The sequence below is a fragment of the Meriones unguiculatus genome, chromosome 1 (genome assembly GCF_030254825.1).
Source record: "Meriones unguiculatus strain TT.TT164.6M chromosome 1, Bangor_MerUng_6.1, whole genome shotgun sequence".
In the NCBI taxonomy this organism is placed as follows: domain Eukaryota; kingdom Metazoa; phylum Chordata; class Mammalia; order Rodentia; family Muridae; genus Meriones; species Meriones unguiculatus.
This window is the reverse complement of record NC_083349.1, coordinates 108,924,403-109,202,217: the sequence shown is the minus strand read 5'-3', so window position 1 is coordinate 109,202,217 and position 277,815 is coordinate 108,924,403. Positions and strand designations below refer to the sequence as shown.

General features: G+C 48.9%; 9 protein-coding genes and 2 non-coding genes across 18 annotated transcripts; 10 read left to right on the top strand and 1 right to left on the bottom strand.

Annotated features, from left to right (window-relative positions):
- The first annotated feature begins 21,642 nt into the window (after window positions 1–21,642).
- On the top strand, window positions 21,643–32,774 carry Slc35f6 (solute carrier family 35 member F6). Its single transcript, XM_021635459.2, has 6 exons — window positions 21,643–21,799; window positions 28,852–28,924; window positions 29,606–29,777; window positions 29,977–30,189; window positions 30,834–30,944; window positions 31,500–32,774. The coding sequence occupies exons 1-6, from the start codon at window positions 21,723–21,725 to the stop codon at window positions 31,970–31,972; spliced, it is 1,119 nt and encodes a 372-aa protein (XP_021491134.1). The 5' UTR covers window positions 21,643–21,722; the 3' UTR covers window positions 31,973–32,774.
- Window positions 32,775–39,797: 7,023 nt separating this feature from the next.
- On the top strand, window positions 39,798–48,812 carry Cenpa (centromere protein A). 2 transcript variants are annotated; one of them, XM_021635454.2, is made up of 5 exons: window positions 39,798–40,111; window positions 45,533–45,630; window positions 46,243–46,320; window positions 46,581–46,735; window positions 47,987–48,812. In XM_021635454.2, the coding sequence occupies exons 1-4, from the start codon at window positions 39,952–39,954 to the stop codon at window positions 46,713–46,715; spliced, it is 471 nt and encodes a 156-aa protein (XP_021491129.1). In that variant the 5' UTR covers window positions 39,798–39,951; the 3' UTR covers window positions 46,716–46,735; window positions 47,987–48,812. The 2 variants fall into 2 exon arrangements, with proteins under 2 accessions (XP_021491129.1, XP_021491128.1); XM_021635453.2 differs by having other exon boundaries at window positions 39,800–40,111; window positions 47,838–48,812.
- Window positions 48,813–74,403: 25,591 nt separating this feature from the next.
- On the top strand, window positions 74,404–148,666 carry Dpysl5 (dihydropyrimidinase like 5). 2 transcript variants are annotated; one of them, XM_060365098.1, is made up of 14 exons: window positions 74,404–74,591; window positions 105,718–105,982; window positions 128,900–129,058; window positions 129,574–129,753; window positions 130,501–130,569; window positions 132,173–132,217; window positions 133,763–133,838; window positions 134,868–135,024; window positions 138,793–138,934; window positions 140,837–140,979; window positions 141,462–141,669; window positions 143,210–143,378; window positions 145,563–145,644; window positions 148,414–148,666. In XM_060365098.1, coding segments are annotated over exons 2-14 (1,692 nt in total). In that variant the 5' UTR covers window positions 74,404–74,591; window positions 105,718–105,721; the 3' UTR covers window positions 148,415–148,666. The 2 variants fall into 2 exon arrangements, with proteins under 2 accessions (XP_060221081.1, XP_021491151.1); XM_021635476.2 differs by having other exon boundaries at window positions 74,410–74,591; window positions 145,563–148,666.
- A 14,165-nt stretch (window positions 148,667–162,831) lies between these two features.
- On the top strand, window positions 162,832–212,046 carry Mapre3 (microtubule associated protein RP/EB family member 3). 3 transcript variants are annotated; one of them, XM_021635448.2, is made up of 7 exons: window positions 162,832–163,005; window positions 207,778–207,905; window positions 208,518–208,663; window positions 209,227–209,383; window positions 210,616–210,770; window positions 210,857–211,009; window positions 211,120–212,046. In XM_021635448.2, exons 2-7 carry the CDS (start codon window positions 207,785–207,787, stop codon window positions 211,186–211,188), a joined length of 801 nt encoding a protein of 266 aa, XP_021491123.1. In that variant the 5' UTR covers window positions 162,832–163,005; window positions 207,778–207,784; the 3' UTR covers window positions 211,189–212,046. The 3 variants fall into 3 exon arrangements, with proteins under 3 accessions (XP_021491123.1, XP_021491121.1, XP_021491122.1); XM_021635446.2 differs by having other exon boundaries at window positions 162,834–163,005; window positions 209,227–209,428; XM_021635447.2 differs by lacking the exon at window positions 162,832–163,005 and adding an exon at window positions 191,685–191,823 and having other exon boundaries at window positions 209,227–209,428.
- Window positions 212,047–214,868: 2,822 nt separating this feature from the next.
- Tmem214 (transmembrane protein 214) lies at window positions 214,869–222,826 on the top strand. Its single transcript, XM_021635432.2, has 17 exons — window positions 214,869–215,095; window positions 215,862–216,061; window positions 216,711–216,861; window positions 217,056–217,190; window positions 217,416–217,498; window positions 217,874–217,979; window positions 218,065–218,146; window positions 218,421–218,522; window positions 218,860–219,001; window positions 219,339–219,430; window positions 219,703–219,751; window positions 219,927–220,040; window positions 220,242–220,359; window positions 221,095–221,191; window positions 221,355–221,523; window positions 221,663–221,808; window positions 221,992–222,826. The coding sequence occupies exons 1-17, from the start codon at window positions 214,945–214,947 to the stop codon at window positions 222,116–222,118; spliced, it is 2,064 nt and encodes a 687-aa protein (XP_021491107.1). The 5' UTR covers window positions 214,869–214,944; the 3' UTR covers window positions 222,119–222,826.
- A 9,304-nt stretch (window positions 222,827–232,130) lies between these two features.
- On the top strand, window positions 232,131–232,219 carry Trnay-gua (transfer RNA tyrosine (anticodon GUA)). The gene is given in 2 exon segments: window positions 232,131–232,167; window positions 232,184–232,219. It is a non-coding gene; the product is annotated as a tRNA-Tyr (tRNA).
- A 57-nt stretch (window positions 232,220–232,276) lies between these two features.
- Agbl5 (AGBL carboxypeptidase 5) lies at window positions 232,277–250,990 on the top strand. The gene is given in 18 exon segments (XM_060365076.1): window positions 232,277–232,556; window positions 232,786–233,168; window positions 233,385–233,599; window positions 234,160–234,422; window positions 234,633–234,804; window positions 235,081–235,244; window positions 235,995–236,172; window positions 236,612–236,790; window positions 237,193–237,649; window positions 238,097–238,266; window positions 238,571–238,706; window positions 239,205–239,407; window positions 239,956–240,170; window positions 247,721–247,876; window positions 249,109–249,221; window positions 249,965–250,098; window positions 250,470–250,582; window positions 250,720–250,990. Coding segments are annotated over 15 exon segments (2,619 nt in total). The 5' UTR covers window positions 232,277–232,556; window positions 232,786–233,168; window positions 233,385–233,599; window positions 234,160–234,210; the 3' UTR covers window positions 250,737–250,990.
- Trnaa-agc (transfer RNA alanine (anticodon AGC)) lies at window positions 232,573–232,645 on the top strand. Its single transcript has one exon. It is a non-coding gene; the product is annotated as a tRNA-Ala (tRNA).
- Ost4 (oligosaccharyltransferase complex subunit 4, non-catalytic) lies at window positions 250,851–252,007 on the bottom strand. The gene is made up of 3 exons (XM_021635424.2): window positions 252,001–252,007; window positions 251,751–251,888; window positions 250,851–251,107 (listed from the first exon to the last, which is right to left on the bottom strand). The coding sequence occupies exon 2, from the start codon at window positions 251,885–251,887 to the stop codon at window positions 251,774–251,776; it is 114 nt and encodes a 37-aa protein (XP_021491099.1). The 5' UTR covers window position 251,888; window positions 252,001–252,007; the 3' UTR covers window positions 250,851–251,107; window positions 251,751–251,773.
- Window positions 252,008–257,857: 5,850 nt separating this feature from the next.
- Emilin1 (elastin microfibril interfacer 1) lies at window positions 257,858–265,489 on the top strand. Its single transcript, XM_021635450.2, has 8 exons — window positions 257,858–258,455; window positions 259,339–259,464; window positions 259,879–260,099; window positions 261,223–263,148; window positions 263,576–263,692; window positions 264,115–264,132; window positions 264,266–264,403; window positions 264,806–265,489. The coding sequence occupies exons 1-8, from the start codon at window positions 258,286–258,288 to the stop codon at window positions 265,141–265,143; spliced, it is 3,054 nt and encodes a 1,017-aa protein (XP_021491125.1). The 5' UTR covers window positions 257,858–258,285; the 3' UTR covers window positions 265,144–265,489.
- A 330-nt stretch (window positions 265,490–265,819) lies between these two features.
- On the top strand, window positions 265,820–276,459 carry Khk (ketohexokinase). Of its 4 annotated transcripts, XM_021635429.2 has the most exons (9): window positions 265,821–266,259; window positions 269,327–269,443; window positions 271,254–271,388; window positions 271,578–271,712; window positions 273,018–273,090; window positions 274,066–274,212; window positions 275,749–275,837; window positions 275,916–276,073; window positions 276,162–276,459. In XM_021635429.2, the coding sequence occupies exons 1-9, from the start codon at window positions 266,168–266,170 to the stop codon at window positions 276,245–276,247; spliced, it is 1,032 nt and encodes a 343-aa protein (XP_021491104.1). In that variant the 5' UTR covers window positions 265,821–266,167; the 3' UTR covers window positions 276,248–276,459. The 4 variants fall into 4 exon arrangements, with proteins under 4 accessions (XP_021491106.1, XP_021491104.1, XP_060221050.1 ...); XM_021635431.2 differs by lacking the exon at window positions 271,578–271,712 and having other exon boundaries at window positions 265,820–266,259; XM_021635430.2 differs by lacking the exon at window positions 271,254–271,388 and having other exon boundaries at window positions 265,827–266,259.
- The last annotated feature ends 1,356 nt before the right edge of the window (window positions 276,460–277,815 follow it).

The following is a 277,815-nucleotide window of genomic DNA, read 5'->3' as shown; positions in this document are numbered from 1 at the left end:
TTTAAAGATGGGCACATCACAAATACTTTTTATTAGGGTGTGTTTTCCAGAGTCTAGAGGGACACCTCAGGCTGAGGAATGGACTTCAGAGTCCAAGACAGGTATGTAGAAAGCAGATGTGCCCTGACCAGTTGGTACCAGCACCTGAATCAACTGGCCAGTGGCTTCCAGGCTTCCCTGAGCATGAACCATCGTAATACCTTTTGACACCACAACCTCTCTGCACATCATGACTCAACCACCCTATCACACTCAACGTGTGCATATCCATTCTCCTCCTTGTTATAAATGCTAGCTGAGACCCACTCCACTGATTTCTTTACCCACTGGGAGCTTACTGCCTTCAGACTGACATGCCCTAAGAAACAAAGACTTGGGGCCAGAGACTTCTTCGCTGGTCTTCCCTTCTACTTACTTAGACCAACTGAAGAGAGATGGAACATATTTGTGGGGAGGTTCTGGGCTCAGAAAACCTGTGCCTTCTTCCGGATGCAGCCAGCCTCCCTCGGATGCACCTCTGGCCGTCCCTTGAAGTGACAGGCAGGTTCTAGAGCCTGTTCATTGGTAATCTGCTGGCCTCAGGGTGGGCACAGCAGAACCCTGGCCTACCCACTCCTAAAAACGACTTCATCACCATCAGGGCTCAGAGGCCTACTGCTCCTGCCTCTCTTAGTTCTAGGAAATGCAGCGTCGGCAGGAGTGGGCCCTTCTGGAAATCAGTGGTGGCCAGCACAAGGTCACTTGTACTTTCTTAAGCAGCACTTTTCAGGACACAAAAATGATGGCTCTTGCCCTACTTTCAACATCGCTTGGGCAAAGATACCACAAACAGACGTTGCAGGAATTCCCAGAGGAAAACCTGCACCCCAGCCCCCACCCATGGCTCCCCAGAGCTCAGCACTAACATGGGATCTTCATGTCCAGACAGTGCCAATCCTGACCTCCTCAACTCTGAGGCTGCCTGCACTGAAAGACACAGGGAAATGGAGGTTGAAAACCTACCCCAGAGAGGGAGCAGGAACAAATGTCTTGCGTTCCCACCAGCGTGGTGATCTGGGTGAGCATCCAGGGGAGCAAGCTTCCTGGGAGCCAAGAGGAAAAGAGGGATGTCCTGACAACTCCTCTCTAAGTATGCAGTGGGCGACTCGTGAGAAACGTGCTTAGCTGGGCTTGGTGCAGGAAGTGTGACCTGAGTTTGAAGCCAGCCTGCCTGTAGCCTGTCTCAAAACACCAAGAAGGAAGAGAAGGACAGTCCTTGGTCAGACAAATTTGGTAGAAGGCTGCACACGTCACCTACTGTTGGAACGCCACAAAATTCTTAACTTAGTAGAAGTTCTTAGAAGTTCTGCAACAAAACCATTGTTCATGTTTATTTAGTTAAGCTGGTGCCACTCAAACTCATACAAAACCAGCTCGCCTATATGCCTGATACTTCTTCACAGCCCAGATCTCCCAGAACATACTTTGGGACCTACTCAGCTGTCACAGTATCACTGATAGAGAAATAGGTCCCATCTTTCCCTCTTATCTATAAACTATATTCTAAAGAAAGTTTAGGGGCTGTGGATGTAGCTCAGTTGGTAGAGTACTTGCCTAGCAGTCACAAAGCCCTTTGTTTGATCCCCAGAACTGTATAAAGATGTCATGTGCCTATAATTCCAGCACTTGGAAGGTAGAGGCAGAATCATCAGGAGTTCAAGGTCATCCTTGGCTACATAGTGAGTTTAAGGCCAACCTGGGCTATGTAAGATCCTCAATAAGTGAATGAATGAATGAATAAGCAAACAAACAAATAAGTAAATTTAAGCTTAAATAAACCAAGTTAAAAAAAATAAATAAAGGCTCAGAGCAGCTCACTGGTCCAAAAACAGATAGTGAGTTGGTAGTAAAGCCAAGCCTGGGACCCAGGCTGACGGTTGCATGGATGAAGCATGTATCCTCACTCATCTTGTTGGACACCGCCTCGAAGTGGTCACTGTCATTAGAAAAGGTTTGGCCACTGGGAGTGAGAACATGGCTCCTTCTCTGTCAGAAGCTACCAAACTCAGTCTCAGGTTGGCTCGGTGTCCTCTCATGACGCTGCGACAACAGACCTCCAGCCACCCCTACCTTCCTTGCCAGAGGACACAGAGAAATGGACAAATGTGTGTGGGAGCCGGTGCCCACATCAGAGGACCAGCTCTTACCTTTCAGAGGAAAGGAACTGGCTTCACAGAAAAGAAATGATAGGTTCAAGGTCATGAAGCAAGATAATGGTACAGCCAAGGTTAGTAGCCATAGATCCTGGCTTGTCAACTCATACACACCCAGTTCACGCACTCACACATGCATGCACGCACACACATCCACCAATACACATACACTCACATGCGCACACACACAAAATCTGGCTCCTCTGTTTCTGACTTTGGAGGAGAGTGCTCATCCTGGAGTTGAGTTTTATGCTGGAAATTTCCATCACATCTGGACAAACTAGGAGACTCACACCCCCTTGTCTCCCAGCTGCATGGGGGACTCATGGGTGGGATTGTGATGGCGATGGTCTCTCTAATCTCCTCCAGTCAGTGACACACGCATCGGACAGTCCACGTCGACAGCAGTTGGCCACAAGGACAGCACTGTAAGTTAAACAAGAGTGAACACCCTGATGAGAAAGGTCAAGGTCTTGCCATGTGACCAAGATCATGGAAGTTGGCATCTGAGGCACTGAGCAGAGCCTGGAGTGTCTCCTTAGTGGCTGCTGGGCTGGGCCGGGACAGCAGGCGGGTCCTGAGAGATCAGAGACAGCCAGGGCACTCTTGGTTATAGCTTCTCAGTGGGCTGGACTGCTCCCAGGCTTAGGGAGGATCCAGGTGGACACAGTTCCAGAAGCCATTGGCAGACGGGGACAGAGAGTAAGGGACTCTTCACCTACTTCACCCTGAGCCCTGGGCTTTGGACCAAGGTCAGTGGAATGTCCAGGCAATGATCCCAGCCCAGAGCAGGAAGGGACAAAGATCATGCCTTTGACCCAAGCCACCTCTATACATCTTCATCGACACAGACCTTGCTGCCAGGAATAGGGCACCTGTGCAGAGGCCATCGGGGGAGGGGAACTGTGGTCTCACTCCAGGACCAGACTGAAGTCCTTGAAGGCCTGAGATTTGAGTTCTCCAGCATCAGGGCTAGAGAGGCATGGTGCCATTAGACACAAAGTGAGAGTTAAACCCTGAAGAACAGAACTGCCCCCCACCCCGGGCAGGGAGTCTGCCAGGCCCTGTGGCCTCACTCTGGACTTTACCCCTTCTTTAAGTGAAGACTCTTGTTCTGCCTTAATACAAGGAACAACAGAGCTCTAGACATTTGCCTGCCAGGAGCCCTGTATCAAGGCGTCCTTCTGGCCCTTTCCAGAGACGGCCCCAGAGGTTGGAAGATGCACTGTCTAGGACCCGGGGCTGAGCTCAGCCTTCCCATTGCATCACAGCCGGCTTTGCTGCTCAGCCCCTCCCCAAGCAAAAAGCTGGTGAACAGCTCAGCCCACAGGACACCATGTTCTGAGTGACCTCCTCTCCCACTAAATGGCAGCTCTAAGGACCATCGTGCCTTCCTTCCACTGAGACAAGAGCTGTGTCTTGAGGCTGTCACTGGAGGGCAGATGATGTCATCCAAACAGGTCAAAATGGCTCTCCACATAGACAGGAGCCTCCAGGCCTCCTCAGATCAAATACCCAGTTGTTCTGTCCCCCTTCCTGTAAACACGCATCTCGATGCCCCACCAGCCTGACGCCCTGCTCAAGGACAGCTTCAGCATTTCACAGGGGTGTAATGCGCCACACTGACCCAGCCAAGACAGAGGTGGCCCTCACCCCCTCCTCCACTCTGAATGCCATTCCCCTAGGAATGCAAGGCAGACATTCACCGACTCTCAGACAGCTGCCTCCACTGAATTCACAACCCACCAAGACCCCGCTGGAGTTTGCCAGGAGACTCATGGTGGCAGATCCAGTGGGCTACCAAAGCTAGAGCCATTCCTGCAAGTCTCCTGCCGGACGACAGAGTGCTGACATCTCTCAGAGGCCCATCCTTCCCCAAGCCCAAGCCCAGGGACTCAGCTTATCCCAGCAACCTTAGCATTAAGTCCTGTCTCGGTTTGGGACAGTTGGCTCTTTAGTGGGTCTGCTGAGAAAGGCCTTCTTCCTGGAAGAAGACATCAGAGGAGCGGAAATGCCCCTATACTTTGACTAGACAGGCCTATGTGCCCTTCAGAAGTGTGGTAGCCAGCCTGTGACTTTTAGGGAAACATTGTAGACCCGGTGAAGATGGTAGAGGGAGAAAGGCAAAGAGATTTTGCTAGGCTACTGAGAAAAGCCAGGAGCCCCTAAATGAAGGAGCTCTTGTCATGGGAAATGGAAGGTGAGGGAGCCAAATGCATTTTCTGCTTCTGACTATTAAAAAAGCACCATGTCCCTTCTGCACTGGGATACCACACAGCCTAACCCTGGGGGGAGCCACAGGGAAGGAAAAACTTGGTTGCTGTGTGGTTTGTTCATCTTCCCGTCGGGGCCTAGCACTAGCCTAGCTTGCCTCTCTTATTCCTGTCTTTCCAAGGACATTGAGAGACAGTCACAAAGATTTGTGGCCATTCTTGAGCATAAAGACACCCCCAGTCCAGTCTAGTTCGGTTGGAAACTTCCATCGAATCTACTGAACACTGATATGTTCCCTGCTCCCAGGACAGACCAAGCCTCAGGCTCGGGTAAGGAACTTAGACATGGGAGGGATGCATTCTCCTCCGCCCCCTCCTTCTATTTCTGGCTGTTCCACAGCCAGCTGGGAAGAATGACAAAGGAGACAGTGGAACCCTCTCTGAGGCCAGGATGCAGGTGCTGGCACCCACTAGGGTCCAGAGTCCTTTCAGGAGCCCCTCCCAACCTTTCCATGGAAAGGCAAGCTGATTTTTTCACAGTGCTGCCCCTGGAGAGTCCCATAGCCTCCTCTGGTCCCTGAACCAGCCCTTGGCCATCTTCCATTGTCCAGTCAGCACATAGGACACTCATGCATTCTGACCATGCCAGATAGTGTCACGAGACCCTGCTGGTTCTGTCCCTCCATCAGAAACAGAAAAGCATACCCTCATCAAGGACAACACCCAAAGAAGGGATGCCCTCTCCTTCTTGTGGGCTCTTTGGGTGAGTCCCACTGCCCCATGTAGCTGGGTCTCATCCCCAAGTTTCCTGCAACTGCAGCCATCCTCCCTCTTTGCCTTCCTTCCTCCTGCTAGTTGCCTGGACTGGGAAGAATAAAAAACACCTCTTTGTCCTTGGCTGTGTGTTCTGGTGGAAAATTTGAGAGTAAGAGAAAATGTTAGGGTGCCTTACAGATCCTCTGCAGCCGGGCCTCTCCTGTGCTGGGACAGGAGAGCTATGACTCTATTTTATGTACAAGACTGAACACTTGGACTATACCGGCATCCCAGGCCTTCCAGGATGTTTCAGGGTCAAAACCTGATCCCATAACACATCGATATCCCCCCTCCCAGATCCACAACTCCCCCTGATTTGATAATCTAGCCTTCGGGGCCATTATTCAAGCCTTTGATGAAAATATCAAAGAGGACAGGACCAGATAGGAGGCTCTTAATTCCAGATGACATTTATTCCAGCATGTTCTTTGTGAACTGTTGCTGGCCCAGCTCCTCACCTCTTCCTTTTATGTATACTCTGAAACAGTCTGTTTAATCAAAGCTGGCAGGTGGTTGGGTTCCAGTCACGTTCACCACTCCCTAGACTCTGGGATGTCACAACCTGGGTCGGGGACTTGAACTTTCTGAAAATAGCAGGCTGTAGATGTAGATCAGCTGGCAAAGTGTACACTGAGCATGCACAAAACCCCAAGTCTGATTCCCAGCATGGCATAAACCAGGTGTGTGGGCACATGCCTGTAATCCTGGCACTTGGAGAGTAGAGACAGGCTGATCAGGAATTTAAAATCACCAAGTCATCCTCAGCTACTCAGCAAATTTGAGGCCAGCCTAGGCAACATAAGACCCTGTGGTTAAAAGAAGAAGAAGAAGAAGAAGAAGAAGAAGAAGAAGAAGAAGAAGAAGAAGAAGAAGAAGAAGACAGCTGTTTGCCCCACAAGGTGTCGCATGCCTGTAATCCCAGCACTTGGGAGGCAGAGGCAGGTGGATCTGTTAGAGGCCAGCCTGGTCTACAAAGGGAGTCCAGGACAGCCAAGGCTACACAGAGAAACCCTATCTTGGGGAAAGAAGAATAAGAATGAGGAGGAGGAAGGAGTAGGAGAAAAAGAAGAAGAGAACCAAAGAAAGTAGAGAAAGAAAGAAAGAAAGAAAGAAAGAAAGAAAGAAAGAAAGAAAGAAAGAAAGAAAGGAAGGAAGGAAGGAAGGAAGGAAGGAAGGAAGGAAGGAAGAAAGAAAGAAAGAAAGAAAGAAAGAAAGAAAGAAAGAAAGAAAGAAAGAAAGAAAGAAAGAAAGAAAGAACTTCCTTGCCCAGCTCAGCACCCCCAGCCACCATCTTATTTGAGCCTCATCAATAAGCTGGGCTCAGTCCCCACCCCATCCCCTGTCCTGAGCTCTGCTCAGCCTTCCCAGCTCACACTCAGCTCCTTGCCTAGGCAACTTATCGAGCCTTGAGTGGAGGGCACAAAGAACCCGCACTCAGGGTTGAAACTGCCCCAGGAAACTTGGAAACTTGATGTCCTTGGTGCGTCTAGGAAGTTTGGGAAGCTGTATTCAGGAAATGCATATGGAAGATGGGCTAGGCGGGGGTGGAGGCCTCCTTCCTCCCCTGCAGGAGGAGGTGTGATTAGCTGCATCCAAAGGCTAGAATGGAACTCAACAGGGTCAACTCACTTGCCCTAGGTCACTGGTAAGTATCAGAACCAGGTCTCAAACCCAAGGCTGTATAGCTCTGAGGCAGGATAGAAAGACAGGAGAAGCTAAGGGGACATGGGTAGGGAAAAGAGCCCTCACCTCCGAGTCCAGTTGAAGACTTTTCTCCAACTGAGAGTCAAGAGTTCTGGCTTGGGGACAGTGAGAAAGCTTAGCAAGTACAGGCACTGCGGCCCAATCCTGATGACCGCAAGGTGACAGAAGAGAACCGACTCCCATGAGTCGCCCTCTGACCTCCACGTGTGTGCTGTGTAACGTGCACAGGACTACACTTTCATACACATGCAAAATAAGTTAATCAACATTTTTAAAGGGGTCCCATCACAATTAACCATTTACTGTGAAGGTTGCCTACACAGAAACAATATTCTTTTTATAGGGAGCAGTTTCGAAGGAGAATGTTTAAAAAAAAAAAAAAAAACACAGCAAGGAGCCCTGCTCAACTCCTAAGTATATAGAACCTTTGAGTATGGCCTGTCTTTCTCTGCAGTAGCAAACCTGCAATTCCCTGGAAAGCTCACAAAGACTCCTTGTGAAACTCTCACAACCCATAGTTTTACCTTATCCGACTGTTATCCTGTTCTAGGCTCCCGAGGGACCACAGCATGATCTGATCCACCAGAAAACAGAGTGGGGCATTTAACAACCCCCTCAGTGGTAACTTGAGAGCCTCCAAAATCATGTAGATGGCTCCTGTCAAGACCCTTAGGCATGACTCTGTTGAAAAGCCCATGTTTATGAGTGTCAGTCCTTCTGAGTGGCTCACCCAGTAACCCCTGTGCTTAAAGCCCCGTTAAAAATCTTTTCTTAATAAACTCTAACTTTGCTGCTCACTGGATAGTCCTGAAATTATTTTCTGAGGCCAAGTCGAGAATACTGGTTTCACCTCACAGTGGTGGCACGTGCCTTTAATCCCAGCACTTGGGAGGCAGAGGCAGGCAGATCTCTGAGTCTGAGGCCAGCCAACCTGGTTTTCACCTGAGTAGAGGTGAATCAGCAGGGGCCCAGAGGAGGTTTTTAGGAGGTTTTGCCACTAAGCCTGACAACCTGAGTTCCAGCCCCATTACCTATGTGGAGGAGGAGAGAACCAACTATGGAAATTGTCTTCTCACTTCTACACACAAGCTGTGGAACAAACTCTGTCTCACACACACACACAGAGAAAGAGAGAGGAGCAGAGAGAGAGAGAAATGTGATTTAAGAACTCCTCAGGCTGCTGTGGATGGTATGGAGTCATAGCTCCGGCCTGAACTCCAGTGACACCGACATACCCACCACATGAGCCACTTCCTGGTTTTCTTGCCTTCTCAGGCTTGTTACACCCTTACCCCAGGCACTAGTGGCCCTAAGCAGGGCAGCAACCTCAAAAAGAGGTGAGACTGAACCCAGCCCTGTCTGACCCCAAGACGGAGTAACAGGATGATAGGATGACATCAGGCCATGGGGAAATCATGCCAGTGTTCCCAAGACCTTCGTGATTCGGGGTTGATCTCTGATCTGGCATCAGAGACAGTATGGGAGCCTGCTGTCACCTGCCCCTAGCCTCTGTCACAGTGAACAGATGGGCAGCCCCCCTCCAGGGTCTAAGGAGGGCATGCCGAGGTTGCTGAGAGGGTGGAGGAAGGCGAGCCAGCTGTGGAGAGGGGCTCATGGGAGAGAGCAGGGGTGGGCAGACCCAGCTCCATACACCCTACTAAGAGGGTAGGGCTGCCACATGAGGCAGTGATACCTGTTCCCAGGAGTGTGCAAGCACAGCCTAGGCAAGCTTGGCTTGTCACACAGATGGTACCTAAATTCCCTTCTAATTCCAAACTAGAGCTCAAGCCCCCACTGCTCTTTTGCTACAGAGATGTGCCCTTTGGGCTGCAGAGGCTGGATCTGGGGGAGAAAAATAAACCTAAGGGGACAAAGAGCAAATCGGTGGCATCCTTGGCCTCCAGAAGTGTGCTGAGGCTGGGAAAGGTGGGCACTAGCTAGCTTCTGGGTTCCTTCCTCCACCTCCTTAAAGCTCAGAGGATCCACATATCTCTCCATAAGATACCATCTCCCCTGGAGTGAGCCTGTGGTTGGGAATGGTAGCAGGCAGGTGAAGATGTTCCCAGGACACCAGGACCAGACTCCTGCCTGGAATACCCTGCTGCCAGACTGTTTGCACCTCACATAGCAATAATGAGCAGCATCTGGGGACCTGAGTGTAGCTTAACGTTTCTCTGGCAAGCTTAAGGCCTCAGATTTAATCTCTAGCGATAGATAGATAGATAGATAGATAGATAGATAGATAGATAGATAGATAGATAGATAGATAGATAGATAGATAGATAATGGATGTATGTGTGAATAAATAAACAGATGGTTTATGTATTTATGTATAGATAATAGACAGACAGGTATATAAATATAAAATGTTAGCAGATGGGCTAGGGCAGCAGTTCAGGTAGTAAAGCACTTACCATGCAAACATAAGGACCTAAATTGCACCTCCAAAACCCCCATTAAAAAAGCCAAGCGTGTGTCACAAGCTTGTAACCACAAAGCAGCAGGGGGAGAGACAGGAGCCAGGGAAGTCCACTCAGCAGCATTGACACTTGTGAGAGATCCCATCTCAAGCTGGAAAGCTCCTGAGGACTGACACCCAAGGTCAACCCCTGGCTTGCACACACTCACAACTGTTAGCAGAAGCTAACACATGCATATGCTCTCTCTCTCTCTCTCTCTCTCTCTCTCTCTCTCTCTCTCTCTCTCCCAATCCATCCTGATCTGAGGTAAGATAGGCCTTGTGATTCACCACCCCTGATACCTGCAAGGCTCCACAGTTGACCCTTTCATTCCTCAAAGCCAGAAGGGAAGCAAACTCCCGCCCACTGTAGGAGTGAAGGCATCACACATAGGTAGGTGTGGCTGTCTAAAGTTCCACAGCTGAAATGCTTAGAATGAAGGAACTTGACTCTCTCTGGTCAGCATCAAAGGGGTCTAAGAAGCATGAGGAAACCCCCTAGAAGAATTTACAGGGGACTCAGACAAGAGCCATGAGTTCAAGGCCTCCCTGGGTGTGCCATTACTGAAAAAGCAAGATAGGGACCATCTGTCCTGACCTTTTATTGTGAATGAGGGTCCATCCTCAGCACAGAAAGCTAAAGCAAACATGTCCCAATGCCTTGCAAAAAGAGAGAAGAGACAGGAAGAGAGAGAGAGAGAGAGAGCCAGCCAGGCTGGAGCCAGCAAACCACATGGATTTATGGAGAAGGGAAAGAGGGGACTCTCCCTTCTAGCCTGTTAGTTTATGGTCAGAACCTGATCACTGCACCCACATGAAGCTGGGGGTGCCCACAGCTGTCCAGAAGTCAGGCAGGCCCCCAGTGATCTCACAGTAGGCGTGAAGATAGGATAGCTCTCATCGTTCTTACCTTTGGTAGCATCAGCAACACTCCACAATGTTTGGCCAGAGTGAGAAGGAGGCCTCTCTACCCACCTGTCTCATTGCCCCGTCAGGAAGTAGAGCCTAAAAAGGAGGAAGGATGAGGTCATAGGTCCATATGCTGTGCTCTGAACATCAAGAAAAGAGGCCTGGTCAAGGAATCTTTAGCAAGAGAAGAGCATGTGGCCACTATCATGGGAGGTTTGGGCTTAGAACCCACCTCCCCCCCCCACACACCATCTTTCTGCTCTCACAACACTGGAGACTTCCTGAAGCCTGTGCCCCGGTGCTTACAGAGCTCAGTGCAAGTGACATAACACAGACAAGGCAGCTGCTTTGACCTATCCTGTGGCAGGTCAGACACCTTAAGACCATGCCCGTCTCACAGATCAGAGAGCTCAGGGTAGTGGAGTGACTTCGCTAGGTCACCCAAGTGATGCAGAGCAAAGCCTGGAAGGCAGTGTCTTCTTGTTCTTCCTGCCACCCGCTAGCCTGGGCTATCTGCTGCTCCTGGCTTCGGGATGGGATGGCTCGACCTCCCCAACTCAGGCAACACCCTCACCGGTCCTCAGCTGACTTTCACCAACCAGGAAGTCCTTCAGTGCTACCCACTCCCCCTTCAGCCGCTGCCCTGTTCCCCTCACACAAGACTGGCCCTCAGGCAGCTGAAACTGTCCACTCCACCTGCCAGGGTGAGCTAGCTGTCCCCCATCCCTGGAAAAACCCTGGGCAATGGGCACAGGGAAGCTCCATTTTGACGGGAATGTTTTGGAAGCACCGATCTGGGGAAATAACAACTTCAGATCTGTTTTGAAGAAAGGAGAACAGATTACCACTCCACCCCACCGTGACCAAAGCTAGCTGATCCGCAGTATGTTGGGGAGAGAGGTACCTTCTGGGAGGTTTGACCTCCATAGGGAGCAAAGGGCCGCTTGGGGTGAAAAAGCAAGCACCCTTTCCTCAAGGCACACAGTCTGCAAGGAAGCTGTGCTCAGCTGAGAGAAGGAGGAGAACTGAGCAGAAGCCCCACCCACACGGTAGGTCAGCAGCACCTCGCTCAGGCGAGACCATCCTTCTGAGGCATCCAGCCCACTTGCCATCTTCCCTCTCCAACATCTGCTCTGGGGAAGAGGTCATTTTGCCCCGAGTCACTAACATCAAACGTTACCAGGCCCAGTGGTTTCCAGCGATTTTTAAATGAGGCTTTGACCAGAAACTCCTTTAAAAGGCCATCCTCTTTCCTTGGTCCACAGTGTTTACATCTGATGGTCCTTAAACAGAACTGCTTTTAAGCAAAGACATTCACTACTTTCCTCACATGTCCCCATAAAAAGAAAAAATCTGGAGAACGTCTATATCTGCCAGCCAGAACCCAACAAGCAGACCGCAGTGTAGGAAGACACTACCCCGGCCATGCGCCTTCCTCCCAGAAGCCCTTCTGCCTCCCAGAGGTCTGTGGACATCAACCCCTGAAGAGGGTCTGTCCTGTGATTTATGAGCTACACATACTAACTCCTTCATGTGTCTAGGACATAAGCTACCTGAGTAACCCCATATGGGAGCTATGACTATCACACCCATTTCACAGATGAGAATCTAAGCCTCAGAGAGGCCGACATACTGGCCCAGTTCTGGTTACACATCCGAGGCTCTCTCAGCCATGAAAGGCTTAGAAAGGAGCCTCCTACCAAACCCTAGGTCTCTCAAGGCTTTGGCTGTGCCACCTTGCTATCCTGGTTGAGGGGGCTGGGCTGTCTTCTCTCCTCTCTGACCCTTGATGAAGCTGAACCCTTGGGACTTCTTGCTTTTCTGAACCTCTCTGAACTAGCTAATTGCACCATAATGTCCAAGATAATGCCTCTGCTGGGGGTTTGCTTCTGGTGCCAAAATTGCCTCAGGTGACCCACAAGCGGCTTTAAAGGCTGGCTGGCCCAGCATCATCCAGCGGCAGGGTCAGCTCGCCATCTAGTGGCTGCTAGCAGAGCTTGTCAAGCCCAGACTAAACAGCCTGCAATACGGCAGAAACCCTTCCAGAGCTGGTGGCCCAGGTGAAGGGGAAGAAAGCCACCAGCCTTTTGTGTTTGTTTGGTTGGTTTTGGTTTTTTGAGACAGGATTTCTCTGTGTAGCCTTGGCTATCCTGGACTCACTTTGTAGACCAGGCTGGCCCCGAACTCAAAGCAATCCTCCTGCCACTGCCTCCCTGAGTGCTGGGATCCAAGGCATGCGCCTTCCGGCTGCAACCAGCCTTAAGTTGCACACCAAATTGAAACCCATACTCCTGAACCATCACACAATTCTTGGGCATTGAGCCATGCTTGGCTGATGAGCTACAAGCTGTGTGTCTGGGAGCAGGGTGCAGCCTTCAATCTAATAGAACTGAATGAAAGGAGGGGTCCCATTTGAAGGATGCCCTAACTTTCTGTTTCTGGAATTTGGTTTTTATTCTGCTCCCTTTCTGAACAGGTAAGTTTATACGTGCTCTACAAATGCAAAGGGCACAAAAACGCATGCTACGGAGAATGAGTCTCTCTCTCCAGGACTTCACCACCCAACTATCAGTTTCCACATATTCAGCCAGACTTTCCAGATCGTTACATGTACACAGTGAGGTTGCCTAGTAGGGTTCACTTTTGGCTCATAAACCAGAAGACTCTAGCATGACAAAAATATAAACAAATTATCCCATGCAACAACAAGAAAATGTCTAGCAGCATGTAGCCCAGAGGAACATGGCAGCTTCGTGCTAAATCATAGGGTGGACACTTGTGATTTCTGTAGACAGAGCCAAATTGGCCTCTTCTGAGGTTATATGCTGTCCTAATATCAGTGTATCCTTTCCCAGCATTGTGGCCACCACCTTCGTGTCCACTCGGGACAGTGAAATGGTTCATTAGGTAAATGTGCTTGCTGCCCAGCCTGGTGACCTGGTTCAATCCCTAGGGCCCAAAGGTGGAAGGAGAGAACAAATTCCTGCATGTTGTTCTCTGACCTTCACACATACCCATACATGTCCACTAAGTAGAGTCGTGGTGTGGAATATAGGCTTCCAAGGCATGGTATAGCCATTGGACCTGGCATCCTGTCACGGGGCAGGGAAGGGCTCTCAGGCAGGAAGGGCTGAGAGTTTATCTGCTGTTGGTGGTGGATGGTGGAGGGAAAGGCCTTCTCTTCAAGAGTGTAGCCTCCGATGAGATGTCTGTGTGCCTGGGAACAACCCAAATGAAACTCACTGTCACACACAGAGACAAATAAAAGCAGAGGACGGACGTGAGAAGAGAAAGAGCATCAGTAAGGGTGGGAGGGGATAACAGACATTATATACATATGAAAGTGTCATAATAAACCATTATGTATGATTCAAGTACACTAATAGACATAAAACACAAAAGACAAAAACTTGGCATCTCTGCCTCCATTTTGCATCTGTCTCCTTTGCTCCTGCAATCACCTTGGATTCCAGAAGTGGTTACGTAAACATCTTGTGACAAGAATCACCGTCACCTTGGCAGTAGCAGCTTTTCTACAGAGGACAAGGCGCTACCTGACCAATCCTGACATAATGATCAACCAGACCACAGTTTACCCAAGACTGATTAACTAGGTGTGTTCCTTGCCTCTCCATTCTATTCCTTCACTATACAACCTGGGAGCTCCTGTCAGTTACCCAACAGACAGTGCTAAGGGCACTGGTTCCCTTGTCTTCCTGATACAGCCACGTTGATTAAAGTTCCTTCCTGTTCACCACTGTGGAGCTCAGGCTGTGGCCTGCTCTAAGTCACTGCCTATTTGTGCAAAAGAGTGACTCTCCAGCTATGCCTTGCCCTGAATTCCTCCATTTTATATAACACTAGTTTTCTCCATTTCCTGACTGCATAAAAAGAGCTATAGGGTCGCACCAGCCCATCGTGGAATCATCCAGTGGGCTCCGCAGGCTCTCAGCACAGACTGTCAGCTCTGTGCTCAGCCCGTTTCAATCACAATTCCTCCACCCCAGATCTGCATCTCAAGCCTGCTCCACAGCGAGAACCAGCTCTGAGACTGGGCTGTGACACTAGCCACTTGCCGTGATTCTCCGTGCACTGTGTCAGCTCCATGCCATCTCCTTCAGGGAGCCCTTGTTTGAGCCCTCTGTCCTTTTTAACACTTTCATAACTATTACATGCATATATTTATATACACATAAATCTATCATATGACTATGTAGTCACATGTCCTTATGTTTCAAGTGTAAAGTGTAATCAAAAGTTAGTATTAGTAATTAAGACTGGAATTTAAAAAAATGGCTGCCAATGGCCTGTCAAGTAAAATTGGCAGTACTTGGGTATTAAAGTCAATGAAATTGGGGCTGGTGAGATGGCTCAGCAGTTAAGAGCTTATTCTGTTCTTTCAGAGAACCCAAGTTTGGGCTCCAGCCTCCACACTGGATGACTCACAACTGCCTGTAACTCCAGCTCCAGAGGATTCAACACCCTCTTCTGGACTCTTTGGGCACTGTACTCATGACCACATACCCACACAGAGACACACATATACACATAATTAAAAATAAAAATAAAGTCAACAAAAATTGACAAAGCGTGTTCATTTATCATTATCCAGTACATCCAGATGTCCAAATGTAGGATGCATGCCTTTGATCCCAGCACTTGGCAGGCAGAGGCAGGCAGATCTCTGTGAGTTCCAGCCCAGCCTGGTCTACTTGGTGAGTTCTAAGATAGCCAAGGCTATGTAGAGAGACCATGTCTCAAAATTAATTAACTAATCAATTAACTCTGATGTCGTACGAATGTGTCCATCTATGCTCCTGACCTGGCTCTCATTGACCGCCATTACTTTCTCTGTTTTTGTTTGCTTGTTTGTTTGTTTTTTTGGGGGGAAAGGGAAAGATAAATAGCATGACCTGATATGCTAGGGCCTCATATCTGAGTCTCTTGCTCAAGATTCTGATAACAGAGAGCTGACAGTGCACAGAGGATACGATGGCTAGATACGATGCTAGTGTCACAGCCAGCGACAGAGCTGGTTCTAGGTTTAGAGCTAGCTTGAGACGCAGAGCTGGCATGGAAGAACCATGATTCAAATTAACTGAGCCGAAGTCAGAGGAGAGGGTGCATTGGATGGTTTGATGGTAGGCTGGTGGGTACATTGGGTGGTTTGGTAGTGGGCTAGCGTATGTATTGGGTGGTTTGGTGGTGGGCTGGTGGGTTTATTGGGTGGCTGGCTGGTGGGTGTCTCTATAGATCATCATTAGATGTTTCTCTCTTTATATGATGGCTAGGAAAGAGGGTATTCCTTGGCATGGTGAGTTTGGGTTTCCTTGGTGTGGCCTCAGTTTCCAAATCCAAATTGTGAGGCAGTTGAACCAGATGAGAGGTTTTCCCAGGGAGACTCATACCTGTGCTTTCTCAGATCTCAGAACACTCCATATGTTGGGGTTGCTCTGAGGCTTTATTTTGATGCTGGTTGCTGCCCTCAAGATCTGGTTACTCCCTGGATACACCTATCCCTCTTGTGTAAACCTGCCTAAGACATTATACCTGATTGGTTGATTTAAACGGCCTATTGCTGGGCAGAGCAAAAAGATGTAGGTGTGGCTAGGGCGTGGGTTTAAGAGAATGGGCCTGGGCCAGGAGGAAGAACTCCAATAATGGCATGAAAAGGCCCAGATGAAGAATATAAGCAAGTATCTTGGGATTACTGATGGAAGGTAGCCCAGATAGGACTGGTTAAGATGGATGATGGCATTGGATGGGGGCTGGGTGGTAGAAGGTGAGATCGGGTAGGTAGAAATATCTGCCCAGCCCAAGGTATAAGGCTGTATTAAAATCTAACAGGTGTGTGTGTGTTTTATTTGACTGATAGTGGGTTAGAGAAAAATAAGGAAGGCTTTCTGCCTGTCTGGGTCTCAAAATCTCCTATCAGTACCTTGCCCCAAACTGCTAAAGTGGGTTCTTTCCTTCATCCCAATCAGAAAAGTGTTCAAGTTGAAGCTTCAGCTCCCAGGCTGAGGTAGACTTCCAGCACTGCTGTGTCAGTGAGAGACTTAACAGAGACAAGAAAGGAAGAAACTATCAGGAATTTAGTTAACAGTATATAGAAAAAAAATTTTTTTTAAAAAACAGGCTTGTGTTTATGATCTCTAATGCCAGCACCAGGGAGGCAGAGACAGGAGGACCCCTGTGACTCATTGACCAGCCAGGCTACCCTGCTTGGTAATTTCTAGGCCAGTGGGAGAAAGATGAAAGAAAGTGAGAGCTAAGGTGTGACCTCCATGGCCAAGGGAAACTGAGTCATGGCTCAGGTGTTTGACAGTGCTCCTGGCAAACTAGAGTGGAGTAGATAACCCATTCATGTTTAAGTAGCATCCGTGGCTTCTTTCCTTGTCCCTAAGGAAAGAAATGGACACTTTACTCAGCCATGGCTCTGTCTTCTGGGTAAAATCTGAATGCTCTTCTTTCCTGGCTACAACCACAGCTCTGAGAGCCACAAAGACCCCAACAAGTAGTCTCCACTTGGGGTAGAATGAATGTAAGGAGAAAATAGATGTTAGGGATTTTTTTTTCCTTTTAAAGAGGGATGAGGGGCCCAGTGAACTATGTACTTAGCATACAGAGAGCCTTGGTTCTGTTCCTAGTACCAGAGAAGCAAAAGGAAGAAAGCAGAAAAGTAAAAAGAAAAATGAAGCTTGCTGTGGTTGGTCATTTACTCTCTCATCCCAGTGGCCAGGGAGCAGAGTTCAAGGCCAGTCTAGTCCACATTTCAAGTTCCAGGCCATACTCTGTTGAGAGAGAGAAAGAGAGAGAGAGAGAAAATGACACCCCCCCAAAAAAAAAGGTGAAAAGAGCCTGAAGAACAACACCTGAAGTTGCCCCCTAGCCTCCAGGAATACACACACACTCACAGACACAAACATAATAATTATAACTAATCCTGTTTAGAATTTGTATCGTCCCGGGTAGTATTAGAGACATACTGATTACAGTCAGGAGCTGATAATAACTTGTTGACAATGAGCTCCAGATCATATTACCTAGTGACCCTGTGACCATGCTGGTATTTGATAGCAGCCTGTGGTGTTCACGCATTTGCACCTAATGACACATATCTCAGAACGTGTGACGCATATCTCGGAATGTGTCCCTGTCTGTAAGTGACAAGGACCGCGGTATATGAGTCACTCCTCCCCTGAAATCAGGTTTAATGGAGACTGCAGTTCAGCTGAATCTGCCTTGATTCTGCTCCAAGAAGAGAGTCAGACACCAACTTCTGGAATCCCATGATTCACCCCGAAACAAGTGATCAGCATTTGGCTAGAAAGAGAGCGGGTGGCAGAGGGATAGAGGTAAGAAAGAAAAAGACACTTAAGAATGGCCTTCTGTGGGCCTGAAGCTGGAGGAAGCAAGTGACTTTTTTTCCTAATCATCTCTGGTCACCATAGAAACCAGCTGTAAAGTCAGCCTAGCTGAGCTAGTGAATATCAATGTCCACACTCCCCTGCTGTAGACAGTCCTAACTCATCTTCCCCATGGTGTAGACAAGCCACACACTCAGCTTGTCAGACCTGACGTGGTTCCCCTGCCTCAGTATCTCCCCCAAGATATAGCTGAGCCTTTTCCGACTCTGTCTCTCTCAAGCCCCTTGCTCTCCTATCCAACCACAACCGCAGGTGGCTGGCTGCCTCTCCATACTACCTTAAAGGCGGGATGAGCAGCATACCCAGCCTTTCCAGAGGGGAAATCATGTTCCAATCAGGGAACAGGATGTAGGAGGGGAAATGACTCAAGGGAATACAGGGGGGAAAATGTTTTTAAAAAATCAAGTCTGACTTGTCCTGTCTGTACATCTATCTATGTCCTTCCCAAGAAAAAACATTTTTTTTTTTCCTAATCCAGAATGTGCTTGGTCGGGAAAATATTCAGGCTCTCAGACAAGCCGCAGGCAGACTGGCAGCCGGCTCTGAATACAAAAACAGAGTCTGCGGTGAGCATTTACTTGGCCCTGGAAGGTAGAGGCCCTTTAAAGGTAACATGCAAATTTGTTGAAATTGGTTTAAGGCAGCCTGACTTAAGTGTGTGCAAAGTGAGACAGGTGCTTTTTGAAAGCCCAGCCTGAGGTTTTGTGGTGCCTTTGGGATGGATCCAGATCTTACAAACTGATCCTTTCTGGCTGCTTTGTGCTCACTCTGTCTCTCTCGATATGCAAACTGTGAATACTGTTTCCATTTTACAGAAAGGAAAGTAGTGTAAAGCTTATGTGGAAGCATATCAGTCCACTTGCAATCTCCTGGGTCCCTAACGCCTTACTCCATCTCCTTGCCTCGTACAGGCAGACATGCTAACCCCAGCTTTCATCTCCAAGGTCCGGTCCAGGTGAGGACTGGACCCTCTCTGTAAGTCACTCACTTGGAAGGAGGGCTGCAGCCAATCCAGGATATCCACATAGTCTTTCTATGTGGCACGCCCTCTCCACCTGGAGCTATACTTTTCTCCTTTCCTGGATTCCAGCGGCACAGGACTAAAGCCCTTGCTATATGGGCCACACCCATGCTAATGAAAAGAGCTGACACATGGCAGTGTCTACACTTAAGGCCTGAGAAGCCTCTCCCAAGGACCAAGAACCGTAGGAAGAATAAGATAAAAAATCTATTCATGGTGGCACACACTTGTAATCCCAGCACTCTGTAGCAAATTCAAGGCCAGCCTGGACGACATGAGCTCCTGTCTTAAGGGAGAAGGAAGAGGTAGAGGAAGAAGTCATTTCTCACTTCCACATTTGGCTTCTTTGCCAATAAATTTTTTCTACTACGTTTGGTGTTTCAGGTGGAACGGGCTAGTTCAGTGGCAGGCTGCCGTGAAAAATGAGGCAGAGGTCAAGCTCTGGACACAGGGTTGAACACTAGATCTAACATAGTTCTGATTGTCACTGTCATCACCTGGCTCCTGCCCCTGCCGCCTTAAGGAAATTATCCTTTCTTCCGGCATCCTTTGCCTCCTATAGGTTCTCACACAGAGCAAGGTCAGTGCCCATCCCTCTCCCCGGCTGCATCCTGATCTTCTTGAAGGCAGTGACCTTGTCTGGGCACTCTGGGAGCCGGTACTTTACTATGGGCCTTGCACTCAGTGGGCTCTGTGTGCCTTTGCCAATAAATCCGCCTGTGTACCAGACGCCAGGGACAGCTGTTTGACGAATGCTTACAGCATGATATGATAAATTCAAATTCATTTTATAATGTGGCTCTAGAGTCAGAGATGTTCTAGTGACATCATGTCGGGCTAGTGACACCGATGCCATTAGTAATGTTTATGACAGTATCCTTGGCCTGAACCTATGGGAAAATTGTACAGAATCCCACTAACTGTGGCCCAGCATTGCCTCCCATCCAGGGGAGGGGCGGCTGGCAGATGCTGTCCCTTTAGGACACAGTTGTTTCATCTATGTCTCCAATGTCTCAGTAAATAGTTTTGCATGAATTATGACTTCATTTGAAATGACACAAAGCTCAGAAGTCCCCTCTTGGATCTTTTATCCCTGACGTAACTGAAAAAAGTAATCTCTAACAAAAGAAAATTCTGCCATGTTCTGTGCTGGAGCCTGCTGGCAGAGTCGAACACTTCCTGAGTGGGGAGTGAGGACTGAAAGAAAATAAAGAAATAACACACTACACACAAGATCAGTTCAAGAGGACTGCTGGTAGAAACTGTCACAGTGGTTTATTCCACAATTCCTTTTCATAGTCAGAGCAGAGCACCTCCACTCTTTGAAGGGGTTCATGGAGAAGTCAAACTCGTTTACCTCGACCACAAGTGGACTTGGCAAAACATCCTGCCTACCCCTGTCTCCAGGTGAAGGCCAGGGTGAAAACAGGTTTTTCCCTGAGAGCTCTCCACAGTTCTGTAGGTTCAAGACATGATCTACACTCACATGCCTCTGGGATATCCAACACACGGCCCTTTTCATATGAAAGATGTTTCTCTCTCTCTGATAACCTCAAGACCCCGCTTATAATGCATTCTCTACCTCATCTGGCAAAACAGAGATGTTACAGTCCCTTGAAGGTTTTTCCACATCTACACTCTCCATGTTCACAAGCCCAAGGCAAACAGGAAGAAGAGATCAGAGATGTTATTTTAATACCTCCAATAACAGGATCTTCAGAAATGGAAAAAATATGTATACTTGGTGAAAGTGGCCATCAAGGGTGTTTGGGTTTTGTTGCTTTTATTGTTTTTACCTATGGTAGGGCATGTGCTGCAGATTACACTGACAGGGAAGAGGAAGTTGAGCAGCTGGCACCTGAGAACCCACTCCCCTAAGTTGGCCTCTGATCTCCACATGCACTGTCATTTTTTTTTTTTTTAATTGAAAGCCAGTCATGAACTGGAGCCCATCTTGGAGTATATAATGAGCTAGAGGCCAGTCTGGGTTATATAACACGATCCTGCCTCCAAAACTAATTATTAAATGCTAGAAATCCTCTACACACAAACCTAGGGCTGGTCTTTTAGTACGGATGCCTCTGACCAGTATTTACTGTTTATCCTGAAGTAAGTGTGGAAGTGTAGTGCAGAAACTATACGGAAGCCATAGTGTTTGGGAGCCAAAAAAACCTGAGTTCATACTCCCAACACACACACACACACAGAGAGAGAGAAAGAGAGAGAGAGAGAGAGAGAGAGAGAGAGAGAGAGAGAGAGAGCGCCACTCATACGCATGACCTGAAATCTTTGGCCTTCTCTGGGTTTAGGTTTTAGTTTTATTTTAATTATTTATGTACTTAGTCTCAGGCTGGTCTCAGACTCCTTATATAGTGGAAACTGGCCCTGATCATTCTGCCTTTACCTTTCAAGTGCTGGGATTGCCAACAAACCCAGTTTGCTCTTTTTGGGTTTTAGCTGTAAAAAAAACCTTCCTGGAAGTTGGAACTCTACTCTAATGCCCCTTTACTGAAAGATGTGTGCAATTCAACGGGCTGGAATCCCTAGGGACATCTCCCAGGCCTCCAGTTCCCTGGTGAGAGAAGATTCCCACGCTGTGCTGATTACCAAATCGCCAGGCTCAATCTCTCAAAAAGTCTCTAAGACCGCCTAAGCATCTCTGCATGATCCCAAGTGCCTATTTTACAAACTGGGAGGCCAAGGAGCTGGGAGTGTACGCGCGGACGTACAGGGCTCGTTTGGAACTCATGAGGCACCAGCAGTGCCAAAAAATAAAAACAAGAGCAAAGGGAGCCTGGCCAGGGACCCTGCAGGGTCCGATCTTCTCCAGCTCCAGAGCAGCAGACCCGCAGCAGCTCCGGGGCGGGGCCAGCGGGAACAGGCGGGACCCAGTGAGGATCATGTGACTCCCGGCCCGGAAGCTCTTGAGTCGAAGACCCGGGTTGGAGGTGCTGGTTCAAGTGATCTCTCGTGTTCCCCACTATGGCCTGGACCAAGTACCAGCTGTTCCTGGCCGGGCTTATGCTGGTCACCGGTTCCATCAATACGCTTTCAGCAAAGTGAGTCTGGGTCGGGCCGGGAGGGGCCTGCTGGGCCCGTGGGTTCGGACACCCTGCGCCCTGTCCTGTCCTCCGCCTGTCCGCTACTCCCCAGCCCCACCAGCGCAGAGAGCTCAGATGCGCTAGTGAGAGGCCGTGAGAATGCGGGCATCTGAAGGCCGCTTTGATTCGCGGTCACTTCTGTCTCTGAGCCTCAGTTTCCTCATCTTTGAACCGAACGCTTGGATCGGTTCCTCCTGTCGGCGCTCTGGTTGCTGTGCCCAGAGACTGAGCGCGTCAGGGTCCGGGGGGCTCCTGCAGTGGCCGAGCTGAAGGGATGGTGAGGTCGGGAGAAGCTGACCACGGGTCGTTCATGGGGAAAGAAAGGGAGAGACGCATCTTGGATGCTTGGTTGGGACTCTTTGTGTCTCAGGTCTAGAGGCAGGAAAGAGAATGGCCAACTGCAAGTGGCTTGTTCAGATGCCCAACGGGACTTTTTCCCTCCATGATAAGAGGACACACCGTCCTGAGGAGTGGCTTGTTGAAAGTGGTAGGATTAGAATACCAGCACAAAGGCAGGTGGTAGAGACCAGTCGCAGACAGAATGAAGCCACAGGGATCAAAGTGTCTGGCTGGGAGAAGGGTCCTTAACCCAAACCAGAAAGGTAGTTGGGTACTTCAGCTCAGGTGTGCGGGAGTAACAGTCTTCAGAGGTTGGGAGCTAAGGACCAAGCAATCACAAAGCTGAGAAACCCAACGTGGCCCTCTCCATGCTAAGCAGAAAGGCCTGTCCTTGATCTTGGCAGTTCTTTGTCACTTTATCTGCCTCCGCCTCAGGGCAAGGCCTTTCTTCATATATTCACCATCTAAAGGAGCAAGCAGCACCCATCCTGTGTCCAGTGTGTACATAGACAACAGTGGACCATGCTCCTCTCCAAGTCAGGCCTCAGTTTCTTAACTGGGCCCTGCTAGGCAAGAGGAGTTGGTGTGGTGATGCCCAATAAAAGGTCTCCTGACCTCTAGGGAGGAGCTCTGGGCATCCTGGGCTTTCTGTGCATCGAGAAGCTAGCTGGCTTCGAGCCTTGTGTAGCCGTTTCTTATTTACTTCTCAGGTTTCTTTTACCTCACAAAGTCTATCAAAGCTGTCACTTGCCTAGGAGAGAAGTAGTCACTTCATAAGGAGCCTACAGTGTGGGAGAGAAGAGGTGACAAGAGAAACTCTCTGGTGCTGAGATATTTATTTGCCAGGTGGAAGAGACAGGTGTGTATACATACGCCAGTCACGGGGCGGGGAAACTCTCCCCTCTCCTAAAAGAGGGCACAGTCACCCCAGAGTGGGGCCTGTGCATTTCTTGGGCTTGTTTCCGGTGTCTTATGATGGATCACACCAGCCAAGGACTGCCTCTTATGTGGCTATTAGCCTGTCCAGGCTGCTGTCCCCAGGAAGAATCCAAATGGTCATTTTGCTGCTTAGATAAACCAAGCTGACTCAGTCCTTCCTTTAAAAACCTCCAAACCGGTCAGGTAGGAAGCCAAGGCATCCTCAGTCCCAGGAAGCCCCACCCTTTGAAGCTGCTGGAGAGTCTGGAAGAAGGCTCCCAGGTGAGAGTCTTAACCTTTGATCCTGCCCTTTGCCCTGCTACCTAGTGTGTGGCCTCTCAGGAGACCCCAACCCCCATCCTGAGGTAGGGGCCCAGAGGGACTGTAAACAGTGCCCTAAAGTAAACAGGGAGAAAGATACTCTGGGAGAAAGAGGGTGGGGGAGCAACTAGCCTACCATGATGTGAGCTCCTGGTTGAAAACAGCATTGCTGGCTGGTGGTTTACACTCTTTATGGCCACATCAGTAAGGGCAGCCAAGACACAGCACCCAAGCCTGCCAGGTTACAGGCTATCTACCTTACCATACTTTTGCATGAGCTCAGGGAGAGAAGTAGTTGAGTTCGTCGTCCCTTGATTGGAAACTGAGGCACCAAATGGTTCAGTTACATGCAACTTGAACTCACTTCGAAAGTGAGGGCTTCGATCTGAACGAGTCAATCCTCGAATCTGTACACTTGGCTACCAGTCGGGGTGGGTATCTCACCATCCGTTTCTGGAGACTGATTGATTATATATTAATTTATCTTTCGAATTATAGCTGTCCTGACCTCAGGACCCTCCTGCCTTCATGTCCCAAGTACTAGGTTTACAGTCAGACACCACCAAGCCCATGGGCATCTCATTAATGTTATGAGCAGAAACCATCCAGTCTGATCCCTACAGTTTATAAAAGTAGCTTCAAAAGAAGTTGCTTTTTTGTGACTTGGCTTACTGATGTCAAGAGGGATTGGCACCCAGGCTGAAGACTTTAATCCCATTCTCATCCTAGTCCTTAGGGCTGTACTGCTGAAAAGTCCTGGCTCTGTGGGGTGTCCTCTCTTAGCTCCCACACTGTGTAGAAGGGGCAGTCCTAGAAATAGCACCTCCTACTCCCACCCCCACCATCAGGGTCCTCCTGATGGGACTAGAGAGCAAGCTTCTACAGGCCAGGGAATCCTGTCAGCCGTCCCACTTGCTCATCTTAAGAGCCTTTGGCAGACTTTGCATGTCTCACGTGTAAGAGGAGCTGATTGCTGCCTTTCCCAAAGTCCCTGGGGACCCTGGCAGCTTCAGATGAAGCGCCTGAGAGCATGTGTTGCCTACCCAGCAGGGACCACAGGTCAGCCCTCTTCTGCCCTCTCAGCAGCTTTTAGAAGACCACAGAGAGCTATCACATGCCCAGAGGGAGAAAAGCCTGAATTGCAGCGTTGAATAATCCTCACACCCCTGTCTGGGTGTTGGCCAAGGTCCCCTCCCTGGGAAGTTTTTCTTCTCCTTTCAGTGGCCATTTCCTCATCCCCTCACCAGGCACTTGTTGACTATATATATCCTTGAGCTAGTATGTCTGCCTGATTCAGTGCCAATGGCTGGAACCCATTTCAGAGCCTCAGGATCCAGATCCAGCTGAGGTGCTCTGTGAGAGGAAGAACCCAGGGTCAGACAGAACCTCGTGCTCCCTCCGAAGCTCCTGAGGCAGTCCCATGCCCAGCTTCTGCAGGTTGAAGAGCTCACACAACCATGGAGGGGCTTAGGAGCCTGACTTACCTCCACCTGTGGGCAGGAGACCCCACATGGTATCACCAGGCCTCTTTAGAGACAGAGCACCCACTGCCCCTGCCCATTGGGTTCTATGAGTGGTTTGGCATTGTTGCTTCAGTGTGGCTATGGGACCAGCTTGAGAGAGCCTGTTAGGAGGTCAGTGCGGTAGGATGTAGAGACTGCGAGATTTGGAAGCTGTGTGAGAGGAGGCGCCGGGCCTCTATGAGCCTTAGTCTCCTCAGCTGTAAAAATGGGTATGATAGTCTCTGCCCTGTTTCCCCCCACAAAACTGTAGGAAGGTCTTCTCACCAACAGCAATTGGGGGAGGGCTGGCCACCGTGTATCCTCATGGGCCTCCTGCCCAGGGGGAGGTCATGTCCTTCTGAAGACCCCTGGATGAGAGACAAAGATTCTGTCTCACTGGTTTGACATTCTGTGGATTCAGGAGGAAATGGCAGCAATTCTGCAGGAATCAGCACTGACTGGACGTTGCAGACATTTCTTCAGTCTCTGCCGTCAGCGGTGATGAGCTTTGAGTGTGGGCAAGGAAGTCCTGCTACAAGTGACTCAGCACCCAGCAGAGTTCCCCACCACACAGCCTGCCTGCTGAGGCTCAGGGAACCCTGGGAGAAGCTGGCCTCTGCCAGCAGAGAGCATACGCTCCTAGGGCTTCAGAAGAAGATGTCCAGAGAGAACAGAGTCCTATCTGCAGGGCTGGCCTTCTCCTCGCCTCAGGAGGAATGGTCTGGAGTAAGAAGGTTTAGGAAAGGTTGAGAGCCAGAAAGCACGGAACTAGATGTTAGCATTCCCAGTACCAGCTCTGGCTACCAGCCCTATTTTACACGATGAGTCCTCTGGCCCGTCACAGACCCTAAGTACCTCCATCTGTCAAATAAGGGGTTTTGCATGATGATGCCAAGCTTTTTTTAGTTCCACATGTCATAGCTGTGGGACTTTGGAGACACCACCCAGAACTCCTCTGCCTCAGGCAGCAGAGAGTGTCCAGAGACCGAATGCTCCCCAAGGAACTTGTAAGCCAAAGCCCAGTAAGGCCACTCTGACCCCACCCAGGTAATGGCTGCACAGGTAATGGAAGAGGAAAGGGAAATAAAATGGCATGAGTTGAACACCTGCCAGAGCCCTGGAGTACAGGGCTTGCGTTATCTACTACTTTTGACACCTGTTAACGTTGGCCTGGGAATCCCTGGACCCCATCCAGCCTCTGTGACCCAAGCCTGAGCCTCCTGAGTGTTCTTTGTTTCCGACAGTAAACTGCAGCAGAGCTAGACCACAGATGTGCATGTTGTCAATTGGAAATACCCAAACTTCTCTCTGCATCCCGAGCCTGAGTCACCCTCTAAAACAATGGTCCCTTTGAGGCTTAATCCAACCCTCCCATGCAGTGTGCTCTGTGCAGGCCTGGCCCAGGCGGTACTCAAAGAATTGGTGAAAAGCCACGTTTGTGGTGGTGCACGCCTTTAGCCACAGCAGAAGCAGGTGGAACTCTGTGAGTTCCAGACCAGCCTAGTCTACATAGTTAGTTTTCGGCCAGCCAGGACTACATCATGAGACCCTGTCTCAAAGGAAGAAATGTCTGGGGGCAGGGAGGGCCTCTGGAGAGATGTTGGGGAAGCACTTCCTGGCAGCAAAGCGCCCTCTGACTTTAGGGGTCATGGCTGTCCTCCTCAGACACTTTAAGGCTGCACTTTGGATCTTGTCTCTGAAACATGCATGGTGAGCCAAGACCCCTACTCGTGCCTCCTCCCAGGCCTGAAAAGACGGACTGGGCTGGGAGCTGACACCTGTTTGGAGAGGTTTTTAGATACAAAGAGATTCCATTTCTCTAGTGGGACGCCAGCCAAGCAATGCCTGTCCAGACAAACCAGGCCTACCTTATGGAGAAAGCCTGGACAGGTTGTAATGAGAAAGTCTCAGCTGGGCAGCCAGCCAGCCAACTGCCTACAAAACTGTTGCTGTTGCATCATCAGGGGCCACCTCAGACTGTGGGAAGTCAGTTTCATGGACACTGGGCATGAGGTCACAGCACCTATCACACTCACAAGCGAGGGTCTGGCAGGCTCAGCCACTCAGCAGAACCTCTTGGCTGTGCAGTGGTGTGCCGGGAGCAGTGGGTGGAGGATGGACTTGGGCGCTAAACACATTCAGACCTCAGTGAGCCTGGGACCAGAAGGAGCATTAGGTGTGAGCTGCAGAGCAGCCCAGTGTGTCCTGGGTAATGGACACACTGCTAGGTCTAGGTCTAGAGGGTCTTCCTGAGTGTCAGTCTGTAATTGAAAGGTACAGCACCACGATGAGGAAATTGCTTCCATTTTGCGTGTAGGTGGCAACAGTTCAGAATGATAGGTGTAAGATGTCTGATGTGTTCTGGGAAGCCCAGAGCTGGATGGAGACCGATTACACCATCAGTCTCCATCTGTGGTGGCACTCACTGGCATGCTAACCCAGGTCGGGTGCCGCACATGTTAGTAAGCATTAGAAGGGCTCTCCGGGCTGTGAGAGATCCAGCGATCATGTCCTGGGCCTGAGTGCCTCTCTAGATCAGAGGCTTGGTTGGTTGGTTGTTGTAAGACCCTGGTGTGTAAATTATCCGCCTGTTTCAGTTGTTGTCTTCAAAGGCTTACTGACTCTGTCTGCTAACCTAGGCCTAGTCCTGGAAGCCTCTAGCCTCCATACAGGCTAACCTAGGCCCAGAATGTTTTCAGCCTCTGACTTAACTGCTTAATAAGCTCACCCTTTCTTCTTCTTGCTGAGCTCTGGGCTGGCAGGCTCAACTCAACTGTATTGACTCAAAACTCCTCTCCCAACTGACTTAATTAGTCTGGCCTTTCTCTCAGCCTATTAATTGCTCTGCTTGGCCTCAAACTAAGTCCAGCAATCTTTTGTAATCTCCTGGCTTCTTCTCATTTTATGGGTTAGTCAGTCTTCACCTGAGTTTTCTCTGCAACCTCTCTCTATTACTGTCTCAGTAAACCGCCTCTTTTCTCTGCATTGCCCCATAAGTAGCTTCCCTTTCTCTTCTTGTGAGAGTTGCTCATATCCTGTTCTGTCAAATCTTTCTCTGATTCATTACTTTTTCTGCCTCAATTAGGCATCACTTTCAAACATGGGTGCTTCCTTCTGCAAACTACCTTTACCTTCATTGTTTGGGATTAAAAGCATGTACCACCATGCCTGGACCTAAGCTTTTCTTTACCGGAAACTTGCTCTATACCAGATTTGCTTACCTCTGTCTCTTGGATTAAAGGCATGTTTGTATTCCAGCCGGATCACAAAGACCTAAAAGGTCTTTGGATGTAATCTCTTGCCAGAACAGCCATGTTCTGAATTAAAATTTCTCTACACTGGTGACCCATCAGCCAAAAATAACGGCACAGAGACTGTTTAAAGTTTCAAAGCCTAGGCCTTAGCTGGGCAGACTCTCAACTAGCTCATTTAATTTAACCCAACCACCTAGCCCCGTCTGGCCACTTTTCATGTGTCTCCTGCCAAAACGACCCTCCTCTTTCTTCTTCCCAGAGTTTCTTTCTCTGCCCAGAAGTTCTGCCTTCCACTTCCCATCCTAGCTATTCCTGTCCTAGATTATATAGTGAGACTTTGTCTTGGAGGTTAAAAAAGACTGTGTGTGTGTGGGGGGGGAAATCACCTCCTTTTTTGCCATGTGTATGTTTAATAAACTAAATTTCAAGCCGTGGCTTTAATTTTGAGAAGCAGTGGTTATAACATGCTTCATATAAACAACACTAATGTAATAATACCTGATTTCTATAAGTTGCAGGCACACAAGTGCTGTGACTCTGCATTCATAAGTTGATGGAATATATCATAAAACCCCTCCCCATGGAGACAGGCTCCTCTGGGGCTGACTGTGAGTCCTGCCTGGCGGAGACTCCCATCGTGCTACTGCCCGTCTGACCTTCCGTCTCTGTGCTGCAGGTGGGCTGACAACTTCAAAGCTGAAGGCTGTGGAGGAAGCGAGGAGCACAGCTTCAGCCACCCCTTCCTCCAGGTACCAACCATACCCTCCTGCCCATCTCCCAGGCTTCTTCCAGGCACCCTGGGGGCCAGTCACTTTCCTGACCAAGAGATGAAGCGACCCTGATTTCCCCCAAAGCCATCTACCTCTCTCCTCTCCCAGAATAGGGCCAGAGTCTCAAGAGCACCTCTGGAAGGGGCATAGTCCTCTGTGGGAGGTCTGCATGAGTCCTGACAAATGAACGGCCATGCTCTCACCATGACCCCCCTGACACATGGAATGTATTAGTTCCAGTGTTTTGGACATCTCCCTGGAGCCCAGAATTTCATGGGGATAGGGACAATGAAAGACACCCTATTTCTGGTCAGAGTTGGAAGACTCAGGTTTATTCCCCTGTGTGTTAGCAGCTGGCTTTCAGCCCTTCCAGGAGCCTTTGAACCTGTCTGAGTCTGTTTCTGTGTCTGGATTGTAAAAGATTGGCCCAGTGGGTTGATTTTTACGCCATGCCACACCCCCACAGGGTGTCCGGTGAGATGTCCTGGGGTCCCCGTGACAGGCCCCTGGATGGCGTCAGAGCTGTTCTGCTTTTGTCTGTTTGACATTTTGAGGTTCTAGGTAAGCTCTGAAATGCAGCTATATTAAACAAAAAGCAGTGCCACTAAAGGCGGCCCCAGAGACCCTGCAGCGCTGAGTCCTCAAATCTCATCCCTTCAGGCAGTGGGCATGTTCCTGGGAGAGTTTTCGTGCCTCGCTGCCTTCTACCTGCTCCAGTGCCGAGCCACAAGGCAGTCAGATTCCAGTGTGGAGCCCCAGCAGCCCTTCTCCGCCCTACTTTTCCTGCCCCCAGCCCTGTGTGACATGACTGGGACCAGCCTCATGTACGTGAGTAAGTAACCTGGCCAGGGAGGCCATGCTTACGGGACCACCAGTGACTAAGCACCCACCACCCACCTACCCTATCACTCCCCAACAGACTTCACTCTCAGGGCCAAGCTCATCTTGTTCCTTACCCTCTGGGGACATTTTGGTGGCAGCCAGCCTTTGCCCTTAACCTCCAATAATCACGACTTTCTTTCCTTTGCTAGGCCTGAACATGACCACTGCCTCAAGCTTCCAGATGCTGCGGGGCGCAGTGATCATCTTCACAGGCCTGTTCTCAGTGGCCTTCCTGAACCGAAGGCTGTTGCCAAGCCAGTGGCTGGGCATCCTGACCACCATTGCGGGACTGGTGGTGGTTGGCCTGGCTGACTTCCTGAGCAAGCATGACAGTGAACACAAGCTCAGTGAAGTGATCACAGGTGAGGTCAGGTGGGAACCGGAGGCTGCTTCTCCTGTCCCCTCCCCTCTGGAAGTCTAGCATGACGCCATCCCCCAGCTTGATCCATGCTCTGCCATGTGTGTCTGTGTGTCTGTGTCTGTGTGTGTCTGTCCTGGGTTGGACCATGTACCAACTCTTGATGGGTAGAAGTGTGAGGGAGACCAGAAGAATATGACTGCATCAAGAAAGAGAGACAAGCAGCATGAGGAGCCTGTGCGGTCCTGCAGCTCATGCTCACAAATCCAAACTGCTGGTTTGGAGAGGGACAGAAGGACCAGTTACGGACACATACAACCCAGACCCCAGGAGGAACTACCGTGGCACATTTTACAATGATGAGCTCTAGCCAGAGTCCCATTTAAACCTGAAGTGTCTTGTCTCAAGCGTGTTGCTCCTGAAAGGACCTGCCTACCCCAGGTGCAATTCTCAGGCCGAGGAAGGTCTCTGAACCTCTGGAACCCCGGGTGTGTTTGCTGTCCTACCCTCAGGCCTAGAAGTCAGGACCCATAGTCAACCCTGAAAAATCGGGCAACCGACTTGCCACTCCGTCCCTGGATCCTCTTGTCACCGCCCCCCACCCTGGTTCCAGGGAGCCCTGCTTCACGTGAGCCTCTTTCTCCTCAGGTGACTTGTTGATCATCATGGCCCAGATCATCGTTGCCATCCAGATGGTGCTAGAGGAGAAATTTGTGTACAAGCACGACATCCACCCACTCAGGGCGGTGGGCATTGAGGGTGCGTGTGGGTGCAGGCCTCGGGGAGGGCGGTAGCAGGTGGGACAGGCATGCCGAGGCGGCCTGTGCTGTGAAATGTGTAAAAGTGGAGCGCAGGACCACTGCTTGATAGAGCGGGCCTCTATAGAGGCCATGGGTCAGGGGAGAGGAGACAGGGGAAAACGAGCGAGTCACCCCTTTAGAGGAGGTTGCAGCCAGGAAGGGGCCAGACAGCACACTTGAGCTTCAGCCAGATAGAGGCAGGTACCTCCTTTGCTGGACAGTTCTCAGTCTCTTGGGACAGGAAAGGTGACGTTGGAGCCACAACTCCCAACAGGCAGGAGGAGGGAAGAGAGACTTTCTGGCAGGGCAATGGCGTGAGTTGCTAGTTGTGAGTTTGGGAGCCGGTGAGTAGTCATTTGAATGCAGTATAGGTTTGACACGGAGGCAGACGGACAGATCCCAGGAGTGGACCACAGGAACACAGGTTCAGAGATGCGAGGCGGCCTGCCTGTGGGCCGTGCCGGGAGGCCCCGGGGAGGGTGGAGAATGTGACGCACTCCCTTGCTTCCCCCAGGCTTCTTTGGCTTTGTGATCCTCTCGCTGCTCCTTATACCCATGTACTACACGCCAGCCGGCTCCTTCAGCGGGAACCCCCGGGGGACGCTGGAGGATGCTCTGGATGCCTTCTGCCAGGTGGGCCGACAGCCGCTGATCGCCGTGGCCCTGCTGGGCAACATCAGCAGCATCGCCTTCTTCAACTTTTCGGGCATCAGCGTCACCAAGGAACTGAGCGCCACCACCCGCATGGTGCTGGACAGCTTGCGCACCGTTGTCATCTGGGCCGTGACCCTCGCGCTGGGCTGGGAGGTCTTCCACCCCCTGCAGATCCTTGGTTTCCTCATCCTCCTCCTGGGCGCTGCCCTCTACAATGGGCTGCACCGTCCGCTGCTGGCCTGCCTGTCCAGTGGCTGCCGCCTCCCTACCCAGGAGGGAGAGCAAGAGAGACTGCTGGGTGACAGCCGGACTCCCATCAATGAAGCCAGCTGAGCCCACCGTGGGCTCTCTGCTGTCGCTGGATGGCTGGGGCCATGCAGACTGGTGGGCCACGAGTGCCCTGTCCCCAAGGCCCTTGCCCCACCCCTCCCTACTGACCCCTCTGGGCAGCTGCTGCCAGAGAGGATGACAGGACACCAGGTCCTCTTTTATTCTTGATGCCTGTGATGTTGGGACGCGGCCCCCACGGGCCTGGATATGGTAGTCGCTCTCAGCCTCCTTCTAGTTCTGCTGCACTAGAAGCAAATTGTGAACTTGACTGGCAGGAATTTACAACCCCAGTATTTTTGTGTTACACACTAACTTGTCATGGTAGATTATTTAGCTTATGAGGCATAAGCTACAAAGACATCAGTGAACAGGCTCACATCAGAACTAAGAGACACATTCTCCAAACTTGAGAGATACTCCTTAAGCCTGTGTGAAGAACCTAGCAGGCTGTGCTGCAGACTCAGTGTGTGCTGCAGACCCAGTGCGTGCACCAGGTGTGTGCACCAGGCCTGTCCACTCTGCAGCGAGGGTATACATGATGTGCCCTTGGTGCCTTGCACCCCAACATCCTGTGGGTCTCTGATTGTCACTAGCCTCAGAAAAGAGGTGTGGTACAAAGGTACCTCTACTCCTTGTGATTTTTTTTTCTTTTTTTTTTCTTATCTTTTTTTTTTTTTACATTGTACAGCCCTGGCTGTCCTGGAATTCATCATGTAGACCGGGGTAGCCTCAAACTCACAAGAGGTCCACCTGTCTCTAACTTCCTCAGTGCTGGAATTAAAAGTGCACGTCATCATAGCCAACACTTCTTTGATGTCTTGATGTTCTGTTTTTCATACTCCAAGGCTCCTCTGGGAAAGTCTATAGGGGGAGTCCAGGCAGCCCTTAGAAGTCACTTCACAAACCCATTTTGTTGAGTCGCGTTGTGTTGTGTTTGAAGCAAGGTCTTTCTTATTGTGTAGCACCAGCATTCAACTTCCTATGTAACCCAGAGCTGGCTTCAAACTCAGTCCTTCTGCCTCAGCCTGAAATGACAGGAATCTGCCACCAGCAGAGCTTCCGTTTTAAGGTAAGGAGACTGAAGTCCAGAATTGCAACCTGTTTGGCAAGAGGAATCTGTGTCTGGCCATCAGCTTGGGCCAAAGACCTGGGAGAGCCCTGATCTACGCGTCTGTGTGACTGTTAGTGAGAGCTAGAGCAGGCATGGCTCACAGCCCCACTTCCAGCAATCCAGACCACAGTGCCCACCAGGATGGCAGACTTACAGGGCTCTCCTTTATTGGCATCCCCAGCATGGGTTAAATGCTTAATGCCCCCTCCCTCTCATGATGTCTGCAGAAGCATGCACAGAGGGAAAAGCCATGGCACTCCCAGAAGGGTAAGTGGTATACACATAGCCAGCATCCCTTCCAGCCCTGTGTGTCTTGGTTCCAAAAGTGGTCCCACTCTTCTATTGAGTCTCTGTAGGTCTTCAGGGTGGATTTCTATGGCTGGGTGTTACGCTGCAGGAACTCACCCTGAATAGAAAAAAATGCAGCAGGAGCCACAGGGCCCTGGCAACACTAATCCCAGCATTGCTATGGCATTGAATGGTTGACTGGCAGCTACATAGTAAACAAAACACTAACCTCTTTCTTTGAAGAGATTGTTAGGGGAAGGAGTCCTTGATGAGCAAGGCCCTCAGTTTACCTTTGATTCCAATAGATTGTATTGGTGTGTCAAGGAAGGAACTTTTCCGTTTAATTAGCCCTGAGTCCCAGAGACTTGAGCTTCTCCTAGTGTGTCTCACCGGGAGAAGGAAATGAGCGTCTACCCGTTTTCTCAAGATGGCAGAGACAGTGTGGCAGCTGCCTCGTACAGAAACAAAAACTGGGCCCCCACAATGTTGTTTTGGACTTTATATTTTAAAAAGAAATGGAAAATAGTCAATATTCGGAAAGAGAAAGGGCCTAAGAGAGGCCTAAGAGTAGCATCTGGAATAAATGTTGAATGTCAAAAGCACAAACACCAGTTACTCCTTCCAGTGAAGACCTAGAGCCCAGGGCTGTGGGGATGCTCAGCAATTAAACCACTGGCCTCCCCTCAGTGGAAGGAGCACACTGATTCCTGACTTTGTCCTCTGACCTCCACATGCATGCCGTAGCACACATACCCACATTCACATACATGTCATACACACATGGCAATTCAAAAACTGAAAGACTGATGCCCAGAATGGAAACGGCTTTCTCACGTCACAGCCTGTGACAAACAGTGCCAGGTGCCCTGCTTCCTTGCCCGTCCCATTGTGCCACAGACGGAGAGACCATAGCTGGCAGATAGAATCTCACCTGCCATGGGATACCCCACTCATGCTAAACAGGCATGTGCCACCATGCCTGTCAGCCAACATCTTCTGTTAACCCCAGATAGCAGGAGACTCAGAAATCTTAAAAGTTTGGGTTACCATTCTTAAAACATTTGGGGGGTGGGGGTGAGACAGGGTTTCTCTCTGAATCTTAGAAGTTTGGGTTACCATTCTTGAACATGTTTTTGTGGGGGAGGGAGAGGGAGTTGAGACAGGGTTTCTCTGTATAATAGTCCAGGCTGTCCTGGAAATCAGTTTGTAGACCAGGCTGGCCTCGAACTCACAGAGATCCACCTGCTTCTGCCTCCCGAATGCTGTGCCACCACTGTAGCTCTCCCACCTGGGGGCTGTCTTGAAGCAGCCCAGGAAGTTAGGAGTGTCTGGATGGCCTTGGGAACAGCTGATGGCTAGTTCAACTTCAGGAGAACAAAGAACATATGACCGCAGAGTAGTTAGGGGGCACCAAGTATTGAAACTAGGCACTTCAAGGATGCTTGATTTGCATTATACAGCACACTCCAATCCTAAGAGTAGAAAGTCAGTGCTTGATTAACATATAGATAAGCACAGGGAGGGGCGAGCAAGCAGGGAGCTGTGTTAGAGGCCATATGTAAAGTGTGGCTAGGGGAGTCTGTAATCTAAAGGCACTCTCCAGGTGAAGTCAGAGCAGGGGCGAGAGGAGGGAGTTCAGCCTTCAGTGCCAGCCTTTAGCGGCAGCTCCTAACAACTAATGGCTATCCGGTCCGGGCCAGAACTGCAACCTCAAGCAGCTGGGTACCTCCAACACACCTCTGCCCAGCTTGAACATTGAACACCTTTTTAGGCATGGCAAAATATGGGGCCTGGGTTACAATGGAACCAGGAGGAGGCAGTCTGGAGCAGGAGTGGGGTCAAGAAGGGTCCAACCTCGGAAATCTTGAGAGTGATAGGAGTGAGGACCACTCCCTCCTCTGCCCAGGGTCTTCATGTCCTGGCACATGCAGTCCCGTGTCCCCCCACCCTGCCTTTGCCCACCAGAGGAGGCCACGTAGTCAGACAGGTTAAACTTCCCCTCTTACAGAGTCATATCCTCATGCAAATGAGGCATTCCCAGCCAACTGTACACTCACCCGGAAAGCCTCTACCTGCTCCCCAAGGTATAAGTAGCCTATTTCCCCACCCCACCCACCCCCCGCTGCCCCCCCAGTTAATGAAGCCTGCCTCCCAAGAGTGAGTTCTGGGGCAGTGCCACTATAGCTTTCCAGCCCTTAATCTCAGCATTGCTGCTGGGAAAGGTTGAGTGACAGCTCAAAAACAAACAAAACACTAAAGCATTTGGGATTTGGGAGGAGTGGCCTATGTGTAGTCCGGAACTGACTTTTGAAATCCTGTCTTAACAGTGAGTATGAGTGCAGCATTGGGCCGCATTCTGTACTGCTGCTATTTATGGTTTATATAATGCCATAACTAGATTCTTTGCCACAAGATAAAACTGATAACCCAGAAATCAGGATTTTGTAGTTTTTTGTTTGTTTTTTTTTTTTGTGCCCCTTTCTCCCACTGCTGGGCTTGAGAAAGGCTTCCCTGTGCCTGGAGAGGCTCATGAGGTTGGTCTGCCGCATGGGGATCCTAGGGGTTAAGAGTTCATTCATTGCCCTGGGGTTCCTCAAAACAAACAAACAAACAAACAAACAAAAAAACAATGCTCCACCGCTGCTGCTTTCCCTAAGCATTGAAAGGAACAGTGTAACTGCCCTGCCTTCTCCTCTAGGCATTTCCTCTTTGCACTGCCAATGGAATCCTTTTTTTAAATTTACTTATTACTTTTACAGCATTCTGCCTGCATGTGTGCTGGCATACCAGAAGCAGGTACCAGAGCTCACTATAGATGGTTGTGAGCCACCATGTGGTTGCTGGGAATTGAACTCAGGACCTTCACATGATCAGTCAGTGCTCTTAACCTCTGAGCCATCTCTCCAGCCCACCCCCATCTCCTTTTTAAATGTGTGTGAATGTATGTATGTGCATGTTCAAGTACATGTGTGTAAGCAAATGTATACGTGTGTGTGTATGCATGTAGAAGCCACAAGACAAACTCAGGAAAACACTGTCCCCATCTTATACCAGTAGCGCTAGAGCAGGATAAATTGGATCCATTACCAGCAAGGAGAGCCATAGTCCAAGATAGTCTTTAAGAAGGAAAAGCGACTTCCTAGTCAGTGAACTCTCCCAGTGTCGAAACAAGTATCACTACCTGTACTGTACAAGAACAAAACTATCAGTATGGCAGGCAAGTGAGTCCCCAAAGTCTCAGAGCCAGCAAACTGGGAGCTGGGGTCCAAGCTGATAGAAAAGCTTGTATAGAGGCTGCATTCAAGCCGTGCTCCTGGGCTGAGTCAAGGTGGGACCGTGGGTTCTGACCATGAAAGTTGGGTGTATCTGTACATGTTTATGTACATGCCTGTGTGTGAGTGAGTGTGTTGAAAATTGAACCCAGGGGGCCTCATGCTTGCTAGGCAAGCCCTCTATGAATGAGCTATATCGCTGTCCCTCTTATCACTTCTGATTTTCAGACATGGTCTTCCTAAGTTATCCAGAACAATCTTTGGCTTGCCCTGTAGCTCAGGCAGTCCTTAAGCATTCAGTCTTCTTCCTCAGCCTCCCAAGTAGGTGGTTATGACCACCATGCTCATAGCATTGACATTTTTCAAGCCGTCAGACCTCTCGAGTAATATATTAAATACAGAAGAAAAAAACTTCAAGCCGAGTGTGGTGGGGCCTCAAAGACATCGCCCCTTGAGTCAGACTAACACTGCTCTTGTCTCCCCACCCCCACCCCGTAACTTCTCACAGTGTTGCCCAAGCCAGAGTGTATCTCTTCCGATTAGCATGAGCAACCTGATGGTTCCCAACTCCCAGGTCCCCATGTTGATACCAAATCAGCCAAGCACAGTATAGGCCAGAACTCTGAACTTAAATGATCTTCTCTCAGACTCCAGAGAGGCCAGGACTTCAGATATGTGCATTTGCCCCGACTTCACTCTTCAGTAAAGAAAGTGAAAGCACCACGAGAAACAATGGTGTGGCCAAAGAAGGTGGACCCCACTGCTAGGTGCCAGGTTCAAATCCCAATTCACCTGCTCATTCCTGCATGATGTCAGCTTCGGCTGAGGGAGTCTGTCTCACGTTTGATGGCACAGCCAACTCATGTCTTTCCCTTTCTGTCTCCTGGGCTGAACTTCCCCAATAGTTGTGAGGGTTCTGTGATCTACAGTTTATTACTTTTGTTCCATTCAGCTCTTGTAGAGCTCAGAGACGAGATGGCTAGTGTTCACAGGACTTCTTCAGCACACTTTGTTTTCATTCAGTTTATTAAAACACACACACACCAGTAGTTCAACTAGTTCAAAAACCAAAGTCTGCCAAAATGTGCACATTAATAAGCACCACTTCCTCTGTACCTTAATCTGCCCACCACTGCTGTTCCACAGGCACACAGCTTCAGCAGTTTCTTATGAATCCTAGACTCCGTCTTCTATCTAGCATTCCACTTCTGCTGTAATAAAGGGCTGTCTAAAGCAGAGTTCCTAACTGAAGCTTGTCTCTGTCTAATTAGCAGTTGCTGAGGATTTCTCCCGTCCTCGTTGACTTGGATAACTGGAGGTATGAGGCGGGATCATCATCTGTGATTTGACTATAAGGACCTTTTTTTCTCTCCTCTCTTTTTTATTTTAAGTATAAAATTTTGATGTACTAAGAACATACATAGAGCTGGGTGTGGTGGTGCACGCTCTTAATCCCAGCACTTGGGAAGGCAGAGGCAGGCAGATCTCTGTGAGTTCAAGGCCAGCCTGGACTGCAAAGCAAGTCCAGGACAGCCAAGGCTGTATCAAAAAGAAAAAAAAGAAAAAGAAAAGAAAGAAAGAACATATATGGTATATGACCATCAGTCTCTGGAACTGCTTTCACTTCCCAGTCAGAAACTGTCTGTAAACAATAGCTCCCTTACCCATCCTGCCAGCTCCTAGCAAACACCATACTATTTTATGTCTATCTCAATGAATTTTACCACTCTTGGAATCTGCCTCGTGTCAGTGGAATCACGGACTAGTGATCTTTTTTGTGACTAGCTTATGTCACTTAGCATGTTGGTTTCAAGGTTCATCCATGTGGCATATCTCAGAAATTCCCTTTTTAAGGTGAACAATGCACCATTGTATATTCATTTCCTTTATTCATTTGCTGATGGACAGGTACTTTTCACTGTCTGGTTATTAGTAAAACTGCTGTGAGCGTGAGCATACCTATATCTGCTGAAATCCCTGCTTCTAGTTCTCTTGGATATCTAACATGGACTTCCGGACCATATATTTATTCTGTGTTTAAATTTTGTGTCTGTGGGTAGCATTCTGGGAACTGGATACACAACCTTGTGTATGAGGTCCATGCATTGCCATTGAGCCGTCATCAGTCTTTGGTTGGAAGGTTGGTTGGTTGGAGCACACCCCCCCCAAAAAAAAATCTCACTACATAGCTCTGACTAGCCTCGGAATCACTATGTAGTTAGGCTGCCCCTGAACTTGTAATAAACCTGCTTCTACCTCCCAAGTGCTGGGGTTACAGGAACTCACAGATGAAGTCAGAGTGCCTATGGCCCAGTCATTTCCCAGAGTCCCCACCCCTGGACACTGCCGCTCCTGGGGACAGCAAGCGGCCCTCCAGCTTTTGGAGGACATTTCAGATTCGAACCGTGACACATTTGCGTAGCAGCTGCACCATTTCACACCACCTACCCCAATGCTGCACCAGGCTTCTATGAAACCACTGATTATGTAAGTATTTTCCTGATTAGACTCCACGTTCGTGGTAGAACATTAAAAAACAACAACAACAAACTCAAGCAAAATGACGAAATTGAAATTCTCTATATTCTAATTACGGAGACATGACCTGTATTCCTATTACTCCCAGGGAAAAGCCGGCTTCTCTCGGCCAGCTCCGTCATTGTGTTCGACAGCATGGTCCAAGAATAGTACTGGCGCCTGCCCTGCCTGGACCTTGTCCTCAGCTCCCATCGCCCTGGCTGTCCCCACTACCCTATCTTCTGAAAAGTTCACGCAGTTAATCTTCGGCTTCAGGTTTGCCGGTTGCTCTCGGGAAGGTCACGGGTGCCGTGCGGAGCGGTCACACTCTTGGGCATGCCGTTTCGGCATTTTTAAAGCCAGCCCAACGTTGATAGGAAAGCATGAAACATTTGAGGAAAACAAGCCCACCACGCGCAGCAGGACGGAACCGTCCCTTTCCCAGAGGGCGCCTCTGAAACCGAGTCCTGCCAGTCAGACACCGACAAGCAAAGGAAAGCCCCGCCTCCACCCGCTTCTCCAAGCACCCATTGGCTGACTCTGCATCCAGACCTTTAATCTCATTGGTCGATCCGGGTGTCGCTCTATGCCGGCGTTCCAGAGCCAGCCACTGAGAGTCGCGGAGTTGGGGATTTTAAAAATGCGGTGGGCGGGGCGGCTGGATGTTTGAACTGATGGCGGCGGAGCTCCGGCGTCCGTGAAGCCCGTGGTTGGCTCGCTCTCGCGTCCCGTTCTTGCCCCGAGACCCGGAAGCCTTAGCGGAGGCGGCGGAGCCCGGACCCTCGCGGCCAGCCATGGGCCCGCGCCGCAAAACGAGGACCCCGACGAGGCGGCCCTCCAGCCCGGTCCGCACGCCCTCGCGGCCGAGCCCGAGCCCGCGCCGCCAGCCGAGGACCCCGGCGAGGCGGCCCTCCAGCCCGGACCCCAGGCCCTCGCGATCGACCTCCCGTGTGGGTAAGCGGGGCCTGCCCTGAACCTCCGAGGCTGGTGCCGTGACCTCCCCGCCGGCCCGGGGAGTGTGTGTGTGTGTGTGTGTGTCTCGCTGTCTGTCTGAGTATGTGCTCCATGTGCTAGGATGCAGGCGACGGCCAGAGAGGGCGTCGGAACCCGGGGAGCCAGAGCTACAAGCCCTGTTAACTGCCGAGCCGGTTTTCCAACCCCAACTTTTCATCATCTTTGCAGCGCTAGAAATGGAACCCAGGACTCCAAGCTTGCTAGGCAAGGGCTCTGCTGTAGAACAACACCTTCCCAACCCGCTGTGCCTTTTTAATTTTGAGACAAGATCTCAGGGATCACTGGGTAGCCTTGGCTAGCTGGCCTGATAGCTGCTGTGTAGACCAGGCTAGCCTCGAGCTCACAGAGCTCTGCCTGCTTCTGCCTCGCCAGTGCTTGGATTGCACCACTACGTTCTGTTACTTGCTTAGGTATAGAGAGGCCCTAAGGGAACAGTGTGGTCATGTTTGTTGTGCTGCCAGAGCTGAAGGATGATGTTTGCTGTCGATTTCCTGAGAAGAAGAAGACTTCCATTACTCTTAGGGAAAAGTTTTACCTCAGATGGGCTCGCTTCTTATTGGCTATCCTACTGCCTTTGGTAGCCTTGCTTTTCCAGCTGTTTTGTGATTTTTTTTCCTCCCTCTTCCACATCTGTCCGCTTAAGCCCTCCCACCCACCCGCCTTGCCTAGATGTCCCCCTTCTTCTACCTGACTCTTGGACATACCTGTCTTTTACGTCTAAAGGGACTTTGTGTTGTCCTTGCTACCTGAACTTAGAACGCAACCCAAATGCCTTACGCTGGCAGAGGCAAAGTGCGCTAGTATTTACAATCCTGAGGAAGTTACTTGTGTTTCTTTAACGCCACCACCACGTTCCCTGTAGTCCTCGTTTCTCCGTCCTTTTCTTCATAGCTACTATCTGTTGAACGTCTTGAGGTACTTAAGAACTTACTTAAGTAAGTTCTGAACTCAGAACTTACTTCCGCCTCCTGGATTGCAGGCTGGTGCCCTCGCATTTAGCCATGCCTGGTAAGGCTCCACAGAATGTGCCTGTTTCCCCAGTTCTCCGCCACATTGCATTCAGCCCAGTCTGCTCCCGGTTCCCACAGTTGCTGCCCCTACTTCTGGTACACTCGAGTGACCGTCAGGACTGTCAGCAACTATCACAGTCATGCCTCCAAAAACATGGCAGCGCACACTTTGCCTGCCTGCCTCTGCCCCTGTGATCCCATGCCTGTGTCTTGTAAGCGCTGGTAAGAGTACATTGGCAACTCAGATCAGGATATCTTTTTCAGCAAGGTGAGAGCTAAAATCCCAGTGCTCTTGGCTAAGGCAAGAACAGGGTAAGCTGAAAGACAGTCTGGATTATACAGAAACTTTGTCTAAAAAAAAAAAAAAACCATATATATGTTTGTATATATATATATATATATATATATGTATGTATATATTCTGCCTTTCTGTGTGAACACTCTTTTTTTTTTTAAAAAAAAAAACAGTTTTATTATGTATACAGTATTCTGTCTGCAGGCCAGAAGAGGGCACCAGATCTCATTATAGGTGGTCATCAGCCATCATGTGGTTGCTGGGAATTGAACTTAGGACCTTTGGAAGAATAGCCAGGTGCTCTTAACCCCTGAGCCATCTCTTCAGCCCATGAACACTCTTAAGAGTTGTCAAACTTACACATCCAAGCTGACCTTGTGACTAGTACTCATTTTAGCCTCTTCATATCATCTTCTCCATTTTAACGAATAGTACAACCACCCAACTGTTCAAGCCAGAATCCTGGCAGGTGTTCTCTTCTCTTAACCCCACAAGTCCCAGCAATTCTGCCTTTGCACACTTGGTCTCCCCTCAGCCTCGTTCAAGCCACTGGCATTTCTTCTCCCCTCCTGCCCTCCCCTGCCACACACAGCAGAAACCTCCTCAACAGCCACTGCCCAACTCCCAGTTCTTGTCTTGCACAGCAACTGGAATGCTGCTTTTTTTAAGTAAAAAACAATTTGGGGAAGAGGGGTCTGGAGAGATGGCTCAGGTGAAGGGCACGGCTTGCTCTTCCAGAGGACCCAGGTTCAACGCCCAGTACCCACATAGCAGCTGACAACCCTCTGTACCTCCAGTTCTAGGGGATCCTTCCGGCCTCTGCAGGTACTGTACAAACAGACATACCTGTAGGCAAAACCCCCATGCACACAGAATAAAAGAAAACTATTTCTGGCATGACAGTGCCTGTCACGTACATATACCAGGCTAACCCCAAGCTCAACACACCCCTATCTCTGCCTTCCAGGTGTTGGAATTGTAGGTGAGTCTATGGGTCTGGCTGGGAAGATCTTTAGTATATAAGGCCTGCCTGAAATTCTTCACTGGCTCCCAACTACTTACGTTTGCTTTTGGAGTCACAGTTTCTGTGTGTTTGATTCCAGTTCTTTCCATGTTATTTCTGATAAGTTCCATTTCATAAGTGCTTGTTCTTACATCATGAATCTTTTTTAAAAACATTTATTTATTTATTTATTTATTTATTTATTTATTTATTATGCACACAGTGTTCCGCCTGCATGTGCACCCGCTCGCCAGAAGAGGCCAGATCTCATAGGTGGTTGTGAGCCACCATGTGGTTGCTGGGAATTGAACTCAGGATCTTTGGACGAGCAGCCAGTGCTCTTAACCTCTGAGCCATCTCTCCAGCCCCCATCATGAATCTTATAGCTCTCATCCTCCTCTTTATTTCTCAAAGTCTTTCTCTTTTGAGAGAGAATGCAGTCTCGCTGTGTAGCCCAGGCTAGCCCCTTACCTCTGCCCCTCAAGTGATCGGGTTGCAAGCCTGCAGCGCCACACCCAGTTCTCTCTGCTTTTCACCCTGAGGTATAGTTGGATTGTCGAGTTTGGCTCCTTTCTTTCGTGGGTCAGTCACGTCCTTTGGTGCTGTCTGGTTGCGTTGTCTCTGTTTTCTGTGAATGGCATGCCTGTTTGTTAAGGACAGCCTCCAGAGCCGGATCCGGCTGGTGGTGGGGAGAAGGCAGCGCCCTGTAGCTTATCTTGTAGTTATGGTCGTCGTATTGGCTTCGGCCGTCACCTGATACAAACCTAGTCACCCAGGAAGAGGGAACTTCAGCTGAGCAGTCCCTTCTGTCAGCCTGGCTGGCCTGTGTCTGTGAAGCATTTTCTTAATTGCTAATTGATGTAGAAGGGCCCAGTCCACTGTGGGCAGTGCCACCACCTCCCCAACCCTCCCACCCCGGGCAGGTGGGCTTGAGCTAAGAAAGCTAGGAGAGAGGGTCAGTAAGCAGCTTTCCCCCGTGGTGTCTGCCTCCAGGTCTCTGCCTTGAGCTCCCGCCCTGGCCTCTCCTGATGGTGGACTGTAACATGTAAGCCAAATAAACCCTTTCCTCCCCAGCTTGCTTTTGGTTATAGGGTTTATCGCAGCAACAGCAAACCAAGGTGGACCAGGGTCCTCCCTCTTTGTCTTCAATGTCCCCAGTCCCCGGAACACTGCTCTGTGTCCTTGGTCCACGATCCTGACTTCACCCATGAGTGAGTCTCCACCGCCACCCGCCTGGCCGGGGCCATCCCTGCCTTGTCTCCCCTCTTCTGTTGCCTTTGTCTCGCTCCTCACTGCCTGGGATAGAATCCTCTTTCCCGGCTGGACCTTGAAGGACTTTTCTGAAGCTAACTGCTCCTATTTTACAGTGCTAGGGATAGAACCCAGAGCCTTATGTGTGCAAGGCAAGAGCTCCTCCACCCACGGCCCACGCGTGTGCTTCTGTTTTCTTAATTGTCTAGCCAAGCTGTTCAATTAGTCAAGCATGCTCATTTTAATCAGTTATTGTTTACATTTGCTGTTATGCCGTTTACTTTTTTATTTTCACTCATTTATTGTATTTAATGTCTTGTTTATCTTAAGAACCGACACTTGAGTTGAATTTAACTCAGCTATCTTTTTTTTTTTTAAGTTAAGAGCATTGACTGCTCTTCCAGAGGACTAGGGTTTGATTCTCAGCATCTAGACAGTGGCTAACAACTACAGCCAGAAGACCTGCTCCCTCTCTGACGGCTGCAGGTGCCAGGCACACACATGGAGCAGGCAGAACACCTACTGGAACACAAAGATTTTGGTGGTGTTTAGTATTTATGTATGTGAGTGTGTTTCCTGCATATGTAGACATACATACATATATGTACATGAACACACATATATATCTGTGTGTATAAAAATACATACCAAAGAGATCGGAGGCAGGTGGCAGGGTGTTGGATTTGCTGGAATTGGAGTTAGATGGTTGCGAACCACCATATGGGTGCTGGGTACCAAACCTTGGTCCTCCTAACCAACAAGCCATCTCTCCAGCTCCAATGTTCATTTCTAATCATATGTATGAATACAGGTGTCCAATAAGACCAGTCATCAGTTCCCACTGGACCTAAAGTCACAGGAAAGTGGTTATAGGCACTGTGAGCTGACACGGGTGCCAGGAATCAAATTTGGATCCTGTGTGGGACTGGTATGCACTCTGACCACTGAGCTATCTCCAGATCTTAACTCATTTGGCATTCTTGTTTTCTACTAGATCTAATTCAGGCTATTCATTTGCCTCTGGTGCTGTCTGAGGCATATCTTTCAGGTTCTGAGACGGAAATTTTTAAATTTTTCATTTTAAGTAGTCTAATATCAGGTAAGTTTCTTTTTCAACACTAGAATGAGAAGCATTTTTTTCTTTGTCTGTGTTGTGGGGGAATTGAACCCATGGCTTCATGCAGTGCATGCTAACCAGGCACTTTATCAAAGAGCCACAGCTCCAGAGCAGAATGGTTTTATAATTTGTATTTTTATTTTCTAGTGAGAATTTGAATTTTTACCGAAGGCTGTGGCAAGCCTACATTCCTGACACTTCCAAGGGTCCGCCTTGGTTTCTAATGAGCGCTGACTGGCCAACTAGCTTTGCTTCCCAGAGCTCCAGGATAATCAAGACAAGGGATTTATACTAGATAGTCTCTAATTCCTTCCGGCTATTAAGAAGAAAGAAAAGGACCTAAAAACTGAAATAAAAATTCTCAGTCTAGTGGGAAGGACATGAGCTACATGAGTACTGTGGGGCCGGGCAGGAGGGGTCGCTGGAAAGGGACTAGGGCTTGAGAAAGGTTTTGTGGAAGTTAACTCACAAACCCAAAAGCTCCAACCGCAAACCGAATTCATTTAACGAGCATTTCTTAAGCACCCATCTGCCATTGCTGATGTCAGCAGAGAAGTCCCCGCTTCTCGGTGGAGTGCAGGTGCCTGTTGAAGTCTGTTGGTGTGAAGGTTTGTCTCAGCTGTGCTGCGGAGCGCCCACTTGTTTCCACTTGACTTTGCTTCCATGACCTAACTCTTTCACTCAGGTCTACAGAGGAGGCGGAGATTTCTGTGGCTTAAGGAAGTGAAGAACCTGCAGAAGAGCACAGACCTCTTGTTAAGGAAGAAACCTTTCAGCCTCGTTGTGAGTTCTTAGGATCTTTAGTCTGCCCTGGGTCACCTTTTTTTTCATTTTCTTTCTTTTTTTTTATAATTTATTTAATTTAATTATTTATGTGCATTAGTATGAAGGTGTCAGATCCCTTAAAACTGGACTTACAGACAGTTGTGGGGCTGTCATATGGGTGCTGGGAACTGAACCAGGGTTCTTTGGACGAGCAGACAGTGCTTAACCACTGAGCTACCTCTCCATCCTGGGCCACCTTTTCTGTAAGTCTCCCAAGCATGAGAGCCCTTCTGCTTCTCACTGACATGGCAGAAGGCCTGTCTCTAACCCTTTGGGGCGCTGTACATCCTCTGTTTTTATGATACTGATTTCTCCTCGCTACCTCTGACTGTTGTAGAACCTCTTGTCTGGTTTCTCGCCCTACCTTGGATTGCCTTTTCTCTTCACCACCCATAGGCTATGCTGGTTCCTAAGCTCCTGGGAGTCAGCACCTACTCTTAGCCAGGCCCTAAGATCAAAGGCCAAGAGATAACAGCAGAAGTGAGGATATATTAGATACTTGGTGAGGGACCATCTACTCTTTGGTCACTGTTCTGTTTCTCTTCTGTTCCCCATCCCACTCCTCCACAGGTAAGAGAAATATGTGGGAAATTCAGTCGTGGTGTGGATTTGTGTTGGCAAGCCCAGGCCTTGTTGGCCCTTCAAGAGGTAAGAAGGGGCAGGTTTGGATGAAGGCAGAGAGGAGGAAGAATATTCCAGAATTCCACAGGACTACTTGTGGAGTACCATAGGCTGTTTCTGGCCTCCTGAAGAGAGCAGCAACGTGTAACACGTGAAGGTTTGGAGAGGTCTGATGGGTGGCTACTGGGTTCACCCCAGCCTTTTCCTTCAGTCCTTTGAGTCAGGATATCTTCAAGAAAAGACCATGCAGGCCCTTCATCCATGCTAGTCTTCTCTCTCTGCCCCAGGCAGCCGAAGCGTTTCTAGTTCACCTCTTTGAAGACGCCTACCTCCTGTCCTTACATGCTGGCCGAGTCACTCTTTTCCCCAAGGACGTGCAGCTGACCAGGAGGATCCGAGGCATCGAGGGAGGGCTTGGCTGAGCTGGCAGTGTGCTGTGTCTGTAAGTCTTTCCTGCTCCTCAGAGGGCGCTGCTTGTTGCTGGGAGAGAAGATTGCTCTGATGTGGGGTGTCATCCATCCCCACTCCCTTATCATCTTACCTCTGGTCCCTAGGAAAGGTTTGGCCTTTCCCAACTGCTTGGGAGGTGTGCGTCCTGTCTCTTTGTACAACGTTAAAGTAAAAGCTGAGTGTAGAGGCTCATGCTTGTAACCCCAGGTCTTGGGAAGCCCAAACTGGAGGATAAGAATCTTAAGACCAATATGTGGCAGGAGCATGTCACTCAGGTGCCAGGTGGGATGCCAGCCAGCTCTACATAGGGAGAGGCTTTTTTATGAAAAGGGAAGCTGGGCTGGAGAGATGGCTCAGCAGTTAAGAGCACCAACTGCTCTTCCAGAGGACCTGGGTTCAATTCCCAGCACCCACATGGCAGTTTACAGCTTTCTGTAACTCCAGTATTATACACTCTCACACAGACATACATGCAGGCAAAACACCAAAATAACACATAAAATAAAAATAAATAAAACATTTTTTAAAGGTTTGGTTTTGGTTGGTTGGTTGGTTTGGGTTTTTGTTGTTGTTGTTGTTGTTGTTTTGGTTTGGTTTGGTTTGGGTTTGGTTTGGTTTTTTGAGACAGGGTTTCTCTGTGTAGCCTTGGTTGTCTTGTACTCACTTTATAGACCAGGCTGGCCTCAAACTCACAGAGATCCACCTGCCTCAGCCTCCTAGAGTGCTTGAATTACAGGTGTGCACCTCCGTGCCCAGTTTAAATAAAACATTTTTTTAAAAAATGAAGCTATGAGTTATGCTCCATATTTCTGACAGTAAGTCTTGCCATTCTTCAAGGACCAGATCCCACCCTCGTTTTTTAAATTTTTGTCATTGTTTTTGTTTTGAGACAGGGTCTCACTATATAACTCTGGCAGTCCTGGAACTGGCCTCAAACTCACAGAGATCTGTTTGCCTCTGACTCCCAAGTGCTGGGATTAAAGGTGTGCACCACTATGCCCAGCTTCAGATCCCCTAATTTTGAAAGAAAGGTTTTGTTTTATTTTGTTTGTATTTTAAACGCCTTGTCAGTAAATTTGATTCCTAAATTTCAGAGACAATACCCGGGACCTTCTAGAGGTGAAGCTAGACCAGTGGGGCCTGAGGAGCTGCCTGGTTTTTGCTGATTTTGAACAGCGCGGACACATTGCCCTTTAAACCTTCTTTCTAAAAGAGACGGCTGTGTGGCTTTTCCCTGTGACAGGAAGAAGAGACCACTCCCATATGTGCATGGACATGAGACCAAAGGTCAACTTTGATTTGTGAACTGCAGGATCGTGACTGTTCGAGGGTGTCAGACACATGAGATCTTCCATGTTATGAGGAAATATTGCTATTTTAATCTTTCTGTACTATGTGCATCTTTTACCATATGTGTATTTGTACTTTTATTTAAAATACGAGGGAGAAAAATGTGGGTAAAATTCCTGAATCTGTCATATAGAAAACGCTGCCAGTCCCGCCATACAAAAGCATGCCTTCCAGACCGAGCTCATCGTTGGCCTGTCAGCAAACATGCAGCTTTTCAGAACTCAAGCAGAATTGGATGCAAAGTCTTTTCTTCCTTCTCTTCAATGCTGGGGCTTCAATCCAAAATTTTGTACATGCCAAGCATAGACAGTAATGTTAAGCTACATCCGCAGCCTGAAATATATCTTTCTGGTTCTTACCAATAAATTCCTACCAGAGGCATTCAGAAAGTCTTGTAGAAGTGGACATTTTAGTCTTAGCTATAAGTCATATAAAATGTATATCATCTGGGGTTTTTTAATGTGTTTTTAGTATTTTTACAAGTTATTTTTAGCTTTTTTGGGGAGAAAATAAAAAAGAATTACTTAATGGAAAGATTGAAATAAGTTACTGTTGTAAGTGTAGATGTTATAAGCTTGTTTAATAAATATTAAGCACATTTTACACCATTTGAAACAATTGCAATGTAAACAAGAGAAGTGAGTGCTGCAGATTGGCCACTGATGAAAAACTTGCCCTTTTGTTGTCAATAAAAGCAGTGTAAGAGGTTTCCAGAAAAATGGGGCGTGTGCTACCTTTGGACTTGAGATGCTGAGGTGAAAATAGCAGTGAGCACAGACTGATGAAGCTGACTGAACTCAGCCCAAAGCAAAGTTCCAGGTTTCACCATTCAATAAACTTTACCCTTTGCAGAAATGTGCCAAGTGATTAGGACATGTGCCGCCATTCAAATAAAGCTCATCTGTGCTAGTTTTAGTATTGTTTTTTCAGGTGCTGAGCAGGATGAGTGTTCTCAGCACTGAGTGTCTACTACGTCCTGGTAACTATATGTAATGTTATTATTTATTCTAAGTTTTTTTAATTATTTAATTTTATGTGCATCAGGTCCCTTGGAATTGGCGTTATAGACAGTTGTGAGCTGCCATGTGAGTGCTGGGAATTGAACCCAGGTCCTTTGGAAGAGCAGGCAGTGCTCTTAACCACTGAGCCATCTCTCTAGCCCCAATTTATTCTAAGCTTTAAGAGCCTGTGTGAGGTTTCTTATTTATGTGTGTGCATGAGGAAGTCAGACAGTTGTCTGAGGTTCCTCCGGCGCCAGCTGGCGAGCCCCAGGGATCTACTGTCTCCATCTTCCCAGTGAGGGGATGCGACTGCTGGGCATTAAACTCGGGTCCTCGTGGCCAGAAGGCAGAAGGCGAGCTCTTTACTAACTGAGCCATCCCCCAGCCCATTGGTGTTGAGCTGTTTTGTTCTACCTCTGTTAGGATGTTGTGATTTGGTCTGAGATGTCCCCCCACTGCACATGTGTTGGGGGTTTGCGGATGCTTGGGTTGGCATGGCTGAAGGAGTAGCTTGTGGGCCGTGGGTTGGCCTTGCATCCTGGTTGATAGCCATACATACAGTGGTGAGCTGCTTCTGCCCCTCTGCCTTCCCTGCCGTGATGGTTATCTTCCGAGCCAAGAACCCAAGTAAGCCCTCCTCCTTAAGGTGCTCTGTCAGGTATGTGGCCAGAGTACAGTTAGCTAACATAACGCCCACTCCTCATTCGTCAGCTTGTTTGTGTGAGACAGGGTCCTGCTATGTAACCAGATTGTTCTTGAACTTGTGCTCTGTCTGCCTTCCGCGTGCCAGAATCACAGGAGTGGACCACCACCTGTGACTTCCCTCTCTACTAGGTGATCTCACCGCTCCTTCCTAACCTCCCGTTGAATTCATTTCTGCTTTCACATTTTTAATATCCAAATTCTTCCTTTTTTGACTGTTTCTTTTTTATATATAAAATGCCAGTTGGCACTCACTCAGTAAAACGTATTGCTGGAGGAGACAAAGTAAAGATCAGGAAGCTGCTGGTGTTCCAGACTCTCCCTCACTGTGGCTCTGTAGGAGTCACGGTCCTCACCACCACTGTGCCCTGTGCGGCACTTGCCGAATCTCCTCCTCACACCAAGCAGGCACCACGCTTGGCAGCAGAAGCCACCACCAAAAGCACGGCTAAGATAGCAAAGGAAGATGTCTGCTTTGTTCCTCCTCCTCTCCAGGCCCCACAAGCATCTCCCAGAACCTAATCAGAAGAACCTAATCAGAAGCAGGCAGAAGGGAGTCCGGGAATGTACCTGGCCAGCTTCTAGCCTCCTTCGTTAGAACTTCAAAGAGTTAGGATAGGGACTAACCCAGTAGAACCAGCAAGTAGCCCCTGTTTCATGAGCAATGCCATGTTAAGGTCATTACAATTTTCCGTGACTGGTTTTTGTTTCGCTTTGTAGTAACTGCGTGCTCCAAGTTTTGTGGGTTTTTTTGTTTTTGTTTTTCCTCCCTGTGGTTGCTCTCGTTTCTCTAAAGTTCTTCGGTAGCTAACAATATTTGCTTGAGGATGGAGACAAAAAGCTAATTGAGAGTTCTGAGTATGTGGCTGGGACTTACTGGGTCTGAACTCCTACAGAATGCAGAGGAGGCCTAGGGCCTAGATGGCTTTAAAAACTGATGCTCATATTGCAAAATCTATGTCCCTGGCTTTGGCCTCTGTTCATCCAGAGGCCCTCTACTAAATTATCTGAGGGGACACTGAGGAAAGGCAGCGTAGGAGAGAAGCTTGCAGGGGTTTGATTGCTGGTCACCCTGCAACCAGCCCTACCAAACCCTCATGGCTCCTACTGCAGAAGAATTTTTGTGGAATGGGCTGGCTCAGCTTCGGCCCTGCAGTCTTAGCTGCTGCTGAAATCAAGTGTCTATTTGTCTATCTGCTTCTTAACTTTCAAAAGTGCTGCTTTTGCCTCTGGTTCTCCCCGTCTTTGTGAGTTTGTGACGATTTCCTCAACTCCATACAGAATCCATGTTGGCAATTTTCTTTCTTGACATGATAACGCTGACTCCACGGCTTTCTGGGTTCTGTTTTTGCCGTTGAGATGTCACTCCAACCATTACTACTTGAAGCTAATACTATTTCCTTGATTTATCTTTTCTTCAAAGAGTTTTTTCTTGTTTCTGGTGTTCTGCAGTGTCATTATGTTGTTTCTAAATGCAGATTTCTTTTCATTTTGCTTGGTATTCATGGTTCTTGAATGTGGACTGATGTCTTTGCATGAGTTCTTACTCATTATGTCTTCAAATATCACCTCTCCCCAGTCTCTGTCCTCTTGCTCCAAATTTCCAATCACCTGCTTTTTTCCTTCAGGCTTCCCTGTGTCCTCTTGTCAGTGCGTTCATGTTATCTCTTCTGCACTACTTCCTAATTCATTGAGTTTTTCTTCAGCTATTCCCTATCTTTTAAACTCAGGCCTGTAAGAATATCAGGTTCTGACAAGGTGTTTATCCCCAATGATAACCACAGGTGTTACATTCTCTGCCATCTAACAGTCTTCCTGGAGAAAAGCCAACCAGGAGCCAAACAGCTCATGGTATGTTGGAGCAAAAGCAGGGTGTATTGGGGGTGGGGGGAGCTGGAGACTGAAAGCATGAATCCTGAGCCTTCAGCCAGCAGAGGGCACCATGCACCTCAAGATCAGGGGAGTGGCATGTATGGCTGAGGACCAAAGCAACAGTGGCTGACAGGATGTGGCTGTGGCTTCACAGGGCAGATACCAATTGCCCAGATACACATACTAACCCCAAGAACCCTACAACCCATTTTAAGGTCTTAAATGAAGCCAGTTCACAGTTATGTGACAAAGGAGCCACGTGTCATTCTTCTCAAAAGAGTTAGGCAACCATATAGTAGTCTAAATTCAGTAAACATAAGGTTTTAGAATCGTAATAGATGGACCTTCGAGGCTTTTTGCACCCAATTTTTATTAGGAATGAGGATAGCCTGTAATTCTAGCACTCAGGGAAGCAGAGGCAGGCAGATTACTGTGAGTTCAAGGCCAGCCTGGTCTATAAAGTGAGTCCAGGACAGCCAAGGTTACACAGACAAATCCTGTCTCTGGGATTTAAAAAAAGCGGGGGGGGGGGGGGGGCAGCAGCAGACGAATACAGCCCCAAAGAAAGGAAAAGCCTTTTGGCTGCAGTTGGCTGGATTTTGTAACAGTTTCTACTTGTGTGTTTGTCTTCCTAGCACAGGCCTCTTAGAGTGAACACTGAATGAACAGATGAGCAGGTGGATGGATGGGTGGATGGATGAATGATTTACAGCAAGGGCAGTATAAAACTCCAGGACTATTCAGTCCTACGTAGAGGGGAAGATGAGAGGAGCTGTAGCCGTGGAGGAATATGAAGACAATGCTGACGGAGACAGATGACAGTGCCCTAGCCATAAGGAAACAGTGAAAGTGGGGAGAGCCAAAACTGAACCAAGAAAGAAAGAAAATTACCCCATTTATGTTTCATTCACCCATACGGCATGTAAAATGAAAAAGAGTCACTGAGAGTTCTTGGAGAGAGAACATGGGATCTATACATATGGTCTACTTTCGTTTTAGTCTGGATAAGCTATTATTCGAGCAACATGCTACATAAGGCATCACACAATACAAAGCACCTAGGTACAGAACCTCTTATTTCTGATTTTTTACTTTTGGAGACACAGTCTTACTCTAATCCTAGATAACCTGGAACTCACTTTGTACCTCAAATGTGGTTCTGAATTTCAAAGAATTAACTCACAGGTGTGATCAATGATCATATTCACCAAGATGTAAAATTTCTCTAGTAAAGCATCTTCCATGTTTATGGGTTACTAAATATAAAAAATAAAAACCATCAATTACAGAGAACCATATGGAGAGGGTCCCAGATCGCAGCACAGAAGGAAGAATTGCTCCCGAGCATTCCTCACTGCACAGAATATCAGCAGGGAAAGCAGACCCATCCAAGGGAATGTATGTGCAGAGAGAGCCCGGTCTGTTTATCGGCTCACACTCACATACACCACCAGAGAACCGAAAACATGGCTCTGCTTTCGATGGCGTCCCCGTGCTTGCTTGCAGCTTTTCCATGGAAACGACAGCAAGGAACCAGGAGCAGCTAACGTCAAATTGGAGCCAGATTCTACCACAAAATGCAAGAGGCATTACAGTCAGTGCTTCGAATTAAAATCTGTTCTCAAGCACTTTCACAGAACCAAAGACCCTCAGTCTGAGGGCAAAGGCTGTCACCTTGCAAGCCTGACAATCTGCATCTGTCCTTTGACCTCAACATGCAGAACTGTGGCAAGTACACCTAAACCTCTCTCACCCACTCTACATGAGAGTAATAAATAACATTTATAATTAAGATAATTAAATACCCCAGCTTGGCAATATTCTCTGTGTCATTCAGTAGAGGCATATCCATGCCTGAGCCTCCTCTCCAATAACTTGCCAGGTCTCTGCCTGGATCTTTACTGCGGTGGTTCTCAAAGTTCCTAATGCTGCAACCCTTTAATACAGTTCTTCGTGTAGTGGTGACCCCCAACCATAAAATTATTTCATTCCTACTTCCATAACTGTAATTTTGCCACCATTATGATTTGTGAGCGACCATGTAGTTGCTGGGAATCGAACTTAGGACCTCTGGAGGAGCAGACAGTGCTCTTAACCTCTGAGCCATCTCTCCAGCCCTATACCCATATGTGAGCCATTGCCTTTGTAATGTAAATATATGATATTCAGGATATCTGATATGTGACCCCTGTGAAAAGTCATTCAGTCCCCAAAGGTCACGACCCAGAGGTTGAGAACCACGGTTCTATTGGCTGGGCGCTGCCTTATCCCCTTACAAGGTCATCTGTTCATCCACTATTTCTAACCTCTCCACTGAGACGCCACGGAACAGATCTCACCCCTGTCCGACATGACAAGCATCCCTATTCAGAACAACATGAGCCCTGTGACAGCTTCAATATCCTGCTATCCAGAGTGGCTGGAGAGAGAGGGCACAGGGCCTAAACAATCTCCCTCCCTATTTTAGGCACGGTTACTATTGCTGGGATCAAAAACCACAAGCAAAAGCAAATTGGAAAGGAAAGGGTTTGTTTGGTTTATGCTCCCAAAGCCATACTCTATCACTGACGGAAGTCAGGACCAGAACTCAGACAGGGCAAGAACCTGCAGGCAGGAGCTTAGGCAAAGGCTATGGAGGGGTGCTGCTTACTGGCTTGCTCCTCGTGGCTTGTTCAGCCTGCTGTCTTTCTTTCTTTCTTTTTTTTTTTTTTAATGCTTCTTTGTGAATATCACCTCATGACCCCAATCCCACTCATTTCCCCATCCCTCCATATCTACCCTCCACCCTTGCAGCCACCTCCAAAGAAGACAAAAAACTAACAAACAAAAAACCCCACTGTGGAAGCTGCCGTATGTCACAGTGTCATACAGTGTATACCCTTTTGCCCAAACAGTTTTACCTGCAAGTGTTCATTGCAATGAGTCATTGGTCTGGCTCAAGGAGGTCTCTGGTTTCTGCTGCACCATCAGTACCAGAGCCTCGCTGGAACTCACCTCCCATATCCTGTTGTTGCCCTGTGTTACGGAGGTCCCGCAGCTTTGGTTCTGCAGGATGGGTCATTTCACACACTCCATGCTCTAGCAGTTCACAGGTGGGGTAGATGTTGGAGGAGGCCAACCCAAAGCTCTGGGCCTGCGTGGTAGCTGGGTTGGCCAGCTCACCAGCTCTTCTGCGCCTACACCACAGGGGACAAGCTCTCCCACTTTGCCCACAGCCTGCTTTCTTACAGAACCCAGGACCCCATGCCTAGGAGTAGCCCCACTCACCATGGGCTGGGCTCTCCCACATCAATCACTAGTTAGGAAAATGCCCTACAGGCCTGCCAACAGCCCAATATTATTGCGGCATTTTGTCAACTGAGGCTCGCTCCTCTCCAGTGACTCTGTCAAGTTCACATAAAGCTAGGCAGCACACTTCCTCAGATCCCCAGCCATGGAGCCTCCTGCCATCAAGTCTTCCTTAATTACTCTCGTAGTTCCTAAGGACTTGGGCATTGGTGCATAACTCCTGACTCCTGTGAGAATGAGCAGGCCCAAAGCCCTCATGCCCACTAGAGGTTAGTACTAGAAGACACAGAGGATGCTGGGGACCTTCCCTGTGCCTCGCCCCTGCCCTGACACAGAGATCTGACTTTGAGGATACCTCTAAAATAGCCTCTTGGCCCTTGCTATGGATCAAAGTGTTCCCTAAAAGTCCGTTATGTTAAAGGCCTAATCCCAGTACCTTCAGAATGTGTCTATATTTGGGCATAGAGTCTTTAAAGCAGTTAAAGGAAAATGAGGTCATTAGTGTGGCTCCCAGCCCAATGGGATTGATGCCATTATAATGATAGGATTAATTAATGTAGATTATTAATTACTGCATAGTTAATTTATAAATGATATAACATCTTTATTATGAGATTGTCACGATGTGTATGATATAATTTGATTGTAGTTGCTGTCTTATCTACTCCTGTCCTCCACTCCGCTCTTTTCAAATAGTCCCCTTGAACTTTCATGCCTTAAAAGCACATATATTTGCCTTAAAAAGCATGTAATATTTGTCTTTCTGAGTCTGGCTTCTTCTGTTTAACATGATAATCTCCAGTTCTATATAGCTTCCTGAAAATTACATCATTTTATTTTCCTTGATACTTGAATGAAAATCCTCTTGTATGTTACTGCATTTTCTGTGTCCCTTCATCTGTTGATGGACTTACAGGAGGGTTCTAGAATGTGGCTACGTGAATAGTGCAGCGATAAACCCGGATGTGCGAGCGTCTTTGTGGTCTTGATGACTTAGAGTCCTTTTGAGCATATACTCAGGACTAGTATTGTCGGACCATATGGCAGTTCTATTTTTAGTGTATTTTTTGGAGGACCCTCCAGACTGATTTCCATCGTGACTGCATTCATTTACATTTTGACTAAGAGAATATAAGGATTCTGCACTAGCTCTCTTTCCTCCTCAGCATTTGTGTGTGTGTGTGTGTGTGTGTGTGTGACTTTATGTGTGTGTATCTTTATGTGTGTGTGTGTCGGTCCATGTCTATTTGTTTCAGTGTGTGTGCTTCTGTCTGTGTGTGTCTGTCTATCCATCTGTCTGTGTGTATGTATCTTGATGTTTGTATCTGTCCATGTCTATTTGGGTCCCTGTGTGTGTTTCTGTCTGCCTGTGTCTATCTGTCTCTGTGTGTGTCTGTTTGTCCCTCTTCTGTGTGTGTGTGATGTGTTTGTGTGTATGTGTCTGTGCTCATTCATGTCTATCTCTGTATTTCTATATGGATGCATGTGTGTGTATCTATATGTGTCTATCTGTGTCTGTCTGTCTGTTTCCTTGACAGTAGCTATTCTAACTGAGACAAAAACTCCTTATAGTCTTGCTTTGTATTCCCTGATGACCATGGATGATGACATGTTTTCAAGGAGAGGAAGGGTATTCAGAGCGAGAGGCAGACCATGAGATGACATGGGGTGAAATGGCCGCCTGCAAACCAAGGAGGTGCTTCAGGAGAGGCCAACCCTGATAACACCTTGACTCAGGCTTGCAGCTTTCAGCCCTGGACTTCTGCTTTATGTCAGAACTCTGCTTCTGCAGTCTCTCATTATGGCCGCCTCAGCAGACAATAGCTTTCCCTGCCACCAGAGCCTCTGTACTGTAGTGAAGCCATATGAAGTGTGCCCACAAAAATGGACCGTGGGCTGTCCAGAGCCCCTGTGTGGGGGGAAGGGAGAGGACGTGAAACACCTCCCCAGCAGCCATGAGGAGCAGCAGGAGGGCTGGCCCTGAGCCCCTGTGTGGAGGGAGTCCAGACTCTCAGAGGTTGTCTCACTGGAATGTACAGAGAAAGGATTCTGTATCCAATAAGAGAATTGTAGAACCTGGGACAAGAGACCAGAAATGACACTGCTTGACCCTAATTCCAGGGTGACAAAAAAACAGGACAATGGGGAGAAGGGGGCCAGGAGAAGGCTGGGGAGGCAAATGTGAGCAAAACACAGTGTGAAACTGGAAACTCAATTTTGTACTTTAATTTTTTAAAATTATAATCTAAAAATTCAAAGGGGGAGGGGGCAGCATCAGGCCACAGGAGAAAACCCAAATCCTCACACAGACGCTCACAGTGGCAGCAGGCATTAAGAAGTGGGAGAAGGCCCAGAGGCCGAGCACAAGAACCGAGACCCTTCTATGTTTCTAGGACTTTCGTGTGAGCTGATCCTCCTTTCTTCCCGATGACAGCTGGGACAGGATGTCAAGAGCTGCACTTTCCCCGGGAAATAATGAAGCACTTGAGTGAAAGGATGGGGCCCTGACTTTGACCCTGGAGCTTCATGACCCAGGCAAGGGCATCCCTTTTCTTACTGATGACAGACCTTCCCCATTGGAGCTGTGTCTTTGTGAGCTGAGTAATGGTACCCGCTTTCATCATTACTGTGGCGCTATAGGTCTGGAATCCCCAGAGTGTGAGTTAGTTACCTTAGGCCAATTCAAGTAGATCCAAGCCGCAGTGGTAATTACCAAGAAAAGTAGTGAGATGGCTCAGCAGGAAAAGGTGCTTGCCACCAAGCCTGGAAACCTGAATTCAAGCCTCAGCCTGCCCATGGTGGAAAGAGATCCCCTGACCTCCACACATCAAATATATATACCTCCCGCACATACATATATCTACGTACGAATTCGTAAGTAAATAAATAGTGTCAGAAAATATAACAGTTACCAGGAGAGGACAGCCCAGGATGGAGCAAGTAGCATGGTGACATAGGCAGGGTGTCCGCCTCAAATCGCCTTCACAGGGTTTCACGGTCACACCTGAGAGGTCACACAGGGATGCAGGGGACAAGAAGGAGGCCCGGCTCAGAACCTCAGCTCAGGGGTTTAAGCAGTTCCAAAAGGTTGTCAGTAGCTATTGAACAGGATTGGTCACCCTCAGCTGCAGAGTAGGGAGACTAATGTGCTGTGATGGCCGGAATTTACTTGCTGCCTTCATGCTGAGCACATCAAAGCACTCAAAATAATTTTTCCCAAACTTCTTAAAAAGAAGCCAAAAAGAAAATTCATCATCTACCTTCATCATCTATCTTCATCTACTACCTTCATCATCTACTAATTAACTTCATCTACTAACTACCTTCATCTACTAACTTCATCATCTACTAACTACCTTCATCTACTAACTACCTTCATCATATACTAACTACCTTCATTATCTAACTACCTTCACATACTAACTACCTTCATCATCTACTAACTACCTTCATCATCTAACTACCTTCATCTACTACCTTCATCATCTACTAACTACTTTCATCATCTACTAATTCCCTTCATCATCTAATAATTTACCTTCATCTACTAACTACTTTCATCATCCACTAACTACCTTCATCATCTACTAACTTACCTTCATCTACTAACCACCTTCATCTAATAACTACCTTCACCTACCTTCAGAGCCAGGCCCGTGAGGGCCAGAACAGCACTCAGACACGCTCTCTGAGCATCACCCACGTGCCTATTTCCTCCTTATCAAGATACTCAGTATTTCTCCTGTGTTCCCAACATCTTCCCCTCATCTGCTCCTTCAGGACTGTCCTATGCACGCACACGCACATGCACGCACACACACCCCTCCACCTCCCCCTGCCTTTGCCTCCTGGCTGCCCACAAGGACTTTCCTCCTTGTCCACACACATGCCCTGTCCCCTCCTCTCCCAACCTCTCAGCCTTCACACTTACTCCCCAGCTACTACCTGCTCTAAGTGAAACTAACCCCAGGCGTGCAATAGGTGCTCCTGCCCTGTGACGCCTGTGGGATGGCTCCAGCTTCCCTGGTCGCTCTTCTCCTGCTTGTGACACAAGGCAATCAATCCCCACGTTTCCTCTCTGTCCCTACTCACCTCCCGCGTATATTCTCCTGAGGTGTTTTTGTCACATTTCCTGGAGAAATGTAGAGAAATGTCTGTTTGCCCACATAGAGAGGGCAATGGTAGATCATTCCTTCCAGGTCCAGCTTGGGGAGCCAGGCTGGGTATTGGGGTTATGTGCAGGTGGGGCCTCGATAGCCACACCACTGTAAAAGTCAACTGTTTCTCTTTTGCGTTGTCGCTATTTGACTCTCAGGAAGGAAGCAGACTTAAGAAATGTGGTGAGAATTTTGGTTTCTTTGAAAAACACAGAAATAGAGGCTCACTGAGACTGAACCACAAACCAAAGAGCATGCATGGCTGAGACCCCCTACACATATGTAGCAGATGTGCAGCGTGGTCAATATGTGAGCCTCCTAACAATGGGACCAACTCTGTCTCCAACTCTGTTGCCAGCCACTGGATCCCTTCTCCCTAGCTGGGCTGCCTTGTCAGGCCCCAGTGGGAGAGGAGACTTAGTCCTCCTGAAACTTGAGGTGCCAGGATGGGTTGATACTGATTGAGGCCTCCCTTTCTCTAAGAGGAAGGAGAGGGGGAAGTGGAAATAGGGTGGCATGAGAGTGGGCCTAGAAGGGGGGGGGCTGGGAACAGGCTAAAAAGGTGATTAAATAAGAAAAAAAAAATCTTAAATATCGAAAAATACCCCAGAAATATTATGAGAATGTTTTTTTAATCCCTGATGTGGGGGTATGAGGCTGCTTTGAAGCAGCTGACCATAATTTGCCTCGTGGTCTGGAGGGGTCACAGTTTTGCCAGCTGCAGATAGTCTCTGCCAGTGTGTGATGTCTGAAATTCTGAGAACTTCTCAGAGGGCATATAAACATTAAGCTCCAACAGGTAGGGTAGCTGTTGGTGGTTAGGTACTGTCGGCTGCAGTTTGTTAAGGAAGATCAAACCTACCCCAAGGAGCTCAACACCCGTCATCGGCAGGAAGTAGTCTAACCATAACAGCGTGCCCTTTCCCTGTGCCCGTTTTTCTCTCCTATCTTGTGTTAGGGGCTTTGAAAGGGTGGAAGAAAAGGAGTGGAGAAAGGTGGAAGGGAAAGGAAGCCACAAAGTAGCCAACACTGGTTACAGAGTTCTCATAGAGGCCCCCTGAGCCTCCTCCAGGCTCTCCACACGAAGTGCAAACAGCCATGATTCTTGGGGGTCTTCTGGGTCACCACACTGTTTCAAGCACCAGGTGGCCATGTCCACCTTGGATGTCGTACTCACCACCAGCTGGGCAGGGGCAAGGGCAGGTCATGGGGCTCTCTCTGGTACCCACAAGAGCAGCTCGTCTCTGCTACACCTGGAAACCTTGGCCATGTCCAAGGTGGAGACTTGTTCACATTTGTGATCTTCAGAACCCACTGACCATGCCCCAGTTCCGGGGGCTGGAAACAGCTATAAAACACAAGGGGCCTCAGCAGATGAACCCTAAAACCATCCCTCTGGCTCTTGGTTCCTCCAGGATTTGGATTTCAGATTCTCTGTTGTATCATCTCCCAGCCCCATGGGTTGTTCAACTTCCCGGGTCCTTTTGATGCGGTGTTTCTAACCCTGGACTCTGCCTTGTCCTCCAGCCAGTTTCTATCTTTATCCCTGAGCTTCTTATACGCGGACAAATTTTGCTCAACTATGTTCATAGCAGCTTTATTCATGATAGCCCAAAACTGGAAACAACCCAGACGTCCCTCAACCAAAGAATGAATACAGAAAATATGGTACATTTTCAGAATGGAATACTACTCAGCTATTAAACCAAAGACTGTGCAACTTGCAGGCAACTGGATGGAACTAGGAAAGCTCATCCTGGGTGAGGTAACCCAAACCCAGAAAGACACGCATGGTATATACTTACTTATAAATGGATATTAGCCACAAAGTTCAGGATAACCAGGCTACAATCCATAGACCAGAAAAAGCGAAGGAGAGTCCAAGGGAGGATGCTTAAATCTCACTCAGCAGGGGAAATAAAATAGGCTTCTGAAGTGTCTGCCTTCTTTCCCGAGGAAATATTCATCTGGTGTCTTCTCAGGCGCAGCTGTCCATGATTAAAGCAGATAAAAGCCACTCCTTAATCTTGCTCTTCATTATGGTCATTTATGCTCTGAAACAAACTGGCGATTGAGGATGTGTGTCACCTAAAGGACCTCAAAGGAGTCCTCAAGACCCTCCTGGGGAAGTCACAAGGTCAAAACCATTTTCATCATTATAATAAAACACTGATTCTTCCCTCTTAGCTTCTTTTGAGCATTGACTGAGACGATAAGGCGTGTGAGAAGTGAGATTGCATGCCGAAGCAGATATGTGAATCTAGCAATCTTCTACTCAGCTACCCGTTAAGATTTAAAAGTACAAACGATGCCGCTTCTTATTTTTGTGGGAAACAGTATTTTTCATAAAATATGTGTGACTTCATCTTTTCCAACAAACTTTTTAAAAAAAATTCTGAATTAATTTTCTGTATTGATTATTAATAAATGTATCCCACATGAGTAAAAAGATCTTTGGTACCCTCAACAACTTTTAATGTATGCAGAGTCCTAAGACCAAAATGCCTGGGAACTGCTGTATTATTGAAAAACTTTCTATTTTTTTCTTTAAGTACGCACACCCAGTCTTCCTCTTTTTTTTTTTTTTTCTGTCTCTAGAATGTTCTCAGTTTCAGGTATCAAAGACAGCTTATAGCCAAAGTATTTCTATTTCACAGAGAAAATTAATGGCTTATAACTAAGACATGCCTGTCACAGACGTACTTTCTGAAGAACGCACATAACACAATCAGCTATGCGTAGCTGAACACACCCCTTTTATACCTTTTGAAAGAGACAAAAATACGTATCTTCTGCCAAGTGTAGTGGAACATGTCAGGAATCCCAGCACTCAGAAGACCGGAGCAAGAGGATTAGAAGTACTAGGTTATCCTTGGCCTCACAGCAAGTAGTAGACCAGCCTGGGCTCCAGTGAGACCTTGTTGCAAACAGACAGGCAGGCAGGCAGGCAGAATCCTTCAGCTACTGTGTTATTTTTCTCCTCATTGTAACAAAATACCCGAAGGAAGCAACTTAAGGAAGGAAGGGGTTATTTTGGCGATGCTCTGAGGAGGATGGCATAGCAGTGGGACATTGCCAGTGTCTTGGCACCCATTGTCAGGAAGCAGAGAGAGGGGGGAAACCCTGGGGCTCAGCTGGCCTTCCTTCTTTTCTCTTTTAATCGGCCCATAGGATGGCATCAGGCAGACTGAGGACAAGTCTTCCCCGAGTTAAATTTCTCTGCGACCTCCCTCTTAGATAGAGGTGTGTCTCCTAGGTGACTCCAAATCCAGCTGGCAATGGAGCTGCCATCTTACATACCTCAAAGCTAGGATATACAAAACATCAAGCCCTATGTAGTACATAAAAATGAGCACAATGTCTGACTGAAAGTTACATTAATAATTAATGTGTCAGTATTCTATATCATCAGGAATTAAGTAATCCATGGCTATGGATTAACTCTATTAGAGTTTAGGCTAAGGTTTTAAATTTCCCAAATACCGTAGTAAAAATATTCAACATAACATCTATAGAATTCTATTGCTGTCAGGATAAAAGTTTAAATTAGCAACACGTAGACTCACAGACACATACAGTATTTGCAGCAGCATTTGTGGCAGAGCAAATGTACATTTAGGGGCTGACATGTAGCTCAGTAGGTAGAACCCTTACCCCAATGCACTAGTCTCTGGTATTATGTGATTGATTGATTAATTAATTGATTGATTGCATATTGGACAGGAGTTTAAATCCAGGACCTTGTATATACTAGATAGATGCTCTACCACTGAGCTCTAACTCCAGCCCAGTGCTTAAGTCTCTGGGTTCCATCCCTAGCATAAAATAAAAATAAATTAAAATAAACAAACAAACAAAAAAACAAACAAAAAAACAAAAACAGTTCTGAGTTCAAAGAGATATTTTTCTTCCCAGAGAGCATGATTGCCTCAATTGATTTGTGCCCAAACAGCCACATAAACAAAAGAAATTTTGTCTCCTTTCTACTGTAGAAAACAAGTTCTGGCACCCATCTACGGGGATTCTCAAATGCTCAAGCTATCAATACACATTTGCAGTCACTGCCGCCATGGGGATAGCATTGTCCTGGTGGGCATGAGAAGCAAAAGGAAAGACAAAACCTGGAAAGAGGGTGGTGAAGAAGCCACTCGAGCCCATTTCCCATTTGGGTACTGTTGAATGTTTATTAAATTCTGCAGGGCTATTCTATGACCCACCTAGCCCTTCCCAATAATTGAAAAAGAGACCTGTTGGTTTATTTAAACAAGCCTTAAGCACAATAATTGGGCAGGTATGATTTAAACTAATCTTCTAAGCTAGTCTGGCTACCTCTCAGTTGCATTCCCCAAGTTACTTGTCAAGGTCAATGTCAATCTCTCTCTCTCTCTCTGTCTCTTTCTGTCTCTCTCTGTCTCTCTTCTCCCCCTTCATGGTCCCCACCTGAAACACCCTCCCACCCCCTGAGAACTGAAGCTCCGCCTACTTCTATTCTGCTCAGTAACTGGCTGTCAGAAACTTTGTTAACCAATCAGAGATAACTGGGGAGCAAAGTTTACACAACATGACTTGAGAATGTACCGGTCTGGACCGCAACCAGATCTTGAGGGCCACTATTAAGCATTTGAATACACAGCGGCACCAGACAAACCCACAACACTTGGGGGTGTTACGGTTTGAATTAGACCTGTTCCCACAGGCTCCTGTGTTTGAACACTTGGTCTCCAGCCAACAGCACTGATCGATTGGGTTCTGAAACCTTTGGTACCTAGCTGGGAGATTGTATGCTATTGGGGCTGGCTTTTGAGGGTTATACCTACCTCTAATTCTAGTCTAGAGTTCCCTACCTCCTAAATTACCAAGATGTAAAACATTCCTGCTTCATGGTCTTGCCTCTGTGGAGAGAGCTGCCCTGGCCACAGACCCTTCTCACCATCAGCTCCAGTAAACCTCTCACAAGTTGCTTCTGTCAGAGCAAGGAGAAAAGTAACTGGATATAGGGGACCACTCTGAAGACCAAGCTCCATCAGCGGCCCACAGGTAAGTTTCTCTGGCAACAGTTACCTGGCCTTGTCAGGTGACTTCATCGGGCACCTTGGCAAGACCATGGCAGCCATTAAAGGACAATGGTTAAAATACACTTTCAAATGAAAAAAAAAAATCATGACTCATGATTGGTTCATAATATAACAGGAACACATAGACTTATTTAACTCATTTATTGAGGCGGGAACCCATCGCTTATACAAATTGGGTCAGAGAGAAATCCAAAAGACAGAAAGACAGAAAACTGGGAATACGGAAAAGAATTTGCTAACAGATGCAAGACTGGTTTCTTCCACGGGACCAAAGTCAGGTTCCTCTCTTCCGGGTAAAATCCATTCGCTGGCCTATAGACAGGCGCTGTTTGCAAACCCACATTTGGCAACCCACAAGCAGCTTTCACCTTTCGCTGAGCTGCGAAGTGTCCAAAGACAAAGCATAGTGCACGCTCCTAAGATCTGGAGGACCTAGGAAGGGTTTCCAAGACATCTAAGAGTCACAGTTTTTTCTAAACCTCAAAAGATACTAATTTTAAGACCATAGTGTGCCAAATCCAATGGCTCTACATAGTATTTCAACACAGACTCTCTAATGGTTTACTCTATGTTACAAGGCACTTTTGAACAGTCCATATAACCCAGTGTGTCTCAGACTCATCACATTTCAAGAGGTCACTGTGGTTAAGGGCTTGACAACAAGGGCCGTGGGACAGTCAGTGTCTCATCCCAACAAAAGAATGCCCAGTCATCATTTTGCATATTTGAAAGCCATTCAGATTTTTTTTTTCCTGACAAAAACAATGAGTTACAACAGAAAGGTTTTCTTCTTGAAGTGAAATAAATGGTATTTAAAATATCTCATTTTTTTATGAGAAAAAAATGTGCTAAGAGAGTGAAGAAATAAGTTAGGTAAGATGGCGTACACCTGTAATTCCAGCACTTGGAAGGTTGACACGGAAGAATAGAGAAGTTCTAATTCAGCCTTTCTAGGGTGTTTGAGGTCAGCCTGGGCAAAAAACAGAAGTACATGGGAGAGGTATGGTACCAGAATTTTTGCTGTGATTCTCTCTGAAAAGGGAAATGTAAGTGTGGATTCTTTTTTAAAAAAAAACTTATTCTCTGTAACTTTCCCACAGCAAATAAACCTGCTTCTTCAATAAAGAGAAATCAATAAAATCCAATTTTGAAAAGATCACATTTTAAAGCTGCCAAACTGGGTTTTATTTACTGTGAGCAAATTTTAATGCAATATCAGGTCATATGCTCCCAGGCCATTTCTGTTTCTGCAACATTCTTTGGAGTTATTCTTAAACCCAGGACCTTATGAGAAGAAAGCCTCCGAGAATGGTGAAATATGGCTCATGGCATGAAAACACAATGTTCTCAGAATGACTTACAGCGACATGGACAGATGTTAGTTTTCTTCCTGTCTTTGAGCACACACAGGTAAAATAGCTTTTGAAGGTCTATGTCCCATTCTTGATCTCCATTCTCCATGGGTAGGCCGTTCTGGTCTGACCTCTGACCTCACCTGGATCTCTTCAATCTTAAACATCCACTCTGGGGCTTAGCCAACCTAAGCCTTATCTAGGGGGATAAGGGGCACATTCAAGGTCCCCCACGGAATCCCGGACCCACAGCAGTTCCTTCCTCCAGAGAATTGGCTCTCCCGGTAGCGATCAGGGTCACTGCGCACTTTGGCACACTGAACACATCACAAACTTACCATAGATACTTTCTGGGAGCTGGACCTGGTGGTGCACTCAGAGATCTGAGGCAGGAGGACTGTAAATTCAAGACCAGCCTGGGCGACAGGGCAAGATCACACCTGAATGCAGACAGCTTTGTGGCAAGTCCTGTCATCAGTCCCACCTCTCTCACACTGGCCAGAACTTTTCTCCTATAGTAAAATATGGTAAAAACAACTCTCTGCTCTTTTCCAGCCTCGTGTCCTCTTTGCCCACGTTAATTCAACATGGGAATGTGTGGGACAGAACTTGGCCCGCGTAAAGATGCCCTCCTATTGGCTGCTTGTGTTATTTGTACACAAGAACACCCCCCTCCCCAATCAACATAAGAGAGGCGGTGTGGAGAGAAGAGTTTTATGTTTTCCTATGAAAAATGGCACCTGGCCGTCTCCAGTACTGGTCAGAGAGGCTTTCTTCAGCGGTGGGCGCGGGTGCAGAGACTCACAGCCAGACATTATTCGGAGAGAGGCTTTAAATTGGAGATCTCTACCGGGTCCTTCCCCTCAGAGCTTAGGGAACCCTTCAGAAGAGGGGGAGGAAAGATGATAGGAGTCAGAGAGGATGGAGGACACCAGGAGAACTCTGCCCACCAAATCTACTAAGTAGGGCTTACATGGGCTCACGAAGTCCACAGTAGCAAGCTCAGCGTCTTTGTGGGTCTGTTATGGCTGTTAGTTTGGTGGAGTTTTGTTTGTTGGTTTGTTTGTTTGTTTGTTTGTTTTTCTGGGACAGGTGTGTCTCTGACCTCTTTTGCCTGTTCTTGGTACTCTATTTCTCCTGTTAGGCTTCCTTGTCCAGCCTCCATCTGAGGCTTTTGCCTTGTCTTATTGTATCTTGTTTTGTCCTGTTTGGGTGTCTTCTCTTGTGGGAGAATGGATCTGAGGGAGATGGGAAGAGGAAACTGTGGTTGGGATGTAATGTATGAGAGAGGAATCTGTTTTCAATTAAAACAAAAACAAAAACAAAGAATGGCAGCTGAGGTGGCTTAATATGATCTTGAATATTTCTGGACAAAGCAAGGTCAACAACATCCTTGACAGTAGGATCACAGCTGACACCACCATCAGCCTCGCCTGGACGGCAGCTTCTGAGTCAGGGGAGATGTATTCTTCCCTCCCCCCACCCCCACCATGGCAGACGGAGCTGAGCAAACCGACGCTGGACGTGCTTTTCACAACAGAATTCGGGACATGCTAGAGCCTTCTGGACTGGATGAGGCCTCAGGGGTGGGGCCCTGATGGCTTTGTAGGAGAGACCTGACTTAGTACACTTGCTCTGTCTTGCCCTGTGGTGCTTTCCACCACATCTTTAGGGCCCTTAGCAGGTACCCAGTAGGTGTCAATACCATATTCTAGAACTTTCCAGGCTCCATAACTGTGAGCTAAATGAACTTGTTTTGTTCATAAATTTTGCCTTAAGTATTTTATTATAGTTACAGGAAATGTCCTACCTGAGGGTGTGTGTCACAATCAAGAAACACCTAAATTTGTATTTAAAACAGCTCCTTCCTGAATGACCCATTTGGGGTCACCTCTGCACACTTTAGACATAGTCCAGTGGGAACTGAGTTGCTGTTCTAGTTGAAGAGTGAAATTGAGTAGAAGTCCTGGCTATTGGCTGAGCCCTCCGGGGCCCTGGCCTGCTGTTGGCATGAGCATCTAGGAGGAAGTGGGATGTGGCTCCAGCAAATGGGTTTGAAAGTTCAGTTACCGTGAACATTTGATTTGACCAGATGACTATGCTTTTATAAGTCTTTTTAATTTCTAGGGGAGTGTGGGTCAAGAGCTGGAAGAGCTGTTTGGGTCGAAATCACAAGGAGGACCAGACAGAGAGGGTGAGGTTGACCTAGGTAGCAAGCTTCTTGGTACAAGACCTGAGAAACAAGCAAAAAATAAAAAATTTCCGTGCTTCAGAATGAACAGTCAGCACAATGACTGGTATTCAGCAAGTTCAGAGTCGATGTCATTCCTGTGATGCTGGAGAGAGAATTTCCATATACTGTTGCCGCTTCAAAGAGTTAGAACCAGAGAACACATGAGTGTTCCCAGCACCTGTGTTTCTAAGGCTCATCTTCCTCCAGTCCAGGCAAGTAGGCACTGTGTGGGGCCTTGGTGGGAACCACGACTTCCGGTCTTTCTCCTGTTCGGCTTCCCATTTGGACCCTTTCCTACAACTTATTTCTAACCAGCTAGCAGACGCTGACTAGCGGCCACCTTTACTGGGGTGGACGCTACATAAGGATGAAGTGCCTGCTGGTGAGATGGCTCAGCAGGCTGGGTTGTATTGCTGCCAAGCCTGAGAAACTGAACTTGGGCCTCATAACCCACATGGTAGACAGAATCAACCCTGGAGTTCACGTGTGCACCATGGTCCAGCTCCACACACAAATAAATAAATGTTTTATTAGAGGATTTATATGATTAAGATGCATTGTATACACATACAAATTTTTTTAAAGAATACATTAAAAAAAAAAACAAAAAACAAATGGCCCTGTGTTGGTTAGTTTGTTAATTTATTTGTTTGTATCAATTTGGCACAAGCTGGAGTCATCTGAGAAGAGGAAACTTTAATTGAGAAAATGCCTCCATCATATTGGCCTGTATCAGATTGGGGCATTTTCTTGAAAAATATATGTCAGTGGAACAGAACAGAGCCTCCGAAAAGCAAAGCCACACAAGTTTAAGAAACTAATCTCTAGCAAGAAGCAAAGGTAACTCAATAGAAAATGGGCAGTCTTTAACAAATGGCCCAGGAGCGAATGGACATAGTCCTCCAAGCAAAAGAAGAGATAGTGACACAGACATTACACCTTTAACAACATCCATTCAAAAATGGACCAGAAGCTGGGTGGTGGTGGCACATGCCTTTAATCTCAGCACTCAGGAGGCAGAGGCAGGCAGATCTCTGTGAGTTCGAGGCCAGCCTGGTCTACAAAGTGAGTCCAGGACAGCCAAAGCTACACAGAGAAATCTTGCTTCTAAAAACAAAAACAAAACAAAACAAAACAAAATGAACAAACAACCCCCCACAAACAGATAAAACAAAAAGATCAGAGATGTGACTGGACAGTATAAAGATACAGAACTACAAAGTCAGGCAGACTATTGAGGTGGGCGGGCGAGTTAGTGCGTTAGTTACCTGTGATGTTACAAAACACCAGACAGAAATTGATGAAAGGAGGGGTTTGTTTCGCCTCCTAGTCTGAAAATTCAGCAAGTTGCGGAAGGGAAATAATTAGTCACATTGCTGAGCTGGCTTCATAAGAATGTAGTGTCATTGCCGTCTTCACTGTTCTATCAAGATACCTGACAACACAATGGAAGGATGGGGGGGATTTGGGTTCTCGGCTCGAGGTGATGTGGTTCATCATGAGGGAAGGCATCACATAAAGAACCGCTCTGGCTACAGTAGAGCAAGAGTGTGAGACAAGTAGCCACACTGCATCCACACTGCGCCCACACTGCATCCACACTCCATCTACACTGTATCTACACTGTATCCCCACTTCATCTACACTGTATCTACACTGCATCCACACTGCATCCACACTGTATCCACACTGTATCCACACTGCATCCACACTTCATCCACACTGCATCCACACTGCATTCACACTGCAGCCACACTGTATCCACACTGCATCCACACTTCATCCACACTGCATCCACACTGCATTCACACTGCAGCCACACTGTATCCACACTGCACCCACACTGCATCCACACTGTATCTACACTTCGTCCACACTCCATCCACAATGCATCCACACTGCATCCACACTGTATCCACACTGCATCCACACTGTATCCACACTGCATCCACACTGCATCCACACTGCATCCACACTGCATCCACACTATGTTCACACTGCACCCACACTTCATCCACACTGTATCCACACTCCGTCCACACTCCATCCACACTGTATCCACACTCCGTCCACACTGCATCCACACTGTATCCACACTGCACCCACACTTCATCCACACTGTATCCACACTCCGTCCACACTCCATCCACAATGCATCCACATTGTGTCCACACTTTATCCACAGTGCATCCACACTGTATCCACACTGTATCCACACTCCATCCACAGTGCATCCACACTGTATCCACAGTGCATCCACACTGTATCCACACTGTATCCACAGTGCATCCACACTGTATCCACACTGTATCCACAGTGCATCCACACTGTATCCACACTGTATCCACAGTGCATCCACACTGTATCCACACTGTATCCACAGTGCATCCACACTGTGTCTACACTTCATCCACACTCCATCCACACTGTATTCACACTCCCTCCACAGTCAGGAAAGACAAAAACACTCCCAAAAAGCCTTTGTCCTTTTTCCAGCTCATTGAATGGCACCACCCACGTTCAAGATAGATCTTCCCTCCTCAGTTAAACCTTTCTGGAAACTCTCTCATGGACGCCCCAGATGTGTTTCCAGTGACTTAACTCATTCAAATTGACAGCGGAGATTAACCATTGCAGGGCATTAAATTAATCAAGTAATAGATTATTTACTGCTTAAAAAATACAGTAAAAAGTTTATAAATAACCTGACTCAGAAGCAGAGGGCCAAGCTCTTTCCAATGTCTTCATCTCCTTAGGGGGGTTTTGAGGCAGTGTGCTACGGGGCATGACAGGTGCAGGATGAAAAGATGATCCCTCATGCCCCTTGCTCTCTGAGCTGCCAAGAGCTGCTTTCTCGCCCTCGATATCATTCTTGCTGGTATACAAGTGGATTTTGTTGAGGGGTGAAAGAGCATAAAACAAAGCTTTGTTATCCTCATCTGCATAATGTTGGTATTGTGAGACTCAACAATTCTTAGGTTTCTTCTGACTTAAAGAATCTCTTGTGTGAGTGAAATAAATGCAGGTTTAAAGCTGTGGATTTCAAATGCAGGGCCAGAGCAGCCAGAATCATCTCGTGGTTGTGGGAACCATCATCTCATGATGTGGGTTTTGAAAATTCTGACTGGAAAAGATGACACACTTTAATCTTAAATTTGAAATTAAAAAAATAAAAATATGATAAAAGATCACACCACAGGCTAGAAGGGATGGCTGTTAATTTCTGGGGTGTCCCTCAGCATTTCAGACAGTGACTTTGATGCTTTCCTCTAAATACCCACCTCCAGCCCCTCTGGGTCCTCTCTCCTGTGTCTCCTGTGTCAGGCTGGGCAGCCTGGGTCTCGTTCCCCACTGCCCCTGTTTTTGTGTCTGCTTGTCTCTTTGTTTGCTGTGTGCTTGTTTATACTGGAGACTGAATGTAGGACCTCACATACAGTAGGCTCAGCCCTTGACACTCCCCCTTCTCTCTCTCTCCACTTCCATCTCTTGGTCTTTAGATTTCCTTCCTGCTTTCTGTGTCCATTCTTCCTCTCTCAATATCCATTTTTCTGTTTTCATGTCCCTGTTTTGGCTGCAGTGTCAGGTCCATGACACTGACCTGGACACAGAGGTTTGGCTCTCAGCTCAGTTATTTTAATGGCTAAATGGAGCTCGAAGTGTTCTCCATAGAGGGCTGTTGCTTAGAAATGTGAGGGAGCAGAAGATGAAAAGAGCAGGCTGATGAACCTTTTTCAAGGGGTGAGGACTGAGGCAGGGTCTTTCTGTGTACTCCTGGCTGTCCTGAAGCTACAGACGAGGCTGGCCTGGAACTCACAAAGAACCACCTCCTTCTGCTTCCCAAGCGCTGGGATTAAGGGTGTGCACCACCACGCCCGGCTCAGTTGAAGAAGAATCTTAACACAGAGCCTCTAGGTGTCCTGGAGAACCCTTTTCTCAGAAGGACCTGGAAGAGAAAACAGCTGAAAGGGAAGGGGATAGATGGTCTGAGGTTAGTGGAATGTCAATGAACCGTCCAGGAGTCATTTACTATTTACTCTGGAGAGTCAGCCTCCTGTGATGAGAGGAGGAGCAAGGGGCAGCAGGAGAGGCTGGCTTTGCATCATGAAGATAGCCTTTGGAATTCTGCTTCTGTTCCCCAGAACAATGAGTGTGACCTTGGGGGCACCACAGAGTAAGTTGAGTTGGTAAGAAGCGAGTGCTCTCACCTGCTTGGTGAAGCTGTAAGGCTTGAATGGCTTGAATGGCGTATCCTAGAGTATCTAATCAGCCCTGCTTATAGAGCCTAAGACCCTCTCCATCCTCCTTCTACAACCCCCAGCGTGGTCCTTATTCTCATTTGCTGTGTGAAGGGTGTTTCAAACCTGGTGTATGCACGCTTGCGAACAGTAGCCTCAGCGTTTGTGGGGTCTGGCCCCGACCTCTGCCTACTCTCTCTTCCCACCACCTCCACCCACGAATGGTCTTGATGGCCAAGCTCTGGGAAGGTTCTCAGCTGTCTCCCAAACACCCCTAGACTGCCCCCTCCTCAGCTTACACTTCTTCGTCCTGGACTCCCAGATCCCCGTTCAGAACCACCCACCGAGGGTAGCATACAGAGAAGCTAAGGCGCAGGATCGGCTCCTTTGCCAGAATCAACTAGCCATAACGTGGCGGGAGCAAGGTTTCCGATCCAGATAGAGGAGACTCGAAGTTCTAAATTAAGTAAAAAACAAAAAGCAAAAAATCAAGTACCGAGGATACCTGCGTGACACCTCAGGTTTGGATAGGATTTCTATCAGTATTGCAGGCCAGCTGGAAAGCAGTTTGCAGTAGGAAGTCTGGATAAACCAAAAAAACAAACAAAACCCATTCAAATATGAGCAACTAAGTGCTGCAGAAAGCTCCTGCTGCCACTAAGGGGCTCCCTCTACCTTAGGCAAAAGATGATCAAAGGCCCAAGCTGCCCTGAGCTGGCTGGGTGTTTCACTACACCCAGGGGCACAACGCCTTTTGCAAAAATTTCCTTGGACAGTCTAGGGAGACTATGCAGAACCCCAGGCTGGAGCAATTCTCTCCCTCCCTCTCCCCCCACCTCTAGAATTAGGGTGTGTTTTGAGGATGGCCATGCTTCTCTGGAGGTTCTTTTGTGGATGAAGGCAGAAAAAAACCATTTTCCTTTCAGAACTGGAGACCAAATGGAGTAACCCCGCACTCCCTAGATGCAAGGCTGTGTGGCCCTAAACTCATCCCGAATGGATGGCAGAGTACATGGCTCGGTGGGACCCCCTTCTCTGGGGGACTGAGGGTTCACGCCCTGGTGTACATTTGGCTAAAATTCTGAGGCTCCTGCTCTCTCCGCCAGAAGTTATAACGTGCGACTTTCTTTGAAAACACCCTGTAGAGAAAAGCACCACAGGAAAGCAGCCAAGCGATTCACACCCTCCTTGCCACCCCCGGAACCCGAGGGAAGCCCTGGAAAGAACCCGCTTCTTCAACAGCAGTTGGAGATCCCCAGGGTAGGGGTGCGGAGCGGGATTAACGTTGCATTTCGACGCGGTTTTGCAACAACCGCAAGGGAAAAGAGGCAAATTCTGAAGCTATATTTAAACTCTCGCCACAGCTACAGACTGACTCGGAGCCCGGGAAAGGCTTGGGCCGTAGGTTAGTAAGGAAGAGGGAATATCCACTGGCTCCTTTTACGGGATTGTTCTTGGTTAAATCAAGTGTGTCCTGAAAAGGCTGGGCCAGGTGCTGTGCTGTGCATTTGTAATTCCACCACTCGGGGAACGGAGACAGGAGGACCACCGCAAGTTCTAGGCTAGCAGGGTGCCTACATAACAAGATTATCAAAACGACAACAGCAAACGGGAAAGAAAATAAGGATAGATGATGCTGATGTGAACTGAGTTTAACACACACGCGCACGCACACAGGCATTTCCAGGGGGTTCACTATCTTTCAAAGGAGATGTCAAAGTAGGGTAGGCGTTTTGGACATCGGCGCTGGCTGAACACAGACGCCCAAGCGCTGCTCCGGATAAAACTGCAGTCATCCATAGAACGAACCGTGACCGGTTCGAGACCTCAAGCAAGGGCAGATGCAAACGGAGGCGACCCGGAGGGGCCGTTCCTTTGGTCTATAAAGACAGTTTCCCCGTACCGACCACCTTCGCCCTCTCCAGCCTGTAATGCGGACAGCGTCAGACTCGGTAGGACGTTAACCCAATGGCGCAAGTGGAGACCAGCCGGGCTCGGAGAGCGGCCGCCGCCGCATTGTTTCAGCGCCTCGGGTGGGGTCTTGCAGGGGGAGGGGAGGCGGTGTGTCCTCGGGAGCCGCCCCACACCCTCCCAGGGGACCGGAGCAGCCGCGCGCCCCAGCGCCGGGGCTTTGTGAAGTGTCGCCAGTTACCATGGGACTGGAAAGGAACTTGGAGAATGGCGCTTAGAGGGCTGGGGGCTGTGGAGGGTCTGGGGCCATGCCCTCTGTCCCCTCTCGGACCCCGGCCCTGCACCAAGGACTGTCGGGATTTGTAGTCCCAAAGGCGGTGGCCGCGCGGAGGATGCGGGGCGCTGCTGGTCCCGCCTCCCTCTAACCTGCTAGTGTGAGGTGGCGAGCGCTGGGGCGGAGCCCTAGGATCTGTGATTGGCCCAGGCGGCTCCCAGCCCCCACCCTCGTCCCCACCCCCGCTCGCCACTCGGGACTCCAGCTCCAGGCGCGCGAGGCGGCCACCGAGCGAGCGCGCTAGCAGCCGCTCCCGCCCCGTGCATCCGCAGCTACCGCGCCGCGGCGAGACCCGGAGACCGACCGACGGACCCGCGCAGTCGCAGCATCCTGGAGGAGTGGGTGATGGCGAGGGGAGGGTGGTGGGCTCGATCTTAGCGGGCTGGAGCATCCTCCCCTCTCCCTGTTTCTCCCCGAGGCGTACAAAAGAGAGGGAATTGGGATGCGCCTGGGCTCCCCGGGCTGCGGAGAGGTTTAAGATTTGGGCAGCCATCCCGCTTAAGGTGGGGCGCTAGTCGGGTTCTTTGTACGCCCACAGAGCTCGGCGCGGTGCCTTGCCGTGCCTTGGGCGTTTGATGTGTGCTGGAGAGATTTACGAATAACTGGAGGAAGGAGGCGGCCGGGTTGAAGGGGTTCACGCCTAGCACCCAGCGGTCGCGCTGCTGGAGCTAGTCGACGTGCAGTAAATGGCTAGAAGGTGGGAGCGCGGGGGAGTGTTTCTCCAGTGGCCAACCTGCCCTCCTGTCTGTCCCCGGTTCCCACCCACCGCCCAGTTAAACGCCCTCGCGTCCATTTGCCTCCGGGTTGAGATCTGCCCAACCTGGACCGAACCCCGACCGTCTGTATTCTCTTTCCTTGAGAAGAGTGGAGGCCCTCGAGGCACCTGCGGGAACCACAAAGGCCCTCTTGCGTCTGCCCAGCCCCTTGCGGCGCGGCCCTAGGGTCCCTCCGCCGGAGCCCCGGAGCCCAGTGTGCCGCGCAGCGTCGATCTCGGTGCGCGAGGGACATCGACGCCCCTGGCCAGGGTTGCTGGCTGGCGATTAACTGCGAAGGGGACACAGGGGGGCGGAGGCCTGGATTTGAGCAGGAAAACGGGGAGCTGGGTGGGGACGGATGATCGAGCGTGGGGGAGGAGGCCGTGGCTTGGGAGGGACTGAGAAGTGGGCGGCGGGAGGGGGGTGTCCTGAAGCCTCGTGCAGGTGGCGCGATGCGAGCGGGGCTGGTCTGAAGAATGAGGAGGGAAGGGAGAGGTGAGGGAGGGCGGGACCTCCGGGGTTTCAGGGGAGTAGACGGGCACGGGGAGGGGACTGAGCCTGCGGCGGGGGAGGGGCGGGCATCTGAGGAGGGGCGAGTCCTCGCCCGGAGACCCTCAGCTCCAGGCCAGTCGCCGTTCGGGCGGAGACTGGCTGGGCGTGGTCCTTAGACAGGGCTCGGGAGCTTGGGTGGCGGGTCCCCGACGGGGCAGGGCTGGCGCGACCAGGACCTTTGTTTCTAAGCCTGGAACAACCCACGGAGACTGGTTTAGGATTTTAGGATGATCCGCAGCGCCCCCCGGCACGCCCTGTTCACGCGGAGCTGAAAGGCTTTGCCCAGCGGCAGATGCTTCCCGGGGGGCGGGTGGGGGGCGTCTCCCGCCCAGGAGACCCTGAGAACAATAGCCCGCAGAGTGTCCGCCCGTCGTCGAAGCGAGGACCCCCTTCCCCCGCCCCCACCCCCGCCCTAGGATTCAAGGGTGAGGTGTTGCCGGTGCGGAAGACGCTCGCCGGAGAAAGCTCAGAGCGCGCGTGGTCTCTGGGGTTTGCCTTAGGGCACCTGGCACCGCCGGGGATTCCAAGTGGGAGTCGTTTGTTTTCCCCAGGCTGTGGAGCCCGGGCACCGCCGCCCCCGCTGTCGCTGGCTGCGGCGCCTCTGTCCGCGGTACGCTATGGACGAGTTTAGGCCAAGCCAGTCCCAGGGGCCGAAGGTCGCCGCGGTGCAAAGCGGGCTTTGTCTGTCCAGACCGCCCCAGCCCAAGTCTAGGAGGAGCTGCTCTGCTCCCTCAGTGAGCCCTCGGGGGTAGGGGTGGGGCTGGTGAGTTTGGAGGTAAATTGGGGAGAAGCCTTAGTGGTGGGGATTGCACATCAAGGGTGCGGCTCTTGGTTTTAGAACTTGCAACCCGGGAGTCTAAGCTTCCGATGACCACACCCAAGCGAGGGCATCTTCTGCAGATTTCACCCGTTTTTGTCTGCTGACCTAAGGTGGGATGGCTGGTATGGGTGATGGCTGCTCGCCCACAGGAAAGCTGATGGGCAGAGTCAATACACAGGGGTCTGCAGTCTAAATGCCCTTGCTGTTGCTAACTGTCTGATTGCCTTGCACGTCAGCTGCAGCGCTCTCACAAGTGAACTAACAGCTGTAATCTGTTGTTATTATTATTTTGTAATTGTGTGACTAGTAAGTTAAAGGTGACTCTTTGGCATAAAGTTCAAATCGATGATTTGCAAAAGACAAAAAGCAGGCATGTTTTTACCGCGGGGGTGAAAGACTGACCGTCAAAACAGCATAGGACTGGCGTTGTTCAGGTGTTCCCTCAAGTTAACTTGCATTAAAGTGTGACATGACTGCTGGTCATTTCCGGGGAGGTGGGTGGTCATCCACCTGAGGACCGCTTCTCCAAGGACTTGACTAGCTATAGAAATCAGTAAGTCAGAGATCATTGGTTTTAAAAGGTGATGATTTGAGAATCTTGGAATTTTCAAAACCAGTCTCCAAAGACCGACTGGAATGCTGCTCACTGGATGTTTTTAACTACAGTTTTACTAAATCTTACTAAATCTTAAACAACACACACCACGTATATACAGATATACATAAATTCAGTCATGGGGATATACAGAGATAGATAGATATATATAACTGAATACGTTCATTCAGGTATATGAAAACCAGAATTCCAACATTGCAAAACCAGAAAACTGACAATAGAGAGAGCTTTTCTTGTGAAAGAAATGCGCCTTTTTTCCTTTTCTTTTTCCCAAAAGAAAAAATTTTGAGAAGAAACATTTTGTTGGTTTGCTCTTTTTGTAATAAACCTATGAATTTTGGATTTGTTTACATTTGAGTTTGTTGTTGTTGTTATTTGTTTTCATTTGCAAGACAGGGTTTCTCTTTGTAGCCCTGGCTGCACTGGAACTCACAGAGGTCTGTCTGTATCTGCCATGTGAGTGCTGGATTAAAGTTGTATGCTGCAGCCACCACCCAGCTGGGGTTTGTTTGGGGTTGTTTTCTTTTCTTTCCTTTTTTTTTTTTTGAGGCCGTTTAGTTCAAACTGGCTTCAAACTTTGAGCAGTTCTTCCTCAGGCTCCCTAGTGTCAAATTATAAGCAGAGTCACCAGATTGGCCAATCCAGTTTGATCTGATGAGAGTACAGCTCTAACACAATCCTCAGGGAGGAGAGTCTGTGGGTGAGGAGTACCGTTGTGTTCAGCTGGCTTCTACAAGAGAGAAAGCCGCACCCCCAGCCCCCAGGCTGCTCCTGGGAAACCCCTAGAACATAAAACCCAGGAAGAACAGAGACAGGTGGCCCCAGAGAAGGTCTCATAGGGTACACAATTTTGTACTTGGCCCAGGAACCCCAGGGGTTTTCAGCATTGCCTCTAAGCGGCACTGGCATCGGTCTGGGTAGTTGCTTGGTCCTCACGTGCTGTGTTCTCCTGTCTCTGGGAACAGGTACACGGTGTTACACAGCTGACCACAATTAGCTTTGGGAACCTGGCGTGGTACCTCCACTGCTCTCCACCCTCCTGCCTCCACAACAGTGCGGTCCTTCCTTAGCTCCTCTAATCAGGATGCAGAGCCTCAGAGCCGCCGGCAAATTGCTGTGGCAGAGGCAAACTGTGCTCACAGATACTCTTTTTTTTTTTTTTTTTACAGATACTCTTTTTAAGTAGCACTTAGAAAGGTAGGAAGGGATGGCAGGCTGAAATTGTGAGACTAGGGTATTTGAGATCCAGTCTGTCTTTCTCATATAAAAATAACTTCCAGGGTCCTGGTAGGAGCTGGTATCTTTTCCCCCTTACTCTGAAAGCCACTGTTTCAGAAAAGAGTGAGTTTGTGGGATCCTGTAGAGCAATCATACAGAACCCCTTGTCGGTGTGAAATACTGTAGAAAGAAATTTATGCCATATGAGAGCAAATAAGAATTAAGTGTGTTTCATTACTTTTTAAAGAGAGCAGATATTTGATTTATTGCACTGTTAGTAGGTAAATAAGAGCTCGCTTAAGATTGCTTCAGAACTTTTACAGGAAGACAACAGGTTGAAAAGTCAAGGTATGAACTTTATGAACTTTGATATGTATGTATAAAAGCTGCTGTCAATTTAGCGAAATAAATTCGGGAAGGTATGCTGTTTATGATTTGTTCCATTTCGGTCTTTGAAGTTTTTTTATTTAAAATAAACTGTCTAACCCTTAGCATCGCTCCAGCCTCTGAGAGCTTTCTGGCCACTTGATCCCTTAGCTCCTTCCTCAGAGGCCTGTTATTAAAATCCAGGCTCAGGGATGGTGTTGCGGTGGGGAGAACAGGCCACCTCTATTAGCTGCCACCATTTCCTGTCGGTCTAACCTTAGGTGAGTACTGTAGGTGTGGTTGGTGGGGACGGTATGCACCAGAGGATGAGAGGACTCAGTGGCTGTGGAGACCTTTGAGCAGGGTCTGGCACCAAATAAGTGGCCTGTAAAAATGATGCCACCATCACACTGTCCCCCATAATCCGTGCCTATGGAAGCAACATTTTGAATCCTCGTTTGGTCTTTCATTCCCCAGGACAGGCTGTAGCTGAGACACCTTTCTGGAGCTCCGCCCTTGCAAATAGTAGGAATGGCATGTCTTTAACCCACAGCTGTTTAGAGCAGCTGAGAACTTGGGGAGTTTAGGAATGTTCCTGAAGCGCACTCATCCAGGGTTTGGTGAATCGCCTTTATGTATGGGGTTAGCTTACTATCTCAGCCCCCCCCCCACCATCCAAAGGAGCAGTTAACACCCCAAGCCTGTTCTGGGGGAGGGGTATTGTCCCCAGGCTACTCTGTCCTGGCAGGTGGGATGATTGACGGTGCTTAATGTAAAATGTTGGGACTGAAATAGCTCTAAGTTTTCCAGCTAAGAAATACAGACTGTGGCTAGGGAGACGACCCAGTATGAAGGCCTTATATTTGGATCCGTGTAAAAGCTGGATGTAGTTTATAATCTGGGGGGAGAGAGAGAGGGTGATTGCTGGCTCCTTGGCCTGCCAGTCCAGCTGAATCGGTGCACTTCAGGTTCTGTCTCAGAAAATAAAATAGAAAACCATTGAGGAAGAGACTCACATTGACCTTTGTCCCCCTCCCCACATGTATATTCACCCAAAGTATATGTGTTCACCTTCACACACACACACACACACACACACGCACATAAAGAAATACAGCTCTCACAGAACTGTTAACTTTCCAAACATGTTCAAAATATTTTCTCTATATGGGAGTGGATCCCGTGATTATTCCCAATTTACAAATGAGGCCACGGAAATAGAAAGGCTCTCTCCCTCAGAGAAGGAAGTGGCTGACCTTGCTCAAACCCCAGGAGCCTGCTTACAGCTTGTGTTGTCAGCCGGCTTGGGAGTTGGCACGGGAGTTGGCACATCTGGCCACTCGTAGGGCAGGCTGATGGGTTAGAAATATGGGCAGGAGCTGATGGTGCAGCCGTAAGCTAAAATCGCTTTTTGGTTTTTCTCTGGATGTCAGCTTTTTTATTATCTATCTATTTTTTTATTTATTTTTAATTTAACTGATTAGATGAAAGCCGTTCAGATTGAGAAACGACGCCTTTGCTTATGGCCAGCTGACGGCAGATGTTAAACAACACACCTTCAGCCTCCATTCTGAGGAACTTAGCTGATACTGGACATGGTAGCCTAACCTTAGTGACACAAAATCTGACTGTCTGGGCCTAAGGTTTATAGTCAATAACAGTTCTCACAGGTGACACAATGCTTGGTAGGTAGTCAGAAAAAATCAGGAGTTAAGGCAGTGTTTCAGATTTAAGGCCAGCCTCAGCAGTGTGAGACCTTGTCTCAGAAATAAACAAACCAAAACTAGGGTCTGGAGAGTGGTTAAAAGGGCTGTTGCTCTCGCAGAGGACTGGAGGCTGGCTCTCAGCACCCACACTGGGCCACTTACAGCTGCAGATCACTCCAACTGCAGGGGATTGAATGTCCTTGCTTGGCCTCCAGGAACGTCCAAACACACACAGCACACACCTGCAAATAAAAAGAATAGATTTCTAAAGAAAACCAGAAATGAACGTAATAAATTGAATGGTAGGCCCTGAAATCACACAGAGTCGGGGTGGTGTTGCACACCTGTAATCCCAGCACTCAGGGAGGCAGAGGCAGGAGGATCTCTGAGTTCTAGGCCAGCCTGGCCTACAGAGTGAGTCCAGGACAGCCAAGGCTACACAGAGAAACCCTGTCATAAAACAAAACAAAACAAAGTTACACAGAGGTATATTTCATCATGTTTAAAATGGATTTTTTTCCCCTCTTTTCTCATCTGTTTGTTTTCAACACAATACCGTTCAGAGTTAGGCGCTTACTGGGTGATGCTGAAAGAGCAACTGGCTGACCATTTTAGATAATATTTCATGGAATTTTTCCAGCCTTTGAGACCTCTGACTCCTCATTTAAGTTTGCAACGGTTTGAGCTAAATGAAGTTAAGGTTTTGTGAATGGCCAGCTTCTCCTAGGGAGGAGAAAAGAGCATTTCTGCTTGCTGAACTGAGCGTTGTCACTTCCCGCCCCCTGACATCTGTCCATTTTCATCGGTTTGGCACAGTGTTCTGGGTCTGTCACTGCCTCGACTGTGTGTGAGTGTGTGTCTCCCACATGTTAGCAGTGCCCAGCACTCAATCACACCACCTTTGTATCACACTGGGATCTGTTTCCAGGCTGTCCCTTTGTTGATTTCAAATCCGCCATTGGCTCGCAGGGATTTCTCAGGCCTGGGGTCTTTATTCTCTCTCCTTTTGTCTGGCCCTGTCTGTCCCTTTGTCCTTCTGCAGAGCAAGGCCTCTGTTGAATCAGAGGCTGATTTCTTTCTCGTTTTTACTAATGTAGATTTTTACTAATGTAGATTGATGCGCTCCTTCTGCTACACAGCCCAAATGCCACCTCGGATTTTAAAATCAAATAACTTATTTGGAGCACGCGCAGAATCCTCCTGTCTTGGCAAAGTTACTTGGACTGGCTTAAGTTTGCTGAGTTCCCAAGTGGCACAGCATGTACATAAAATGGCGACTTTGGGAGAAATGCATAGAGTGGCTGAGGGCATATTAAAATACATATATGGGCTGGGATTATAGCTCAATGGTAGTGTGCTTTTCTAGCATACACAGGGCTCTGGTTCAAGACTTAGTAATCCCCCACCCCAAAAAAGAGTTTTCAAATGGTTTGTGGTCCCAGCAGGTAAAGGCACTTGCTGCCAAGTTGAACAATCTGAATTCAATCTCTGGAACCCACATGGTCATGGCTTGTCATGCATGTGCCCACAATAGATAAATGTCAAAGAGGAAAGCAATACCTATGTGTGCTTGCATATGTTTGTAGATATTTCAATGCCAGGGATTGAGTACAGGGCTTTATCCATAAGAGGCAAGTGCCCTGCCACTGAGCAGTACTTCCTGGCACACACACACACACACACACACACACACACACACATTCCTATAGGTGCTCACACATGCACACAAATACACATGCTCATACACACACAAACGTCCCCCCCACATACACACACTACTTTTTAGTGAAACCTAATGCTCAGAAAAGCACCTAAATGTATAGCTTGATGATTTTTTGCAAGCTAAACCCATCAACATATATTAATCATCTTCGAAGGATCAGATGACCAAATATTCAAAATCTCCTGTGCCTCCATTCAATTAGTAACATTTCTTCCAAAGTAACCAGATACTGTATGTGTGTGTGCGTGCACGCACACTCGCACATGTATAGTCACATGTGCCATGGCAGGTACAGACAACTTTGGCCTGTGTGTGTCTGTACACTGTAGTATGCGCGCACAGGTTCATGGGAGTTGGTTCCCGCCTTCTAGCTTGTGGGTCCCTGGGATGGAACTTGGTTTGCCAGCCCTAGTGCCAGGGACCTTGACCTCATAAGTCATCCCCCTACCCCCAAACTCTTTATTCTTGAGCAAAAAAGCAAAGCTTTAAGCTGTGTGTCTGGGTCCACAGTAGCCTGTCCTGGGGTAGCAGTGGAGTACACTTTCATCCATAGTAACTGATGGGGGTTTTCTTTCTGTTTTTTCGCTTTAAGATACGGCATCACTCTCTAGCCCCAGCTGGTCTGGAACTTGCTGTGTAGTCCAGGCTGCCCTTGAACTCAGAGATTCACCTGCCACTGCCTCGAAAGTGCTGGGATTGAAGGTGTGGGCCACTGGGTCTGGCAATGGTTCTTAAATAAAGGGAAGCTCTAAGTTCCTGATAGTTTCTTGATCAGCATCACAAATCTGATGAGAGATCGGTCTTTTCAGTGCTAGAGACAGAGCCCAAAGCCTTGAGTGCTCGGCCAGGGCTCTACCACCGAGCTACCGCCCCAGAGAATGCGTCCTAGACAGCCTCATCGGCAAGTTGGTCATCAAAGAGTGAGTGAGAAAGTTGGCATAAAATTGTCAGAGGTGGACCTGGAGAAATGGCTCAGCAGCTAAGAGCACTGGCTGCTCTTGCCGAGGTCCCAGGTTCAATTCCCAGCACCCACCTGGCAGCTCCCAGCTGTCTGTAACTCTAGTGCTAGGGGATCCTGCGCCCTCTTCTGGTCTCTGCAGGCATGTGGCATACAGACACACATTCAAGTAAAACAGCCATATGCACAGAAACAAGTAATAAAACTTAAAAAAAAAAAAAAAAGTCTGAGGTCATCAGTCCAGACCTGCAGTAAGAATTTGGAAGACGAAAAAGACCCAAAGAAAAAACTGATTTTCATCAGTAAGTTCTGTCTAATGATGTGATCTCTTACTGGCAGGTAGTGCCTAGAATTGGCCACTGTGAGAGAAATGAAATCATCTCCCTGCTGTGTGGGAAGATGAGACAGTTCTGGGGCTTTCAGTGCATCCAGGGTCTGAGAACACGGTGCCCACCGTCAGGGGCAGGAATGAAGGCTGGCACAGCCTGGCAAGTTAAGCTTAGTGACCAGGCAGTGAAAGGAGAACTTGACTCTGCTCGGAGCTGATGTTTAAGATGGGCTTGAGCTTCCTTTCTCAGGACTGCCCTTATCTGCTGAGTGCCTGCAGCAGGCACAGAAAGGAGCTAGCATGTGGAGAAGAGAGACGGGGTGTGCCGTTTCATCCCCCAAGCCTGTTTCTTTGTGAACTAAGGAATTGTTAGCATCGCCTTCACAGGTTTGTTGAGGGCTAATGGTACCGTCTAGGTGGTAAGCTGGGGACCTCGAGATGTGCAAAGATGCAGGGGGTTGGGGCGGAGCCAGGGAAAGAACTTATTGGAAGCATGGTGGCCTGGCCAGCACTCTGTGGTGTGGCCTTTTTCACTATGCACAACCCATCCCAGGAGTTGGTCCAGCCACTGCCATCTTGCTCTTGCTCTGTTTTGAGTGAATGTGAGCCACCCTAAGTCCTCCTTTTGGAAATGCCCCCTATGGCATCTTGGAGGTTTCCCTCCACTCAGGGAGGAGGTGACTCCTTCCCCTACTCTCCACAGAAGATCCTCCATAGGTATTGTCCACAGAGCCTGTCTGGGGGGCCTAGCCCCTTCCCACATGCTGCATGGAGGAAGAAGGCCCTTTATGTTCATCCAAGCCTGTCATCTGAGCCAGCCCATAAAGTTCCCTGTGTGCAATTCCTTGGGCTTCAGTATGTTCACAGAGGCACAGATACCACCACGTTCTAGTATTAGAATACTTTCACTGCTTGGGAAGAAAGGCCCAACAGCATTCACTCCCCATCTTCCCCACGAATCTTCTCTCTGCCTCTGCACCCCCTGGCAACCATTTGGCCACTTCCGTCTGTGTGATTCGCCCATTCTTGTCATTTCAAACAAGCGGAACCATATATTACTTGACCTTTTGTGACCATTGATGCCCCACGCTTCAGTCACTTACTCTGTAACGCAATGCCTGTACTCTAGTTCACAATATACCCTTTTAATTTTTGCTTTACTATAAAGATCAAGACATTTGGGAAACTGCCTACTTTTAAATAGGTGCCCTCCAAGCATGCTAAGGCCGGATTGTAGCTTAGCTGCTGAGGGCTTGTCTGTCACGTGTGAGGCCCTAGGCTCCATCCAAAGAAAAGAGGGAGAGGAAGAAGAACCGAGGTTATCTGGTGCCACACCCTGAAAAGGATGCTCGTAAGACACCTACCCCTCTTTCCATCCGGAGCAGGAACGAATCCCACAGCAGGATTCTTTAAGTAGGTGATGGAGATGGTGACTGACAGCTAAGTAGCTCAGAAAGGGAAAGGTGATGTGTGATGTGTTTCCATCACTGTGGCAGACACCTGAGAAAACAGTTTTAAGGGGGAAGGATTTGCTTTGTCTCACGGGGTCAGAGGGTCCGTGGCGGAGTGGCTCCTTTGGCTTTAGGCCTGTGGTGAGACAGAACCTCATGGCAGCAGAGGCTGCTCACCTCAGCAGAGCGGCAGGGAACGGAGAAGGGCAGGGACAAGAGCATCCATCAGAGGCATGCTCCCAGGGACCCTCTCCCTCCAGCCAGTCCCACAGCCTAATCTCCACTCCTCCCAATAATGCCATCAGATTACGAACCCGTGCACAGATGGACCCACTGATGTGCAGTCGTTACTCTGCAGTCCGCCACTCATTGGTGGGGGCCCAAGCCCTCGGCAAGTGAGCCTCTGGCGGACAACACTTCACATCCAAACCAATGATGGGTGTGAGGAGCCCACAGATCTGAGGAGCTGGTGGGATCAGCTTGACTGGGAAAAGCTTGGGCAGAAGAGAGAGGGAGAGAGGCAAACAGTGGTTAGAGGCAGCTGAGACCATGGCCATTACACTGTTTCTATTTTTTCCCCCTTGGCTCTTCCGTATTGGCATCTATCGGTTTTCCAGAGTCCAAGGCTGCTAGGCTTGAGGAATGGGACACAAGCAGCAGCCCTAGGCTTCATCTACAGTTACTAATAAAGCTTGGCCATTGTCCTACGTCTGTAGACTGCCCTTAATGCCTTCTTTTCCCTGTGAATTAAACTTAATGACAACGCATGGACACATGTGAAAAATATATTTTAGCGTCTATGTATGTTTAAGAATATCCTGTGCATTGGTGCAATGTGTTTCTTTCCTGTGGGCTTGTATTAAAATAATGCCACACATTTCTCTTCCCCTTGAGAACTTCTGCTAGGTCTTTTGTGCTTTACGTAGCTAGCAAGTACATGAAACACGTGGCCCCTACTTGACCATAGACTCTTGTTCCAAGGGAAGATGTAATGATTTTGTGTTGTTTTACATTTAGGATGACCTCGGGGTCATCAGGGCATTTTTTTAATGACATACAAATTATAACGTAATGGGTATGGACCACAAGAAAGACCCTGTGTGGAAAAGAGAGTCCAGAACCTGGAAACTGTAGCTCATGGTGTGTGTGTGTGTGTGTGTGTGTGTGTGTGTGTGTGTATGTTTGAAGTAGTGAATAACTGAGTGTTTACAAGGACCCAGCGCCAAGTGTTGCCACCCACGTTACCACTGAGATGTGTATAGCCCTCCTGCCCGTTCAGTCACCATAGACTGCCATGCTAGCAGTGAAGAGATTCTTGAAGGCAGGGACCTCGTAGTGCCCATTCGAACCCTGCCATCAAGGATGCCGAAAGCTGCCACCACGTGTGTCTTCACGCTTGCGTGTTTGTTATTCATGTGTGTGCTATGGGGCAAGCCACTTAACCTCTCTGAACAGGAGGGCCCTCATTCATTGCAGTGTAGCTAGGAGAACTAGAAATTAAGTATCGTTAGCCTTTCATGGCTAATGATTCAGCCAACTGCGGGCTGGGAAATATCTGGGGAAAAAATTGTCTGTATTCAGCGTGTCACACACCCCACTATCATTTCCTACACTCTAAACCACTTAGGTGGTATTAAAACGATATTAAAGGAGCCAGGCGTGGCGGTGCACGCCTTCCATTCCAGCAGAGGCAGGTGGTTCTCTGAGTTCAAGGCCAGCCTGGTCTACAGAGTGAGTTACAGGACAGCTAGAGCTACACAGAGAAACCCTGTCTCAAAACAACCACAACATTATATTAAAGGATAAGTAATCTGGAGAATCCTACTTTTTATTTAGGTATTTATTTATTTATTTAAGGGGTGTTGGTGTGCCTATGGAAGTCAGAGGCCAGTTTGCAGCATTGATTCTCTTCTTCCACTGAGGGACTGGACTTGGGTCCTCGGCCTTGGCAGCAAGCACCTTTCCCCACTGACTTATCTTGCCAGCCTGAGGATGCCTAAAGCATACAGGAGAATGTGTAAACACCCTACAGAAATATTACGTCATTTGTTGATAAGCTTGAGCATCCTCAGATTTTAGCATCTTGGAAAAGGGGATCCCGGAACCTGTCCCTTTCAGAGATGTCTGGATGAGCACATGTAAAACATGTGGTCTGCTCAGCATGTGACAGAGCTGAGCAAGATCAAAAGACTGCAAGGGGTGAGTAGTCCACATTTCCACCACGTAGAAGTCAAATGTGCCGTAAGGATACATCATGAGAAAGGAAGACGTGAACTCTCACTGCCCGAGGACGGCTGCTATCACAGTGTGCCGGCCATCTTTCATGCACCCGTGTATAGCCTTAAAAATGCACACATACAAGGTCCATTACTAGTTTTGGAATAGTTTTTTTTTTTAAAGATTTATTTTTATTTTAAAATTATGTGTATACACCTGTGCTTGTGAATTTGACCGTAGGTGCCGGTGGAAGCCAGAAGAGGGTGTTGGAATCCCTGGGGCTGTAATCATAGGTGATTGTGAGCCACCTAATGTATAGTTCCTGGGAACAAAACTCTTTAAGCTCAATACATGCTTTTAACTCAGTTTCCCGGCAAGCTCAGTACGTGCTTTTAACTAATGAGCCATCTCTCCAGCCCCAGGTTCATCATTTTAATGGTTAATATTCTTATTTTCCTAAATGAGCGTTTTAATTATGACCCACTGAACATTACCACCGACCCTGAAGTGACCAGTGGCGTGTCTCGGTTCCTGTTTGCCCCATGAATGTGCCACTGTATGTACCTGTAGGTGTGGAGGTAGATATTTTTGTCATTGTTCATTTGTGAAAATGAACAAGTTTGCGTCTGTGTGCAGATATGACAAGTGTCTGCACTGGGTTTCCGTTTTCGTGAATTATATGTCTGCAACCTGAGGAAGAGGTCTGTACATATGTAACATTCATAGGGATGGAGTGGTTATCCATCCACTGCGTACTGATAAGCAGCGCAGCTGCCTCCCGTTTCTATTTGACACGAGCAACATTGCTGTGGCCATCCCTGTAGCTGCCTCCAGCATCTTTATTTCTATGCGTAGAGTCCTAACAGTGGAGCCATGGGTTTTTAATTTTTATTTTAATTTTTTTGGGGGGAGGGGTCTCAAGACAGGATTTCTCTGTGTGACTCTGGCTGCCTTAGAGCGCTTTCCTGACTTTCTCTCAGAAAGGTGAAACACTTCGTGTCTCCATCAGCCACATCTGAGACTGTGCTCATCCCAAATCCACACTCTCAGCTGCCAACTTCAAGAATCACCTCATCGTTGCTTCCGCTCACACGACCTTGTCTTCCCAGGCCTCTTAACTGTTTGTTTAGTGACTATTTTTGCGGCACCCTTTCTTTTTATTTATTTATTTGTTTGTTTATTGCGGCACCGTTTCTTTTCCTGTGGCTGTGGCAAAGTACTCTGATGAAAGGAACAAGTATGTGTGTTTTGGGGGGGGCGATGGTTCATTTTAGCTCACAGCTCAAGGTAGGCATGGAACTTGATGCAGCTGGTCGCATCCCAGCCACAGTCAGAAGCGTGCAATAAATGCATGTGTGCCGTGCAGTTTCTTTTCTGCATTTATCCAACCTCACTCAGGGAAGTGGAGTCACCTGCAGAGAGCCAGTCCTTCCGCCTCAGTCAATGCAGGAGAATCCTTCCCAGGTGACTCTAGACACCCTGGTTTTTAACCTGTGGGTCGCAAACCCCCGCAGGGGTCATTGTCGGGTATCTGGAATATCTTTCACCACAATTCATAATAGTAACAAAATCACAGCTGTGAAGTAGTAACAAAGCAGTTTCATGGTTGGGGGTGACCAGGACAGGAAAACTGTATTAGGTGGCAGCATTAGGAAGGTTGAGACACGCTGATCCAGACTGTTGAATTGACAGTTAACATTAACAGTCGTGGACATCTTTTACCTTATCAAGTTAGAAAATATGTATAGAGTGTCAGAAAGCTGTGCTGTCCTTGATGGCTTAGGTTTCCAGATTCAGTTAAAAAGTCTCCCCTGCTCCTTGGTCGGACATGTTGTTTCATGGATCATTCACCTTCCAGTTTTTTTTTTAATTATTATTATTGTTTTATATTTTACATTTAAATAAAGTCCAGATAGATTAGAGACTCGGTGTATACTCTGAGGTGAGATGAAAATTTAATATCCTTCCTGGAGAATAACCAGTTATGCAGAATAACCAGTTGTTGATCGCACACGTCATTTCCCTCCCTGGCTTCTGCCGGAGTGCATGGGAATCCGTTGCCAGGCACTCTCTTCTCCACGCGTGTTTTTGTCAAATGCTGATGCCTGCAGCTGTGACTACAGTTATTGAGTGGCACGTTCTAACATTTACTGTGGTAGTCTTTAGCAATCTCCCATCTTAAATATGCAGTCCCTTGATGATTAGAACCATGTAGCCGTCATGCACTCCATCTAAGGAAACCTTCCATGACTGGAAGAATCCTTTAGCCATTTGCAGCCACTTCTTGTCCCTACCCCCGGCCCTTTAGAAACCACCAGTCAAAACGGAAGTAAAGAAGGTACTGTCTGTGGGGGTGTACCTTTTCTGGGCCAGACATAGTGCTTTTATTCTTCACTCCTAGGTATTTTTAACGTCTCCCCTTATTGTAAATACAACATTTTCCCCATTTTTTCTTTTACCTATTTGGTAGAAAAAAGTACCTATTTTACTCATGAAATATTAAGCCTTTTTGTTGTCGCTGCTGATGTTTGTTTGGATTCATTTATTATGTGTATGAGTGTTTGCCTGCATGTATGTATATGAACTGTGTATACGACTGGTTCCTGAGGAGGCCAAAAGAGGGCATTGGAGTCCCTAGAACTGAATTTATAGAAGGTTATGAGCCACTATCATGTGAGTGTTGGGAATCAAACCTGTGTCCTCTGGAAGGACAGCCAGTGCTCCTAGCCACTGAGCCCTCTTTCTAGAACCCTATTATTAGCTTTTGAAATAAGTAATTGTAATTCGTTTTCATGAGAATTTTTCTTGTTGCATTTCTAGTAGCTCTAAAGTATTAATGATAGGACTCAGAGGAGTCACCCTGCTCTATTCTATTCCTTAATATAATGACGACAACTTCAGTGTTTCACCTATCAAAGTGTGTGTGTGTGTGTGTGTGTGTGTGTGTGTGTGTTGGGGTCTTACATATCTTCTAACTTGCTATCTAGCCAAAGATAGCCTTGAACTCCTGATGCCATCTCTCAGGGCTACAATTGTAAGTGTCACCACTATATCAGGTTCTATGTGCTGCTGGGGGTGGAAGGGTGTGGCAGTTTGGATAAAAATGGTCCCCTAGGCTTGTATATTTGACTGTTTAGTCATCTGGGAATGGTACTATTTGAGAAGGATTAGGAGGTGTGGCCTTGTTGGAGGAAGTGTGTCACCGGAGATGGGCTTTGAGGTTTTAAATGCCCAAGCCAGACCCAGTGTCTGTCTGTCTCTCTGTTTCTTCCTCCTTCTCTCTGTTTGTATGACTTCTCTCTGTGTCTTGTCTCTCTTTATCTCTCTGTCTCTCTCTCTGCCCACAGATCATGATGTAGCTCACAGCCTGCCTGCCTGCCGCCGTGCTCTCTGCCATGATGATAATGGACTGAACCTCTGAAACTGCAAGCCAGCCCCCAGTTAAATGCTTTCTTTCAGAAGAGTCACCTTGGTGGCAGGGTCTCTTCACAGCGGTAGAGCGGTGGCTGAGCCAGCAGGCCTTTGCTGCTAGACAAGTACTCTGCCAGCTGAGCTACATCCCAGCTCGACAGTATTTCCCTCCACTATTTCCTTTGTGGGGGAGGGGTTATGTCTTTCTCTTTCTCCTTGGAAACCCATCCACCTTACACTTGAATAATTCTGTCCCACACAGTTAGAATTTTTACTTGGGGTGGCTCTTTAGCATGCTTTTCATAATTTATTGTTTTGATTCCTTGCCCTTTCTTGGGTGGGTGTGCTGATGTTAAAGAATGGTGTCCCGTGATCATGAATTGCCCTTGTTTTGTGGAACAGACCCCAGGAAGCCAAAGCTTATGTTTTTTTTGGTACATTGATGGACCCTGTTTGCTGGAACTGTGTTTTATGTCCTGTATTAGGTTGGCATCTTTGTGAAAACAGTCAGCCCTCCGTAGGTGGTCCTATTCCTAGACTTTCTTCCATTTCCTGTCATATCTGTCTGCTCTTACACCAGCACCCCACCTCCTGGCCCGGTAGCTTTACACTAAGTCTTGAAACCTTCCTAATTTATCCTTTTAAAAGAAAAAACTGGCTCGTTTGTTCTCCGTCCTGTGATTCCTACTGGAATGAGTTCATCACGTCTACACTCGGCCTATTAGGGCTGCGTGCACTGGAGCGGATCTAGTGATCTACCTGGGGAGGGCTCACCCTTGACGGGAGGTCTTCACAGTCCACAAAAGCGTTGTTGTGTTCCATTTCATTTTTCTTGAGTCTCAGGCTCCAACACCGTAACTTCTCATTGTATGGAGTTTACATATATCCTGTTAAATGTCTCTCTCTCTCTCTCTATTTTTATGTTACGTAAATGAGATGAACACATTTTAACGCTGAAACTGCTCTCATCCTGTCGGCTCTCAGAATGGCCATAGATCAGCCGATTACCACAACACAGTAAGGCCAACTGTGACAAGGAATGGCTGGAGGGGGGTGGAGGGATGATGGGTGACAAACCCTGGACCGGCTTCCCTCTCCTGGGAGGAGCACCTGTGATGGGAGGGGAACACTTGGCAGATAACCCAGGCACACATATGGTCTGAAAACAGGTGAGTTGGCTCAGTGGCGATGAGAAGTAAGTGCAGGTAGAAAGGAGGCGAGCAGCTGATGTCAGGAAAGAGCCAACAGGAGGCGGTCAGCAACAGGCAGCTCTCGTCTGGAGGGAGTGATACCAGCCGAGCAGTGCATGCTTAAAGGAAATAAAGACACCAGGCCCTTGACAGCCAGGGCCCAGGGAAGCAGCCCATGACTGGGGTCTGACTGCCAGGACAAGAGTTGGCAGCAGACTGTCAGGGCTTGTCTAGCACCAGGTGTCCCCGGCTGGAGTCTCAGTGTATTGGATTCTAAACTTGCCCTTAGCCTCAGTCCAGGATGGACTAGGGGTCCGTAAGGAGCTGCCAGGGACCAGGCACGGAGGAGGACTGGGAGAAGTAAGCATTGATGGGAAAGCGTCAGTCCTTCGCCTCCTCAGGCAGGGACAGTGAACAAGAGGAAGTGCTGGTGTTCGGTGTGGTTGGGTTACACATGCAGACAGGCAGCCACACCTCTATCCCCACTTTATACTGGCTTTCGAGATAGAGCACATCCTTGGGCAGCACATGCTTCATAACCCTGCCCTTGTCCGGAAGGGTAGGTAGGCTCTGGGACACTGCAAGGTGGCAAAACCTTGGAACGCCATCCTATCACTTCCCTCTTCCCGCATTTGTTCAAGGAAGGCAGCAGCAGGAAGGCCGGCTCACTGGGTGGGGCCGGGGCCTGTTTAGCAGCCATGGGGGAAGATGCCACTCTTCTAGGGTGTCAAGAAGCACAATGGGGAGTGGGGGACACTCACTACTGCTGGCCGAGATGGCCCTGTAATTTACTCTTTGCATGGAGGGTGACGTCTTGATGCTAGGTGGGTCCCAGGCAGGATGAGGGTGACTTTCACTGAGCTGGGGGGCTCTGGAACCAGAGCCAGGTGGAGGTAGAGCATGAGGAACTTTGTGGGGACCAAAAGATGCCAAAGTAGATGCTTCCAACAGGCCAGCGGTTCTCAGCCTTCCTAATGCCGTGACCCTTTAATACAGCTCCTCATGTAATGGTGATCTCCCAACCATTAAAGCAGTTTCATTGCTGCTTCATAACAGTAATTTTGCTACTGAGTGGTGTTCCTAAGACCGTCAGAAGTAAGTGTTTTCCAGGGGTCACGATGCACAGGCTGAGAGCCACTGCGAGAGGTCATTTGCTATACAAGTTTGTTGCTAAATAGTGTACAAGAGGCCTTAGGTAGCTTTCCGGGGAGCTTGCCTGCTCTTCTGCCACCTGAGTTTTTGTGTCACTGCCACCCAGCCAGGGCTATGGCTGATCCATGTTACTGTAGGAATGCCTTCAAAACCAAACGGGAAGCGAGGCTGTGTCCACCAGACTCCTCTTCATATATATAATTTGATATATATATATATATATATATATATATATATATATATACACACACATACATATATGTAGTTTAAAAAATTTGAGACATGGTCCCTTATCATATTCAGACTCGCTGTGTAGCCTCGGATGACCTTGAACTTTTGATTCTCTTGTCACCACTTCTCCTGAGTGTTGGTGTTATAGGCTTGTGCTACCATGCCTAGTTGTATGCAATTCTGAGGGTCAGACCCAAGGCTCTCTGCATTCGGTCTATCCAACGGACTGCATTACATCCCCAGTTCTTAGCCTTCCATTTCTAAATTAAGGTGTTTTGGTTAGCATTCAAAGTAATGTTTTCAGTATGACATTTCATATATCATTTTACTTTGTTCATATTCACCCCAATTATTCTCCTTTGTCCCTCCTCCCACTCCTTTTCTTGTTATATCTGTTTGTGCATTTAAGTGTGTGTGTGTGTGTGTGTGTCTGTATGTAGCCCTGACTGACCTCAAACTCATGATCCACTTGTGTCTCCCAATCCCACTCCAAGTGCTGGGATCACGGGCGTGCGTCACGACGCCTGTTGTAGGCCTGCTTTTCTCACTCACTCTGGGCATTGTTCCTTTTCCTCTGTGCCTTTATGACAGGTGTAAAATGTAAGCTCATCTTGATTTGCATTTCTTTGAATATTAATAAAGGTGAACATCTTTTCATCCTTAGCCGTCTCTGTTCCCCTCTCCCAGTAGCTTGGCTGCTCACATTCCTCTCTCCTGTTTGCTCTATTGGAGTACTTCTGTCCCTCTGAAGATTTACAAGACATTGGCAAGCCTTCCTGCTGCTCTCGGAGTCCTGACCACCCTCTCAGGCCATTGGAGGAGGTGGGCCCTGCCCTTTACATTCCCACATGTGCCGTGCACCAGCTATTGACACTCAGAGACAAATGGCCACGGGGGCTCCTGTCTGGAATTCCCTTGCTTGGCCTCTCCCATGTCCTGGGGAGCTAAACAACCACCAAGTTTCAGCTCAGAAGCATTTCTGAGAAGAGATCCTCCACTCGTGTCAGAGCTAAGTGTGTGCCCAACTCACTCAGTGCTGACATAGCTCGTCTGGTTCCCACCTCATTGGAAATGTCTAACTGTGCATTTCTTCCTGCTGCAAACTTCTGGCTCACCGGCTGATCGTGCTGTCGCCTTGTACAGAGCTATCATAGAATGTATGACCTTGTGTGTTATTGTTGTTGTTTCTACTATGACAAAAACACCTCAAACAAGCACTTAAAATTTTCTTTTTGCTTTGGCTCACAGTTTGAGAGGTTACAATCCGGCTTGGTGCAGTTTGTGGCAGTGGAGCATGAGGCTACAGGTGCTCATCATACACTTGAGGAAGTAGAAGTGTATGATGGGAGGGAAGCAGGTGTCTGTCACCTTCACGGTCCACCTCACAGTGACTCAGTCCTCAAGCTCAGTTCCACCTCCCAAAACAGTGTCACCATGCAGGGACCAAACATTCAAACACATGGGGGCAGCAAAGTGTGTGCGTGGGGGCAGGGAGGCGGTTTCCCATCACAGTGTAATACCCCGCCTCTGTGATTTGTATTGCAACTTAGCAGGCTCAATATTGGAGCAGCGTAGAGATCCAGGCACCAATTAGAGTATTCATGTGCCAGTAGTGTCCCTGGTCAGGTAAGCATTAAGGATCTGGGCTCAACACAATGGGACAGATGAAAAACACTTATGTAACAGACAGAAATGAGTTAAAAATGCTTGAGTGCCATACTGGGCCCGAAGTGTCCCCTAAACATTCCATACGAGAAAGGATCAATGTGTTAGCCCATTAGCACCGTCCATCTTATGTAATTGTTTAGAATCACTCCTCCTCTTAGCCCTTCCCACAAAGCGTGTGACCTCCCTGGTCATGATCACCACATTATCTGTAAAGTGAAATTAAAATAGAGCCAAGGCCAGCTGGGAGGCAGGTTCCCTCAAGTGCCATATACTAAGAGTAGCTAGTACTCAGGGCCACGGCTCTGTTTTCTGCCACAAGGGATTTCAAGAAAGAAGGTAAAATGTGGCTTTTAAAAGTTGTATTTATTAATTAAATTTTTGGGTATTTAATTTCTGGGACACACCCTGACTATGTATAGTTCAGACAGCCCTCCCTAAAAAACATTTGAACCCTTCCTAGTTCTGTTCCTTCATTTTCTATTCTGTGGAACACTTAATTAACTCAGTGCACCCCCAGGCCCCACTGCCATGAACATGGCTTTCCTGCCCCCACGCTGCTAGAGCCATCTGAAGAACCAAAGACCAGCGCCTACCCCATGTACATCCATGATCCTACATTGGCTGCCATTCTGGCTGCTGCTGACATCCTGGGAGCTGTGTGTCCCTCAGAGCCTCCGATGATGGTTCCTACACCTTACCCAGAGTCTGGAAGCAGCTCCCTCCTTGTCCTACCTCTTAGCCCCAGTCCACACTTGTGCTTCTTCAAAAGAAGTGAGTGGCTGCCTGCGGCCCTCTCCCACCGCTGTCCCACAGAACTCTCGAGAAGCCTTCTTGCCCATTTCTGTTGGCTGTTCTTATGGCCAACCCCTTGACACATGCACAGCGCCATCAGGCCAGCTCATTCGTCCTTCAGCCGGTGTTTAGTGGACCCCTTCATTTCTTTCAGAATGATCGCGTGAATTCAGCAAGGTTCAACTGTCAAGGGGCTGAAGCCCTTAGGAATTCACTCATCAACTCAGCCGTGGCAAGAGTCACCTCAGAGGGCTCTTGTGAGAGTGAATGAAGCTGACGTGCAAAGGAGCTCAAGAGTTACTACGTACTGGTAGGGTTGATGTCGCCTGAAAGCCACAGCTGCCCACTCATGGGGATGACATCAAATCTGATGCTCCTGGCTCTACCTCCTGCTGAACCCCGACTCCATTCCCTCTGCACACACCCTCTGAAACCTCGGCACCTTCGCTCCCCTCCAATGTCCCTCTGAGGCGGGGGGGGGGAGGAACATCCTCATTTTGTTTTGTCTTTAATTTTGAATGTCTAATGAATTATGTATGAGAGTTCAGAAAATACGTGTGTGGTTTAAAGACTAATTCGCAGCCGATGCCTGCGTCACTCACAGCCAGGCATGTTACAGGAGGGTTTGAGGAGACCACAGCAGTGCCCTTTCTCCCCACCTGACAGAGAGCTACTGTCCTGACCTTGACTCTTCACACTCCGTCACTACATGCCTCACCTCTCATTCACTTTTGCCTGGTCCAGTCCCTGCATTATGGAAATCATACTGTGTTCATGCGCTCCTGTCTAGCTTGTCCCCTTTATTATTGCTTGCAAGTATTGCATTTGGCTGTACTTAATTCATTCTAATTTTCAGTCTAAATGAGAAAAAAAAAATGCACTTCTTTTTCACGTTCCATTTCAATCTAGATCTAGATTTTTATAAGGTAGCCAGGCTTGTGGTATTTCTGCACTTAGGAAAACTTGGGGTTTTTTGTGATTTTTTTTTTTTAAATGTGCATTATTGTTTTACTTGCATGTATATCCTTGTGAGGATATTTGATCCCCTGGAACTGAAGTTATAGGCTGCCCTGTGAGCTGCCCTTATGGGTACTGGGAATTGAACCCGGATCCTCTGAAGAACAGCCAGTGCTGAGCCATGTCTCCAGCCCTGTTTTTTTGTTTGTTTGTTTTGGTTTTCTATTGTTGGTTTTTTCCTGCTTAAGACTTCTTGAGTCGTTTGTCTGTTCCCTCCTAGCTCCCGACATCTGTCCCTCCACACCATGGCTGGCGTTCTGGGAAGCAGCCACTCTGCAGGTCTTTGAGCTGCAGCTGCTTCCTTCAAAGGGTGCTACTAAAATTCTTTCTGGGGTCTGGAGACAGCTGGCTGGGGGCTTGAGCAGAGCTGAAGAATCTTCCGGGGAGCGGGAAGGGGACCCTGGAATGGTAGTGACTGCTGATTCCCAGTGTTGAGTTAACATCCTTGTCACCCATGTGTATACACCTCTGTCAGCCCTCCTCTGGGGCCTGGGGGACCAGGCTTGTGAATGTGGGTTTTTATCATACTTAACATTTCTTCAGGATACATGACCCCTAGACACTTAGAGCCAGTATCTGCCTAACACACACACCCACACACACACATACAGACACACACACACCACTGAACTCTGACTTCTGACAGCTGCCAGTTTCCCTCCCCTGCCTTGCAGCCAACCTTGCTGAACAAGTGCTCTGTGATCCACCTCTTCCCACCCTCTCCCAGCTAATCCTTGGGAATGTCGCTCCTGTCCTCAGTGTACCGCTGCTGCTGGTCATTAGGCTGGCCACGCTGAGCCAGGCCAATCCAGATGGGATTAAAACCTCTTACTTGATCTTAGCCTGTTAAGGACTCGGTGCCCTTGGCTTTACACTCGCCTTCATCTCCTCCCTGGCCTAGAAGGAGGGCTGCTCTTGGGTGTGGTTTGCAGCTGATCCATTGCCGGCCTTAGTTTTAAAATTTTTTCAAAAACAAAATACCCAGCATCAGATGGGCATCCCAGGAGCAGGGCTCGCTTCCTGCAGAGCTCTTAGAATTCTAATCACCTAATTCCAGTCACCTTGGGTCTCTCCAGCCCCATAAATACCATTTTAAATCAACTTAATAGTTATTAAAATTATTAAGAATTAATTATAAAATCTGTTTTGGATTAGTTAAGTGATGTTTGGTGCCTTCTAAATGTAGAAATCAGTTTACTTAAAAAAAAATTAGGACTGAAGGGATGGCTCAATTGTTAAGAGCTGCTCTTCCAGAGGACCCAGGTTTGACTCCCAGCACCCACATGGCAGCTCACAACCGTCTGTGACTGCAGTTCCAGGGGCTCTGGTGCCTTCAAAGTCATGCACATGATATACAGACATAGAAGCGAGCTGAGAACCCATACATGTAAAATAATTTAACATCAATCTATTAACTCAAACCTAGCATTTCCCACTTGCTTCCAGCTTCCCCTCTGGCTTTCACGACCTGCTGAGGCTTTGATTTGTTAAGTTTTAAACTCAAAAGGCAGTCCTGTTTCTGAGCGGCTCCAGGTTGCTCTGTCAACCCTCCCAGCATTCCCTTCTTTTTGTGGTTTTCCAATGTCGGGATCAAACCAAGAGCCTCACATACTAGGCAAGCTCTACTGAGATACACCCCCGTATACTCCCCCAACCCCCCCCCCCCCGGTTGAAGATGGCTCGCCCCTTGAGAAAGCCGCCAAATGCCATCTCTCTATTCCTTTCTTTTGTGTGGATCAGAAGAAAACTAGCTGCAGGTTGTCTGCTCACTTTATTCTGAAACAACTGCTACGGTTGCCTTTTGAATCCGTGACTAGCTGTGACGACTTTCTGCCACACCAGTCAGCCTGTGCTGGCTTCCAACTGCACCAGCTTCACCGACCCTTGAACTGCCACCCAGCTAACAGTTGGGTTGGCTTAAATGCCATGGGAACTTACTGCCTTTTTTTTTTTTTTTAATGTCCCTGGAACAAGTTATATGACAAGCTACATTCTCTCTCTCTCTCTCTCTCTCCCTCTTTCCTCTCCTCTCCTCTCTTCTCCTCGAAAAGCAGAAGCAGGCTTTATTAAGAATCGTCACAGAAAAATGGAAAAAAATTGATGAAAACTGAGAAGTCAAGGAAAAGTCAGAGAAACATCCCAGAGTGGGGAGAGGTCTACAAGGGAGGGAAGAAGTCACCAGACACTTGCTTGGGATTTCTCAAAAGAAGAAATGTGTGCCAACCAGTACCCATTAAGAATAGGAAGCTGTGTCTTAAGAACCAATGCCAAGTTCACGCTGAGGCCCTTGTGCAGGAAGGAGCCCCATCGCATCCCTGCGCCTGTGCAGCCTACAGCTGAGCTGCTGCTGTGGGGTTGGGGATTGGGGGGAAGAGGAGGCAGCTGTGCAGGGCAGACTGTGCAGGCCCCCACTGTCTGCCACCTCCCCACAAGCACGGGGAGCTGGGAAGGTGATGACAGAAGCAGATAATTCCAAAATGCAGGCTTTGGGGTTGGCATTTTCTTGGCAGAGCACCGCCGCCTTTGAGGAGTCTGGGGGTGGAGGGTGCGTTTTGTGGATGCAGCTCTAATCTTGACCGTCTCTCTGTTAAGCAAGATGCTGGCCCTCCTGGTTCTGGGTTAGGAACCCCTGCCTGCAGTTTCCAAGATGTGCGGTTTCTGTTATTCAGCAAGACTGTTGCTGGATAGCACCAACTGTTGCCATTTTAAACCTGAAGAGGCGCTCTCTGAAAGACCTCACTTCCTGCTCACAGTGTCTCCTCCTACCCCAAAGGCCCTGCTCTTCTTAGTACTAACCCACCTGGGACTGGCTGAGGAAATACAGATTCGAGGCCACAGAATCAGGACATCTGGGGAGGCAAGCTGTTGCTGTTAGAGAAATCTTGGCACATAAAGCTATGCAGCATCTTGCTGTTGAAAGCCCTCACTGCTCCTGAATGAATTTTAGAATTCTTCAGGGGCCTCAGTTTGCAGGAGAGTGCTACCCTGCCCTTTCCTGGGAAATCCTTCTTTGTTGATAAAAGTCCAGACTGGAGGGAAAGTCACAGCAGACGAACAGTTCCTGCAGTTCCAGAATGCCATGCTTTTATTCTCTCTAATGGCTTTAACTACCTGGCATTTTTATCATTTCTGCCTGAGACAGACATGTGTTCTGAATTCTTTTGCATGCATAGACAGATAACTGTCAGATTACAGTTTTTGTGGTTGTTAAATGTATGGGCCAGAAGTCTCTAAAGGAGGTGACATTTATCTCAAGGCCCAGTTGTACCTTAATAGTGATTTAATTATAATGCTCATTTCTGTCTAATGTGATGCTAATCTCTTTAGACTGACAGAACAGAAAAACCCAGGGATTTAGTGATTGGACAGTTCTGAAGCCTGGGTGTGCTTGAGGTCAAGGTACCCACTGATTCCGTTTTTGAGGAGGGAGCTGTTCCTGGCTCTGGGGGACAAATGCCTTTATGTTGTATCTTCATGTGGAGGAGAGGAAAGGGAGAGCTCACTCTCCTGTCCTTCTAGTAAAGATACTAATCCCATTTGTAAGGGTTTCCCCTTGTAACCTAATTACCTCCCAGAGGCTGCACATCTAGATACCATCCATAGTCCCTAGGACTCAGCTTAAAGCTTGGGAGGGAAACACACAGCTTGCACTTTATAGCTTGTAGTGAACCGGGGAGCCAGAGATGGGCTTTTATTGATGCACTTGCAAGCGATTGGGGAGGAAACTGGGTGCTCTGGTAAAATCAATACTAACATTCTGTCTAGTGTCTGTTTTCTTCTGACTGGAACCTTCTGCAGGAGTGCTGCCAGGGTCAGCTGGCTCCGCAGAGCAGACTACTGACAGACTAGCCAGGGTCATCGGGGGTGCTAAAGAGGATATATTACAATTGCCTTTAGATCTCTCCCCTTTGGGGATGCTCCAAAGAGGACCAGCATATCCAACATCAGCTCTGTTCCATCTCAAACCCTGCCACATGCAGAAGGCTGGCAGGGCTGTGGAAAGTTGCCAGGAACATGCTTTTTTTTTGTTGTGTTTAGCGGAGATGAGCAGGAAAGTCTTACGACAGGTGTTAATGAGGTTATGATAGAGGTGAGAATCATAATGAATGTCAACAGCCAACAGCGGGTTGGCATCTTGGTGAAACAGACTTGGAAATGTAGGATTCTGATGTCACAAGGCTTTCCTACCATCACCGAACAGCTGGTCTCCCCCATGCCAGCTCTGGTCTGGTAGACTGGGAAAGGCACCCACCGTAAGCCTGTATCTGTCGATTGTTCATCCCTTTACCTTTTAGCTCCTCTGTGAAGTGGTTACCTGTGTCTCCCTCATACAGTAGGCTGGGTTTCTCCAGAGCAGGGCCTGGGTCTTTCTCACAATTTTGTCCAGTAAAGAGGAGCGACATTGCAAGCCATTAATTGCAGTGTGGCTTTTAAAGAAATAGTCTCCAAACATATGAGCAGGGAATGTGCTCAACAGCCTTGCCTCAGTATTCTCTACAAGGCCAGGCAGGTTGAGGGTGTCCCAAAGCTGTGGTCATCCTCAAAGGCTTAGCCCCCACAGGTGATGACAGTCCGCTGTGCCTCCTGTAGCTAGAACCAGAAGTCAGGATGGTGCATGTGGCACTAGTTCCAACATTCTGCATCAAGGCTAGGCTTTGGTTTATCCTGAAGTGGCTCCGCTGGGCAGCTGCAGACCGGGAGCTAAATCACCCTACTTCCATGTTGTTAGCACAGCTTAAGGCTAAGAATGTGTGCATTCGTATTTGTATGGCAAGGATGCTATAACAAGGAGCCACAGGCTGGGTAGAGTAAACGCTTGAAAACTTAACTCGCCTCTGGTTCTGAGGCTGGAAGTCTGGGGTTTGGGGAGGCCCTGCCCTAGCTGGAAAGTGGCCACCTTCTCCCTGTGTTCTCAGATGGCTTTTTCCATTTTTATTTTTCAACATTCTTAGAAAGAAAAAGAAAAACAAGACCATCTGTTCTCTTAACAAGGGCACCAACCCCACCAGGTCAGGGTTCCATTTTATTTATAGCCTCATTTAACTTTAAAGACTCATCTCCAGAGACAGCCATCTGCTCCTGGGTTAGGGCTTCGGCATATACAGTTGAGGGTGGGGAGACACGGGGAGCAGATGAAATCCTGAGGAGATGTGCATTGTTGACACCAGGATGGTCATGTCAAGGACAATGCCTCAGGCCTAGGGAAATGGCAAGGCCATCACATGGTCTGTGTGCAGATCTTGACAGTATGCGCACAGACGGCGTCCATCGTAGCTCCCTCCTCCCATGGATAAGTAATGAGTGAGGGAGTTCCCCCTTGAGTGGTTCTAAGTCCAGCCCGACTACCCAAGACTGGCCCAGTCCTATAGCAGTGGGGTCTCCAGACCCCATTGTGTAGGGTTCCCTATTAATCTAAGGGCCATATTTGTCCTCAGGGATTTTCAACAGGGAAATAGGAAAAAAAATACTGTTTTTGTTTGTTTGTTTGTTTTTGTTTTCTGGTTTTTCAAGACAGGGTTTCACTGTGTAGCCCTGGCTGTTCTGGAATTCACGCTGTAGACTAGGCTGGCCTCGAACTCACAGAGAGCCGCCTGGCTCTGCCTCCTGAGTGCTAGGATCAGCTTTTATTCCTCCTGGCTTCTCTTTAGACAAGGGGGAAAAAAAAGCTTTCAGAAATCATTGGCCACATCAGTTCAAGCCTTTAGTCTTAGCACTCTGGGAAGTAGGAGCGAATAGATTTCTGAGAGTTCAAGGCTAGTCTGGTCTACATAGGAAGTTCCAGTTTAGCCAGAGCTATGCAGAGAGGCCCTGTCTCAAAAACAACAACAAAAGCCAAGCAAACATATTAATGTACCTATTGTAAAAGTAATACAAGTTTATTGAATAACATTTTGAAAATGCTGGACCTAGGGAGAATATAGCAATCACCTGGGCTGAGTTCCCAGGACTAACTTCCCCTCACCTTGCCCATCCAGAATCTGTATCCCTTCGTCGGGAGTGTGGGACCTTTCACCCCCATTGCCCGAGCTTCCAAACTTCTGTTTCCTCCTGTTCAACTGAGGCTAACACTTCCTGCCATGTCCACTCTTTGCAGTGTTGCACAGAAAGTGCTGGGCCCAGGACGTTAATGTTCTGACAATCTCTGCTAGTATTTTCACCAAAGACAGTGCCCTTGGCTTTTGATTCCGGTGGCAGAGCTCAGAGCAGAATCCTCTGTAAGTTATTCCTGCCTCATACTTCCTGGTTTCCCGCCCTGTGCATACGTACTGATCGCCGAGGCAAATCAGTATTTCCTTTTAAAAACATGAATACAGTATGTGGCAGTGCCCCGGTATATGTGGGGTTATGTAATTGCACCTCCTCCCCTCAGTCCTGCCACCACCATCATCACCTTCCTCACCACACCTGGACTTCATAATGAGAGAGAAGGAAAGAAGGCAAAAGAAAGGATTTGACCAGAATAGTTTTTCCATCACCTGATAATCAAACCCATTTTTTAAGATTATTACTCCAGTTTTCAGTGTGTGGAACAGAAGATATGGGTTTAGCCTCAGACAACAGGCTTGTGCCTCCATCTTCCCTGGCCTCTCTATTTCGGCCTCCTCCCATGGCCTGTTTGCCAATGCCTCCCACAGTGGGGAGCAAGGCCCCTTCTCCCCAGGGGTCAGAAGGATACCTTGCTGGGAGCAGATGTTCAAGGGCACAGCTGTCACTCTCAGCCACCTGCCTCGTATCCCAGCACTCCTTGGGGCCACAGCTCCCACACCAGTCAGGAGCACCTGGCAGGTGCTGGACTCTCTCTTGGGGTTGTTTGCACACGTGATAAAAACATGAGGCCACTGCTCTAACCAGCTGATCAGGAGAGCGAGCCAGACACTACAGGTTGCTGATGAGTCTTCTTGCTAGAAATGTTTCTTCCATAGACCTCCTCCCCCTCCCCCCAAGAAACTCCTGGGTGTGATCTTGCTTGCTGGCAGGAAAAATGAAAGGAGGAGGAGAGAAAATGTGTCGTTTCTGTCACTCTGTTTACAATAGTTTGCTGTGTTAGATGCAGGAGCTTGTGTCCACGATTGCCAGATGTTCCAGAAACTTCCGGAACTGGGCTTCTGCTCATGCTTTAAGCCACATTGCTTATCAGAGTACTGTGAGGAGCTGAGCTCTTTCATCGTTTACGCACTAGTTTCTCATATTGTAGTGAGTTTCAGTCGGCTACTTGACCTATTTGGAAAGAGGGAGCCTCAACTGAGAAATTGCCTCTGTCAGGTTGGCATGTGGGCGTGTCTGTGTCATGTCATATTTTCTTAATTGCTAATTATGTGGGAGGGTCCGTCCATCTTGGGTGGGTGGTGCTGCCCGTGGGCAGGTGGGCCTGAGCTGTATGAAAAAGGAAACAGAGCAAGCCAGTGATGGGTGTTCCTCCGTGGCCTCTGCTTCAGTTTCTGCTTTCAGGTTCCTGCCTTGAGCTCATGCCGTGGCTCCCTTCGTGATAGACTGTAGACTGAAATAAGCACGCTCCTTCCCAAGTTCCTTTTGGCCATGGTGATTATCACAGCAAGAGCAACCAGGAAAATACACACATCCTCTACTAGATTCTGGGGAAGAGGAGGGGTTAGGTCAAAGGTGACTGACGAGATTCCTCTGTGAAGCCTTAGACCATAGACGGTCATAGAATCCAGTACCATGAAAGCACTTGAGCGTGTAGAAGATACAAGAAGAGTCAAAGGAAGCTTCTTCATAGAGAGGACAGTAGAATTGGGTCCTGAAGGATAAGACATTTACCATGTATGCAAGTGGACTTAAAAGCTAAAAGCTAGGCATAGGGGCACATGCCTATAATCACAGCACTTGGGAGGAAGGGGCAGATGAATCTCTGTAAGGTCTGGTCTACAGAGTTCCAGGCCATCCAAAGCTACATAATAAGATCTTGTCTCAAAAGTAAAATAAAATAGAATAAAGTCATAAGGTTTCTAGTTTTTAATTTCCGGGGTTGGGTGCTTGGCCATAAGAGATTTTTAACAGTTTGACAAGCTACAGACAATTACAAAGGCTTCATGGGTAGACTTTTGAGCCCGAGCCAAGGGCATGAAGGCTACTGACTCTCTATGAAGAACGTCATGAGTTAGTCGTGGGGTTTGGAGGATGTGGCTCTTTGAAACACGCCCCAAGAGCCTTCTACACCATGGAGGGCTAGAGAGATACTGCTCACATAAGCCACATTGGTTGAGCTGGCTATTTGGTGATCGCAAATTCCTTGGCAGTTTCAGCCTTCTCGCTTGTCAAATGTGACTCCCAGTGAGATTTTGGAAATAAAATTAGATAGGAAGCATGAAGATGTTTTAAATTCATATAGCAAGCTGGCCTAGGATTACATACTTGTAATCCTAGTATTTGGGAGGAAAGGGGCAAAAGTTCAAGGCCAGCCATGATTACAGAGAGCTATATAAATTCAGACTGTATTTTAGAAAGGTAAAAAGTGATGGGGTTGGGAAGATGGCTTGGTCAGTAACGAGCTTTCTGCAGAAGCATGAAGACCTGAGCTCAGTCTCCTACACCCACGAGAGAAGCTGGGTGTGGTGGTACACCCTGGTAATCCCAGAGCCGGAAGGCAGAGGCGGGAGAATCCTGGGTCCTGCTGAGCAGCCAGCCTAGCCTGGCCAGAAAGCTCCAGGTCCCACTGAAAGCTCCTCTCAACATGGTAAATGAGGCTGGAGAGATGGCTCAGTGGTTCAAAGCACTGGGTACCCTCCCGGAGGACCAGGTCTTGATTCCCAGCACCCGTGTTGTGGCTCACCACCATCCTTAACTCAAATCTCACAAGGTACTACAACCCTCTTCTGACCGTCTCAGACACTAGGCACACACACACGGTACACATACATATACTAGGCAAAACATTCATACACATAAAATAAATAAACCTAATTTTTTTTAAAAGGAAAGAAACGCCATGCACAACGCCTGAAGAATAGCACCCAAGGTTGGCCTCTGACCTCCACATGTTTTTTTTTTCACACATGCATGTGTACTTGTACACACCTAAAAGTGGTGTTTCTGTGGGTCCCAGTCCCCCCCTCCCCCACCCAGCTTCTCTATTAATGCCATTGTGTCATGATGGAAAGGCTTGTGATTAAAGCTTCCTGGAGGACCAGTTTTCACAGGCTACCCCTCCCTCCCTATTCACTCCGCCTGTGGCGTTGAGCTCCGAGAGGAAGGGGCCGGGGGCTTTAGTGACTCTGAGCTGTCAGCAGATGAAGTAACCTTAACCAGATTCCCCGCCCCTGTACCTCCCCCAGGAACATGCTTGCCAATTCGGCCAGTGTGCGCATTCTCATCAAGGGAGGCAAGGTGGTGAATGATGACTGCACCCACGAGGCAGACGTCTACATCGAGAACGGCATCATCCAGCAGGTGGGCCGTGAGCTCATGATCCCCGGTGGGGCCAAGGTGATCGATGCCACCGGGAAACTGGTGCTCCCTGGGGGCATCGACACCAGCACCCACTTCCACCAGACCTTCATGAACGCCACATGCGTGGACGACTTCTACCACGGGACCAAGGTAATGCCCTTAGAGTGGCCTTCTCTTTGTTGCTTTCTCCTCCCGGGACTGCTCGTCCCTGTACTGCTACAAGAAGGGTTTCTCCTGGGGGTTGATGTGGCAATTAAACTAAGGGTTTCAGCCAACCACCCTGGATCATTTAAAAGGAAGCGCTTGGGTCAGTTTGTTTTGCTGATTGAATCACCCGTGTGCCAAGCGGGAGCTGACTTCACTTTTACATTTTTATGTCGTGTAACACAGACCTAGGAAGAGGAGAATCAGCTGTGTTTATTGCAGTGTGTATTGATTTGGTAGGCGTGTTTATGCATGGTAAGCTAAATTAGGACTCCAGTGTCTGTGACAGATTGTAAAGTCACCTCTCGATGTTTTAAGTGGCAGGAAGTGTGAATGAGACATAGCTAGCTTCTGTAATTCTCTCCTGGTTTATTTGTTTGTTTTTGAGACAGGGTCTTACTGTGTAGCCCTTCCCGAATGAAAGGGATCCTCCAGGTTCTGGCCCCGTGCCTGCAGTTCTATGTCCCACTCAGGCCTACAGCCTCTAAGCCCCCATGATCCTGCACCCTAAATTCCCCAAGCTCAGGACTCTCCCTAGGAGATTCATTTTCCTAGGGCTCAGGTGTTCCTGCTGCTAGGCAGCAACTGACAGGTTCTCCAAGCTCACCCTGAGCATTCCAGCTGGGGCTTTAGAGACAGGAGAGGCTGGGCTCTGGGCAGACAGTCCTACAGGCTTGTCTGTCCAAGGCCTAGAGGTCTTCCTGGGGTGAAGACAGACTCACTTCTGAACCCAGAGGCTGCAGGATCAATGCCTGGAGGGCCATCCATATTGTGACAGAGCCCAAGAGCTACAGGCCTGGCCTCTGAGTAGAAGGGTGCAGAGGCTGTGCCTTCTGCTCTGAGAACTTCTCTGCCTTCCACAGGTGATATTTCCCGAGTGAATTAGGGAACCCCATCCTCATACACTGGGGTCCTTTTGCAGGATGCTGTGGTGGCACTGTGGACTTTTCTTAACGCTAAGACGACCCCAAGCATGAAGGCCCAGGCTTGTTTTGTTTGTGGTTATTTTCTTTCTTCTTTTTTTCTTTTCCTTTCTTTCTTTTCCTTCCTTTCTTTCTTTCTTTCTTTCTTTCTTTCTTTCTTTCTTTCTTTCTTTCTTCTGTCTCTCTCTCTCTCTCTCTCTCTCTTTCTTTCTTTCTTTTTCAGTTTTTCAAGGTAGGGTTTCTCTGTGTAACCCTGACTGTCCTGGAACTCACTCTGTAGAGCAGGCTGGCCTTGAACTTGGGGATCCACCTGCCTAAGTCTCCCAAGTGCTGGGACTAAAGGTGTGTATTGCCACCACCCAGCTGTTTGTGGTTCGGTGTACACACAGAGGCATGCACAGGCACCCAGAGTCGTCACACCTAAATGGGCTCTTGTCACCAGCTCTTTTTAATGAAACAAGACCCAGAGGCCACACCCAAGCTCCATCAAGTGTAACCACTGTCCTGACTTCAAATACCACAGATCTTTGAACATAACAGTGAGGTGTTATTCACAAATCATATGATTCACTGTATAAAGTATACAAGAGCCAGGGATAGGGGACACACCACAACTGAGAGACAGGCGTGGGAGGATTGTTTCGAGTTTGAGGATAGACTGGGCTGCAGAGGATTGGGTGATCAAGGCTACATAGACAGACCCTGTCTCCAAATGGATGAATACATAAATAAAAACCAAAGCAGCTCAGTCAATGGTGGTTAGTATATTTGTTGTAGATTGGCTGTATTTACCTACGCTATCTTATGTAAATGAAACCCAGTAGCTCTTTCACTCAAAACTCCTCCCAAGTTTTGTTGCATGTCATCGTCTGTTGAGTGTCCTGACCCTGTGGCATTCTGCGTAGAACGTATCCACCAGGCTGTCAGTGGTCCTTGTAGTGGGAGGCCACTGCGAATGCTGTCGCCGTGGATGTTTCTGTGACTGTCTTGGCAAGCGTGTGTGGTCACAGTGTCATGTATATGTGCATACCTGCAGAGGTAACGTGACAGGTCGTGGTCTGGTTCACAGGCATGCTCAGCATTTGTAGCTGCTGCCCAGTAGCTTCCTAACCGGTTATGATAACTGAAACCCTAACAGGTAGTGTAGGAGGTACAGTGATTAACCTTGACATGACTGAAAACCACTCCAGTTGGCCCCGGGGGCCCATTCTGCAGGATGTTCCAGGCCTTGAACCAAAAAAAGTATAGCTTGCTGGTTGCTGCCTCTACTTTCGGGAGACCTTTAGTCCTGAGTCAGATGCCACACTGTCCCTGTGCTTTCTGCCAGCCTCACAGAAGTCAAGCTGGCCTTCACTGTCCTCCTTTCCACGTTGTCTACGGCAGGGGCCTCATTAGCCAGGAGTGACAAGTTTTTCCCCGGAGAGCCTTCAGCTCTTTATAGCTGATGAAGAGTTCTGTGCACTGGCTCTCTGTGCAGGGTGGAAGAGAACCCTTGATCTTTTCCAGGCTGCTCAGCCATTAGGACAGAAAATACCAGAGAACATCCAAAGACCCCTGTGGAATTAAAGATCAGCAGATTTGGGCTGCTGCAGACACCTCCACTCTGTGTAATGCATTGTGGGGAATTTCAATCATAGGTACCCCTCCCCCAAGCCATCTTGGTTCCTGGTGACAGTGACACCTAAATAGTGTGTGTGTGTGTGTGTGTGTGTTCTGTGCCTGTAGAGTAAGTTGTAGCCAAGTAATTACAACTTGGTGTAATAGGCTCTCTCCTTCCACCTTTACCTGGGTTCCAGGGCTTGAACTTAACATTGCTCTCCTGTTGACACTGACTGATGTGGACCTCTGGGTTTAATCTTCCCACCGTGGCCTTCATGCAGAGGCTGCAGGCTCCGGATAAATGCCGCTGATCTGCTTAGCTCTCGTCAGGAAATGCTGATTGACTCCGAGGACCTGGGTTTATTATAGCACAATCACAGCCTGGAGGGAAAGCTCCCGAGCGATGGAGCTGCATCTCTTCCTGCTTGTCGGGCACACCCACTTGAGTCTTAAACCCTGCACCCCCAATGCATGCCCTCCTCAAAGTTTGGAGACCAGCCATCAGGGCTAGGGGAGGAAAAAAAAAAACAGTTGAAAGCCTGGCTTTGCCAGGAGAATCTGGGTCTCCATTGTGCTGGGTCTGAAGGGAAGTCTCTCTCGCACTGTAGCAAGCCAGTGGCAGGCTCTGCCTTGCTCCCTAACTCACAGCTCTGTCACTTGATCCACCATCATCCTGCATGCCCCAGGCACCACTTCCCCCACGCCCCTCCCACCTACAGGCTCCCCCTCTAGTGCCAACCACTTGGCAGTAATACAGATCCCATTCCTGAAGGCTCTTTCCCAATGTGGAGAGGCAGATGCAGGGGAAGAAACACCCACTGACCAGTTGTTTTGGTTAAAGGTTAACATTGGCTTGTGAGCCCCTCATATTGTGCCTCCAAAAACATTTACATGACTGCTGTCAGTTTGTGGTTTTCATGGCCAGGTGAAATAATCAGCATCAGTTTTGTTTTGTTGTAGTGTGTGTGTGTGTCTTTTGCCTACTTGTGTGCCTGTGGGTCCTCTGGAACTGAAGTTAAAGGCTGCCATGCGGGCGCTGGGAATTGAACCCCCGTCCTCTGGAATAGCAGCTCGCGCTCTTAACCGCTGAGCTCTCCAGTCCAAAATGAGGTTTTTTAAAAACTATAGGCACCAGCCTCCTCACTAACATGCTGATAGATGGGCAGACGTGTACCGCCCTCAAAAGCGTCCTGTGTGTCTCTTACGTCTCCTCCCAAAAATACTGTAAGAGCCACAGCCTAGGCCGATGGTTTTCAGTCCTTGGAAGCAACTTTCATTAGAACTATTTGGGGAATTTTTAACAGACGCCAGTGTCAGGCCCTAGCCCAGACAGTTAAATCAGGTCTGCCCCTGTCCCTCATCCATATTTTTTTCAAGGTACCCTGGTGATTCTAGGCACTGGCAGGAAGACTGTTGGGGACATTCCTGGCTATCTGGAATGGCACCGTGCCTTGGCTGTGCTCTGATACCCAGCTGACTGGCCCTCGCCTCAAGTGCCAAGGCTGACAGCTGAATTCCATTTGATATCATAGCCTGCCTGCCAAACTTATTTGCATCTGTTTTTCCACTCACATTCCAGGCCCCAAGATGTGAGCTCCCAAACCCTAACCTAAGCCTGCCACCCTGTAACTTTCTGTGCACCCCTGGCACCGTAATCTACCTTTCTGTATGTCCCCTGCAGAAATCATTATGGAGAAGTGGGCGGCTGGTTAGAGCAGTCATCACACAGACTTCTGGCTGAGATGGACCCATTGCTTGGAGGTCTCAGAGATATCCTCCTTTGTGCCCCAAGGGCTGTGGGTCACAAAGATCACCCTCCCACGGAAAAGTCAGCCCTAAGGGGTTTTTACAATCAGCCTATTGGGGGTTGGGGGACAGCTTGCCAGGTGTGCGGCAGGCTTAGGAGCTGTTGTTAAGTAGCATACGTTAAACCGCCTGTTACAGTGCGGGTGTGGTGGCGTACACCCTTGATCCCAATTCTCAGGGAGACAGAGGCATGCGGATCACTGAGTACAAGGGCAGCCTGTTCTACAAACCAAGTCCAGGGCAGCCAAGCCTACACAGAGAAACCCTGTTACATTCTATCCCCACTGGAGAGTCCTTTCCATCTCCAACTACAGAGGGTCCTATCTGACGGGGTCCCGTGCTATGCCAGGCCCTGTGTGTTCGGCCTTGCCAACATCCTTCCCAAGGAACCCATTTGCCCATTGGGCAGGCTGGTTTTGCCTCTGAAATTTGCTGTCTTGGAAGTAAACCTTTTAAATGTTTGCTTATTGCCTTTCTTTTGCTTTATCTCAGTTTCTCTCTAATTCTGGCTAAAATAGTGTTTCTAATCTGTAAGTGCTGCAGTAATGCTTCCTGCCTGTGGGAATCCAGACTCACAAGGTTTTGCTTATTAATTGATGTTCCTAGGGTCACATATTTCCTTCTTCCTGTATGGAGCTGGGAGAGACCTTTGAAGTCATGTAATTCCATTCCCCAGGGAAATAGAGACGGAGAGAGGAGGAGTTAATTACTGCCCAATCCCAAAGCTAATTGGACCAGAACAGACAGCTCTGGCTGGCCTGGAACTCACTCTGTAGACCAGGCTGGCCTCAAATTCACGGAGATCCACCTGCCTCTGCTTCCTGAGTGCTGAAGTTAAAGGGGTGCACCACCACACCTGACAGAATTTAGGTCTTTTCACTAATGGTCTCAGGAATTCCTTAAACCAGTGGTTCTCAATCTGGGGGTTGAGGCTCTTTTGGTGGGGGGATGGGGGAAGTCCAACAACCTTTCACAGGCATCACACATCAAATACCCCGAGGATCAGATATTTACATTACAATAACAGTAGCAAAACTGCAGTTCATTGCAGTAGCAATGAAATCGTTTCATGGTCAGGAGTCACCACAACATGAGAAACTGTAGTGAAAGGTCTCAGCATTTGGAAGGTTGAAAACCACTGCCTTGAACAGTTACCTCTTTGGACAACCTTAAGACTTCCTAATTGACCACACACAAAAAAATTGCCTTGGCACCCCATGACCTTTAAAGATGTCACAGAACTGACACAGTTCAGACAAGATGTTGGGTCCGCCACCCACCCAAGGTGGCAGCTTGATCTATTCCTGTGTGGACAGATTTTATTTTTATTATGTGTGTGTTACCTAATGAAGCCAAAAGATAGCAGAGGAACTGGAGTTGCAGGTAGTTGTGAGCTCCTGGCTGTAGGTGCTGGGGACTAAATGCAATCTTCTGCAAGAGTAGCAAGACTGAGCTGTCTCTCTGGCCCTTCTGCCCTCTTAAATACCCTTGCTGCCTGTGTCTCTGGCTGTGCCACCCTGACGTCTTCGCTGGCCTTCGGGAAGCATCCTCATCTCCCGGCTCCTTTTGCTACCTCGGCTGCCGCTACCCCATGCTGCCCTCCTGGCTGCCGCCACCTCGGGCCTGCCTGTGCTAGTTGGGATCAGCTTAGCTCAGTCCCTCTTTCTATTTTGCTGTCTCCGCACTTGGACGAAATCCTTTTCCCCTCCCTGGTGGTGGCTGGTCCACTTGCACGGAGTTCTGTCACCTTTCTTCTGTGTAGCTAATTACTGTATTCGTCTCAGTTTACAATGGCCATTTATTAGCTGTTTAGCAGGTTGGCGGTTCGGGCGCAGGTTCACTGCCACCCACAGTTTCACAAGCTATCATCAAGGTGTCACTGCTAAGGTCTTATGCTAGCGGTAGGACTCCATCTCTTGCAGTTGGGGAAGGCTGAGGACCCTGTTCTTGTTGGCTCTCAGCTGAAGGCTGTCCTCAGCTATTAGAGGCCGGCAGCAGTGCCTTGCCTCACTCCCCCCTGCTCCATCTTCAAAGCTACTCTCATCTTCTGCCACCAAATCCCCAGCCAGAATCTCTTTCCATCAAGATAAGCCCTGACCCGAGATAGGTTGGCTTACTGGTTGAGACCTATTTAAAGAGCTGACTTCCTTCCTGCAAGGCCGTGGTGCCATCTTCGCTGGGTCCCTTCCTTCCTCCGTGAAAGGGTGTATGTCACTGTGAGTTCAGTCAAATCTTCCTGCCACAAAGCATCGCATGCATAATCAGGGCTGCCATTCTGCCCTCCACTCACCAGTTAAACTACTTAAACTTATTAAAGATTCTATCCTTGGGCTGGGGAGATGGCACGGTGGATAAAGTGTGAGGATCTGAATTTGGTCATCAATACCCACACAAAACCTAGGCACAGCAGTACCCTTGGTGCTGGATGAGTCAAATGGATCTTGAGAGGTTGCCGGCCTTCAGTGCTCTTCAGCAAGAGACGCTGCCTCAAAAACTGAGGTGAAGAGCGATAAGGAAAGACACTCAGTATCAGCCTCTGACCTTCACAGGATGAGCTGACTGATGCACACGCTTGTGCACACACACGCATACAACACACGGTCATGAATAGGTAGGTAAGTAATACTGTACAAATAGATTTCGAGATTTTAAAATTAGATTTATTCATTCATCACTTCTCGGCCTTTTGGCTAAGATCAAGTGTAGCTTTGTTCGTGTCTTTGGTGTGGGAGTGTGTGAGGGCTTTGCCTGTATGTTGATTTGTGCACCATGTGCATTCCTGGTGCCCGAGGAGGTCAGAACAGGATGTCAGATCCCCTGGAACTGGAGTTGTAGAGGGTTGTGAGACACCACGTGGGTGCTAGGAATAGAACTTCAGCCCTCTGCAAAAGCAATCAGTGCATGGAGCCATCTCTCCAGCCCTGAACAGATATATTTTGAAAGTCAGAAGTCACCCCAGCCCCTTCGCCAGCAGCTGTCTCTCTGCCTTGACCATAGCCCAGCTTTAAGTACTGCTGTGGCTCCCCGCTTGTCTAAGCTTTGAGGTTAGATTTCTAGATCTTAACTACGAAGACCCCACGCCTGACCATGTCCTAGCTGTCCACCCCTCCTGGCCACGCTACTTGCAGCCCATCTGTGGCACCCTTCCTCAGCACCTGAGCGTCACACTCCCTGCAGCGAATTCAGTCCCCGCCTCCCTCTTCCCTCATCTCGAGTCATTTGCCATCCTGGGTTTTGAGGTCACTTCCTGAGTGAAGTTTGTCTCTCAGGCAGGTGGAGGAGAGTCTGGGGACCATAGACCATGGTTTATGTTTGGCCTGTGATTGCCTGAAGACTCACCCAGCTTTCCCACAGGACAGACACCCTCACAGCCACTGACTGTCAGCTCAGTGGGGTAGTTCGGAGTGGAACTGGGGCACGCTGCCCAGGCTTAATGTTAGTGCCGCCTTCACAGACTGTGAGCTGCCCTGGTTCACGTCTCCTGGCCACTGAAGTCCTCTGTGATGGCCCTTCACTTAGGTTCATTAAGTTACTCTTTGTGAAGGGCTTAAACAGCACTTGATGCTTGTTAAGCATTAAGTAAGCATTTGTTAAGCATTAAGTAAGCATTGGTCATATTGATTGAAGGCAGAGCTGTGAAAACCAGCTTGTGCCTGGAGAGTTGGTAGCTCATGCCTTTAATCTCAGCAGTTAGGGGCAGAGACAGGTGGATCTCTGAATTTGAGGCCAGCCTGGTCTATATATAGGGCAAGTTCCAGGACAGCTGGGGCTACACAGAGAAACCCTGTTTTGAAAAACAAAACAAACTAAATAAATAAAAAAGAAAGAAAGAAGAAAGGAAGAGAGAGAGATACTTGTAGGCAAATATAAAATAAAAAATAAAATTACATAATTCACATAAAATAAATACGTCTATACAAAGAGAAAGAAAACAAGTCTGTTGAGGTACTAATATGCCATAAGCTACACATTTTTAAGTTTTTTAAAATTAAAATTTAATTATATCATTTTCCCTCTTCCCTTTCCTTCTAACTACCCCCATGTACCCTCCACCTTACTCTCTCTCAAATCCATCGCCTCCTTTTCTATGATTGTTGCTCTGTGTGTGTCTGTGTGTTTCTAAATATATAAAGACAAACTGCCCCCATCTTTATAATGTTACTTGATTTTACAGCTGACCATTTGGTATTGGCTATCCAAATGGAAGCTACGCTACACATTTTAAAGCACACAGTTCATTACCCTTTGGTGTATTTATACTGGCATGGCATCCCAGTTAATATAAGAAACATGCCTGTTATCCCCTAGTTTCTTTATATCCTTGTAATCTTTCCAATTCTCTCCAGCCCCAGGTAGCCACTGACCTTTTCCCTGTCCATACAGGCTAGTTTGTATTTCCCAGCACTTCTAAATGGGATGATGAAATATGCATCCTCCGCCCTCCCCACCTTCTATCTGATCTTTGTCTTAGTATTATTAAGCTTGGGGCTATTTCAGAGAAAGCTACTAAGAGCCTCCGTGCCGATGTGTTTGTACGGGCACGAGCTGTCATTTCCCTTTGGAAAGTGCTTAGAAGTGAGTGTCTCAGTCAGGCCGTGGGTGTGTGTTTGGCTTTTTAGGAAGTCATCAAACTGGTTCCCACGCTGACTGCAACAGTTTATGTTCCTCCGAGCAGATGCTCTGCCTCTTTGCAGTCACTCGGTGTGGTCTGCTTGTTGAATTGGGGCCGTTCTAACGCGCAGTGCGTCCCATTGTGCTGTCTCCCTAATGAATGTGGCCGAATACGTTGCCAAGCGTGGGATACATCTGCCCAGGTGTATCTTTGGTTGTCACCTTGTGCCTTTTGCAAGCTTTAGTTGGGTTATCGGAGGGTGGTTCTTATCAGCAAGAGTAGCTTATGTGGTCTAGTGATAGGTCCTGGGTTGCTATCTGCTTTGTAAAATACAGATTTCCCTCTAGTTGCTTACTTAACAATGACTTTTACTTAATTTATTTGTTGTGTGTGTGCGGGGGGGGGTGTGTGTGTGAGTAAATGGGCACACAGTTGCCACGACACCCATGTGGAGGACAGCCTTAAGTGGTGTCAGTCTTGCCTCCTATCTTGTTTGAGATGGGGTCTCACTTGTAGCCTTGGATGGTTGCAAACTCACTCTGTAGACCAGATTGGCTTGGAACTCACAGAGATCCTCCTGCCTCTGCCTCCAGGGTGCTGCTGTTAAGGGTGTGCACCACCGAGGCTGGATGAAATTGGTTTCTTTTGTTTCTGCTGCATCTGCTGAGCTCTGGACTGCGGGGGCTCTTTTACCTCTGCTCCCCATTTTCCCTGTACAAGCATTAGGATTACGGATGTATCTGACTCCTGTGTGGGGGCTTTGATCTCAGGTCCTCATGTGTCTGCAGCAAGCACCTTGTCTCACTGAGCCATCTTCCAGGCTCCTCAACAATTACTTTTTTTTTTGAAGAGTCAAAGCTCTGGAAGTTTAATATATATAATTTCATGTATATCAACAATGGTTTTTTTTGTTTGTTTGTTTGTTTTGAAGTTTTATGTGTTGATTTCTTTTTCACCTTCATTTCTTTGTGGTTTTTACAAAATCCGCAGTCAGTAAGATTTTTTTCTTTTTTGGAAGTTTTTGTTTGTTTGTTTGTTTGTTTGTTTTTAATGTGTGCAGGTATTTTCCCTGCGTGTAACATGTATGTGCATCGTGTTCTTGCCTGCTGCTCAAGGAAGCCAGAAGAGGGCATCAGATCCCTTGAGACTGGAGTTACAGGTGGTTGTGAGCCACTGTGTGTGTTGGAAGTTGACCCCAGGTTCACTGGTTTTAACAGCACTGGTTTTATTTTGTTTTGGGTTTTTTTGAGACAGGCTTTCTCTATGTAGCTCTGTCTGTCCTAAAACTCACTCTGTAGACCAGGCTGGCCTGGAACTCACAGAGATCCTCCTGCCTCTACCTACATTAAAGGCGTGTACCACCAACGCCTGGTTCTCCTACATTTTCTTTTAGTGTGCTTTCGGCAGCTTGAACTAAATGCCACAAACTTGCAAAGAATAGAGCTGAATCTGCTCATCGTGGTTAGGAATTCCAAGAGCGTGGCAAGAATCTGGTGAGGAACTGCGTACTACACCATAATGTGGCAAAAGCCATCACATGGCAAGAGAGAGCAGTTGTGCTGGGCTTGGTCATTGGTCTTTCTAGAAAGCCGCTGTTGTTAGCATGGGGATCCTATCTTCATGAGTTCTAATTTATTTCCCAGAGGCTTCACCTCCAAAACCATCAACGCAGGAATTTAGGGATAACGCTTGTAACATATGAACTTTCTGTGCTTATCTTCTGAGACAGTCTTGGGTGTATAGCACAGGCTGGCTTTGAACTCTCAGTCTTCCTGGGTCTGCCTTCTAAGTACTGGGATCATAGGTATAAACCAGTACATCCGACCAGCCTATGGCTTTCAACTCTTACAAATTTTCTTCTATAATTTTAGCCTCGTGTAAGGCCTGTGGCTATTTTAAGTTAGCTTCTCTGAGTAACACATGGTAAGGGTTGGTGTTGAGTTTTCCTCCATATGGCTATCAAGGTGCCCCATACCACTTATGTAAAAGATTACCTACCCCCTGTTAAAGGTCAGTGGATCATAGGTATTTCTGGGCTTCTTTCTTTCTTTCTTTCTTTCTTTCTTTCTTTCTTTCTTTCCTTCCTTCCTTCCTTCCTTCCTTCCTTCTTTCTTTCTTTCTTTCTTTCTTCCTTCCTTTCTCTCCCTCTTCTTTCTCTCTCTCTTTCTCTTTCTTTCTTTCTCTCTTTTTTTCCTGAATTTGTCTGTCTCTACACCAGAACCATACACTCAATTGTAGCAGCTTTAGGTAAGTTCTTCAGAGCAGGTAGCAGGAAACCTTCCAACTCCCATCTTCACCTTTAAACTTGTCTCTGCCCATCCATGTACATGAAGTCACCATTTCTCATTTAGGTTTAAAACCAAAAACATTTTTAAAAACTGAGACTATCAACCAAGCACCTGGCAAACATCCTTGGTTTCCTAGCACAGTTCCTTCCCAGGTGCAGACAAGGTCTCCTGTAGCCCAGGCTGGCCTTGAACTCACTGCGCACCTGAGCATGACTTTGATCTTCTGACCCTTCTGCTTGTACCGCCCAGGTGCTAGGATTCAGGTGTGTGCCACCGTGCTTGTTTTTTGTAGGGCTGGGCTCAAACCCAGGGCTTCGTTGTATGCCAGGTAAGCTCTCTGCCAACTGCTAGATTCCTGGTCCTTTTAAAGTTCCTTATGTTACTTAAAGGGGAGAGATATTTATGGCATGACCATAGGTATCCGTGTAAATGTATGGCCTTTGTGTAACCTTCCAGTTTGAAGTGTGAAAGTGTGACAGCAGCATGAAAGAGAATTTGTTCTGCACTCCCTATGTTCCAAATTCATGCTCCGGGGGTCGACTCGAGAATCCTGAGTCGACAGACAAGGGTAACTTTTTCTAGACTTAAAGTCTAAGTACTGTCAGGTTTGCAAGCTTCCTTGTGGTCAGTTTCCCATCAGGCCTGAGCTGGCTTCTCTCTTCATGCTTGCTGCTTGCCTCTCCCTTTGCCAGACATAACATACACTTGGATTTGGGTCTTTAATCTCTAAGCCCCAGACTCAGTGGTCCTGAGGTAGTCTGTTTTCCCTGCCATGTAAAAAACACAGAGTTTAAAATGAGGCATGTTCAGTACCAGCAGGCTGGGATCCCAGACCCCTGCTAGCGCACGGAAGCATGGCACTCCCCCAACCCTGGACCTTTCTCTTGCTTTCCCTTGCATCCCCTTGCTTCGATAGTAGGCACCCTGACCCCCTGTCTGAGCCATCAGACTCTGACTTGTTGCTCAGAGCACCTCTCTGTAAGTCAGGCACCTGTTCTAGTTTTCAGAAGCCCACTCAGGCAGATCTTGCAATCTGTCCGCCCTTCCTAGGTAGGAAGCTGGATCGCAGAGGTTACAGCATTTGCCAGATTAATAAATGCAGGGCATGCAGAGGTGTGGGGGGGGGCACATACTTTTAGTTCCAGCACTTGGGAGGCAGGGACAGGGAGATCTCTGAGTTTGAAGCCAGCCTGATCTACAGAGTGAGTTCCAGGATAGCCAGTGCAACACAGAGAAACCCTGCCTCGAAAAACCAAAAAAATAAATAAATGTAGTCAATGCAGGGATTGCCTAGCATCCTCCTTAACAGCTTTGCGGCGCTGTTACCATTTAGCTATGGGACTAAATCAAGGCCCTGGTATCATTGAAACACCATGCGCGGAGAGCAAGTGGGGTTGCATGCGCTTCATTCTGGAGTGCTGATCTACCGTCCTCTTGGCCATCTGTGGACAGCCTGGGCTTTTACAAAGCATCCGTGCAGCCTGCTGGTCTGTAAACTTTACCACTTCGAGATTAGAAGTGGCTTTGCGAGAGGGCAGGGTGACAAAGGGTCTCTCTGTACTGCTCCGCTCTAGAGCTGTTTCCACAGGCCCCCTGGCTTCTTGAACGCTGGCAGCCCCGTTCCTTCTGCCACACAGCTCCCTTTGAGGATCATCTCCGGTCTCCATGGTAACCGCATGTCAGGAGACAGTCTGCTGCAGTGCTGGGGCTTTGTATTAAACACAATGAATTTAAATTGGGTGCTCGGCGGTGAAGATAATCATTCTGGATCAGAGAGTCATTCTGGCCCCCGGCTCCTTATTTTATAATTTTAAATGTTTGTACAGTTCTCGGGGTTAGCCCTGTAATTCAAGCCCCAGACACACCCCTCCTCTGTGTCAGCTACAGCTAGGTCTAATTTTCCTTGCACTCTTTCCCGTTCTTTGAATTTTGGCAGTAGGGATGCCCCGCAGTCATACAGGGCTAGCCTGAGCGGAGGGGTGACTAGGCTGAAAGGGTCCTGGGGGCTGGGGTCAGATGGGCTCTCATTCAGTTTGCCTGTATGCTGTCCTCTGTGCTCCACTATAAAATGAGAGGCGTCACCCTATCCTACAATATATTTTTTTTAATTACGTTGGTAAATTCAGCTAACCAAATGTCCCACTTTAACCACGTAGACACAGCGTTCTGTGGGGTGTAGGCACGTTCATCTGGACACACCCGCCACCCATGTGCCCACAGCTTGTCATAATTGCAGCCCCACAATACTGAATGCTAACCCCTGTTTCCCTCTTTCCTCGTTCTGCTTTCTGTCTCTGTGAGTGTGACTGCTCAGGTCCTGCATTTGAGTGGGATCGGACAGTGTTTGTTCATAGTGGCATGATGCCTTCCTGCCAGAAGAACATTCCATTGCACGCACAGACCACACGTTCCTACCCGCTCCTCTGTGACTGTGTGTGGAGTCTTGGGTTGGCTATTGTGAATGCTGTCGACATGGGCATATGCATGTCTGCTCAAGTCTCCACTCGAAATTACAGAACTTTTCCTTTTTGAGACAAGTTAGGCATCCCTGGCTGGCCTGGAATGCACTGTGACAAAACTTTCCCTAAGGAGATACACACACACACACACACACACACACACACGTTTACTCATACAAGATGACCAAAGTACAGATACCACCAAAGTCCAACTTGACACCGATGAGTTTTCTTGGGGTTACTTACAGAAATAACTCAAAGACAGCTGTATCACGAAAGCCCACCCCAGCATGGCTGACAGACAGTTCACAAACCTGGGAACCTGGGACACAGTGCACAGCTCAGCAGGTTGGAGTGTCCTTCCCAGGGCCTTAGCTGGTCTAAACCTCTCCTAGGCACCTCAGCTGGTTTCTGCTTCTTCCAAGCTGCTGATCGGCCCTGAGTCTTCTGGGCAGCTTTGCTTGTCTGAGAATCTTCTTGGCAGCTTTTACTGCTTACTCGGGCAGGGAGGGGCCCAGTGAATGCGGTCAGTTTCAGGGACTTCCTGAAGCTATTTTGAGTTTTTTACCTTCCTGTTTTAAAAGAGCTTCCCTGAAGGGTGGAATATTTCATTCTCGCAGGAAACTGTCACAGCACAACTACGTAGACAAGGCTGGCCTCCCAACTCACGGGGACCCTCTTCCATGAGAAGGTATACATCACTGTTTTCAGCTTCCAGAACCTTAAAAGAAAAAGGGCATCTTTTGTCTATTCCTTGGCAGTTTCATACATGTACACAGTGTATCTTGATCATGCTCACCCCCAACGCCCCCTCCTAATACCACCATGCCTCCCAGAATACGCCCTGCCACCGTCATGACTTGTTCTGACCACCACTGAGTCCAGTCGGCGCTGCCTGCTGGGATGCTGGCCCAGCTTGTTGGCTTGAGCTTGCCAACAGCTGCAGTAAAGTCAAGACAGCATTTCACAGCATCCCTCCCCATCTTCCAACCTTCTCTCTCATTCCATCCTCCCTGCCACGTGTTCCTCGGGTCTTGAGGGGGTCGATACAGAGGTCCGATGTCGTGCCGAGCACAAACCAAACAAAAACCGAAACACTGCACAGGAGGGGCTATCAGTAGTGTTAACTTTTTCTTTCTGAAGTTAAACCTAGGAGTTACTGTCATAGTGGGCTAATGACTAGAGCGAGGGGGATGATGTCATGCTGTGCTAGTGACAGGTTGTTTCTGCCTCCTAGTGCCTTGTGGGAATTCATTCATCCCAGGACTTAAATGTCTCAGCCATGGGAGTGTTTGTCATGCCTCACCGTAAAAACCACATATGCGTCTCTATTCCTCCCACCAACTGATAGTCATGTATTCCTGACTTCCAAAATGGGAAGGAAAAAAAAAGCCATTAGGCCCACTGTACGCGCTTTCCTGTTAGGCGTCTATTTTAAGCACGCCCTCTGGGAAACCCTGTAGCTGGGGTGGGGCCGCTCTAGGCTGAAGGCTCTCAGAGGCTGATTCTGCGCACTAGCCCTGATCTCAGACGCACTGGAGAGTGCGGGCTTGGGCGTTCAGATGCCTAGATTGCAGCCTGCCTGCTCTCTGAAAGTCTGGGATGGTAGTAGTGTCTGCCGCATGTGGTGGCAGCTGTGAAGATTAAAGGGAGCAGCCACTCCCGAACCCACCCATGACTATGGCAATAACGGACAGGGCCTACGAATGCTCTGGGATCTGATTTCACCACATCTTCTTGCTGCCCTGGAGCCCTCCAAGTGTCAGAACCTCAGACCACGGATCCATCTTTTCCTGTGGGTCTGCAGTGAGCCTTAGCAGGCTCCTGCCAAGTAGTCTTATTGCCAGTCAAACCCTCTGTATGCAGCCGCCCCGGCTGAAGCCAGCCAGCTCCCTTTGGGTAGTGAAATTTGTGGTAGACGGGGAGGAGAATAGGAGCCCTTGTCCAGCCTCCTTTGGACCAGGGCAGGGCCCACAGAACCCCTTATGAAAAGGCAAGGATGAGGAAAACTTGGATTTCATAGCCGAGCCTATGATTTCCTTTACCTCAGCAGCGATTTGCTGCAGGCTAAGGGTATGCACCTGCTGAGCTGGAGCCAGGACTGCTGAACACATGTGCTCGCTATGTCTGAGTGACAGAAGGCTCAGCGCGAAGGCCCTGCCTTTGAGCCTCCAAGCTCGCCAGAAGCCAGTGAATCCAGGAATATCAGTCCTTTGGCTCCTATAGCTTTGTGCAAGCCGGGGCTCCTGAGGACCTTTTGCTTGTCTCCCTCCCATTCTTGTCTGCTCCTTTGACCCGACACTATTGGGACACCTCTTGAGCCTAAAACCAGACTTTTTCCTCTGAGCTTTAGTCTTATCCTAGAAAATCTGTAACCAACGATTCCTCTGTTCAACTAAAGAGGCACCAATGCAGATGCCCTCAAAACCAACCGAGGTCCTCACTCCTAGCAAAAGCCATTCCTCTGCCAGGGATGCCTGCTTCAGAGAATGGTACCACATTCTCCCAGCCTGAGCTTCCTTACCCAATGTCTTCGTTAGGGTTCCATTGCTGGGAAGAGACACCATGACCACCGCAGCTTTTCTAAAGGAAAGTATTTAGTTGAGGCTGCCTTACAGTTCAGAGGTTTAGTCTATTACCATCAGGGTGGGAATCATGGCCTGACTCTAGAGAGGTAGCTGAAAGTTCTGCCTCTGGGTCAGCAGGCAGCCAGAAGAAAGAGAACGCCACTTGGGCTCTCAAAACAGCCTCTTCCTGGACCACAGCCATGTCGAGGGATGGGAGTGAGCCTGGGGTTCTCTCTACAGGAGCTCCTAGCCCCCTCAGTGCTACAAGTAAATACAAGTAGACAAACCGTGCTAATTTCATGGGTTCCAGAATAATCAGAGCTCATACACTCAGTCTTCATTAGACTTTACACAGCCAGGGCTGAACAGGTCCATTCTCTGTGTCCCCTGACTTTGCCACACCAGTCCTCACTCCTGAGTGCCAGCCCTTCCTTGAGTTCTCTTTTGAATGTGATCTTCTCCACATCCTTGGGGACTTTGTCTTGAGCTGGCTTTCATCCCCATAATGTCCCGATCTCATTTCTGGGAGTGAGCATTTCCCCCTCGTTCTCTCTGCTGGCTGGACTCTGCTCCATAAGGCATTTCTATTCTTGCTTCTGAGGCCCCAGCTACACAGTGGCAACTTCCAAGTCACTACTGCCAACCATCACCATTTCCTGAGCAGCTCCTGTGCAGGCACAGAGCTGGGCCTGTGATGTCACTTAGTTCCTTTTCCTTTTCTACAGTAGTGCGTTACCTGTGGTCAGACTTGGCAGCAAGCATCCGAAGTCACATCTCCAGCCCCACCAGGAGGATTGTATTCCCACCTCCGCGTGTAAAGCGAGCAAATGGGGTTCAGAGTGATTATATACTTCTCAGGGTCTAACAGTGACTAAGTTACAAGACTGGGGTGCTCTACTGAAAAGTCAACAAAAGCCAAGAAAGACAAAAATTTTTATTTTTATCTATCTGTCTGTCTGTTTTCAGAATCAGGGTTTCTCTGTGTAGCCCTGGCTGCCCCGGAACTAACTCTGTAGACCAGACTATCCTCTAACTCAGAGTTTCACCTGCCTCTGCCTCCCGAGTGCTGGGATTAAAGCCGTCATCCGCCACCACTGTGCAGTTGAGATGAAAATTGTAAAAGCAGAAAAGAAACAGAAAGTCAGAATTTCACATAGTCCAGGACAATGTGAACCATACTGAGTGGCTGAGGGTGCCCTTGAACTCATCCCTAGCCTCTTGCCTCCACCTCCCAAGTGCTTAGGTTATAGTGTGCACCACTATACCTGCCTCTGGAACTAGGCGTTAAGCCTTCATCTGCTTACACACACGCACCAAGTTTGATTCTTGTCCAGGTAATTTTGCCTCTGGGTTTAGCATTCACATCTTTGAAGTGTCGGCACACATATAGGAAAGCGTTATCCCTGAAGTGTGTTGTGACTTGAATGCTGCCTGTTTCCTCTAAAGCTGAGCAAGTGAGGTGTGAATGTTAAGTTCGGGAATGCTGCACATGCGCACACTAGGGGGTCACGACACGGTGTACCTACATAGTGAGTAGGAAGATTACTGTCTCACAAACAAACAAGTGTGATGCCATGAAAGAGCTTGCTCCCAAGAAGGCCAGCGAGCAGAGCAGTAGAGAACTGTGAAAGTGAAGGATGTTACCCCAAGTACGACAGAAACCAATGAGTCGGTGTTTTTTTTCAGTACTTAGAATGTGGATTAAAGAAAAAGAAGAAGATTTTAATGTGAAAAGAAAAAGGGGTTCAGCGATTCTTCGAGAAGCAGATCCACATAAACCATGATGGCTTTAGCAACTGCATGAAGATACGTTTGCAAAGCACAGCTGTATTGGTCCGTTTACTGTTGCTGTAATGAAATGCTAGAGGCTGCGTGCCGAGGGCTGCATGTGGTGGTGTAGCCTTCTTGCCAGCGGTGTCCTGAAAGAGTGCAGGCTGTTATATAGCACGAGACCATACAAGTATGTGGCGAAATATTCTCTGGTCTTTATCCCTGTAAGACCATCGGTATTAAATCATGAGACTATACTCCACAGCCTTGCCTCCATCACCTCCCAAAGCCCCCACCTCTAGAAACGGTAATGGGATTGTTCCTACCCTTTTGACATCTCAGTGTAGATTAAATTTTAACACTCCAGCCGCTAGGGAGTCATGTTCAGATTACATCCGAACCACGGCAACATCAAATACTTGTCATTTGAATCTCAGTATGAACTCCCTCTAAAGTGAGGTCCTCGGGCCATACAGCAGTAGAGCAGCCATACAGGTTCTTTGTGTACAAACAACCCAGCCTACCGCGTGATCCCGCACACCCAGATTGGCCCTGGCCTAAGTGCCTTCTCAGCAGCAGGGGACAGTGTTTTTTGCCTTGACCTGTTCGTTCTTGGCCTTGGAGCAAGACAGCCAGCACATTGCATGGGGAAGCATTGAGGGTGGGGGGGTCAGGGGACATCACCATAGGAAACTTAAGGGAACAGGGAGATCTGTAACAACGTGGGAGAAATTAAGAGAATGACCCTTCAACGCTCTTTGCCCTGATAAAGCTAAGAAGGACCAATACGTTGTTACCTCCTGTGTCCGCAAATAAACAGCTCTGAGAGACCACGGTACCTGCGCAGTTTGCTGAGCCAGTGTCTGGTGAGCATGCAGACCCCTGTATCGGGAGGTCTGATGGGATGCCGAGCATGAAAGGCTGAACTTTAGTACAGGTTCCTGCACACACACACACTTATACCCAAATATACAAAGGAAAAAAAAATTCTCACCTGGGAGTGTATCATGAGAGCCTGGGTTCGTGCCACCCCAACATACACACACAGCAACATTTTTAATAAAAATAAAAAGTTTAAAATGTTAAAACCATTAATGTCTGATAAATTTGTGTGGTGGGTTCCCTGGGCATGTTTTTTTAATCCTCTGTGCATTTACTCTGACATATCACATAATTTTAATGTCTTTTATACCTGGAAGCATGGCAAACTAAATTTAGTTTTAGCTTCTTCCAAACTTATTTGTATAGTACCTATCATAAAGATGACATCGCTTTTAGTGTAGGTTGTAAAATCAGTATATCCCATTAAATGGATTTTAGAAAAGCTAGAAGAAAAAAAAAAAAACAACAACTCAGGACCAGTCACCCCCAAACCGCTGTCACTGATACACTTGACATCCTTCCTCCTGTGTTTCTTGTGTGTGATTCATCATAGCTCTAGGCGTCTCGTGAGCACACTGAATCTGCTTCTTCCGCTCAGGGCACCATTGCCCTTTTGTGTTATCAGCCAGCTGGTGTTTTGGTTATTTGATGAGCTAGAGTCATTTGGAAAGAGGGAGCCAGGTGAGAAAATGTCCCCAGCAGACTGGCCCCTGGGCAAGCCTGTGGGGCATTTTCTCTATGGCTGAGGGGTGTGGAGGGCCCGCCCCAGGGTGGGTGCTGTCGCCCCTGGGCAGCCTTAGGGTGTATTGGGAACCAGTGTAGCCCCTGTCTGAGCTCTGCTTCAGTTCCTGCCCCGACTTCCTTTGATGGTGGACTCTTCCTCCTCAGGTTGCTTTCATGCTGTTTCCTCCCAGCAGCAGAGGCCCTATGACAGCCTCCATGAGCACTGGGCTGTGTGCGACTTACTGCCTTCAGGTCACCTAAGCAACGGTTCTTGTCTAAGTAGTCATGACGGGTGACAGGCCCACAGCCATGTATCCTTAAACATGTTCTTTTTAGAGCATCTGAAACAGGACAGTAATGATCTCTGCAAGGCCTTTCTGTGGGGTGATGATAAAACGACCTGTCATGTCTGTGATGTCGTCGTGTTTCTGTGAACATTGAGCCCAGGGCATTCATCCTGGGTATCAGAACCGTGCCTGTTTAAAAGGCCAGTTGTGTGTGTGTGTGTGTTTGTGTGTGTTGCCTGTGAGGGAATGTACATCCCCCAGTGTCAGGTAGGCCCCAAGCCCACAACTGGTAGAAGGAGGGTTTGCTGAGCTTATGAACTCTGGTTTGGAGGCCCAGAGTCAGCAGTGTACCATTCTGAGCCTCCCACAGCTGCTGCCCTGCACGTGTGCACACACATGCGTGTGGCTGCGTGTGGAGATACACAGGGGGCTCCCAGCTGCCCCGGATAACAGCCAGTAGGTGGGGAAGTCAAGACCACTGCTCTTCATGCTTTCCTGGACTCTTCAGTTCTTCTGATTCCAGAGGATTCTGCCTGGGGCCTCTGACTACCTGCTCTCCTCCCCCACACGGCTCAGAGGCTGCATCTGCCTAGGGTCTCCTAACCCAGACCCAGACCTCTGCGGGTCCCTGGAATTCCCCGACTAAAGGCCAGGAGCCCTTCCAGGAGCCACAAGCGTGCGCCTCTCTTCTTGGAGATTAGAATACAAATAGCCCTCGAGGTGGCATTTTGCCACAGTGGACAGTCTAGACCTGTGCACTCAGCGTGTGTCCAGGGAGGAAGTTGTGGGGTCAGGCTGGCTCTGGGGAAAGCCGATTTCTCTACATTGAGCTCAGTTCCAGAGGCCCTTATAGGGACATATGTGTCAGGGTGGGAGGTTATCGGTTTATTAGCTTCATCCGTACTGTTCCATATTTGGAGATTTGGCAAATGAGTTGCTTTTTCTACCTTTGCCTTGGGGTTCTCTGGCGTTAAGAGCCATCCTGACTCCTTTATCACTGTGCTCCCTGTGGGTCCCCTTTCTCCCCCATCCATGGCTGCTGCTGTGCTCAAGGGGCAGCATGGAAACCAAAGAAGAACAAAACAATTTCGGGTGTACAAGGCTAGTATGTCAGACTCTCCCCCCACACCCCCATGTGCACATGGAGGGCTAAGAAATGCATGGCAAGACAAAACGGTACAGCCACCTGCTGTGAGGATGAATCAGCCTGCAGGATGCAGCAGAACCGGGAACAGAAGCCAGCTAGTAAACTACAATCTGGGCGTCCCGCCCCGCCCCGCCCCCTCCTACGTGAATCACACAGAGCTACCGCCCTCTGTTGGCTGCTTTAAGCAACGCAAGACATCAAGACTACCCAGGCTCTGAGATTGTCATTCTTAATTGTTGATTGGCTGCTGGACTGATTTTTCTCGGTGTCTCTGGCTCGCGAGCAGGGAATTTGACGTTATAGAGAAGACAGCTTCATCGGCCTTTTTTACCCCTGTGGAAAGTAGAATGAATTGGGATAATTAAACACACCAGTCAGGGTGGCACCCTAAGTGCCGTTTGGAGTTCATCAGAAGTGATGTTCTGATGTTCTCTTCCAGCTGTCCAAGCGGGAAGAGCCCTCTCTCAGTTGCTTTAATCACAGCAGGGTTTTATTTAGGAACAGCACATCCTCTGGGCAATGTCTGTTTTGGAAGTTCACAAAAGTCACCTGCTCAAATACGTTTTCTTTCTTGAGTTATGGAGGAGTTTAGTGTGGGTTTAGGCATTTTTCCCGGGGCTTTGCTCTGTGATTGTGAGTGAAGCTTCTTATAATTTCCTTTGTAGGGGCGGGGTGGGAGGGTGCTGGCTTAGTGTGATCAAAGTGCTCGCCTCGCAGGCCTGAGGACTGGAATTCGGATTCCCAGCACCCTGCCTGAAAAGGTGGAGTCAGGAGACCCCAGAGCAAACAGGCAAGGCAGGCTGACCCTACCAGCAAGCTCTGGGTTTGATCAAGACGCTGCCCCACATACATGCAAACACATACATGCAAACATATGCACACACACACAAACAGACAGGAGAAATGGGGGGCTATTTTTAAAGTAGCATCTTGAAGCCTGTGAATTGTGGGTCATTTTTCACTTGTAAATTAGACATGCAGCTAAAATTGCTCCGTCCCAGACAAGACAGGGATGAAGCTTATACGCTGGGTGAGGAGGAAATGTGGGCAAAGGGGCCGATGTTGAAGACGTATGTGAATTTATTTTTTTTTTTTGACAACTCTCACACCAAAAGAGTACTTTATTTTGTAAACTTTGACCTGTTCATTATTACTCCCAACTTAAGTAAAACTACTTCATAAGAAGTGACAGAATAGCTGGGTGGTAGTAGCAGATTTCCGTGAGTTGAAAGCCAGCCTGGTCTGCAGAGCGAGTTCTAGGACAGTCGGGGCTACACAGAGAAACCCTGTCTTGAAAAGCAAGCCAAAAAGTTGACAGAAAACAAATATCCTCAAAATGCCACATTACACACTGTGGTTTCAGTGTATGTATGGAACTAGATGGCCAAATTCTATACATGAACACTCGATTAGGCTTCACGCGTTTAACAGGTATCTACGTACACGTGGCGTTGGCTTGTGTTGTCTATATGTTGGAGTTAGCTGAAAATCACTTGGAGGGAGATCTTACTGGAAAGGTAGGAGCTAGGCTTGGACTCCACAACATTCCAAGTGCTTTTCTCCCCAAGAAACCAAGCTAGAACTCGGCATGAAGAAGAAGCAGGTGTGTTTGCTGGACCCACAGTTCTAAAGGAAATCACCCATCATACCTCCAAAGCGCCCCTAGACGAGCCTTGCTGTGTTTGACCCTCCTAACCTCCGTGGTTGTTCCGGGTGGACCCTGAGCATTGAGCCCACCATGGTAGTGACCTAAATGCAGGCAGAGTTGTGACAAGACTGGGCTCCCCCCTCTTCCTTCAGGCGGCGCTCGTCGGCGGCACTACCATGATCATCGGTCATGTCCTGCCCGACAAGGAGACCTCCCTTGTGGAAGCCTACGAGAAGTGCAGGGGTCTGGCCGACCCCAAGGTCTGCTGTGACTATGCCCTCCATGTGGGCATCACCTGGTGGGCACCCAAGGTAACCGTGTGGATGGGACCCCCCGAGGGAAGCACCAGTGGTCTGGTGTGCAAAGGGGCATGTGGCTGAGTTGGCTGGGGCCTGATGCTCTCCTGTGGGATGAACGCTTACCACTCTAGGTTCCGTGCGTGCCAAACAAAACATCTCGGAGTCCATGGACGGTGGGTGGGCTTGTCCTGCCTAACTTAAAGAGCCCATTTTCCTGCATTCACGGCAAGCATCGTGTTGCCACAGAGTCCAAGGCCGTGGGCCAGACTCGGGGCACTGACCGCTGCTCCTCAGTATGTCCTCATGTGTGCGTGAGGTACCATGGACATCTAGTGGGGAGCACTGTGGAATGAATGGTCAGCCCAGGCACAGAGAGCTATGTCCTGTGTACACTGGGAGTTTACAGCCTGAACTGAAGCCTCTGAGACAGACATTCGCAGCCCTTGTCAACACTGCCAGGGCCACCCCTTGACTGGGCCGGCCCCCGCCAGCCCTACTTGGCACTGACTTTGCATTTCGCTCTCCAGGTAAAAGCAGAAATGGAGACACTAGTGAGGGAGAAGGGTGTCAACTCCTTCCAGATGTTCATGACCTACAAGGACTTGTACATGCTTCGGGACAGTGAGCTGTACCAAGTGTTCCATGCCTGCAGGGACATTGGGGCGATCCCCCGGGTCCACGCTGAAAACGGGGAGCTCGTGGCTGAGGCAAGTCTGCAACTGAGGTTGTTGTGGGGGGTGAGGCCAATGGAGATGCTTTACAGGGGACACCTTATCACTGTCCTCCAAGGGTCACATAAAAGGGTAAAATGATGTGAGATGTGAACTCACATCTGGGGTGCCAAATCTTGGTCTGAAATCCAATATTCATATATGTATGTATGTATAATTTCAAGAGGTGTCTAAGTCTTAGATGATAACTTGGTGTGACTATTATAATTTTAATTTCAATTATAGCAAAATGAGTTAAAGCATCTCTTGGGAATATTTTTTTGAGATACAGCATGCAAAATAAACAGCAATACTCCATTTTTCTATACCTCTTTGTCAGAACTGTTACATTATAAATGTCTGTCCTCTGGTACAAATGGTGGACCCCATAGTTCCCCTAAGTCCTGGGGTGATGCTAAGCCCAGGAGTCACTGATATCCGAGATATTTGTTGAAATTTTCAGAAAAGCAGCTCCAGCTTTTAAACCAACTAGCTGGTGTTTGTCTTTGGTGTCCCCAGGCTGTTGCCTAGCGACTGGGCTGTATTTTTAAGAATAAGAGAGATACTGTCCAGTCATTAAGACATGAGGAGAGACCCAGGAGATGTTTACTCCCAGAGGCCGCATTTATCCTGTGGAAAATGGACACTACAGAAGGAAGCATACTGGCACATTTCACTGTCTCTCAGGTTCCGTAGTTTCTTGTAGCTCTGTAATTCTGTTGTCTTTCTCTCACTGTTATTTAGGGTGCCAAGGAAGCTTTAGATTTGGGTATCACAGGCCCCGAAGGAATTGAGATCAGCCGTCCAGAGGAGGTAGGAGGAACTTGCTGTGTCTGCGGTCAGCATCTTTTCTTTCATGTAGACTTCTGTGTTCATTAGCTTTCTGTCACTGAAAATAAGGCTGAGAGAAAATATATCATTACTATTGTTGTTATTATTATTGCTCATGTTCATTGTTTCAAACAATTCAGTGGATGTTTCCCCTTGAACAAGAGCATCCTGGTGACAGGAAGATGTGGCAAAGGAGTCCTGTTCACTTGATGACCAACCAGGAAGCAGAGAGTGAAATAGGAAGTAGCCAGGGAAACAGTAAGGAGGGCCCCAGCCACAGTGGTGTCCTTCCTGCAGCTCAGCCTTGCCTGTTGTTTCCAAAAATACCACCGTTACCTAGAGACCATGAATTAGGACCATGGCACTATGGGAAACGTTACCTATTCAAACCATAACACTTGTGGAATCTTTCAGAAGAGATGTCAAAAAAAAAAAACAATGTTACATAGCAAGTTTGGGGCCAGCCTGGGCTACATGAGACTCTCCCTCAGAAAAATAAGTAAAAGAAAATAAAATCATGTCATTTGCAGGGAGAAAATGCTTGTTTATATGATTTTCCCCCCTGGGTGAAATTCCCATCTGGATGCTTCCCTGAGGAAAGCTTTCTCTATGCTCTAGCTTTCCTTGGAAGGACATCGTAAACCCCATCATGCCCCATTTAATCCTAATTTCAAGGCATTGGAGAGGTCACTTCATCCAGAATTGAATGTGGAGACAAAGGAGACAGACAGAGCCTTCATGTGTTAGAAGAAAATTGAGCTCGGAGCTAGGACTCTGCACTCTGGAGATTCTGGAGATTCTAACTGAGGAAGAGTTCAAGCCCTTCCCACCAGAAACAAGAGCGTTTTTTTGCAAACAGCCCCACCCACAGAGAATACTTGGTCTCCAACATCAGTAATGCTAGAGTACAGAAACCCTGTCCGGGCTTGATATCAATCTCCACCTTGAGATATATTTTATGTGTGTATACAATTTGGGGGGGAGGAGGAAGTTCGAGACAGAGTTTCTCTGTGTAGCCTTGGCTGTCCTGCAACTTGCTCTGTAGACCAGGCTGGCCTTGAACTCATAGAGATCCTCCTGCTTCTGCCTCCCAAGCGCTGGGATTAAAGGTGTGCGCCACCGCTGCCTCAGCTTGATATATTTACTGTTTCCGTGATAGCCACTGGGAGAGCACACTGGCAGGCTGGGAGAGTGAGATCTAAGTTGTTATTTGTTTACTATCCTTTCATTGCCTTAAAACATTCTTTAAGATTTATCATTACTTTGTGTATGGGGGAGGGGTGCCACAGTACACTTGTGGCAGAGGTCAAGTCAGTTCCAAGCCCATGTCACCAGGCTTGCCCCAGCAAACACCTTTCTAAGCCCTGAGCACCATCCGCCAAAGATGTACCCGGTATCCTAAATCCCGGGGCTCCCCAGTGCCCCTGTCAGGGTCTTGCCCTATCCATAGCCAGTCCCTGTGGGTGTGGCCAGCCCCTCTGCTGTGTTAGCTGCCCAGCACTCTGTGCAGAGCGCCCTCAGGCAGATACAGCTGGCTTGGAGGCAGATGATGAAGGTGGTTCCTTCTCTCCTTTGCTTTTCACAGCTGGAAGCCGAAGCCACCCACCGGGTCATCACCATTGCAAACAGGGTGAGTAGCTGCCGTCCTCCACGCTGGGACCACACTGGGAACTCATTCTTGTCTGGAGGCCATCGCTTCGAGTGGCTCTCAGGACCCCGGCTGAATGGACGCATCAGCCCCAGAGTTCTGGTGTGCATCCCGCCCACCCCAGCTGTCGGTTTCACCTGCCGAAGCTGAGATTCATTGCTCGAGAGTAAATGGATTATGCAGCTATAATTTAACCCTATGCCTGCTGCTGGGCTGTTGTCTTCAGGCTTCTCTCCCTCGTTCCATTCCTGCAAAGCCCTTAACAAGGCCCTGGTGGAGCGTGGCGGGAACCAGCGAGAAGATGGCGCCAGAAATCAGAGCCTTGCTCTTACCTAATAAATACGTGCTTTCCACCACCTGCATGTCACACCCCATCCCCCTCTGCTCCACTACTTCATTAGCTGAAATCAGAGTGATGGCATTACTTCCTCTGCCCTGCACAAGCTCCTTGGCCTCAGAGGAACCCAAGCGAGGGAGCGTGCTGCGTGCTGAGGAAAGGCCATCCTTCCCTGCAGAAGTTGCTGAAGGGTTCAGTTTGCTCGGATAATCTGAGCAACAGGCTTTAGAAGGATCGAATTCCAATGGTGTGGTTCCTGGGTGACAGGGTCAGCGTTATATGTCAGAAATGCAGACTTAGGAAACCAGGCTGTCAGGCTCCAGGGGGACCTGCTAGATGAGAAACCGGGATAGTGCCCAGCAGTCTGTATTTTTCCCCCAACCCTGTGATTCTAATGAGGGCTCCTGCGTGGGACCCTCCCCTCTGGAATAGCCAAAAGGATGTAAACTCGAGGTGTGGTCAGCCAACCTTAGGATTAATCCGCTCATACAGAATGGCGTCTAAGAAGGGTTCCTGTTAGCTCTGGACCTTGTTCCGTTGTCATGACAACAGTTATCATACCATATACTTCCTGATGGACACCCAGCCCATAAGAAGGAAGGGTGTGACCAACCCTCAGCTCCTTGGTTCTTAGCTCAAATGTGCCCAAAGAAGTTAGACCATGGCCTACATTTGCGAGGTTCTGTGGGAGAACAGCCAATCTGTATGACAGTCCGGATGCTTACAAGATCAGTTTCGTCCAGCCTAGACTCTGAGCCTGGTTTTTCTCCTGGCTTCATTCGACCATCAGACAACAGGCATCAAAATGTCAGGTACAGGATGTAATACCTGACTGCTTCTGGGCCATCATGTTTATGAACAGAAAAAAAAGATAAAACAGGAAAACCCCCACGAGATCTGAAAATATCTGAGGTTTAGACTCATCCGCTGCAACCTGAGGTCACCTCCTGGGTTGGTGGTGGTCCCCAACACTGGCTTCCATCCACTTCCACCTGCCTTGCTACACACACTTCTGCAGTCTGTCTGTACTCAGACCACCAGCCCTGCCTCCTGAGCATAACCTGTCGCCTAGTGATGGGTGAAGAGTGACACAGGGATATACGTTGGTGGGGGACTGATTTGAGGGGTGGTTTGGGAGCATGGCAGCCTTTTCGGGGTTTCTACTACTTCCTGCTGTCTCTTACCTTTAGACTCACTGTCCCATCTACCTGGTCAACGTGTCCAGCATCTCCGCTGGTGATGTCATAGCAGCTGCTAAGATGCAAGGTGAGTCCTGTGCTGTGGGATCAGGTGATGGGATCCACCAGCTAGTGTTCTGCCAGGCTTGGCTGCTGAGACCAGGGATAGCCTGCCCTTCCCATTTCTTTGCAATTGCCCGCCTCAGGGTGCCCTGCGCTAGCCTGGGCTCCGTAGACGAGCTCAGTCCCCTCCACCTCCTCCTCACATGTGCATGCATAGCAGAAACATCTGTTACCTTGATCAGGTCAGGTAAAATGACCTAAGTCTTAAATTGATTCACTAATTGATGTCCTTTTGGTCTGTAACGTTAAACTAACAATTACCTTGGCATCTAACAAACTAAATCAGTGGCGGGGGGGGGGCAGGATGGAAGACAATGGTGAAATAACAGTGTGGGGGCTCAACTTCCTTTTCTCACCGCCTTGAACCCTGCATCTGACCCGTTTGTGTGACTCCCAGGCACCCGGTAGCACTGACGCTAGTAGCCTGGGGTGCTGGAAAGAGTGTGGTAACAGGAGAACCAAAGTCAGCCTAGAACCCTGGGGTAGAGGCCAGAGGCACGGGTGCCATAGCCTTCATAACATTTTGACATCTGGGCCCCACCTTCTGCCTCTCCTTCAGCTGAGGTCCCCTGTGAGATCCCAGCTGGGGTGTTGGCCCAGCTTCCTGGATGGACCCCTTCCCTAACCTTCTGAACCTGCTATGGATTCTGCCCCAGCAGTTTTCCCAGAGCCACCGCGTCACCTGCCTGCCCAGAGAACAGGCTGGGCTGCCCAAGGAGCTTGGCACTACATGCCTGCCCTCCCCCACGCTAGCCACACACGCAGCCAGGCTACATTTGACCCCTCCCCCCGAAATTCCCTTCTTGTCCCCTGGCCTTAGAACCCATGTCCTTCTCTGCCCAGGGTCAACAGAATGAGAAAGACCCTGGGCTCTCACATGCCCAAGGGAGCCTGGACATGTTCGTTTTCAGCTCCTTTGCCTGCGTAATGGGATGCACAGCCCAACCACCCCTTAGACCGGGGCCTCCTTGTTATGCTCTGACTCTTCTTCCAGGGAAGGTGGTGCTGGCTGAGACCACCAGCGCACATGCCACGCTCACAGGCTTGCACTATTACCACCAGGACTGGTCCCACGCAGCTGCCTACGTCACCGTGCCTCCTCTGAGACTGGACACCAACACGTCCACCTACCTCATGAGCCTGCTGGCCAAGTAAGGTGTTTGAGTGGGCAGCACTCCGTGCGAGGGGACTATAGCTCTTTAAGAGGATGTCCTTCAGCCCTAGAAACCAAACCTGACCTGGATTTGGTCCTGTTGGGCCCACAGGGTGATTTTGCCTGAACCTCCTTCTCCAGAGCCCAACAGCCCCTTGCTATGGGTTTGAGCTTCTCAGAGAAAGACAGGCTAGTTTGAGGTGAGAGCATTTCAGAGGCCACTGGCACCCTCCCTAAAGCCCAGTAGGGAGCTGGGGCATAGGACCTGACATCTTCCGATGTGTATAGACCTCACTCTTCCTGACTGCCTGAGTTTACTTTAATTGTTACTGCAACATAATACCTGAGGGGGAAACTTTTAAGAGAAGAAGGGCTTATTTCAGCTACTTTCCAGAGACACAGTCCTCCATGAAGGCATGGGAGCAGGCAGCTAGGACTCCATATCTCAGTGGGGTCAAGAGACAGCAGAGGAACGCTGGCCATTACCTGGTTTTCTTTTCTTTTTGTTCAGCCCCAACCCTCAGCCCTTGGGATGGTAGTACCCGTATTCTTAGTTTGTCCTTTCTAGAAAAGCCCTCACACACACACCCCTGCAGAGGTGTGCCTCACTAAAGGCTTGGCAGTTGACATAGAGATCAGCCATGCTGACCTTCACCTCTCCTCCTCATTGCCTCAGTTTCTCTCTCCCTTGTGTCCCTCCTATACATTCCTTCCTTCTTTCTGCCCCCTTTCTTCTTTCTTCTTCCCTCCTATATCCTCTTGTGGCCTCCATTCTCAATCCCCTCTGTATCTAATGCTCAACCCTAATCTGAAGGAAACAGTGCAAAGAATATTCTGGATTTGGCAAGGCTCAGTCATGAAAAGGTTGGTTTTGTTTCCATGACAGCTTGCAGCTTCTCTGTCCTCTGCTAGTGACATTCTGGGGAGAGAGAGACATTGCTTTCTCTTCCCTTTGGCTACGAAAGTCCTGTCTACTTTGGAGTCGGCTCCTAGTCCAGTTCCTTAGCTCTTTCTGCTCATGCTGGGGCAGATGGGGGAGAAAGAAAGGTGGGATGTCTTAGTCCCCTTCCAGTACCGGCAAGGGTGCCCCGACCCAGAGGAAGCTTGTGGGGCTTGGCTATCCCTTTATGGGGAGAGCAGGTTGGGCCACTCACATCTCACTCAGAGCTTGGATGTAGGGTAAACTAGCGGGGACAGTGTACAAAAGCACCTCTCAAACCCTGGAAGAGAAGTCTGTCTTTGAGTCCTGACATGAAGTTTAGGTTTTGAGAGAAGCAAGAGGCACAAATAGGTCAAGGCGACGTCTTGTCCATCGTTGGTCCATCATTGTCTAGCTCCAGTCTCCTTAGAAGATGGTCTGGCAGGGTGTCAGATGTGTGTGAAATCTCTTTGCGGGGACATGCTTTTCCTCTTTCTCGCCAAGCTTCCCTCTATTCTTTCAACATGAAGATTCCTGGGGAAAATCTAACTGAAACGGAGGTACTCAAGTGACCCAGTAAATAAAGGGGAGAGGTGTTGAGGAAGACTTCCGATGGCAACCTTGGGCCTCTGCATGAGTGTGTGCTCACACACACAAGCACCCACACACATGCAAACATGCACAACACCCATACATACATATTTTTAAAAATACTATAGTAAAGTCTTTACTCGAGCTCAAAGAATCTTTTGAAAATACTTCACTTGCTACAAGCAAATTAATCAAAGAAACAAAAACACAAATAAGTGTCCAGGCCACTCACTCTCAAATAGACTGGAAGAGGAAGCATTATTCATTGAATAATTTAAGTTTTTACATTTAGCCTGCTTTTCTACTTGCTTTAATTATTTAAATAAATTGCCCTGTAAGAATTATGATTTCATATGGTAGAGAAATAGTCTTTGTTCCTTTTTAATCAGTGCACATTGTAAATGTGTGTGCTATTTTATAGGATTCAGGGCACAATTTAACTATTTATAGGAATTTATGATTACTATAATTTTCTCCTATAACGTGTTATTGGTATAATTTATGTGCTACAGAATGCTGGCTGGGAAACCCAGACATCAGTTCCCTTTCCTACGAGAGAATCTGCCGCTCACCCATCATTTACTTTATGGTGTAATTTCTTAGGTTAAGCATGAATAAAAAGTGCAATCCACATTTGTCCTTTATTTTAAAATCTGGTTTCCTGGGCGAGCGAGATGGCTCAGCAGGTAAAAGGCTGTTGCCACCAAACCTGACAACCTGAGTTTGTTCCTCAGAAACCCGCATTAGAAGGCAGAACTGACGGCTGAAAGTTGTCCTCTGATCTCCATGCACACGCGTGCACAAACATGCAAATCAAGAAAGAAAGAATACATTTAAATGTATTACCTCTTATTCCCACTGATTAGTGCTACCTGCGTCTGAGGAAGCTGAGTGCTCAGTTAAAAGGTGGGAGCTGAGCCTGAGTTTCCGGGTTCCCTGGCCTGCAGCCCATTATCATATGTTGGAATCTCCATCACTTCTCACGACTTCGGCAGGTGCAGGTGCTGGGTTATTAGGTCACCCCTGTTCTGTGGGTGTCTCCTTCTGTCTCTATAGCCCAGGGCAAGGTCAGCCCTGCGCCTGAAGAGCTGAGTCATCTTGCTGTGGGTCTGCCAGGGACATTAGTCTTTGGCAAGAGCCTCAACTGATGGGCCTGCCAGCTCCCAGGAGAGACAGCCCTCTGTAACTGTCCAGAAGCCTCAAAAGCTGCTTCCAGACACATCGCAAGAGCTGTTCTGCTCCCAGGGCCTCTTCTGAGTGGGCGGCCCAGTGAGGCCATGTCCTCACCTATGAGGGACATGAAACCCTGAGGGCCCCTACTGGGTAGTCCCTGCAGTGTCCCCGGCTCTACACGATCTCCTTGCCTTAGTGTCAAGTATTCTCATTGCTGTGGCTTCTAGTATAGAAATCTCCAAACATGGGTGGGGTGTCTCCCTCTGTGGCAGAGAACAGGCTGCAGTGTGCCTCGTTCACTATGCTTCCCTGGTTTCTGTATCTGCTTGAGGTCCTGACGGAGCCTTAGCCTCCGGTAGCCCTAACGGTCTGAAGACTGTCATGGATGCTACTGTTGACAGTCTCCTCATCTTTCAGACAGTGGCTTAAGTCTTGGTCCTCTTTCTGTTGAGTGCTGTGGCTCCAGGTCACTTAGCAAGTTTAGCACTGAACTTGGAAAAGCTTTGCCAAACACCTACTATGTATGTTCTGCTGAGACAGTGTGGGGCAGGCAGCTGGTGAAAGCAAGTTGACTTGTGTGCCCTTGCTAATTAGACCACTTTTACCATCTCACCCCAGCTCAACCCCAAAATGGTAGGCAAGTTCCCCAACACTGTTTTTTGTTTTGTTTTGTTTTGTTTTGTTTTCAAGACAGGGTTTCTCTGTGTAGCCCTGGCTGTACTGGAACACACTCTATAGACCAGGCTGGCCTGGACACAAAGGTCCGCCTGCCTCTGCCTTCCGAGTGCTGGGATTAAAGGCGTGCGCCACCGCCCATTATCTTTAACAATCACCAGCCCAAGAACTTACTAGAGTCTCCTGGAACATGGCTCTGCAAGTATGCCAATTCTGTAGACAGATAACCTGTTCATTTAAATGAAGGAAACAAAACCGTTAGAGGCCACCCAGCAAATAAGCAGCAGCAGAACGGGGTTGAAAAATGGATTCTCTTGGTTCCCAAGCCTAGATTTTTCTCCATCAACTTGTCCTCACCCTCAAAGACATTGGCCTCCAGCCCCTCACTGGTCATTTCTCTCTCCACAGTGACACTCTGAACATTGTGGCATCCGACCACCGGCCATTTACCACGAAGCAGAAAGCCATGGGCAAGGAAGACTTCACCAAGATCCCACACGGAGTGAGCGGAGTGCAGGATCGAATGAGCGTCATCTGGGAGAGGGGAGTGGTAGGTGTCTTCAGCCCTGCCGGTGCTAAAGGGCTCGGCACAGTCCAGAAAGTGTGGCTCAGGCCCTTCTGGCCTCAAAGGATCCGGGTTTAAGATGAGTCTTCCTACCTCAAATGATCCAGTCAATAAAAATCCCTCAGAGCTGCTTGGGTTTTAGTTCACCCCAGTGAAGCTGGCAGCCAAGAACAGCCATCGCAGGAGAGCCGACCCAATCATGACTCCCGTTTGAGGCAAGAGTTTGGTGATGTCCTCCAGAAGTGACACAGGTCGTGCTTAGCTTAGCACAGCAGCACCTCACACGTACTTGGGGGAAACGCTCACCCCGTGACCTGTTACTGAAATGTGAAAAGTTCAGAAAAGCGTAAGAAAAAAAATTCTTACAATTTGGTACCTAGAAATTTAGCATCTTGAGTAAGTCTTCCTGGTTCAGTCCGTGTAGGTGTGTTTGGCCTTGAATGTGGGGTGGTGTCCCTGCCTCATCCCCCCCAAATGCCAGGATTTCAGGTGTGAGCGACTGTGCCTGGCTACCACACATTATTTTAGTAACTGGATTCGTCTTTTTTTCTTCATATTTTAAATCATTTTGAGTGTCTTCCTAGAGCTTTTTAAAACATTGGGGGTTTTTTTGTTTTGTTTTTGTTTTTGGTACTTGTGTTCTAGCCCTAGCCTTCATCCATGCTAGGCTGGAGCTCCGCCTCTGCCCACATCCCTGGGCTCAAAGTGTCTTTCTTTAATTGCTACGTAATACTCCCTCCAATGGAAATGCTAGTTTTAAGTCTTCCTTTGGAATGTTTGGGTATTTCCGGTTTTCACACTTCAAGTAATGCTGTAAAGGAGTCCTTGTTTGTGAATATCACCATTTCTAATTACTTCCTTAGGACAGACTTCTCGAAGGAGATTTCTGGGTCAAGGGGTATGAGTGTAAAGTTCTGGGTATATTTTGTCTAACTAAATTTCTAAAAAAGATAGGGCCTGCGATTTCATTTGAATACCACTTGCCCTGCCCATCAGAGTAAGTATGTTTTGGTCTTGATTTGTCATGGAATACACTCAACACTCAGTATGAGCTCAGAGAGACTGGGAGTCCTGGAAACCAAGCCACCAGCTCAGGGAGAAGCCAGGAGTTAGCTCAGGACATGCCCCCTTGAGGAAAGGCACATAGCTGTTCTGGCCCTTTCAGAACACAGAATAAACGGTAGCCTCCCGCACTGAGCCACAGTTTCAGGCGGTCCATGGTCCACAAAGCAGTAAATGAAAAGTTTTAAAACTCATTCCTAAGTTTGGGGGAGACAGGGTTTCACACTGTAGCCCAGGCTGTCCTGGAACTCATTATCGAACCCAGGCCTTAAACTCAGGACAGTCCTAAGATTACAGGCTTGAGCTACCATTCCCTATACCGTACGTATTCAATAAGTTTTGTTACAATATGTAGTTGAATAACTGTTGTGTTAGCAGTTGTTAGCCTCCTGCTGTGCCTGCCTTGTGAGTTAACTTGGTTGTAGGTGAGCATGTATAGGAAGCAAGCCTAGTTATGCACAGGGCTCAGTTCTCTGCATCCTGTGGGGCCTTGGAAGATCCTCAGCAAACGAGGGAGTGTAAGCCCCCACACACGAAGGGAAGCCTTAGTCATCCCCAGTGATCACGTGAGTGGAGCTGCTCTTAGGAGGTACATTTGCCCCAGGCAGGCAGCCTTTGGCACAAGTCGCCAGGGTAGCTGGCTGGGTGAGGGAGAAAGGAGCAAGCAGGAGCCCAGCCTCTGCCACCTGACTCATGTAAGACAGTGCACAGAGGACTGTTCGCCTCAGGACCGCAGGCGTGACCCTCCGAGATGAAAGACCACAGGCTGGGTAGCAAGGGCCTGGGGAGGAAGCCAGGCTGACTGACGCCTCTGCCACGTTCCAGGTTGGAGGAAAGATGGATGAGAACCGTTTCGTGGCTGTCACCAGTTCCAACGCAGCCAAGATTCTCAACCTGTATCCCCGCAAGGGCCGCATCATCCCCGGAGCTGACGCCGACGTGGTGGTGTGGGACCCGGAAGCCACAAAGTAAAGCTCTGCCTCTAGCTTCCTGGGGGGAGGGGATCTTGGGTTTTTTAAGAATTTGTCTTTACAGAACTGCAAAGGCAAATAATCTTTACACCATTTCAAATGTAGCGAAGTGTGAGCGTGGCATGCCAGTGACCTTCCTTTCATGCTCATGTGTATACCCATTCCTTTGCGTATCCCTGTCCAATAATTTCCCTGTCCCCTCTTTTAAGGACACCAGTTAGACGAGGAAAGCACACACCCATAAAACCTCCTTTTGCATTAATTCTCTAAAGGCTCTACATCCAAACACGGCCCCGCATTTGAGATACTGAGATGCTGCCGTTAAGGATTTCAGTGCACGAATTTTGAGGGGACGGGACTAAGTCCGTATCAGACAGCTCTGGGAACCGCGCCCTCCTGTTGGGCAGCATCTCTCTCCATAAAGAGCTGCTATCTTTACACGGGCTCAGAAGGTCTTGACCACCCTCATCTCCCACCAGGACCATCTCAGCCAGCACCCAGGTGCAGGGTGGAGACTTTAATCTGTATGAGAACATGCGCTGTCACGGCGTACCGCTGGTCACCATCAGCCGGGGACGTGTCGTGTACGAGAATGGCGTCTTCATGTGCGCAGAGGGCACTGGCAAGTTCTGCCCCCTGAGGTCTTTCCCAGACATTGTCTATAAGAAGCTGGTGCAGAGAGAGAAGGTACGGTGGGGCTGGAAGGAAGATGTGTGGGGAGAGGTGGGGGCTCCTGGGGGGGGTCATCTTCACTTTCCCCCTTTAACTCTCGGACGTGTCATGCTGTATGTTAGTTGTGTTTGCACCAATATGACCAGTGCACCGTAAGCGAGGAAAGGGTTAACCCGGCTCATGGGGCTCATGCTTCCAGACACTTTTAAGTGACCAGGTGCAGTTCCTGATACTGGGAGTCTGTAGGGATGGAGAAGAGGACAGAGCCAGGACTGGAGGCCAGCCAACACCCCTCAAAGGCCAGCCTTACCCCATCTTCTGAAGTTCCAGGCCCCCAGCCAGGGAATAAGCTTTCAGAACGTGAGCCTATGGGAGACCGTTCAGACTCAAGCCCTGACACAGTTTCCTCTGGATGCTCTCTGTCACCATGATTCCAGAAGAATGTGTGGGAGGCGCACGAGGGATGGTGGAGTTGCAAATTCCTGTTTTCCGCTTCTCATTTATCATACATCTATGGTGATGGTGATGATGGTAGTGGTGTGTGTGTGTGTGTGTGTGTGTGTGTGTGTGTGTGTGTACATGTGCCTATGAGTATGGGTGCCCGTGGAGGCCAGGAGTTTCAGATGCCCCTGGAGCTAGAGTTACAGGCGGTTGTGAGCCACCTCCCCGGGCACTGGGAACTGAACTCAGGGTCCCCTCAAGGGCAGTACACACTTTTAACCTCTGGGCCATCTCTACAGTCTCAATAAGGTAGATTTTAAACGGGCGAGTAGACAGGGAGCCTGACAAGTTTGTCTGTGACCAGTGAGGCCCTCCTGAAATACAGGCTCCTTGTTAGCTCAGTTTCCCCTCTTGCTAATGCCGGAGGTGGGGGAGGGGGCGTTCAGAAGTCCTCTGTGCCTGTTGTTTCTCTCAAAAAGACTGTGGGCAGCATGCAACATTGTAAAAATTGAGGTTCCATCCCAGAGGATGGGGTGCTCACGGCTGCTGCTGCTGCTGCTGCTGCTGCTGCTGCTGCTCCCACGCACCTCCTCCCCTCACAGTAGCGCTTTTAATGTAGTGAATCGCCATAACTGACCTAGGCCAGAATAGCTCTAAGGGACCAAGCTAAGGTTGGAACCTTGGCGGTCTGGCTTGTGAAGTTTAACCCCTCACCCTCCAGCATTGCTTCCGGCAGTTTCCCATGTCCAAACCAAATAATATCTAGTCTGAGTTTTCACCAGGTTGTCAGGCCACAGGGAAAGGTCTGGGCTGTCGGGAGCTGGGCATTGTCAGGACACACGTTTCAGAACACGTGGAGGTGTTCCTTGACTGTTTCCCTGCCAGACTCCCCCGGAAGGATTCCACCCCTATGGAGGGCAGAGACTGAGGCCCTTTCCTACACTTGTACTTGCATGCACACACTCATCTTATGTAGAAGCAAGAAGGCCGTTCTTCAGCATTTGGATCTTGGAAGCAAGAAGCCTATCGCCTGCGTGCTTTGGGTATTGGTAGCTATGGAGGAGGCTGCGCCTGCGCCCTTGGCTCTGATGTGCCTGTCTTTTCTCTTCACTAGACCTTAAAGATGAGGGGAGTGGACCGCACTCCCTACCTAGGGGACGTCGCTGTTGTTGTCCACCCTGGGAAAAAAGAGATGGGGACACCACTGGCAGACACCCCCACTCGGCCAGTCACCCGGCATGGTGGCATGCGGGACCTTCATGAATCCAGTTTCAGCCTCTCTGGTAAGGGTGAGGGTGAGGAGGGAGCTGGCAGGCAGGACAGGGGCCCAGGAGGTGGGCTGCAGCCTGCAGGTCCTTTGGCGTGCCCTGAGATGTGCAGTGTGTGCTGCTAGAGACATAACAGGCCGAAGGGCCTGCGGGAGCCAGGAGAGCTCGTTGGCTGCTGGACAGGCCACAGGCTACTGGACGCTCTCCCTGTGATATGTCTCTGTCCCTTGAAACACCTTGAGGTCATTGCAGATGGACCCGCAGATGTCCAGTGCCCAGACAGGACAGCCATCCCTGCTGTCAATGCGCCTCACTGTCCCCTCTCCCTCCCAGTCTCACTGTAGCCCCCGCCACCTGGTTCCTCACCATTCCTCAGTTCCGCCCTCCGGTCATCACACAGCACCCGCACCTTCCACTTTTTATCTTTTAACCAGGAACCGTATGATATACATTTCAGTATCGTTAAGTAAATGTTTCTTTCTTTGGGCTCTGACTCCCAGTTTCTCTTCATGCCCTGGCTCTAGTCTAGCTCCAGAATGCGTAGGTTTGTCTGTCACGTTCTGTCCCCGTTTATATAATGCCATGTCCTTCCGATGACACCAACAGTGAGCCTGGTCCCTTTAGGCCATGGCTGTCTATGCTATTAGACCTTACATATACCTCAGATGTCCTGTGGTCCTTGGGTGGGGAACACTGCCTCGAAAATGATGAGATGTTCTCAATGGAGCGCAGACAGAGAGGCTGTGAGATGTGTCAGTCCCTCACGTTTCAGTGGGGACCATCATTACCACTTGAAAGGGCAGTGACCTAGCCTCCCGACCCCAGAACTTGCCAAAGAGAGCCCACTCTGCAAGGGCTGGCTCTATCTGGGGAAGAAAAGCAAGAGGAACAAGAGCATAGAGTTGTAAGGCATAGGGAGTGACGACCAAACACAAACCATCCCTAGATGAGAGGCCAAGGGCCAGGTAGGTGCCACCTACTGAGCCTCCCCCCACCTGCCCACCGAGGTCCCGCCTAGGCGCCCAGCTTTGTGCTGAGAGCCGCTTATGCCAGGGACAGGTGGTCTCCACTGGAGAGTGCTGGTGGCCTGTGGAGAGGAGCCCTCCAAAAACGCTCCCGAAGGGCTAGTCACTCCCACAAGCAGTGGGACAGGAGCACTGGTGGTGTGTCTGGAGCACTGTCCAAACACAGTGAAACTTTGCCAGTCAGTCAGGGGTGTGTGGATTCCTAGGACCTGAGCACACCACACAGCCTGCAACAGCTGACCCCACAAGAAATGCTAAGGTCCTGGGACCGTGGGGCCTGACTAGCCAGTTGCCTGTTCTGCCCCCGACTAAGAGCCATGCCTGGACACGACAGACTTCAAGTTGCCCATCATCTCTCTTCCAGCCCCGCTGTGATCTCTGGGAGACTACACCCCTCCCTTCTTAGTCTTAGAGTTCCAAAGAGTGGGGTCTTTCATTTTCCAAAGTAGTTCCCCGTTCCCTGTTCCAGTCTCCGGTCTGCTCACTTGAGACCTGTGTCCGAAGGCCTGTGTGGTAACCAGCTAATCCCTTGCTCTGACAGCGCAAGAGACTGAGTGTGTTGTTCACGTGGGCGAGCGGGGAAGCTGGTAAAGTGGGCTCTGTGTCGGGAGACCCGGATTCAAACCCAGACTCTTCAAACCCCTTACACTGTAAAAGGTGGAGCTTATATTATGTCCCTGGTTTTCTCAACCAGATGATGGAATAGAGGAATGAGGATTAAATACCTCAGGACCTGGGACTCGGGAATGGCTTAGTCAGTAAAGCCTTGTAAGCGCAAGGGCCTGAGTTCAATCCCAGGAAATCATGTTGAAAAAGCCAGGCCTGGGGGCTCAGCAGTTAGGAGCATGCACTCCTGGTCTAGGGGACCTGTGTTCAGTTCCCAGTTTACCAGCGCTCAGTACCCGCCATCCAGCAACTCACGGCCTATAATTCCATCCGACACTTCCTTGGGCACAAGCACATATCAATACAATACACAGCTCCAGGCCCATCTTAAAACAGACGGGCAGTGTTCTCTGGCCTCCACACACACGCTAAGGTTCACACGCAGGTTAAGGGAGTGCTGGGAAAGGAGAAGCCTTAACTCAGCCCCGTGGGCCTCAGCGGCGAAAGGGGGCCTGCGGACCCAGGCAGCACCACAGGTTGACCCCTCCTGCTTGCTTCTTTCCTGCAGGTTCTCAGATCGACGACCACGTTCCAAAGCGGGCCTCAGCTCGGATCCTTGCGCCCCCTGGAGGCAGGTCGAGCGGTATTTGGTAAAGGCCCTGACCAGCCCCGCCCCCGAGTGGGGTTGCTCCACGGACACCCGCCTGCACACCTTCCGGCCGCAGCTGCAGGGGGTGGGAGAGGTTGGGCTGGGCAGTGCTTCACCGGTGTGGTCTCCACCAACCAGGGAGCCCCGCCTCCCTTGTCTGACCGCGATTCACGGGGCTCTGATCCACCCCTAACAAGGCACTTTGAGCTGTTCCTCATGCTCTGCTCCTTCCTTGGCCCTGGGGTTTCCCTGGGCCCCAGAAGCCCACACTATGCACAGCACCCAATGCATAGCACAGCACCTGGCCCTGCCCCTTCTCTCACCCTGACCTCCTATGCTGGCTCTGGGAAGGCCCAGACTTTGGTGCCCTGCCCTGCTGCCTACCCAGACAGGTGTCCGGAGCACTTTACCAGATATAAGTAAGGGCCTTCCCCCCTCACCCCCTAGGCCCCATGGTGACATTTCCCAAGTCAGACAGGTGTCAACTCCCCAGCCATGCCCACTGTGTCCCATCTCTCCCGATTCGCCCCAGCCCTGTGTGGGTACAGTCGGGACACCCCAGGTGTGGCTGTGCTTGGGACACCCTGTGCCCTTTGCTAGCCTCTTTTCACTGCCTACTCACACCCTCTGGGAGTCCCAAGCCCCAGAAAGGTAGCGGGGTGGGCATGGGGCTGGTGCCAGGCGCGTGTAAATGGTTTTGTTTTGCACGTTTGGTTTGCGCAGTGGTTTGGTTTGACTTGTTCGTGCACCCTGTGGAAAATAGCGGTGCTTCGTGTCACTAGCATAGCATAGAATCGGGAATAGATTTGGTTCGTACGAGATGCTGCACTCACCATCAACCAGACAGTACAGGGCAGAGGTGGGGGGCAGGCTGTCCCCCTGGTCCCTTCCCCCCCACCCAGGGTCCTTCTACTTCCAAAAGCCCCGGACCATGCCTCCCCTACCCCACACCCCTGCCTCCTGCCACCCTACATTCCTACATTCAAATGTCCTGGATTCTGGCCCTAAAAACCTGCAAGCAGCGAGGTGGGCCCTCTCCCATCTCTGCTCCTGGTTCCTCCCAGCACTAACCCCACATCCACACCCTCACAAAGCTTCCTATAACTTGCCCCTGCTGGACAAGGCCTGGCTACTCCTCCTGTGTGACTAGCAAGAGGCCTCAGACCTGCTGAGAAAGGGGGGAGTAGGAGAGGGTTGGCCAGCCAGCCAGAGGGAAGGGGCTTCAACCCAACCCACAAGGCCTAGCTGCAGAATCCGCCGCCCAAGTGCTATGGGACCCTGTACTCAACACTCTGCTCTTGTTGGCTACCCGCTGTCTCAGAAGCTCCTGGGAGGTTCTCATAGGTGGCTATACAGCCTGAGAAGTGGCTCAGCTGGCTGCCTTTGATAAGCCTTCCCACCAACCCTCGGCAAGTGATCTCACTTTTGTTTGAGCTCCCCAAACTTGCCAGAGGCTCTGGAGATCTTGGCACTCATCCCTGTACCTCTTTTTATTTTCTTTATTTATTTTTCCTGCTTTGGGTACAGCAAAGCCCTTCCATGTATCAGCTCTCACGGGCTCCTCTTGACAGTGGAAGGCTTACCACTCTCCCCATTTCACAGATCAAAACTGAGGCCCAGAAAGTTTAGACCCCCTGGCCCCAAGTTGTCCATGGCTGCCGTTGGCTGTCTAACCTAGCTGTGGAAAACAGTTGTGGAGTGATGTCAGGCCAGCCGGGAGTTTGACCAGCTAGAATGCTTTCCCTCGGGGAGCGCATTCTGCCTTGCTTTGCACAAGTCGATTTTATCTTTGTCGTGAGCTGACTAATGTATACTCTTGGTTTGAGCCTGGACTAGAAAAGTGTTGGGAACTTGTGTGTGATTCTAATTGCATCTTCATCTCCCCTTCATTCCCATTATCCTCACTTAGGAGCTGAAAGGACAGATAACCCAGGGGACAGGGATAGCCACAGGAACAGTAGGTAATGGCCCTGGAAAAGCCTTCATGGATAAGAACAACAGGTGGCGCTGGCCCCTGGTACAATGTCTGTCTGTATCTTTCTTTCTCCCTCTCTCCTCCTCCTTCTCCTTTTTGACACAAAGTCTTGCCTATGTAGCCTGGCCTTGAACTCACAACAATCCTGCCTTTGTTTCTCGGAGTACTAGAATTATACACATAAGCTACCACACCTAGCTATACATCAGCTTTGTCTATTTCTGCCCTTGCAGGGTCATAGGCCTTGGGCAGATGCCAGATATCCAAGGGCCAGCTAGGCAGGCCACATGGCTTGGGCCAGGAATGCCCCACCTGCTCTGAGTGTTTCCACCTCGAGAAGTGTGTGACCTGAGTGGTGGGAGAGTGTGTGTTCAAGAGGCCACTGTAGGCCTTCCACTTCACCCACCCGCACCCTTCTGTAGACCCAGGTCCATCCTTTCATAGACTGCTCATCCAGGAGCTCCTAAGAGCCAAACAAACCATCATCCCCCAGTGTCCGCTTCCTGCCCCGTGCAGAGCTCCAGCCAGCCCCATCACAGGTCCAGTGGCTGCTGGCTGGAGCGTAAAGGGTCTCTGGTTGCACCGAATGCAGCTCTCAAACTGGTCTTGTACTTGCTGAATAAATACTGTTGTTCTTGCCTTAGCTGCTCTCTAGGTTTGTGGGGTTAACTTACCAGAAAATTGTGCTACTGTGTGTTTGTGTGTGTGTGTGTGCGTGTGTGTAGTGCTAGGAGTCCACAGTAGGTCTCTTGTCAAGCCAGTGCCATGATGAGGGCATCTCTTCTATTGACCCAGAAACCACAGAACCACATGGAAGCCAACCCCCCTCCAGCTGCTGAGGTGGCAGGCACAGCCGTCAGAACGGAGCTGTCAGCGCCCCAGCCCCCAAGCGACTCCCTCGCTCCTCTGTAAATGTCATGGTGCTAAGGTTGTGTCAATCCCAAGACGACACATGGTCCTGTGCTTTGGCCACCGTTTGAGGCAAAACATAACAGCCCAACACGTTGTGTCCTGGTGCAGGTTTGTATTAAACTGTAGCTACTTCTCACTCGGCCTCCGTTTGTGTTTCTTCAAGAGGAGGCGGCCCAGCGGAAAGCCTCCTGGATGGCGGCTGTGTGTTGCTAGAACAGCTCTGATCCTTCACTCTCATCTGGGAGGTCTGGGCAAGGTCTGGAAATATCAAAATAAAAAGTTTAAAAATAAGCATTTGTTTTAAGGGTCATCCCTCTCCTGAGAGCCCAGAATTTCTGATGGTGGAAAAGGAAATTTGGGGCCAGATTTCCTGGAACAGTTGGTGTGTTCTCTGAAATAGGAAAAATTAGAGGCGGCAGTAGAAACAAAAAAGAAAAGGCTCTAGGCTCCCTCACCTACCCTTTGGCAACTTGTTCTCCTGGCTGCCGTTTTGAAAGCCAACCCCAACTCCATTCAGCAGAAGCTGGGAGACTGTATCCTCGTAAAGGCATGGCATATGACAGTCATCTCAAGGCCTCAGAGTGTCTTTTGCCTGCTCACTTGCTCTCAAGAACCCCACCTTTGAATATGGTGACTAGATCTCAAACCCCCTGGGATTTTAGGAGGGATTATCTGGTTAAACTCAAACTAAAAGGAGTGAAGTACAAGCTATTGTCACAGCATTTGGAAGGTTGGGGCAAGGGGATTGTGAGTGCGAGGCCAGCCTGGGTCACATAGGCGTAGACCCTGGCTCAGACAGAGTGGGTGTGTTAATTTCAGTGCTGTGGGGTACCTTGTGGTGATTTCTTAACCCTAAAGACACAACCCGAATGAAAAAATTCTAGACAATGGAGAAAATCTGTTCAGCACACTGGGGAGCACAGTAGGTTTTGACTAACTGCCCCAAATCTATGGTAAATATATGGACTGGGGAAAAAACACAAGCTTTGGTCCCAGCACTCAGGAGGCAAGGGCAGGCAGGGCTTTGGAGTGAGACTCTCAAAAACAAAGGGGCAGGCACTGACACGGGATAGGCATTTGCACAGCATGAATGAGAGTGCAGGTAAGTGCTTAGAAAGACCCTGGATACCTTAATATGTGCAGTTGGAAAGAAGAACCAAAGTTTGGACTTGAAACTTTGGATCACACAGGAGAATCAGCTATGCAGCCATCAGCTTTGCTTTCTTAACTTGGAATTACAGGTTGACTCACAGACACACAAGGGACATTAGGAACTGGGAAAGGTCATTTGAACCCCAGGTTTGAAGAAGAAACAATACTGGGAAAGGGTAAAGATTATTGTCCTAATTGGTAAAAAGGTTTTTATTTTATTTCCTTTTTTGTTTTGTTGTTATTTGCTATTGTTTTGGGGGTTGGTTGTTTTTTGTTTTTTTGAGACAGGATCTTACTATGTAGACCAGGCTGGCCTTGACCTCATGGTATTAAAGACATGCACTACTATACTAGACAATTAGAAGCTATCACAAAGCTTTGCCAACAAAGCAACACATTTCGCTTAGTGCTGTTAAAAGTTTGCTTTTAAAAGCACCTTGCTCTTCTCAGTGTCTAGCTTTAGAGTGATGTCTGCATCGGTGTGAGCATTGTTTTCTGGCTAGTCACATGAGTGCACTGGAAACTTCCCTTGATATGCAAGTTTTTCACATTTTTTTACATTAAAAGGAAACTTCTTTGAGATGGGATTTCTGTGTGTCATTTCTCATTGGACAGGCTGACAACAAGATTATAGGGATTCAAGCCGTCCAAGCCCCCTCTGAGGGGAAATTCCCAAGGTCACCAAACTGCAAACTGTTGTGCGTAGGTCTAAATGCTCCGGTGACATCATCTAAGCAGCGCCTCCTGTGTTGTGGGGATTTGTCATTGCAAACTGGCCTGAATTTGGCAGGACTGATGGATGACCCAGGAGTCCCTCTCGTGGTCAGCCCCCAGCAGCACCACCATGCCACATTTCTTCTTTTTTTAATATTTTATTTTTAAATAATTTTATACATTCACTTGAAACTGTGTAGCCCAGGCTGGCCTTGAACTCGTGATCCTCCTGCCTCTGCCTCCTTCAGCAAATCCTACCGGTGTGCGCCACCACAACCGGCGCCACATTTCAAGGTACCTGAGGGCTTATATCACTAACAAGACGTCAGGAAAGGCTTTGACCCCTTCTTTCCTGAGGGAACCGAAACTACTGGAAAAGCTCCTAGAAAACACCCCCCAGAGAGGACCAGACATGTTTTTGAGTACCAAAGACAAGACACTTCAGTCGCAATACCTTACAGGCCTGCTCCTGTGGCCGTGGGTCATCAAAATTCCCGGTGGCCCAGAAGAAGAACTCCAGGCCCAGTGCGGACATCTCAGGAAGAGTTGCTGTGTAGGGACTGCTGAAGTTTCTTCTGATGCTCAACAGCCAGGTCTCTGAGTAAACCATCTGCAGCGTGGTCCCAGTAGTGTCTTTGCTCAGAACGTTTTGGAATCCCTCCTTAATGCCTGCTCTGTGGTTGTGAAATTCTCAGGAATTGGCACCAGAGGCAATAAGAGAATGCTGCCTTCCAGTCATAATTCTGTTTTTCAGATGCCACGCCGTCATCTGGCACCGTGGTCATGAGAAGTGGTATCCCAGTTCCATTCATTGATCAGCACCAACACTTGGGGATCATACTGGTTTACCCTGATGTGAGCAAAGTAGGGCTCTCTACTAGATCGGAAGACTGAAGTTGACCATTGAGCCCAGTGGCTCTCAGCCAGGACCAGTTGTGTCCTCCAGAAGACAAGAATAGGGATCATTTGGGCATCCTTTTGGCTGTCACAACTTAGTGGACCAGTGCTACTGGAATGGGGTGGTTAAAGCTCCAGGACACTGCTGAGCAATCTACTTGGGATGTACGCGGGGCAGCCACCACCCAAAATATCAAAAGCAGGGAGATGGAGGAAGTCTGGTCTAGCTGAATGTTGAAATGAGATCATTGCTTCAGAAAACTGTGTAAGAAAGTTTTAAGAAGGGGGGAGGCAGAGCTAAGTTTATGCAATTCTGCGTGACTAGACATTCTGGACGGAAGACATCATGAGCAGAGCTGGAGCACAGCATCCCAGCATCAGTCAGGAGTAGGACCCTAAGGAGTCTCACTGTGTCCTTTCCCGTGGCTTCACCTGTCAATCCTGTGCCACCAAGATCAGGAACCATGTTGTACAAGGTTCTGCCTGACCACTCAGCGATGCTACGGGAAACGAGGCTACGTGTGCAGATTTGATTGAGGCTGTAAGTGCAGAGAGAGGTGACACAGCAAGTGGCAGCTTGATCACTGTCACATCTCAACAACTTAACCATAAAGTGTATACACTTTCTTTTTTATCTAGGTGTACACTGAGCCCTTCTCCAGGAAATATCCTGGGGCGGATAGAGGAAAGGACCCTTCTAAAACTTAAGGAATGGCGTTTGGAAAGGGAAGTAGGTATTATTGCCAAAAGCAAAATTCAAAAAGAGTGCATGAAAGGGCAGCACTATATGTCTGGAGTGGCTCCAGTATTCAACAAAGCAGCACAGTCTTACCTCTCTCCCTGACCTCTTTGTCTCAAATGTTTGAGCGAAAGCTATATAAACAACCTCTGAAGTCTAAGCGCACAGCCCGATAAACCTGTATAAAATGAAAGTGCCGACGAAGACATTGCACTGCCAGTCCCTGAGAGACCTGCCTTGTGAGCGCTTCCTGTCATACCAGTGCCTCCCATCCCCCGATGGATAACTACTTCCCTGGCAAATAAATGCTGTCTCGTTTTGAAGCCTGATGATGGAGTCATACAATGCCTACAATGCATGCTCTGTTTCTCGACATGAAGTTTCTAAGAAATAAAGGGCCCATCGTATTGTCCAGTGTGTGCAAGACTGTCTAAGATGATGGAAGGGACAACTCTGTCTTCAGTGTGTACACAGACAGGAACTTACAAACAGGGTGAAAGCATGCGTGTGTGTGATGGACGTAGGCGAAGTGCTTTCTTGCTGGCGTAGAACGGGACTTGTACAATTCAAGAGTGAAATGAAGAAAGCAATTCCAGTTATAGCAGCATCAAAAAGAACAAAGTGAGGGCTGTAGGGGTGCCCAGGGGTGCTTGCTTCTCTCCGAGAGGATCCAAACTCAGTTCCCAGCACCCACACGGCAGCTTGAAACCACAGGTAACTGCAGGTTGGACTCTTCTGACTGCCTCGGGCTCCTTCATCTACATGCACATACGTGCACTCAGGCACACAAACATACGCGTACATGTATGGTAAATGTTTTGACAAGAATAGTGTTTGGCAACAAATTTAGCAAGACAAATACAGCTGTGCTCTGAACCCCATGAAACTATTAGAAATGTTTACAACGTCTAGATAAATAAAAGATAATTCCATGGTCATAAATCAGGTGATTTCATGTCATTAAGGTGGTCCCAGTCCCCAAATCTATGGACCCTTAGATTCTGCATAATCCCCATCAGAACTTCAGTTGTAAAAATTGATAACTCATCTTAAAAATTCATTTGAAACTGCAAAGGACTCAGAAGCGTAAGATGAGGAAAATCTTAAAGGAGCTGGTAAAATCATCATTAACCCATTCATGAAGCTGGAGGCCCCAGCGACCTAACTACCTTTCAGTGGGTCTTCCCTCTTAAACATTCCTCCACATCAGCCCTGCCACACTGAGGACCGAGCCGCCAGCACAATCGCCTCCGGGCAACATGCTCAAACCTTACCCAAACCATAGCAAGTGCACACCCAATGAGGCAGGAATGAAGATATTGTAAGGACACACGCCGCCCCCTTCCGCTATCAGACTATGGAGACAGTGAGGGAATTGACATTTCCCCCCAGAAGTCTCGTGCTGGCGAAGGAAAAGCCTGAGACCTTGGCATCAGCCAGAGAGTAACTTGTCTCCCGGAAGGAGGCTGCGCAGTATGCTGCTGATGCAGGACAGACTTCGAGCCAACAGTGGGAGTCAGTGCTGGGTCAGTGAGAGTCAGGACCACACTTTGACCAGAAAGGCACGGTTATGCATACCTCTTGCTCTCTAATTAGACCTCATGTCAGTACTCTGAAGACGGGCTTGGGGACACCCCTGGCGCTCTTTACCTGTCCTTCCAGTGTGGTCACAGGGAATGAATCTTTTTCTGTTTGTTACTGTTATTTGCCTGTTGAGGACGGTGGCCTTGCTTGTTAAAGCTGCCCAGACACTGACCGTAATAACTCCAATAGCAATTTCAAGATGATTCAGCGGAGGAAAACAGTCTTCTCAACAAATTGTGCTTAGAAACATAGACATCCATATGCAAAAGAATCAAAATGGGAAATCTGCCTCACGATATGCAAGACTCAGCCAAAATGAGCCCAAACTTTAAATCTAAGAGCTAAATAAGCCCTAAAGCTAGAAAACTTTTAGAAAAAAAAAAAAAGCATAGAGGTAAATTTTTATAGCTTCAATTTAGTATCAGATCCATACATATGATACTGAAAGCACACACATATGCATATACATTTTATTTCAGTGGAATATAAAAATTTATATGTCAGATGAGACCATCATATATGGGGCAGGGGAGGGGAATCTTACTTCACGCCTTGGAAAATGTAGAGAAAAGAAGCAGCAGAAGATTGTGGGAGAGGAAAGCCCTTGGAATTAACCTCTTCTGGCATGCCTTCAGCTTTGGCCAGAGCAGCAGCTGCCAGAAGGTATGTCTTCCCTTGTCTCATCCACTTCCACTCCTGGCCTCCTGGTCTACCAGGGCTTTTCCAGGTTGAGTGAGCCGGACTCCGGTCATGGTGCTACCCAAAAGGATCTCCAGATGGCGCTGTAAACTCACCAGTGGCTACTCAGGCTTAAGCCGCAGGCCATGAGGAAACAGGTAAAGCTCGAGGAAAAACAGCCAATTTCTGTGCTCGGTCCTGGACCCCCAGGGGGGCTTACGGCTGTGCAGCCAGCAAACAAATGAGGGAGCTTAGCAGCTTTTCCCATATCTGGAGGTCTCTTAAGAGAGTTGACTTTTTCACCCCAATCTCCAAATAAATAAAACAGGATAGCCACTTAAATTTGAACTTTACGTAAAAATAATTATGTCATGTATAGTGTTTGTGGCATGCTAAACTAAAAACAGAAAAATCAGAAATTTACTTTTAATAATGATGTCATATATTTATCTAGCAACTTACTTACTGTTCCGACTTTCATTTAATAAGTGCCTGTGTATCAGCTGCTGGGCCTACAGTAGGAGTGTAAAAGTGAACCAAGGAGAGCGCCTGCATTTAGTGAGCTGGGGGTAAGACATGTTGACAAATGGTTTTAATCAGAAAGTAGAGAAAGCATGGGAAAGTGTGGATATGGGTGTTGGCTGTAACTTCAGGACCTACTTCTATTTGTTTTATTTTCTTTGTTTTGTTTTTTTCTCCATTTGGTTTTTTAAGATAGGGTTTCTCTGTATAGCAACCCTGGCTGGTCTCGAACTCACAGAGCTCTGCCTGCCTCTGTCTCCCGAGCACCAGGACTAAAATGAGCATGCACCACGACCGACCAGCCGGAACCTACTTCTGAAGCTCACTAGCCTAGTACTCTTAGGCAAGTCATTAACATCCCTGCGCCTTTGATGTGAAAATGGGAACATTACCACACTTGGAAGCTTCCCCGGGAGCATCTTCCACAACAAAGCCACGGAGGAGATAACACTAACACTTAAGCAATGGACAGATGTTTATCTGAGGAGAGGTCACTCCCTAGCCTGTCTCAGCCATGAAACAACTTTGCTTGTACAATTCCAGCTGTTTTTCGTATTTCCACTGACATGGAAAGAGTGGAGGGTGAGTGGACCTGGTGAAACAGTGTGTCAAATGCAGTCTCTGCCGTATGTAGGAACCTAAACTTTTGTCTTTAAGCACATGTTTCCTCAAACGTCATCATTAAAGTACCCTAAAGACACGGGCATCATCATACGAAGTGCTGGAACACCAACTTCCCTTAAAACTCTTATTTTCAAAATCGCACAGTTTTGTATCTACTTCATAGGTTTAGTTGTTTCAGTGTAAAGGATACTGTTAGCAGTGGTGGCACACATCTTTAATCCCAGCACTCGGGAGGCAGAGGCAGGCAGATCTCTGAGTTAGAGGCCGGCCTGGTCTACAGAGAGAGTTCCAAGTTTCTACACAAACCTGTCTTTTGTGGATGTAAACATGCTTTTGTTTTGATCTCGGGTGTGGCATATGGGACTGAGTCAGACTGTTCACAGCAGCAAACTATTTGCCTGGTGCAGGCTCTGAGAGGGGCTCTTTGCCAGCTGCAGATAGTTTAAATCTGAGGACTCTGAGAGGGAATAAAGGCCGGAGCCCAGAGAGAAAAAGAGGGAGTTCTAAGAAAGAAGTTTTCTGGGGCTTCCCCCCCACCCCCATCCCTGCTGCCTCTGGCTGCTGTTGATGCAGTTTGACAAGAAGTTGGAGATCTCCTGAAATGAAGATGGGACTTGTCCTAAAGAACCCGAGAATCCTAACCAGCAGGAAGTAGCTAGAGGGAACGCTGCCCCATCTCCCCGGTAATCTTTTTTTTCTCCTGTCTGTTCTGGGGTGTTGGAAGGGATTGGAGTGGAGCAGGGAGGAAGAGGCATAAGAAACATACAGTAAAATAGAGTTAAAAAGTAGCACCAACACCTGTCGTGAAAAACAAAACAAAAAGCTATTGTTGTTCTTACTCTCTAAAAACAAAAACCTGAAGAATGTGTATCTAATCTCTGTGTCTTCCACCCTGTTACACGACTTTCCGCATAAGCCAGGGAAAGCCATAGGGATTTAAGCCCAGGAATATATGGAAGGCTTTACCTTATAGGAAGAACCCTAAGATTTGAGGGTGGATCAGAAATGGAAAGACTGACAGAGAGAGCAGGCGTGAGATAATACAATATCCTAGGTCTGTAATGGTCATGGAGAGGAAGATAGAGGAGGAAACAAACAGATGCTAGTGACATTTCAGAAGCAGAACTGATTGAAATTGAAAACTGTCCTGGAAGTTGGGAAGAAGGGTGGATTAGGATCACGTCCGGTTTGTTTGTTTGTTTGCTTTTGTTTTGACACCATCAACAATGTTAGGACTGTAGACTAGGTATTGGTAAGTGGGGAGAGAGAACGCGCTTCATTTAGACCCACTGGGCTTTTGATGTCAGGGCTGCCTATAAGGGCTGAGAGATGGGAAAACTGGTGATGATGGAGGCACATAGAGTCAGAAGCTACAGGAAAAGATGAGGCCATTCAGGGAACACGTATGGAGAGAAGAATGCAGACAGAATGGCGGTCTAAACAAAGGGGAGCTGTTGTCGGATGAAGGCGGGGTTTCAATCTTACAAGATGAAGGGGTTCTTCAGATGAATGGTGCTGATGGGAGCCCTGGGGACCATCCAGTGTTCAAGGTCACATTTGTGGGACAAGGTAGGGTCATGACAGAGCATCAAATTAACAGGCGACAAAAGACAACATGAACAAAATCTGTTTCATGAGCTTTTTTTTTTTTTTTCATTTTCAAGGGGAAATGATGGCTCAGTGGTTAAGAACACTGAGTTCTACACAAGTTTCTACACAAACGTGTCTTGGAAAACAAAACAAACAAAAATATATTGCTGTTCTTACTCTCTAAACAAAACCAAAACCTGGGGAATGTGTATTTACTCTATAGCTCTTCCATCCAGAGGACCCAGGTTCAATTCCCAGCACTCACGTGGCAGCTCACAACTGTCTGTAACTCCAGTTCCAGGGGATCCAACACATATGCAGGAAAAACACTAATTCACATTTAAAAAAAAGTATTAAAAGGGTGAAAAGAGAACCCAGAAAATAAGAAAAAAAGATTGCAATTTATATATTTGATAAGAGGTCAATTACCAGAAAACACTCCTAACACTGAACAACAGGGGAAAACTCAACAATTCAAAAATGGAAAAAGAGATTCCAAGAGTCATCCTTCTCCTCACTCCCCCCGCAAAAGATGCACAAGTAGCCAATAGCATATGAAATAGTCTCAAAAGTAAAGGCAAAGTCAGATTATGAGAGTCCAGCTCACAGACATTATGACAACTACCAAAAAAAAAAAAAAACCATAAAACAATGAATGTTTCCTCTAAAAAGATAAAAATAGAGCTACCTTATATTCTGACAATTCCACTTCTGAATATATGCCCCCAAATAATTTAAAACAAGATCTCAGAGAGATATTTGTATGCCTGGGTTTACAGTAGCACATAGCACAATAAGCAAAAGATGGGTTCAAGCAAAGTGCTCACTGAGGGGCGAAGGGTAGGTAGGGTGTGATGTGAACATACAATTCAGCCTTTAGGAAGAGGAAGCCAGGTGTGGCATACACCTGTAATCCAGCCCTTGGGAGGCAGAGGCAGGGGTTCAAAAGTTCAAGGCCAGCTTCAGCTACACGGTTAATCAGGCTACTTAAAATCTTATTTCAAAATAAGTAGATAAAGAAAGGGCGCATCTATCATATATTGAACATCAAGAGAAACTGCCTGGGCTGAAGAGAGCTTGGTCAGTAAAGCACTGGCCTAATAAGCGCAAGGACCTAAATTCCACGCAGATGTGGTTCTTCGCATGTATAACCCAGGGCTGATGCAGATGTGGTGTTCCCGTGTATAACCCCAGTACTGAAGAGGCAAAGACAAGTGGATACTTGCCATTCACTGGCCAGCCAGCCTAACCAACTTGTCAAGAACTAGGCCAGGGAAATAACCTGTCTTTGAAAAATTAAAAACATGAACCATGCCTTGAGTACAACACTCAAGGTTGTCCTGTAGCTCCACCCTCCCAGACCACACACACACACACACACACCTTAGGAAATAATTCTTCCCCATTGGAAAATAACCCATATTTGCGCTTATAGAAGCAAATGGAGTGATACTGTACTCTTAAGCAATAACAGTGTATCGCTGGATTCCAGCCACTATGAACTAGTAACTGAAATGTATACCTTCACTGTTCTTCCCTTTTGAAATGAGATTATCAGTACAGATCAATGATCCCATGTCTGGACTGCTACTGTATGTTGACTCTGCAAGAGGCGGGTGATGAGCTTCTTGACTTCACAGCTCTTCTGGCTGATGGATGGACTGGTACCCAGGAGTTATACCCAGGATACAGGACCAGAGGAGCAATATACACACTGGAACCTGATTCAGATAATGAGATCTGTCATTAGCCTGAGGCAAAGAGACATGGGGGCCTTGGGGAGGAGCTGAGTAGATTTTGTGAACAGATGTCAAAGATGGCAAATTATACCTCCCAGATGATTGGCCTCATCAATACTTCCTATTCACATATATTTATTGGGCTGGAGAGAAGCTTCGGTAGACAAACCCCTTGAGACACAAGCTTGGGGATCTGGGTTTGACCTCCAGTACCCAAGCAGAAGCTGGGCATGGTGGCATGAGTCTGTAATCCCAGTGCTAGGGACCGTGGAGACAGGAGGATTCCCTGAAGCTCACTGGACAAAAAGAGCTTAGCCAATCAGCAAAAACCAGAACCAGTGGGGTCAGTGAGAGATCCTGCCTCAAAAACTAAGGTAGAGGCTGGATGTGTTGGCTCAAACCTTTCATCCTAGTACTTGGGAGCAGAGGCTGGTAGATCTCTATACATCTGAGGTCAACCTGATCAACATAGTAAGCTCTAGGCTAGTCAGGGCTACATGGTGAGTCCCTGACTCAAATAAAAAAGAAAGACAATGAGAAAGGAAGGGAGGGAGAAACCAATTAAAGAAGACAATTGATATTGATCCATGCACACACCTGCATACAACACACACACATACATACACACACACATACACACACACACAAAAGCCCATACTTTTGTTACATGACTTTGACCTTTTTCCCTATTGAGACATGGATCTATGCCCCCTGCCTTGCCTTGCCTTGCCATCGTGCGTGCGCCTGTGTGTGTGTGTGTGTGTGTGTGTGTGTGTGTTTGTGTGTGTGTCTGCGTTTTCTAACAGGACATGACTCAACTATACGATTTTGAAGCTAGGTTATAAAAGGGATTTTGCTTTTCTCTCCATTGGAACGTCTACCCCTAAAATCTTCATCTACTAGGTGAATGGCCCAATTGCCCTGAAACCACCAAATGATAGGAAAACCAAAACTTGCTCTGAGGTACCACGAAGACAGGAGGTTGTCCAGAAAGCCCCTGCTATTTGAGTCCCAGCCACCATTTGAGTACAATGACACCAGAACCATCCGAATGAGCTCACCCTAAACTCCTAGCCAGAAATTAAGATAATGAAATGATTGTTTACACCACAGAAGTCATGGTGATTCATTACACAAAGACAGATAAATCAACAAACCTTCAAATCTTAACACAGAGAGTCTGGGAGACCGCATAAGCAAAGTGCTTTCTAGAAAGATCCTCTTGCCTCATGTGTGATGAGAGAGGGTGATTCAAGAATTACAGTCTTTCATCTCAGGACTACTCACGTTTTATCTACACCATTCAGGCCTATACCTGCAAACACAGAGCTGAGCCAGAACTTCACAGACGGGAAGAAAAGAAAACTGAGTCTGAAATCCCGCCCCGGCGTTCATAGCATTCAGACATTTGTAGGTGCAGTCAGGAACCATTTCGGTTTTCCAGTTCTGTGGCCAGGGGCAAATGTGAATGGGCATCTACCTTTCTAACAGTTTTTCTTGGGAATTATTTGTCAAGCAATTTTTTTCCTGAAAATCGCTTTAGATGGGAGGGGAGGGAACTGGTTCACTATGCCAGTTCTTTCTTTTCTCTTACTCCTCTTTTGCCTGAGAAAATGAACCCCATTCGGGTGTTTTGATATCAGTAGTCCTTGGGAAGTTCTGAGTGGAATTCATGAGGACCAGACAGGGAGACTTGGAGGAGAAAGCCTGACTCTGGCATGTCAATGTGTGTAGGTGAATTTTTAACCTAAAATAGACTTCTTATATTCACCATCCTTCTGTACCGCAATCCTTTCCAACATGCCAACACCAGGTAAGAGAGACAGAAGGTTAGAGGGGAAAGGGGGTGTAGGTCTCTTTAGACTACTTCCTGTTGATTAGGGTTGTCGGATTCCTTGGGGGCAAATCCAATCTTCATTATCAGGATAGCCAACAAACCAGCAAACCTGCAATAGCAAACACAGCTGCAAATGCAGCAGCAGGAGAGCAGTGGCCTTCTTCCTCTTCTTCTTCTTCTTCTTCTTCTTCTTCTCCTCCTCCTCCTCCTCCTCCTCCTCCTCTTCTTCTTCTTCTTCTTCTTCTTCTTCTTCTTCGTGCCCCTACCCCTCTCTGGGCTCTGTCATTTATACCCTCTCAAGTGTCCCCAGATTTCCAATCGTAAACTATCCGGAGCTGGCAAAAACTATAGCCTGATAGTACATCAGACAATCATAGTCAACCTCTGTGGACAATCTGAACAGCCCCATATGCCACACCTAGGATTAACAGAAATGTATTCACATAACATGACTGGGTTGTTATTGTTTTTAAGAAACCAAAACTCTCACTGCAAATGTGCCCAGAAGAATCCAGCAATGTTCACCAAAGGCGTAGGCTTGTGTTCATACAGAGGGTGACTAGGGCCAAGGACAGGAAGGAGGGTGTCTTCAGCAATATGAACATACACATGAGAGGAAACACTAGTGAAAGTGTAGGAGGGAGGACTGCAAAATGCGAGGTTTCAGGAGACAGAAAATGCCAGAGTCTTGGCTAATAGTTGACTAGAGTTTGGCATTAAGATCAAGAGCTAAGGGTGTGGGCCAGCTAAAATAGAAGCAGCAGTATTAAAGACAAAATATGTGCATAGACAATGAGGAAGGTCTGGACTGAGAGTCTGAGGCAGTTAAGTCAGAGAAAGTGAGGAAGAATGAAAACCTTTGTCTTCACTGGAGTCAATTACATAAACGTTTGTGTGTCACATTCTGTCCTAGATGCCGAGGAAGCTGATGAGTAAGACAGAATTCCTGCCCACCAGGACACATAGTCTGACTTCAGAGACAGAAGGGTAAGGGTGCTACTGTAAAATGCATGTAACAAAGAAGGTGTGTACAAGGTGGGCTCAGGGGTGACCACAAGACATCTGTGGGAGTCTAGGCTGAGGGAGGGAGAGACAGAAGTCACCAGCACCAAGAGAACCAAGCCGATGAAATCTCAATGGTGTTGGGCATAATGAAGCCCTAGAGAGACTAGAGTGAGAAAAGGACTTCAGGGCACTGGGAGGAAGAGGAGGTATCAAACACTGAGAAGATCCACCAAAGCAGACTTGGAGCAAGTAATCTGGGGACATGAATGTGCCTGTCAAAGAAGGACCTCGTTGTGAAGAATGGAATCTACACCAGCTAGTGGGCCAGGGGAAGGAACAGGAGCTGTTGGCAAATGCACTGGGAGAGGACTGTATAGTTGGTAAATACTTAAGGGATGGCTGATCAAAGACGGTGAGTTCAAGGCCACCAGGCTCCAGAAAGAATCCTCTGTCTTTTTGTTTTTCCCTTGTTGCTGAGAGGGTCTGTCAGCCCGAAGCTCAGGATGGCCTTGAACTTTCGGCAGTCTTCCTGCCTCCACCTCCCAAGTTCTGAAATTCTAAGTGTGAGTCTATAGTTCACCAGGCTCGGGGAACCTGTCTCAAACAGCGGCACACAGACAAAACCCTCAAACGTGTGCATAAGTGCCATTCTGTTAGCTCGACCTGGAGGTGAAGGTGCAGGCTTTCTCATGGGAGGCTAAATGGGGTGCTTGACTGAGAAAACTGCACGCCTTCAAAGACTAAAGTAGCAGACTGCAATTGGAGGCCATAACACAAGAAAGATCCTCAAACTCGGCTTCGGGTCTCCCATATCAGCGAAAGAGGAGTCATAGTCTCCACTTTTGCCTTTGCTAAAGCGGTAAGGAAGACCCCATCATCCCGCTACTACGGAATCAGAAGTAAAGGCTTGTTCCTTCTTTGCCTAGACAGGGTGGAGGAATTGTTACCCTGTTGCTAAGGAAAAAGGAAGGGGCTGTTCCCAGTTGCCATGGTGACAAGGTAAGAGCGTTCCCTCAGTACCGCCTTACGTTTACCCGGCGGTTTCTTCTCCTCGTTGCTATGGAGATCTAGAGGAATTGTTCTTGTCTCCCGCACCTCCTGCCGCCGTTGCTAGGACGAGGTAGAGGTAGGGGTAGTCCGCCTCTAGCCGCCTGGTTGCCGTGGAAACGGCGGGTGCCCTGGCCCCGCCCCGCTCCGGCTGACAGCAGTGGCCGCAGCGCGCCTGCGCAGTGCTCTCGTCCCCCGCAGTCTCTGTGCGTTGAAGCCGGAGACCGCGGCGGCCTCTGCTAGGACCCTCCGCCCCGGAGCCGCCGGCCGGAGCCGCAGCCCCTGCCGCAGCGCCCCCGCCTCCCGTCCCCTCCCCTGCCGCCTCCGCCGGAGCCGCCTCGCGCACTGTGAGTCGGGCCGAGGCCACGGTCGCCGTGGGGCTGAGTCAGCGGGAGGCCCGGGCCGGGCTGGGGGAGGGGAACCGGGCTCCCCATCCCCGCCAGCCACTACCCCCACCCGTGTCCCATTCCGCTGGGCTTCCATCCTCGGTGGCCTCCTCGGTGGCCTCCGGGGTCAGGCCTCCCCAGCCACTCCTCCTACCCTCCTCCCTCTCTCCCTCCTTTCGGACCCACCTAGGGTTTCTTCCCCTCTAGATGTGGCGCTGTCGCACCTCTGCCCGTGGCCTTGTATTTTCCCCAAAACTCTCTCCTGTCTGTCCTTGTCCCTTCTCTTTACTCCTGGACCTGACATCTCCCGGCGTCTAGTTTCCCCAAGTGATATGCCCGAGAAAAGAGTGACAAGGGCAACAGCCAGTGGAGACTTAGGGGAGGGGGCACTGTATCTGTCCAAACCTTGGGACCCCAGGGTACTTACCCACCCGCTCCTGACCTGCTCGTGCCGGATTGGCTTAGGAAAGCAGGCCTGGATAGTTGTAAGTAGCTGCAGAGAGCTGGCGCGGCTTTCGGAAGAGGTTTTGCTTGGAGGGGTGAAGCTATGTTGCGATCAGCTACTGTTGGGTGCTCAGGGCTCGTGCGTGGTGGCCTTGTGTGTGCTGAGCCACTGCCCCGGCCACACTTTGCAGGGAAGAGAAGGGAGTGAAGGGAGGGGGACGTGGTTGGTTTGGGAGCTTAAGTTCTTGTGCTTCCGGTGCGTTTTTTTCTGTGAATAAGCATCCTTCTGGACTCTTTAAAGAGTCACGTTACAGCCTTGGTATATGTGAGGTTTGAAGACAGACCTGTAATACTACAGCAGCAAGTGCCTACTGATCAGGGGTTTTAATTTCTGATACCTGTACATTTGGTGAAGAAGCCAATCAGAAAACAGTGAGGTTTGACCATCTGAGCAGAGTGGAAAGGAGAGGCGGTTGAGAGTCCCTCCATGAGGTCCCTCCGGGGCCTGTATTCCTGCCTCCTGCAGCTCTGAGTCTTGTTGGGGGCTGTTGCCTGGTGGGGTTTCCTTGGCCACTCAGCAGCTTGCCCAGCTTGCTGTACCTAGTGTTGAAACAGTCCTGAGCTATTTTCTTTTTCCCAGCAAGAAACACAGCTCAAGTTCAGTATGTGCTCATAGCCAGAAAGTTCTTCCTAGACAAGCCTCGACTCGAGGGCTCCTAACTACTGTGTGTACCTCACTGCCAGCTTCCTTTGATTCCGTTTTTTTTTTTTTCTTCCTCCCAGATTTCAATGTAGTGTTAGGAACTATGCATACAGCAGTTCTAATGAACAGGAGGCTTTGGGTTTGTTTGAGTTTTTTTGTTTTGTTTTGTTTTGTTTTGTTACTTGTTTGATTCCAGGCTACAAAGAAGGGCATGGGCCCACTCCTAACTCTCGTGGTGAAAGACCCACTCAGTAGGAGTTTCTGAGGTGGCAAACAGATTTTGCTCTTAGACTGCTCACTCATGGCCTATTGGCAGCCTGGCCGGGGCCACTCCCTGCCCCCATGCCCATCAGATTAGTTTACAGTAGCAAAGACGGCTGTCGCCCTAGTTTTAAACACAGAGATGGAGTTCAGGAAAATGACAGCCCCCATCCAACAGTGGAGTCGGTTGTGTTTCGGATGCCAGTCTGGGGTTTGGCGGGATGCACCTGCCTGTGGCGCGGTGGGAACCTGGGGTCTGAGAGCTGCATTCCTTCTGCTTCTCTCCATGGTGCATAGCTCGCCCCAAATGCCGGAGGAGGGCAGGAGACAGCTGTGCTGGAGAGCTGCTCTTCCCAGGCCGGGTGTATTTTGGGAATCAGTGTTATTACTGGGGTGGAGGGTGGTGAATTAAGCAAAGAAAATGTGTCAAGGCTAGAGAGAGATCAGGCGAGTGTGAGATGCAGTGCTCCGTTTGCAGTTTGCCGTGGGATAGTACCTTTTCAGAGCATCAGAGAGGCTTTCATATGGGTTAATTTGCCTTTGAAAGTCAAAGCGGTGTTTTATGAGATAATAATTGAATGCTTATAAACTGATTCTCTTAAGAAACAAGACTGAGACCTCTCCTATAGGCCTATCCAGCTGCCATTGAAAGTAATTGTTAAGACCAGGGAGAGGAGCATGATTTGGACCAAGCCAGACCTAAAGCTGTGTGACAGATATTATGGTTTTATAGGACTGTATTTCCTTGATCTTGAGACAAACCTGTAATTTACCAACAGCTTTTAGGTAAAGTGTGTGTGCGTGTGTGTGTGTGTGTGTGTGTGTGTGTGTGTGTATTCTGAGCTACATCCTAGTTTCAGAAGCAGGAAGTAGCAAGCCTTGGAGGAGACATTTGTGAGTCTTCGAGCTAGAATGGTGTTTTTGTTTTGTGAAGAAGCCAGGGCTGCCCCACCCAAGCACCCGCACATTGTCAAGGTGGGTGTCTCTGAAGCCTTTCTCCAATCCTGTGCTCTCTGTGGGTTTAGGTGATGAACTAGACTTAGGCGTGCTAGTAGCTGTTAAACAACTCAACATTCCCGTGTGAGAGTCCAGCTCAGGGCCTTAATAGGGTACTCTCCAGAAATTTAGCCGAAAGCTGGGAGCAAACCTCTTAAAGACTATCCCTGAAGTTAAGCAGGTAGTATTTTTCAGAAGGTGAGTAGATTTCATTGTTCAGGCTGAAATGTGTGTGCTCCTGTTTATAGACATGTCTGTGAGGATCCTAGACACACACAGTGTGAAAAGAATTCACTACGTGATGTTGAATCTCTCTCCCTGGAGTGTGTTCGAGCTGGACAGGATATGAGATGTCCTAATGTTCTCATTTCCAGGTTTTGACATGAGACACCAAGAGTTAAGTGATTTGCCCCAAGGTGACTGGACTAATGTAGAAAGTATGTGAAAACGCTGTCTATGTGTACACCATGCAAATGACCGCTGGTGGTTGATAGCGTCTGAGTCAGGATTAGAACTCACATTTCCAGACTAGGGCTATTCTGCACTGCCATATTGCTGCATTTGTCACACTTAATAGTTCAAAGGGCTTTCATAAAAATAATTTAGTAGTCTGTAATTAGCACTGTAGACAAAGGCTTCTTTTAATTGTCTGAGATGTTGCAAAGCCAGGCAAAATGTAATGTCCAAGTGTCCAATTAAATATTTATTCTTGCCACCTTAAAAATAACAATTTCCCCCCACACTGAGACTTCGGGGGGGTCTTCTTTTTAAAAATATGCATCAACTAACAGAAATCAAATGCAAAGCTGGGGGTTGAAGTCTTCTCAGCCTATCCAAGGCTTCTGCATTCTGGAAAGCAAGGAAGAGGGTAGAAATGGGGCTGAGAATGGGAGACAGCATGAGGGACAGCTTCCAGGCCCCCAGCCAGCCCTCCAATGTAACGCTGCCGTGGTCCTGGGAGCCACATGGATTTCTCATCCCTATCCTTTGGCAACTGAGTTGATCTGGACTCTCCAAACAAGTATATCTGAGCACAAATCCCAGTCCTTCTACTTCCTGGCCGTGTGACACTGGGCAGGTTACGTAACTGCTAAGTGTTAGTTTTCTCGTCGGTAAGCCTGGGTGATGGCTGTCCACAGTTCTCATCTTAAGGCCGGGGGACACTGCCCCACAGGACTGTTACAGGATGCAAGTAAGCAAAGCTTGTAGAGGAGCTGCTTGGTAGCAAGTAGAAATCATTATTTGCATTTACTGGTGTCATGAATTTAAAAAGAACGTCTCAAAGTTTGTCATGAGAAGTCCTCCCTTAACTGACTCAGAAACACCCCAGTCCTCAGAGCCTTCATAATGTGTTTGATGGAAGCAGAGATTTGTCCCACGCAGAGAGTTGCAGTGTCATTTCAACTGCCAAATGAGAGCGCATATGTATGAAATGGTCCTTTGTCTCCATGCATTCAGCTGACTTGGTTGTCTGACAGAATGGCCAGGCATGAGCAGTGGCCTGGAGCAGAGCACAGGCTGGTGTGTTGTGTTGTGCTCGGGCCTTCTGCTGGGGAGGCTAGTCCGAGGAGCAATCCTAATTTGAAATAGAAAAGCAGCTGAGCGCTGGCTCATTAGTAACCACCCTCATGTGGCCCTCGTTCACGTCCCCTGCCGTGAGACGTGCACCTTGAACCATGACTTTGCTCAGATCAGTTTCTGTACCTGTGGGGTACAGAGGTCAGGGAAAAAGAGCCCTTCCTCCCAGGAGGGAGACCTCCTCCCTGGGTGAGGAGAGGGAAGGGGAGGTCATTTTGGATGGAGCAGTTACAAAAAGACACAAGGCCTTACCAGAGCGGGCCATTCAGTTGGCAAAACACTCAACAACAAGAACTCAAATAATGACGACACTTTAAATCCTGTGTCTCTAACACAGGAAGAGCTTGAAGCTTCAGGAGACCTAGCTGAAGTATGATACCCTCGGTGATGGATCCGAGTTCCCAGATCCAGGCCGTATCCCTTATCCAGGCCTCTAGACTAGCTCTGTAGTAGCTGGAGTGGACCCCTGGCAGGCACAGCTTTCAGTCTGATCCCCAGGACTGCAAGTAAACTTGGGGAATATCTACCTCTGGGAAGTAAAATGTGGGTGTCGGGAAGGGGGAAGGACTCAAAGGGGAACGTTTACTTCCTCTCTGTCTGTATTTGACCTGCTGTAAGACACATAGCTTAGAGAAGACCAGACAGAGCTGATAGTGCGTTTGGCTCAGGAAACACATTTTAATATAAAACCCCAGCTGTAATGTTCAGTGATGGAGCAATGGTTAGATTGCTTCCTTCACAGACCAAGCCAGTGTCCAAACCTCAAGAGTGAGGAAGGGCCCTCTGAAGTGGCTGCTTCCCCGGAAGCCCAGAATGCTTAATGAATGCCTCCTCCACTAGTCCCCTTGTCCCCTTCCTTCCCCTTTTGGGAATAATCCCCTCTTCTTGACCAGCTCAAGTAACCACTGCTTCCTTATAAGATAATTGAATTTCAACTATTGACCAAAGTGGCATCTGCCCACGTTACCTTTACAGCAGGTCTGTGAGCTGGATGTGGTGCTGGATGTGGAATCCCAGCACCCAGGACAACCCGGACTCCATAGTGATTCTGCTTCTCAAATAACAACACTTTAACATCCTGTGTCTCTAACGTCAAAAGAGCTTGAAGCTGGAGACCTAGCTGAAGTATGGATACACTCGGTGACGGTAGCTGCAATCTGAATGGGGACTGGCTGGTCCTTTTACACAATATCAACAGCTTCTGTAGACATGACTGATGAGGGGCTGGAGAGCTGGCTCAGCGGTTAAGAGCACTCGCTGTTCTGTAGAGGACCTGTTCGGTTCCCAGCACCCACATGCTGGCTCACGACTCTCTGTGGGCACCCATGTGATGCGTATCCGTGCAGGCAAAACACTCAAGCACATAAAATAAGGAAACCCAAGAAAAGAAAGATGAAAGAAATGACTAATACAGTGTGGGAGGAATTCACTAAGTGATGCTGAATTTTTAATGTTGTCATCAGCCGGCCAGTTGTCTATTTTAGCCAGGTGTCCTATTGGTGACACACTTACTAGCTGAGCATGTGCTCTGGGTACTTGCCAGAAGTAGCATGGATTATGCTGACTAATTCACAGCCCATCACCCAGTCTTTCCTTTGGCTAAGAGTACACATCTCCACGGTAGCTGGCCAGGGTTAGTAGGGCATCCTGTGGCCAAGGGTGGATTTTCCCCGGTGTGAAGTTGGCTGGCCAGTTCTCGCCACACACTAGATCGTGTTTTCACTAGCAACATGCCCTACCAACTTTGCTGCGCCTAGATGTTGTTTTCCAATTTCTTATCATAACATCAGTGTTCCAAGCTCTGGATGCTTGACTTCCCTCAAGTAAATAAGAGCTTAGCCCATCTGAAGTGTTTTGACTCCACACAAAATAATGTTTTTCATGAAACTGTTTCCTAATATGTAGGAAATACATACCACTTGTATGATATGATTAAAATAGTTCAGCAAGAAGCATGATTCCAAATCTGCCTAGGAGTTGAGAGTACACACACACACACACACACACACACACACACACACAAAGCCTTAAAGGGACACATATCATTAGACCACAAATTTCCATTTTTAAACTAGGACCTTTAGTTAAAGGAGTATTTAAAAATACATAGACTTTCTTCCCAATCTTTTTTTAAAGATATATTTGTATTTATTTTATGAATATGCATGCTCTATCTGCATGCACACCTGCATGCCAGAAGAGGGCATCAGATCACATTATAGATGGTTGTGAGCCACCATGTGGCTGCTGGGAATTGAACTCAGGAGCCCTGGAAGAACAGACAGTGCTCTTAACCTCTAAATTATCTCTCTGGCCCATAGATTTTTTTTTATTACTACATTAATAATATAAAATATTTAAAAGAGTGGAATTGTTGGCAGCCAGAAGTGCTGAGCTGAGCATGGTGGCCTACACCTTTAATCCCACCATTTGGGAAGCAGAAGGAGGCAGATCCCTGTGAGTTCAAGGCCATTCTGGTCTATGCACTGGTCTATACATAGTTCCAGGCTAGCCAGGACCACAATGTGGGACCTTGTCTCAATCTTCCCCACCTCCAAAAAGTAAGTAAAACAACCAGAAGGGTTCAACACTGAGGATTGGTCAGGTTCACAGAAATAACCTACCACATAGGCATTTAAAACCTTCGTCTAGTAATATTATTGAACCCAGACATATTCTGTAATACTAGCTCTCCGTGGGATGAAGCAGGGAGATCCAAGTGCAAGGCCAGCCTAGGCTGTATCCCAAGCCCATCTCAAACACACACACACACAAACACACACACACATACTTGCTGGCATCAGAACTTCTTATGTGACCAATGGAAAAAAGCAAGCTATGAAATAGCATTTCAAGGATGCCATTCTATTAAGATATGAAATATGAAAAGATACCAGGAAAGTATTATCAATTATAAATTGAGTATGTATTGATGGTTTTCTTAATGTTTTTAAAGCTTTTCCTCATTAAACGTCAGTAACTTCATACATTTTGAACTAGTGACATACAGATTCCACGTAATAGAGGAATCTCTGTAGGCACCAGTTTTTTAAACTCTACTTTAAACTCTACTTTTGGGGTTCCTAAAGCCTCTACCTCCCTTCCCACCCCCAACCCTGTGTAAGAGAGGAAGAAGGTTTGAAGGACGAAGGGAAAAGGGATGTTGACCTTTTTACTTTTTTCAGCTGGGTAGGGCTGTCAGGTTCTTTTTGGGGGCAGTGACAGTCTCAGTCATCAGGATACCCAGCAGTCCAAGTAGCCAGCAAACTAGCAAATGCAGCAAGCAGTCTTCTCTCTTCGAAGCATTATCAAAGGGTTCTCTCCATCTGTCTCCTCCAAACCACCACCCATTCTCCCTATGGGCTCTCATATTTATACCCTTCAGAATCCTCAGAATTCAACCAACTGAAGCTGGCAAAGACCACGCCCCTGTATGAGGCAATTGTCAGCTATGGACAATCTAAAACCCCACACTTGAGATTAAAACAAAAACATGTTTACATAACATAACTGAGTTTTTAGAGAAACCTAAACTTCCATTATAAATCTTTAAAAAAAAAAAAAAAAAAAAAAAAGATGTTTAGTCTTTAAAATGTTTTTGCAGCGTTTATTTGTTGTGGGACACACTCTGTGAGGACAGTTCACACATGATGGTTTTCTGTGCTTGCCCGCCACCATGTGGGTCTTGGAGATTGAACTTGGGTCCTCAGACTTGGCTGAAAGCACCATTATCCACTGAGCCATCGCACCCCCTTCCCCCTCAGGATATTCAGGTTTCGTTTGTTTATCTTGAGGCAGGGTCTTCTGTGTTGCACGCTGAGTTTGAACTTACTACACACTGGAAGATAACCTTAAATTTTTGATCCATCAGCCTGTAGAGTACTGAGATCATAGTAACGTGCCACCATGCCTGGATTTATGAGTTGCTGGGGTTCATACATGCTACTGAGCTACAGCCCCAATCTGGTATTTAGTGGTTTAATACCTATTTGTTTCCACTGTCACCATGAATTTCTACACTTCTCAGAAGTATTTCTTTAGGTAGCCTCCTCGTTTATCTTTTGAGCGAGCACAGCATGAGCCTTAACCATGTTGGATGGATGTATCTTAAAACCACAGCCAAGCATCTTGAGTCCATCCACAAAGGAAACTATCTCTCTTGAAGAAACGAAATGTAAAACAATTATGACAAGAAAGGGAAAACTGGGCTGGAAAAATGGCTCCGCAGTTAAGAGCTCTTCAAGAAGATCCACGCTTCTTCATGGCCGCTCACCACCATCTATCACTCCAGTGTCAGAACACCCAATGCCCTCTTCTGGTCTCCTTGGGAACTGCACATATGTGATACACATACATAACATGCAGACAAGGCACACAAATAAAAACATACACACAAAATGAAAATAAATCTTTTTAGTGCGGGTCTTAAAATAGACTTATTTGCTTCTTTTTGTTTTTCTTTTGGTTTGGTTTGGTTTTTGGTTTTTTGAGACAGGGTTTCTCTGTGTGGCCTTGGCTGTCCTGGACACACTTTGTAGACCAGGCTAGCCATGAACTCACAGAGATCCGCCTGCCTCTGCTGCCTTCAAGTGCTGGGATTACAGGCGTATGCCACCACTCTTGGCTCCTCTTAACTTTGGCTGTTTAAATGTATCAGCTGGCACAGCCAAGGGCCCTGTGTTTGGTGGCCTGCCTTTCTCCCAGGCTTTTTCTCTGAATGGCCAGAGCTCCAGTGCTCCAGGGCCTTCCTATAGACTTTACCTTGAGTTGGGTTATGTGTTCTTGCTCAGACCTCCATAGCCACCTGTCTTTCTCTGTCTTTGTCCCATTTCATTTGTCTATCAGCTCAGAGACCCCTTTTCCTTCCAGTGTAAACATGGTTGTCTCGGGTAGGCTTTTGCCAGTAGTGGAGCCTGTTCATCTTCAAATGCTAGGAAAGAGACACTTCTAGGGGATCCAGGATGTGGAGTGGAGACACATATGGCCTGTTCCACAGCTTGGTCTGTGCTGCAATCAATGTTTACTAAGCAGGGTCTGTCTCTTCTGACTGTCCTAACACTTGTTCCAGATGGGGAAGGCACAAGTCCTGCTGCCTGGAATTATTAGTGAGCAAAGTCTTTGGTTATGTCTGGCTGGAAAGGCTCCACTACCAAGTGATTGTTGACTAAGCAAGTCACCTTATCTTGAGGGCACTGTTGTCCTGGTCACCTTGTAATATGATAGAACTATAGTGTAGTGTCCTAGTCACCTTGTAGTGATGTTTCCTGCCGGGCAAGAAGCGAAATCGTAGCTGGCTTTGAGTCAGCAGGATCATGGTTAGGATTAATGTGTGTGTTGCCATGTGGAAGAGGCAGGTCTTGGACCCCTGGGTGAAATTCAATATTCCTTCCCACGTGAGCAGTGTTGTGCTGAAGGCTTATCTCCAGGAGTGGAAAGTGTCCCTGGTAGCCAGGCCTCCCTGCAGCATCAGACTCTTGGCCACAGGCCAGCCTCGTCCCCTTCCTTGCAGGCTTTTGCCGTTTGTCAAGGACTCTGATTGTGTCTCTGAGTTGTTCTGATTTTAGAGCAGTAGAGTTCGCAGCCAAAAGCTCGCACCTGGGGCTGCTGTTCATACCCTAAAGTGACAGGACCACTGCCGAGTGCGGAGGTGTGTTGCACTGGCCCCAGAATAGCAAGATGCAGTGTTTTGGGACGACTCGGTAAGACAGGTATTCCCCAGAAAGTGGAGTTTCCAGGCTTACAGGTTACTCCTGCCGTAGTGCACACTGTCGTCATGAGGCCTTGTAAGTAGGGTCAACAGGTACTTGACAGGTGTTTTCTCTGGCTTGTATGCAGTACATACACACGTATGTAGGCATGCGTGCATGCACTGTATATGTTTGCTACACATTAGTGGTAATCCAGCTAATTTTTCGTTAGAAAATTAGTGTGACAGTGATTTTGAAGGAGTCCTCACATGTTGACTGGCACGAAGGAATGGAGTTGGAGTCTACCCTCCAAAGCTATGGATTTAACCAAGCGAAAAGCAAAACTTGAATTTGCCATGTGCTCAGAGTGCTGTGCCAAATCCGTGAGAGGGAATGTGTGGTCGTGGCATTAGATATTATGGGTAATCCTCCTGTGTCCTCCGGCACCATCCACTTGACCCTGACCCTGACCTGACTTAGAGTATAAGGGGTTATGCCTGGGCTGTCTGTGGGCACGAGGCTGTTTATAGGAGAGCTGAGCACAGAAAGACTTTAGCATCCACTGGAAGGTCCTGGAGCCAATCTCCCATGAGCTTATGTACTAAGGGATTGTTGTATTTGAAGACAACCATTCAGTGGAAGGAGAAAGAGGGCAAAAAAGAACTGTTCTTTGAGACCCTGGGGAAAGGGAACCTTTGCAGTCGAGGCCTCGTCTCTCTCCGAGACTGGTGGGAAGAGAAAAATGGCTTTTTCCCCAATAGGTAAAGTTCAGGGAAGATGGCTGGCATCCTGGTAAGAAATGTTTCACTTCTGAAACAGCCAGGGCTGCTTGCTGACGAGGAATGAGGGGGTGGTGGTGGGAGATTAAGGTCTTGAAGGCCTGAATTAACCACAGTGAGGATTTAGGCTGGGCATTTGGAGATGATAAAAGTTTTATTGTTCAGGGCAAGGGCCCTGTTGGGCATATGAATTCATAATGGACCAGGTTTCTGTGCTGGCCCAGGGATGCAGCAGAGGGGAGGGGCACCAGGATTGGGACTATGTGACATTTTCAAGGCAGGGTTTCTGAGGAGGCAGAATTTAGAATGGCTGTGGAGCAGCCGGCCCTATGGCAAAAAGTGAAAGAAAGGGTTCCAGATTTAAGGCTGCCCACCAGAATGAAAGAGCAGAGGAACCAGAGGCTGCAGTGAGAACAGCAGATTTGGAATGAGGGCTGGACCACAAGGAGGTTAGAGACAGAGGAAAAGCTTCCCTGAGGTTGTAAGTTCTGTCTGTGGCTGCCTTTACCTTCATTTACCTTTGTACTCCTTGGAATTGTTTCAAATGGACATGTATAACCAGCCACATTTGAAATAGATAAAATCTCAGAAGAGCTGGGCTTCATGGTGCAGCTGGCTTGCCTTGACACTGATGAGGGAGGTGTGGAAAAGGAAAGAGATCACGGAGTCCAGCGCTATAAGTTGTTGGCACTGGGAGGAGCCTCTGCCCGTCAGCCGGCTGCTCTGAGGGCCCAGCTTGTCACCACTACCGAGGCGCCCAGCCGCTAGCCCTTATCTGCCTGCACGCAGAGTTTAAACTTGAGGCACTGGCTTCCTGCAGGCCCCAGAGCTGTATCTTAGATGTACAGTTGTGTGTGCCAGGAGGTTTCTTGTCCTCTGTCCACAGGCCTTTCCAAGCCATTTCTTAGTGGCCCTTTGTCCGCCAAGGCGGACCATCTCTGAGTCCTCAAGACTGACGCCACCCCTGGCTAGATCTAAGTGCAGTTTGTGAGCGAGTGCCCACCTTCACTTATATCTTGAGTGGAATACTTTGTGCAGTGTGTAAGCTGTACGACTGTGTGTAGCTGTCCTTTTTCCTCACTTATTTTCAGGCTTGGCCTAAGGCCTTTGCCTCCACTAACCCTTCTGTCCTGACGTCCTCCTAGATCATCTACTTTGACCCTGACCCTGACTGACACCCTTGCTTACAGCCTTTCACCTGGTCGACTCAAATTACTCTCATGCTGGACAACTGAAGGCATTCACCCAGCTAATGCTACAAAGCAGTCACGGGGCTGATGACCCTGGACACACGGGGTGGAAACCTGAGGGAGGTCAGGTTGCGAGCATGAGTATGGGGAGCAGGAAAAGCAGGGCTGCCTCCTTTCCTGGACCCTAAACTGATCCTACTCCTTGCCTGGCCGCTGTGTCAATGTCCTTTCCTGAAAGCCAGGGCCCAGTCAGGGCCCAAGCAGGAGCCTGGCTCCCAGCCAGTCCTCACAGGAAGGAACAAACAGCCCTGCGCAGGCTTCAAGCCAGGTGGGGTAGAGCCGAGGTGCATTGTTTTACAGGGAGAATCAGATGGGCTCTTTGTAAACAGCCTCATTCATGGCCATCTTCTCCCCCTTTCTCCTACTCCACCTGGGAGAGCATCTTTAGTGCCTGGCTTGTGATTGGGTAAAATCAAGGGGAAGACTACAGCTAATGGGCTGCAGTAAGTAAGAACCTTAACCCTGGAACTCGGAGATGTGGTCTCAGAGTCATAGGGCTTTGAGAAGGTCCTATCTCTTTGATCTCAGTTTCTCTTCCTGTAACATGAGGGCGCTCTGTGTGCTGGGCCCTCTGCACGCAGCATCCTTCCCTGGCTGGTTTAAGCTGATTCTCCTTAACCTTGGCTGCCTTGGCCTAACTGCTGCTCCCACAACAAAGCATTCTGTGGCTTCCACCCTTGTTCCGCTCTAGCTCCTGCAGTAGCTTTCTGTCACTGTGACCAGATACCTGTGGAAATCAACATAAGGGGGGAAAGATGTATTTTGGCTCATGGTTTCAAGGGTTTTAGTCTATTGTCAACTGTGTGTGGTGCTTTGGGCCTGCAGCAAGAAGAATATCAGGGCGGGGAGGGTGGGGGTGGGGCTCACCTTGTGATGGCCAGGAAGGAGGAAGAGAGGGAGGGGAGAGAGGAAAAGAGGGAGAGAGAGGGAGGAGGAGAAGGAGAGAAAGAGGGAGGAGGGTGAAGGAGGGAGGGAGAGGGTGAATGGAGGAGAAAGAATATACCCCAGTGACCTCCTTTAGATAGACTGCACTGCCTAAGAGTTCCACCTCCTCCCAACAGGACATAGTTTGACCACTAAGCCTTTAACACGTGGGACTCCCATCCAAACTGTGGTAGCCTCCATTACAGGCTTTTCCCGATTGTGGTCACAGTCATGAGCAGGCTGAGGTCCCTGGGTTGTTTCTAAAAGGAATAAGCCAGGGACTGGGGGTATCACCCAATTCATGGAACGCTTACTGAGAATTCGCAAGGCCTTGTGTTTCGTCCCCAGCACCACAGAGGCTGACATGGGGGTGCACACCTGTAATCCTAATGCTGAAGAGGTGGAGAGGCAGGAGGATCAGGAATTTAAGGTCATGTCGTGAGTCTGAGGCCAGCCTGGGCTATGTGAGACTTTTTAACCCCCTCCCCCAAGAAATAACAGATGGGAAAATACTGATATCATAAGCCAGGTGGTTATGATAGGGATGGGAGTGCTTTAATGAACCATTTGCTATCACATACATCTCTGTCTATCTGCTTGGATATATCTTAGATTAGAAAATTGTTTTTATAAGTAGATTAAAGGCCTCTGCTTTAGAAATGTTCTGCCCCAGTATTTGTCCTTTGTAATATTCAATGTGCTATAGCAACAGCTTATAATTATCTATAGTTGTGGGTGTGATCTCTACATAACAAGCTCCTTGAGGCAAAGACAAGACTGACTTACTCATCCACATGAGAACTGGTGATAACTTAGCAGTCTTTATTTTGTGTATGTGTGTGTATATTTGTATGTAGGGGTGTGTGTATGGTCTGTATGTATGTGGTATGTGTTCACATCCAGGCCCACCTGGTGGCTCACAGCCACCTGTAACTCCAATTCCCAGGAATCTGATGACTTTTCTGGCTCCACAGGTATCAGACGTGTGGTGCGCACACAGACACACACACACAAAGGCAAACACTCAAATGCATAAAATAAAAATAAATATGTACATTTAAAAAACAAAGTGAGATCTTACTAATTTTTATTTGTAGGAAAATTGAGAAAGTTAGAAAAGGGGGAATGAGAGGAGTAAAACCATTTAGGCTGGGCATGGGGCACATCTGAGCACCAACACTTAAGCTGAGGCTGGAGGATTGGGAGTGTGAGGGCAGCCTGGGCTGCAGAGGCTCGTGTGTCCAAAACTCAGAAAGAAAGTAAAATAAAGTACTTTTTTAATTAAGAAATTACAATTTCTTAATTATACGACTCAGAAGTCATCCTAAGGGGTAGTTTAGGTGGACTTCAGCACTACCCAGTCTCTTCAAGTCTGTGTGTGTGCGCGTACGTGTGTGTGTGTGTGCGTACGTGTGTGTGTGTGTGCGTACGTGTGTGTGTGTGTGTGTGTGTGTGAGTGTGTGTGTGTGCGCGCGCGCGCGCGCGCGCGAGCACGTGTTCATGTGCATGCCTGTGTTCTGTGCATGCAGCTGCGAGGCTGCGCTGTTTACCTTGGTGAACATGGACTGCATCTTCTTTCATGTTCGCTAACTAAATTAGAGCCCTCATCTGCCCTAGGGTTCCCAGCAGTCACATTCCAGTCCCAAGGCGAGAGCCCTAAGGGAAGTGCTGCCTGTTGCTTCCACAGCTCTGGTTTTGGATTGTCCCCAGGTTCCGTTGCATTATTTCCAAAGACTGAAATAAAATATCAGGAACTTTGTTCTGAACTCACTCTTTGTCCTATTTAGGGTTACTCATGCTGTGATGAAACACCATGACCAAAGCAATTTGGAGAGGAAAGGGTTTGCTTGTCTTATACTCCCAGATCACTGTCCATTATTGAAGGAAGTCAGGGCAGGGACCTGGAGGCAGGAGCTGATGCTGAGGTCATGGAGGGGAGGTGCTTACTGGCTTGCTCCCCATGGCTTAGCCTTCTTTCTTTCCTTCTTTCTTCCTTCCTTTATTTCTTTCATTTTGTTTTTTTGAGACAGGGTTTCTGTATGTAGACCCAGCTGACCTCAAACTTAGAAATCCACCTGCCTCTGCCTCCCAAGAGCTGGGATTAAAGGCGTGGGCCACCACTGCCTGTCCTCAGCCTGCTTTCATATAGAACCCAGGACCACCAGCCCAGGGATGGCACCATCCGCAAGAGGCTGGACCCTCCCCATCAATCACTAATTAAGAAAATGCCCTACAGGCCAACTTGGTAGAAGCATTTTCTCACTGAGGTCCCTCCTCTCAGACCATGACTTCTGCTTTCATCAAGTTGACATAAAGCTGGCCAGCACACTCTGTGGGGTCCTGCCACTGCGCTTGCTTAAGAGCTAAATACGTAGGCTATCAAAGGTTCGCGCTGCCTTAGCTAAGCTGACCTGCAAGTTTCGGAATGCAGAGGAGCGGCAGGGACGTCCTGGGTCCCGAATTCATTCTCTTAGCCTGGGTACCAGCCTCTGAGTGCCAGATGCTACCTGGATGTGCTTCTGCTCTGAGAAAGGTTGCTGGGATGCACGCTCTCAAAACACTCTCCTCCCTTGTGCCAAGGTCGCTGTCAGTCTGCCGGGTCCCGCCTGGCCATGCTCAACTGAGGTACTATATGACACTCTCGCCTACCGTAACTCACAAGATACGATATTCTGGGCATCATTTTTCCATGTGCACACACTTGTCCAGAGGAGCTCCTGAGAGAGTCGGTCTGAGCATGTAAAGCTGTTCCAGCAGAGGTAGCACAGCAGGAGACTCCGGGGCGCGACCACACCAGGCCAGTGCCAGCCACAGCCAGTGGGGCAACCGTCACAACCAGAGCATACAACAGACTTTTCCGCTTAGTGGGTCCAAGTGACAGGAGATGATTTGTGCAGTGATTTTCAGTTGCACCTCTAAGAACTTACAAATGTAGTTTCTTGGAACAACACATGTATCATCTTAGGGCTCTGGAAGTTGTCAGTGGGTTAGTGGACTGAATGGTGCCTTCCAAAGTGTCCTGAATCCCAGAACTTGAAAATACTGCTTAATATGACAAGAGAATGAACGGTGCTTTATATGGCAAAGGGGGTAGTTAAAGAGCTGGTGATACACTTAAACCCAGCACTAGGGAGGCAGAGATAGTCAGGTCTGTTGTAGGTTCAAGGCCAACCTAAGATAGTAAATTCCAGGGTAGCCAGGACTACATAGAGAGACCCTGTCTCAAAACAAACAACAAACAGGTAAAGATCTTGAGCCTGGGTCAGCTAGGGGGGAGCCCTAAATGCACTCATGTCTCCTTACTGGGGATGAGATGTGGCTCTGTAGGTCAGTGATAGAGCACTTGTCTGACTCGTGCAAGACCCTGCGTTCTGTCTTCAGGCAGGCAGGCAGGCAGGCAGGCAGGCAGGCAGGCAGGCAGACACACACACAAACACACACACCTGTATGTGTAAGGAGAGGTAGAGGGATTTTATGAAAGAGGAGGAGACTGTGAGCCACGGAGGCAGAGATTGGCGTGGTGGGGCTATAACCCTAGGGAGGCCTAAAGCCCCTGGAAGCTAGAAGAAAAGCCAGGAGCAGGTCCCCAGGGTCCTCAGAGGGAGGAGTGCAGCTGGGCCAACACTTAGATCTGGGGCTTCTGGTCCCCAGCATAATAGGGAAATAAATGTGTGTTGTTTTAGCCAGAGGACGGTCCATGGGTCAGAGTGCAGGTGCTGGCAGGGCGTTCCTTCTGGAGGCCAAAGTTGAAAATGTGTCTCCTTGCCCTCCTTGACTCAAGGACCTGAGTCACTCTGCTTCTGTCGCCACCCTCCCTGGCCCTCCAGCTTTCTGGGACCCCACTGGCTTCACCTAGATAATCCAGAAAAGCCTTTCCATCCCCACACTGCAAAGTCCTCTTTGCCATGTAAAGTAACAGATTCAAAGGTTGTTGGCATGAGGGTATGGATGTTTTGGGGGTGGGGCCTTAGCACAGTCTGTAATCCTTCAGGGTATGGGGAGGAAAGGTAGGTCTAATCACCCTCTCTCAGGGAGACCCCGGCAGAGGCTGTTCCTTCAAGCCTGGGAAAGGCAGGATCAAGGAAAGGAAGAACTGGGATTATGTGGACCAGGTTTCTCTTCCAGGTCCTTTAGGCAGAAAACTTCACAAGTCTAGATGAGTGATTAAAAAGGTGACGGTCTGGGGCCAGCTTCGTGGCGTTTGGCACACTGTGTGCCACTTGCACACTGTCCAGAGGACATGAGTTCAATTCCCAGGTCCTACAAGGTAGCAGGAGAAAACTAACTCCCAAGAACGCTGTCTGACCTCCATGTGCATGCCCCGGAACCTGTGACATCTGTACACCCCCTCCTAAACTAAAAAAATAATAGATGAGGGTGTGAACGACCTGGCTGGGATGAAGAGCTCCCTTGACGTTTTTGAGGTGAGAGTGGAGCAGAGGGCATCCATCTTAGTGTTCGCCGTTGGTGCTCACCAGGAAACTAAGCTAAAGGAACTTCAGCTTAGCCCAAGGAGGACATTTTATGCAGCCACCAGTTACAAAGCTGGTGTGGAGATATGTCACAAGAAGTGTGCACAGTGTGAGGGCAAGAGGTGATGGACAGTGGGAGGGCTAGAGCTGATAAGAGGTGGTGGACAGGTTTTCATACTGAGAATTGCGGATTGCATGGCAGGTGCTGGGGTTCTAGTTGCAAAAGATAGAGGAAGCCCATAGGAGTGTCGGCCAGAAGGGAGAATGAGGGGCCAAGGAGTGCCATTAAGCACTTCCATAGAAGGAAGACAGCATGGGACCAAGTGACCACATGCCATGGCTACTGAAGGCAGGTGGTGTTTGAAGCCATTTGAATATATATCAAGGGGCTGGAGAGATGGCCCAGTGGTTAAGAGCACTGCATGCTCTTCCAGAGGACCCGAGTTGAATTTCCAGCACCCACATGGCAGCAATCAATTGTCCATAATGCCAGTTCCAGGGGATCTGACACTCTCACACAGACATACCTCCAGGCAAAGCACCAATGCACATAAAATAAAAATAAATCATATGTATACATACATATACATATTCATTAACACATGCATGTCTATCAAGACTATCAAAACTAGAGTCCCAATTCTGTTTCCGCCTGTCTCTCCAGCTTTGGAAAAAGAATGATTTCTTTCTCAGAAGTAAATAAAACTTCCTGCTTAAAGAGGATGAGAAGACATTCATTATTAATGTTTATTTTCACATTTACACATGAAAGGCATGCTGACTTCAAAGCAGTAGATTGGGACCGGGAAAGAGAATTCATTCTTGACATTAAATTTATCTGCTGGAAAACACTCATGCCAGTTTTGAAAAAGTTCCTCATGGGTGAATATAAAGTTGGGAATTTCAAAAAGAGATTTGACAACCAACTAAAGGACGAGTGAACAATTTATTAGGACGGAAATGTTCGGGTTCCTAGGCACCCAAACTCATTTCTAGGACGAGGCCCCAGGCAAAGGTGACAGCACACAACCAGGTTAGGCATGCTGGGGACAGTGAGAGGCTCTGGCTAGTTCTCGCAGGGTCTCTGCTGGGCCACCGCCCTCACTATGCAAGCTTCACTGTAGCCCTGGCTGGCTTGGAACTCACAGAGATGCCTGCCTTTGCCTTCTGAGTGCTGGGATTAAAGGCGTGTGCCCCCATGGCTGGCCCATAGGCTGACTTCTGCTCCAGCTCCTCTGTCATTACACGAAGGTTTAAGATTCTAATTGGTGCATTTCACCTTTAAAAAGAGCTTTTTGAATACTTGTTCTGGTTCTGAACACAGTTTAAGGCAGTGTTCTGCAACCTTCCTCATGCTGCGACCCTTTAATACAGTTCTTCACATTGTGCTGACCCCCAACCATCAAATTATTTTCATTACTACTTCCTAACTGTAAATTTGCTACTGTTATGGACCGTTATGTAGTATCTGATGGGTAGGATATGCTACCCCAAAGGGGTCGCAACCCACAGGCTGAGAACCACCTCCTTAGGGTTAAAAGCTACCAGAAGACCCCATCCTGCAGCTGCCTTTACACAGACAACACTGTCAGCTGACTTTTACACCCTCCCCCCCCCAACAGCCTAGCTGGCCTAGAACCTACTGTGTTGCTGAGGATAACTGATCCTCCTGATGCCGCCTCCAGAATGTGCCCCACACTGTTTATGCAACGCTGATCAAGCCCAGGGCTTCCTGCACGCTAACACTATGCCAGTCAATATTCCCAGCCTCCAGGGTGTACCTCCTGACCCACTTGCCTGTGCCACGGTAATACGGCACCAGTGTTGCTCATGGACCAGCTTCCTGGTGGTAGAGGTGCTACCTGGTGCCTTTAAATTCAAGGCCATCCCCTCCGTCTCAGCATTCCGTGATGGCGTAAGATAATATCTATCCTCCTAATTTTTAAAATGTACAAATTTGGTCATCAAGAAAGAACACTGTGTACATTTATCTACTTTAGAACTGTTGGCAGCAAAAACCAATCAGCTAAGAGTCATGACCTGTGACCCACCCCATCAATGGAAATTTTGGTTTTTGTTTTGGAGGGTGATTTTTTTTTACACCTATGTAAGAAGGCAACACTTTTCTAAATTTTTGTTCTTCACATTGTATTCATCCCATCACAACATTCTGGAACCCAAGAGAAAAGACTGAAGCCTTGGAGGAAGAGGGAGGGCACAGTGTAAACTGCCATGTCCTGCAGTGACTCGGCTTCTTACTGGCCAGGAGCAGGGCTAGCAGATGCGTGTTCTCTGGAGCTGAGCTTCGCAGGCATCACCAGGCAAGCCTGTGAAAATGCAGTCCTGAGCCCTAGCCCACACATACCCTTATCTGGACTGGGCTGGCCTTGGGATCAGTGTTAGTAATAGTCCAGCCTGTCCATCCCCACTGTAAGTTCTGAGGACCTCTGCCTGAAGGAGGTTTCCCTCTTGAGGTCAGGCTTGGCTTGAAGAGCTTCATGCAAAGCCAAAAGGGATGCTGCCAGTTCCTTAGCAGAAAAAAGATCCTGTTCTTTTGTGTCCCTTTGACCCAGGAGAGAGCTGGGAAGTTCTGGCCCTATCATTCACTGCCACTCAACTTGTTCATAAATAGCCTACAATTCTAGCATTTTTGTGTTCTGAATTGATATAGAAGTCAAGTCTTGAGATGTCACTGGCTTACTTCTTTCATTGTGTGATGGTGTCTTAGGGCTTTATTGTTGTCAAGAGACACCATGACCATGGCAACTTTTAAAATGGAAAACATTTAATTTGGGCTGGCTTACAGTTCAGAGATTTAGTCCATTATCATCATGGCAGGGAGCATGTCAGCATGCAGACAGACATGGTGCTGGATAGGTAGCTGAGAATTCTACATCGGGTTCCACAGGCAACAAGAAGAGAGACACTGGTCCTGGCTTGAGATTCTGAAAGCCTACCCCCAGTGATATCCTTCCTCCAACAAGGCCACACCTCCTAATAGTGCCACTCTCTATGGGCCTGTGAGGGCCATTTTTGTTCACACAACCACAGATGGCATTCTTCAGTTTTTCTTTACCCCCTAGGAGGAAAGGCCTATGAAGGCATTATGGTTTGTTGGACATCAGGAAATATCTTCTCATCTCCAGAGCTTCAGGAAGCCCCTCCTTGGTTTGGTCCGAGAGAGAAATGGGTACAGATGCTGAGCTGAGCCCCTGTCCAGAAAGCTCTGCCTGCTCACCTTAATTAATAATGAAAGTCATGTCTGGGCAGGTAATCCCAACACTCAGGGAGACAGAGGCAGGCCAACCTGGTCTAGAAAGTGAGTCCAGGATAGCTAAGGCTACACAAAGAAACCCTGTCTCAAAACAAACAAAAATAATGGCAGTCACGGTTCACCTGTGTGACTCGAGGGAAAGGACAATAATGTGAGCAGAATGACAGACAGGCTTGACTATGTTCTCAGTTTCAGTGTTGCTGGCATGCCGGAAGAGTCGGCTCCTCGTGCCTCTCATATTCCTCTGTAACATAGAAAATGAGGTCACTGCCTGTTCCCACTGCCTGATCATCAGGCCATGTTAAGGAGACTTTGAACTTTTCAGATGAAAGATGACATGAAACTCCAAAGTGAAGAGCTGGCTGCGGGACGAGGATGGAGGACTGCTGAGTCAGTGCAGGGTGTGAGGATGTCCTCTGCCGTGGAGCTCTGGGGAGATGCTGGTCTGGTGAAGGACAGAACCACACCATCACACACAGAGAGGCGGCCTAGTGGAGTGGCTACAGCAGAGCCTTGGAGTCTGAATCAGGATTCGGGGGCTGGGAGACACGGCACAATCCTTAGGTGATTCTGATGCACCCCAGAGTTTGAGGAGCATCTCTACCTTGCCAGCATGCCTTTACACACCCCTCCCCAAATGAGCAGCCCCCCAGCAAACTCCTTTCCCACTCAGCAGCCCTTTCTGTTCAGGCATATCCTGTTCATCGCACACGGAGCAGGTGGCACACTGCTGAACGAACCCAGCTCTTCCTTCACAGCCAGGTCACACATCACCTTCTGGCTCGACCTTTTCAGGCTGAAAGAATACCAGACAACCTGCAGAGAGTGGGGTGTTTCTCCATGTCTACACGGAAACACGACCGTGGAGTTTTTAGAGGGGGAAGGTCACAGAATATATTCTGATTCTCTTTTCTCTAAGTGTTGATAAAAATATATGCACATACAGCTCAACTTATAGAAAGGTTTGAAGAAAACATGTACCTATTAATGGAAGTTTACTTGACCCATTTGTTATTTATATTTATTTATGTAATTTTCAAGTTTAATAGCAGTAATAAGAGAGTAACTCCCTGCATACTTGTCGTCATAATCCTTGTAATAGCGTGTCACCTTTGTGCTTGCTGCTTCCCCCTATTCTGCAGTGAGCTTTGTAATGACAGAGGCCTGTGCTGCGTCTGCCTGTCAGCAGCACTCAGCATTGTCCGTGACACTTAGTGGGTGTGGAATACACATTTATTGGGTTTTAAAAATAAAAAAAAGAGGACCTGGTGTTGAATGCCTGTAGTCCCAGAGTTCAGAAGGCTGAGGAGGGAGGACTGTCAGTCTGAAACCAACCTGGCTGTCTTTTGAAGAGAGGGAGGGAAGGGAGGAAAAATCTGAAATGCCTAGGAGTCTCAGATGGTCATCGGGGGAGGGCATCAGGTCTTGCTTGATGAGTGGCTGGTGGTCAGTGGACACTAGCAAGAAGGAAATGCTGTGTGGAGCACGATTTCCCCTCACCAAAGACAGAGTTTGGCAGTGAGAGGAGAAAGAGGACTTGAAGGTGGGTCTGCGGGCCACGGCCACTCATGTTTTAAAGGCATGGCTCCTCAGTTCTACAGCCCATGTCTGCCAAAGAAACTGCTGCTCTTTGGAGATAGAATAAAACATGCTGTTCCTTTGCAGTACGTAAAGAAATGGGCTCGTTTTCAGCAGTGTCCTTAGCATCCCCATTTCTGTCTCTCTCTGTCCAGCACGGTGAAAATGCCTCAGTGGTCTCTCTGGAAGGTCCTGCCACCTTCTAGGCATCCACTTTGTCTCACATTCACAGAGCAGCTTCTCAGACTGTAAATGCAGACATCTATGGACAGGTGGCCACTGTCTGTGTGCCATTCTGAAGCAGCTGTCCCGTGGCCAAGCGCGGCTCTTCACTTTGACCCACTTCAGCCACACACGTGAGAACTGAGGTCCTATCCTTTACTACCAAAACCGGACACATACTTTGTGCCAAGTTTCTGGTAGAAATTAGAGCTTTTCAGTCTCATGATTTGGAGAAATTAGAAGCTGTAATGGTAGCTATATCTAGGAAAAAACAACAAATGAGATGTTTACAGTGTTTGCATCCAAAAGGTATTGTCCTGCCTTCTAAGACGAGTGAGTTTCGAACTGACGACATAGCTTAATGCTAGAGCATTCACCTAGCACACTCAAGGCCTTGGGCTCAATCCCCAACACTGTTCTTTTTAAGTAACTTTAGATCTGGAGAGACAGCTCAGTACTGAATGCATACTACTCTTGCAGAGGACCCAATTTTGATTCCTAGCACCCCATCAGGTAGATCACAATTGCCTATAAGTCAAGATCTGGGGGATCCGGTGCCTCTGGCTCCAAGGGTACCTATATTCACATGCACAAACACATACACATAAATTTTAATTGCGTTCTTTTGCATTTATTTAAGGGTAAGGTCACCGTGCCATGGTGCATGTGTAGAGATGAGAGGACAACTTGGGGAGTTGGTTATCTCCTTCCACTTAGGTTCTGAGGATCAAAGTCAGGTCACAAGGTTTGGGGTCAGACATCCTTAACCACAGCCTCACTAATACCCTAAAAAGTGATGATTTTAAAGTAATATTTTAGAATAATCATAACATTTGGTCATAACACTTGGGATGAATATTAAAGTAATATTTTAGAATAATCGTAACACTTGGGATGATTATGAGAGGAAGAAAAGACAGGTCACTCAATAAACATTACAAATCTACTTTGGCCATGTATTACAATGAAAAGATGAATGTTAAGTGACACTACCCCTGTTCCTGTCCTTGAACTCATGGTTTTAATATACTCTGCCATACTCTTGAAAACGCATAAATCTAACAAACTGGAAGTGACTAGTAATTGATTATTACTCACTGGTAGCCTCATTAGGACAGTGTGTGCGCCAGAAGTGGGAAGCTGACTGGAGGTCCTCTGTGTTCCTGTGTGGAGGTTGAGTCTACACACTGTGCCATTTCTCCCCAAGAAAGCCAGGCTTCTGCTTTATCTCCTGCATGCATTGTACCTGCACGTCCTTTTCACCCTGTCCTGTTGTTCTCTACTGGGGCTAATCTCAAGGCAGCCCTGAGGACTGCATGGCTCCCCCTTGTTCTCCGCTAGATATACTGTGCTTGCTGCAGTGGAAGAGCTGGCAAACTGCAGTGTAAGAAACTGAGTCACTGTACTCCTTTCTTGGCTCCTTTGAAGCCATTTGTATGAGTCACTGTAGGCTGGGTGGTGTCAAATTGGCTGAGCTTCCCAGCAGATTACACCAGTTTCTCTAGTCAAGGCAGAAGCCCCTCTCCAAGGTACAAGCTGTTCCCAGGGACAGGAGTTCTTTGTCTGGTGGGAAAGAGCTGGGGTGATCAGAAGGAAGTGTGGGGCCTGCCTGGTTTGGAGTCGCTTGCTGACTTATGGGAAGAATTGGGAGTGATGTGTGAGAGGAGGAAGCCAGGCTCGTCAGCAAACATTACACATCTAGTTTGACTGTTGGAGAAAATTGAAAAGACATTAGGATAGGGATGTGCCTTGCTGCACTGTGGGTCTGCCATGTTGAAGCCAGCTGAGGAACCCTCTGTGTGTGGCGTTCTCAGCCTTATCAACACTGGTGCTTGCTGGGTTTCGACCATTGGTTAAATCTAGAAGTTGGTATTTGACTGGAGAGCCAAGGTCACATGACAGGGATACAGTGATCCACCCTCTCTGAGCAGGGACTGGAGTTCTTTCATGGACAGAGACTAACAGCTTTGCCTTAAGGATGCCTCCTGAATACCCCAGGAGTTGGCTCCAGATGGGTGGGAGCTGTCCAACATTTCAGCCTACTGTTTCTCTGCCTGCTGGAAGGAAATGGAACGTGCTCTGGACCTCTTGGCTGATTGGAGGCCCACAAGATGACTCAATGAGTAAAGGCATTTACTCATTCAAGTCTTAGGGTTTCTGTTGCTATGATGAATCACCATGACCTGAAAGCAGGTTTTGGAGGAAAGAGTTTATTCGGCTTACACTTCCACATTGCTGTTCATCATTAAAAGAAGTCAGGACAGGAACTCAAACAGAGCAAGAACCTGGAGGCAGGAGCTGATGCAGAGGCTGTGGAGGTGCTGCTTACTGGTTTGCTCCTCATGGCTTTCTCAGCCTGCTTTCTTACAGAACCCAGAAAGACCTGCCAATGCATGGCACTATCCACAGCGGTCTGGGCTCTCCCCCATCAGTCACTAACTAAATGCCTAAGTGGATCTTATGGAGGCGTCTTCTCAGTTGAGGTTCCCTCCTTTAAGACGCCTCTAGTTCGTGTCAAGTTGACATAGACCAGCCAGCAGAGCAACCAAACCTGACTCTCTGAATTCAATCCCAGGACCCACATGACAAAAGGAGAGAACTGACTCCATACAGTTTGTCCTCTGACCGTCACAAGCCTGCTGTGGTGCATATGTGCATGCCATGCACACGTGCACACGTGCACACACACACACACACACACACACACAAAGAAATAAATGGAATTCTTAAATGCACTATTTAGTTGTGCACTGTGTTCCAGGGAAACTGACACAGCTCCGGGTCCTTGTCTCTCGGGTCTTTAGGTGTGACAACTTTATGACCAATTCTGAAGGGCACAAGGCCCTTCAGACACTGTCTACAGCTATTTGCCCAGTTGCATACATGCCAGAGATATTCAACTTGGCACAGCAGGGACATGCTTCTTCCTAGACTGCAGTGCCTTGGAAATCAGAGCAGTAATCAGAGCTTGCTTGTGAGTGTAAGAGCACGTAGACTTGGGAGGTGCTGAGCCGTGTGTCACCCTTCCACCATCAGCGTGGTGACCAGAATCTCAATCGCAGCCAAAAAGAATGCTGGCACACTGGACGGTGTCCGACCTTCTCTGACAGAGTTTTACTCTCCAGCCCTTTGTGGATTCTGTAGTAACTGCCCCTTCTGCTCAGACGCGTCACAGCAACCAGCCTCCACATCATGCTGTTATTAGTCTTCCAGGTCTGTAGATTACTTTCTACAGTTGGTGAATTAAGTCAGCGCTGCTTGGTGATGCGTGGGGAACTGTATCAGTCCTCTTTATAGCATACAGTGGACTGTATCTCCTGCCAGGTGACCCTGTGTAGAACACATAAATACTTCCTAGTGGGCACTTAGCAGGCACTGGCTGAAAGGGCCAATTGGGGAAAACTGTACCTTGGCCAGCCAGATGATCTCAAAGCTCCTGTCATCTTCCGAGGCCAAATGATAGCCGCTACTCACAGCAGGTAAATGCAGGGTGTGTCTGTATCCAATAGATGTGTTAAACTGGAAGTCATGAGTCATGACCACAGAGGGAGCTCTTCCTGGCTTTGCCACAGTCCTCTTAAATACTGGTGTGCTTAAATACTGGACTCCAGCCACCTCTCAGAAGTCCAGGACTCTTCAGAGAAATGTCATCTCAAGACTGGGATGGGGAGAGTCCCTTGGCCTAGAATATCTTACTGTGTCAGAAATTGAGGACCAGGCCACTGGAGAGATGACTCGGTGGCTAAGAGCACGGGCTGCTTTTCCAGAGGGCCCAGGTTCAATTCCCAGCACCCACATGGCAGCTCAGAGCTGTAACTTTGCTTTGTTCCATTTAATGTGAGGTGCTTTCAGATAACCTTTCTCATTTGATTCATTTGAGCAAGAAGCAGAGAGACAGGAGGGAGCAACCAGCAGCAAGACTTTCAACTAAAGAGCAAGGCACCAGGAGGAGTCCTGAGACCCTGTCGGTGTATGAGGGTACTGAAGGCTGTACAAAAGATGCCACACTCAGGTGCATGCTGGGACTCTGGGTCATCGTGCTGCTGGCACCCAGCTACTAGAGGGGAACATTTGGATCCTATGTAGAGGCCACTGAGGGGACCTCTTAAAACCAGAAAGTCAGTAGGAGTCTGAAGCACCTGAACAGAAACTGTACAGTAGCTACCTTGGCAGTTGTCATGAACTCTTCGTTTCCTGGCCCAGGCTTTCTGTGGTCATTTCTCTACCCTGTTTGAGGTGGGTCCTTTGCATAGTTGGTTGAAACAGAGAGCCTTGTTCGCACTAAACAAGCATTCTCCCACTGAGCTACACCATAGCCAATCCTGAAAGTCAGATATATGTTCATTGTAGAAAAAAAAAAACTAATTTTTTGGTTTTTTGAGATACAGTTTCACATGGTGTACCTGGCTGTCCTGGAACTCACTCTGTAGACCAGGCTAGCCTCAAAATCAGAGATCCATCTGACTGTACCTCCCAAGTGCCAGGATTAAAGGTGTATGTCACCACAGCCCAGCCATTATTGAAAAAAATTTTAAATCCAGATAAATCTAAAGAAAAAAAAGTAAAAAAATCTCCTATAATTTCACCATAGGCAGAAAATTAAAATTGCAGAATATATCCTTATATGACTCTTCCAGGCCTATTTGTTGTTTGCTCCAGCAATACAACCCCCTTAAAATGTGATATGAACACACACCGTCACCTGTTTTCCCAGGACTTTTCAAAAACACTTGACTATTTATTGGTGGCATACACATGGCACAGCGTGAATGTGGAGAGGTTAGAGGTCAGCTCACAAAAGCCAGTTCTCTTCTCCTCCCCTCTGGGTCCTGGAGGTCAAGGTTGTAAGGCCTGGAGGCTAGCATCTTTACCTCCTGAGTCTCCTCAGCAACAATTCTGTCAGGGTTGTTCTGTGGGATTTTTAAGATTTCTTACTCGTAGTGATGTGTATTAAATATGCAGTGTGTGTGTGTCTGTGTATGCATGTATGCACGTGGGTTCTTGTGGGAGGGGTACCTAAGGGGACCAGAAGATGATGCTGGATTTCCTAGACTTTGAATTACAGGCGGTTGTGAGCTGCCTCTTGGAGGTGCTGGGCCCCTGAAAAAGCAGCTAGTCCTCTCTACCTACCACTGAGCCATCTCTCTCAACCCGGCCCTAGCATTGTTCTGATGCAAGGAACAGCCAGCTCTATGGACACCTTGAACAGGTGTGTATTGGGGGATGGGGAGTATTTTGCTCATGTGATGGGAACCTGGAAGAAGGAAGTGCAGGCTGGCAAAAGAACGTAGGGACCTACCTTCTAGCTCACTTAGGCCGCTGTGCTACCTCCTGGCCTCAAAGTGACTCGCTCTGAGGGAGGCTAGGGAAGCAAGGGTCTCCATTCCTGGCCTCCTTGTGGAGACAGGCAGGGAAGAAAAACGGAGGCTGAGTCAGCAGCTCCTAATGCCGAAGATGTCTGGAATACGTCTGGACTGACTCTCGTAAGAGGTGTGGTTTAGATGGACTGTGATGCGTTTTAACCGTTTGTTATTGAGCATTTCTGGTGCTGGTTTTTCATGATTATAAATCTGCCTATGCCTAAAGCTGGGTGTGGTGGGGCATATATGTGAACTCAGCACCCTGGAGATGGAGGCAGGAGGAAGAGGAGTGCAAAGCCAGTCTCAGGTACATAGTGAAGGCCAGAGGGAGCTATTGAGTCCATGTTTTGAAACAAGTAAATAAATGCCTGAAGTTTGGACCTATCCAAAATTACTGATTTATTATAGAATTCCTAGACATGGAGTTAAGGTCAAAGGGTGTATTTAAAACATAAAGGCTTTTAATTTTTTTCCTTTTCTTATCAATTTGCCCTTCAAAAAGGCAAGAATGGGCCAGTGAGCTCCAGCTCATAAAGGTCCTTCTGCCAATGGCCCAAGTTCAATCATTGCCACACACAAGGGTGGGGCCAGAACTAACTCCTCACAGCTGCCCTTTGAACTTCACACACACACACACCATGGCTCATGCACCCATACACAGGCATGAATAAAATAATAAATGTAAAAAAGTTTAAAGGCAAGGGTGTCTAAACCCTTACCAGCTGTCTTTAAGAGCGACTCTCTCATAGCTCCAGCAGTAGATTTTGTCATTAATTCCTATGATTGTTAACTATGGGGTCATTTTACTTTAGCTATGACCATACTCCTAACTACCCACCAGCCTCATAAGACCCAGAGCAGAGTCCCTGAAGGGGCTGGGCCGGTCCTCGCTCTTCTCCATTGGCACCAAGGTCGGCTGCAGGCCCAGCGTTCAGGCTCACAAGCCCCACCTCACTCGCCTGTCCCTGTGTTGAAAGTCCTTTTGTTTTCCTTATTTGAGCTGGGATCTTACCACATAGCCCTGGCTGTCCTGGCACTCACTCGTAGATCAGGTTGGCCTCAAATTACAACAGTCCTCCTATCTCTGCCTCCCAAGTGCTGGGATTATGGGCTGTGTGCTTCTGTCTTGTCTTGCCATCTCATCTTGGTTGTCATTCAACGCCATCCTGACCTGTCTAGATAGATCTCTACCTGGGATCTGGCTTCATCTGAAATAGCTGTCCCCACATCCTACCATATCACCTCAGGAAGGTAAGCTGACAGGTTTTTGTCATTGTCTGTGATGGAAAGCAGGGTGTAGCTCAATGGCAGAACTCGTGTTTTGTGCATGTGGAGCCAAGAGCAGGGGAGTCAAGAGGAGGGGAGCAGACAGGTTAGCCTTCCTGCAGAGAGAAGGCTAAGAAGATAGCGTCAGTAGACCCAGGGCTATTTAGATCATATTAAGCTGTTGTGACACGAGGCAGTTTCCTGGGAAATAGTCAAGAGAGCAGTTTACCGCAGGCATCAACACTGTTCAAAATACTTATTAACTAGTGAGCATGTAGCCACTGTGTGAGTCAGCCGTCGTGATGGTATAATACCTCTGGTGGAGTCCATGCACACAGCAGGTGCTAAAACGCCCACACCCATAGGCGTGACTGTCTGATGTAAGCAAAGGAGTGGGGAGCCCATCGAGGCAGTTAGGTCAGCCACCAGTGTCTCACAGCACCCCTCTAAAACAAGAGAAAACATTCCAGAGTCCTTCAGGACCTCACCCAGGCCTAAGAGCTGACTCCAGACTTTAAGGACAGTGGGCTGTCTAGGTGCTTTCCTGGGGTGTGATTTTACTCCCTTGTTTATTATTACCACCACCAGAGAAGAGAAAGGAAAACTAAAATCCATGAAGCATCTGACATGAACGGAGCTACAGCCAGTACAGTCGCTACCGTTTAACTCTCGCGTCAGGGCTCCTTCCGGATCCCTCCCTGACTCCACCATTGAATGTTGCTTCCTGTCACACAACTCTTACCAAACCCCGCCTCCAGTCTTCTTCCCACCCGAGTAGAGTAGCCGTCTCTGTTAGGCCTTTTAAGATTCTCCTGCAGTCAGAATTGCAGTAGCCACCTCTGACCTGTAACCACTAACCTGAAATGTCCAAAGTCAAGGTCTGTGTGGCTACCGCACTACCTAAACTTTGGCCTTCATAATATCTGTCCACAGGTCAGTTTACATTTTATAAAGTTGTTTGTATCCTAAATTAGTCATTTACTCTCCCTCTTCCGTGAATTGTCTGTAGTGGTCCTTGTTTCATACCCCACAGTGATGGCTAAAAGACACGTGTATGTTGTAGTAAGAACTTCCGCCCTGGAGAGGCCACCACCCCCTGGAACACTGGTGGTGGGTTCTAAGAGGCAGAGCAGGGACTGGGGCGTGTGGCATCGTTCTCCTCACTTTCCGTGCTCCACCCTGCCTGTGGGCATAGCTCAATGTACTGGAGCGTCTGTTGATACGTGCATCACACCACAGGGCTGTCTATTTGATTGAAGTTTCTTCTCAGAGCCTGTATCCCCCTACTCACAGCGATGACTTGGGAAATCCTATGTCATTTTCTCTTTCTGAATCCAGTCCTCCCCATGTGACCTTTTTTTTTCTCCCCAGACAAAAACTTAAGAGTGGACTATCTTCAGCTTTTTTTTTTTTTCCTGTTGGTACCAAATTTCCCCCTTTCCTTTCAGTATAGCAGGAACACTCTGCTTGCTTAACTGCCTTCGGTGGATCTTCAAAACCTTCAGGCAGGGCACATCTAGTGTCATGTGCGTCTGTGAGAACATTAGTCTGAGGTCAGTACAGATTATCTCGGGAGCGTGACCCATGAGAATTCATCAAGCTTCCCAGACGTTAGACATGGTTGCTAGATGTTAGCATCTCTCAGATGCTATAGGCACAAACAGTTCACAGAAGAGCAATAACTATAGAAATAAGTTCACCATTACTAGTCACCAAAAAGTAATAATTAAAAGAACAACAGAAGTATAAATTTTATTAAATCAACACATTTAAAAACAGTAAGAAGCTGGAAGGCTGGTGCATGCCTGTAATCCCAGCACTCAGGGAGACAGAAGCAGGCAGTACACCACTGTGAGTTTGAGGCCAGCCTGGTCTACAGAGTGAGTCCAAGACATTCTATAAAGTTGTTTGTATCCTAAATTAGTCATTTACTCTCTCTCTTCCGTGAATTGTCTGTAGTGGTCCTTGTTTCATACCCCACAGTGATGGCTAAAGGCTATACAAAAAAAAAAACCAAAAACAAACAAAAAAAAAACCTATCTCATAAAAACAAAATAAAACAGACAAAAACCAATAATACTCAGGGCCTGGGCATGATTTTACCAATAATATTTTAGATCATAGTGTTTAGTTAAAGGATCTTGAACATGAATAAATTTTCTTGGTTTGGGAGGGGGGTTCTCCCCTCCTCCTGAGACAAGGTTTCTCTGTGTATCTCTGGCTGTCCTGTCCTGGTACTCACTCTGTAGACCAGGCTGACTTTGAACTCAGAGATCCTCTTGCCTCCTGAATGCTGGGATTGAAGACATGCACCACCATGCCCAGCATGAATAGAATGTTTTGAAGTTCAAACAGCTAAGAGGACCAACTAGCCTCTCTCCAGCCCTTGAATTCATAGGGCTGGATGTGATGAGGCTCCAAGTGATCTGCTTCTTAATTTTTGCGCAAACTTGCACAATATCCTCTTAAACCAGAACTACAGAGAACTAAAAGACAATAGCATGAGAGAGAAGGGCCTCGTGCACTTTGAACAAGTTTTTGAAAGACCCTGATGCTCCCAGCAAAGAATGCTGATAGAAGTGGGATTACAGATTTGCTCAGAGCTCTGGAACCATAAGTAGCTACTTCCTCATTAGAACCAAAAAGCAAACAAAAGAAAAACAGTCTGTCTAATTTTTTGTTTGTTTGTTTTAGATGCTGTTTTGGAGGTTTCTGGTTTATTTGTTGTTTTTTGAGATAAGATCTCACATGGCTCAGGCTAACCACAAATTCACTATTGAGCTCCTAAACTTTCTGCCTCTGTCTCTGAAGTATGGTGACAAGAAGAGTGCGACACCGTTCAGTTAATGACGTATGTGATGCTTGGTCTTAATTGCCAACCTGACACAGTCCAGAATTACCTAGGAAGAGTGACTCAGTGGGGGCTTGTCCAGATGGAGCTGGCCTATGGGTGTGTCTGTGGGACTTATCTTGATCACCCACAGGTGGCAAGATCTACCCACAATGGGTGGCACTATTCCCTAGGATCTTGAACTGTGTGAGTGAAAAGACTCTGCATAAGCATGACTGCATCCATTCAGTCTGCTCTTGACTGTCAACAGATCCTGGGACCTTGGCTTCCCTTGCAGTGCTGGACTATGGTCTGCAGCTATGAGCCAAATAAACCCTTTCTTCCTTACGTGGCTTTTGCCAACGTATTTTTGTCACAGCAACAGGGAGTAAAACTAAGCTAACACCACAAAAGTCAATTTCCTGTTTTTAGTAATTGTCTATGTTTAGTAATTTAGCCTGTTACTGGAGGAAGTGGGGAACTTTACTTTTGTTTGGATTTTGAGTCTCAAATCACTTTAAAGTGAAAAGTTTGCAAAAATTGAAGAAATGCTGACTTATGCAGCACTTGGAATTCTCTTCAGTGTTTCGTAGAAAGGATAACATGAAGTAAGACCTCTGAAGGTTGTATGCTGAGTTAAATCTCTAAATGCTGCAATTCACTTGTAACAATTTCATTTGTGTGTGGGGGGTTGGTACTGTTGTTTTAATTATAGTGTTGTTACCAAACAGTATATTATATTCACACAAAAATTAAATTCTTTAGAGAATTTCCCTCTTGACCATGCACCCAGAGCTGCTGGTGATGTGGCTTTTGCCTCTTTTTAGTCACACCTTTTGCCCACACATGCCCTCTGGGTAGACTCTTGGCTGCCCCCCCTTTCTTCCTCATTTGTTTGTCTTCCTCTCACCCTCAATCCAAACTCTGCTTTTCCCCCAAAGCCTCTTAGCAGAGCAGAGTGGCTTAATCAGCTTAGTGTGTCTCCTCTGGTCATTTCTCTCACTTGCCCAGCCTGAGTCTCATGGCGCCCTGGAGGCCACATGCCTCGGACAGTGACTGGCATGCAGTCCTGTGTGTGGAGCACACGCTCCAGCTGCGGAGCGTGGAGTGGGAAAGGAAGGAGTGTGGAGGGGTCTCCCCAGTGTTCCCGGCAAACACTTTTGTTTACTCATTGTCTTCTTACACTAATTTTCTTTAAAACTAAAGGTCAAAAAGGCTTCTACTGAACCACATAGCTAAACTGAACCCTGAATTAATACTCAAAACATTTATCTTCTGGCTGGAGATATGGTTCAGTGGTTAGGAAAGTGTGGTGTTCTTAAGGAGGACCCTAGTTTGGGTCCCAGCACCCATATTACGTGGCTCATAGCCACCTAGAGCTGCAGCTCCAGGGCACCTGATGCCCTCTTCTGACCTCCCCAGGCACCTATTCAACTTCATGTAGATTTTGGTAATATTCCCCCTCACTCTTTTGGGGTACTGGCAATTAAACCCAGTGCCTTACACAACTCAACTGGCCTTATAGCTGAGCTATATCCTCAGCCCTGTCCATCCTCCCATTCATCTCTTCTTTCTTCCATTTTTCTCATTTTGAGACAGAGTCACTAAGTTGCCCAAGCAGGCCTTGAACTGACTGTGACCTTCCTCTTTTTCTCGATCCAGTGTTTAACAAAGCAGGGGGATATTCCCCAGCTCCCGAGCCTCCTTGCATAGAGGAGATCTAGAACTGACTTAGAATGGATAGATCCTGAGTTGTGAAGGAACGTGGAGGGTCTCAAACCAAGAAGTATAAGTCTACGTTTAATCTGCGTTGCACTTGAAATTTTAACTAAGGGAATCTGACCTCACTGCTGTACAGGCTGCCGCAGACACAGGTGGTCCTGATGACAAACTCCTGCTCTCCTTCCTCAGCATTCTTTTGGCTGGGACTCCCGAGTCACTTGCAGGCCTAGCCTCTGTCCCCACACTCCCACAGAATGACTCAGGCTTCCTTCATTCCTTCTTGTGCACACTATGACTGTTTCATTAAATTCTGGTCATATCATTAACTGGATGGCCACCCTACTCCTGGAAAACAGCCCCTCCCTTGGCTCTGGAGACTTATCCACCTGGCCCAGCCCTAACATTCCTCCAGGTCTTAGTCACAGGTCTCCTGTTCACTCTGCCAAATAAAAGTGACAGTGAACACACGTCCTATGCCCCAATATTCCCTGTTTACACTCCTCTCTGACATCCTGTCATCTTAGAGGCCCAAACTGGGGACCACCTTCCCCCCAGAATTGCCTGCCAGCCAAACCCCCACTCAAGCCCCCACTCATCCTGTGTACACCATTGGGGTGCCTGGAAGCCAGATATGCTGTTCTAATGATGGGGTTTCTGGATCTTTCATGAATGGCTTCAGCCAAACAAAAAGACTCCTTAAAGACAAGACCAGGCCTTAAAATAATGCTGGTGCTACTAGGGGCTTCACTGTGTTGGGCACATGAGTCAGTGGTTAGCAAATGTTCAATGTTTGAAAGTAAGGCTGGTATTGGAAGGAGCTGACCTGGGGTTGGGAGGCCTGGGCACAACTCTAACCTCGCCAGTGGCTGATCGTGACTGTGAACAAATTACTTGAACCCAGGGCCTTCAATATGCAGAACTGACTTGGTGATGAAGGCCTTATGGGGAGAAATGCTTCCACCTACATGAGTGATGCTTCCAATAGGCATTTCAGGGCCTGTGATAGGTCAGAAGAGAAGCTACGGGAAGATAGGTGGGCCTTCTGGGACCTCACCAGTGTGCTTCCTTAAGGTGGGATCTGTCTCCATCTGGGAGTGACTGTGTAAGGTGGGCGGAGAGGGCAGAGTGCTGAGATCATGAATTTAGATGATGATCAGCTAAACAGAACAGAATCAAACAAAACTGCATCTTAAGCTTGTTCAGCTTCATGGCAGGCTGTCTGGTAGAAAGGCTGGAGGATAAATGAGCAGTTTGTACCCTGTCAAAAGGCCAAGGGGATAAAACTGGGAGGATTCTAAGGGGGCACTGAAAGAGGGGAAGGAAGGAAGAAAGCAGAGAAAGAGCTGAGTGAGCTTAGGGCCAGAGGAAACATACTAATCAGTTCATAAAATCCAACATCAGAGAAGGCCAAGAACTTAACACTGTCCTAGCTGACCACAATACACCTCATATCAGAAGGGATGTTCTGGTTTGTTTGTTTTAGTGTGTGTGTATGCATGTATATTATGTGTGTGATTTCATGCACATGTGTGCTGTGGTGCATATGTAGAAGTCAAAAGATAATGTGGAAGAACTGGTTTTCTCCTTCCACTGTGTGGGTGCCAGGGATTGAACTCAGGTCATCAGGCTTTGCTGTAAGCATCTTTACCCACTGAGCCATGTTGGCAGCCCAAATGTAGTTTTAAAGGAATACAAAGTAACTTGGATGGTATGTATCCCCAGAGACTTGGACAGGCTTTGGTAGCATGGAGAGCCACAGAGGAGATGCCAGACCCAGTAGGACTCTGGAAACAGGAATGTTCTCTTCCCAACATGTCTCAGTATCTCCCATAGCTCCATTTCCTGTCCCTAGGCCACCTGGGATGGTCAGCTATCTGTCCCCCTGAGCCTGCTAGGAGGAAAGACACTCCTGGCATGTGGCCATCCTGAAATCCCTCCCTGAGTAACCTGGAGAACTGCATTCTCTGCTGCTGAGAGGATCTGGGTCTATGCTGAGAGTTCCAAGGCTTCATACCAGATACCAAGCTGGCACTTCCTGTCTCCCAGTGGCCAGCAACACTTCCTTGGCATGGACACATAAAAACAAGAACAGAAACCATCTTTCTGCGCACATCTCTACCATCTGAACCCCTCACCCTAGTGATTCCTCTCTTACCGCTTAGCAGAATCACACTTAGCTGTTGCATCCAGGGTTCAGGATCCTAGGCCCACAGTAACTGAAGGAAAAGAAGGGTACTGAGCTCCCAAGACACCCTCTGTCTTCCTGCCAAGAGCCTTGGCAGCCTGGCAGCAAAGAACCAAAAGCCAAGCCTGACCCTACCCTCTGCCTCCTCAGGACTCTCAGCAAAGGGTCAGAGTCAGGAAAGAAGGAAATGAGTTGGATATGTTGATGGTTCTCAAAGTCGCTCAGCTCCTAGGTGATGCAGTCTTCAGTCCTCACAGCAGTGTCTCCTCCTTCCCCTCCAACCAGCCCCACACTCAAGTCTCACTGTTCCTGTTCTTCAGTCGTGAAAACCGAGGCCTCTTACTCGGGCTAGGCAGGCAGGAAGACCCGTTTCCCACTGCTCCATAGCCTCTACCAGCCTTGGTTTGATGATGGGTCCATGGAGTTTGATCGGCTTAACAAGTGTTAGTGTGGCTGGAGAGATGGCTCAGTGGTTAAGAGCATTTGCTCCTCTTGCAAAGGACCCCAGTTCAATTCCCAGAACTAACATGGTGGCTCACAACAAACTGTAACTATGGTTTCAGGGAGTCGGACACCCTCTTCAGGTCTCCACTAACACCCGGTATGCACACAATGCACAGATTTATGTGCAGGCGAAACACTCATCACAAAGTTTTAAAAGACAGTATATCAAATAAGTGGCCTGGTGTGGTGATACACACCTCTAGCACCCTTAATCCCAGCATACGGGAGGCAGAGTTAGAGGCAGGTGGATCTCTGAGTTTAGGTCAGCCTGGTTTACGGAGTTCCAGGACAGCCAAGACTGTGACATAGAGAAACTTGTCTCAGTGGGGGAAATATCCAGAGAAAAGCCTTTAGAAAGATACGGTTGTCTTTCTCCCTACCTACCTACCCAGAGGGTCCTTACTAAAAGGATTACTTTTAGCAATGGGTCTGCTTCTGCACCCTAGCTCTCCCTTAACCCTTTGAGTTATGACCAGATAGAGCATATATCCTCACTGTGACTCCTCCAAAGACACCTTTTCCTTTGACAGGGGCCACCCTAGGGAAACTTCTGTAAGAATCCAAATCCTGGGGTTGGAGAGATGGCTCAGAGGTAAAGAGCACTGGCTGCTCTTCCATAGGTCCTGAGTTCTATTCCCAGCAACCACATGGTGGCTCACAACCATCTCTAATGAGGTCTGGGGCCCTCTTCTGATGTGCAGGCACACATGCAGGCAGAATACTGTATAAATAATAAACAAATCTTTAAAAAAAATTAAAGAAAAGGAAAAAAAGAGTCTAAAAAAATAAAGAATTCTGATAAGACAGACCCATTACCCAGTGCTGAGACCTCAGCAGGGCTCACGGTCTGGGGGAAGAGCTCAGTGATTTAGAAGTATGGTGAGGACAGATTTCTGAAGAAACTGGCTCCTATGTGCCTTGCCACCATCCAGATCCTGCGCTGCTCTCTGTCAGGGCGGGTGCAGGTGTGTCCTGAGCAGACCCTTGAAGCACTCACCTTCCCACCTCTGCCGTGACGGGTCTAGCTTTCTGCCGCTTGGCCTCTCTGTGAGTCAGGTCCTCATTCATCTCTGAGAAGCAGGTGATTGGCTGGGCATGCCAGGGCTTTGTGACGCGCTGGCAGAACCCTCTGTCTCTGCCAGCCCCTCAGCACCCTCCATCCCTACTGGCACATATTGCCTCCGTGTATGCCCAGAATAGCAGGGGTGTGTGAGCCAAACAGGGAAGGGGTAGCAATTCTGCAGGTGTTTCCAGACAGGTGACTTGAGGGCCGGAGCAGCACCTGAGCAGGAAGGGGTAGCCCAGGGACAATGGGCATAGCCCCATGTCAGGAGTGGAGAGATTTTGGCAGGATCCACAGAGTTCTCTCTTCTCAGGCCTCACAGCCTCTGTTCCAGCCTCCCTTCAAGGTAGGATGCCATCTGAAAGCACACACATGGAGCTGGGCCCGCTGGTGCACGCCTTGAATCCCAGCACTTGGGAGGTGAATCCCTGTGAGTTGAAAGCCAGTTGACGTATGTAGTGAGTTCCAGGCCAGTCAGGACTTCACAGTGAGACCCTCTCTCAACACAGCAAAAACAGGCAGATGTATAGGAAACTAGGAGTTGAGGTCAGATCATGCCAGAGGCCCAGATGGCTATCCCAAGGCAGAAGGGCGGAGAACAAGACAGTTTTAAGATGTCTCCTGAACCACTGTTAAACTCTCTGCAACCTGACCATGGTTGTGTGCCAGCTGCCTTCTCTGAAGCAAGTGTTCTTGGCCTCTTGGCCCAGTAATACTGGTGACACGCAGCAAACACTTCTGCTCACTGAGGCCTCACCAGCTCCCCCCGGTGGAACTAGCACTGCACAGTTTATAAATAGGGAAAAGGGAGGCCTAAAATAGACCAGGACATGGAAGAGACAGGATTTGAACCCAGGTAGTCTGACTAGAGATCCAGGATTCTTTCAACAGAGTTTTTGGACCTGACATGGTGGCCCGTCAGTCCCAAACTATGGGGATAGAGGTGGTGTGTAATTCATGGCTATACTGAGAGGATCAGGGCTGGGACCTGCAGAGAATTCTCCAAAACCATCTAGATCAAGGCTGAAGCTGGGAGAAAGCCCTAGAGATTAGAAATGATTGGAGCCCCTGGGTTGTCTTTGAGATATGTATAGAAGGTAGATATCCATTAAAGATTTTAAAACAGAAAGCCAAAATGAAATGCAGTTAGGATTGGGGTTAGGCAATTAAATAATAGCATGTGAGATCTCAGAGGTTTAAACATGCTGCCTTTGCAATTTAGGAATGGAAGTGTTAGCAAGGAAGGAACTGAGGGTCTATAGAAACCCTTCTTTAAAAGATTTATTGCATGAGCGTGTGTGTGTGTGTGTGTGTAAGTTAGAGGACAACTTTAGAGTCAGTTCCTTCCTTCCACCATGTTATCATTCTTCATTTGGCAGGGGCCTGGAGCTCAGTGGGCTCCTGGAGCCTGGCTTCTGGATGGAGAACAGGGGTTCCATTTCTCTCGGGATTGGCTAGAGTGCTTTAGGGCGAGGCCTGAGTGGGCTAGGCCGAGATGTGGAAAGGTTTTCCACGAAGTGTTGCAGTTTAGTAAAGAATGAGATCACCTGGGGCAGTGGAAACTTGGACATTCCAAAACCTATGGTGATATCAAAGTGGTACAGCTCTTGGTTAAGCTGCTGTGCTGAGCACGGCAGAGGTGCAAACAGAAGCCCATGCCTGGTCAGCTTGCAGCCGAGACACAGGCCTGGAAAGGCCCAGGCCCAGCAGGCCAGAGGGCAGGTTCAGTGAGACAAGGCCAGCGGGGATAAATGATGAATCTTAGGCGGCCATGGTAGAAGGCTAATGGTATCACAAAGCAGGAAACCAGCCAGCAGCACGTTTATTTGAAATCAGAGATTTATAAACCTTGGGCAGTAGGAGGAATTTCAAGGGTGAATGTGTTTGATTCACTGGGGTCCAGGGGTCCAGGAATACTTGATTTGCATGTAGTGGTACAGTATCTTATTTTTCCATGCAGTAGCATGGTCCTATCACAAGAAGAACACAGTAGTTAATTATCCACGGGTGGGAGAATCTCCAAGTACAACCGAGTGTCACTGCTAAAGACTAAGAAGATCCTTAGCAGGATTTCTAGGAATTCCCAGGTGCTTGTTGGACCAGTTTCCTTATCAGAAAAGAGTCCAGCCTATAATCTGCCCTGAGGGCTATGTGATGCTCCTTGCAAAACCTGGGTCATCCAGGTTGGGGAGAGGGGTGCTTTTAGAACCTTGATGAGAAAAGGGAGTCCGTCATCAGAGATGTAAATAAATGGCTATCCACAGATGTCAGACCTCAGCCTAATCCAGCCAAGCCCCACACCATGTTAGTCCCAGGGACCAAACTCAGGTTATCAGGCATGGCAGAAAGGGCTTTACCCACTGAACCATCTCAGCAGCCCCCTAGGAGAACCTTCTAAGCACAGGATATCAAGATTTGCTCTTGGCGCTGTTTTTCAGAGCCTCAGCCAGCAGAGCTAAGCTCCCAAAACCTAAGAGCTATGGACACCCTCCCCTTGCCGGTGACAGCACCTAGACCCTGGGGAGCTTGGCTCAGGCAGTGACTTTTACCTCCTAGTGATTTCCTTTGACTCTAGACCTAGTAGCAGGAAGCAAGGCCCAGAAAAGCAGGTTTTTCCCAAGACCACATGTTGATCTGACTGTGGAGTCTCTAGCTAACTTAGCAGGAAACATGCTCTAACCTTGGGAGCTGTTTCTCCCGACAGTCACCTCGTGACAAGAATGGTGAAAGGAAGATGAGGACAGCCTTAAAGAGCCTGCTGCTGTAGCCCCTGAGAGGCGGCCTACCGTGCTCTCCTGGTGGGAGAGAAGCTCTTTGTGATAAATGTGTTATCGTTGAGAGCTTTTGCAGTCTGTGGCGCTACTACCCTTCAGGCAGCCGCTCCAATGGGAACCAAATGCTTGGGCCAGTGCTTTAGACACCTTTGCCCAGCAACTACCTACTGGGCCTCAGTCAATCCTCAACTCCGAAGACCATCACCAGTGGCTTTCGGGGAAGGAGAGTCTCAGAGTGGGACCCACGCTAACCCCACCCCAGCTGACCTGGCTCTGAGGGGACAGGCATGCTGCTCTACCCTCTTCCAGGAAACTGGCTTTCTTTGGGGGAAAGGAGGCCCAGATCACACCCCCACAGACACACACCTCCCCACACACACAGCTCAGAGAGGCAGTTCAAGCACCTGAGTGCCACCTGCTGGCATGTCTGTTTCCATGCACAGGGCCAAACGCAGGATAGGAAAAGTAAAGGGCACCTGTCCCCCAGCTTAACTAGGGGTCCAAAGGCTGGATTCTTCATGGCGCCATGGGAGGTGTGTTAGAAGGTCCTCACAGAACCCATCAGATGAATCCTTCTGAACCAAGATGCACCCAGACAGAGCAAAGAGTACCCCCACTGCAAGAGCCACTCTAGCCACTCTGGTGCTGGTTTTGGCTGCTCTCCCACATGGCCCACGAGGGAGCAGCTATGATTGGTTCCTCGGCCCTGAAAGGGCTGCTTTGTTTGTCTGTTTGTGTGTTTGTTTGTTCAGCTTTCTTCTTACAAGCACCATTGCCTCTCGAGAACCCTAGATCCGATTCTTGACAAGTGTGGGAAAAGCTCCTCCATCAAGGGGCACTGACTCTGTGGAGCTGTCTGACTCAGCTGCGGAGACCTGGGCATTTTTTCAAGTAGTCATGTTGCTCTTGGTGATCACTGAGAACAGTTGTAACCTAACCTCTAGGAGAAACTACAGGTTTTTTTTTTTTCTTGGTGCGTCAATAGAGGTAGCAATAAAGAGATAAATAAATAAAACAAATAGTTATAGAAATAAATAATCCCACTATCTCAGCCTTTGCTATTGCTAAGATGAGGGTTGTGGTATAGCAGAATCACCTGAAGTTTTTTTAAAAGTATGTATGTGATGGATGGATGGATGGATGGAGATAGAGACAGAGAGATTATATGTAACACAAATACACACAGGCACATGTACACGCTTGCTTCTCCAAGTGAGGAGGCCCTGGAATACATGGAGTGGGCCCTAAATCCAAAAAGCCTGGTGCCATGGAAGCTTGGGAAGGTCCCAAGGGCTAGCAGACCACTTAAGGTCATAGACTGAGGAGTAGGTATGGGGCCATTGCCCTGCTTACCTCAGTGATCAGCCTTTGAAAGTCTCATACATTACAGACTAAAATCCCTAATTTGGCTGAAGAATCCCCAGGGCAAAATTAAGAACGACAAGCACCTTACAAGCCCAGACCCTTTCAGGCCAATCAAAGTGTCAGTGGACCCAGATTGGTCCTTCCCCACGAGCCCAGAGACAAAATAGCTGCAGGCACCTCCTAGAGAAATGAGTCCCATATTAGAAAGGTTCATTCTTGACAGCCACCAGAATAGCTGATAGCCGCTACACCCAGCCCAGCAGAGCACACAGACCTGTCAGAATCTGGCCTCCCTCACGCTTGGGTTGATTCAGTCCACCTCTCTCTGAATTACACTACTCTTTCTTGACTTCTGTTTCTGTCACATGTTAGGACATTTGATTCTGCTGTCCCATAAGATTATAAACTTACTGAGTATGGGGCAGGTTTTTAACCCTCACAGACCTTGACTCTTTCCTATTCTGCATCTTGAAAAGCTTAATTTCCCCCCATGCTGTTCACTACCCTGCTGGTATTTCAGGGAACTCCCTCAGAGGCTAGAAACTCTAATCTCCACTGCTCCCTCCCAATGTGCTCAGACCATTACTGCTCACCAAGAACTAGTGAGGAATTAGAATCCGGAGGTAAAGCAGCCGCCTGGCCACTGAGGAGCTCATTCAAGTAGAAAGGATGGGCACACTGATCTTGCGAGTGCAAGGATGCCATTGTAGGCCTTGTCCAGGGTGCCATCGGGTCCCATAGGGAGTTTCTAAGAAAGTTCTCCATTGAGGATGCTGACACCAGGCACAAGAAGTGGAGCTGGGGACTCAAACTAGAAAGTGATGGAAAACACAGAAAGGGTGTGAGGTGGCAGTCCTTCAGTAACTCTCCTAAGTGGCAGGTCTGGGAACCCCGTTTCCAGGCACATCCTAGCAGGGCAGGCAGGCACATAAACATGTCTAGTGGTGAGTTTGGGGGTCAGATACAGGGCAGCAGGCTCAAGCTCTGTCAAATTATCCTGGGAAACCTCTGAAATTGCCAGGTCCTGAGTCTTTAGAAAGTCCCAAGATAATAATTTTTTGTTTTTCTTGGCTTCTGAGCCCCGCCCCATCCTGCCTGGGCTCCCTTTCCCCAGACAGCAAAGGACAGGGCTTGTTTTTAAAAGGAGGAAGCACTAGGAATGAATAACAAGATTTTTTCCTTTAGTGGTTTTTATGCCAAAAGAAAAGTTCATGTAAGTTAAAGATGCATATCATGAGGTTCCACGAGGTAGCGATGCTTAGGGTCAGGGTGGAAGGCCAAGGGGAGCCAGCCCAGACAGCACTGAGCGGGCCCCAATCTCCAGCAGGGCTTGTCGAGTCTGCCTGGCCTCCAGCATGTTGATTAAAGTCAGCTGCTGACTCAGCAGGTCTAGCTGGTGGAGCGCATTCCTCCAGATTTAACGTGGCTACGAGAAGGAGGCCGGGACTACCGGCACTACCACGCCTAACGATCGCCCTACCGACTGAGCTAAGTCTCTGGCTCTGGGGAACTCCCTTTTTCTATCACTTGTGCTACTCCTAAGCAGACCCATCACTCCGACCTTACCTCTACGTTCTCGCAGCTAGGAGCCAGAGGTGGCTCCACTCACCCTGTCTCTGGCAGTCTGCTCCCAGTCCCAACGTCTTTTCACTTACTGCTCCAGTGGCACAGCGCGTCACCCCTGGACCCACAGCACGGGGACATGTGGATGTTGTCTCATTAGACACGCTAGTCCTTGCCTATGACAGTGGGTCAAGTTGTGGGTGGCTGTGTTGAGGGCAGCAATGCACAAGGCGCTAGGAACCCGCATGGTATAGGCTTCCTTTCCCAAAGACACTGCATATTAACCCTAGGAAAAAAGCTGGGGGGGGGTGCACGCCTTTAATCCCAGCACCTAGGAGGCAGAGGCAGGCAGATCTCTGAGTTCGAGGCCAGCCTGGTCTAATGGTACAGAGTGAGTTCCCAAACAGTTAGGGTTACACAGAGAAACCCTGTCTTGAAAAAGAAAAAGGAAAAAAAAAAGCAAATAAACAAAAAACTGGAAAAATACACTTTACTCCCGAAACGGGAGGGAGTGCTTCAGTATCTTGGGGTACATGGTGCTTTCAAGTAGCCTGTTTCTCCTGATAAAGACCCTGTCATAAGAAAATGATTCTCTCGGCAATGACAAAGCACAGCTGATGCCTGACTTCTCTGAGGGGCGGACAGGTAGGAGGATGCTCGCGCCTGCCTCCTGGCAGTGGATCAGTGTCCCTGCTCAGCACCAGCTGTGTGAATGGAAGAACATTTTTGCCCAGAGTGGCCAAAAATACTTGAGAAATCCCAAGTGGTCTGTGCAAAACATGCCAGCCTTTAGTGGGCACTTCCTCGGCTGTTCCCAGCACTACCGCTGTGAACAGTTCAGGTTTGCAAGGCAAACCCATCTGTGAGTGCCATATTTACCACTGCTGGCTTGGAGTTGGGGTGTGGGTGTCCAGGCCGGCTGTTAGATTAATTCAGTGTTGGAATGAACGTGGGAGAAGGCCTGGAGGCCGGAAGGCTTTGTGGGAGGTTCCCAGTGGCTGTGGCTACCAGAAACTTTGAGTAAGTCAGAGGGAGGGAAGAGCCTGGCACACTGAGTTGAGTACCCTGTGCTGAGTACAGGAAGATGGCAGAAGAGAATGCAGATGAGCTAGGAGGGTGCCCTCATTGGTGTATAACGAGAGTGATTCGGAACTGGTGGTTATAGTCTCTGCAACTGTAAGGGCTGAATTATGTTTTGAGAGACTATTCTGGAAAGAAGGTATTTGGTTGCCTTTGGGTCATCCATCAGACCACAGGCCAGGGGAATAGAGACTGTAAAAGCAGAGGAGACCCAAAGGTGGGCTGGCTTTAGAACACAAATCTGGTCAGGTTACTGTTTAAAATCTCCCAGTGGCTTCCCATTGGTGAAACAGAATTTTCCAGGAGTAAACAAAACTCTTCCAGATCTGTCCCTGCTAATCTCATTGTATCATGACTCAACAAGGAAACCGACGCCCTGGGGCCTGCTTAGCAACTCAGAACTCTTGGGCCTTTATTCTTGCCAGTTCTTGGGCTACTGCACCCCTTCTCCTCATTCCTTGGTAGGCCCAGACATTCCTTACTCTCAGGCACCAATATCTCTGCTCTGAAGCCTTCTTGGCCCTGCAAAGCAGAAAAGATCACACTTTTTCCCCCAGGCTTGAACTTCCTGTATTCCTCAACTGCCCATCTCACAGTGCTGAGATTTGCCCATCTCCTAAAGCAGAAACGTTCCGTTAACTTTGTGCCACCCACCAATCCCAGAGCACCAGCCCCCAGGACACACTTGGTATCAAAGACACTAGTTAACATGTCTGAGGAGTGAGCATCAGCCCATCCTCTACATGAATGGCAAGACTGGCATAAGGGGAATGCTCATGTCCCCGGGGCCACCTTCAGGCTGGAGAACAGCTTGAAGGCCTCCTGCTGACATCATTCTTTTCTTCCTTTGCAGCTGGGGTATGGCCGTCAATGTGTACTCCACATCTGTGACCAGTGAGAATCTGAGTCGCCATGACATGCTTGCGTGGGTCAATGACTCCCTGCACCTCAACTACACCAAGATTGAACAGCTCTGTTCAGGTAGGAGGCTGGAACAGGGAGAGGCCCAAGGGAAAGGGGAGAGAGGCTCCTGTAGCTTGTCATTAGCATGAAGAGGAAGAGCCCGTGATACGCTTTAGAGTTGAAATCAGGGAACAGAGGTGGAAAAGTGGAAAACAGGTGGGGCATTCCTGGGTGGCCAGAGTCAGGAAAGCCAGGGACCACACGAGTTAACAGCACGGGGCCTCATGAGGCCCCTCTGGGGGAGCAGACCTCTCTGCTCTTCTATGAAGCCCTTGCGGGTGCCATCTCCTGGGCCGACCTACGTGCTGAAGTGTTTGGAACATACGGGTACATGGTTTGAATCAGTATGTCATCACTCGGGGGTGGGGCATGTAGCTCAGCAGTAAATTACCTGTTGCATATTTGCAGGGCTCTGGGTTTAATTAACCTTAACACCACCAAAAGATAGAACACTAACTAGTAATCATGGCTATTCTTATAAAACCAAGGGGAATCAAACCATATCTAAAGTCACGGTTGGAATGGTCCTAGCTCTAGGACAAAGGGAGAGGGACCCAGGCTTTGGGGAGCAGAGCAGCATGAGGCCTGGGCAGTAGCTGGGTACCCCTCATCAGCCATGCCTCTTCACAGGGGCAGCCTACTGCCAGTTCATGGACATGCTCTTCCCTGGCTGTGTGCACTTGAGGAAGGTCAAGTTCCAGGCCAAACTAGAACACGAATACATCCACAACTTCAAGGTGCTGCAAGCAGCTTTCAAGAAGATGGGTGTTGACAAAGTAGGTGTCTGTACCCCAGGGGTCCATGAGGAGCTGTGTTTCCCTGGGGAAGAAGATGACCCACCAGCCAGGGTGACAAGGGTGGTTCAGTTCATTCTGTCATGTGTCTTTCTACCCCTGACACCCCAAAAGGGAATGCTGTCCACCCAACTCGAGATACAGTGAATGCACTTGACCCCTCCCCCAACATCCCACTGCGACAGCACTTCCTTCCCTTTCTCCTCTGTGGACCCGCTCCCTCCGGAGGTTCAGGCTACATCTCTTCCGAGGCCCCACAAAATATCAGCTCACTGCCCTGCCTGTGTGGACCCTGACCCTCCAGCGCACGTGCAGGCGGCAGGGGACCCTCCCACACAACAGTTCTTGTGCCTGTAGGAAAGCAATGTCCCTGAGTCCCTGGTGGGGCCTGCCAGCCTGCTGGTCTATCTGGTGCCATGGGAGGGGGTGCAGACGGAGAAGGTAGAGGATGCCGAGGCCTAGGGGCTGGCTTTCCTGTGCTCACAGTGGAAGGCAGCTCTGCATAGCAGGTGGTTAAAACGGTCTGCTTATGTGGTCTATTTCAGATCATTCCCGTAGAGAAATTAGTGAAAGGAAAATTCCAAGATAATTTTGAGTTTATTCAGTGGTTTAAGAAATTCTTTGACGCAAACTATGATGGAAAGGATTACAACCCTCTGCTGGCGCGGCAGGGCCAGGACGTAGCGCCGCCTCCTAACCCAGGTGATCAGATCTTCAACAAATCCAAGAAACTCATTGGCACAGCAGGTAACATGCCCAAGCTGGTGGAGGGAGTTTGGGGGGCTGGGCCGGCAGGGCTCTCCAGCCAGGAGTGCCCCCCCGGGCCACCGGTCCAGCCCTGCCAGCCTGGAGGAGACTGTTATCACGGAGTTCAGATGACATCGCCTGCTGCTTACCTAAATGGGGAATCCCATTTGGGGGTGAGAGGGCTCCAAAAGTTGTTCTAAGAGGAGAGCCAGCTGCACCAGCCATGGTAGCAGCTCGCTGAGACCCAGGATGCTCTGAGCCAGCTTGTTTGCCTCAAGCTGGATGGGGCATGGCTCCTCTATCCAGATCCATCGGGCTGAGCACCTGGAGCCAGTGCCCAAGCCCCTTGTGTATCCCTGCCACTAGATACCCAAAAGCAGGAGCTTGCCAAGCCTGACCCTGCCTTCCTCTATTCTAAAAGCCAGTAGCCCAGAGCTCGGTTTCCAGAAATGACACCTTGCTGGCTTGTAGGAGCAATGAGAGAAGCAATAAGGCCTGTGGTGACAGCGAAGTGGTGGCAAGGAAGAGGGGAGCAGCCCCACCCGCATCTGACCCGTCATAGCAGAGCCACCTCCTCTGATTGTGCTGCTGTCTTGCCTGGGCCTGTCCCCACTGAACTGCTTGCTTTGCGTTAGAAGCAGCCATTGTCGAGGGAGGGGCAATCGCTAAAGAGCAAGTAGCCACAGCATGCAGGCTGTGCCAGAGAGGAGCCTGAGTCCTCCACCACTGCGCAGATACCGGTCCAGCCCAGCAGAGGGAAGCAGAGTCCAAACTGAGAGGGAGCTGGAGGGGTGGGGCTGAGTTTCACTGAGGGTGGCTTTGGCTTGTGCTAGGACAGACTGCATTTACTGCTCTCCTGGGTCTCATCTGTCAGTACAGAAGGCCCTGAGCCCTCCCAGCTCCACTTCATCAAGTTCACCAGCCCAGTGTCCTGCGTCCCTCCCTCAGGCCAGCTTTCTTCAGGTCCCAACACCGAGATCATCTTTCCTTTAGCTTCCTGTGGCACTTATGCTCCCAGGCTTGCAAAAGGGCTGTCCAGTTGCTGTTGTGTGACGTGTGGCTTAGGCTGGAGGCCTAGCTGTAGATGCTCTTCCTGAGGGGGAGAGTGCGTGCCTGCCTGTTGCATGGTCCTCACACCAGGCTCTCATATGCTGTGTCGCCTCACCTGACTCTTGTCCTCTGGACAGTTCCACAGAGGACATCCCCCACAGGCCCCAAGAACATGCAGACCTCTGGCAGACTCAGCAATGTGGCCCCACCCTGCATCCTCCGGAAGAATCCCCCCTCAGCCCGAAATGGTGGCCATGAGGCTGATGCCCAAATTCTTGAGCTCAACCAGCAGGCGAGTGGCATGAGAAAAGCAGCAGACACTGGGGACAAGAGGGAGGCAGGGACATCTGGCGTAAACATTTCTTTCTGCCCACGCAGCTGCTGGACTTGAAGCTGACGGTGGATGGGCTGGAAAAAGAGCGGGATTTCTATTTCAGCAAATTACGTGACATCGAGCTGATCTGCCAGGAGCACGAAAGCGAGAACAGCCCTGTCATCTCAGGCATCATTGGCATTCTCTATGCCACAGAGGTGAGCCCTCTCTTCACCTCCCTCCCACTCAGCCCTTGTTTCGAGGCCGTGTGGAACCTGATCCCTCAGCGTGGCCAGCTGGCTCACCATTTCTCTCTCCTCCCCTCCAGGAGGGATTTGCGCCCCCTGAGGATGACGAGATTGAGGAACACCGACAGGAAGACCAGGACGAGTACTGAGGGTGGCACCAGCCCTGGCTGACTGTGGCTCCCCCACCCCACCCCACCCCACATTATAGTCCTTTCTTTCCAGCCAGTCAGCCAGCCGGGTGCTTTATGTCAGTGCCGCAGCATTGGGGAGCCAGGCGAGTAGTGCTTGGGAGGTTGGGGCAGCTGAGAGGGTGAGGCCCTGTCTGGGTCCCTCAAGTGGCACTGGCCCAGGGGATGTCCAGAACCCCTGCCCACTCCCCACTCCTATTTATTTCCGTTGTCTCTATGCTGTGTTGGCCAACACTTTTCAGGGTGCTGCTGTCACCCACACGCCAGCCATCTGCTCCCTGACAGCCAGCAGCTGTATATTTGACAAAGTCATTGGTATATTTTTACTTACTGGATCGTCCTTGCACTTTACCTGTTCTTTTCCAGGGCTCACAGCAGGGCTTGGGGCAGTCTTCCTGGCTTGGCTCCCCTTCCCTAAAGCCACGACTAGGGCAGGACTCACCAATTCTTATTTATTTTGTCTTTTGACTTCTCCCTCAGTAGTTGAGGGGAAGGCTGACATGAGGAAGGGGGAAGGAGGGCTGAGGAGGCAGTGCTGTGGGTCCAGGGATCAGGGAGACAGAAGGGAGCATGCAAGGGATAGAAATGACCTTCAGGCACTGGGCTCACCCACCCAAGGCCCCTGCCTCAGCACAGAAGCCCAGCACTGCCCCGAGGCTTCCTGTCCACTCCCTCCTGCAGCCTAGTTATACCACACAGACTCTGCCGGCCCCCATTGTCTGTCTGTCCCCCATTTTCCCACCTCCCCACCTTTGCCCCTTGGGCACCAGCCTGCATATGTGTTCACTTTTATTTAAATAAATTTGTGTGGTAAAAGCCCTTGCCATGTTTCTCTCGACTGAACCACAGCCAGCAATGAGAACAGGTCCCCTTCTGTCCTCCTCGCTCTTCTAAGAGGACAGCTGGGCAGCACAGCCTCATGTTATCGGAAGCCACCACTGACACTAGGCTCTGACCTTGACCCAACTCCCAAGACTGACGACTACTCTTAAGGCAGGTATTATGTGGCTCTTCCGGGGATATAGCGTTGTCTTCCAAAGGAGATGGCACTGACAGCCCAAAAAATGACTTCTTCAAGTTTATCTTGATGGGTTTTATTAGGGATGACTTCCAGGCTAGTGGATGATGAAAGCACCTCTCTACGCACCCTGCCACGTTGTTTCTTACATCTCTATGTACAGAGCTGAATGAATTCAAATGCTAGGCACTACCTAGTGTCAAAGTACCAGACTCGGCATAAGGCGCAGACAAAGCAAGACACTGAGAAGACTCGGTTTATATGTGCCCAGTCTGTACCCTGGCCAGGAGCAGAGCCAGTTCCAGCATACACCGTCCACATGAAGCAAAGGGTGGCTGGTCTTGCTATAAACTGGTGCATCAAACGGTGGCTTGCTGTAAGACAGTTCCAGGATTTGGAGTGGTCTCACCACAACAGAGGAGCCGTAGGAGAAAGGATGAGGTCTAGAGCTGTGGCCATAGGAGGACAGCCCAGAAAGTGGCTGTGGGGTGACAGGGGTGGGAGGGACTACTTGGCCCATGAATGTTTTGTTCCAGTCTCCTTCAGGCTGGACTCTTGTCAGAGCTCTTACACCTCCCAAGAGCTGTGCAGCAAACAGGCCTGAGGCCCAGAGGACAGCAGTGTCTACACAGTCCCTCTTTTTCTTCCTCGTTATTTGTGTATGTGTGTATGTGTGTGTGTGTGTGTGTGTGTGTGTGTGTGTGCATGTGTGAGCACTGGGGGTGAAAACCAGAGCCAGTACCCCCCCAGCCCTCAAGTGGGTTGTTCTGTAGAACAGGGTGTAACAGAGGAAGGAATCAGAAGCACTTCCACATCATCCACACAGCCCCACATGCCTGGAGTATTTGTCAGAGAGGTATGCCAAGGCCCGGGAAGCCCAGCAAAGACCAAGAATACAGAAATGACTCTGGGCCCCTTGGGATCACCTAGACCAGCAGTTCTGAGTCTAACACCATCAGAAAACACAGATATTCACAGATACTGTGATTCATAACAGTAGCAAAATTAGTTATGAAGTAACAACGAAAATAATTTTATAGCTGGGGTCACCACAACATGAGGAACTATCAAAGGGTTGCAGCGTTAGGAAGGTTGAGAACCACTGTCCTAGACCACACAAAATGAGGCTTGCTTAAGGTGGTAGACATCTTGGTTAGGATCCAACCTCTTGTTTAAATGTTTGTTTTTGTTATTTTTACTTACATATAGGTGAGTGGGTATATACACGTGGATGCCCTCAGGTGCCAGAAGAGGTCACGGGATCAACTGGAGCTGTAGTGGGAAAGCCAGTTCTGTTTCTCTTCTCAAAATAGGGCCTCTTCTGTGATCATACCTGTGGCAGGGATCGAACCAAAGGAGCATTGGTGGCGTGTGAGAAACAAACTGATTGGTGATCAGCTCAGATACCTTCTTGGCAAAGACATTCCATCTCAGAGCTCCCCGAGAGACAGGCAGCCATGGTCCAGCCTAAAGGGGATGGAGGATGCTAGCAGAAAGTTACAAGGGTTGGTCACCCCTGACCTGCTTTCTCCCTCCTTGACCATCCTCCCCACAGCCCGGTGTTCTGTTTTTTAAGGGCTATGTCATTCTTCCACTCAGTTTTCTAGGATGTAGAGAATAAAGTCCAGATTTGGCAGCCAAAATCCTTTTCCAGTCATAACAAATCCTGGCATGTCAAACAACTACTAGTTTGACCATTCTTAGACCTTTGCCTAAATGAATAAAGCCATACAATTGACGTAGGCTCTCCTCTGGCCATGGTCCCCAACCAATGAAAATTCTCCCTTCCTAGGAGCCACCTCAACTGCCGCCTATTTCAGAAGCCCTTCACTCATCCTCCTAGGACGTCACGTGTCCCTCAGCTGAACCTGCTCCTGAATGTGTACAACAGTCCCGAGACTTTAATCCCAGCACCGGGGAGGCAGGAGGCAGGGAGCAGAGGCAGGTGGTTCTCTGAGTTCAAAGCAAGCCTGGTCTACAGAGTTAGTCCCAGAATAGCCAGGGCTACACAGAGAAACCCTCTCTCGAAAAAACACTCAAGTACATGAAACCAGCACATTTCCTTAACTGAGAAAATCTCATTGCTGCTTCACCATACGTCATGCTCCCTAGCTGGGATGATTCAAGGTTTGGAGGCGATTGCCTTCAGCCTGGGGCTCTCCGACACTTAGCTGAACATCTAGAACATGGCATGAGCCAGGGAGCCTTTCCTTTCCCCGAGGCCTGGAAAGGGAACAAGGCCTCGCCGCCCCAGACTTTTCTCAGCCTTTCCCTGCCCAACCCTCTCAGCGCTGTGCTTCCTTACCACTCCTCAGCAACTAAGTTTCTTGGCTGCCAAATACGAAGTGTAATCGCTAGCAGACTAACACTTTCAAAGAAGGAAGAAAACATTTAACCCTCAAACTCTCCCGAGGTGAGAACTATATTCATTCCATCCTTCAGGCGCATTGCCAAGAAAAGGAAAAAAAAAAAAAAATAACAGTGACATCTCCAAGAAGTTCAGGGCCAGGCCAGGGCCGCAGGTGCACGTGAGGGAGGTGTTCGCCGCAGGGGCGGGGCCTGGCCGGGGCCAGCACTCCCCAGTCCAGCGGCCCCGCGGCGCGAACGGACTACGAGTCCCACGATGCCTTGCGGCGGCGGTAGCAGCAGACGTGGCACCGCGCGCAGGCTGTGCCGACTGGAAAGCCGGAGCCGAAGTCATGGCGGCCAGAGCAGCGGGCAGCGGGGGTTGGGAGGTGGTGAAAAGGGGCCGGCGACCTGTAGCAAGCAGCAGCGGACGAGGCGGAGGCGGCGGCGGTGATCGCCGGGCTCTCGGGGAGGCAAACGGAGTGTGGAAATACGACCTGAGCTGTGAGTATCCGCCGCCCGCCCCCCTGGGCCTGTGGGGCAGGGGTGCGGCGCAGCAGCCACGGGAGCTGGGAGCGGATCCGCGGGGTCCGAGCCACCCTGGCCCATAGCGCAGGGAGAGGTGGCCATCCCCACTGCATAGATCTGGAAGCGGAGGCCCAGCGAAGCGGACTCTCGTGTCGGAGGAGACTGGAATTCCGATTTCCATCTGTTCAGGCCTTTGCACACAACCCTCTCAGCTGTCCCGGCCCTCGCTGGCCAGGTGTCTGAGCGACAGGGCAGAGGCATCTGGGATACTGCTAAGTTACGAGCAGGGCTGAGAGGGCTGGATGAGAAGCCCAGCATTGGGAGAAATAACCCGACAGCCACTCCAACCACGAGTTAATCTCAGTATCACCTGTCTCCACAGTCCCCAGAGGAGGGGAGAAAGCTTGCCACTTGTTGAGTACAGAGTTGTCATCTCAGAATCAAGAAAAGTTGGGGGTAGAAAGCCGTGCTAAAAAATTTCTACCCTGAGACCAGCAGGCAGAGCCATAGAAGCCCCCCCCCCCCCGAACCCAAGTCTGGCCTGGCTTCCATGTACTTTGATTTGTCTGATAAAGAACTGGAAGAGCCAGGGACCTCCCTGTGGTGACTGAAAACAGCCACCAGGAGAGCTCTTTGCTGTACTTCTAAGCAGCTCCCAAAGAACAGGGCTTGGAACAGCATCCCCCTGTGGCTCCTGGGGTCTTAAGGGTGACCTGCTGTTTTCTGCCTGTCGTCATTCCAGCTCCAATCCAGCCTGCAAGCACTCTTTATGAGCGTGGCTTTGAGAAAATTATGAAGCGGCAGAATAAAGAACAAGTTCCGCCCCCTGCTGCGGAGTCTAAGAAACCAGTAAATAAGAAGCAACCAAAGAAGGTGACAGCTGTCACTAGCCAAAACCAGAAGCAGGGCCCATTCCGAAGCCTGGAGGATGCCCTGAAAGCTGTAAGTGTGCCTGGGCTTGGGGTGCAGAGAATGTAGGGAATTGGAAGCAGGTATCTGTGGGATTTGGGACACCCAGATGAGAGGCAGTCCAGAGAAGATGGCAGTGCCAAAGGAAGGAATGTTTGCATGTAGAATGGAAAGGAAGTGAGATGTTCATAAGTAGCATAGGTGAGAAGAATGATGGAAATCCCAGGAACAAGATGGAGGTGTTAGAAAAGCTGACCTGGGGGCTGGAGAGATGGCTCAGTGGCTAAGAGCATAGGCTGCTTTTCCAGAGTTCTATTCCCAGCACCCACATGGTGACTGAAAACCATCTGTAATGGGATTTGATGCCCTCTTCTGATAGGAATGAAGACAAAGCGTTCATACACATAAATGAATAAACATATTTAAAGAAGAAAAGGAAAGCTGGCCTGGGTTCCCTGTCCCATCTTGCCCTCTCTGTTCCTTGCCCTTGAATATGTGAAGGGCCTACAAGTTTGGGCACTGGTATCCACCCTCTCAGCTGTCCCGCCCCATATTCTCTTAGGATCTGGATGTGGCACAATGGTAGGATTCCACATAACAAAACCATCAGCCACTTTCCTACCCCTCTCCTGCTTCTCTTCTCCTTAACAACTCACCATGGAGGTTCTCTGTCCCCTGACAGCTGGATGTGGCAGCTCTGCAGAAGGAGCTGGACAAGAGCCAGAGCGTGTTCACCGGGAATCCCTCTGTGTGGCTCAAGGACCTGGCCAGCTATCTCAACTACAAGCTCCAGACTCCACGGCCCGAGCCCACTCTGAGCCAGTACCCACATGGTTAGTCCCCCACCCCTCAGCTCAGATAAGGCCGAGGACAGCCTAAACGGGTTGACATTCCTGACAGCCCAGTGCCTTTACTGTCCTGAGTCAGACATGTGTCTGTCAAGTGGCTGGGCCTCCTTGGAGAAGAGAAAGCCAGCCTCGGTGCAAGGGCATCTGGTCCTAGCACTCACAGAGGCCAATGGCCCCAGATTATCCCTACAGCCTCGTGAGCCGAGAGCTCCGTGGGATCATCCGAGGGCTCCTGACCAAAGCCGAGGGGTCTGTGGAGCTCTTTTTTGACCACTGTCTGTTCACCATGCTGCAAGAGTTGGATAAGACGCCAGGTAAGAGCACCCTAGGAAGGGTGGCCATCTTGAGAGCCAGCCCACTGCTTTTTTTTCCTGCTTTCAACATGCTCATCAGTTCTCTTTTCAACAAGAAATGTGCTAATCCTCACATTGTTTTTGGAAAAGGAAGAGAAAGAGATTAGGATTTGGGCTCACATCTGGGGGGGAAAGGTATAGGATGCCAAGTGATATGAGTAGATCTGAGAATATACCTCTCTCCAGGAGAGTCGCTACATGGGTACCGAATCTGTATTCAGGCCATTCTGCAAGACAGACCCAAGATTGTCACCTCAAACCTGGGCAAGGTGAGGCCTGGGTGGTGCTGGGGACACCAGGGGTAGGGCTAGGGGCACTAGATAGACGCTGCATTGTTGGTCTTGGTTGTGGAGAGGACTTAACACACAACACTGTTAGCATTGGCCAAGTGTCTGTTGGATAAGGATGACCCATACCTTCATTGTATCGATGGGCTGGCTGGGCTATTGAGAGGTTCCATAGCTTTCCTAGAATTGGTCAGCCACTTTGAAAACAGTGGGGGAAACTATCAGCCGAATCCCTGTGCCGCACTGCAATGGGGTTCCACTGCTCTTGGCACCTTTCCCACCTATAACCTTCTTCCCACTGGGACCTGTAGTGCTCCTGGTATGCTGATCTGTCCTTTACCTGTCTACCCATCTCAGTTTCTAGAGCTTCTGAGGTCCCACCAGAGCCGACCAGCAAAGTGCCTGACCATCATGTGGGCCCTGGGGCAGGCAGGTTTCACCAGTCTCACTGAGGGACTAAAAGGTAACCAACAGAGAAGGATGGCCCAGTCTCCTTTCTGATGGCCCCTGTGCGGGAGCCTGAGACTTGCTGGCTTTCAACTCCACAGTGTGGCTGGGGATCATGCTGCCTGTGTTGGGCATCAAGTCTCTGTCTCCCTTTGCCATCGCATACCTGGACCGGCTGCTCCTGTGAGTAATGGGGGGACAGCGAGGGGAAGGCCCAGGGTGTCCACAAGAGGCTGTTTCGGCAAAATGGTATGCTGTGATCCTGGTCTCCATAGATGCGAGGAAAATCAGGACCAGCTCCTCCCACCTCCAAGTGTGATGGTGAGGAAGGAAAGGGAGGGAGCCATCCGGGGCTGGGGCTGGGGTACAGTCTATCCCTTTCCCCTGTACACTGGCTTAGCTGAGTTCATGGCTGGAGCACCGCAGTGGTTTCCAAGAAGTCTGCTTCTTCCTGTAGGATGTATCCCAACCTCACCAAAGCCTTTGGCATGATTGGCCCCAAGGACTTCTTCCCACTTCTGGACTTTGCCTATATGCCAAACAACTCCCTCACACCCAGGTAAGCCCGTGTGGAGCATGCACACTGAGGGAGAGCCCAGCACAATGTCCGGCCCCAACACTGCGCTTTACCCCCTCTCCCCAAAAGCCCTCACAACTTGAAAGCTCAACAGTAGATTTCAAGGAGTCTGTGGAACCCAGAAATTCTATCTGTCCTTGAGGGTAACATCAGGCAGTTTTTAGGGAGAGAAGCTTTGTCTTTTGACAAACTTCACAAGGTTCTTCTGTGTGCAGAGACTCAGGACCAGCTCCCGGCACTTAGTGACTCTCCCTTCAGGACAGGGATGAGCTCAAGTGCCACAGTTCCACAGCCTAAAAGCGTAGCTTTCCTCCCGTAGCCTGCAGGAACAGCTGTGCCAGCTCTTCCCCCGACTGAAGGTGCTGGCGTTTGGGGCAAAGCCAGAATCCACCCTGCACACCTACTTCCCTTCATTCCTGTCCAGAGCCACCCCTAGCTGCCCTGCTGAGATGAAGAAAGAGGTGAGAACCCTTTCCTTGCCCAGAGCACAACTGCAGGCAGCCTCGGCTGGTGATTTCCCCGGTATACTGCAGCTCACAGCCACCTGCCCCAGTCACTTGTGCTTTTACCACTGAGGCCTGGGATGGGGGAGGGTGGTCAGTGATGCCCACTTGGAGACAAGGTTCTTACACTCAAGCTGTAGCTGGGAACCACACCTATCCTGAGACAGCTTCTCAGCTTTCCAGGGGTCTTGACACTATTCCTCACCCTCAGCCGATGTGTTGTTATCAAAAGCCCCAGCATCCTTCTTTTCACCATCCTGAGGCCCTGACATTCTCTCTCTCTTGTCCTGTGCAGCTCCTGAGCAGCCTGACTCAGTGCCTGACTGTGGACCCCCTCAGCACCAGTGTCTGGAGACAGCTGTACCCCAAGCACCTGTCACAGTCCAGGCAGGTGGGGGTAGGGTCATCTGCTCTGATCTACACAGAGAAGGCTCCTACTGTATGCTTTCCAGACTTGGGCTGGTGTGTCATACCAGAAACACTGGTCACTGCTGTCTAGGCTCATACCTCCCAGTTTGGATGAGACCACAGCTGGGGTGGCCTTTTAAGAACTACTGTGGATGGGGATCTTTCAGCTCTAAGAACCCGGGAATTGGTAGGCAGAGAGGACAAGTAAGCCCAGGGTTGCTGCTGGCTGAAAGGGGCCTACTTTTTCACAGCTTGCTGCTGGAGCACCTGCTCAAGTCCTGGGAGCGGATTCCCAAGAAGGTGAGCTGCTGGGAGGATGTGGGAGGCTGGACCCAGCCTGGGTTCTTGGGTTTTGCCCCTTGACTTCCGTCCTCCCTTTCCTGCACTTTTGACACAAGTGTGAAGCAAAATGGAGGCTCAGGATCCTCTTACTGGTTGGGCTCACATTCTCAACTCAACTCTTGGTATTCTGTAGGCGCGGAAGTCTTTGCAAGAAACCATTCAGTCTTTCAAGTTTGCCAACCAAGAGCTTCTGAAGAAGGGCAGTGGTTGCAGCGAGCATGTTGTCACCTGTGATGTAGCCTGCAAGGTGTGACAGCCAACCTCTCCAACCCACATGCAGTCTTGATCTATCCTGACACCCTTAGTTTGAATTGGGTCACATCCCTGTCCCACCCATCTGTGGATTCCCACTACCTCAGGCTTACATGCAGGCCTCACTTGGTGCTTGTGTGAGGAAGCAAGGACCAGCCCTCCCCACTCTGACCCACCATCTTCTCTCTCCTGCCAGGGCTTGTTGCAACAGGCACGGGGCCCTCGGCCACCCTGGGCCCGGCTAGTCCTGTTGCTTCTGGTCTTTGCAGTAGGATTCCTGTGCCATGATTTTCGGTCCCACAGCTCTTTCCAGGGTAAGTCATCTGGGAAGAGAACATGGTGGGCAGCACAAGGCTATGTGCAGCATCTCCAAACCCCACCCTCCTCCTGATAAATTCTCAGTCTGCAGAGCAAACACTTTCTACCTCAGCTATTCTGCACAGACTGGACATTCTTCTCTTCCAATTGCACTGATACTTCGCAGGAGAGAAATTACTCTACTTTACATCACTAAATACATGTTTTCTCCTTTTAACTCTTGAGGGAGAAGAAAGGTGTAGCCTCAGATTAAGATCATGGCTAGTAGGACCAGAAAGACATGGTCAGACATGCTTGTTGGCACCTGAGTTCCATCCGCAGGGGGCACATGGTGGAAGGAGAGGACCAACTCAACACAAGTCCTGACCCCTGTGTGCATGCTGTAGCATATAAACACGCACGTGCACACACTAAATAAGCTAGTAAATTTAATTAAAAAAAAAAAAAAAAAAAAAAGGATCACAGCTAGTAAAAGGGCAGATATTCAAACCTGAGGTTTTTCTGACTTCTAAATCCAAGACTCTACCCAGTGTCCCACTCTTCCTGTTCCTGACCCAGCGGAAGGTATTCAGTATTCAGCCCCTAGGGCCACATCTCCACCCAGACCTGTCTAGTTAGACCCGAGATCACTCAACTGCCCCACAGCCTCTCGGCCTGCCCAGGGACCTGGACTGTCCATCTTCCAAGTCCTTGCACCTGCCCTCCCAGCTCACTGGAGGTTCCCTTTGCAGCCTCCCTCACTGGCCGTTTGCTTCGATCGTCTGGTTTCTTGCCTGTTGGCCAGGAAGTGTGTGCCAAGCTCTACTCCCACAGCCTGCAGAGCTACAAGTGAGCTGCTGCCAAGGAAGGCAGGCTGGTGATCAGGGTGGGCACGGGCCGTGGGAGGTCCCTGGAAGACTCCTGTCCCTCCTCCCTTTATCGGCTGTTCTTTGGTGAGCAGGTTGGCCCGGGGAAGCTCAGAGTATACCTCTCCCCTCCAATTTCTCTACAGCTGGCTGCAGGAGACATTGCCAGCCTGGGGCTCCCACCTGCTTGCCGTAGTGAAGCCCGGTTTGCAGCTGGCCTGGACACACACCAATGCCACGGTCAGCTTCCTTTCTGCCCACTGTGCCTCCTACCTTGCCTGCTTTGGCGACAGCCTCGCTGTCTTCTTGCAGAGGGTAAGCTGGAGAGCAGGAGTCAGTTGGACCCATCCCCCCAGGGACAGAAGTCTTGGAACACTTCTGCACAGGCAGAACCCTTAGGACGGGGGACATTGCCCTAGGCATCTTGTCCCAACCACTCTCTGTGGTCCTGCAGGTCCAGCTCCCTGAGGCCCTGCACCAGCTCTTCCACTCCTTGAAGGAGCTGCTGCTGCTCTTCTATCACAGTGTGCTGCTGCCCCTGTGGCACCTGCTGCTGGCGGTCCTGGCCCAAGTCCAGGAGCATTGCCACGAGGCCTGCAGGTAAGACCTCCACTCCAGGCTCTATAGGTCCCCGGTGACCCCACTTCTGGCCACTGGAGACAAGGCTACACCGTTCATTTTGCCACAGCCACTCTGGGATGAGGGTTCAAGCTGCAGTCCTGTGAGGTGACACAGTCCCACGCATGACCCCCATCCCTCTCAAATGTTCCGCTTTTCTCATAGAGGTGAAGTGACCTGGGCCTGCATTAAGACACAGTTCAGTGAAGCTGCCCGATGGACCTGGCTCTGCCTACAGGATGTCACGGTAGCTTTCTTGGACTGGGTGCTTGCCATGATATCCCAGCAATAGACCCTGCCTGCCTGGCCACTGGCTTCTGGGGTGGGCAAGCGATCAGAGACTTCTGGAGGGTAGAGAAGGTGGCCCTCTCTTCACTTGGTGCCTGAGTCCTGTCTCCTAGGCAAGAGGCCAGGTGCCTCTGCCTAGCTCCTCCCATCTTCAAGGGACTGGGCTGGAGCTTCTCAGCCTCCTGCTCATGGGTCTGCTGAGTATCTCAGGCCCAGCTGCACAGCTCCCAGCGTCCTCTGGGATGGTAGCCTTTCTCCACTTCTCTCACCCCTCTCTGTTCCTCCATCTCATCACTTAAGCCACCACAGCCTACCTCCAAAAGGGAGGTAGCCCTTTGTTCCCATGCCTGGTCTAACGTGAGCCACAGCAGAAAAAGGAAAAGCACTTCAGAAGGACCAACACCACAGTAGGTGGGGCATCGTCACTTCTACCAGCAGCCTGGATGGCCCTCAGCGGACATGCAGGCCGTGTGGACATGCCTGTTAACTAAAAACACCCAAAACAAGCAAGCCTTCCAAGGCCACTTGTGCCCTGCTCCATCCGTGAGCGCCCTGGCTTCTCAACTCCATTCCCCTCAGTGCCAGGGCTCCTGTCTCACACCTCAGCAGATCTGTCCACAGCACCATCCGTCTGAAGAGCAGCACCCTCCCATCAGCCCACTGAAGGGAATCAGCATATGGATCCTGGGTGGAATAAAGGACACAGACTGGATTTCCAGCTTTCTGCATCTTCATGTGGGAATGAATCCCCATAGTTTGGGGACAGAACAACAGAGCCTTGGGCTTCTGCCCTGGGTATTGAGCTTCTAGCAGGGAAAGTCTACCTTTATCACTCAAAACTAGGCTCCATGATTCAGTTGGCTCTACTGATTTTGTCTGATCTGTCAATGGTTCCTACCCAAAAATTTGTCTCAGTGTGATTGGGAAAGTAGGATCCTTAATTGATTAGTTGGTTCATTTTATGAGGCAGTGGGTTTAGAACTCCAAGAGACAAAACCAGGGTTTATTACCAGTCTTTTCCTTTTTGAGACAGTTCATTGCAGGTGTGTTAGTTCTCACTCATCTCTTGGACTCTTGGCAGCTTTGTTTCCCCCATATGCACCACAGAGCAGCAGGAGTGGCAGCCACTTCCTTTTACAGCCTGTTTCCTGTGGCACGTGGAGATCCCTCGTTCCCTTCCCCAAGAGAAAGGAGCAAGTTTGAAAACATCTTGACCCAATTCATACACTCTGGCCTCTGGCGTTAGCCACTTACTTTAGGAAGTAAACAGCCACAGCAGGCTGTTCCTTGCTGCCCTAGTGACAGTTAATGGAGACCATTGTTCCCATGTGTTCTTGTCAGTCAGCCATAAACGGCTCAACCCTACATCATGTTGGAGAGGGCAGCCTGGAATAGCCACAGCACGGGACAAGACACTGCTATCTGAGGAATGCTAGCCTGGTTTTTGTGCTTTTAATCCAGCAACCTTGGGCATGTCATGGAGCTGTGCTGGCTTCTACTCTGCAGCGATTTTACTTGGCGTCATAATATCTGGTATTTAAATTCTTAAATTGCAGTGTTTTTCTTCAACTTAAATCAGTTGGCATCTTCACAGCACCTTATAGGGACATTAACACCAACCTTACTCGGCTTTATAAGGCTGTTGGGGAAAGTGGCTCTTTTTCATTTTTTTACTCCCAGGTTAGGGACAGTACAGCGCTTTCCCTGCCTGTCAAAGTGCCACCTGTTCTCCATTAAAGCCAGACATCCAGACATTTCATTTCTACAGAGCTGTCAGCAAGTTGGGAATCCAAGCTGAGCTAGTAAATTGAACCAGTGTGAAGCCCAGACTGTTTTCCAGTGGTACTGACACTGTTACCAGTGACAACAGTGAGGAGGGTAGGAAGCTGACCCTTTAGTCACAACTCATACAGCTGAAGTCCAACAGGTAACAAGTCATGAGTGCGTCGGTCTCAGTATTACCAGTTCCTACTTGGACCCGGACTTAACCTGAGCCATTTCTAAACAGTTCCGGTTTTGATTATACTTCATTTCTACCTTCCTTTGGCATCTTCCAAGTCCTCAGCTTGAGTTTCAGATAACCACACACTGCCTGGCGGGTAAGGACAGATAATGTTGCTGGGCTCTCCCCTGCAGCATTTGTCAGTCAATGCACAGACCACCACTGCTGTAGTATGGCTTGCTTTCCAGTGACAGGCACGCTGTCCATTCCAGAACACCCCACTTGTCCTTCACATAGATGTCTGTATGGTTGGGTGGCTTGTGGGAATTTTAATGTCACCTAAGAGATGTGGGACTTGTTTGGATGCTTAAAATGGTCCATTCTTTTACTATAATAGTTTCCCAGCATTCATGGTATGGGTGAATATTTATTATTTAGTATCATGTATTTTGCACCTCAATAAAAAAACCAAGGTACGGAGCTGGGCAGTGATGGTGCACAGTCCTTTAACCAAAGCACTTGGGAGGCAGAGGCAGGTGGATCTTTGAGTTTGAGGCCAGCCTGGTCTACAAAGTGAGTTTCAGGACAACCAGGGCTACATAGGAAAACCCTGTGTCAGCACACACACACACACACACACCCCAAAAACCAATCCTAATATGCTATTAGTGAAGTTAGCACACTGGTCATTATTTTAGAGCAGTTTCAGATTCATTGTCAAGGGGAAAAAGACTTGTCCTCAACACCACCACATCTGCGCGTGCGCACACACGTTCCCCACCACTGATGTCTCACCAGTGCAGAACACGCACCTTACGCTGACCCTACACTGACTCGGCTACCACCGAGATCTGTAGCTTAAGCAAGCACTTGCTGCCATAGTTAGTAGGTGATATGATAGCTCAGTGACCAAGAGCACACCGCTCCCGGAAGAACACCCATGTCCAGTTACCAGCTGGCACACTGGGTGGTTCACAGCCATCTGTAACTCCAGCTCAGGTGCCTGATGGCTTTGGTGTATACAGACACAATTAAAACCACAGTGAATCTTAAGTGTCCAGTGGCTTGTGTCTACCGCTCTGCCAACAGGTTTCACTGACCTACAATTGCCCTGCTTCCCTGTGTGATTCCACAGGGCCACTGGAGGACACTGGTCTTCACAATCTCCAGAGTTTTGCTTTTCCCACACTGCCATGGCATTGGTCACTGCACATAGTTTAATTTATAATCTCACCTACCACAGAGAAAGGTTTTTGATTAGTGGTCTCTGTTACACTTACCATGTTCCTATTAAACCACATGTTCCAAAATTTCTGGGTCATAGCCACATCTTGTGGCGTGGCTCTGCTGCACGCTGCTGGGGGTCCCTGGCATCATAGATCATTACACAGGGACAGACTGCCACTATGAAAGGTGCAAGCTGTTAATCCCAGCACCCAGAGGCAGGCAGATCCTTGAGTTCAAGGCCAGCCTGGTCTACAGAGTGAGTTCCAGGATAGCCAGGACTACCCAGAGAAACCCTGTCTCAAAAATAAAAACAGAATAATAACAATGAAAAGCCAGAACTTGAGAGCTGGAGGCAAGACAGCCAGCAAGATGTAGACTGTGTCTCAGAAAAAGAAGAAAAGAAAAAGTGAACATCTTTGTATACCAGTACTAAAAGTATGGTCGGAAATCCTCTAGAACCTTCAAGGAGTCTAAGAATTCAAGATTGTCCTCATAATAACACTAAGTTATCATCTGCCTTTGTGATTGGCATGAGTACAGCTGGGTTTAAAGACAAAACTGCCAGGGCACCAGCAAGAGTCCAAGTATTAGTCCTTTCACTTAAGCATCCTCAGTGGAGGGGAACGGGCTGTGACACGGCGCCAGTGATCAGTGTTCAACCCACCAGACAGAACTCAGGGCCTTTGAGAGACTTGATCATTGTTAGGGAACCTGAAACAGCCTTTCTTCAAATAATGGAGACAAAAAGCAATAAATGGTTCCTTTTGGAGCTGGGTATGTGAAAGTTATAGCAACTACTAACATTTACTCAGGTCATCTTTTTAAAAATTTTTAATGATGCTTATGTGTCGTGTGTGCGCGCACGCGCACACACACACACACACGCGAGTAACATGCATGTTCCTGCCATGTATGTATGGGTACCCAGAGAGGCTGGAAGAGGCCATCAGAGTTCAAGCTGGAGTTATGGGCAGTTTTGAGGGCTCCAGAAGAGCTCTGGGGACTGATCTCAGGCCCTCTGGAAGAGCAGCAAGTGCTCTTAACTGCTCAGCTACCGCTGTAGCCCCTACCCGGATTATCTTGATGACTGAGCTCAGTGATTCAGAACCTTTAATTACTTTTCAGTATTAGTGTCATCTAGTACTCTGGCTCCTGCAAAGATTTTTGCAGACAAGTATTGTGTGTGTCTTACAAAATTAAATGTTGAAACCAAATCTTTTTATATTTTTGCAAAGAATGTAAATAGCAAATCAATGTCATTGTTAAACTAAAAAGATCTGATGAAACAAAAACTATGCTGACTTTGACGGAGCTTTTGATGACCGGAAGTGTGTTGCCATTTGAGACCTTCAGTTGATTGTGAGGGGGTGTGTATGTAGCAAGACCAAGCCGAGCAAGTTGGCTCTCTCCTTGCACTATGCGGTGTCTTGGGCTTGAACTCAGATCATCAGATACTGACTTTCACACAATAAGCTGTTTCTTTTTTTTAAATGTGTGAAAGGATTGGATTGGTGTTCACTTTTTTTTTACATATTTGCTAGAATTCACATTGACGTTCTCTGCCTCTGAATTTCCTTCTACTAGCTATTTGTGGGTGTTTGTTCTGGTTTTTTGAGACAGGGATTTTCTGTGTAGCCCTGGCTGTCCTGGAACTCACTTTGTACATCAGGTTGGCCTTGAACTCATCAAGTTCTGCCTGCCCATCTCCCGTGTGCTGGGATTAAAGGTGTACACCACTACCACCCAGCCTCTTTTTTTTTTCCAGTTTTTTTCATATCTCTTTTGAGTCAATCTAAGTGATTTGTGTATTTCTAGGAACTTTCCAGGTGTATGTAGTTTATCTAATTTTGTTATATATTTATAGTACTTTTAATTTTTACGATATATGCTTCTTTTTAAAAGCTGCATTTACTTCATGTGTGTGTGCACCTGTGTGTAAGTTCACGTGACATCAGTGTGTGTGTGGTGTCTGTAGAGGTGAGCGGATAATCTGCAAGGGTTGGTTTTTTCCCTCCACCAAGTGGGTCCCAGGCATCAAACTCAGGTTTTCAACCTGGCGGCAAGTACACTTACCTGTTGAGCCCGCCTGACAGCCCAAGTGTTTTATTTTAAAATGTATATCCCATCCCTAAACACATTTCAAATTAGAATAAAATAGGAAAAAGTTAAAAGGAAGATATGTGAATATCTAATACTCATTTGCAAAATAATGTGTTAAATATCAAAGCGACAGAGAAAAATCCTAGAGGAAATTGGTGATAAATGTCGAGACAGTTTTTGATTTCTTTTAAAACACAGAAATGTTATGAGAATATGTTTTGGTTTTAATCCCAGTTGGGGAAAATGGGGCTGCTCCAGAGTCCCAACAGCAGCTGACTATGATTTGCTTTGTTGACTATGATTTGCAGGGGCATGATTTTACCAGCTGCAGATAGTTTCTGCAAGGGTATAACATTTGGGATTCTGGGGACTCCTGAGAGGATATATGAATTCCAGAGAGGGAGGCTGAAATGGCTGCTCCTCCTCCTGCTCCTGCTGTTATTGCTGGTTGCTGTTGGGTGTGCAAAGAGAGAAAAAGAAATTGGATAGCCTACCAGCAAAGATCAACCCTGCCCCAAGGAACTTGAGGCCCCTAATCAGCAGGAAGTAGTCTAAAGATAACTCCTACCTAGTGTTGGTGATTGGAAGGGTAGAATAAGGATAGAGGAGGATAGTAGATTTAAAAAAAAAAAAAACAATAGCCAAAATATTTGGCTATAGATAAATGTCTGTGCATGGGATTTTAAGATGTGTCTGTAATGTAAAGCACCACCAAAACCAAACAAAAAACAAAAAAAACTTGAGAAAAACATTGGCAACAAATATGCAATAACATATCTTTAATGTTAAAATCTACTCTAAAAAAAAGCACTGAACACAAAATTGTGTTTGTGTAAAAGCCATAATTCATAAGTAATTCTGCAAATGAATAGCAGGCTTGCAAAAAGATCTGTTTCTCTTTTTTGGGTTTTGTTTGTTTGTTTTTTTGGTTTTTGTTGTTTGCTTTTTGAGATAGGATTTCTCTCTGTGTGTAGCCCGGACTCACTTTAGTAGACCAGGCTGGCCTCGAACTTTTTGACCAAACAAGCACATTGCAAAAACACTTTCTAGATGAGAAAGCAGAAATATGGGCAAAGATTTCCAAGAATGTGCATGCTGGGCTTGGAGGCTCATACCTTTAACCCCCGCAGAGGTAGTGAGACTGCAGGAGATTCCCAAAGTGTAAAGGTGAGACTGGTTTACATATCAAGTTCCAGTCTAGCTGGGGGCTAACCAGTGAGACCCTGTCACAAACATAGACATGCAGAGGCAAGGATGGTGGTCCAGGTCTGTGATTGCTAGCACTTGGGTCAGCCTCTGATACATGTCTTGTCTCAGAACAATAATAAACCCCACCAAAACCCGAATAATAATAATAGTATTTGTACTGAAGTTTTAAATATAAACTGTCTATATAACAGGCTAGATGAGGGATGGCTCAGAAATTAAGAGTGCTGACTGCTCTTCCAGAGAACCTTGGTTCCACTCCCAGCACCCACATGGCAGCTTACAACTGTTTGGGACTCCAAGAGCTGACATCCTCACACAGACGTACATGCAGGCAAAACACCAATGCACATAAAACAAAAATAAAATTTTAAAACTGTCTGTTGGTATAATGTTTTTATGGAAAGTGTACAGTTTACCCTTGTTTATTCAAATGCTGATTTCTCTACCCCACTATCTGGTTTCAATCCAGACATTGCATTACCTATCTCAAGTTTGTGTAAACTTGCCACCATTTGTTCTCTGTAATTTCCATAAAACGACCAGCCAATGCTGAGCAATAGAGAGAATAGGGTGGGACATCCTGGTCTAGAGGGGAGGAGAAAGAAGTGAGTGGGAGCAGAGATGGGCAGGAGAGGACTTGGTACCAGAAGGGAGAGATGAACTGGACCTAAGATATGATTAAAATGTACAATGGGTAAAATTTGAATGGTAGGAAATTATGCGGGCTTGGAGGTTTAGAAGGGAGTAATCATTGCCCAGCATTGTGCTCTAGGTTAACTAAATACATCCTAGTCTCTGTGTTGTGACAGCTGGTTTAGGAATAACCACTGTTTAACTAAAAGATAAATCAATTATTAATAATAACCAATAACTGTCCAATAACAAGATGAATAAATAATGGTAAGATCAAAAGATATTCAACCAATAATTTCAAAGTGTCTTTGATGACATTAGGAAATGCTATTGATTAACCGAGTTCAATTTATTGAAGTACTGGCTAGAATATGGAAAGCAAATGTTTACAAGGCTGTGGAGAAACTGGACTCCATGTACCCTTCTAATGGGAATCAAAAAGGTTGCACCCACCCCTAATTCATGCTTTAACTCACTGTGTGACGCATACAAAAGACGTAAGGAAGGCAGGGGCTGCTTGGGAAGAGGAAGGAGCAGCAGGAGAGGTAGTAAGGGATGAATGGGAACAAAATAGATTATAAAAATGTCAGTGGAATACATATTTATTCATATATGCTAATAAAACTTTTTTAAATGTTTCAGCTTTGGTGTTAGCTTGGTCATTTCTAAAAAAAATTAAATATGTAATATTATAATCCCATTCCTAGATACATTCCTAGACGAAAAGACAGCAGAGACCGGAAATCAGTTAGTGAGTGGTTGCCAAGGAAAGAAAGGAAGTGATGCCAGGAGTGATAAATTGAAGGGTAATGGATGTTCTTCCTAATGACTTACAAAAAAAAGTTTTCGTCAGATGTGATGATGCACGCTTTTATCCCAGCATTCTGGCTGCAGAAGCAGGAGAATTTCTTCGAGTTTGGAGGCCAGATTAGTCCCAGGCTCGAGCCGGAACGTTAAAACAAAAACAACTCCCCACCACCATATATATATACACACATATGCTTGGCCTTGAGGTGGTTCCCCTAAGTAAAGGGAGCAGGGACTGTCTCTGACGTGGACTCTGTTGCCTGCTATCCCATCACTTCCCCGTGGCGTGGCGGGGCTGCCTTGCCGGGCCACCATCGTAGAGGTCTTGATGCAGCTTGATGTGCTGGGGTGGGTTAGTAGGAGGAGCTCCCCTTTTCTGAGTGGGAGGGGAGGGGGGATAAGAGGAAGGAGGAGGGTGGGTGGGACTGGGAGGAGAGAAGGGAGGGGCATACGATTGGAATATAAAGTGAATAAATAAATAAACTACAAAAAAATTCTCTAGTGGAGAGGGGCCATTTGCACAGCACTGTGATTGTACTAAATGCCACTCAATCGCGTACCCTGAATTTCTCTGATCTAAGCGAAGCGCCTGGTTAGTACTTAGGTGGAAGATCCCTTTGGGAATACTTGGTGCTTTAGGCTTGAGAAACAAATAGATAAGTATGGTATGTGAACCTCAAATAAGTTTTAAAGACTTCACAAATATAGCATGGGAAGGAGGAAGAGAGGGGAGCGGGAGAGACAGATACCGGGGTGGGGGATGTTGTGATAGTGAAGGGGAGAGGACAAAAAGAGAAATATGAATTAAAATGCTCAATTTACTGAATTAAGCATTTTAATTCAATTAGTTTAGTGCATTTTAAATGCTAAGCGCATGCCCTGAAAACTATCCACAGCTGGGGTTCAGTCACGGTGGTGGCATATATTTTTTCCCAGCGGAGTGACGTCAAAGCAAGGTTTCACACCATCTCTCCACCTGGCTGGGTGTTTCAGAACTGCAGCTGGGGAGGTCAGGTCTCCGGGCACCCACATCGGGACTTGGGGCCCCGCCCGCAGTGTAAATAACTACACAGACGCTTTGTAATATTTTAAAGCGTAGGCCTTTCAGCGAGGGCGCTTTTCCAACCGGCTTTCTAGCTGAAGCAGATGAATCCTGGCACTGCCACATCCCGCCCGCTCGACCTTCTGCTCCTGTTCACGGAATCTCTCTCCATTCTCTCTCTCTCTCTCTCTCTCTCTCCCTCTTTCCCCTCCTCCTTCTTCTCTTTTCTTCCTTCTCCCTCTTCCCTCCCTCTCCCTTCCTCCCTCCCCCTTATTACGTCCATTCGGCAAGTGGGAAAGGACGAACGTTTCCACTCACATTAATATAAGACTGGCGATGGGCCGTAGAAACAGTACCAAGATCTAGTCCTCAGCTCTCTAGCTCTCGGCGGGTTTAGCCGTCGACTGAACACACCGAGACGCACCTCAACACACACACACCCACTCCGCCAGACAGAGCCAGCTGCACAGAGGGCCTGCGTGTTGAGTTAAAAAAAACCCGGTCGCTCTCGGTGAGCCATCAGTGGGCTGACCCTGTGAGGAAGAGCAACAAGTACGTTAGCCGGTACCGAGCAGCCGCGGGGTCGGCCGAGAGGTCACCCCTCACCCCAGGGAGGACACTTGGTTGCCAGCGGGGCCCGGTGGGACGCAGACCTTCCCGGACGGGGACGACGGGCGCTGGGCACCGCAGGCTCGCTGGCCGGGGCCCGGGCCCGATCGCTCACCGGCTCGTTTCCTTCGGCGCGGGCCTTGGTGAACGGACCCGGCGCTTTGGCTGGCTGACCGCCTTCGCGCCGTCCGAGCGGCTCTTCACTTGCGCCACGCCAGAGCCCGAAGGAGACCTGCGGGGGCAGAGGTGGCCAGCGCGACCGCAGGACCGAGACCAGGGTCTGCAGACCGGGAGGAAGGCTGCCTCGGCTCAGCCCCGGCCGGCTCGCGGCGTCCCTGGCTCCTCTCTTCAGCCCGGGCTCCCTCGGCTTGCTGAGAAATACACGTTAGGGGGAAAAAAACACAGTGAGCTTTAGAGGGAAAACGGCAGCGCTCGCCGCCAGCGGGGCCTTCGATAGCTCAGTTGGTAGAGCGGAGGACTGTAGTTGGTCAGACTCGGCAATCCTTAGGTCGCTGGTTCGATTCCGGCTCGAAGGACTTCGTCTGTAATTTTTTTTTTTTAGCTTCCCCCTGGCTCAACTTCCTCTTGCCGGGAGAAATGCTTGCTGAAAATAGGGCCCGTCCGCTTGCCGGACTAGTGCTGACCTGGGGTGGGAGACGTAGGCAGCTAAGTACAATGCGGCTTGTTCGCGCATTAGGTGTAAAGACACGGCGACAGGTCCTTCAGGAAAAGTCCTTACTGCTTACGTGTCTGTTACCGGGCTCTGTCTCCAGGCCTTGCTGGGGGTTCCACCCGATGGTACAGCTCCTCTGAACTACATAGAACCCTCCTGCCCTATGGACCGCCCAGAAAACCATGTAAAGACGAAGGAAGGTGAGCAGCCACGGCTGGGGGATTAGCTCAAATGGTAGAGCGCTCGCTTAGCATGCGAGAGGTAGCGGGATCGATGCCCGCATCCTCCACTCCTTTTTGCACGCCGCGTCGGCCTCCTTAGCACCGGGCGCTGTCAGTTCCCTGCTCTGGTTCGGGCGCGTGGTTACCCCGCAGGGCGAGGGGCGCAGGAGGCAGGGATCCGCCTCACAGGGTCTCTTGTTTTCCGCAGGTGAGCCTCGGCGTGTGCGTCCGTAGGCCCCCTCGCTTTGTCCTTCCCGCCCGAGGCGGGCGGTTAACCGCCTACGGAGAAGAGCGCCGCGGCGGCGGACGGCGCTGGCCCGCGGGAAGCCCCCAAACGGCCCCCGCACAAGTACCTGCCAACGTGCGCGGAACCCTGCGCGCCGACCAATGGCAGTGCGCTTTACTGGGCGAGTAGCCAGCTGCTGCTGCGGCCAATAGGCAAGAGACTTCTTGTTTCCTGGCAGAGCGGGGTCCCGGCACCGTGGCTCTGTGGTTTTGTGTGGGTCCTGGGTGAAGGGCCTGGGTGCCGGGGCCCGAGGGCCGCCTCGCTAGCGGGAGAGGGAGCGGGAGCAGCGGTGAGCGGGAGCAGAGGTGAGGGGCTCTGCGCGGACTGCGGCCCCGCCGGCCGGCCGGCCCCGCCCCCTTCTCCAGCCCGCTGCGCCCGAGCCCCTCTCGAATGCCACCCCGCCCCCCGGCCCGGCCGGCCGACCCCGCCTCCGGTGGACCACCTCTGCCCCTGTGGCCTCACCTCTGACCCCTAGGACCGCCCTTCCCATCCTCCTGTGTATTTGTCTCGACCCCTCCCAGGCCTCCAAACCCCACCCTGCCAGTCAGTGCGAGGGTCCTCGCGAATCGAGCAGCTGCCTGCTTCTTCCCAGCGGGATTCTACTGGCCCAGCCTTCCTAAGGGTGCTTAGGACGCCCGTTACCCACACCTTCGAGGGTAGCTTTTGCACTGCCTCCAAGTGTCTACAGGGCGGGAGGATGGAAACAGAGCCTAATTGGAACTGAGGTTCAGGGCAGGTGAGCAAGTGGCTTTGACCTGGCACAGGCCACCTTTTTCTAGTTTTCCTAATAGGTGTAGTAGAGGAAAGGGGTGGCAACAGCAGAAACAGCTCTTCAAAGTCTCAGAGGAACAACAGCATAATTCTAGTTAGTGCTTGCGAAGACAAAGGGTAGAGAAAGGAAGCTGCCCTTTACACTTAGGAACTTGGATCTTCCTGCTCTGGGCTGCACAGCACAAAACCAATCTAGAAAAAAACTTCAATGTCGCCTCCCTCATAGAGTCTGCGGCAGTCTTCTGACCTCTAGTCTCTGCTCTTTGGGTTGTTGAAAGGCTTGAGAATGTAGCATTTCCCAAGTCAGCTAAGGAAGCCATTGAGCATCTGATTTGGGAGCAGCTGTGTTGTAAAATGGGGTCTTCTTTAGATCACTAATAACCCTTGGGTGTTCAGGGACAATGTTCTAGTTTCTCTTGATCTTGCCCAAAGTCTACTTCCATGTTTTCTGAGAAAAAGGAGTGTTTTGCTTCATAGAGTAACCAAAACACTGTTTCATTTTCTTCCCCCTCCTCCCTATCCCAGCTTTCAGCTCTCAGGGCCTGTGTGGGGAGAGGATGCTTTCCCAGCCCCACCATGGAGCTGCGCTGTGGGGGATTGCTGTTCAGTTCTCGGTTTGATTCAGGGAACCTAGCCCATGTGGAAAAGGTGGAAACTGTGCCTAGTGATGGAGAAGGAGTAGGAGGGGGGACGTCAGCCCCCGCTAGTAGTGTTTCTTCTCCTGACTACGAGTTCAACGTTTGGACCCGGCCAGACTGTGCTGAAACAGAGTTTGAGAATGGGAACAGGTATGAGGACTGCGAGGGTGGATGGGAATGTCTGAGTGCCCAGATGCGTACCGTAGGCAGTCCTTTGACTTTGGACACACCAGCATAGTATCTTTCCCAACACCGCCTCCCTTTCCTCCTTGCCTTTTGTTGTTTGGACTTGATTCAGCTTTCCCCACGCATCTCTCTAACCTCCCGAATCTAACAGTTGGTCTCTCTTTTGGCTCTCAGATCATGGTTCTACTTCAGTGTCCGGGGAGGAGCTCCAGGAAAGCTTATCAAGATCAACATTATGAACATGAACAAGCAAAGCAAACTATATTCTCAGGGCATGGCCCCCTTTGTGCGGACACTGCCTTCCCGGCCGCGCTGGGAACGCATTAGAGACCGGCCCACCTTTGAGGTAAGTTCTTCATTAGGAGGAGGGACTGGGTACAAGTAGATGAAACAAGTTCCTGAGAGCGAGTACCAGGCAGGTGGAACCCCTACATTTTAGTGTGTTCTTTCTTCCACCCCTAGCTGGGGTCCAAGATGAGCCCCTGCTTCAGCAAGCCTGAAGAAGCTGGTTATCATAAGGAAAGTATCAGAGGGAGGGGAGTTGAGAAAGGCACAGCGTCAGTTCCTGCTGTCCGCAATTCTGATACAAATGACATTTCCCTCTTCCTCCTCTGTTCCCTAGATGACAGAGACACAATTTGTGCTGTCCTTTGTTCACCGTTTCGTAGAGGGCCGGGGAGCCACCACCTTCTTCGCCTTCTGCTACCCTTTCTCCTACAGTGACTGCCAGGATTTACTAAACCAGCTAGACCAGCGCTTTGCAGAGAATCACTCTGTCCATAACAGGTGCTGACCCCTTCTTACCCCTGCTACACTGTGTTGGATCCTACAGTACCTCTGCTGCTTCTAGCATTTGTCCTAAGACCTACTGGCCAGAACTTCATCAGTCTTTTCCCTGTGTGGAATGTAGCATTTTTTAAAAGGTGTTCCTACTTAACCGTAATCATCACATCACCACCTACACTCCCTTCTCCACCTGCCCAGCTCACGTGCCTACTCCAGTTGCCATGAGTTATCTAGAATTTAGCCAGTACTGTGGTTAATCAGCATAACTTCCTCATCTTCCTCTACTGAGAACAACTCTCTGTATATACGAATTAATCTATCCTGATGGTCCACAAACTAGGAATGCAAACAAAAAGTCCACCCTTAAATAAAAGGGGTGGAGGAGTGACAGCCAGATGGCTGCTTGCTGCCAACCTGATGATATGAATTCATCCCCAGAACTGACATGCCAGAAGGATAGACCCAACTTCTCCAAGTTGCTGTCTGACTTCCACATGTCATGGCATGTACATGTGTGGGTTCATGTGCATGTATGAATGCATGCACACATTCGTGTGCACAAGCTGAACACTTCAGTCCTGCATTCTGCATCTGGCAGTGCAAGTCCGAACATATCCTTAGCCTCACCAGTTCAAAGCACTATGAGGCCCCAAAAGTTATGAGACCAGCTAACATAAGCCCTGAGCTGGCGATGCTGCACGCTCTTGCTAGAGCTTTAGGGACTCCTGACTAGTGATTTTATCCTTATAGTCCTGTGGATAGCATTTATTACCACCGGGAGCTTCTCTGCTATTCTCTGGATGGACTTCGGGTAGATCTACTAACAATCACTTCCTGCCATGGGCTTCGAGAAGAACGGGAGCCCCGTCTAGAGCAGCTATTTCCTGATCTTAACACTCCCCGACCATTCCATTTCACAGGCAAAAGGGTAAGTGGGGAGAAATAAAAGTGGTCCTCTTAGGTGGAAGAGATGGCGCAGTTCTAAGAGTACTTGATCCTCTTACAAACGGTCCACGTTTGGTTCCCAGCACTCACACTTTGTGTAGTTCCCTGTAATTCATGTTCCAGGTGATAACAGCTTTTTCTAGCCTCCACAGGCATCCATACACAGGCACACTGACATAGATGTAAATAAAATAGTACTCTAGCCTTATCCACCAGACACTGTGGAGAGCTTAAAGCTTCACCTTGACACATTTTGGACTCAACTTAGCTTGTAGTCCATGACAGAGGATTACAGTCCTCTGCCTCTGGCAAACAGACAGAAGTCTTAAGGCTCTTTCTGCCTCAACCACCCTTGCCCACATATATGTCAGAGTAGAACTATAGCATCACTGACCTCATGTCTGCTTTCTTCTCCACCTCAGATATTCTTCTTAAGCAGCAGGGTGCACCCTGGAGAGACTCCATCTAGCTTTGTGTTCAATGGCTTTTTGGACTTCATCCTCCGACCTGATGACCCCCGGGCGCAAACTCTACGCCGACTGTTTGTCTTTAAGTTGATTCCCATGTTAAACCCTGATGGTGTGGTCAGGGGCCACTACCGGTAAGCAGCCTAAATAGCCTTCCTGCATTTGCCCCAGTCTCTCTCATGTCCTGCTTCTCTGTGAAAGTCAGCCAGCATTCTGACTCTTTTTTTTTTTTCTAGTTCTCTTGTACCCTAACATGAGCAAGCCCCCCTAATCTTCCAGTGAGCTGAACGGTATGAGATTGCATGTAAACGCACCCTAGGTGGGAGCAACAGGAAAGACTTACTTGAGTAGAAGGAATTTTCCTTGGATTTCTATGATAGGGTGACAGTAAGTCAAGGAAGGGCCATGTCCTCCTTTCTTTCCCAGCATAATTTAAGCCTTTCACTTTACAAGTCTTCCAGTCTTCTTTTCACCTACTCTGGTGTCCCCTTTGCTGCCCAGACCTCTAGAGCCTGTTCAGTCCTGTCTTCCTACAGCACAGACTCACGTGGAGTGAATCTGAACCGTCAGTACCTGAAGCCTGATGCTCTCCTGCACCCAGCCATCTATGGTGCGAAAGCCGTGCTTCTCTACCATCATGTGCACTCCCGGCTCAGCGCCAGGAATCCCTCTAACCAGCAGCCCAGTCTTCATCTCCCTCCTGAAACTCCTCTTTCTGACCTCGAGAAAGCCAACAATCTCCACAATGAAGCTCACCTTGGGCAGTCACCTGACGAGGAAAACTCTGAGACCTGGACTGAGACGGAGCCAGCAGATGAGAAGAGTGACCCCGTGTGGATTGTACCACAACAGTCTCCTGAGCCTGAGGAGCCAGCCCCTGATACCATTCCCCCCAAAGAGAGTGGTGTTGCTTACTATGTTGACTTGCATGGACATGCCTCCAAAAGGGGCTGCTTCATGTATGGAAACAGCTTTAGTGATGAGAGCACCCAGGTAGGACTTGGGATACTGTGTGGCAGTAAGTGTTACAGGTTGGGAGATAAGGGTTATTTACAAACAGGGTGGGAGGGTAGCCTTCTGGAGGAGCAGGAAGCCTGGGCACACTACCTCTGTACAAGCGTCAAAGGACAGAGAGAGAGGGCAGAGAGAGGGCAGAGAGATGCGCAGGGGCATCGTAGCCATTTTACCATGACCTCTGAGTGAAAAGCAAGCTGCCAGCCTCCCAGTCTTCCACAGAGCTTTGAGAACCAGAACAGAAGGGAAATTTGGAGGGGAAATCTAAGAGCTTAAAAGAACTAATGCTCAACAGTGAGACTTGAAGAAACATTGATTACTGCTGATGGTATATGCTGCAGAGTCACGTGGCTATCTGCCTGATTTTCTTTGCCTTTGTCCTTTCTTTCTGTCATCTTCTGAGTTTCCTTTTCCTCCCCCAAACAGGTGGAAAACATGCTATATCCAAAGCTCATCTCCTTGAATTCAGCCCACTTTGACTTCCAGGGCTGCAATTTCTCAGAGAAGAACATGTATGCCCGAGACCGTAGAGATGGCCAGTCCAAAGAGGGAAGCGGCCGTGTTGCCATCTACAAAGCCTCAGGGATAATCCACAGGTTGGAGGAAACTGGCATAGTTGAGAAAATAAGTTCTTTAAGGAAAAAGATAATTATTCCAGGGTGTTTGAGGGGCTGGAACCACCTGAGTCTTCTCAAAAGAGAGCTTCAGTTAGCAAGGTTGGCATTAATCTGGGAGTCTTACTTCTGGAGGACTTCTGGGCCCATGGTCAGTTATTACTGGGAAATTACTAGCATTTTCTGTTGGCCTTGTTTCAGTGATTACGTTCTTAAACCATCTACAGTGTCCGTCAGTGTTCTGTCCTGTTCAGACAACACACTGATATAGGTCTCTGTGTCTTAGCTACACACTTGAATGCAACTACAACACTGGACGCTCAGTAAACAGCATTCCTGCTGCCTGTCATGACAATGGGCGAGCCAGCCCTCCTCCCCCACCAGCTTTCCCCTCCAGATACACTGTGGAACTATTTGAGCAGGTATGAATCCATAGAGTAAGTGGGAAAGGGGGAGCCCCAAAATCTGGGAAGAGTTGATGCCCAACCCTAAGGTCCACTTCAGGGTTGTACTCATTTTCTTCAGCTAATTTTCACAGCAATAGGCAAGAACACAGACATGATTTCTGACCCACCACTACAGACATTACCCTGGTACATCTAAGTAAATCACCTGGTCTGAGCTGATCTCCTTCATAGGTTTATTCAAAAGCACCATTATCTTGATGTGTACAATAGAAGCAGAACTGCAGGTTGTAAACAATATAAACTCCTCCGAGAAAGTCACTCATGGTGTCAGCCAGAAGTACAGCAGCCCCTGCCCAGAATAGCAAGCTGTAAATATGTTTAAGATAAAGAATCTAGGCACAAAATGTAGGGTACTCCCTGTTGGTTTAACCTCTTTTCTGTTGTTGTGTGTACCACACCCCCAAACAGCAGATTGGAGGACAAAGATACTGAACCAAACTGAATTCCCCACAGGTGGGCTGAGCTATGGCCATCGCAGCTCTGGATATGGCAGAATGTAACCCATGGCCCCGAATTGTGCTGTCAGAACACAGCAGCCTGACTAACCTTCGGGCATGGATGCTGAAGTATGTGCGCAACAACAGAGGTGTGAGCAGTAATGTGAATGTGGGCGTGAACAAGAAGAGAGGCTCTCGAACTCCTCCCAAAAGTAACAAGTAAGAGCAGCAGCAGGGAAGAGAGTGCAGGGAGGCAGGCGGGCTCTAGGGGCAGGGGTTCCGGGGAAATGCCACCCAGGGAGTGCTTTTGGGTAAATGAAAACTGCTAAGATTACCTCAGTTTTTGAGAATGGAATCCTTTTTCTTTCCACCTAGTGGTGCTACATCTAAGAGAGCTGAAAATCAGGCCAAGGGACTCCTAGATCTAGAGCAGTGCACAAACCCACTGTCTTTGTGGTGAGGGTGTGGCAGGCCTGACTCCAAAAGTTCGGAATGACTAAGTGCAGGGGGTTCTAGAGCCAGCACCAACAAAATAAGGGAGAAATTCTTTATGAAGTTTAGCTACTGAGGATGATCTTCCAAGATTAACTGGTATGCCCCAACTTAGAGCCTCATTCATGGCTATGCATTCCTTCTTTTCTTCCTAGGAATGGGTTCCTAGGCCCTTTTATACCCCAGAAGGGGATTTCAGTTGTCATATTCTGAGGAAAACCCAAGGACACTTCTTCCCAGGCCCAGGGTTTTAACTGGCATCTGCTTCTTTGCAGTGGATTGCCCACTTCCTGTTCTGAAAATGCCTTGAGCCGGAATCGAAGTTTTAGCACTGGCACGAGTGGTGGTGGTAGTGGCAGCAGCCAACAAAATTCTCCACAGATGAAGAACTCTCCCAGCTTTCCTTTTCATGGCAGTCGGCCTGCAGGACTGCCAGGTCTGAGTTCCAGCACCCAAAAGGTCAGCCATCGGGTGCTGGGCCCTGTCAGAGGTAAGCCAGTCTGGGAGCCCCTGCAGCAGGTGTTTGGTTGTTTGGGGCATTGCTGGGGGAAAAGAGCTTGAAGACATACAAGGGGTGAATCAATAAAACTAGCCTGTAGCAGAAGACTCTGCAGCCTCTCCTGCGACCTTGTTGTTCCCTGCGGCATGACTTCAGAGCAATACTGTGTATGGCCGACCCTAGGAAGAAGTCTGGGGGATTGTAGTTTGAGCACATGCTAGGAGCCAGGGACATTTCCAAGGACAAAACACTAGCTAAAGCAGTGCCAAACACGGACATGGAACTTCCACATCAAGGACAATATCACAGTGTCTTCTTGTTGGCAGTTGGAGGAAATGTCTTTAGAATTTAAACTGTAGCACTGTAGAATGAAGAACACTATTCACCGCCTCTGTGGGCTGAAACTTCCTGCCTTCATGATAGCAGTATCAAGATTCCAGTTCCTCCAAAGAAAAACAGAACTGAACCAGCTCCTATTCTAGGTTTGTAAACCAGCAGCCTCCCCATCCCAGCAGTGCCCAATTGCTCAACTAGGCATTAGTAAGTACCCTTAGGTCTGACGCGATAAGAGATTCTGGATCAGAAGTTTATGACCAAAACATGGGCTTGTAAGCGGTGGGGGTGGGGGCAGGGAGGAGAAAGCTGGCAGGAGCTGGACTGTGGTGGGGTATTGTTCTGGACATACATACCACAGATCAGTACTGTGGATGTCTTCAATGTGTTGTCAAAAATGGAGACTTGTAAGCTGGAGCTTTGTAAGCTTACAAGCTTTGTTGGGCCTCCAGCTGTCCCCATTTCTTGAGCGTTTTCTGCTTTTCATTTTGCAAGCTGGCTTTTGGAATGGCCCTGATGTGCACTGGGTCAGTGTCTGTGAATCTGTTAGTTAGAGAAGCTGCAGCAGAAGTCCAGCTTCAACGAATTAGGCTGTTGCTGTTTCTGATATGAAAACTGGTTCTGTTTATATTCCAAACCCACTTTGAGATTCTGTCTAAATTTGGGAATAAATACTTAAATGCACTGTGCTTTAAAATATTAAATTAGTAACAATAATGCTTCCTATTTAGGTAGCTTTAATAATGAATAAGATAGCTTCACTTATCTGACCAGGTCCTGTGGGATAGACTGTATTTCCATCTTTCTGATGAGAAAACTTAAAAGACTGTTTTAGGAATGGCTCATCCAGCTGGGTGTGGTGGCATGTACCTACCTTGGTAGGCCAAAGCAGAATAACGGGATGAAGGCCAATCTAGGCTTCCTCTCATGGTGGGTGAAGATAGTGAAGAGTGGTTTATTCCACAAGCGCAAGTTAGCCCAGCTTGTGTTTCAGGCTCCAGTATAGATTGGCTAAATCTGGATGGAATTTTTCTTTTTGTTTATTTTGTTTTTCTTTTGTCAGCCTTTCCTAGGTCATAGCTCATAATGTCTTCATCAGCATTGTAAATTCTCTGTCCTTGCCCACAAAGAGCTTTCTCTAGATCATTCCTAAAAGATTCAAGGCAGATTTTTGTTTTTGAGCCAAGGTCTTGTTCTATAGCATAGATTGGCTTTGAGCTTAGGATTGATCCTCTTGCTTCAACTTCCCAAGTGCTACCATTCCCAGCTGTAGGCAGTTTTTAGTCAGTATTTAATTGACATTCTCCATTCCCACTTTTTGATAAAGAATTTTGCATTGAAATCCTGGGGGGGGGGGCTATGTATTCTTTATCTGTTATTTCCTCAGAGAACTAATGGATAATATGCGCCAGAGTACTAAGTAATTCTTGGTTGATTGACTTGAAGCTTAACAGAGGAAACAAGATAATAAATACAACATAAAAAGTACGTGCACATTACAAACATCCAAGGCATTTGGGGAGCTACTGTGGTAGGTCATGAATAATTAAACAAAGCATGCTCAGCTGAGAAATCGCTCTGAAGAACAAATAGTATGTGGCTTGATAAAAAATGTTTCAGAAATGAGAAATGACAGCCATGATGAGAAACACAGTTGTTGGGTGGACAACAGAACAAGGATGCTGAGGTGAATGAGGTGTATGGCAGCAACTGTACGCTTCCAAAAAGGGGGGAGAAAAGACTGCACCATACATCCGGACAGGAAGATGGGAGGCTTGCAGTCGTTTACAGATGCACTAACCAGAACTTGTACCAAGGTCTGCAGAGGAAACAAGTCTTAAGTATTAGAACAGAAGCATCAGGATCCAATAATGGTAAAAGGCAGATGAACTAAGACTTCAAATCTGTGTACTGGAGGAAAGTTGCGTTGACATTAAGATTCAGTTGGGGGAAAAAAAGTGAAAAGCTATTTCAAACATGCCTAGGCTCCTTAGGTTACCTATGAAGATGCTTTGTAGGTAGAACCATAGAAAGGGCAAGTGGAGGGGTTGGAGATCTAAGACCCAATATAGAAGTGCCAGTAAAGCCAAGTGAGAAGGCACTGTTTCCTCAGGGGAATGAGCTTGGAACAGAAAAACAGCTTACATGCATTCTTACACAAATCAGAAAACTATGGCTTTAGAGTCAAGGGCCAAGATGAAAGGTTTATTAAAATAGATACTGTACAGAGTTAAAAAGTGGGGTCCTAGGAATCTTAACAGTGTTCCCCTGGGCATTTACTGGCATGGTACTTTTAAGACCCCCAGGAAGGAAGACTGGTTCTGATTTAGATAGAGCTGCAATGGAGACTAACATCTATCTGGACAGGGCATCTTGAGTCAAATCTGAAGAAAACTTGTTTGTCCTGTGTGATCTGTCTTCCCATGTGCTTTGTGACATTTGTTGCCACACGTCTGGCTCTTTGGCCTCTACCATAGCAAGAGAAATGGTTTATTTACATTTATTTGTTGTGAGTGCACATATGTTATGGGGATGGGCACATGCCTTGGCACCTGTGTGGAGGTCAGAGAGCAAATGATGGGAGTTATTTTTCTCTTTCTTCCATGTGGGTCTAGAAATTGAACTCAGCTTTTCAGGCATGGTATATGTTCACTCAGCTACCCTGGCTGGCCTGTTTTCAAGGCTGGGAAAAAACAAACAAACACACCCACATGATCTCGGGTCTCAGAAATTTTATCTGTAAATGAGCTATACTTTCCAGCCTCCAAATTTGGATTGTGGTGATTTGATAATTTTGTTATTTTTGATTTGTGAATTTATAAAATTTTGATGTCAGGTGTGGTGGTGCATACCTGTAATTCTAACACTTGGGAGATGAAGACAAGGTCACCCCTTAACTACATACTGAGTTTGAGACCAGCTTGGACTACATGAGACCTATCTGCCCACCCACTCCCCTTAAAAAATTTCAATTACTGTATATATCATATTTAATTATACATTTTATTGGTCTTATTGGCTAGATCAAACATGAGATTGGAGGTTCCAGGGAGTTTTCTCAAAAAAGGATCTGGGCAGCTTAGCCAGCAGCTTAAGACAGAGAGGTAACTGATCTGAAAGGTTCCATCTAGAACTGGGAGATGGTGCTGTAGAAGGCCAATGAATCACCAACTTTAGACAAACAGGAAAGCTTCTAGCACAGGAGGCCAAAAAAGTCTGAGTAAGTCCTAATTCCCAGTACCTGACTTTAGGGCCAGAGCCTACCTGACTCTTCGCAGCTGCAAAATATGCTCTACCTACCTTCCCAGATCTGTAGCACAGTTCCAGCCTACTGTCTCAGAAACACCAGTAGAGTTACTGTGGCTGCAGGGGAAGAAGAGGTCACTGGAAAACAGTACAGAAGCGAGAAGTCAGAGGCATGCAAGGCACTGCAAAAGCAGAGATAAATAGCTAAAGGGAGACAGGTGACAAGGCAGTCTCTCCTGTGCATCATGCATAGGTAGGTGAGGCCCAGCACACACAACTTCATGATCATGCAGTAGCCTCCTTCAGTTTTGCATTCCGGGGATCTCACTTGCATGATTTCAGTCTTGACCCTTCAGCCTGTCCAGCCAAATACTGACGTGAAAGATGAGGCACTGAAGTATAAAGGTGGGAGCCTTTGACTGTCAGCCTGTCACCAGCACCCTCTCATCTGACTCCCAGCTCTCACACTTGAACCGTCTATCACTACGAGTCTTTTCTGGTCTTGTCAATGCCTTGGGTCAGTCAACAGGCAGCTTTTGGTAGAGTAGCTAATATCCAGCTAACAGCGGCAGTTCCTCTGGAGTGAGTCAATAGAACTTGCTGTCTTTATCACCATTGCCACTTTTATTCTTTGAACTGCAAGCCAGTGTCAGGAAATTCCCCCCAATACTAATATGTAGCACTTTAGTGTTCAGCAAAAACTTAACTATGTGTTGAATGAAAAGTTTGGTTCAGAGTCAAATTAATGCTTATCTATCTTTCTAATTCTCATAGGGTTATAAGAACCAGCTGTGTGAGCATTCCAAGGATTCAATAAGATCTAGGGTTCTACATGGAGAGATGTCCCAAAGATGTTTGGAGAAATGTAGAGTCTAGGTATAAAGCAATAGACTAATACTTCCAACTTTGAGGCCTTAAATTCCAAGGCCTTACAACATGCACCCTAACACATTCCAGGTGAGGGCAGCCAGCTCAACTTACCAGACCATGGCTCCAGCCCTAGCCTACCAGTCCCAGCTTGTTACTATAAAATGCCATTTTACCAGTTGTGGAAGCAGAGCTGATCATATTACCCTGCACTCAACATTAAGCTGTTGTCTGTAACTCAAAACTAAATACAGAATTGGGGCTCCTTTTATCCTCTCAACAGGAATTGAGTAAGTAAGGCCTGGATTAATAGGAGTCAAAAGTCAAAACACAAAAGTGAGCCAGAAATGTGTCTTTACTGACAGGAAGGCCGGACAGGTCTTAGTAATTGAATTATACCACCTTTAATACCTTATATGTTTCATACCAATTTGATTAGGGATTGAGATTCCTAAGCTTTAACCTTGCTATCTTTCTCGGGATCTACTCCTATACTTGTATTGACTTTTTTTCCTCTTTATCTCCTACCTGGTTTTCATCATTATTTTCTAGAGTGACAATTGGCACTCCATTTATTACTAGAACCTACATATGCCCCAAAGGCTTTAATTGTTTTTTTTTGTTTTGTTTTTGTTTTTTTTTCTTAATGTGACAGAAACTCATAGAGCTGGAGTTGGGCTCAAACTTACTTTGTAGACAACTGGCCTTGAATTCCTTTTTCCTGCCTCCACCTGCAGAGCGCTGGGATTACAACGCATGCATTACCATACTCCAGTCACTTTGTTTATTCATTACTTCCTTCCTTAGGGTAAGGTGAAAGTTCAGCACATCACTATTTCAGCTTGTCTGTGTATAGATTCTGATCATCTGCAAACCCTATTACTTCTGCCTTCTGTGCTGAAGAACATGCTTTAATTTTTTTTTGACAGGAACTCACTCTATAACCCTGGCTAGTCTAGAATTTGCTGTATAGATTAGACTGGTGTGAACTAGTGTAACATAGAAATCTGCCCACCTCTGGGATTAACGGTGCACATTCAGCCCTAAGGGACATGATTGTTATATCCATATTTTAGTCAGAATCACCAGGTCTATACACTTGAGTCTATCACCGAGTCACTGATGGAGTCAAATGTTTCAGGTTGATGTGGCCACAAGTTTCACTGACTTCTGTTATCATCCCAGCATTTCTTACTAACTCTCATTAGCCCCATAGGGACTGGTTGTTTTGTACTCTTGGGCCAGGTACCTTGGACTCTAATTGGTACTCAGTGCAGTGTGACATAGCCAGAGGATTTCCACCCTAGGATCATCCATTCATTGTAAGAGTCACTATAGGTAACTTGAACTTAAGAGATTTCAGAAATACTCTTTGAAATAGGGCCTTATTATGAAGCACAGACTGGCCTAGAACTTGTGATCCCCCTGCCACAAATTCTGCATGTTGGGATTACAGGCATGTGCCTGGCACTGCCTGCTAAAACCAAGTATAGACAGGATAAAGTTACTGTCACTGACTTCCAAAGTTAGAGGCTTTTCACAGCATGTAATTTGCATTAGAGGACGTCTAGAATACTGGCACGGCCATTTTATTTGGTTCAATGATGATTCAAGAGCATCTGGCACCTGCTAAAAGCTGCTGAACATGCAAGTCCCCTATCCCATCCATTTACCATCTACCTACCTGGGATCCCAGCCTTCAGAACTTGCTATAGTCAAGTTCCAGCCAAAAGAGTACATCAGATTACTACCCATAAAGATTAAGTATGCCCTTAAACTTTAAGAGGTAACTGATCCATAAACAACTACTAGCCACGTTAAAAAAAAAAGTCAGTGGTGCTCTGAAAACCAGTTCTGCCTGTAAATGGCCAAGGTAACATTTACAGGGAGCTGACATTTAAGATGAAACATGGAGGATAATCAAAGTACTCCCTAAAAAGAGAAAAAAATTTCAAAGGCAATACAGCAGACAGGACTCTGAATGTACGATGCGGAAGGCTGAGTAGACGTTTATCTTTTAAAAACCTTCACAAGCTAGCCACATGCAGTGGTGCATGCATACAATCCAGGTACTTTGCAGGGCGTGACGGAAAGACTAAGAGTTCAGCTCTAGCCTAGCTTATATAGTGAGGAAAGTCTAGACTACATAGTGAGGATCTTTCTGCAAATAAGTTCTGTTTCTCCCTTTCCCAAACCACAGTTATTTTGAAAAACCAGGCCTTTATTTTAGGATAACTTGGTGGCACCTATGTAAAGGATGAGTGATTTAAAAAAAACAAAATATGGGGGCTGGAGAGATGGCTCAGCAGTTAAGAGTGCTGTCTGCTCTTTGAGAGGTCCTGAGTTTGATTCCCAGTAACCACATGGTTGCTCACAACCATCTATACTGGGATCTGATGTCCCCTTGTGGCATGCAGGTGTACATGTAGATAGAGCACTCATATATGTAAAATTAAAAAAAAATTCATCAAGCTAAGAGAGAAAGGAAAACGAGTGAAAAGACCTGTATCTAGACACTAGTGATGGCATGAGAGTAGGATTCCACTGCACACCTACAACCATTAGATTTTACTAAATGCAATAGAGAAAGAGAAAAATTAAAGTTTTCTAACAGGGAAAAGGAAAGGACTGGAGAGAAAACAATGAGATTTGGCTTGATAATCAGGGACTTAGCAGGTAGAAATGTCTGACAGAATACATTTTGGGATAAAAGGGCCTGAGAGAGATTTAAGAGGCCAAGGCTAAATGGCTGGGAACACTGGTCCTTAGGTGGCAGGAAGATCAGTGACAAGAGAAGCAGTTGGTGCTAAGAGAAAAGCCCAGCAAAGCTGTGTTTAAGAAGCCAAGTTCAGTAACTTTTTACCAAAATAAACTGGTAGGATAAGAGCTGGCTAAGATCTGGATGACTAGAGTAGATATTAGATATTCTTCCACTCGTCTCCCAGTTGTTTCAGAACAGGATAGGTAGCTGGTTTGTTGACAAACTTGAAAGCAGGCATCTTCTGCCCACGCCTCACCAAGGGAAGATCAGTAAAGGCTATCTTACAGTGTCTCATTTATTTGATCTTTTACCTACTTGTGTCCTTTCCACACAGAGTCGCGGTGTGCAGAGAGAAGACGGAAGCAGCAGCCACTGAACCATCGCCCTAACACAAGCAGCCTGACCCCATCCCCAACTCTTGCTAGTTCTGCCCCAGCCTCCTCACGAAACCTAGGCTCCTGCCTCCTGCCTAATTCACTCAGCTTATCAGGTCTGTACGCGCTGCCCCAGAAGCCAACCTGGACTTCTTTCTTGACCTGATATACATACACAGACCAGGTGCAAGCTATTCTCCCAGTACCTCATACTCCTAACACATGTGCCTTTGTACAGAATGCTGGAATCCAGTGAAATAAGTCTGTAAAGTGACAGCTGACATTTATTGAACATTGATCACTCTGTGCAGGACCTGCTATATACTATCTGGTCCCCACTTTTATAGTTCAAGACCTGAGGATTTTTCTACCTGCAAAGTGCTGCTTACCCAAGTTCTCGAACTTTTCAGTTAACATTATTGTAAATGGCATCCTATATGCTACACTAAACTTAAAAGTCATCTACTCTTTTATGTTACAGACCCAGTGTTTTGGTTTTTTGTTTTGTTTTGAAGACAGGGTCTCTTTTGTAGTCCTTGCTGTCCTGAACTCTTTGTAGACCAGGCTGACCTCTAACCCACTGAGCACCATTCCTGGCAGGATTGTTTTCTATGACTGAGTGCAACATATACTGTACCAACCTATCCATTTTTAATCAGTTGTACAGAATGGGCTTTTTCTTTTAACATATACTGTACCAACCTATCCATTTTTAATCAGTTGTACAGAATGGGCTTTTTCTTTTCTCCTTTTGAGCTAAGGTCTGTGTAGCCCTGGCTATCCTGGAACTCATTATGTAGACCAGTTGGCCTTGAAGTTGAGATCTGCCTGCTTCTGCCTCTAGAATGCTGGAATCAAAGGCATGGCCACTAGGCCCAACTGACTCTATTTCTAAATACCTAAACATGACGGTGTGAGCTCTAAGGTTTACAAATTGAATTATTAAACTTTAGGGTTTTATTTGCACCAAAAGTTGCAGCTTCAATCCTTGGTTCAGATTAGAACCCTTCAGAAGCAATTTTGCCACCCAAGGAACATTTGGTTATTACAAAGGAAAAGGACCTAGGGAGGAAACAGCACACAGTAGTTTGAGATAGGAATGCTGCTAAAATCTTACCATGCACAAACCACTCCAACAGTAAATGCCTGTACCAGCAGTTCTTCCGTGGTGCTGAGGATAAAGGGTTGCCCTTATAGTTCAGCAGTTAAATACTAAGCACTGGTTTAGCATGAAATCTTAGGTTTAATCCCCAGTACCATAAAGAAGACAAGGTCAAGAAACTTGATTTAAATGAAGTCACTTTCTCTTCTAGCCTTACCTTGATGATAAGTTTCCTCTGTTCTCTAGGGAACAGCTGCTCATTCTCATCTTCAGGGGACAAGCCAGAGGCTGTCATGGTGATTGGGAAAAGTCTGCTAGGGGCTGGTGCTCGGATCCCCTGCATTAGAACTCGTTTGCAGGTAAAATTTTGGGTGTCCTTTCATGTCCTTAGCCTTAGCAGAACCCAGCAAGACACTATTCTAACACTGAGGGGTGGACAGGGGGAAGATGTTTAGTCCTACTGTATAGCCTTTTATCACCAGCCTGTCAGAGCTGCTGTGGTACCTGTGTGTTAATCTACCCAGTCCCAATTGGCCAGGTATCCTGCTTGCTTTCAGACTCCATTGTCCCTGCCAGATGCACCCCAACCACAGCCTGCTAGCTTTGGCTTTCCTACCCGTCCTTAGCTTCTCCTCTCTTTCTGACCAGACCTGCCAGAGGAGAGTTTCCGCCAAGAGGGGTCCCGGATTCCCCAGGTAACACATCTGGTTACTGCTTCTAGTAACAACCTTACCATCACCTCCAACTCAAACAAGCTCCCCTTCCTAGTTTGACCATAGTTGGGTAGAGGCAGAAGCTGACTGGACGGGTGAAGCTTAAGCTGCTCTGGCAGGGGCGGAGGCTGAGAAAGCTGAGGGATCTCTGCCAGTCCCTACCATCCTTTTTCATTGTGCCACCCTTAGCCACGGTCTACCTGAGGAAGCTACCCTTAGATGAGTGATGTGGGAGTTCTACAGCTGCCATCCTGTCCTATCCTCTCAGCTAGGTAGTGCCCAGGAACCCAGGGCTCTAGCACCTGTCGACTGCTTATGCAAGGAAACTCTAAAAGCAGAAAAGCCTTGTGGAAGAACCCAACTTCTTAAGCCTACCCCTATCCACACAGGCTAGGCCCAGGTTGGGCCGGAGCTCACCGCCGACTCGCAGAGGGATGAGAGGCTCTTCAAGCCCCACATCCCCTATCCCCCAGACCAGAGGGAGCAGTGAGCTGGAGCCGGGACCCCGCTCTGCTGTACCAGGGTGAGCACCAGAGTCCAGTCCTTCATTCTACCCCTCATGTCTACTATTTCTTCACCCCCATTTCTACCACTCAGGATAATTTTTCTTGCTTTCTCATTGATCCCAAAGACTAAATGCACTTTGATTAAGAATCTAGTCCCTGATTTTTATTCTATGACCTCAGTCTTCACTTCAAAGGTACCTTCTAGTTAGGCTCTTAAGGCCTAGGCACTAGCTAGCTGGTTCTAGTGTCCGACTTCTGTGCAGTAAGTAATAAATCTGCTTGTCCCTACCCATCTTCACATTTCCCTTTTCATCTCCCAGCCCCTGGCTAACAGACCAGAAAAGGGTTGTTTCCACAACCCTGATTTCCTCTCTCTTCTCTGTTGCAGGCTGCCTCAGGCTGGCCCCCCACGGCCCCGCTCTGCCCCTGCCTTTTCTATTTCCTGTACTCTGTCTGACTCCCCATCCTGGATTTGTTACAGCAGGGGGCCCTTGAACCAATGTGAGGTTTGTTTTGTCCCTAAATCTCCACCACTCACTCCTTCTCCCAGGGTCTGATAATGCCTTTACCTTCGTGCCCACGATACAGCCCTAAGGTGAAGGGAACACAGTGAATGATATGTTAGTCCTGTCTTCTAGCTGCTGCTACCATGTGACCACCATAGCTGCTTGGAATATCGGCCACAGTGTCTGAGGCCTTGCAGAACATCACCCTGAGACAGAACAAAACAGGAACCCGCCACCCCATTCCCTCCCTTCACAGCACAAGATTTTGGGACCACAAAAAAAAAAAAATCTATATTTTTGTATTGGGGGGAGGGAGTAGAAGAGAAAGTAGCCCCTATACTGGGCCCTATTCAGTGGCAGCTTCTTGTTCCATAGGATTAAGGAAGACTTTGAGGAAATAAAAGTTGTTTGGAAAAATCCAGGTGTAGTTGCTTTGTATGCTGTGATGGGTAGGAGAGATGAAGTGAAGTGTGAAGGTCCCTCACACCCTTCATCTTGCCTCAGACTATGTCCTGGAACCCTAGAAAAAAGGGGAAAGACCCGAAGTAAGGAAGATGCTGCAGCTTTCCTGGAGGGGGGAGGGGGAGATCCTTCAGGAGCCAACCCCCATCTAGCCCGTTTCCCTTTACATTTTTTAAGCGAGGTTGGTTTCCAGACTGTGCCCCTCCCTTTTTTCTCTCTGGTTTGTATCTGTAGTTAACTCATAAAACAACGTCCTTGGACTCAAAACCTGGAAATAGTTCTACGTTTTTCACTACCATGCTCCTTCTCCAAATCTACCTAGATAACGCCTCAGGCTCCATGGGAAAGTGGGGCTATTAAAGGCCTGATCCCACATACTTGGATGGCACAGTTACTGCTTTTGTTTTCACTGGCGTCAGCACCTCCTTTTAACCATCCCTATAACTTGGGTCTCTGTCTACTGAGAACCTCAAAATGGAGACTGAGGAGGCTCCAGAAACCCATTCTCATTCTAGTAGGAAAAACAGGAGAATATTTCAAGGCACTATACACAGTGCGGAAAAAAGGGGCCCGGTTCTGGACTTGATATCAAGCTTAGCTCGAGCTATACTTCCTAACCTGAAGTTCCTAAGCCTGCAGGCCCTGGCGCAGCCTCACCACTCAGCTCTCCAGGGCCTGGACGCTCCTGCCCCGAACGTTACCTGGGGCAGAAAGAGCGCCACTTTCATTCCTGCTTCTTGGGATTGTTGACTGCCACGTAGTGGTAGAGAACCACGAGCAAGAAAAGCGACACGCCCAGCATGTTGGCGAAGATGGCGAGCTGCACGTCCGTGATCATCCTGCGGACAAGGGGAAGGTCTGAGCCTCACTTCCCGCGCTCCTTGCCCTCACCAGGGCAGAGCCTCGTCACCGCGGTGCAGCCTCCACCGGACTCGCCTGCGAGCCTCTCACCTGAGCAGCTCCCCTCGACTCCGACGCTACCGCCGCACAAGCTTCAGGAGCCGGAACTACGCAGCGCCAGCAGAGGAACGAGGCACTTCCGGCTTCTCTACCCCGCTGTCTCGTCTGCTCCTTCGGCGCGCGCGCGCACACGGGTCTTGGGCGGAGCCTCGGGGAGCCGCCCAGCCGCGGGGGGCGGGCGGGGCAGGGGCTGGGAGTGCGCAGCTGGCTGCAGCTGGCTGCAGCTGGCGCGGCGGGGGCCGAGTAGCCTCCCTGGAGCGGAGGAGTGGGCTAGGCCGAGGATGCGGAGGGCAGGAGCCTGGACCTGACCTGTAGCCGCCAATCTACTTTCCTACACGCTGCCCACCCTTCCCTGCTCGACCCAGCCAGGTGCTTCCTTTGGGTCCTGCCCTCCGGGTCCCCTCCCAGGCTCGTTGGCGGTGGGGATGGCGTGGAGCAGAATGGGGACAGGACTGAGGATGCTGGTGCTTTCACGGGTGCTAGTCTTTCTGAAACCACGTCCTACCAAACAGGAGGATAGTGACTACTTCACCAGTGCCAGGCTCAGGCCGGCTCCCTGCCTCCATCCCACTCTTGGAGGTGGGCGTCGGAATGGGTGGACACTCTCATTATCAAAAACGAAACGTGGGACCTCGGCCAAGTGGGAAATCACCCCCCGGATGTGAAGGAGGGGTTAGGAAAGGAAGGGCTGGGACAAGCCCAAAGGGGTCGTGGGTTTGTGGTGAAGAGAGTTGGCTGCAATTGACATGGAGACATCTGAGGGTCACTGGTGAGGGGAGCAGCACCCTGAATCTCTACAACCCTCTACCCAGCTAGAAACTGGTTCCCCCCTTCTTGCTTTCTCCTCAGCTTCACCATAAAAGGGAACGATGTGGAGCCAGACAGGGCCGGGGGGCTGGACGATTGCTCTGGAGCTGTCAGGGATAATGGAAGCCAGTTGCTTTGCGGTAGAGGGGGGCCCTGGGACTCAGGGGAGGCCTCTGCTTCTCTGAGCCAAAGAAAACTCTACAGGAGCTGCTATAGGGCTGGAACAGCTGGGACAGGGGACCACATTGCCTCCTGTGTGCACAGTGAGCTGGGCTTGCGCTATTCCAATGTTGGTTTCTCCGGTCTCAGACAATTAGCAGTTTGTGTCCAGTTTGCTCCTAAATTCAATACTTGTCTTCAGTAGTTACTTTATAGCTCTCCACGCCTCTTCCACTTCTTGTCCTAGCCCCCACCCACTGTTTCCCAGAAGTTTCATATTTAGAAATCCCAGGCCTGTGTTCCCTCCACATGACACGGGTGAAAACCCAGACGTGCTTTCCCTAGGCATTCCTCCGTCAGTTGGTGTGTCCCCAGCTCCGCCCCCAAGAGAAGGATGTCTAGATTTTAGGATTACACATTATTATGCTTCATGTCTCCTGGAAAGTTGGGGCAGATCCAAGTCCAAGCACTTAGGTGTGCAATTGAATCAAAATTAGACTATAGTTTTAAAAGAAACTGTACTTCTAGGTTGCAGATGATGAAAGCCTGGGAAAGTGCTTCAGCTTTCAAACCAGCTGAGCAATGTTCATAGTATCCTAGAAAGCCACAACTGAAATGCACCTCCGTGATATGCTATTGTCATTTTATTTATTTATTGGTAAAGAAGGAAATGGGCCCAGAAGGCAACCTAACCAAGGCCCCACAGCTGGCTAAGGACAATGTCACCTGTTCTTCCGACCCTCCCCTATAGTAGGTAGACTCAGGAGTTTGTCCAAAAGGTCAAGGACAAACAGGAAAAGATTTATTTTAGAACTACCCAGAAATGGCCTTCACCTCCCTTTCCCTTCCTGTGCCTAGGTCAATGAGTCTTTATCAGCCTTCAGTGGCTCATTTGGCCTAGTGCCTGAAGGAACTAAAATAAAAACTGGTCTCAGGATTGAACTAGACTCAGCTGAGAAATGACAAAGCTTGATTAAAAATCCCAGGCGGAAAAGTGTGTGGGAAGTGAGACAGACAAAACCTCATCCTGCCAGAATTTGGGGAGAGTAGTAGGAAGGCACTTACAGAGCTTAATCCCTAATATGATCGTTTTATTGTTTCTGCGACTTAAATAAGCTTTCACTCCACAGCCCAGGCTGGCGTCAAACTCGGGGTTCTTCTGCCTTTGCCTTCCCAGTGCTGGCATTACTGGTTTGAGCAAGGACAGGACATGAGGTTTAGGATCAGGTTTATGAGTGAGAAGGCCATAGACTTGGGAAAGGAGAGAGGCTGGTCCCTGCTTCTCAGGGTAGTCAGCTCCTAAAATATTATACCTGGAGAAAGGCCTAGAAAGCAAGAAAAAAAAAGTGCCATGGAGTTTGGCTTAGGTTTCCTTATGAGCTTGAATTTCCATCTGTTTTGGCATGATACAAGGCCCATGATACAAGGCCCAATTCACATGACTCCCCATTTTTCCTCCCAATATTTAGTCCTTTAACAGAAGGCCTTAGATATAAAATGTTCCTTATTTCTGGAGCACCCTGCTATCCTGGCTCTGGGAACTTGAGCTCCTTGCTAAGTCACTGATAGCTGAATAAATTAATGTCTAGTATGGTCAAGATTTCCCTCAGGCACTAGGTCATCGGAAATCCCCCACCTTACAGATAGTATAAAATAGACTCTGTCTTACTATAGGGACTTAGCATTTCTTGTGAGCAATTCCAGCCACTCACTTTGGAAACTTGTGGCTGCCTGCCAATACTACCACAGCAATGCCACTGCCACCATCGCTAACACTCCTGCAGCCTATCCAACCCTGGGTGCCATTTGCAGCCTGCTTGCTCACCCTGAGGCCAGCAATGGGAATTTTCATTGCCAATGAATAATGAGTAGAGCTTTCACAAACACACATTCATGTCAGAGCCTAGGTCTTGGCTCCTAATTAGAAGGTTAACTGAAATGCAACCTACTGCAGTTACTTTTCAAAGCCAGCATTTGGTTACTTGACACATTTAAACTGTACAACAGAATTTCTAACTCCAGAGAGCAGGACAGTAACAAGATGGCTAGGCTAATTTTTTTTTTTTGAGTGTCATCAGTGGCTCCCTGATGGGAGAGGAGAAGAAAAATAGAAAACTCATAGTGGCAACCACGGCAATCTGGAAGGGATATGGGTTGGTTTCTGTCAGGGCCAGGGCCTACAGTTGATACAAAGACCCAGAGACAAAGCTCCCACCTTCTACAGGCAGACTCCTGACATCAGGACCACCTGTGGACGCTTCCTTCAGGTTTGCCTGTGTGCTAGTCCCCAGACCCCTGAAGAACAATCATACTGCTCTTTCTATCGGTTCTGACATTTAGTTTCTGATGTTTAGTCACCACCTTGACTTGACTCAGTATGTCTTCTAGCCATCAAGGCCACATTCTAGGTCCACGGCTCTCAGGAGCAGAAGCAGTTCACTGAGTCACAGAGAGGAGTTGATGACATTTATTCTCATGTGTTTGTGTGGCTTCCAATTAGCACTCTGTAAATTGTTCCCAGGATGCCTGGTCTGCATGCTTTTGTTTTGTTTTTGCTTTTTTGAGACAAAGTTTCTCTGTGTATACTTGGTTGTCTAGGACTCGCTTTGTAGACCAGACTGGCCTCGAACCCACAGAGATCCGCCTGCCTCTGCCTCCCAAGTGCTGGGATTAAAGGTGTGGGCCACTGTGGCAGCTATATTTTAACCTTTTTAATAGACCGTTATCTCTACTAGAATGTGTTACTCTCTTTTTTTCCCTGGTATCTTCAGAGCGAAATAGCCTTTCTTCCCTCTAGACCTACTCTTTCCAACCTCCTCATTCCAAGCTCAAGCTCTGGAATTTTCTGTGGTGTTCCCTTTTCTCTTCAGTCACTGAGCAGGCATAACCTTTCCTTTCTTTCCATGCTCATGATCACCAGCACAGCTCCTCTGCATCGCTTTACAATGTAGAGTTTGGAAGAGGTCCTCAAGAGCAAACAGATTCCCAGGGATGGCTATGGAATATAGTCAAAGTTAGAGGCTCCAGAAATTGAGACTGAAGCCCTGTAACCTCCCTCTGGGTTCATTGTTCTTACTGATTCCCGGTGGCCTCACCAACCATGTGAGGAAGCCTCTCTCTCACTGGCCCATAATCTACCTCTCTTGACTTCTACCCTGCTCCTTCCTGACAATTAATAGCTAACAGGTGCTGAGTATAATAATATCAGCACTCAAAAGCTGAGGCAGGAGGATTGCCACAAGTTCCAGACCAGCCTGGGCTATGTACATAGCAAGGTCTTGACTCCAAAACATAAAAATAAAAAAGAATGAACATAGTCTAAGCCTTGACCATATTCTAGGCGCTATTCTGAAATGTTGTATTTGGATTAAACAACAAAGACCTAAGATGGAAGATGTTATATTATCCCTGTGTTTGAGGAAGAAACTGAGGCAGACCGAATCCCCTGAGCCTGAAAGCTCTGCCCTTCCCTTGCCTCTGTCCTTTACTCCTCCTCCTATCCCACCACATGATGTTCAAGCTCTGCCTTTTCAGCAGCTTTTCCTACTACCCCCAGCAGCCAGCTGTTCTGCCCACCCCCACCCCCGAACACATCATCCCTTTGTCCTGGCCTCTTGGCAATTGGTCTGTCCGTCCTGCTTTTGTGCTTCTCTGTCTGGGGGCCTTGTTTCATTCCCCAACAGCCTGAGTTATTCCTTAATTGACAGTGACAGAGTTTTAGACTTGCCTTTGCAACTCCAGAACCTCTCTAATGCCTGGCACACAGCAGCCTCTTGGAGCCTTTGTCTGTCTGGTACTTCAGCTTCCCTCTTCTAATGTCCCTGAAACATGTGGGTCCAGAATATAATGTGGAGAATACAAAGGCAAGAGGAAGCAAGCAGATGAATTTCTTTCCCATTGAGGGCCACTAAATGAGGCAGCAGGACTCAATGGATGAGGCCCTGTGAACCCCCCACACACACACACATACACACACACACTTTCAGGTAAGCCTTCGGGTTAAGCTGAAGAGTCTCTGCAGGCTATAGAAAGGTGACTGGACTCCAGACAAGAAAGCAGCTAAGTCTTACCTCCATCATCACCCTTTTCACCCCTCCTGGTTATATATAGCCTAACCTTCTGCAATGATGGCCAGGAAGGAGATTCTCCTTCATTGTTTAAGAAAAGACAGCTCTTTGTTTTCTGATTCCTTCCTCTCTCTCTTCTCTCTCTCTCTCTCTCTCTCTCTCTCTCTCTCTCTCTCTCCCTTTCTGTCTTTCCCTCTCTTTCTCTCTCTCTTGGATTTCCCTTCTTTTTACTTTAATTTTTCCTCCCTGGCTTCCTGAGTCACTAGAGTCATTTAGAGTCTAATCTCAGCCATATCATTGACTTGCTGTCACCTTGGACAAATTAATTACTTTTCCACAGTGAGCTTCTAAAAGGAGGTAGCGGGATGCAGTGGTGATGAGGTCCTGCTGAGCCCCCACATGTGCTATCCCCTGTACAGTCTTGCCTTCCTTCTGTCCTTGGGGCTCTCTCTCCTCTCTCTTCATCTTCCCAAGGGTCCCGTTCTGACAGACCCAGGGGATCGGGGACTCTGGCAAGGGTTCCTGGTCCTAGCCACCAGCCCTGGGCCTCCTATCCAGATTTGGCCCTAGCTCCATGTGGCCTGTCTGAGAGGCTGGCCCCAAGCCCGGCGGCAACTCCACATTTCTCTGTTTTTCCTTTTTTTCCCCCCCTCTTTCCCGGAGTTAACAAGAAGCAGATGTGGCGCACGATGGTTGGAGAGGTGGGGGAGGAAGGGGGAGGCTGGACCGCCAGCCAGACAGGGGGAAGGGAGGGTAAAAAAGGGAGGGAGGGAGGGAGGAGGCTGACCCGCCCATGGTCACTCTTGTGCCTTTCAACAGCCACAGGGGCAAAGCTCTGTCATCTTCAGGATCCAGTCACCAGGGAACAGAACAGGGAGACCAGAAGAGGGCCAGCTGGAGCCAGGGGGTGGAGGCTCAGGAAGCAGCCTCTGAGAGGGGCAGGGACCAGGCACAGGAGGCCAGGGGGCCCAGAGAACAGACTCCCCTCAGAAGTGCAGAAGAGGAGAGCGGAAGGAACTGAGGGAGGGACAGACAGGAGCCTGAGGAGGAAAGAGGAGGGGGAGAGAGGGGTCAGGCCCAGCAGCCAAGGAGGAGGCGTGCAGCTGGGGGCTGCAAGCAGGAAGCTAGGGACAGAACTGGCTTAGCGCGCTGTCCCCTGATCAGCGGCATCCCCCGGAGGCGCGGGTAGATATCGGTGGCCAGGCCGGGATGTGTCTCTAAGGGCGGCAAGAGACACCTCACCATGGCCCCCAGCGCCATCTGGAGCTGCTATCTCTGCTGTCTGCTGACTGTAGCCACGGAGGCTGCCAGCTACCCTCCTCGGGGTTATAGCCTGTACACAGGGGGCAGTGGGGGCCTCAGTCCTGGGGGACCCCAGGCCCAGAACTCACCACGGCCTGCCAGCCGCCACAGGTAAGAGTCTGTATCTCAGCCAGGGCTGTGCTTGGGGAAGTCCTCAAGGTGGGCAGCAGGCCTAGCGCAATGAAGACAGTGAGGACACCCATCCATCAATGGCCCGCTCATAGGCACCTTTCAGCGGGACTTTTTCCAGGGCTTTGGCGGTCTAAGGGGACTCAGCTCTTACCCCTTCCCTATGGAGGCCTGCAGTTGGGTGCCCAGGGCAACTACACTGAGGGGCACGGACCAGACCTTCCTGCCAGCTGCCAGCTGTGTCCCGGCCAGCTCTGGATCAGGGAGACCTTTTGTCTTTCTCTAGGGCTTCCTTGGCCCCATCCACTAAAGTTTAATTATGACAGTCCTGCTGCTCTGTTCCCTCTGGCTCTACAGCAGCCCACAAACTAGAAGCCAGTGTGAATGGGGCCAAGAGTGCAGCACCGCAAGCCCCAGGGGGGGACAAAGCCCATCAGTGGCTTACTCTCTGCTTAGCCAGAGGCCAGACATCTGTCTGCCCCTGCTCTCCTCCTCAAGGGTGGGTGGAAACACCATGTGCCGGGAAGAACCCAGTTGGTGGACTTACACAGCTGGGGCTCAAGACAGCCCAAAGGACACTAGGGACTGTGAATTCCGGCGTGCCCTGGGACCCCACAGTCATGAGGACTGATTTTTCTTTGTGTGTTTTTTTGCGTTATGTCCTCACTATCTTGAAAAGTCTTCATCTGTTATGGTGACACAAGGAAATGTGTGTATGTGTGTGGGAGGGTCATCTGTCCCTGCAAAAGCCCTAACCTTCAGCTGGTCCTCAAGGCCCCTTCATCTTTTGACCCTCCTTCAGCCTCTGGGCCCACTTGGGGCTTGTGTCTTTGGTCCTTTGGCCCAGGTAGGGTTGTGCCTACAGGAACTGGTGTGCCTATGTGGTGACTCGGACAGTGAGCTGCGTCCTTGAGGATGGAGTGGAGACCTTTGTCAAGCCAGACTATCAACCCTGTGGCTGGGGCCAGCCCCAGTGCCCCCGAAGTATCATGTGAGCCCCCAAACCCAGGGCATTGGGTACTTAGTGGGAGCTGGGCAAGGGCAGATAGCCGGTGGCCACTTAGGGAGTCTGTGCGAAGCTGGGAGCAGGGGGAAGGACAAGACTTCAGTCAGAACCATTTTGAGAAAATGGTTGGGTTCAGGCTTGGCTGGTAAACTGCTACAAGCATACTCCCTTTGTCTCCAGCCCTCAGGCCTTCTGTTGGACAGGTCAGCCTCAAAGAGCTTATTACCTCAGGGTTCCAGTACAGGGCAAGGGAAGGAAGAGCTGGGATTTAGCCCTTGGCTAAAAAACTGATAGCTGTCAACTGAGCAAGGCAACTTAGCCAGAGAGGGAGACCCAGCCTGAAGTACAGGATGACTGGCAGCACCGACAGAATACAAAACCTTCCTTTCCTCTGGCCAGGTACCGGAGCTTCCTTCGCCCTCGCTACCGGGTGGCCTACAAGACAGTGACAGACATGGAATGGCGGTGCTGTCAGGGGTATGGGGGCGATGACTGTGGAGAGGGCCCTGCTTCTGTTCTGGGCCCCGCACCCTCCACACCACACCCCCGGCCCAGGCCTGCACGGCCCAACCTATCTGGTTCCAGTGCAGGCAGCCACCTCAGTGGACTAGGAGGAGAAGGTGAGTCTGCAAGTTGCTAGTAATGGGGAGACCCGGAGAGGAAAATGTGGGGCCCCGGCTGTGGAGGGAAACCTCTGCGCTCTAAATTGGGGAAAAGGTGGGTGATGACATCCTTAAGATTCTGCATGTGTGTATGCTTGCCTGATTTGAATGTATCGGGATGTGCGTGGGTGGGTGGGGGAGATTGACTGAAAAGACCTGAAAATCTAGAGCCAAATAAAAAAAGAAGGCATCAAGACAATTTGCTCACATACGCCCTCATGTGGCCAAGGTCCTAGTCGGGAATGGCTATGGGAGAAGCAAAGAATTCCTTTGAGAAGCTCTGTCCTCAGGAAAGACAGTTAAGACTACAAATCCTAGCATGCATTGCACCTGACTACAGTTCCCAGGCCCCTCCCTGTCCCCTGGAGACTGCAGGTCCCAGAATGCAATAGTCCCTGCTGCGTTTTCTTTCCTCCTGTGTGTATATGTTAGGCTAAGCACACCGGATGCAAGCTCTTTTCCTGCCAAAGAGATAACTGAACTATAATTATGGAAACAGGAACTTCTGGCTGACTGGCTAGTCAGCCAGCACCCCAGCAGGCTTGCTGCAAGAGCCTTTGTTTGTCCCTGTGGTGCTACAGGGAAGTGCCCAGACATTGCTACATTGGCATGTGAAGTACTTTCCCACATTCCCATTTTGAATCGTTTGACAGCCTTAAGAGGAAGGACACATGGTGTCATTCTCATTTCCCAGATAAGGAAACAGTTTCCAAGAAGTCAAGAGGCCGTGAGGAAAAGATACGAGTTTGGTGGCCGGATGATCTAGATTTGAAATTTGACATGGCCACTTGTTAAACTTATACTCTGGAACTACTTGCCTAATTCCTCTGGTTCTGTTTCCTGTGCCATTAAATGTCACGAGAATCAGTAGAAAAGTTTTTAAGTGAGATGGTTCAAATCTGGTTTAAGGGAATTAGGTGAATGGTGTGGTTTTTTTTTTTTCCTCTTGCTGAAATCATCCAAAAGAGAGCCAGATGACCCTTGACTCTTGCTGGACCTGGGGTGGGTAAGTAGGGCCTGGGCCTTAGATCCTGAGCTCTGAGATCCAGCCCCTCAGGCATCTGCCTTTTTCTCTCTCCAGGCCCTGGTGAGTCAGAGAAGGTGCAGCAGCTAGAGCAACAGGTAAAGAGCCTGACTAAAGAGCTGCAAGGCCTTCGAGGTGTCCTGCAGGGAATGAACGGGCGCCTGGCAGAAGATGTACAGAGGGCTGTGGAGACAGCCTTCAATGGGAGGCAGCAGCCAGCAGACGCGGCCGCCCGACCCGGCGTACATGAAACCCTCAATGAGATCCAGCAGCAGCTGCAGCTCCTGGACAACCGTGTCTCCACCCATGATCAGGAGCTAGGCCACCTCAACAACCATCACAATGGACGCCATGGCGGGGGTGGCAGGGCCCAGGTCCCTGTCCCAGTTCCTTCTGGCCCCAGTGAGGAGCTGTTAAGGCAGCTGGAACGGCAGCTGCAGGAGTCTTGCTCAGTGTGCCTGGCAGGACTGGACGGCTTCCGCCAGCAGCAGCAAGAGGATAGGGAGCGGCTGCGAACTCTGGAGAAGCTGCTCTCCTCCGTGGAGGAGCGGCAGCAGCAGCTCATGGGGCCTGCCATGGCCAGGAGACCCCCTCAGGAGTGCTGCCCCCCAGAGCTGGGTCGGCGACTGTCGGAGCTGGAGCGGAGGCTGGATGTGGTGGCCGGCTCAGTGACGGTGCTGAGTGGACGCAGAGGTTCTGAGCTGGGAGGAGCAGCTGGGCAGGGGGGCCACCCCCCAGGCTACAGCAGCTTGGCCTCCCGCCTTTCTCGCCTAGAGGACCGCTTCAACTCTACCCTAGGTCCCTCAGAGGAGCAAGAGAAGGACTGGCCTGGAGGCCCGGGCAGGTTGGGCCGCTGGTTGCCTGCTGCTCCAGGACGGCTAGAAAAGCTGGAGGGGCTACTGGCCAACGTGAGCAGGGGGCTGGGTGGTCGCCTAGATGTGCTGGAGGAGCAGGTGGCAGGGGCTGTACAGGCTTGTGGACAGATCTGCTCTGGGGGCCCCGGGGAACAGGATTCTCGGGTCAGTGAGATCCTCAGTGCCTTGGAGCGCAGGGTGCTGGACAGCGAGGGCCAGTTACGGCTTGTAGGCTCAGGCTTGCACAAAGTTGGAGCAGCAGGGGAGGCCCAGCAGGCCGAGTTGGAGGGATTGCAAGGGCTCCTGGGCCGCCTGCAGGAGCGTGTGGATGTGCAGGAGCGGGCTGCCACGGAGCTCTCGCTGCGCCTCAATCTTACGGCAGCCCAGCTAAGTCAGCTAGAGGGTCTGCTGCAAGCCCACGGGGACGAGGGCTGTGGTGCCTGCGGTGGTGTCCAGGAGGAGCTGGGCCGCCTTCGGGACGGCGTGGAACGTTGCTCCTGCCCACTGTTACCTCCACGGGGACCTGGAGCTGGTCCAGGTGTTGGGGGACCAAGCCGAGGGCCTCTGGATGGGTTCAGTGTGTTTGGGGGCAGTTCAGGCTCAGCACTCCAGGCCCTTCAAGGAGAACTCTCTGAGGTCATTCTCACCTTCAGCTCCCTGAATGACTCCCTGCATGAACTCCAGACCACTGTGGAGGGCCAGGGTGCTGACCTGGCTGACCTGGGGGCTACCAAGGACAGCATCATCTCAGAGATCAACAGGCTACAGCAGGAGGCCACGGAGCACATGACAGAGAGCGAGGAGCGCTTTCGGGGCCTGGAGGAGGGCCAGGCCCAGGCCGGCCAGTGCCCCAGCTTGGAGGGGCGATTAGGCCGTCTGGAGGGAGTCTGCGAGCGACTGGACACTGTGGCGGGGGGCCTCCAAGGCTTGCGTGAAGGCCTTTCCAGGCATGTGGCTGGGCTCTGGGCTGCGCTACGAGAAGGCAACAGCACCAGCGTGACGCAGGCCGCGCTATTAGAAAAGCTGCTGGGGTCCCAGGCAGGCCTGGGCAGGCGGCTTGGTGCCCTCAACAGTTCTCTGCTGCTCCTGGAAGACCGTCTGCAGCAGCTCAGCCTGAAGGACTTCACTGGTGAGAACAGAAGGCGTGAGGGGGGACTCTCTCTTCGAGCCCTGTGTTATCCCCTTCCTCTCTACAACAGCCAGCAAGGAGGCCTGCTTCCACCCGCCTCTTCGCTCTGCCCCAGTTGTAGGCCCCACTGCTCCTCTGGGGGAGGGGGGTTTTGAAGTGTGTCTGCAGAGAGGCTGCCAGGGTGTGGCTCCCTGCCCTCCCTCTGGGGTGGCTTAGATGGGCCTTTGAGAGGAGCTTGGATATGGCTTGCGCTGGAGTGTAGCTCTGGCGGCCAGGTACCTTGCCGCAGTACAAGGAACCAGCTCTCCATCATTCCTCTAAGCCCACCTGTTCCGCCCATCTTCCTTCCCGTGGAGCCACCACCTTTCCCATCCCTTAGAAGCTCCCTTTACAAATCTTCATCTCGGTTTCGGTTTTGTTACCCTAGGACCTTCAGGAGACGCTGGGCCCCCTGGGCCTCCTGGGCTCCAGGGACCTCCAGGCCCCGCGGGACCTCCAGGACCTCCTGGCAAAGATGGACAAAGGGGGCCCATCGGACTGCCAGGTATGTGGGACAGGGTGTTCAGCCAGGGTGTCCACTCTCCCGGCAGCCCAGGTGTAGCATTCCACACTGAGCTCGACTGAGAAGTGGAAAGGGGCGAGGGAACAAGGCTCCCAAAGTCTAGCAGTGAAAAGAGAAGAAAGTGACTAGGGGCTAAGATGGCCGTTTGGCTCCTGGGCATTTTGGTCTCCCTGCCATCTTGCAGATTAATGCTTAGCCCACAAGGGCCACCGGGGTATGAAAAGCTCAAGGCTAGGGCTATGGCCCAGCAGCTGCACAGACTGGACCTTACTTGTGTTTTTCCTGGCACCTCGTTCCTGCCTGGAAACACACCTACCACCCAGAGCACTGCAAGACAGCCGACGTGTGCCAAGTGGCATAGGAAGCGATGCCCTACTCACTGTTGTCCCCCTTTCTCCCCACAGGTCCTCAAGGTGAGCAGGGTAAGTTCTCATTAGACCCTGGAAGGGGAACCGAGCTGGGGCCTGGAGCAGGGAACCCCTCAGGCAGCCTGGGGACGGAGGCTGGGGTTTAGGAGCATCCATTCTAACTGGCGCTCACTCCATGCCTCTTCAGGAGTGGAGGGAGCACCAGCAGCCCCGGTGCCGAGGGTGGCGTTTTCAGCTGCCCTGAGTTTGCCTCGGTCAGAACCTGGCACAGTCCCCTTCGACAGAGTCCTGCTCAACGATGGAGGCTACTATGACCCAGAGACAGGTAACCTGAGGAGGGCTGGGCTGAGCGGTTGAGGAAGTGGGTCTGGCTGGACGGTGCTAACGCCCTATTCCACGCCTCTGCAGAAAAGCACATCTTTTCATTTTGTAATTAGAAAGATCTCCACTCTCTCCATGCCTTCTCACCACAGCTGGGCGGGGAGAGAGTGGGGAGAGGAGGAGACGTTCACACCGCAGATCTTATTGGGACGGACTCCAATAAAGATCACACCCTGCAGCCGCTGCGGGAGACGCAACAGCTGCGCCCCTACAGCAGGCAGTCTAGTGGAATAGCAGTGAAAGGACGGTGGGCCTCTCCAGGTCCAGGAGTGCGGCGCCCAGTCTCTGAGAGTCCTTCCTTGTCCCAGTCATCATCTCCCCTCTTGACTGTCATCCTTGTTCCCAGGTGTATTCACTGCGCCACTGGCCGGACGCTACTTGCTGAGCGCTGTACTCACTGGACACCGGCACGAGAAAGTGGAGGCAGTACTGTCCCGCTCCAACCTGGGCGTGGCTCGCATAGACTCGGGAGGCTACGAGCCAGAGGGACTGGAGAATAAGCCTGTGGCTGAAAGTCAGCCCAGCCCCGGCGCTCTGGGCGTCTTCAGCCTCATCCTGCCGCTGCAGGTCGGAGACACGGTCTGCATCGACCTGGTCATGGGGCAGCTGGCACACTCGGAGGAGCCGCTCACCATCTTCAGCGGAGCCCTGCTCTATGAGGACACAGAGCTCGAACAGGTGTAGACGGGGTCCGCCCAGACACCAAACTTATCTACAGGGGCAGCAGAGCCATCTGGGTGGCGGCTCCCACCAAGGCTGGGGCAAGTCCGGAGACCACAGCCCGCTGCAGTTCATGCATCCAGAGAGGCCACTGCGGACGCTGGGACACCGTGGTCCCCGGGACCTAGGCGTTTCCTCTTGACTTTTGACCTCACTGCCGTCCCCACCAGAGCCCTCTCCAGGACCCGTGCTGCGGAAGAGGAACCGACCCTTACACCCTTTGCTTCCTCAATCCTCCGAGTCCAAGGCTTTCCCGAGCCACACCACCCTACTAAACTATTCAGGAATAAAGACACTTGGGTTTTTTTTTGTTTTTTTTTTTTTTTCCTCCTACAAAACATAGCTATTCTGCGCCGGTACATGCTCAAGGGTAGATCAGGGCAGGACTGGAGGAGACAGAGTCCTGTGGAGGGAACCTTGCTGTCGAGGCGTGCTCCCTCAGCGACGCGGCCACCGGTTCCCCAGCGACCGCCAGGGGCCGCTGGGCTAGAACCACCCGGCAGTCTGGCAGGGTTCTCCGTCACGTGATGCCCACTAAGCTGGAGGGGCGGGGCCTCGACCGGGAAGGGTGGGCCGCGGGGCGGGGGGGTGGCTGGCTGAGCGTGTGCTTCGGTGCTCCGCCTACGGAGGAGGGCTTTCTGTTGGCAGACCGAGCTAGTCTGGGTGGTCCAGGGCCCTGCAGGGTAGCGGGCGCAGGGGCACCGCAGAGGCGATGCGTTGTTAGCAGAGCGCTTTCGCTCTGCGTTAGCGGGATCGCCTGGCCCGCCTCATTCTGGGAACTGAGGCGGAAAAGTGAGAGGTTCCACCATTGGCGGGGCCCGTTAACCCCTGGCAGCTGCGGGAGGCTCCCTGCAGGAGGAGCTCCGCGCGCGGAGGAGGAGCCAGGGTAGCCCCTGAGAGGTTGGCACGCCGTCCTCCGGTAGATAAGAGGCAGAGCCCAGCAGGAATCCCCTCCGCTTGCGGGTTAGGAAGCTTGGGGAGCAGCCTCATGGAAGAGAAGCAGATCCTGTGCGTGGGGCTGGTGGTGCTGGACATCATCAATGTGGTGGACAAATACCCAGAGGAGGACACGGATCGCAGGTAGGGGCGCCCAGGCCCCTCGGAGACCCCCGCTCCGCTGTCGCCCTGTCTTTGTACCTGTCTCCCTCCCCATGCAGTGAGGTGTGAGTCCAGCCTAGAGTGTGGGTGCTCTCTGCCCAGGAGGCCTAGGGGTTCTCCGCAGGCGTGAAGACATGAGACTGCAGGCTCTTAAGAATAAGAGCCGAGGTTTTGTTTTGCCGGTGGCTTGCTATGTCAAGCTGTCCTAAACCCCTCCTTTAGCCTCCGACATTAACAAGAGTGCAACAAACACTGCGCCTGGGTCAGACCTAGGCTTTGCTTGGTATTGTTGCTGGGTCCTATTTTAACCTAGGAGCGCGCCGATCATCAGAACCCTCGTTTTAGAGAGTGGGCTTGAAATGATTTTTTTTTTTCCTCCCAAGGGCACACACCTGATAACGTGCCAGACACATTTTCCTCAGTATCCCCACCACCCAAATCCAAGCCTATGCACTTCTAATTTACTGTCTACAGCTAAAATAAAACACGAGGTAGGTAACTGTGAGGGGTGTGTGCAATTAAATCACTCACAAACATTCAACTGCTGGCGTTTGAGCCTTGCCTAGCTCACGGGCTGGCTGGCAGTGTAAGCAAAGCTGGAGCCTCGCTGGGTTAGGTAAGCTGGAGGCTCGCTGGGTTAGGTAGGGAGAAACTTGGCTCAAGAGCCACAGCAGGCTTTTCCCTGGAACTAATGCCTGAAGGAGTCTACCAGAGGTCGTCTAACAAAGACGGATAAACGCCTGAGTGGATGTTCTCAGAACGGTCTCTGTTGTCTGGTGGAGGCTGAAGTGTCCTTTGATGGTCCTTATCTGTACGCTTGATAAGGGCCACTCCATCGCGCTGCCAGGCTGTGGAGGCATTGCTGTAGAGTGGAACATTGGCTTTCCCTAGTCTAGTGCTTTGGGCAATGGAGATTGCATCTTGGATATTAGTTGTCCCGGCAAAGAACTGGATGAAAGGAAGTTCAAGGCTGACCTTGTGGCAAGACACTAGCGTGCTGACAGCGCTGAACTTTCTGGGGTGGGAGGTTTGGTGCTCTTTGGGCTTTGGATCCAGGTAGTACTTACTATCCCTGTACTGTCTCAGGCTCCGCCCCCCCTACCCAGGAACTATGACAGCGCCATTCAGATCCTTTCCTTAGATGAGGAAGCAGAAGATCTGGAGGGGCCAAACTGTTTATCAATCCACATAGTTAGCAAGACATGATCACAGCTCATGTCTCCAAGTTCAGTGTGCTGCTCTAGCTCTCCTCTGCCCCACTCGTTCTGTCTCTGTTGCTGCCTGTCTCATGGAGTTTACCCTTTGCTTTGAGTTGCTCTGCTTGCCAGAGGTTAGAGCCCTTGCCGGGGGTACAGTGTTGGTGGTGAAGGAGTACAGGGTGTTTAGTTGTGTAGACCCAATCTACTTACCAAGGAAGAGCCACCCCTGGTGCTCCGAGGGGACATTAGGCAGGCTCTCTCCTTTAGAAGATTGATTTGTTTTATTTTTATGTGTGTGAGTGTGTCCATCGCATGCAATCCTGGTGCCTGAAGAGGTCAGAAGGGGGCACTGGATCCCCTGGAACTAAGAGCAGAGGGTTGTGAGCCACAATGTGGATTCTGGGAGTCGAACCTGGGTCTTATGCAAGAGCAACAAGTTCTCCTAACTGCTAAGCCATCTTTCTCCCCTTCCCTCCCCCCCCCCCAAGACTGAGTTTCTTTGCGTAGCTTTGCCTGTCCTGGGCTCATTTTGTAGACCAGGCTGGCCTCGAACTCACAGAGATCAGCCTGCTTCTGCTGAGGTTATAGGCCTGTGCCACCATGCCTAGCTGCCCCCCTCCCCTTTAAGGGTTTATTTATTTTTATTTTATGTGCATTGGTGTTTTACCTGTGTGAATGTCTGTGTGAGGGTGTCAGACCACCTGGAGCTGGGGGTACAGACAGTTTTGAGCTGATGTGTGGGTTCCGGGAATTGAACCCAGCTTTTCTGGAAGAATAATGGCCAGTGTTCTTAACCGCTGAGCCATCTCTCCAGCCCCATAGTTCAGATTCATTTATTTTTTGTATGAGTATTTTCTCTCTGTGTGTATGTACCTGGCACCTAACAGATGTGAGAAGAGGACTTTGGATGCCCTGAACTGGAGTTACAGATGGTTGTGAACCACAGCATGGGTGCTGGGAATTGAACCCTGGTCCCCTGAAAAAACAACAAGTGCTCTTAATCACTGAGCCATCTCTGTAGCCCTAGGGTTTCTTTTATTCCAGGAAAACATGCATATTTCAGGCTCCACAGTACCACATTCTGCTAGCCTAAAGACCCCATTCCCTTGAGCTTAGTGAAAGACTAAGAGAAGGGGGGGCCTCTATCTTCCTGCTGATAGGACACCGGATGTTCCTCTGTAAGAGCCCCTTCCCTTGTTTATCAGTTTCCTGGTCTCAGAATGTACCCCCCTCGGCAGACCTGTGTTTCTGTTTAGCATCCTTGTTTCTGGACTCTGTTGAGTCCCCCAGAAGAGCAAGAACGAGTAGGACTCAGTCCTTCCTGACATCTCAGCCCTGTCTGACCCAGGGCTCTCAGAAGTTGGGGGTTGTAATCAGAGATGACCTGAGAAATGGTTCCCGTTTCCCAGAGTCCATGCTGAGTAAAGCCTTCCAAGCGGGGGAGGAACCCTTGTACCGAGTACTTCTCCACAGTTTGATGCTTCAGCATGACTTTGAAGGGTTTCACTGTGAAATCTCATTGCGACTGAGGAGGGGATGGCACAGGGTTAAGAGAGCCCTCAGACTGAGATGGCCCCACCCAGCAGGTAGATTCCTAATTCCCTAAAACTAGGTGGACGCAGCTATGCCCTTGAATACAGCCCAAGATGTGAGGACAGACCCCATCCTCCGTTCCTTCCCATGACTGAGCCTCAGCAGCTCCGTTTAGAACAGGAGCTGAAACTCAGACATATCCCGGCTCTTGCATTCTGCGGACTCCTTCATAGGGAGTTTGGTCCTGCTACCCCCACTCGGGGGTGGTGGAGGACCCATTCGGCTGGGGCCGCAGGGACTTGCCATATGCTTTACAGGTGCCTGTCCCAGAGGTGGCAACGCGGAGGCAACGCATCCAACTCGTGCACTGTCCTGTCCCTGCTTGGAGCCCGCTGTGCCTTCATGGGCTCCTTGGCCCCTGGCCATGTTGCCGAGTAAGTTTAGGAGGAAGTTCCTGGCACAGGGATGCTCACCTGCAGGGTGTAGGGAGAGGAGAGCTGCCTGAACCCCAAGTGGGCAGGGTGGAAGCATGGTTGGTGGGTGGTGGCCTACAGGAGAGTCCAGACTCCTTGATCCTTCTGGGGTGGTCTGTCTGCTGTTCGGAGACTAACATCACTCCTGTAAGGGTTTCCTCTCTACAGCTTGCGGATCCTGCTCAGGCTGCCCACCAGCTCCTCCCTTGCTTTCTGTAGACTCTGCCTGTGCCCTTCCCACGTCCCCTCTCCTGGCTGTGTTTGAGGTAAAAGGCAGTTAGAGACATGCTGTGCCCTTCCCCACCTCAGGGGCATCCATCATCCATGAATGAAGGCCTACAGTTGAGAATTAGGGCCGCTGTTCAGGTCTCCATTGTAAGTACTAAGAGTACACTCCTCAGGACATCCTGGAGTCACATGTTAACATGGGCCCCAAACCCATTTGCTCTGGAGGCTGCCGTCCACAAGTGACCCACGCGCCTTCTCCATGCCAACTACTGCAAGGACCCAAGAGCCCTTTGACTCCTGGCACTGTCAACTCAGCGCACACTTATCAGGAGGTGTGGCCCACACTTTGCCCACTGTGGGCACTGGAGCAGACTGCCAGGCTACTGGACTGTAAAGCACAATAGCCCTTTGAACCCTAGTTTGAGGGGGTTGTTGCCAGCCAAATTTCCAGTCTTGGAGAACTGGGACAAAGCTAATAGAGTGAGAGACATTGGAGATGGGAAAGTAGTTCCTTCCTTGGTGGAGGCAGGACCCTGGTCCTTCTTCAGGATGGTTGACTCCCCTATACGGAGCAATCATTTTGGTGGGTGAGCCATTTAGAATTCTCTATGCACTCAGCAAACATTTCATACACCAGGCACCGTGGGTTCAAAAACTCAGTTAGCAAACCAAGCCATATTTCTAATGCTTTGGGGTGGAATGATGAAGGGGCCCTTGAGTTGTCAGGTCAAGGGATGATGCCTTGCGTGGGTGCTACAACCCTGTCCAGCTTAGGTGCTACTTACTGAATGGGAGGTCTGCTCACAGTGAGAAAGCCCAGGAAGGCTGCGCCGCTGGGATTTCCTGGCAGGAGAGGGACTGGCTTCCTTGCTGTCCCACTAGGCTAATCTTGAAGTGATGTCTCTAGACTCATTCTAACTAGAAGGAAGTATGTGAAACCATGCTGGATCCGGCCCATATTTAGGGACCTCCCACAACTGTACCAGCTCATGAGCCATAGGGGTTCGGGTTTGGATTAAAAAGCTGGATCGCTTTTACAAGATGGCAACAAACAGGTCCCCCAAGCAATGACATTTTCTGGGTGGTTGGACCAGAGGAAATGTAAGATGAGGTACCATGGCAAGATTGGAGGGGACCCCAGAAAGCAACATGCCATGAGAATGAACACGCAGAGGGCAGCTGAGAGGGGTGCAAAGTATCACATTGGTGATTAATTATTAATTCTGCCCGGTCTTGCAAGAGCCAGGCCACGGTACCCACATGCATTTGGGATTTAGGCCCTCAGCCTCAGATGTCCCCCTGTCCAGCGGTAAGGGTTGTTGGGCAAAGCTTTCCAGTGTGAAGTGGACTGAGACTGACCTGGAATGTTCGCTCCTACTTCTCTGATGTCCCCCTGCCAGTGACAAGACTGAAATTGCCAGTTCCCTCCTACTCCCCTCTGCTTACCCCGCTGCCTTTCAGGGTCCCTGGTGGCCCTCCTGTCTCCCTGCTAGTCCCTCAAACTCTCGCCAAGCTGTTCTTCCGGGTTACCCCACCCTGGCAGTTTTGTCCTGGACGATCTCCGCCAACATTCTGTGGACCTACGATATGCGGTCCTTCAGACGGAGGGGTCCATCCCCACTTCCACAGTCATCGTCAACGAGGCCAGCGGTAGCCGCACCATCCTGCACGCCTATAGGTTTGTACACGTGTCCGCTTTGCCAGCTTCCGCCGCCGCAACCATCACCCCACTCTCAGGACAGGACCCTTCTCTCGGAGGCCCACGTGCTCCCGTTGGCCCTCCCCACTCCTGGGGGAGGTCTAGGATTTGTGTAGCTCTAACCTGTGTCTCCTTGCCTTCTCCCTGGCTCGGGTCCCTCCCCCAAAGCTTCCTGGTGGCTGACTTCAGGCGGAGGGGAGTGGATGTGTCTCAAGTGGCCTGGCAGAGCCAGGGAGATACCCCTTGCTCTTGCTGCATCGTCAACAACTCCAATGGCTCCCGTACCATTATACTCTATGACACGTAAGGGACCCTTGGCCTTGCCCTACTGCAACCCACCAATCAGTGCCCTCTCTCACCAACTGGCCAGACCAACTGCTGTCCATCCATGGCTTCTCCAAAAATTGACACCCTCCCCCCAATGCCAAACTGTTCAGTAATTTTTGAATTGTTTTCAATTAGGGGAGAAGTGAGGTGGGAAGGGGTCTTGGCTCTGCCTTGCTTGGTAATTTGCCCTTGATCAGCACAAGGGTGGGCAGGCAGGCCTGTAAAAACCGTAATTCATGATATGATTGTTTCATAATCAGTCAATCAACAGCTTGGGTCTGGGTATACGGAGATGGGCGACAACCCACAGAAAGCCTTGACAGGCTAAGGGGCCCACTGAGACTTCCTGGGTCAATCCCAGAGTTTCGAGCCTGCAGCATGGCACCAGGAGCTGAGGTTTAGGCCTCTCCAAAGCGAGTGGGCGTTCACATACTAGAGGTGACTTTTAGATTAGGCAATCTTTGTGATCTACCTGTTAAGCAGGCGATGATCGGCAGCAACTCCGATCAAGGGCGGGCACAGGATACTCTCAGGCAGGGAGAGGAGGTGCTGAGAAAAAAGGTTTATTGCCCTCTGGCCTGGGTCCAGGCATATTCACATCCATATCTCCAACTGCAGAAGTCCCAAGAGACTAAGGACTTTCAGCCCTGTGTGCCGATAGGAAAGCAGCCCCAGAAAGGCCCACGCCACTAGTGAAGCGGATGGAAGGTTCCACGACAGAGAGAACGTAGGTGTGCAGCCAAGGAGTGTCGAGGCCAAGGCTTTTCTGGGTCTCCACACCTGGCCACGCCAAACATACAAAAACTCTTCCGCAGAGTGCCAACTTTGACCTTACGGATAAAGAAGGGGACCTAAGGCAGGACAGGGTGTTCTACCACTGGCAAGCTCCCAACTAAGAGACTCTGATTAAAGAAAGACATTTTGCGGGGCAGCCTCGGGCTTTGTAGTTCGCGAGGCCATTGCATGCTGGGGGCTGTGTGCTTCCAGCGAGGGGCCTTCTGGGAATTGTAGTCTCCTGCATTCTCAGCGCATTCTGGGGCAGGTGGTTTCCAAGGAACACGGAGCTGGCCTCCTGCCACATGTTGCAGTTGTTTTTATCCTTCGGTAACCCCCTCCCCCGCCCCCAACTCAAAAAGGGCACCTCACCCTAGGATCGGAGACCCTGCTCTCCCCAGCTTCCTGCCATGCTGCTGGTATCACTACTAGGCGCAGGGTCCCCAACCTTCAGAGAACCTGGCCCTGGCTGACCTCCTTTTTTCCCTTCCCGTCTTGTGGATGTAGGAACCTGCCAGATGTGTCTGCTAAGGACTTCGAGAAGGTCGATCTGACTCGGTTCAAGTGGATCCACATTGAGGCAAGCCCTTCCCTGTTTCTAGGGGCTTAGCCTGCAAGGCCGTTCAGCGCGGTCAGCCTCTCCCAGGATTTCTTTGAACCATGCAGTATGATAGGGATAATGAATAGCCCTCCCCTATCCCTCTCCACTCTTATGGGGACACTGAAGCCCAGAGAGATGGGAGATACAGCACATATAGGCACAGACAGACCGGGAGAAAGCCCCCCCACCTTTTTTTTTGTGTTAAGGCTACCTTCCTCCTGGAATCTGCCTCTGCTGACTTCTTTCACTTCTGAGGAAACAGAAAGTAGAGGGCCTGGAGGGAATTAGAACTTTCTTTCCAAGGGAGAAGCTTTGGGACCTGCATGACAGGAAACTTTGAGAGCTCCAGGGTTCCAATCCTAGTCTTGTCGTTTGACTTAATGTTGCTTCTTCAGGAGTGTCTTCATCTCCATCTCCTCTTCAATTTCCCTTCTCACCTCTTCTCTCTCCCTTCTTTGTTCTCATTCCCTCTTTCTCTCTCCCATTTGTTGTTGTTATTTGCCTTATTATTATTATTTTGGTTTTGGTTTTTTGAGACAGGGTTTCTCTGTGTAGCCCTGGCTGTCCTGGACTTGCTCTGTAGACCAGGCTGGCCTCAAACTCAGAGATCTGCCTGCCTCTACCTCCCCAAGTACTGGGATTACAGGCATGAGCCACCATGCCCTGCTTTTTGCTTTCTTGCTTCTGTTTCTGCCCACTGCCTTTCTAGAGTCTTACTGTGTAGCCCAGGTTAGCCCAGAATTCACACTCTTCCTGCTTTAGCCTCCTAAGTGCTGTGGTCACAGGCATGTAGGCCTCATTCTCGAAATGGCTGATAAGGTCTCCACAGTCCACGACAAGCCTAGAGTTTTGCAGCTTCCTACGGCCCCTCCCCCTCCTCACCCAGAGTTCCATCAGGGAGAAAAGAATGGACTCTTTATCAGCTGGCCTCTGAGCTGCCCCGTCCTGCCCCAGGGCCGGAATGCATCAGAACAGGTGAAGATGCTGCAGCGGATAGACCAGTACAACGCCAAGCAGCCTCAGGCGCAGAGGGTCCGGGTGTCAGTGGAGATAGAGAAGCCCCGAGAGGAACTCTTCCAGCTGTTTAGCTACGGCGAGGTGGTGAGTGCCCTGCAGCTTCTCTTGGCTATTTCTAGCTAACGGGGTGTGTGTGTGTGTGTGTGTGTGTGTGTGTGTGTGTGTGCAGGTTTATTTATTATGTATACAACGTTCTGTCTGCATGTACACCTGCACGCCAGAAGAGGGCACTAGATCTCACTATAGATGGTTTTGAGCCACCATGTAGTTGCTGGGAACTGAACTCAGGACCTCTGGAAGAGCAGCCAGTGCTATTAACCTCTGAGCCATCTCTCCAGATGACTAACTGGGTTCTTAGAAGAACTAGAGAGGACCCTAGTCCTTCCTACCAGGCTCTGAGTAGCAGCCCGGGAGGTCACAGCTCCCGGGTTGTAGCAGTTATGGTAGCTGGGTTGTGGTGGCCCAGAAGTAGAATTTTCCTCCTCAGGCAAATATATAGGAATAAGATGGATAGGGGCTAGATTAGCTATGGGCATTTTCTTGCTTGTCCTCCTCGGCCTTTCCCTCTGCAAAAAATGAAGAAGGGAATGGATCTGTTCTCTGAGGTTACTTGTAAAATTAAAGTATGGTCCTAGCCCAGCTATGCTGACCTGACTACTTCCCAGCCACATGTCCCATTACCTGCCCTGGATGCTCGTGCTCTCTGCTATCTTTGTCTTCATGGTGACGCCCTCTCTCTGCTCTCCCTGGAACCCCCTAACTGGGGTCAGAAGTACCACCTCAGCTCTCCTCTCCAGCCCAGCTATTGGCTGTTCATCTCTTTATTAACCAATCAGAGATGATGGAGAACAATTTTTACACAATATTGAGACAGGAGAGGCTTCAGCAGTAATGACACAGACTGCAACCAGATCTCTGGGAACAGAAATCAGCACCTGAATGCACGGTGCACAAGACCATCCCCCCAACAGTTACTAGTTTTTTTTTTCCACTTAGGTGGCAGGTGGTAGGTTTGTTTTGTTTTGTTTTTGCAATGAAAGGAGAGTGGGGAGACTTGTACAAGAAAAATTTAAACTGGGCTGTGTGTAAAGGAAATTTAGGCTATAATCCCAGTAACATTGATAAAGCTAGTTGGACAGTGTCCAGATGTGGTTTGTTGGCCTTGATGCACAATTGAAAAAAAAAAAAAAAGGCAGGCTGAGCCCTACTCCCCCAGAACTATCTTAGGGACTCTAACTTGAAGCCACTGTGGAGAGAGCCTTATTTTGCAGATGAATAAACTCACTCTGAAGGGCTCCGCTGTGTGATGAGCAGAGGAGACAGTTCACTCTTGAGAGCCAGCCTGGCTCGATTTCACCCCAAGATGGAGCTCCAGGCTCTTTCTGGATTTTGAACTCCCTCATCCTAGACTAAAAACACCAAGGGCTACGGCGCCACAATTCACAAGGCTGTATTTTGACACAGCTTAGGCAAACGTAAAGTGCGTCCCTGTGGGACACTGAGATGCCATGCTGGGGACTTACATGACCGCGTAGGAGGAGTTGTGCTAGAACTCAGAGGCGACGCACCAGGCTGTTGGTTGTTAGAGGTGGCTGCCAGTCTCTCTCTCACTGCCCACAGGTGTTTGTCAGCAAAGATGTGGCCAAGCACCTGGGGTTCCAGTCAGCGGCAGAGGCCCTGAGGGGCTTGTACAGTCGCGTGAGGAAAGGGTGAGTGGGGAGGCCAAGAAGGGGCCAGGGGGTCTGGGGCATGAAGTGGACTGACACTGATCTGAGTGGGCCTCACAGGGCGACGCTGGTCTGTGCCTGGGCTGAGGAAGGTGCTGATGCCCTGGGCCCTGACGGCCAGCTGCTCCACTCGGATGCTTTCCCACCGCCCCGAGTGGTGGACACTCTGGGGGCTGGGGACACCTTCAATGCCTCTGTCATCTTCAGCCTCTCCAAGGGTGAGCCCATTGGCCTGGGGGCAGGGCAGGGCTGGGCCTGCCACTGTCCCGAACGCCAGGCTGACCCTGCTACTTGTCCCTTCTCCAGGAAACAGCATGCAGGAGGCCCTGAGATTCGGGTGCCAGGTGGCTGGCAGGAAGTGTGGCCTGCAGGGCTTTGAGGGCATCGTGTGAGAGGTGTGTGGTGAGAGGCACCGGCTCAGCACTGCAGAGGCTGGCACCATCGCCTGCCATTGCCTTCTCCACGTCACCCAGACTGGTGTCCGGCTGCCCTGTTCCCTGGGCAGGTGTAGGCTGTGGAAGGGAGGCTGCCTGTGTCTGTATTTCTGTATACCTCTATCTCTACTCTGCAGATATGTGGAGCAAATAAATCTTCCCCCAAGCCAGCTCTGTCTGTCTGCTTGGTTGGTTTTTGTTATTGTGGGTTTGTTTTGTTTTTGTCTGGTTTGGTTTTGTTTTCTGTTAGATAGGGTCTGGTTGTTCAGCCCCGGACAGTCACTGTATTGGCTGTTTTGTGCGTCAACTTGAGTCATCCGAGAGGAAGGAGCCTCAGTTGAGAAAAATGCTTCTGTGAGATCCAGCTGTAAGGCATTTTCTCAATTAGTGATCAGTGGGGGAGGGCCCAGCTATTGTTGGGTGGGGCCATCTCTGGTCTGGTGGTTCGGGTTCTATAAGAAGGTAGACTGAGCAAGCCATGGGAAACAAGCTGGTTAGCAGCGCCCTCTTTGGCCTCTGCATCAGCTCCTGCCTTCATGTTCCAGCTCTGCTTGAGTTTCTGCCCTGGCTTCCTCCAATGATCTGGAAGTGTGAGCCAAATAAACCCTTTCCTCCCCAACTTGTTTTTTGGTCATAGTGTTTCATCACAGCAATAGAAACCTTAACTAAAAGAGTCATGAACTTGAAATCCTCCTGTTTCAGTTCCCTTGTACTGGGTTCATTTGTCCTTTTGTTGTTGTTTTGTTTTGAGACAGGGCTTCTCTGTGTAGCCTTAACTGTCCTGGACTCACTTTGTAGGCCAGGCTGGCCCTGAAGTTGCAGAGATCCGCCTGCCCCTGCCTCGCCTAATGCTGAGATGACAGGCATGCGCCACCATGCCTGGCTTCATTTGTCCTTGCTACTCACACCACTGAGGCTGAGCTTCCTGAGGCTTTGACCCTGTAGACCTCCATCTTTTTTCCACCTTCTTCATTCTTCAAGTTAACCCCACCCACCTAGGCCCAGAGGAGAGGCTGCATAGACTAAAGCAGTAGGCATGCTCCAGCCTCCTCATCAGCTGTCCGCAGGAGTTTCATCCTGGCCAGGAAGGACAGCCCTATCCCCACTAGAACACAGCAAGAGAAAAAAGCTGTCCAGGCCCTAAGCTGTGTGGACTATGTGATAGTCACGGTGTCAGGGAGCCTGCTTTCAGGGTCCATGGGTTTTTGTTCAAAGCTGCCTTTGTCTGTGGGGTTCCCAGGAATCTTAAAGTCCTCAGAGCTTATCTTCAGTCAAGTGGGTACTTCATCCACAAATATAACCTGACGGAGAGCACTGCTGTCTCTTGGGGAGGTTAGATCTGGTGACATGGCAGGGTCAGGTTCTAATATGAGATTTGGGACAGCTGGGCAAAAGCATAGGCTTCCTTGTCACATAGACATGAATGAAAATAAGTTACTTAATTAGGTGTGTACCTCTTAGTGTGCATTGCTTAACTCCATCGTCTTCAACTTCCCCTCTGTCAAATGGACTGGGTTTTTGTGTGG

Coding starts and splice junctions, on each gene's coding strand:
- Slc35f6 (XM_021635459.2), top strand. CDS start 21,723: ATGGCCTGGACCAAGTACCAGCTGTTCCTGGCCGGGCTTATGCTGGTC. Junction 30,190..30,833: donor GCTCAGTGAAGTGATCACAG/GTGAGGTCAGGT, acceptor CTTTCTCCTCAG/GTGACTTGTTGATCATCATG. Junction 30,945..31,499: donor CAGGGCGGTGGGCATTGAGG/GTGCGTGTGGGT, acceptor TGCTTCCCCCAG/GCTTCTTTGGCTTTGTGATC.
- Cenpa (XM_021635454.2), top strand. CDS start 39,952: ATGGGCCCGCGCCGCAAAACGAGGACCCCGACGAGGCGGCCCTCCAGC. Junction 40,112..45,532: donor GCGATCGACCTCCCGTGTGG/GTAAGCGGGGCC, acceptor TCTTTCACTCAG/GTCTACAGAGGAGGCGGAGA. Junction 45,631..46,242: donor AGAAACCTTTCAGCCTCGTT/GTGAGTTCTTAG, acceptor ACTCCTCCACAG/GTAAGAGAAATATGTGGGAA.
- Dpysl5 (XM_021635476.2), top strand. CDS start 105,722: ATGCTTGCCAATTCGGCCAGTGTGCGCATTCTCATCAAGGGAGGCAAG. Junction 138,935..140,836: donor TCATCTGGGAGAGGGGAGTG/GTAGGTGTCTTC, acceptor GCCACGTTCCAG/GTTGGAGGAAAGATGGATGA. Junction 140,980..141,461: donor TGGGACCCGGAAGCCACAAA/GTAAAGCTCTGC, acceptor ATCTCCCACCAG/GACCATCTCAGCCAGCACCC.
- Mapre3 (XM_021635446.2), top strand. CDS start 207,785: ATGGCCGTCAATGTGTACTCCACATCTGTGACCAGTGAGAATCTGAGT. Junction 208,664..209,226: donor AGAAGATGGGTGTTGACAAA/GTAGGTGTCTGT, acceptor GGTCTATTTCAG/ATCATTCCCGTAGAGAAATT. Junction 210,771..210,856: donor TTCTTGAGCTCAACCAGCAG/GCGAGTGGCATG, acceptor CTGCCCACGCAG/CTGCTGGACTTGAAGCTGAC.
- Tmem214 (XM_021635432.2), top strand. CDS start 214,945: ATGGCGGCCAGAGCAGCGGGCAGCGGGGGTTGGGAGGTGGTGAAAAGG. Junction 218,523..218,859: donor AACAACTCCCTCACACCCAG/GTAAGCCCGTGT, acceptor TTCCTCCCGTAG/CCTGCAGGAACAGCTGTGCC. Junction 219,752..219,926: donor GGGAGCGGATTCCCAAGAAG/GTGAGCTGCTGG, acceptor GGTATTCTGTAG/GCGCGGAAGTCTTTGCAAGA.
- Ost4 (XM_021635424.2), bottom strand. CDS start 251,887: ATGATCACGGACGTGCAGCTCGCCATCTTCGCCAACATGCTGGGCGTG.
- Emilin1 (XM_021635450.2), top strand. CDS start 258,286: ATGGCCCCCAGCGCCATCTGGAGCTGCTATCTCTGCTGTCTGCTGACT. Junction 258,456..259,338: donor CGGCCTGCCAGCCGCCACAG/GTAAGAGTCTGT, acceptor TTGTGCCTACAG/GAACTGGTGTGCCTATGTGG. Junction 264,404..264,805: donor CTACTATGACCCAGAGACAG/GTAACCTGAGGA, acceptor CCTTGTTCCCAG/GTGTATTCACTGCGCCACTG.
- Khk (XM_021635429.2), top strand. CDS start 266,168: ATGGAAGAGAAGCAGATCCTGTGCGTGGGGCTGGTGGTGCTGGACATC. Junction 273,091..274,065: donor TCAAGTGGATCCACATTGAG/GCAAGCCCTTCC, acceptor GTCCTGCCCCAG/GGCCGGAATGCATCAGAACA. Junction 276,074..276,161: donor CATCTTCAGCCTCTCCAAGG/GTGAGCCCATTG, acceptor TCCCTTCTCCAG/GAAACAGCATGCAGGAGGCC.